This window comes from Mobula birostris, chromosome 4, assembly GCF_030028105.1.
Source record: "Mobula birostris isolate sMobBir1 chromosome 4, sMobBir1.hap1, whole genome shotgun sequence".
Classification (NCBI taxonomy): Eukaryota; Metazoa; Chordata; class Chondrichthyes; order Myliobatiformes; family Myliobatidae; genus Mobula; species Mobula birostris.
Genome location: NC_092373.1, coordinates 3,104,502 through 3,392,859, shown reverse-complemented (window position 1 = coordinate 3,392,859; position 288,358 = coordinate 3,104,502). Strand labels below are relative to the sequence as shown.

At 45.1% G+C, this 288,358-nt stretch overlaps 1 protein-coding gene across 1 annotated transcript; it reads left to right on the top strand.

The window, feature by feature from the left end:
- The first annotated feature begins 138,201 nt into the window (after positions 1–138,201).
- ccdc50a (coiled-coil domain containing 50a) lies at positions 138,202–287,124 on the top strand. The gene is made up of 11 exons (XM_072254863.1): positions 138,202–138,295; positions 170,977–171,039; positions 182,999–183,128; positions 199,234–199,315; positions 203,237–203,336; positions 229,453–229,577; positions 238,357–238,401; positions 238,590–238,727; positions 253,638–253,717; positions 269,911–270,011; positions 279,740–287,124. The coding sequence occupies exons 1-11, from the start codon at positions 138,235–138,237 to the stop codon at positions 279,757–279,759; spliced, it is 945 nt and encodes a 314-aa protein (XP_072110964.1). The 5' UTR covers positions 138,202–138,234; the 3' UTR covers positions 279,760–287,124.
- Positions 287,125–288,358: the final 1,234 nt, after the last annotated feature.

Genomic DNA, 288,358 nt, shown 5'->3' with positions numbered 1-288,358 from the left:
ACAGAGGACAGTAAAAGCTGCCAAGAGGATCACTGGGGTCTTCCTCCCGCTATTTGTGACACTTACGCGCAATGTAGCAGGCGAAGTATTGTTGAGAATTCCTACCACCCGTGCCACAATCTCTTTGACTCACTACCATCATGAAGAAGGTACAGGAGCATCAGTCTGGGTGATACCTCAGGCTGTGAGACTAATGCCACCACTGGGGTCTCATTACTGAGACAGTGAGCTGTTTACTGTTTACCTGCGCTGTGCACTCATGCATTTTGAATTATATTTTATTAACTTATTTATGGTAATATTTTATTTTATGTTTCGTGTGTGATATATGTTGTGTGGGTGCACTGTGGTTTGGAGGAATGTTGTTTTGTTTGATTGTATATATGTACAGTCAGATGGCATTAAACTGCAACTTGAGTAAAAGTTATCCAGAGTCACTTACCACCATTCATCCAGATATCGATGCAGGATGGATTGTTGGGTAATGTTCCAGGAATAGCACAAATTATAGATTCGCAGGATGCCGATTAATCATAGGAGATTTGATTGTGGAGTTTAGGAAGTATTATTTATTACTTAAATTAAGCATTATAAGTATTATTTGATTATATATATTGTATGAATACATTTCTTGTTGTTTCTTGTAATTTATAGTTTTTATTATGTACTGCTGCTGCAAAGCAAATCTTACAACAATATCAATGATTTAGATATAAATTTCGGTGTTGGGAATTTTCAGAAGGTGCTATCACAACCCACCAGCAGTGTGGTCCATAGAGAGAACATAGAATACAGAACATTATGGCACTCTACAGCCCACTGACCTTTTAATCTGTTCTAACATCAATCTAACCCTTCTCTCTCACAGAGCCCTCCAGTTCTCTTTCATCTATGTCCTTGTCTAAGAATTTCTTAAATGTCCTTAATGTATCTGCCTCTACCACCACCCTTGGCAAGGTGTTCAATGCACCACCGCTGTCTGTGTGTGAAAATAAAAACTACCTGACATCCTCCCTATACTTTCCTCCAACCACCTTAAAATTAGGTGCCACTGTTGTCATGGTCTGGTCTGTGAAATCCCCATTCTGGTTCACAGTCCGGTTCATTGATCCTTATTCCAGGTTTTCCTGTTTTCCCTTGTTCCATTGGGTGCCTTCATTGAGGCACCTGATTCTCATTTTGGGCTAGCACATAAATACCTCTGCAAACCAAAGATTCCCGGCTGGACTGTTTTCTCTCACTCTCGCTCCCACCCCCACTCCCACCCATCTGAAACCTCGCCTGCAAACTTCGTCTGCAACTTTGTCAGTATCCCCATCAAGTTCAACCGCTGGAGTGAGACCGGAGCCTTGCCACGCCAAGATAAGGAACTATCTATTGTTGAGTTTGGAACTATCTCTTTGTGTCCATGTGTTTAGTGTCCGTGTCAAAGAAGAGTCCCGGCCCTAAGTCCTGTTCCCAAGGAGGGGTCCCGGCTCTGTGTTCTGTGTTTCTCTGCTCAAGTCCAAGGCTCTGTGTTCCTGTGCTCCAAGACTAAGTCCAGGCGCCGTGTTCCAGCCCTGTCCAAGTCTGAGCTTCGAGTCCTCATTCAGTTCTGATGCCTCGCCCAGCCCGCTGCTGGAGATTCCTTGTCCTGTGCTGGGGTACCTCGTCCTATGCTGAAGTACCTCATCCTGTCTTGTAGCCACGTCCTGTCCTTGTGAAGATCCTAGTCTTGAGTCCTAGCCTAGACCTGGGTTCCAGTTCCAAGGTCAAGACCCAGGTTCCGGGTCCTAGTCCAGGCTCTGGTTCCTAGTTCCACGTCTGGGTCCCGTCTCTCTAGTCCAAGTCCTTGCCCAGGCCCTGAATCCTAGTCTCATCCAGGGCCTGTGTCCCTGTCCAACGTTGTTTCTTCCTGACACACCTTGCTATCTCGATAACCATAGTCCTGTTCCTAGTACTTCAGTGTCTATGTCCTGCATTTGGCTCCGCTACCAACGCCCCCTTATAACAACTGTAGCATAGCGGATAGTGTAACACTATTTCAGCTTGGGTCGTTCTGGCGTTCAGAGTTCAATTCCTGGGCCATTCTGTAAGGAGTCTCTGTATGTCCTCCCCGTGGAATGTGTCGGTTTTCCCCAAGTACCCCAGTTTTCTCCCACAGCCCAAAGACTTACTAGATAGGTTAATTGTCCTATGATTACATTAGTATTAATTAGGGTTGTGATGTTGTTTGGTTTGGCAAAGTTCAAATGGAAAGAAGGGCCTTCTCTGAGCTGTATTGCTAATTAAAATAAGCTATGTCCCTTTGGATTAACCATTTCTGCCCTGGGACAAAGTCTCTGGCAATCCTCTTGATCTATGCCTCTTATCGTCTTGTACACCTCTAACAAGTCACCTCTCATCCTCCTTCTCTTCAGAGGGAAATGTCCTAACTTGCTCAACCTATCCTTATAAGACACGCTCTCTAATCCAGGCAGTATCCTGGTAAATCTCCCCTGCTCCCTCTCTAATCCAGGCAGCATGCTGGTAAATCTCCTCTGCACCCTCTCTAATCCAGGCAGCATCCTGGTAAATCTCCTCTGCACCCTCTCTAATCCAGGCAGCATTCTGGTAAACCTCCTTTGCACCCATAGGAGATAGAACATGGAACATTACAGCTCAGTGCAGCCTCTTCGGCCCATGATGTTGTTCCGACCTTTTGACCTACTCCATGATCAACCTAATCCTTCCCGCCCACATAGCTCTCCATTTTTCTATCATCCACCTGCTCTTATTCTGGAGGGGACAAGAGGTGTAAGAGCAAATAGAACATCTTATCAACAGGACCAACGAGCCAATGCAGAGAAACCCCATAGAATTACACAGAATGGAAAACAGGCCATTCATCCCAACTCCTCCCTGCTGACCAGGTTGTCTAGCTGAGTGAGTCCCATTTGCCTGCATATGGCTGAGAACGCTATGAACCTTTCCTTTATGTGTACCAGTCAGTCTTTTAAACATAATTGTACCAACCTAGAATCATAGGGTCATAGAGAACTACAGCATTGCAATAGACCATAGCAAGTCAGTCCAATCGACCTACACATGGCCCATAGCCCTTCATTCCATGCATCTATCCAAATTTCTCTTAAATGATGAAATGGAACCTGCAATCACCACTTCTGCTGGCAGCTCACTCTACACTCGCACCACACTCTGAGTAAAGAGATTCCACCTCATGTTCTCCTTAACTATTTCACCTTTCACACTTAATCCATGACCTCTAGTTCTAGTCTTACTCAACCTCAGTGGAAAAAGTTTTAATTTATCCTGTCAAATCTCCCCTGATTCTCCTACATTCCGGGAAATGAAGTCTGATCCTGTTCAACCTTTCATCTTTGGATGAACCATTTCTGCCCACTCAGGTGCTAAAGCCCCAGCAACATCTGTGTAAATTTTTTTTGCACTCTTTCAATCTTATTTACATCTTTCCTGTAGATAGGTGACCAGAACAGCACAGAATGCTCCAAATTAGGCCTCACCAATGTCTCATACAACTTCATAACATTCCAACTCCTGTACGCAGTACATTGGGTTATAAAGACCAATCTACAACCTCTCCCGACAACTTGTTCCACACACCTACCTCTCACATTCTGTGTGAAAAGGTTGCCACTCAGCTCCCCTTTAAATCTTTCCTGAATGAATCTCAGGGTTGTGTATGGTGACATATGTATTTTGATACTATATTTACTTTAAACTTTAAATCTACAGTGCCTATAAAAAGTATTTACCCCTCCCTTGGAAGTTTTCATGTTTTATTGTCTTACAACATTGAATCACAGTGGATTTAATTTGACTTTTTTTGACACTCATCAACAGAAAAAGACTCATGTCAAAGTGAAAACTGATCTCTACAAAGTGATCTGAATTAATTACAAATATAATAAACTAAATAATCGATTGTATAAGTACTCACCCCCTTTAATATAACACACCAAACCATCCCTGGAGCAGCCAATTGGTTTTAGAAGTCACTTAATTAGTTAAATGGAATTCACTATTGTTATGTCAAGGTATTTCAAGTGATTGTAGTAAAAATACACCTGTATCTGGAAAGTCCAACTGCTGGTGAGTCAGTATACTAGCAAAAACTACACATGAAGACAAAAGAACACTCCAAACAACTCCACGAAAAGGTTATTGAAAGACACAAGTCAAGGGATGTGTATAAGAAAATTTCCAAGTCACTGAATAACCCTTGGAGTACAGTTAAGTCAATTGTTAAGAAATGGAAAGAATATGGGGGGACGACCCCCCAGGGGAAGCTGCAAAGACCAGGGTTCTGGTGTTGAGTCTGGTGCTCTGGCTCAGGGTGCGGGGTGGAGGAGAGCACTGCAGTAGTGATGGGCGATTCCATAGTCAGAGGAGGAGATACGAGATTCTGTGGATGAGAAAGAGACTCCCAGATGGTATGTTGTCTCCCAGGTGCCAGGATCAGAGCAGACTGCCCTCAAAACCTGAGTGCCCGTGCAAGAAGAGGATTCGTGACAGAGGCCACCAAGAGACCTGTGACAACTCTGGAGGAGTTACAAGCTTCAGTGGCTGAGATGGAAGAGACCATGCATACAACAACTGTTGCCCAGGTGCTTCACCAGTCGCAGTGGCAAAGGGAAAGCCGCTGTTGAAAAAAGCTGAAGAGAAATCTTGGCTAGAATTTGCCAGAAGGTACGTGGGAGACTCTGAAGTCAGTTGGAATATGGTTCTATGGTATGATGGTTTGAGCTTTTTGGCCATCAGACTAAATGTTATGTTTGACATAAGCCAAACACTGCTCATCATCAAAAACGCACCATCCCTACAATGAAGCATGGTGGTGGCTGCATCATGCTGTGGGGATGCTTCACTGAACAGGCCCTGGAAGGCTTGTGAATTAATGCAGCAAAATACAGGGAAATTTTGGAGGAAAATCTGATGCAGTCTGTAAGAGAACTGCAACTTGGGTGAAAATTTGTCTTCCAGCAAGACAATGACCCCAAGCATAAAGCCAAAGCTACACAGGAATAGCTTTAAAACAAAGTTAACGTTCTGGAGTGGCCAAGACCTCAATCCAATTGAGAATTTGGGGATGGACTTGAAAGGGCATGATCCCCATGCAATCCAACAGAGCCTCAATAGTTTTGTAATGGAGAATGGGGAAAAATTGCTGTTAGAGACCTATCCACCCGGACTCAAGGCTGTAATTGCTGCCAAAGATGCATCTACTAAACGCTGATTTGAAGGGGGTAAATACTAACACAGTCAATTATTTTGTGTTTAGTAATTGGAATAAATTTAGACCAATTTGTAGAAATCTGTTTTCACCTTGACATGAAAGAGTCTTTCTATTGATCAGTATCAAAAAAAGCCAGTTTAAATCCACTGTGATTCAATGTTAGAAACATAGGAACACAGAAAACCTACAGCACAATACAGGCCCTTCAGCCCACACAGCTGTGCCAAACATGTCCTTACCTTAGAACTACCTAGGCTTTAACCATAGCCCTCTATTTTTATAAGCTCCATGTACCCATCCAGGAGTCTCTTAAAAGACCCTATGGTATCCGCCTCCACAACCGCTGCCAGCAGCCCATTCTATGCACTCACAACTCTCTGCATAAAAAAAACTTACCCCTGACATCTTCTCTGTACCTACTTCCAGGCACCTTAAAAATATGCCCTCTCATGCTAGCCATTTCAGCACTGGGAAAAAGCCTCTGACTATCCACACGATCAATGCCTCTCATTATCTTGTACACCTCTATCAGGTCACCTGTCATCCTCCGTCACTCCAAGGAGAAAAGGCTGAGTTTACTCAACCTATTCTCGTAAGGCATGCTCCTCAATCCAGGGAACATGCAGAGAGTAAATCTCCTCTGCATCCCTTTCTATGGCTTCCACATCCTTCCTGTAGTGAGGCGACCAGAACTGAGCACAGTACTCCAAGTAGGGTCTGACCAGGGTCCTATATAGCTGCAACATTACCTCTCGGAGGTAATAAAACAATAAAACATGAAAACTTCCAAGGCGGGTGAATACTTTTTATAGGCACTGTTTGTCCTCTAGTTTTGGACTCCTGGGTTAAAGACTGTGACCACTCCTATTATCTGCATCCCTCATGGTTTTATAATGCCATCACGCAGCTTCGTACATTCCAAGGGTAAAAGCCTCAGTCCATACAGAGTCTCCTTATAACTTAATCCCTCCAGCCACTGCTTTATCCATGCTAGGATCTTTCCTGTAATACCATGGGCTCGTGGCATGTTACACAGACTCAAGTGTGGCACCTTGTCAAGGGCCATCTGAAAATCAAAGTACACAACATCAACTGATTCTCCTTTGTCTATCCTGCTTGCTATTTCCTCAAAGCATTCCAAAAGATCTGTCAGGCAAGATTTTTCCTTCAGGAAACCATGTTAACTATGGCTATTTTAATATATATCTCGAAGTACCCCAAAACCACATCCTTAACAATTGAGTCCAACATCTTCCCAACCACTGAGGTCAGACTAACTGGCCTATAGTTTCTTTTCTTCTGCCTATCTCCATTCTTAAACAGTGGAGTGACATTTGCAATTTTCCAGTCTCTCAGAACCATTCCAGAATCTAGTGATTCTTGAAAGATCATTACTAATGCTTCCACAGTCTCTTCAACCACCCTTTTTGGAACTCTGGGGTGTTCATCATCTGGTCCAGGTGACTTACTTACCTTCAGGCCTTTCAGTTTCCCAAGAAACTTCTCTCTAGTTATGATAAATTCACATAGAAACATAGAAAATGTACAGCACAATACAGGCCCTTCGGCACACAAAGTTGTGCCAAACATGTCCCTACCTTAGAAATTACTAGGCTTACCTATAGCCCTCTATTTTACTAAGCTCCATGTACCTATCTAAATGTCTCTTAAAAGACCCTATTGTATCTGCCTCCACCACCGTTGCTGGCAGCCCATTCTGTGCACTCACCACTCTCTGAGTAAAAAACTTACGCCTGACATCTCCTTTGTACCTACTCCTCAGCATCTTAAACCTGTGTCCTCTTGTGGCAACCATTTCAGCCCTGGGAAAAAGCCTCTGACTATCCACACGATCAATGCCTCTCATCATCTTATACACCTCTATCAGGTCACCTCTCATCCTCCGTCGCTCCAAGGAGAAAAGCCCGAGTTCACTCAACCTATTCTCATAAGGCATGCTCCCCAATCCAGGCAACATCCTTGTAAATCTCCTCTGCAACCTATCTATGGCTTCCATGTCCTTCCTGTAGTGAGGCGACCAGAACTGAGAATAGTACTCCAAGTGGTGTCTGACCAGGGTCCTATATAGCTTCAAAATTACCTCTCAGCTCCTAAATTCTATTCCACTATTGATGAAGGCCAATATACCGTACGCCATCTTAACCACAGAGTCAACCTGTGCAGCTGCTTTGAGCATCCTATGGATTCAGACCCCAAGATCTCTCCGATCCTCCACACTGCCAGGAGTCTTACCATTAATACTATATTCTGTCATCATATTTGACCTACCAAAATGAACCACTTCACACTTACCTGGGTTGAACTCCATCTGCCACTTCTCAGCCCAGGTTTGCATCCTATCAATGTCCTGCTGTAACCTCTGACAGCCCTCCACACTATCCACAACACCTCCAACCTTTGTGTCATCAGCAAACTTACTAATCCATCCCTCCACTTACTCATCCAGGTCATTTATATAAAAATCACGTAGAGTAAGGGTCCCAGAACAGATCCCTGAGGCACCCTACTGGTAACCGACCTCCATGCAGAATATGACCCGTCTACAACCACTCTTTTCCTTCTGTGGGCAAGTCAGTTCTGGATCCACAAAGCAATGTCCCCTTGGATCCGAATCCTCCTTACTTTCTCAATAAGCCCTGCATGGGGTACCTTATCAAATGCCTTGCTGAAATCCATATACACTACATCTACTACTCTAACTTCATCAATGTGTTTAATTCTCAAAAAATTCAATCAGGCTCATAAGGCATGACCCGCCCTTTGACAAAGCCATGCTGACTATTTCTAATCATATTATACCTCTCCAAATGTTCATAAATCCTGCCTCTCAGGACCTTCTCCATCAACTTACCAACCATTGAAGTAAGACTCACTGGTCTATAATTTCCTGGGCTATCTCTACTCCCTTTCTTGAATAAAAGAACACCATTCACAACCCTCCAATCCTCCGGAACCTCTCCCGTCCCCACTGATGATGCACAGATCATCGCCAGAGGCTCAGCAATCTCTTCCCTCGCCTCCCACAGTAGCCTGGGGTACATCTCATCCGGTCCCGGTGACTCATCCAACTTGATGCTTTTCAAAAGCTCCAGCACATCCTCTTTCTTAATTTCCACATGCTCAAGCTTTTCAGTCTGCTGCAAGTCATCACTACAATCACCAAGATCCTTTTCCATAGTGAATACTGAAGTAAAGTATTCATGAAGTATTCAGCTATTTCCTCTGGTTCCATACACACTTTCCCACTGTCACACTTGATAGGTCCTATTCTTTCACGTCTTATCCTCTTGCTCTTCACATACTTGTAGAATGTCTTGGGGTTTTCCTTAATCCTGCCCACCAAGACCTTCTCATGGCCCCTTCTGGCTCTCCTAATTTCCTTCTTAAGCTCCTTCCTGTTATCCTTATAATCTTCTAGATCTCTAACATTACCTAGCTCTCTGAACCGTTTGTAAGCTTTGCTTTTCTCCTTGACTAAATTTATTACAGCCTTAGTACACCACGGTTCCTTTACCCTACCATAACTTCTCTGTCTCATTGGAACGTATCTATACAGAACTCCACACAAATATCCCCTGAATATTTGCCACATTTCTTCTGTACTTTTCCCTGAGAACGTCTGTCCAATTTAAGCCTCCGATTTCCTGCTTCATAGCCACATAATTCCCCTTACTCCAATTAGATGTTTTTCTAACTTGTCTGCTCCTATCTCTCTCCAAGGCTATTGTAAAGGAGACAGAATTATGATCACTATCTCCAAACTGCTCTCCCGCTCAGAGATCTGACACCTGACCAGGTTCATTTCCCAATACCAAATCAAGTACAGCCTCTCCTCTTGTAGGCTTATCTACATATTGTGTCATGGTCCAGTCCGTGAAGTCCGCATTCCGGTTCACGGTCTAGTCCGTGGACTCAGGACTCCGGGTCTTCCAGCTGTCCCTTGTTTTGTTTGAGTTAATCATAGGGGCACCTGATTCCCATCTTGGGGCTTGGAATACAAGTGGCCTTGGGGTCGAGTGTGGGCTGCTGGTTTGTCTTGTCAAGATTCCCTGGGAGCAGCCTGCTGGTGGAAGACTAGGGCGGCCACTTGCCATCTTTAGGCTGCATTAGAGAACCATCGCTTCATGGAGCCTAGCTGTCAGTAATCAGTGCTGTCTTTGCGGTATGGATTTGGCCGTTTCCCGGGTCAGCTAAGTGGCCATCAGCCACTCCGAGCTAGGTAGGGATCCAGCTGTTTCCATAGCCAGCCTAGGTTGCTGGCTGTAATTGCTACTCAGAGCAACCCCGATGCAGAGATGGAACTGACTGTATTGTTTGGTGCTTGTCTCTTCTTGTCCTCGCCTCCATGGGGTTAGTCAGGCCATTCTGCCATTGCCCTGCGGGGGGACCTGTCTTGTCTTGTCTTTGCCTCTGCTGGGTAAGTCAGGCCGTTCTGCCATTACCTGATGGATGGTCATGTCCCACCTTGGTGTGAAGATAAAGTTGAGTCCCAGCTGGCTAAGGATAAGTCCCGGCTCTATGCTGACGTACAGGTCCCAGTCTGTCTCCAAGCTCCAGCCTCCGAGCTATCAGCCTCCGCATTCCAAGACCCCAGCTTCTAGCCTCAAGACCCCAGCATGTCTCCAGCCTCAAGCCTCGAGACCAAGACAGACCCCGGCCTCAAGCCTCGAGACCAAGACAGACCCCGGCCTCAAGCCTCGAGACCAAGACAGACCCTGGCCTCAATCCTCGAGACCAAGACAGACCCCGGCCTCAATCCTCGAGACCAAGACAGACCTCGGCCTCAATCCTCGAGACCAAGACAGACCTCGGCCTCAATCCTCGAGACCAAGACAGACCTCGGCCTCAAGCCTCGAGACCAAGACAGACCCCAGCCTCAAGTCTCAAGACCAAGAAAGACTCCAGCCTGTAGCCCCAAGCCTCTAGACCCCAGCCACGTCCTGTCCTGTAGCCATGTCATGTCCTTGCCTAATTCTGGGGTCTGAGCCCGAGGCAAAACCCAGGTGCTGGGTCCTTGTCCAGTCTCTGGCTCGGAGTCCAAAGCCCAGGCTCCAAGTTCATGGTTCTAAATCCTGGTCCCGCTTTCCCTAGCCCAGGCTCCTAGTTCATAGTTCCCTGTCCGGGTTCCCTGTCTAATCCATGTCCTCACCAAAGTCTGCGTTCTTGTCCCTGCTCCTTGTCTCTATCCTGTCACGTCCCTACTCTAGTCAAGTCCTGTACCTTGTACTTCAGTGTCTGTGTCTTGCATTTGGGTCCCGTTCTATTTCCCGTTGTAATGTTTTGGTCACACCCTTACTACTGTTTGGGGGTCTGTATACAACTCCCATCAGGGTCTTCATACCTTTGCAGTTCCTGAGCTCTATTCACAATGATTCAATACCTACCGACTCTATGTCACCTCTTTGTAATGATTTGATTTCATTTTTTAAACCAACAGAGCAACACCGCCCCCTCTGCCTTCAGCCTGTCCTTTTGATACGATGTGCTAAACACATCCCAAACAGATCAAAGGGTAGGGACCAGGCTAAAAGTGGTCCACCGGTCCTCCAAGTTCGGGGGTTCAGCTCAGGGCTAACAAAATTGTTACGGAATCATCAATGAAGAATCCTTCTACATCTGAGTGCGATGGTATTCCTGAGTCTCCACCCAAGACTTTCACGACTGACAGTAGTGAAAACCGAGAGGAAGCTACTGATCTGACCATCAAAGCTGGAGGCCCTTCATTGCTGCCCTAAACACCAGTAGCGCAATGGGCAAAACTGAATCCGCTGTAGCACAACAGAAATCAGAATAAGATAAAGAACGCAATAATTGTGATTGTTTTTATTGTTATCTTGAATAACTGATGGGTGCTAGGATAGCTTGCCACAGGTCGAATGTCCTCCGCAGCCTCCCGTGTTCCTCTGATGGAGACTGGACAGCATATGTGCCCGGAGTCAGTGCGACAGACGAAGTGGCCGCGCCGGGACTCGCTCCCGTCCAGCAATCGGGGAGCGAGCTGGGTGGGTGGGTTGAGGCTGGAAGGAGGTGGGACGGATGCAAAGGGGATGCCGCCGATCGTGCTTCTGGCGGGGTATAAATACCAGGGCGGCGGGAGCGGAGTGACAGAGTCTAGAAGCGTTCCGGCAGACCAGAGCGAGGGAGAAGGTGAGGACAGGGATCCCGGCGGTCGCGCACGTCCCGCCCGCTCACCCGTGAGACACGCCGCCTTTAATATCTGCGGGGTACGTAAACGCAAACAGCGTGTGAAAAAGTCCCGTTCTTTATTGCAATGTTTCAAAATAAATTTCTGGCTGTTTTCTTTTCTCTCTCTGTTATGCTTACTTCCTGAAAAGTGATCATTAGGGTTTTTAAGCACAAGAGGTTCTGCAGATGCTGAAAATGCAGAGGAACACTGACACACAGACCGCTGGAGGAGCTCAGCTGGTCAGGCAGACTCTGAAGTCCCGATAAAGGGTCTCGGCCCCAAATTTCGACTCCATATTCCTCTCCGACAGAGTCGAGGACACGTCCTCTCATTACTACCATCAGGGAAAAGGTACAGGAGCCTGAAGAGACACACACTCAACGTTTCAGGAATAGCTTCTTCCCGACCGCCAGCACATTTCTGAATGGACAGTGAGCCCATGTACACTACCTCAATATTAATTTTCCTTTTATCTCTCCTTTTGCACTACTTGTATGTTTATTTATGATTGCAATACTTTTTATTATGGATCGCAATGCACTGCCACCGTAAGAACAATAAATTCACGACAGATACCACTGATACTAAACTGGATTCTGAATGTTAAGTAGAATTCTGAAATGTTATACCTTTACAGCATTTCAAACGTCACTCCGGATTAACCTTCAATTTATCCAGCGCAGGCTCGTTCTTCCGTTGTAAAGTAACAAATTTCTAGAGGAACTCCGGGGTTCGGACAGCGTCTATGCAGGCGTTCGCATCATATTCATCTTTTTATCTCTCTCTCTCTCTCTCTCTCTCTCTCTCTCTCTCTCTTTCTCACGGCAGGACTAGAGTATAAAAGCAAAGATGTAATCCTGAGGTTTTATAAGGCATTGGTTAGACCGCACTTAGAGTATAGTGAGCAGTTCGGGGACCCTTACCGAATAAAAGATGCGCTGGCATTGCAGAGGGTCCAGAGAAGGTTCACGCGAATGAAAGGGTTAACATATTAGAAGCGTTTGATGGCTCTGGCCTTGTGACCGCTGGAGTTTGGAAGAATGAGGGGGATCTCATTGAAACCTATAAAATATTGAAAGGTCTGACTAGAATGCATGCGAAGAGGATGTTTCCTGTGGGGGAGTCTAGGACCAAAGGACACAGCCTTAGAATAAAGGGATATCCCTTTCGAACAGAGGTAAGAAGGAATTTCTTTAGTCAAAGTGTAGTGAATCTGTGGAATTCATTGCCACAGACAGCTGTGCAGGCCAAGTCATTGGATATACTTAAAGCAGAGGTTGATGGGTTCTTGATGCATCAGGGCATCAAAGGTTATGGAGAGAAGGCAGGAAAATGGGATCGAGAGGGATAATAAATCAGTCATAATGGAATGGTGAAGCAGAGTCGATGGGCCGAGTGGCCTAAGTCTGCTCCCAAGCTTTATGGTTTCATAAAGTTGTAAAGTGTATGGTTACGCACTTTGGCAGAAGAAATAAACGGGCAGACTATTATTTAAATGGGGAGAGAATTCAAAGTTCTGAGATGCAATGGGACTTGGGAGTCCTCGTACAGGATACCCTTAAGGTTAACCTCCAGGTTGAGTCCGTGGTGAAGAAGGCAAATGCAATGTTGGCATTCATTTCTAGAGGAATAGAGTATTGGAGCAGGGATGTGATGTTGAGGCTCTATAAGGCGCTGGTGAGACCTCACTTGGAGTACTGTGGGCAGTTTTGGGCTCCTTATTTAAGAAAGGATGTGCTGACGTTGGAGAGGGTACAGAGAAGATTCACTAGAATGATTCTGGGAATGAGAGGGTTAACATATGAGGAACGTTTGTCTGCTCTTGGACTGTATTCCTTGGAGTTTAGAAGAATGAGGGGGAACCTCATAGAAACATTTCAAATGTTGAAAGGCATGGACAGAGTGGATGCGGCAAAGTTGTTTCCCATGATGGGGGAGTCTAGTACGAGAGGGCATGACTTAAGGATTGAAGGGCACCAATTCAGAACAGAGATGCAAAGACATTTTTTTAGCCAAAGGGTGGTGAATCTATGGAATTTGTTGCCATGGGCAGCAGTGGAGGGCAAGTCACTGGGTGTATTTAAGGCAGAGATTGATAGGTATCTGAGTAGCCAGGGCATCAAAGGTTATGGTGAGGAGGTGGGGAGTGGGACTAAATGGGAGAATCGATCAGCTCATGATAAAATGGCAGAGCAGACTCGATGAGCCGAATGGCCGACTTCTGCTCCTTTGTCTTATGGTCTTATAATTGTTGAATGTTGTTGGCTTTTGTTGCATGTCACACCCTTATCAACACACCAAAGCAAATTCATAATACATGCAAATATACCTGGCAAATAAAGTTGATCTTGAGACATGAGTACCACCCTCACTCAATACCTGACATCAGGACTGGGACTCTTGCCTTTTCCCTCCTTCCTTTATATTCCTGATGAAGGGTCTTGACTCAATACTTTGACTGTTTATTCCCCTCCATAGGTGCTGCTTGACCTGCTAAGTTCCTCCAGCATGGTGTGTATGTGTGTGTTGCTTTGGAGTTCAAGCATCTGCAGAATCTCTTATGTTTACGATCTGTGATCTCTGGTTCTGCTGAGTTGAAACAGTGGTTCTGGATGTGATTATGAATTGTTAACCATACGAGTGTAATATGTTAACTCCTGGAGTTGGACTTACGTTCAAAGACATGACATCTTCATGCTCTCAAAGTTAATTACTCTCAAAGTTAATCAATCTATCTATCTACCTAATTTAGAGATGGCATAAGTCCATAAGATATAGGAGCAGACAGGCTATTTGGCCTGATTTCATCATGTTTGATCCATTACCCTCCCAGCCTCAATCTTCTACCCATAGCTTTTCATGCCCTGAATAATCAAGAATCTGTCAACCTCTGCCTTAAATACACCCAATGTTTAGAGAGTGCAGAACAAGGCCTTGCAGCCCAATGAGCTACTTCACCCAGAAACCCACCTATTTAACCCTAACCTAATCACAGGACAATTTACAATGACCAATTCACCTGCTAACCGGCACGTCTCTGCAATGTGGGAGGAAACCCACAGGAGTCGGCCCGAACTGTTGACTGTACTTTTTTCCATAGATGCTGCATGGCCTTTTGTGTGTGTTGCTCAAATTTCCAGCATCTGCAGATTTTCCCTTGTTTGTGGAAGGAATATACAAACTCTTTACATACAGGAATTGGACTCCAACTTATTCACCTCAAATCAGAATCAGAATCAGTTTTCACAACAGTGGAAGATGTCCTGGCAGCAGTACAATTTTCTCTATTTCTGCATAATTATCACCTAAAATCTTCACCTAAGTCCTCAAACTAGTTAAAGAGAACCCAATTAAATAAATACCACAAAAACATTATACTTGTTCATTTATTTATTGAGAAAAATGATCCAATATTACGTTGTTGTTGGAAAAAGTATGTGAACCTTTGTTTTCAATAACTGGTGTGACTACCTTATACGGTAATAAATTCAACCAAAACTGCTTTCTCCTTACAAAACTGCTTCAACTCTGGGATGTTGTGGGCTTCCTTGCATGAACAGCTTGCCTGAGGTCCTTCCACAACATAGCTATAGGATTCAGGTCAGGACTTTAACTCAGCCATTCTAAAATACTAATTTTCTTCCTTTTTTAAACCAGTCTGCTGTTGATTTACTCTTGTCTTTTAGATCTTTGTCCTGTTGCACTATCCATCTTCTAGTAAGCTTCAGGTGACAGACTGTTACCCTGATATTCTCCTGTAAAATATCTTGATACAATTTTTAATCCATTGTTCTCTCAATGATTGCAAGCTGAAACAGCAAAGCAACCCAAACCATGTTGACTCTTCAACCATGTTTCACAGTTGGGATGAGGTTTTGGTGTTGGTGTGCAGTGCCGCTTTTCCTCTGAACATAGCAATTGTATTTCTGCCAAAAAGTTCAACTTTTGTCTCATCTGTCCACAGAAAATTGTCCCAGAAGTGTGGTAGAACATCCAGGTGGTCTTCTGCAAAATTGAGACATCCAGCAAATCTCTGTGGTGTCCTTCAATGAACACCATTCTTGTTCAGAGTTTTTCTTATAGTAGTGGCATGAACAGAGACTTTAGTAAGTTCGAGAGATTTCTGCAGGTCTTTTGCTGCTACCCTTGAGTTCTTTTTCACCCCTTTCAGCATTGCATGTTGTACTCTTTGTGTGTTCCTAACAGGATGCCCACTCCTGGAGAGAGTAGTAACAGTACTGAGTTACTACAGAGGGTGCCCTTTCAAAACAGAGATGTGGAGAAACTTCATAAGCCAAAGGGTGGAGAATTTGTGGAATTTGTTGCCACATGCAGCTGTGGAGGCCAGCTCATTGGGTGTATTTAAGGCAGAGATTGATAGGTTCTTGATTGGAGATGGCATCAAAGGTTACGGGGAGAAGGCCGGGAACTGGGGTTGAGGAGGAGATAGAAAAAAATGGATCAGCCATGATTGAATGGTGGACCAGACTCGATGGGTCAGATGGCTTAATTTTGCTCCAATCTCTTATGGAGGAAACTCTCTCACTGTGGACTGATGAACACTCAGGGCTTTGGAAATGCTTTTGTAGCCTTTTCCAGCTTCGTGCATCTCTACAATTCTTCTTCTAAGGTCCTTTGTAAGTTGTTTTGATCAAGGCATAGTGCACATAAAACAGATCTTTCTTGAGAAAAGCAGGCTCTGTCAAAAAAGACTTTATGTGTCTTTTTTGGGGGCAGGGAACTTCTACAATCCATACCTCTACTCTCATGTCATTAATCGCAACACCTGACTCAAAGTAGCTTTTGTAGAAAACATTGCCCCAGAGGTTCACATAATTTTTCTAACAAATACATGTAATATTGGATCATTTTTCTAATAATTAAAGGAACAAGTATAATTTTTGTGTTATTTATTTAATTGGGTTCTCTTCATCTCACTTTAGGGCTTACATCAGAATCAGATTTATTATCCCGGCATGTGTCGTGAAATTTGGTAACCAATTTTGTGAATTAAATGTGAAGATCTAATCACATTTTAGGTCATATTTATGCAGAAATAGAGAAAATTCTACAGGGTTCACAAACTTTCGAGCAACCCTGTGTATAATAATAAAGAACTAGACATCCCATCAAGAAATGTATTGTTATTATTATTTGTATTTTTATGCATTTGCAATTTTTGCCTACTTTTCCACATTGGCTGTCTTTCACACTTTTATATAGTTTTGCATTGCTTCTATCAAATGTCTTTGCCTGAATGCCTGGAAGAAAATGAATCTCAGAAAAGCATATGGTGCATTTATATATACTTTGAAAACAAACACATTTTGAACCTTGAAAATTGCGGTCTGTCTCCCCAGATGGTGGGATCTCGACAGATTGTGCTTCCTGTGTTACTCCTGCTGGCTTCCACCAAATGGAGTAACGCAAGAGAGACCATCCAGGCGGACGCAGAGGTAAACAGAGAGACTGAGGGGTGGAGTGTGAGTGAGATAGGGAAAGAATGAGGGGTGGAGTGAGATTGAGATACAGAGAGAGTGAGGGATGGAATGTGTGGCACTACAGAGAGAGTGAGGGATGGAGTAGGTGGTGTTACAGAGAGAGTGAGGGGTCGAGTGTGAGTGAGATACTTTATATATTTTATACTTTACTGTCGCCAAACAATTGGTACTTGAACGTACAATCATCACAGCGATGTTTGATTCTGCGCTTCACACTCCCCAGATTACAAATATTAAATATTAAAGATATTAAAAATAGTTAAAATTAGTAAATATTAATAATTTAAATTATAAAGCATAAATAGAAAATAGAAAAATGGGAAGTAAGGTAGTGCAAAAAAACCGAGAGGCTGGTCCGGATATTTGGAGGGTACGGCCCAGATCCGGGTCAGGATCCATTCAGCAGTCTTCTCACAGTTGGAAAGAAGCTGTTCCCAAATCTGGCCGTACGGGTCTTCAAGCTCCTGAGCCTTCTCCCAGAGGGAAGAGGGACAAAAAGTGTGTTGGCTGGGTGGGTCGTATCCTTAATTATCCTGGCAGCACTGCTCCGACAGTGTGCGGTGTAAACTGAGTCCAAGGACTGAAGATTGGTTTGTGTGATGTGCTGCGCTGTGTTCACGATCTTCTGCAGCTTCTTCCGGTCTTGGACAGGACAACTTCCATACCAGATTGTGATGCACCCTAGGAGAATGCTTTCTACGGTGCATCTATAAAAATTAGTGAGGGTTTTAGGGGACAGGCCAAATTTCTTTAGTCTTCTCAGGAAGTAAAGGTGCTGGTGGGCCTTCTTGGCAGCGGACTCTGCTTGGTTGGACCAAGTCAGGTCATTTGTGATATTGACAGAGAGAGTGAGGAGTGGAGTGTGTGGTATTACAGGGAGAGTGATCTCTGTATCTTGATCACTCTGTACCTCACTCACACTCCTCCCCTCACTCACACCCCTCCCCTCGCACACTCTCTCAAACTCCACCCCTCATTTCTCCATATCATTCACCCTCCATCCCTCACTCTGTCCATATCTGGCTCACTCTCCCTCTCACTGTCTTTGTATCTCACTCTCCCCCCTATCTCACTCATTCTCCTCCCCTCACTATCTCTGTATCTCATGCACACTCCAACCTTCAGTCTCTCTCTAGCTCACTCAAACTCCACCCCTCATCTCTCAGTATCTCACTCACACTCCAGCCCTCACTCTCCCAAACTCACTCACACTCGACCCCTCACTCTCCCTATTTCACTCATACTCCAGCCCTCACTCTCCCAAACTTACTCACACTCCAGCCCTCACTCTCTCTGTATCTCCGTCCCACATCATTGCCCCTCCCAAAGTGTGACGCTCCCTCAGTATCACCCTACCCACAGTGCAACCCTCCCTCACTTCCGCCCATCCCATTGTGTGACCTCCCTCTCAGTACCACCCCAGACATGAACACCCCACCCTCAGTTTGACCCTCCAACAGTGTGAAACCCCCTCAGTACTGTCCCTCCCACACTGTTACCCTTCTTCAGTATCACCCCACCCAGTATGAAGCTGCCTCAGTACAACCCCTTCCACAGTGTGAAACTCCCTCAATATCACTCCACCCTCAGTGTGACCCTCTCACAGTGTGACCCTCCCTCAGTGTGACCCTCCCTCAGTATCAAAAACAGGTACTTTCCCCAAGGAGTAAGGCTGATCAACACCTCCACACCCCCAACCACCATTACGTTATCATTTCCTGTCAGAGTCACCTTATGTACAGACACTCCTGTGCCTAGTGTCCCTGTATGGACATACAATCAATCTATATATATATAAGCTATCTTATGTTCATTATTTTTGTGTTCTTTATCTTATGGCATTTAATTGGATCCGGAGTAACAATGTTTCATTTTTCTTTGCACTTGTGTACCGGAAATGACATTGAACAATCCTGAATGTTCAGTCTTCAAAGTGCTAATCTGCTTCAGTCCTCAGAGCTCTCCCCTCGGGCAACAACAGTCCTGACATCAGCAGTGGAAGAGACAGGCTGGTCCCAACCAGCCAGGCTCCCTCTCCGCAGCCAGCTCACTGGCCCTCATGCTCCAGAGGGAAGGTGGAAGAGAGAGACCTCAAACTCACTCACTGGGTTCAGTAGACACCCGCCCAAGTCCAGGAGCTTGAAACCCAGACAGCGGTGAGTCATCTGCCCTTGCTCTTTGTAAAACTTCTTCCAGTTGTCCCGACTTGGCTCATTCCCATCTGTGGAGTTTAATGCCACAGATGGCTGTGGAAGCCTAGTCACTGAGTACACATAAAATAGAGGTTGGTAGTTTTTTGTTTAGTCAGTGTATCAGAGGTTATCGGGAGAAGGCAGGAGAGTGTGAGTGTTGGTGTCAGAGTCCTACGGAGGTCAAGAGAGAGGATAAAAGGAGCAGATTCAGGCAAGGTCAGTCTTTTTGGCCTGCGCAGCTGCAGACAGTGTGGGCATCAGAGGCTTAAGCTCAGCTGTAAGTTCAAGGATAGGCCATTGTTGGAGGGTGCCAGTGAGAGAGTGGGAAGGCTTTGGCTTAACAGGCTTCAACGAGAACAGGCAAAGGTACAGTTATGTAAGAACAGGAAATCCTTTTTCTTTTTTGGTATAGGGTAGTCAGGATGGAATGCTCCTCCTGTCCAACGTGAGAATTCGGGATACCTGACGGTTTCCCTGTTGACTACATTTGTGGAAAGAGCTCCCAACTTCAGTGCTTGACTGACTGGAGCAAGGAGTTAGAGCTGGAGTAGAATGTATTCAGGATCATCTGGGAGGCTGAAGAAAGCATAGACAACACGATAGTAGAGGCACAGGCTTCAGGCAGTAGCTGGGTGACCATCAGGAGAGATAAGGGGATTAGGAAGTCAGTGCAGGGTTCCCCTGTGGCCATGCCGTCAGCAACAAGTGTACCCCTTTGGATACTGTTGGGGGATCTGTCGGGGGGGGTGGAGGGAGTCATCAAATCACTGCAGCAGTAGCCAGGCTGGTTGTGCTGTAGCCGGTTCTGATGCACGACCAGGAAGGGTAAAGTCAGGTAGTGTGTAGTTATAGGGGACTCTGTAGTTAGGAGGACAGAGAGGAGGTTCTGATGCGTGACCAGGGAGGGTAAAGTCAGGTAGTGTGTAGTTATAGGGACTCTGTAGTTAGGAGGACAGACAGGTGGTTCTGTGGCAACCAAAGAGACACCCAGATGGGGTGTTGCCTCCTTGGTGGAGGCTCCATGATGTATCGGAACGGCTGCAGGATATTCTCAAGGGGGAGGGGGTGCATATTGGCACCAATGAGGTCGGCAGAAACAGGGAAGAGGTCCTACACACAGGGAAGGGTCTCGGCCTGAAACGTCAACTGCACCTCTTCCTAGAGATGCTGCCTGGCCTGCTGCGTTCACCAGCAACTTTGATGTGTGTTGCTCATAATGCATGCTCCCCAATCCAGAAAACATCCTTGTAAATCTCCTCTGCACTCTCTCTATAGTAGTAGTGAGGTGACCAGAACTGAACGTAGTACTCCACGTGGGGTCTGACCAAGGTCTTATGTAGCTGTAACATTACCTCCTGGCTCTTGAACTCAATCCCATGATTGATGAATGCCAGCACACCATAACGCCTTTGTAACAGAGCAGCAGCTTTGATTGTCCTATGGACATGGACCACAAGATCTTGTTCATGCTCCACACTGCTAAGAGGCTCACCTTTAATACTATATTCTGCCTTCAAATTTGACCTACCGAAATGAACCACTTCACACTTATCTGGGTTGAACTCCATCTACCACTTCTCAGCACAATTCTGCACCCTATCGATGTAACCTCTGACAACCCTCTAGACTATCCACAACACTCCCAACTTTTGTGTCATCAGCAAAATTACTATCCCACCCTTTTACTTTGTCATCCAATTCATTTATAAAAATCACAAAGAGGAGGGGTCCAGAACTGATCCCTGCGGAACACCACTGCTCACCGAACTCCATGCACAATACAAACCATCTACAACCACCCTTTGCCTTCTGTGAGCAAGCCAATTCTGGATCCACAAAGCAAGGTCTCCTTAGATCCCATGCCTCCTTACTTTCTGAGTGAGCCTGGCGTGGGGAACTTTATCAAATGCTTTACTGAAATCCATATATATGTTAGGAAGAAGGATATGGACATGGTGTAGGTAAGGAAGATGGAAGGATATGGACATGGTGTAAGTAAGGAAGATGGAGGGATAGGGACATGGCCTGTTCCTGTGCTGTACTGTTCTGTATTCTGTTGGGGTTGAGAGGGATAATAAATCAGCCATGATGGAATGGTGGAACAGACTTAATGGGCTGAATGGCCTCATTCTGCTCCTATACCTAATAATTTAAAGGCAATTGGAGAAAAGTATTGGGGAGATGTCAGAAGTAAGTTTTAATTTATTTTAAGGTAGCTAAACTTTTATTTTTTATAACATAGAACTGTGTAGCTCAGGGACAGGCCCTTTGGTCCACAATTTTGTGCTGAATCAATTAAATCAGTAAACACATGGGCATCTAAATGAATTCCCTCTGCCTACACAATGCCGCATCCTTCCATTTCCCTCACAGTCATGTACCTGTCTGAACATCTTACCACTTTAGTGCAAGGGTGCTTCTTCAGTGCATCAAGAATCATATTTACAAAACTTATTGAAGATAGTGAAAAGAAAAATGCCGTTATTTATAAGGTGTTTATCAGAAAACACAGTAATAGCTCTGTACTTGTACTTGGCCAGAGTGAACTCCTGACTGCTTCCATCTCTCTCTCCCTCCCGGCGGTGAGGAGCAAACTGACTCATTCTTTAGGCATCGGGACATACCATCTTTAATTACCCACAAAGTTAACTTGAGACGGCATACTAATCAGAATATGATGCTCTCCGCAATGTAGTTACAATCATACCTTACGTACAGTATACAAATAACATGTACACATTTGTATATCCCTGTTACTAAAGCAATGGAAAATTCCACCGTGTTTGGTGCAAAAGGCAACACAAAGCCAACCAGAGTGCGTCAGCTCGCTATTACCCATTATGAGAATATACCAGGGAAGGCATTGAAGTGCACGCACTCAGCACAGTGACAGCAGGGTAACAAGGCACTGTTTGTGTGTGTGTAAGGAGTGTGTTTACTAAGCACTCTCCGTCACAGTGACCTTTGCCCAAAATGTGTGACCCATGCCCAAGCTGTGAGCTGCAGCCAGAATATGACCCGTGGCCAGGATGTGACGGGGTAGGGGATGACTGGAGATTGTGATCACCCTGTGGAGAGATGTATGTCAGGGGGCCAGGTCTTGTATCTGTCTTTCACGGCCACTCCATCCCATACTCTGACCCCCTTTCTCCCTTTCCCAGGAAAATGCTCGGGACCCGGCGGAGACGGGTAAGTTTTCCAATGGATCGGATTGGCCGCAGCTACTTACCGAAGACCGAACACTGACAAGACCCGGTAGGTACTGATCAGGCGGCTGCCTCCAGGGGAAATTTCCACACTTGTTAGGAAATACAGAGGAGGCTTAACCCAGAAGCAAAGCAGTGCAGACAATTTAGCAGTAAATTATATTTTACTAATAATCTGCAAAATAACAAGCCATGAGGGGTCATGAAACAAGAGGGAACAGGGACATAAACAGGCCAACACAACAAGGTAGCCGAAGGCTCGGAGAAACTGGCTGAGGTTGGCTTGTTCAATGTGTGAGCAAGGACTGTGGCTGAGAACTGGGATTAAATAGGCTGCAGGTGATGAGCTGGAAACACATGGCAGGTGACTCCTGTTAGCCGGGTGGAGACTGGGAGGTGCCTGCCTGTGTAGGCCTGACAAAACCACATTCAGTGCATGAATAGAACACTCTCACTGTGGGCAGGTGTTGTTCCATTCCATGGGAAATGAAGGGAAACTGAAGTGACATAGAATAGAGTATGGATGAATTTGGATATCAGAGATTCAAAAGGACTTGGAATCTTAGTGCAAGATTCACAAAAAGTTGATTTGCAGATTGAGATGGAAGTAAAGAAGACAAATACAATGGTGTTGTTTATTTTGAAAAGACTAGAATACAAAATGTTATGCTGAGACTTTATTAGATATTGGTCAGACCACATTTTGAGTATTGTGAACAGTATTGAAAGGATCTAAGAAAGGATCTGGTGGCATTGAAGAGGGTTCAGAGAAGATTGACAAGAATGATCCCAGGAATGAAGGGGTTAATGTATGAGGAACGCTTGATGGCTCTGGGCCTGTACTCACTGGAGCTTTCAAGAATGAGTGTAGACCTCATTGAAACCTATCAAATATTGAAAGGCCTAGATAGAGTGGATGTGGAGAAGATGTTTCCTATAGTGGGGGAGTCTAAGACGAGGCAGCACTGCCTCAGAATAGAGGGATGTCCATTTGGAACAGAGATGAGGAGGAATTTCTTTAGCCAGAGAGTGGTGAATCTGTGGAATTCATTGCCACAAGTGGCTGTGGAGGCTAAGTCATTGGGTATTTTTAAAGCGGAGTTTGATAGGTTCTTGATCAGTCAGCACCTCAAAGGAAGAAGACAAGAAAATAGGGTTTGGCTCCTATGTCCTCTGGAGTATGGAACAATCCAGAAATAGGGCTAAAGGATTCCTTCCTGGAATCTGGATGTGTGGCCCCAGTGTCTCTCTGATCCCCAGGGCCTGAGCATACCTGGTCCAGGAAGAGACCTACCCAAACATGAGGAATTCTGCAGATGCTGGAAATTCAAGCAACACACTTCAAAGTTGCTGGTGAACGCAGCAGGCCAGGCAACATCTCTAGGAAGAGGTGCAGTCGACGTTTCAGGCCGAGACCCTTCGTCAGGACTAACTGAAGGAAGAGTTAGTAAGAGATTTGATTCCAGGGTCAGACAGAGTTCCCAGAGTATTCAAGGCATGAGACACTTTCACAATGGTTTAACAACCACAGCATTCTCACCTCTGGACAATTTTTCCAGACTCATACCATAGGAGCAAAATTAGGCCATTCAGCCCATCAAGTATTTGGGCCCCTTATCTCAGAAAGGATATATTATCATTGGAGAGAGTTCAGAGGAGGTTCACGAGTATGATTCCTGGAATGAAGGGGTTAAAATATGAGGACTGTTTGGCCGCTTTGGGCCTGTACTCACTGGAAGTTTGAAGAATGTGGGGGGATCTCATTGAAACCTACCAAATGTTAAGGACTAGAAAGGGTTGACGTGGAGAAGATGTTTCCTCTGGTGGGGGTATCCAGAACTAGAGGGCACAGCCTCAAAATTGAGGGGTGACCTTATAGAACAGAAGTAAGGAGGATTTTTTTTTAGACAAAGAGTGGTGAATCTGTGGAATGCTCTGCCACAGACTGGCTGAGACCAAGTTCATGGGTATATTTAAGGTGGAAGTTGATAGATTCTTGATTGGTCAGGGCATCAAGGGATATGGTGAGAAGGCAGGTGTATGGGGTTGAATGGGATCCGGGATCAGTCATGATGATTGGAATTTAGAAGAAAGTGTGAGGATAATTGGAAAAGTGGAGTCAATGGACTGAATGGCCTAATTCTGCTCCTATATCTTATGGTCTTTTAGTCTTCTCCACCATTCTATCATGGCTGATTAATCATTACCCTCAGCCCCCATTCTCCTGCCTTCTCCCTGGAACTTTTGACACACTTACTAATTAAGAATTTATCAATCTGTGCTTTAAGTATACCCAATGACTAGGACTCCATAGCCATCTGTGGTAATGAATTCTATAGGTTCACCATCTTCTGGCTACAAAATTCCTCATCATCTCTGTTCTAAAGGGATGTCCTGGCTGTGCCTTCAAAATTCCTCCATCCTCTCCACATCCACTCTATCTAGGCCCTTCAATATTTGATAGGTTTCTGTGAGATCCCCCTTCATTCTTCTAAACTCCAGCAAGTACAGGCCTGGAGCCATTAAAATTGCCGGAATTTAGAAGGAAGTGTGGGGATAACTGGAAGACCAAGGCTTGGATTATGTTCAGAGGCACCATACGTACAACGTTTTAGAGCGCCCAACGATCAAGGCTCAATTTCTGCCACCATCCGTAAAGAGTTTGTACATTATCCCGGTGACCGCAGGATTTCCTCTGGGTGCTCCGGTTTCCTCCCACATTCCAAAGATGTACAGGTTAGGGTTGGTAGGTATTGGGCATGCTACATTGGCACCACTTGCTGGCTGCCCCCAGCACATCCTTGGACTGTTAGTCATTGGCACAAGTGGAGCATTGACTGTATGTTCCAATATGTGACAAATAATGCTATTTTTTTCAAATGTTCTTTACCTTTTTTCACAGTTCATCATCCAAGTCAGGATTCAGCTGAAAATTCCCGGCGAGACGATCCCCATCCACGAGATGCATGCGTTTCTGCTTTTGTTTATTGCGCCGTCGCCATGAACGTGGCCAAACCTCAGAGCTCCTGTTGTACTCTCACTAATAAATTCAATATGTTGTAAGCACGAGAGGCTGGTGAAGCCTGTTTCACAAAGCACAACATCACAACACACGCTGCAGAGGGGGAGGGGGAGGGGGACCCTTTCCAGTGTCAGACCCACCCTCAGCCCCCGCTGCCCCAGTGAAAACAACCCAACTTCATCCAACCTTTCACTGGAATGTGTTAATGTCCGGGGTGAATGGGGTCTTTATCCAACTTTGTCCAACCTCTCACTCGAATGTGTGTTAATGTCCGGGGTGAGTGGGGTCTTTATCCCACTTTATCCAACCTCTCACTGAAATGTGTTAATGTCCGGGCTAAGTGGGGTCTTTGATTACATTGGCTGTTTTACTGAGACAGTGGGAAGTGTAGACAGAGCCCATGGAGGGGAGGCTGGTTTCTGTGATGTGCTGAGCTGTGTCCACAACTCTCCACAATTTCTTGCGATCACAGATGCCGGACCGAGCTGCGATGCATCTAAATAGGGCGTTTTCTATGGTGCATTCTCTTGCCCACTACTTTCTGTAAACAAGGGTTGATAGTGGTTTGTCTGAGAAGCTCTGTATGCAGAGTTTACATATTTGGCAATAAATTAATCATCATTTCGGATTAATGATACAATGAAATATATCAGGAATTAAAGGTGTTTGAGGGGCGAGGTCTATCCTGCGATCAATCTGTGGAATTCACTGCCTATGGTCCTATGGTCCTTGCTGGAGTTTAGAAGAATGAGGAGGGATCTCATCGAAACCTATCTAATATTGAAAGAGCGAGATAGAGTGGGTGTGGACAGGATGTTTCCGATAAAGGGAAGTCTAAATCCAGAGAGCACAGCCTCAGAACGTCCCTTTAGAACCGAGATGAGGAGGAATTTCTTTAGAGGGTAGTGAATCTGTGGAATTCATTGCCACAGATGGCTGTTAAGGCCAAGTCATTGCCTATATTTAAAGCAGAGGTTGATAGGATCTTGATTAGTTAGGGTGTAGAAGGTTATGGGGAGAAGGTAAAAGAATGGGGTTGAAAGGATTTATAAATCAGCCGTTATTGACTCAATGGGCCGCATGGCCTCATGCTGATTACTATATCTTATAGCCTGAACTGCCCACACTGTGGTCCTCTGGGAGAGAGTGAAGTGGCTGAGCTGAACTGCCCACACTGTGGCTGCCCGGGAGAGTGAAGGGGCTGATGGTCTCTGGACGTCGGGCACAATACAGCCCTTGTGATTCATGCCGGCCCGCTCCTATTACCTAAACTTACGATCCGTAACCACTCACAGCGGAGACGCAACATTCAGGGTGGGACAGAGTTCCTCAGCCCCAGGCCTCAAGTGGACTCAGAGTTCAAGTGCAAAGTACACTTATTTACTGTCCAATTTCGATGGGTACAGGAGTGGGGGGCGGATATGGAGGGTTACGGTCTAGGTGGCGGTCAATGGGACTAGACAGAATAATCGTTCGGCACAGACTAGATGGCCTGATTCTGTGCTGTAGTGCTCTGTGAAAGGGGTATCAGCACAATGGTGGGAAATGAGGAGAGAGAAGGTTACCTGTGGTTGAAGAATTGAAGATATTGCTTCTGCATTTTCAGTTGGGTGTCAGTGTGATAGGGACGGAGGCCGCACACAGGCAGGTCGGAACACCAAGGGATGGGCAGCAGGAAGCTGAGGTTCCCTCCTGTGGGCTGAGCACTGTGCCTGCTGCCTCCAGATGAGCTGGGCCGGAGGGATCGACTCCGTGCTCTATAGGTCCGGGACAATGTGGTTCTTCCTCAGTCCCGCCTTTTTTTTATATAAACGTACACCATGTTATTAAATACCCAAAGGTTAGGAGTTACAATATGGTTAGGGAATTCAAATTAAAATACAGTTATTACCATCCACATTGCACTCAGTTCCCTGGGGGTGGTGGGTGCGCACCGTTCCCAGAAGTCCCCCACTGTACCCATAAAGGTCGCATGCTCCCTTTCCAAGGACACCCTGGCTCGAATGTAGCCCCGGAAGAGGGGCAGGCAGTCGGCTCGAGCAACACCCTCGACAGCCCGCTGACTGGACCCACGAAAAGCCATCTTAGCTAGGCCCAGGAGCAAGCCTACTGGAACATCCACCGAGCCACCCGGCCCCGTCCGTACTGGGTGCCCATAAACCAAGAGCGCGGGGCTGAAGTGCAGGGAGAACTTGAGGAGCAGCCTCTTCACCCTTCAGATATTCAAACAGGGGTCGCAGCCTCTCGCACTGCATGTAGACACGGTATAGTGACTCCGCCACTCCACAGAAGGACAGATTGACGGGGTGTCTGCTCGGGAATCTATTGCACGGTGCAGCCGCAGGTCCCCAACATACAAGGGAAAGACTCCTGCATGGAGAGACTTCCAGCGGGGCTTTCCCTCGCCTCCTGATGGTAAGACAGACCGCCACAACGTGTCCGGATGGCAGGCGAAGGAAATGAAGCAAAATCGTGTGCTAGGGCAGCCGGTACAGGAACCGTCTCGGCTCATCACGGAATGGCACGGCGGGTATCTCCGCCTGTCGGCTCCTGCTGTGTAGGACCGGCTCCTGAAGGAGATCTCGGGGTTTGGGTCCCACAAGCACCTCCGGGCGAGCTGGGGTTGGTGTGCCGGGAACCACCGACCACTCCCGCACCCAGTGCAGCGGGATGTGAAACGACCACCCCTGCGGCCCGAACGCTACTCGTGCGGGCGCAGGAGCGCTCTGACCGGAGGGGACGATCTCAGACCCATGATAGCTTCCCATAAAAACATGGCAGCTCCTGCATAGCGGGGCGGATGATGCACGCCGCCGGGAGTGGCGTACCCTCCTGAAGGCAATGCCACCCGGAGAGGAAAGTGTGTTGCCAGTGCGTGCCACCTCGAAGGATGGTCAGTGTACGCGTAACTGCGGCATCCCGAGGAGGAGAGCTGCCATTTCGGTACAGATACACGCCAGTGACGGACAGTCCTCCGCAACCGAAAGACTCAGGAGCGCAGCAGAGGTTCAGGGACCTCTCTGACCCTAGAAGAAGTCCACCAACTTCCTCTGGGTCCTAGTGACAAGTACAGTGGGCAGGACTAGAGTGGCCAGCCAAAGCAAGCTGGCTACCAGCGGGTTAATGACCAACACCCTGCCTGGTAGGAGATTGAGCGGAGTAGACCCGGCCAGCGTCCCGGCCGGGCGGAGACTTAAGTCCCATAAGTTCGCAGCGGGTCTCCGCAGTGGAGCTATGTACACCCCCACCCTATGTACGCTCCGTGCGGCCGGTGCTGTTCTCGAACCATCATCTGGATCACCGTCCCGCTTCACGGTCGACCCTCGCGCGTATTCCTCGCAGAAGTGTCGGATGTGAGCTTTGCCCGTGTCCCACCACCATCTCAGGGAGGGAAAACTACTCCGCTTTCCCCTCGAGGCTTCCCAGAACAGACGAAACGAGGCCCGGAGTCAGCCAACCTCCAGCAACCAGTTGTTGAGATGCCGGTACGCGGACCCCGGCCACGTCGGCAGTGGGTTAAACTACAACCACACCAGATGGCGGCCCGAGAACGGCACCGGCGCGGGAAACGTCAGGTCGCCAACCTCCTCCTTCTCCCGTCATCCTGGAGTGAGGACGGAGATCCCGCCAGGCGTCGACCAAGTCAAAAGATCCAAACAGCACCCACAACAACCTCACTGACGTTCGACTGCTCTGAGGACCAGAGCGACCACTCCGCTCGGGGGTAGGGTACAACTGAAATTACCCCCGACGACAACGCACTCGCCTCTGCCAATGAAGCCGAACAGAAGCGCTACCTCACGAAACAAACGCGCTCGCATCGGGCCAGGCTCGGGGACGTACACGTTAACAGAGTGTACGGGTACACCGTCGAAGCGCAGGGCGAGATTCTGCAGGCGGCCTGGATCGAGCTCGTTTTCTGTCAACATCTCCGGTTGGAAGTTTGGGGCAAACAGTATCGCCACCCCGCTCAAATTAGAGCTGAGTTGTCTCATGTAGATCCACCCACGCCAATCCGGGATCCAGGTGGATTCGTCTCCCGGAGTGGTGCGGATTTCCTGCTGGAATCTCAGCGCATACCTGTACCTCCCTTCCCGGAGAACCGAGAGATGATGGAGCCTGCGGCAAGACTTCGTATCGCCGTTGATATTAATACTCGCTACGGTGACCTTTATCTTTTTGCCTACGCCTTCGCTAGCGGGAGAAAGCGTCCTTACTTCAGTGCCTCTGCTATGCACACCGAGCAGGGCTTTCAATGGCGTCGCTCCCTCCCAACTACTTCTAAAACTCTCCACTTCTTTTTAAGGATGGCGTAGAGACGGATAGCTCAAATCTAGGCAGGTCCGTCCATCTGTCTACGAGCGGCTAGTCGGGCCTGATACTGTCGGCGCCGAGAATCAACTGAGAACTCCCGAACTTAACGTCAAGGATACACATTGTATCGAAAGCAGGTAGGCAGACGGGGTAGCGTGGCTCTGTTGGTAATAAATAAAACCAGATAATTAGAAAGAGGTGGCCCAGGGTCAGAAGTTTGAATCGTGGTGGATACAGCAAAGGAAATGCAAGGGTAAAAAGACCCCGATGGGAGTTAATACAGACCCCCCACCCCCAAAACAGTATTAACGATTACAGCGGGAGCGAGAAAATGCGTGCCAAAGGGGCAACTTTACGATAATCGAGTCATAGAGAAGTACAGCACAGAAACAGGCTTTTCGGCCCATCTAGTCCATGCTAAAACAATTTAAACTACCTACTGCCAACGACCTGCACCGAGACCATAGCCCTCTGTACCCCTACTATCCATGTACCTATCCAAACTTCTCTTAAGCGTTGAAATCGAGCTCACATGTACCACTTGTTCTGGCACCTCATCCCCCACACTCCGAGTGAAGAAGTTCCCCCTCATAGTTCCCTTAAACTCTATCACTTTCTCCCTTAACCCATGACCTCTGGTTGTAGACCCACCAACCTCAGTGGAAAGAGCCTGTTTTCAGCTACCCTTTCTATACCCCTCATAATTTTGTATACCGCTATCAAATCTCATCTCAGTCTTCCACGTTCTAAAGAATACAGTCCAAACCTATTCAATTTTTCCTTATAACTCAGGTCCTGCAGACCCAGCAACATCCTTGTAACTTTTCCCTGCACTCTTTCAGCCTTGTTTACACTTTTCCTTCAGGTAGATGATGAAAACTGCACACAATGCTCCAAATTCAGCCTCACCAATGGCTTATACAACTTGAACATAACATTCCCACCTTCTGTACTCGATACATTGATTTATGAAGACCAATGTGACAGAAGCTTTCTTTACAGCCCTATCTACCTGTAACACCACTTTCAATGAATTATGTACCTGTATTCTCAGATCCCTTTGTTCGACCACACTCCTTAGTCCCCTACCACTCTATGTGTAAGACCTACGCTGTGTTGGCCCTACCAAAGTGAAAAAACTCACACTTCGCTGCATTAAATTCCATCTGATATTTGTCAGCCCATTTTCCCAGCTGATCAAGATCCCATTACAAGCCATGATAGCCGTCCTCACTGTCCACTACATCCCCAAATTTACTGATCCAGTTAACCATATTATCATCCAGATCATTGATATAGATGACAAACAACAACAGACCCAGCACCATTCCTAGCGACACACCGCTAGTCACAGGCCTCCAGTCAGAGAGACAACCATCTACTACCACTCTCTGGCTTCTCCCACAAGCCAATACCTAATCCAATTTACTACCTCATCCTCATATTGAGCGACTGAACCTTCTTAACCGGTCTGCCATCCAGAACCTTGTCAAATGCTTTACTAAAATCCATGTAGACAACATCTACTGCCCTGCCTTCATCTACTTTCCTGGTAACTTCCTTGAAAAACTTGGTAAGATTGGTTAGACATGACAAACCGCGCATGAAGCCATGATGATTTCACAGGGGATTTCAAGATACAGGGAGATTGAGAAAATTGGGTTGATGCTAGATCACAGGAGGGGGGATTTCCAGAATGCCTATGAGATGGCATTTTACAAAAGCTCCATTGAGCCCACCAGTGGATCAGATATTCTGGACTGGGTGTTGTGCAATGTACCAGAGATGATTAGAGAGCTTAAGATAAAGGAACCCTTAAGGACAAGTGAAAACAATGTGATAGTATTTAGACTGCAATTTGAGAAGGAGAAACTAAAGTCAGATGTATCGGTATTACAGTAGAATAAAAGGAGTTACTGAGGCAGGAGAGAGGGGCTAACCAAAATTGATTGTGTAACATGCTGTAATGTTTCACTGATAATGTAATGGTTTCTCTGTAGCAGCAATGTTTGCGTCATGGTCCGGTCCGTGGACTCCAGACTCCAGCTGACCCTTGTTTCAGTTGGGCTTAATCATAAGCACCTGATGCTCGTCTTGGGGCTGGGAATATAAGTGGCCCTGGGTTCGAGTGTGGTTGCTGGTTTGTCTCGTTAGTATCCTGTCCTTGCCTCTGTGGGGTAAGTCAGGCAGTCTTTCCCCTTTCCCCTTTCCCCTTTCCCCTTTCCCCTTTCCCCTTTCCCCTTTCCCCTTTCCCCTTTCCCCTTTCCCCTTTCCCCTTGTCAAGTTCAACCCCCGGAGCAAGACCGGAGCCTTGCTGTGTCAAGATAAGGAACTGTCTATCGTTGAGTTGGAACTGTCTCTGTGTCCACGCCTTCACTAGGTAGGTCTGGCTGTTTGCCGCTACCTAGTGTTGGGAACTGTCTCTGTGTCCACGCCTGCACTAGGTAGGTCCGGCTGTTTGCCGCTAACCAGTGTTGGGAACTGTCTCGTCGTGTTCAGCATTCTGTGTAGAGCCCTGACCCCAAGTCCTGTTCCCAAGGAGGGGTCCTGGCTCTGTGTTCTGTGTACGAGTCCTGGCCCCAAGTCCTGTTCCCAAGGAGGGGTCCTGGCTCTGTGTTCTGTGTACGAGTCCTGGCCCCAAGTCCTGTTCCCAAGGAGGGGTCCTGGCTCTGTGTTCTGTGTACGAGTCCTAGCCCCAAGTCCTGTTCCCAAGGAGGGGTCCTGGCTCTGTGTTCTGTGTACGAGTCCTGGCCCCAAGTCCTGTTCCCAAGGAGGGGTCCTGGCTCTGTGTTCTGTGTACGAGTCCTGGCCCCAAGTCCTGTTCCCAAGGAGGGGTCCTGGCTCTGTGTTCCGTGTACGAGTCCTGGCCCCAAGTCCTGTTCCCAAGGAGGGGTCCTGGCTCTGTGTTCCGTGTACGAGTCCTGGCCCCAAGTCCTGTTCCCAAGGAGGGGTCCAGGCTCTGTGTTCCGTGTACGAGTCCTGGCCCCAAGTCCTGCTCCCAAGGAGGCGTCCTGGCTCTGTGTTCCGTGTACGAGTCCTGGCCCCAAGTCCTGTTCCCAAGGACGGGTCCTGGCTCTATGTTCCATGTCCCTGTGTTCCTGTCTCTCAAGTTCAAGGCTCCGTGTTCCCTTGCTCTAGACCAAGGCTCTGTGTTCCTGTTCTCCCCAAGAGCAAGGCTCTGTGTTCTGCATTCCTGTCGTCCCGAGTCCAAGGTTTCGCAGTTCCTGTTGTCCCAAGTCGAAGGCTCGGCTGTTCCTGAGTACCAAGTCAAAGCTTTGTGTTCTCGTCCTGTCCATGTGCCTCATCCTGTGCTGGAGTTCCCTCGTCTTGCCCAGGAGTCTCTCGCTCTGTCCTGTAGCCTCACCTAGTCCTGTATCCCAAGACGATGTCATGTCTTCACCTAGTTCCAGAGTCCGAGCCTGAGTCAAGTCCCAGGTTCTGGGTCCTTGTCCAGTCTCTGGCTCAGAGTCCGACCCCAAGCCTCGTCGCGTCCTCGCCTCGAGGACCCCAAGCCTCGTCGCGTCCTCGCCTCGAGGAAACCAAACCATGTCCAGTCCAGTAGCCACATCATGTACGCGCCTAGTTCCGGGGTCCGAGCCCGAGTCAAGACCCAGGTTCTGGGTCCTTGCCCGGTCTCTGGCTCGGAGTCCAAGCCCAGGCTCCTAGTTCCTAGTTCCTAGTACTGGTCCCGCTTGCCTAGCCAACGTCCTAGCCCAGGTCTGTTTTTGTCATAGTTCCTAGTTGCATCCAGTCACGTCCCTAACTCTAGTCTCCAGTCCTGTCCTGTCCTGTTCCTAGTACTTCAGTGTCTGTGTCTTGCATTTGGGTCCACTCCCAGCGCACCTCCGTATGACAGTTTGGGTTACGACTAGGGATAACGGGGTTTGGAATGCTTTTGTTCTTTCCTGTGAGTCTGGAAGAGAGTTTTCTCGTGGTCTTTTAGCTGAGGAGAGAAGACACCAATGGAGAGAGTTGGTAGACTGCTGGTCGGGGTGGACTTGGAGTGTGGGTCCGAAGGGCAGCGACGATCAGAGGAGGTCGATGGTGGACGATAGGCTTATCAGTGAGCTCCAACCATAGAACACTACAGCACAGAAAACAGGCCATTTGACCCCTCTAGTCTGTGCCACAACTTTATTCCGCCAGTCCCATTGACCTGCACCCGGACCATAACCATCCAGACCTCTCCCATCCATGTACCTATCCAATTTATTCTTAAAACCTAAGAGTGAGGCCGCATTTACATCAGGTGGCAGCTCGTTCCACACTCCCACCACTCTCTGAGTGAAGAAATTCCCCCTAATATTCCCCCTAAACTTTTCCCCTTTCACCCTAAAGCCATGTCCTCTCGTGTTTATCTCTCCTAATCTAAGTGGAAAGAGCCTACTTGCATTTACTCTGTCTATACTCCTCATTATTTTGTAAACCTCTATCAAATCTCCCCTCATTCTTCTACGCTCCAAGGAATAAAGTCATAACCTGTTCAATTTTTCCTTGTAACTCAACTCCTGAAGACCTGGCAACATCCTAGTAAATCTTCTCTGCACTCTTTCAATCTTACTGATATCCTTCCTATAGTTAGGTGACCAGAACTGAACACAATACTCCAAATTTGGTCTCCCCAATGTCTTATACAACCTCACCATAACATCCCAAATCCTATACTCAATACTTTGATTTATGAATGCCAAGATGCCAAAAGCCTGTCTACCTGTGATGCCACTTTCAGGGAATTATGTATCTGAACTCCCAGATCCCTTTGTTCCTCCACACTCCTCAGTGCCCTACCATTTACTGTGTATGTCCTACCTTGATTTGTCCTTCCAAAATGCAACACCTCACATTTGTCTGCATTAAATTCCATCTGCCATTTTCTGGTCCATTTTTCCAGTTGGTTCAGATCCCTCTGCAGGCTCTGAAAACCTTCCTCGCTGTCCACAACACCTCCAGTCTTAGTGTCATCCAATTTACCACATTATCATCTAGATAATTGATATAGACAACAAACAACAATGGTCCCAGCACAAGTCCCTGAGGCACACCACTAATCACAGGCCTCCAGTCTGAGAAGCAATTATCCACTACCACTCTCTGTCTTCTCCCACATGGCCAATTTTGAATCCAGTTCACATTCTCTCCATGGATACCTAGTGTCTGAACCTTCTGAACTAACCTCCCATGTGCGACCTTGTCAAAGGCCTTACTAAAATCCATGTAGGCAACATCCACAGCCTTTCCTTCATCTACTTTCTTGGTAAACTCCTCGAAAAACTCTACAAGATTCGTTAAACATGATCTATCATGCACAAAGCCATGCTGACTATCCTTAATCAGCCCTTGGCTGTCTAAATACTTGTATATCTGATCTCTCAGAACACCTTCCAATAATTTACCTACTATTGATGTCAGGCTCACTGGCCTGTAATTACCAACATTGTGCAACAGACTGTTTAATAGGATTAGGCCCATTTTTCTTTTTTTCGTTTTTTTACTAACTATATAGTCAAAGTAAGAATTATAAAGCTCAATGGTTTAATCGCATATTGTGTACTGTTTGTTATTTCGGGGTACTGATTTATAACAGGGAACACATCGAGCAGCATACACCCAAACGAGATTTCTTAAGTTTGGCTGGGCTAGGAGCTATCACCCCCTATATTAAGCTGCTAGCCAAAGCGAGAGTTACAATTGTGGGGGCTACGTTCGGGATTGATTCCGTTGGATGCTGTGTGATTACCCTGAGTAATGAACCAGTGGGGCAGATATTTGTACTCCAGATGAATTGTTAATTCCACTGTCAAGTACTGTTGAAGTTGCGATTGTGGGCTGAGGTTTGATAAAATGGCGGGTGCAGCTCTCGTTTTAATGCAGACCAGCGCTGAGGTAGCGGTAGCTGGGGACGGCAAGATTTCAAAGACAGGGTTCTCTCGTTCTTGAGGAGTGAGGGGAAAGAGGTCGGATTTGGAATGTCTAATTAGTCCACTCCCCAGTGAAGAGTGAGAATTCAGAGTTAGTACCTTTGGCGAATAAATGGAAAAATCAGATTTACGGTCCCAGCTATGACAAGCTCCGCCTATTCTCTGGAATAACGCCCACCCCTAAAGGGCGGGAGGAGTTTGAGACGTGGGCGGAGCGGACGTCTCAGTTGTTAGATGAGTGGCAGTGCTCTGATGATGAAAAGCGACAGAGATTGGTTGAAAGTTTGAATGGCGGACCGCTGACGTTGTGAGAGCTGTCAGGTTACGGTATCCCATAGCGACAGCTGTCAATTATCCGCAAACATTGGACAATGCTTTTGGCCTGACAGGAAGCCCAATGGAGCTCATGGTGGGGTTTCAGAACATGCGTCAGGAGAAGGAAGAAAGGCTTTCTGGTTTTATTTTTCGGCCAGAGAGGCAGCTAAATTGCTTGCAGCGCAGAGGGGTCATTCAGGGGGCTGACGTGGATCAGTTAAGAATGGACCAGATAGCCAGGGGCGCCCAGTCCCATGACCTGATTGCCTGGAGTCTCTGACAGTCTCGTAAGATGCGCCCACCTGCATCTTCTGTTGAGCTGATCAGAGAGGTACGGGAAGAGGAGAATGCAGCGGAGGCGCTGGAGGCCTGCTTCAGCAGGGTACAGTCCTCGGTAGTAATCCCCTGTGGTGAAGTGACCACAGATAGCCTACCCTGGGGAGCGGTGGAGGAGATTGTGGCAGAGCTGAGAATGGAGTTATGTTGGTTATGATGGAGCTGATGGGGGGCGGGGGGGGGGGGAATTCACCCATCAGCTAAAGCCATACTTGACACCGGGTCACAGGTCACGTTGTTGTACCGTTTGTTTTACAACCGGTATCTGAAGCATTTACGCTTGACCCCGGCACTGGAGATCTGGGGGCTTAGTGCTGGTGATTATCCATATTTGTCGGTGACGCTGGAGTTCTCGGAGGCCGATGTGGGAGTGTCTGAGGTCCTTGGTACATTAGTGCTGTTTTGTCTGGACCCTGTTGAGAAGGGCGGTGTTTCAATCCTGGTGGGGACCAACACCCCTCTGGTGAGGAGGCTCACGGGGGGGAGGGCTGCAAGGAGAAGGCTTTCTGGAAACACTGTCCGTGCACCCGGTGTTTTGAGCTGCTTTAGAGGAAGTGCGTGGCAGCATTGGGCTGGATTCTGAATTTAAGCAACGGACTGTGTGGTTCACTCAGTCGAAGCCACCGGTGGTATGGCCCAGGGAAGTAGCGAGAGTGATGGGGACCCCCAGATTTCCCGGAGTACCTGAGGGCAAGGCTCACTTAGTGGATGCTCCGGAAGACCATGAGGGGGAGTCGGGATTTCCTGTTGGGGTGCTAGTGAGACTCAAATTGCAGAAGCCCTCGGTTGTACAGGAACACTATGAAGAGGGAGGTCACCTTCAAGCTGGGGTTTCCCCTGGTGCATTTGTTTCCGGTGACGGTAATGCCTAATGCCCCTGTGAGACACGCCGGGGAGAAACTATTGGAAAAAGGGGGAAAGTTGACCGCTGAGTCATTCAACTTCGGGAGCTTCCCGGTTCCTGCGGGTTGGAAGGGGGGGCTAGTAGAGAAGATGTTGAAGCTGGAAGGTGTCTTTTCTGCTGAAGAGTTTGATGTGGGTTGTTCCAATGGTGCGCGTCACACTATCCAGGTGACTGAGGATACCCCATTCAGAGAGAGGTTGCGGCTACTGGCACCTGCAGAGGTGGAGGACGTTCGGCAGCATTTGTGAAAATTGAAGTAAGCTGGGATCATCACCGAGTCCCGCAGCCCGTATGCATCCCCAGTAGCAGTGGCCTGAAAGAAGAATGGGAAGGTACAGATGTGTGTGGACTCTAGGACTCTGAACAGGCGCACCATCCCTGACCAGTACACGGTCCCGAGGATTGAAAACGCGCTGGCCTGCCTGAGTGGTGCGAAGTGGTTCAGTGTGCTGGACTTAAGGAGTGGATATTATCAGATCCCCACGAGTGAAGCCGACAAAGAGAAGACGGCAATTATATGTCCCCTGGCACTTTTCCAGTTCGAAAAGATGCCCCAGGGCATATCGGGAGCTCCTGCAACTTTCCAGCGGGTCACGGAAGAGACGGTGGTGGATATGAACTTGCTTGACGTATTGGTCTATCTGGATGACTACCTAGTATTTGGATCCACCTTGGAAGAACATGACGCGAGACTGAAGGTGCTGGGCCGTCTGAAAGCTGAAGGGTTAAAACCTTCCCTGGATAAGTGCCAGCTCTACCAAATGTCTGTTAGCTATGTTGGGCACATCGTCTCATGGGATGGGGTAGTTACAGACCCAGTTAAGATCGAGGTGGTTACCATTTCCCCAAGACCCCAGACTGTGAGTGCTCTGTGCTCATTCCTCGTGTTCTGTGGTTACTATCGGAGGTTTGTGAATGCTTACGCGAAAGTGAGTCACGCGTTGAATCAGCTTCTGTGCGGTTACCCTCCCTTGGGGAAGAAAGGGAGGGGGAATAACGGACAGGAGGGTGGAGAGTATCTTAGCCCATCAGAGCCCTTTGGACCGAGGTAGGATGCAAAATGTGAGGAGGCCTTTCAGTCGCTGAAGGAGCTGCTAGCACAGGTGCCGGTGCTGGCTTTTGTGGACCCCAATGGATGCCAGCTGAGAGGGTTTAGGGGGCGTCCTGTATCAGGGTCAGTGCTCCGGACTGAGGCCCATTGCGTTTATCAGCCGGAGCCTGTCGCCCTCCAAGAAAAACTATCCCACACATAAGTTGAAATTTCTGGCGTTGAAATGGGTGGTGGTGGATAAGCCGAGTGACTATCTGTATGGGGCCAAGTTTGAGGTGAGGATGGATAACAACCCCCAAACTTATATCTTGACCTCGGTGAAACTGGATGCCATAGACCATTGGTGGTTGGTGGTGTTGTCTGCCTATGCTTTCAGCCTGAAGTACCGGCTGGGAAGCAGGAACATTGATGCTGATGCTTTGTCCCAACAGGCGCATGACGAGGAGTGAGAGAGTGTTCCTACCCCGGGGGTGAAGGCCCTGTGTCAGTTTGCCATCACCGTAAAGACAGTGGTAAAGAGGGGCAGGATCGAGCAGTGGATCAGTTGGGGGCTTCTGATGACGCCATCCCCCAAGTTTATTGTAACCCGACTGCTCTGAAGACAAATCAGCTGCTGGAATTGAATTCTAGGGAAGTGGCTGCTGCTCATCGAGATGATCTGGGCAATGGTACCATTTGGGCAGCGGTCGAAAAGGGAGACATGGTTCAGGCGGACAAGACGAAACACATGTCGGTGCCTCCACTACTACGAGAATGGCCTCGGTTAGAGTTGAAGAACCAGATCTTATACTGGGTCACGTCACCCCCGACTGATCCCGGCGTTGTCAGCTGGTTCTGCCTGAGAAGCATCAGAAGATGGTGTTGAAGTCACTTTGTGATGATTCTGGACATCTGGGGGTGGAAAAGACCTATGGATTGTTCAGAGACTGGTTTTACTGGCCCCGAATGAAGTCAGAGGTTGAAGAATACTGAGTCGTGTGTTCACTGCATACGGCAGAAGGTATTGCTTATGCGGGCAGCTCCCTTGTCCCACCTGCAGAGTGCGGGGCCTCTGGACCTGGTGTGTACGGATTTCCTGTCGATAGAACCCGATGCCAGCAGCACGGTGAATGCCTTAAGGCTGATTTATACCTTATTATACTTTATACTTTATTGTCACCAAACAATTGATACTAGAACGTACAATCATCACAGCGATATTTGATTCTGCGCTTCCCGCTCCCTGGATTACAAATCGATAGTAAATATTAAAAATTTAAATTATAAATCACAAATAGAAAATAGAAAAATGGAAAGTAAGGTAGTGCAAAAAAACCAAGAGGCAGGTCCGGATATTTGGAGGGTACGGCCCAGATCCGGGTCAGGATCCGTTCAGCAGTCTTATCACAGTTGGAAAGAAGCTGTTCCCAAATCTGGCCGTATGAGTCTTCAAGCTCCTGAGCCTTCTCCTGGAGGGAAGAGGGATGAAAAGTGTGTTGGCTGGGTGGGTCATGTCCTTGATTATCCTGGCAGCACTGCTCCGACAGCGTGCGGTGTAAAGTGAGTCCAAGGACGGAAGATTGGGTTGTGTTAAGTGCCGGGCTGTGTTCACGATCTTCTGCAGCTTCTTCCGGTCTTGGACAGGACAACTTCCATACCAGGTTGTGATACACCCTAGAAGAATGCTTTCTATGGTGCATCTATAAAAATTAGTGAGGGTTTTAGGGGACAGGCCAAATTTCTTTAGTTTTCTCAGGATGTAAAGGTGCTGGTGGACCTTCTTGGCAGTGAACTCTGCTAGGTTGGACCAAGTCAGGTCATTTGTGATATTGACCCTGAGGAACTTAAAGCTTTTAACCTGTTCCACTTGCGCACCACCGATGTAAATGGGGTCGTGCGGTCTGCTACTCCTTCTGAAGTCAACAATCAATTCCTTTGTCTTGCTGACGTTGAGGGATAGGTTATTGTCTTCGCACCATGCCACCAGTTTCTTAATTTCCTCTCCATACTCAAACTCATCATTACCCGAGATACTTGTGAGTACTAGCTTACGCTGTAGCCTGCGCAAGTGGGCTACGCCGTTGTGAGCATTTATACTTGTGCGTTGGTGTGTCTGCATCTCTCTGCAATTCACTGCCAAAACGCTAGTTGGTGGTGGGTTTCTATGCCATTCAACATGAAGAAACTAAAACTTCAAACAATGGTGACTGTAACTGAAGGAGGGTGGATTTTCTGTGCTTGTCCGGCCACCGAGAGACATGGACGAGGAAATGCATTTCAAATAATTTCGGATGTCGGCAGGTAGATTTGACAATTTGGTTCATCGTCTCCAACCATTTATTTCGTGTCAGTGTACGCACAGTATACTTAGAGACTGGCATTCACCATTCGAGTTTTAGCTTCAGGTGGAAGTCAACAGGCTGTAGCAGCTACAAACTGGCGTCAAGCACAGGGTCCTCCATAATTTCAGAGGTCTGTGAAGCTTTATGGAAAGCATCGCAGCCAGAGTTCCTTCCCTGCCCTTCAGCCGCCTAATGGGAAGCTATTGCAGCGTAGGAGGAAATGTGATACTACCAAGAGGACCGATCACAGTTGTTTGGTCTGCATCACCACGATGCGTAGTTACATTTTGGGAGAGGTGCACGTTAGGCTACGGCATAGGGTTCAGTGTTCCTACAGCGTACATTTGACGCATAAGTATAAATCAGCCTTTAGTCATCACAGACCACTACACTCAGGCTTTTCCTACCAAGGACCAGCGGGTGTCTACGGTGGCAAAGGTGTTACAGGAAAAGTATTTCATTTATTATGGCGAATAAATAGTGATCAGGGACGGGATTTCGAGAGCAGACTCATCTATGTGTTACTGGGCGTGCTTGGAGTCGAGAAGCCGAGGACCACTCCTTATCACCCACAGTGTGATCCCCAGCCAGAGAGGTTTAATCAGACCTTGCTAGACATGCTTGGGACCCTAGAGATGAGCAAGACGAGAAGGTGGAGTCAACATACTGGGCATCTGGTTCACAGTTATAATTGTACAAGAAATGAAGCCACTGGGTACTCGCCATATTATCTGATGTTTGGGCGGGAGGCGAGGTTGCCTATTGACCTTTGTTTTGGGACTGATGAAGGTGACTTACCATTGAAGTATGTGAAGTATGTGTCTGACATGAGAAGCGAATTGAAGAGGGCTTATGAATTAGCTGGGGTCGTGGCTGCCAAGTAGAATCAAGGAAATAAGAGGAGGTATGATCAAAAGGTGAGGTTCTCCCAACTCCTGCCGGGAGACAGAGTCCTCATAAGGAATTTGGGGCTACCTGGAAAGCATAAGTTGCCTGACCACTGGGCGGCTACGCCCTATGTGGTGGACAGTCAGATGCCAAACCTGCCAGTTTTCCGGGTGAGACCAGAGGAGGGGAATGGGCCTGTCAGGATTCTCCATCAGAACCACCTGTTGCCCCTGGGACAAGAGGTGCAGGTAGACCCAGAGCCCGACTTGGAACCTACACCTAGTAAGAGGACTCTTCGGAAACGCGGGGTGACTACCGGGCTCCCAACAGGCGAGGTTAAGCCGGCCCCAACCCTGAGAGGGATACTGATTCGGAGGATAAGGACCTGGATGTGTGGTATATGCTGCCTTTCTCTAACTCCCCAGTGATTGAGGAAGAGACTCCCGGCCCTTCTCCCATTGAGACAGGTGAAGTGGTGGGGGGGGGCGTATCTGTGGGCAGCCTGGGTTGCAGCGGGACTCTGCAGGGGAGGAAGCGGGGTTTGATCACAGGACAGAGGGGTCTGAGTTGCAGTTGGACACGAGTGATAGATCGGGGGAGGCCTGGCCAGGTAGACCGGAAATATCCCCAGTAGTGTCAGAAGCTGAAGAGTTGGATGAGGGGCTGCGGAGGTCTCAGAGAATTAGGAGAACACCAGATAGGTTGGCCTACGTAGCACCAAGGGAATAGATTGTGACCCCTACTGTGCTGGGGAGCTATGTCAATGCCTTTTATACCTGGATTGGGCTTTGTGTTTTGCAGGAAGGATTGGCAAATTATCTCAATGTCATGAGGACATGACTAAATTTGGTGGGGGGAGAGTGTAGCATGCTGTAGGGTTTCACTGCTGTGTAACTTCTGTAAGGTTTCACTGATAATGTAATGGCTTCTCTATAGCAGCAATGTTTGGGTTACGACTAGAGATAACGGAGTTTGGAATACTGTTGTTCTTTCTTGTGAGTCTGGAAGAGAGATTTTCACAGTCTTTTGCCAGGGAGAGATGAGGAGAGAAGATGCAAATGGGGAGAGTTGGTAGACCGCCGGACGGGGTGGACTTAGAGTGGGGGTCCGAAGGGCAGCGACGATCGGAGGAAGTTGATGGTGGACAATTGGCTTATCAGTGAGCTCCAACATTACACAACAGACTGTTTAATAAGATTAGGCCCTTTTTTACTTTTTTTTCCTGTTTCTTTTCTAACCATATCGTCAAAGTAAGAATTATAAAGCTCAATCATTTGATTGCATATTGTGTACTGTTTGTTATTTCGGGCTACTGATTTGTAACAGGGGACACATTGCGCAGCATACACCCAAACGAGATTCCTTAAGTTTGGCTGGGCCGGGGGCTGTCACCCCCTATATTAAGCCACTAGCGGAAGAGAGAGTTACAATTGGAAAAGAGCATTGGCAGCAATGATGGCAGAACAGCAGTGGCCGGAATTTCTGGGAGCAATTTGGAAGCCTCAGGATGACACAACCATGGCTAACAAGAGAAGTCAAAGACAAAGAGAGGGGATATAATACAGCAAAAATTAATGGGGAAGTTAAAGGATTGGGAAGCTTTTTAGAACCAACAGAAGGTAACTAAAAAAAAATCATAAAGAAGAAAAAGATGGAATACCAATAATCGGTAAGCTAACCAATAATATTAAGTGGGATAACAAAAGTTTCTAAAGATACATAAAGTTTAAAAGAGAAGTGGGAGTAGATATCAGAGCACTGGAAAATAATGCTGGAGAGGAATGGGGGACAAGGAAATGGCAGATGAACTGAATGAGTAATTTGCATCATTAAACATTGACTTCTCTCTCTGTCCCTCTCATAATAACTCCTTGCCTGCTCTCCATCTTCCTCTGGTGCTCCCCTCCCCCTTTCTTTCTCCCAAGGCCTCCTGTGCCATGATCCTCTCATATCCCTTTTGCCAATCACCTGTCCAGCTCTTGGCTCCATCCCTCCCCCTCCTGTCTTCTCCTATCATTTTGGATCTCCCCCTCCCCCTCCCACTTTCAAATCTCTTACTCACTCTTCCTTCAGTTAGTCCTGACGAAGGGTCCCGGCCCAAAACGTCGACTGTACCTCTTCCTATAGATGCGGCCTGGCCTGCTGCGTTCACCAGCATTTTGTGTGTGTTGCTTGGATTTCCAGCATCTGCAGATTTCCTCGTGTTTGCGTTTTTAAGCGCCCATCGTCTTCACTGTAGCAGAGAATAGCAGTGTGCCAGAGGCTCAAGCCAGCCAGGGGTCAGAAGTGTGTGAGGTTGGCATTACTAGGGAGAAGGTTCATGGGAAACTGATGATACTGGTTGCAGTGACTTACTCGAGCTCGAGGTCTGTCATTAGTGGTGTAATTAGTACTGTAATTATTTAAAGTGAACTCCTGGTTAGCGCTTATCGCAGGATTCTTGTTCTGAGAGTGATTTGTCTTGTGATATCGCTTGATCAAGCCACCGATATTTTGTTGGAATTCTTCTGTATAAACTCCTCTGCTAGGGAGTCTACTGTTCCTCTGCACCTTGGTTCAGCGATTGCCGGTGCACACTGTTACAGTGTTCATTGTTAACACGACTGACCCATTTCAAGTTCAATTTTATTGTCATCTGACCGTACATATACACAACTAAACTAAACAACCTTCCCCCAGACCACAATGCACCCACAATACATACATCTCACACAACACATAAAATAAATGATTACCACAAATGAGTTAATAAAATACTGTATATTTAAAATGCATGTTGTGTGCAGCACAGGTGAACAGTAAATGGCTTGCGGTCCGAATGTCGAGGTCTCAGTGGTGACAGGGTATTCATTAGTCTCACAGCCCGAGGGAAGAAGCTGTTTCCCAGTCTGACAGTCCCAGTCCTGATGCTCCTGTACCTCCTTCCCGATGGTAGTGAGTCAAAGAGATTGTGGGATGGGTGGCAGGGATCCTCAACAATGCTTTGGGTCCTTCGTGTACAACATTCCCAGTAAATGTCACAATTTGGGAGGAGGTAGATCCTGGTGATCTTCACAATGTAGGTTCTTGCTGTCCAATACCTTGCAGCTTCCATACCACACAATGATGCAGCTAGACAGGACACTCTCGATGGTGCTCCTGTAGAAAGTGGTTAGAACGTGGGTGGGAAGCCTTGCATGCCTCAGTCACCTCAGTGTAGAAGCTGCTGTTCCTTCCTGACTAATGAGGAGGTGTCGTGGGTCCAGGTGAGATCACCTATTATGTTCACACCAAGGAACTCTATCATTCACTTTATGCTTCACTGTACAAGTGAAAAATAAATCTGAACCCATCTGTGGAAGACTCTCGGGGATGTTCAGCGTTTACATGCGCACCAGTAAACACTGCAACATAAAATGCAGACAAAATCAAAAAGGGTGAGTACAGGACTGGAAGTGTTATATTTGAACGTGTGCACCATTTGTACCACACCTTTAATGCAGGCAACTGTTCAAAGTGCTGGCAAGGTGGATGAAATGACATTTCAATCTGAGGCAGGTTTAAGGAGCGTGACCAAGTGGTTAAGGCATTGGACGAGCTACCTGAAGGTTGTGAGTTCGAGCCCCAGCCGAGCGAACGTGTTGTGTCCTTGAGTAAGGCACTTAATCACACACTGCTCTGCGACGACACCGGTGCCAAGCTGTATGGGTCCTAATGCCCTTCCCTTGGACAACATTGGTGTTGTGGAGAGGGGAGACTTGCAGCATGGGCAACTGCTGGTCTTCCATACAACCTTGCCCAGGCCTGCGCCCTGGAGAGTGAAGATCTTCCAGGTGCAGATCCATGGTCTCGCAAGACTAACGGATGCCTTAACAGGGGTCCAGAGAGTTTGGGTTGGGGGTACGTTGTGCCCAGAGTACAGCCAGGCATCTGTACAGCCCAGAACGAAGAGGTTCACTCTGTGGGCGAGGGTTAGGGGATGGTTACAGGGAGAATGAGGAGGGGGTGGTATCGGTGTGGGTAGGAATGTGTTAAAATCAGCTTCTGAAGAGCTGGGACTAATTGGCTGGGAGGGAGTGCCCCGTGGTGGAGGCGCAGGTTGGGAAGGGAGCGGGTGAGAAGAAGCACCAGGCCAGGAGGGGATGACATGCAGGGAGGGGCCGCTGGGCAGGTGGTAAGCAGGGTGTGGAGAAGAAACAGTGTGACGAAGGGGTGCCATCATGCCGGGCGGGGAGGGAGAGCTGGATGGGGAGGGAATGCCGTGCCAGGAGGCAGTGCCTGGTGTTGAGGGAATGCTGAGTGAAAAGTGGAAGCCAGGCGGGGGAGGCAGCGCCAAGCAGGGAGGGGCTGTCGGGCGAGGAGGGAAGGCCGGGCGGGGACAGAGTGCTGGATGGGGAGGGAATGCTGGGTGAGGAGGGAGGGCCCACCAGATATGAGGTATCATGTGGGGAGGAGGCCACCGCTGAAGGATGGGAATGGTTGGGGTGGGGTGGTGGGAGGCACCTGAGGTTCTAGAAATGCCAGAATGTGGATCAACACACAGTGTGGCAGGGGAACTCAGCAGGTCGAGCAGCATCCAGGGCGAGGGAAAGGTGGACATCACGTATTGAAACCCAGCGTTTGGGGTCTGCTTGGTTGGAGGGGGAGATCCACCCTGGTCTGCCTCCGGCCACAAGGCTGACAGAGAGGTGGGAGCCCCCCTGAATCCATCGGCCCGCCCTTCACAAATGGATGCTCCTTTCTCCCTCTTCCTCCCTCCATCTCTCCCTCCCTCCTTCCTCCTCCTTTCCCGCACCCTCCCCCTTCCCTCCCACCATCTCCAGCCTTCCCTCTCCCCCTCCCCCCACCCTCCCCTTTCCCTTCCACCCTCTGTAGCTATCCATCCCTCCCTCTCCGTCCCTCCCTCCATCCCTCCCCACGCCCCCATCCCCAGTTCTCTCCTCCTTGCTGTCCCTCCCCACAGTGAAGGAGATGAGAGATGGTTCAATTTCCAATGTCCTTTACTGTCCCATTGGGTTTGTTTCTGCGGCAACCCAACCCTAATCTGTAGATTCTGGTCACAGAGGAGGGAGGGGAGAGGTAAGGATACGGAGGGAGGACTGGAGTGAGTGGGAGAGAGGAATGGCTGGGAGGGGAGGGGTGGAATGGGGGAGAGGAGTGAAGGAGGATGGAAAAGGTTAAGGAGAATAGCAGGGGTGGAAGGGAGGATTAGAGGGAGGGTGGAAGAGTGGAGGGGAGGGAGGAAAGGAGGGGTCCCTCATCTGATGAGCCGTTCTCTGGGACGGAGTGGCTCCTCTTGTGCTGGGAGCCCTTTGCCGACGGTGGTGGCTGGTATCATTGCCAAGGCTGACGGTATAAATCGGGCCGCATCCCTCTCTCTGTATCCTGTGCTGCAGCCATCTCCTCGATCAGATGCAGTACTTCCAGAAACAGACTGCAAGGAGAGACAGAAAAGGGGCAGGTGAAGTGAAAGAGGGTGGGAGGGGGGAAAATAACCCACACCAGAGAAGAGAGTCAGCAATTGAGGGTGACAATTGAGGGAGTAGTGGTCGTTGAGCCTCTTACACCCAGGACCCAGTGAGCGGCGTATCAGAATTAGTTTTCACCGCATCCCATTTGAGTGGCTACATTTCATTAGGAGTTTGAGGAGGTTTGGTATGTCACCAAAGATTGTCACAAATTTTTACAGGTGTACCATGGAGAGCATGGAGAAATTAAACAGGATTGGGAAAAGGAACTTAATTTGACTTTTATGTCGAAGGATTGGATGCAGATTTTGAAGTTGGTTAACTCTTCTTCAATTTGCGCTAGCCATTCATTGATTCAATTTAAAATTGTACATCGTTATCATTTTACAAAGGAGAGACTTTCTAAAATCTTTTCTAATGTTGATAGTCATTATGATAGATGTAAAACTGAGATAGCTACACTGACACATATGTTTTGGTCTTGTTCTATATTGGAACAGTTCTTGAAGTCGGTTTTTTCAACAATTTCTGAAGCACTTAAAATTAATTTACGACCTAATAAATTAACTGTGCTTTTTGGAATAATTCCTCAAAATATTCATGGTATTTCTGTGTCTGACCAACATGTTATTGCATTTGTTCCATTGATAGCTAGGAGGGCCATTTTGTTGAAGTGGAAGGATACGTCAGCTCCCACTTTGTCACAATGGTTCTCTCAAGTGATGCTATGTCTTAGTTTGGAGAAAATTAGAAGTCGAACCTTTGAACTTTATTTGATTTTGAAAATAGATGGGGCTCATTTGCTCGTTATTATCATTTGAGTTAATTGATAGAATTTTTCCACATTCTAATTGTAAATTTTTTAGTATATTTTCTTTTCTTGCTGGTGGTTTGATGTTTATCTTTAGAAGCTTTTTGTATGACGCATGACTCCGGGGTTGTACACCTAATGGGTTCTTTTTTTTTCTCACTTTTCTGCTTAGTAGGTTTTTTTTGTTATCTCAAAATTTTTTTTTCAATCTTTAAGATAATGTCTTTTTTGAGACATTGTAAGTGTTGTTACTTCAATTAACTCATGTTATTTTTCCTGTATAATATAACAATTAAAAGATTTGAAAAGAAAGAGAGCATTGTAACTGGTTGCATCACCATCTGGTAAGGGGGGTGCGGTGGGTGGGGCAGTGCCAAGGATCGGAAAAAGCTGCAGAAAGTTGTAAACTCCATCACGGGCACAAGCGCAGCGTCGAGGACATCTTCAAAATGCAATGCCTCAACAAGGCGACATCCATCTTTAGGAACCCCACCACCCAGGACGTGCCATCTTCCCATTGCTACCATCAGGGAGGAGCTACCGGGGACTGAGGACACACACTCAACATTTCTTTCATTATAGGAAGGATGTGGAAGCTTTAGAGAAGCTGCAGAGGAGATTTACCAGGATGCTGCCTGGATTGGAGAGCTTGTTTTATGAGGAGAGGCTGGGTGAGCGAGGGCTTTTCTCTCTGGAGCAAAGGAGGATGAGAGATAATTTGATAGAGATGTACAAGATGATAGGGGCATAGCTAGAAATGTTTTTCCCAGGGCAGAAAAAGCTAATCGAAGGAGCATAATTTGAAGGTGATTCGAGGAAAGTATAGGAGGGATGTCAGAGGTAGGTTCTTTCACACTGATTGGTGGCTACATGGAATGGGCTGCGAGAAGCTGTAGTAGAGGCAGATTCATTGCAAACCTCGGGCTTATGGATGAAAGGAAAATGGAGGGATCTATGAGAGGGAAGTGTTAACCTGATCTTGGAGTAGGTTAATGGGTTGGCACAACACTGTGGGCTGAAGGGCCTGTACCATCCAGTGTTTTCAAATAGACCTGACATGCTAAGCTTCTCATGATGGGCAATAATCACACCCAGTTATCAGCCGTTGAATCACCTCCAGGCTGTCTCTAGAGCTGCAATCTCCCTTTTCAGGCCACGAAACCAAAACTGTTCTGATCCAACTGACTCACGATTCATAAGATAATGAGACATAGGATCAGAATTAGGTCATTTGGCCCTTTGACTCTGCTCCACCATTCCATCATGGCTGACTTATTATCCCTCTCGACCTCATTCACCTGCCTTCTCCGTGTAAACTTTAGCATCCTGATTAATCAAGAGCCTATCAACCTCAGCTTTAAATATACCAATGACTTGGCCTCCACAGCCACCTGTAGCAATGAATTTTACAGATTGACCAGCCTCTGCATAAGGAATTTTCACCTCATCTCTGTTCTAAATGATGTATCTCTATTCTGAAGCTCTGCCCTCTGGTCCTGGCCTCCACCACCACAGGAGACATCCTCTCCACATCCACTCTGTCTGTGTCCTCTGGTCCTAGACCCCCCCACCACAGGAAACATCCTCTCCACATCCACTCTGTCTATGCCTTTTAATATTTGGTAGGTTTCAATTAGATTCAAACCCTCCCCACCCCCCATTCTTCTAAACCCCAGCAAGTACAGGCCCTGACCCATCAAACACTCCTCATTCATTAATCCTTTAATTCCTGAAAACATCCTTGTTAATCTCCTCTGGACCCCCTACAATGCCAGCATATCCTTTCGCAGATAAGGGGCTGAAAACTGCTCACAATACTCCAAGTGCCAATGCCTTACAGAGAATCCGCATTACATCCTTGTTTATATATTCTAGTCAGCTTCCCCGGATGAGGAGATCCAAGGGACAGTAAGAACAGGTGTTCCAATGGAACCCCCTGGAGCTGGTAACCTGGTCTGTCTAGCCACTGACAGTCCCATTCCAATGGAGTCTAGCAAGATGGGAGAAGGAGGCTGTGTTGGGTCTGATTGTTTAATTCTGAGATTAGACTGTTTAATTGATACTTTCTTTGCACTTTAACAATTAATTATCTTCTTCTTCTTCTGAGGTGTTATGGCGGTTGGCAAACAGCTTTAAGGTGCTTTGCTGCCACTTTCTGCACTGGAGTGTGGGTCAGGGTATCTAAATCCTGTATATTTATATTTATAACAAATTCTCTGAAAAAGACGTGTATTCTTCAGGAACTACACTATATATTTAAAACAATAATTCTGTGATCCTTTCTGCAAAATATTGCTGATGTTAAATTGGATCTTATTCTGGGATAAAGATCAACCATCCCCTCTCTTGATTATATCTTGGACACCTCACCAGTACATGCTCAACTGTTTCTTGTTGATTACAATCCTGACACCTCCCATCATTGTGTTTCTTCATTAAAAACAACAGACAATAGGTGCAGGAGTAGGCCATTTGGCCCTTCAAGCCAGCACCACCATTCACTGTGATCATGGCTGATCATCCACAATCAGTACCCAGTTCCTGCCTTATCCCCATAACCTTTGATTCCACTATCTTTAAGAGCTCTATCCATCTCTTTCTTGAAAGCATCCAGAGACTTGGCCTCCACTGCCTTCTGCGGCAGAGCAGTCCACATATCCCTTTTCCTCAACTCCGTTCTAAATGGCCTACCCCTAATTCTTAAACTGTGGCCCCTGATTCTGGACTCGCCTATCGGCGGGAACATGCTTCCTGCCTCCAGCGTGTCCAATCCCTTAATAATCTTTTATGTTTCAATCAGATCCCCTCTCAGCCTTCTAAATTCCAGAGTATACAAGCCCAGTCGCTCCAATCTTTCGACATATGACAGTCCCGCCATCCCGGGAATTAACCTTGTGAACCTAAGCTGCATTCCCTCAATAGCAAGAATGTCCTTCCTCAAATTTGGAGACCAAAACTGCACTATCCATTGTGCAAGTACAAGAACACCTAGATCTCATTGTGCTTCCTCTTTTCCTAACTTGACTCCGTTTAGATAATAATCTGCCTTCCTGTTCTTCCCACCAAAGTGGATAACCTCACATTTATCCACATTAAACTGCATCTGCCATGCATCCGCCCTCTCACCCAGCCTGTCCAACTCACCCTGCATTCTCATAACATCCTCCTCACATTTCACACTGCCACCCAGCTTTGTGTCATCTGCAAATTTGCTAATGTTACTTTTAATCCCTTCATCTAAATCATTAATATATATTGTAAACTGCTGCGGTCCCAGCACTGAACCCTGCAGTACCCCACTGGTCACTGCCTGCCATTCCGAAAGGGACCCGTTAATCACTACTCTTTGTTTCCTGTCCAGCAATTAAGCAATCCATTGCTTAACTCTATGTGCCCAAAGTTCAATTTCAATATTATTAGTTAATTATATTTTATATAATCACTTCTATACAAGTAACAGCCTAGTATGCTTCCTGGTGGTAATAGTACATCTATGTAATAGTATACAAGCTCTGTGTATTTCTCTTAGTGATATAATACTGATATGATTCTAGAAACTTCTTGGTATTGCATTATTGAATCGTCATTGTCGTGGCTATCCCTCGGGGTCGAGGATGATGGTCTTCGTTCTGAAGAAGTGGCCCACAGAGCGAAGATTCCTGTGTGTGTATTTGTTTAATGTGTACTTGATGTTGCACCTCCAAGAAGCACACGATACTTCACAAATCAACCAACTGATTCCAATGGCATAGAAACCACGACGATTGGAGCTGATGGATTTGTTGCAGCCTTCATCCGCCTTCACAGCCATTGAGTTCGAAGTAACTTCGTCTGCCTGTTCCACCGTGGAGGTCTTGGTTGGATTGTTCTTTGTCAGCGACCTCACCCTCGACCTTACCGCCATGAGTGACCCTACCAGGAGCATAGCTCCAGACGGCATTGCTCTCACGATCACAGGACCACACAAACTTCTCCACCACGACAAGGTGACAATCCACAGAGAAGATTATTGAATAATGGGTTTCTAATTGGTTAATTTTTATCAATAAATTGGACTGGAATGTTTCTTCTCGATGTAGCATAAGACCATAAGACAAAGGAGCAGAAGTCGGCCATTTGGCCCATCAAGTCTGCTCTGCCATTTTATCATGAGCTGATCCATTCTCCCATTTAGTCCCACTCCCCCGCCTTCTCACCATAACCTTTGATGCTCTGGCTACTCAGATACCTATCAATCTCTGCCTTAAATACACCCAATGACTTGGCCTCCACTGCCGCCTGTGGCAACGAATTCCACAGATTCACCACAGAGAACTTCACAGGAAAGCAGGGTAAGCTATGTAGCTCTAAAGGTAAGGACATGTTCAGCACAGCTTTGTGGGCCAAAGGGCCTGTATTGTACTGCAGGTTTTCTACGTTTCTAATTTTCTATTTCTGTTTTTACACCACATATTTTAACTTACCTATTTAATATACATATACATATATAATTCCTGTTGTTCAGATTTTTTCTACATTTAACATGAATCGTACTGCCGCCACAAAGATAACAAATTTCACAATGTTTGTCAATGATATTAAATCTTAAACCATAAACTCACTTTCAAAGACTTTTCATCTCATTTTCTCAAAATTTATTGTTTACTTATTTATTATTGTTGTTGTTTTCTTTTTGTTTACTGTGAATGCCCACAAAATATAAATCTCAGGTTGTATACAGTGACATATGTACTTTGAGAATAAATTTACTTTGAACTTTGAACTCTAATGTGGAGACGCTGGTGCAAGGATGCCGGGATTGCAGGTTGCCATGGTAATGTTACCAATAATTCCTCACCTGGAAGGACTGTTTGGGGCCCTGAATGGTAGTGAGGGAGGTGGTGTAGGGGCAGGTGTAGCACATGTTCCGCTTGAAAGGATAAGTGCCAGGAGGGAGATCAGTAGGGAGGGACAAATGGACAAGGGAGTTGCGAAGGGAGTGATTCCTGCAGAAAGTAGAAAGTTGGTGGAGGAAGGGGCAGATGTGCTTGGTGATGGGATCCCGTTGGAATGGTGGAAGTGCTGGACATGAGGGCTGGTGGGGTGGTAGGTAAGGACAAGAGGAACCCTGTCCCTGGTAGTTTGGCGGGAGAATGGAGTGAGAGTGGACATGCGTGAAATGGAAGAGATGCGGTTGAGGGCAGTGTTGATGGTGGAGGAAGGGAAGCCCCTTTCTTTGAAAAAGGAGGACATCTCCTTCGTTCTAAAGAGCAGATGTCATGAAGACAGAGGAATTGAGAAAAGAGGATGGCGTTCTTACAAGTAGTAGAGTGGGAGGAGGTGTAGTCCAGGTAGCTGTGGGAGTCCGTGGGTTTGTAATAGACATCGGTAGATAAGCTGTTGCCGGAGATGGAGACAGTGAGATCGAGAAAGGGAAGGAAAGTGTCAGAAAGGAACCAGGTGAATTTGAGGGCAGAATGGAAGTTGGAGGCAAAGTGGAAGAAGTCGATGAGTCAGCACGGGTGCAGGAAGCAGCACCAATGCATTCGTCGATGTAGCGTAGGAAAAGTGCAGGACAGTACCAATGTAGGCTTGGAACATAGACTGTTCTACATAGCCGACAAACAGACAGGCATAGCTGGAACCCATGCGAGTGGCCATGGCTGCGGCTTTTGTTTGAAGAAAATGGTATGAGCCAAAGGAGAAATTATTGAGAGTGAGGACAAGTTCTGCTCGACGGAAGAGAGTGGTGGTGGAGAGGAACTGGTTAGGTCTGGTGTCCAGTAAAAAATTGAGTGCTTTGAAGCCTTCCTGGTGGGGGATGAAGGTGTACAGGGACTGGACATCAATAGTAAAAATGAGATGATGGTGGCCAGGGAACTTGAAATCCTTGAAAAGATCAAGAGTGTGTGAGGTGTCATGGATGTAGGAAGGAAGGGACTGAATCATGGAGGATAAAACAAAGTCGAGCTAAGCTGATACGAGTTCAGTGGGGCAGGAACAAGCTGAGACAATGGGTCTACCTGGGGTTGTGGATCTTGATCGAGGTAGAAACAGGAGGTGCGGGGTGGGGGAACTATGAGGTTAGCAGCGGTGGATGGGAGATCTCCAGAGTCAATAAGGTTGATGGTGGATTGGAGACAATAGCCTGGTGTTCCTGAGTGTGGTCCTGTTTGAGGGGTAACTAACAGAAGGTGTCTGAGACTTGTCACTGGGTCTCTAATTCCTACCCCCATTTCCCATTCTGAAATTTCAGTCAATGGCCTCCTCTTCTGCTACGATGAGGTCACTCTCTGGGTGGAGGAGCAACATTTCGTATTCCATCTAGGTAGCCTCCAACCTGATGACATGAACATCAATTTCTCTAACTTCTGGTAATCTTTATCTCTCCCACTTCCCTCTTCATTTATTCCCCAGTCTGCACACTTAACCTCTCCTTGGTGCCTCTCTTCCTTCCCTTTCTCCCATGGGCCTTTCTCCTCTCCTATCAGATTCCTTCTTCTCCAGCAGTTTACCTTTCCCACCCACATGGCTTGACCTGACACCTTCCAGCTATCCTCCTCCTCCTCCCCCCCCCACCTTCTTGTTTTAGCATCTTCCCGCTTACTTTCCATTGCTGAAGAGGGCCTCGTCCCAAAATGTGGACAGTTTATTCATTTCCATCGATAATGCCTGACCTGCTGAGTTCTTCCAGCATTTTGTGTCTGTGTTGCTCTGGACTTCCAGCATCTGCAGAATCTCTTGGGTTTAAGAGAATCAGCTTTACTCGTCAGGTGGACATTGAAACATTACACACAGATTGCTGGAGTAACTCAGCAGGCCAGGCAGCATCTGTGGAAATGAATAAACACTCGATGTTTCGGGTCAATTGTACTCTTTTCCATAGATGCTGCCTGGCCTGCTGAGTTCCTCCAGCATTTTGTGTGTATTGCTTGGATTTCCAGCATCAGCAGATTTTCTTTTGTTTGTACATCGAAACATGTGCTGTTTCTCCTAACTTCTCTCAGTCACCGGTACCAGCTGACCTGTCATCAAGGACATCTATACAGAAGGGTGGCAAGAAAGGACCAGTAACATCATGAGGGAACCCATTCACCCTGCTCCTGGACTGTTTATCCCACTCCCATCAGGGAGGAGGCTACATGTAGAGTGAGGTATAAAAAATGATGAGGTGTATAGATAGGATAAATGCAAACTGGCTTTTTCCACTGAAGTTAGGGTAAATCCAGACAGGTTTTATCTACTGAGGTTGGGTGTGACTACAACTAGAGGTCATGGGTAAAGGATGAAAGGTGAGAAATTTAACGGGAACATGAGGGGAAACTTCATCACTCAGAGGGGTTATGAGATTATGGAATGAGCTGCCAGCACAAGTGGTGCATGTGAGCTCCATTTCAGCATTTAAGAGAAGTTTGCTCAAGTAAATGGATAGTAGGGATATGGAGGACAGGTCGATAGGATTAGGCAGTTTAAATAGTTTTGGCATGGACTAGATGGGCTGAATGGCCTGTTTCTTTCTGTACTCTATGACTTAACACAATACTGGACCTCCTGTTTTACTACATACAAGCCCAATGAGGCTTGTTGGTTGTTGAATTCCATAAGACCATAGACATAGGAGCAGAATTAGGCCATACAGCCCATCGAGTCTGCTCCGCCATTCAATCATCCTTTTTTTTCACTCCTCCTCAACCCCAGTTCCAGCCTTCTCCCCGTGACCTTTGATGTCATGTCCAATCAAGAACCTATCAATGTCTGCCTTAAATACACCCAACGACCTGACCTCCACAGCTGCAGTCAGGAATAAAAATGAGTGTGAACAAAATTCCCACAGGAGTTATCTTTGCCCCAGTACAAGTTCTTAGTTAGATATCTGCAGGCTTCCGTACAGTATCTGTGAAACGCCGTTCAAACTTATTTTGTGGAATGACAGGAAAAGCAGAGCCAGTGTCCAGTTCCATTTTAATTAATTGGCCGTTCACTTCTAGTGTAATCCATATTGCTTGTCTATTGTTAATTTCTTGTTCTTGTTGCTCTCATCATTATCAGACTTTTCATCAACAGCGTGCAGATTAGTGCTCTTTTAGAAACTGCACCTTGACGTTTTATCTTTTTCTCTTCCCTGTGTAGTCCATTTATTTTTGTCTGCCCAACGTGATTCTTTGTATGTGTCCTACTTTGTTGCATTTTCTGTGAGTTTCACCTTCAAGCCTGGTGTATGTGACCCCCTGCCACACCAGAAACACAATTTGTTCAGCCACACTGGTTTCTGTTCAGATGTTGCAATTTTGTTCACCCTCACTTTTATTCCTGACTGCAACTCAATTGCATCTCTGTCTGCTGTTTCCATTGATACGGCAATTTCAACTCTTCTTTTAAATGTGTGTTGTGCTTCAGTTAGGAGCCATTTTTGAATGCTTTCTTGTAAGATTCCATAAACTAAGCAATCTCTCAGTGCATTATTAAGCCGAGCATTGAACTGACAATCTCTTCAATTCAGCCACATAAGATGAAATGGACTCCCCTTCCTGTTGATTCCATTTATGAGACCTAAAGCATTCTGAAATCAACAACAGTTTCAGTTTTAAATATTCCTGCATTCTGTTCATGATATCAGCAATGTTAATTTCGACTGCTTTGGTTAGAGCAGTTAAACTTCTAACCAAGCTGTATGCCTTTAAAACCAATGCACTCAGCAATTTGGCCATTTCATTTGCTTCACAATACTACACAATTTGCTCAGCGTACAAGATGCAGTTATCTCCTGAGATGCATTCAACTGCACATTTCTGCCTTTTTTAAAATCTGTGATTATTACCACCTGGTACTCACTGTTTATGAACCTGTGAATTCATCAACCTTCTGCCTTTCTTTTAATTCGACGGCCTCTGTCCCTTCCTGAAGAAGCATTTGTTGCAGTGTTTCTCACTGTGCTTTTTTAAAACTCGAACACCCTGCTGTGCTTCAACATCTAAGTAGTCATCTCAGGTTCATTTAAAACTTAAGTTTTGTAACTCCAAAATATAAAACTAATCGAAAGGATTACGTGGAGCTGTGGTGGCATAATAATGTATACTATTCATGTACTTTTACATATAACCCATAGTGAATTATTTAAACAACACAGATTGTTTAATCATATAATATAATTTATCCTTTGCTGGATTCACACTTTCATCCTCCAGTTCTTCACCTTTCTTGCTTCCAATAATGATCGGAAGATCGCCCTCTCCAGACTGAAGATCCTGCCATCCCAACTCTGACGGCCCTAGATTCCCCCAGACCATGAACCCCGCTGCCTCCCCCTCAGACTTCAATTCCGTTGGATGTCTCTAGATTACAGATCTCTCTGACTCCATCCCCAGCCCCGAAGGCTCTGGGCACCTTTGGACTGGTGACGCTATTATCGCCAATGGTGGTTCCAACAATCCCGAGTGTATCCAGAACCCAAATTCCACTGATGTCAATCCTCGTTCCTATGACCTGGGACACCTTCAACCTGCTAACTGCATGACCTCTAACTCTGACTCCAGCCTAGACAGTGACTGTCAACACCTCCAGGCCAAGACTTTATGCACTGTGGCTGGACCCCCAGCTGCAGAAAGTCGTAAATCTAGTCAGCTCCATCTTGGGTACCGGCCTACAAAGTACATCTTCAGGGAACGGTGTCTCAGAAAGGCAGCGTCCATTATTAAAGACCTCCAGCACCCAGGGCATGCCCTTTTCTCATTGTTACCATCAGGTAGGAGATACAGAAGCCTGAAGCCACACACTCAGTGATTCAGGAACAGCTTCTTCCCCTCTGCCATCTGATTCCTAAATGGACATTGAAGCTTTGGCCACTACCTCACTTTTTTTAATATACAGTATTTCTGTCTTTGCACATTTTTAAAAATCTATTCAACATATGTAATTTATTTACTGATTTATATATGATTATTACTTTATTTACTATTTGTATTATTTTTCTCTCTGCTAGATTATGTATGGCACTGAACTGCTGCTGCACATCACACGTCAGTGATAATAAACCTGATTCTGATTTCCTGTCTCCCGCCACCATTCTGCAACCCTGAGTCTCAGGTGCCACTGTCAGCTCTCGCATCCTCAGAGCCTCCATCTTTCTCTCACCCCACCTTCCCTGAATACCCACCCCTCCTCTCTCCTCTGACACCGCCTGCTCTCTGCCCACCTCTGATCCCTGTGGTATCCACCGTTCCCTCACTTTCCTCTCTCTGGGGCAGAACGTTCTGTCCTCATTAAGGGCCTCACCTTTGTTCCCGTTCGCCCACACCTCAGTGAGTTCCACACCATGATGTTGAACTCTTCTTCCATCGCTTCTGTCTCTGAGCCCAGTTCTTTGGCAAGGATTTTACACTGCGTGCTGATGACCCCTTACCTGTCTCCAACCCCCCTCCAGAGATTCCCTGCTCTGGATCTTTTCATCTTGAATTGCTCACGACGCATCAACTATCTTGACTTTAGCAGTCCTCTTACCTCCTCCAACCTATCCCCTCCAAACACACTGCCCTCCACTCTCTCTGCACTAATCCCAATTTTATCATTAAACCCGCTGACAAAGGGGCCGCTGCTGTAATGTGGTGTACTGGCCTCTACCTTGCTGAGGGCAGACTCCTCTTTATACCTACCCCTCAAGGAGATTCCACTCCACACCATCAGAAAACTATCTCTGACAGTCCAGGAGCGAAGTTTAAAAGGGAAAAGCTTTGCGGGAACTCGGCTATAACCAACGTGCCATCTGTGTGTTGGATAGCAGGGAAGGTTCAGGCATAAGATGGAGACACTGCCTAGTGGAGCGGTCATCGATGGAGTGGTCTGAGTCAGAGTAGTAGGGCTTTGGCTCATTCAGGCTTCAGCGAGGCAAGTGGGCTTCATCTCTTCCTGGCATTTTTTGGGGAATAGAGCGCATGTCTGTAGGGTTAGCACTTTGCTCTGGGTGTCAGATGTGGGAATCCTGGGAATGTTCCAGTCTCCCAGATGACTACACCTGTGCCAGGTGCATCGAGATGCAGCTCCTGAGAGACCGTGTTAGGGATCTGGAGCTGCGGCTTGATGACCTACAGTTTATTAGGGAAAGTGAGCAGGAGATAGATAGGAGCCACAAGGAGTTAGTCACCCCGAGGCTGCAGGAGTTAGATAAGTGGGTGACTGTCAGGGAAGGGAAGGGAAGAGCTCAGATAATAGAGAGCACCCCTGTGGCCATCCCTCTTAGTAATTGTTATCTTGTTTTGGAGGCCGTTGAGGGGGGTGACCTGACAGAGGACAGGACAACCCATGAAGATCGGGTCTCTGGCACAGAGTCTGGTTACGTGGTGCAGAAGGGAGAGAAGATGAGGAATGCGGTAGTCATAGGGGATTCCATACTGAGGGGAACAGACAGGAGGTTCTATCAGCCTGTTGGAGATACCCACATGGTGTGCTCCCTCCCATGTGTCAGGTTACAGGATATCTCAGATCGAGTGCAGAGTATTCTGAAGGGAGAGGGTGAACATGTACAGCCAGATGTCTTGGTATATGTTGCTACCAATGAGATAGGTAGAAAAATGGAGGAGGTCCTGGAGAGAGAATTCAGGGAGTTGGGTAGGAAGTTGAAAAGCAGGATTACTGCCAGTGTCACATGCTAATAAGCGCAAGAATAGAATGATCAGCTATATTAATGTGTGGCTGAGAGACTGGTCTTGGGAGTAGGGCTATTTAGATGGGCAGAGAATTCAAAATGCAGAGATGTAAAGAGACTTGGGAGTCTTTGTGCAGGATACCCTAAAGGTTAACCTCCAGGTTGAGTCGGTGGTGAAGAAGGTGAATGCAATGTTGGCATTCATTTCCAAAGGTACAGAATATAAGAACAGGGATGTGATGTTGAGGCTCTATAAGGCACTTGTGAGACCACACTTGGAGTATTGTGTGCAGTTTTGGGCTCCATATTTTAGAAAGAATATACTGACATTGGAGAGGGTTTGGAGAAGATTCACAAGAATGATTCCAGGAATGAAAGTGTTACCGTATGAGGAATGTCTGGCAGCTCTTGGGCTGTATTCCCTGGAGTTCAGGAGAATGAGGGGGGATCTCATTGAAACATACTGAATGTTAAAAGGCCTGAACAGATTAGATATGGCAAAGTTATTTCCCATGGTAGGGGATTCTAGGACACGAGGGCACGACTTCAGGATTGAAGGATGTCCTTTTAGAACAGAGATGTGGAGAAATTACTTTAGTCGGAGGGTGGTAAATCTGTGGAATTTGTTGCCACGAGCAGCTGTGGAGTCCAAGTCATTGGGTGTATTTAAGGCAGAGACAGATAGGTTCTTCTTTAACCAGGGCATCGAAGGGTATGGGGAGAAGGCAGGGAAGTGGGGATGACTAGAAGAATTGGAAAAGCCTGTGATTGAATGACAGTGCAGACTCAATGGGCCGAATGGCCTACTTCTGCTCCTTTAGCTTATGGTCTTATGGACGTCGTTACTGACCTCATCTACTCTGAAGAACTCCCAGTTGCAGCCATCAAACCTATAGTTCCCTTACCCCACACTGCTCACTTCTACCTTACACCCAAGATCTACAAACCAGACTGTCCAGGTAGGCCCATTGTCTCTGTCTGCTCCTGCCCCACTGAACTCGTGTCTCATATCTAGCTTCCATTCTTTCCCCCCTGGTTCAGTCCCTTCTCACCTACATCTGAAACACTTCTCTTGCCCTCAATAACTTTCAGATCCCACATCTTCACCGTGGATGTTCTGTCTCCATACACTTCTACCCCCATCAAGAAGGCCTGAAAGCTCCCCGCTTCTTTCTTAATAACCAATCCCCCTCCGCCACCACATTCCTCCATCTGGCAGAACTGGTCTTCACTCTGAACGGTTTTTCCTTTGGCTCCTCCCACTTTCTCCAAACTTGAGGGGTAGCCATGGGCACTCACATGGGCCTCAGCTATGCTTGCCTCTTCGTTGGCTACATAGAACAGTTTATGTTCCAAGCTTTCCCCAATTATACTTCCCAACTCTTCCTCCATGAGAATGACGACTGCATTGGTGCTGCTTCCTGCACCCACGCTGAGCTCATCAATCTTATCAACTTTGCCTCCACCTTCCGCCTTCCCTTAAATTCACCTGATCCATCTCTGACCCCTCCCTCCCCTTTCTCTGTCTCTCTGTTTCCATCTTCAGAGACAAACTGTCAACCAAAATCTGTTATAAACCTACTGATTCACACAGTTATTTTGACTATATCTCTTCCCATCCTATCTCTCGTAAAAATGCCAATCCCTTTTCTTAGTTTTTTTGCTTCTACTGCATCTGTTCCCAGGACGTGGCTTCTGGTGCTGGACATCACAGGTGTCCTCGCATCTCCTCCATTTCCACTACATCTGTGCTCACTTGTCTTCCTGCTGCCTACAACTCCTTCAGCCTTTGCATCCAACACATTTTGATTTGCAACATCCGCCATCTCCAAAGGGATCCTACTACTAAACATATCTTTACCACCCCCCCAACTTTTCCCAGCAATCACTTCCTCTGTGATTCCCTTATCTATTTGTCCCTCTCCACTAATCTCTCTCCAGGCACTTATCCCAGCAAGCAGCCTACTGCTACACCTGCCCAGACACCTCCTCCTTTGTGTCCATTCAGGGCCCCAGGCAGTCCTTCCAGGTGAGACTAAACACTTCACATACCAATCTGTTGGGCCATCTATTTGTGTCTGGTGTGCCCGATGCACCCTGCTCCTCATTGGTGAGAGCCATCGTAAACTGGGAGTCTGCCTCCTCGAGCACCTCCACTCCACCCACCAAAAGCGAAACTTCCCAGTGGCCAAATGTTTTAATTATGATTCCAATTCCCGTTCTGATGTGTCAATCCATGGCTTCCTCTTGTGAAGATGAGGCCATCCTCAGGATGGAGGAGCAACACCTTATATTTTGTCTAGGTGCCCTCCTACCCTTTGGCATGATTATCGGTTTCTCCTTCCAGTGAAAAGATCTAACCACCTCACCCCTCTAGTCCCCACTCTGACCTCTGACCTCTTCTTACCTGTCTATTACTGCCCCCTGGGTCTGTCCTTCCCTTTATCCTATGGTGCCCTCTTCCCTACCAGTTCTTTCTTCTCCAGCCTTTGACCTTTCTCACCTGGCTTCACCTATCACCTTCCAGCTAGCCTCCTCCCACCTTTGTATTCTGGCATCTTCCCCCCTTCCTTCTCAGTCCTGAGGAAGTCTCTCAGCTTGAACCATCGACTGTTTATTGCTCTCCATAGATGCTGCCCGATCTGCTGAGCTCCTCCAGTGTTTTGTTTGTCTTGCCATCTATAATATTACTTAATATTACTGAAATATTTAAAACACACCACTCAAGACCTGTAAATTTTATCTTCACTCTTTCAATCTTATTGGCACCTTTCTTGCAGGTAGGTGATTAAAACTGCACACAATACTCCAAATTTGGCCTCACCAACATTTTATAAAACTCCGGATGAGATGTACCCCAGGCAAGGGAGGAGATTGCTGAGCCTCTGGCGATGATCTTTGCATCATCAATGGGGACAGGAGAGGTTCCGGAGGATTGGAGGGTTGCGAATGTTGTCCTTTATCCGAGGAAGGGAGTAGAAATAGCCCAGGAAATTATAGACCAGTGAGTCTTAACTCAGTGGTTGGTAAGTTGTTGGAGAAGATCCTGAGAGGCAGGATTCATGAACATTTGGAGAGGTATAATATGATTAGGAATAGTCAGGATGGCTTTGTCAAGGGCAGGTTGTGCCTTACAAGCCTGATTGAATTTTTGAGGATGTGACTAAACACATTGAAGGTAGAGCAGTAGATGTAGTGTATATGGATTTCAGTAAGGCATTTGATAAGGTACCCCACACAAGGCTTATTGAGAAAGTAAGGAGGCATGGGATCCAAGGGGGCATTGCTTTGTGGATCCAGAACTGGCTTGCCCACAGAAGGCAAAGGGTGGTTGTAGACGGGTCATATTCTGTATGGAGGTCGGTGACCAGTGGTGTGCCTCAGGGATCTGTTCTGGGATCCTTACTCTTTGTGATTTTTATAAATGACCTGAATGAGTAAGTGGAGGGATGGGTTAGTAAGTTTGGTGATGACACAAAAAGGATGGGGGTGTTGTGGATAGTGTGGAGGGCTGCCAGAAGTTACAGCGGGATATTGACAGGATGCAAACCTGGGCTGAGAATTGGCAGACAGAGTTCAACCCAGATAAATGTGAAGTGGTTCATTTTGGTAGGTCAGATATGATGGCAGAATATAGTATTAATGGTAAGCCTCTTGGCAGTGTGGAGGATCAGAGGGATCTTGGGGTCCGAGTCCATAGGACACTCAAAGTTGCTGTGCAGGTTGACTCTGTGGTTAAGAAGGCGTAAGGTGTATTGGCTTTTGTCAATCATGGAATGTTGCATGAGGTAATGTTGCAGTTATATAGGACCCTGGTCAGACCCCTCTTGGAGGACTGTGCTCAGTTCTGGTCGCCTCACTACAGGAAGGATGTGGAAGCCATAGAAAGGGTGCAGAGGAGATTTACAAGGATGTTGCCTGGATTGGGGATCATGCCTTATGAACACAGGTTGAGTGAACTCGGCCTTTTCTCCTTGGAGCGACGGCGGACAAGAGGTGAACTGATAGAGGTGTATAAGATGATGAGAGGCATTGATCATGTGGATAGTCAGAGGCTTTTTACCAGGGCTGAAATGGTTGCCGGGAGAGGGCACAGTTTTAAGGTGCTGGGGAGTAGGTACAGAGGAGATCTCAGGGGTAAGTTTTTTACAACGAGAGCAGTGAGTGCGTGGAATGGGCTGCTGGCCAAGGTGGAGGAGGTGGATACGATGGGGTTTTTTTAAGAGACTCCTGGATAGGTACATGGGGCTTAGAAAAATAGAGGGCTATGGGTAAGCCTAGTAATTTCTAAGGTAGGGACATGTTTGGCACAACTCTGTGGGCCGAAGGGCCTGTGTTGTGCTGTAGGTTTTCTATGTTTCAACAGATCAGTCCTTGACAGATCGTTCCAAGGGCCCAGAGGTGTGGATTGCGAGAGGACTGAGGACACTTCTCTGCTGCAGCCTTCTTTTGCCTTCAGCACCATTGTGATGCATCATCACCTTCTGCCAGCTCCACCGGTGAGGCCTTGGACGGATCACTTTGCCTGGAAACTCCCCCTGGAGCTGACCGCCATGGGTTACTCTACCGGGAGTTAAGCCTCAGGCAGCATCGCACTCGGGATTTCAAGAACTCACAAGCCTCTCCACCATGACAAGCTGACGATCCTCGGGGAAGTAGTAGTAGAGTATTGTATTACATTTTAATCGTGGAGCACCCCACTGGTTTTTAGAACTCTCTGTAACCCGTTGCCTTTGTCCATATAAACCATCAAACACAGGAGCAGAATTTGTCCATATGGCTCATTGAGTCTGCTCTGCCATTCCATTATAGCTGATTTATTATCCCTTTCAACCTCATTCTCCTGAATTCTCCCCGTAATCTTTGACACCATTTTCCCTCTCAGCCCCAATCTCTTGCCTTCTCTACATAACCATTCAAGCATGCCCTGTCTAATCAAGAACCTATCAACCTCTACTTTAAATAATGACCTGGCCATCATAGCCATCTGTGACAATGAAATCCACAGATTTGCCGCCCTCTGGCTAAAAAAAATCCTCCTTATCTATGTTCTAAATGGACATCCCTCTGTTCTGAGGCAGTGCCCTCTGTCCTAGGCTCCCCCACTATAGGACAGTTGAGGCCAGTTCATTGGCTATATTTAAGAGGGAGTTAGATATGGCCCTTGTGGCTACGGGGGTCAGGGGGTATGGAGGGAAGGCTGGGGCGGGGTTCTGAGTTGGATGATCAGCCATGATCATAATAAATGGCGGTGCAGGCTCGAAGGGCCGAATGGCCTACTCCTGCACCTATTTTCTATGTTTTCTATGTTTCTATATCCTCTGCCCATGCACTCTGACTAGGCTTTCCAATATTTGATCAGCTTCAGTGAGATCCCTCTCACTCTTCTGAACTCCAGAGGACAGGCCCAGAGCCATCAAATCCTCAAACATTAACCCTTTGATTCCTGGGAGTATTCTCCTCTGGACCGTCTATGATTGCAAGAACAGAAAGGTTTATACTTGTAAATATCTACTTGTGTGATAGAGCTGTCAGACACGCTCACCACCTCCCTCCCATTACCTATTGTGCCCACCTGCTGACTGCAAGTGGTGTTAGCAGAAAGGCCGAGATTAGATGAATGAAGCGATTTTACTAATTGTACGCCACCGAAAATGGAGCAGTGGTCATTTGAATACGAATGAAGGCATGAAAGGATGCTTTTAGCAACAAATTCTCTGACTGCACCTCATTAGACAGATGTGAGGATTCCGCTTCTTTCATCTGCCATTCGGTTTCCTCCAAGTGTTTGTTATTTATTTGTTTGTTTTTTTAAAATTTATTCAGAGATTCAGCACAGAACAGGCTCTTCCGGCACATCGAGCCACACTGCCCTAACATAATACAATGGCCAATTAACCCACTAACCACTCTGTCTCATCGTATCGTAGGAAAGGCGTATGATAGTGCTGAAGATGAGACGGCTGGTTTACAAACAGAGGCAATGAGTGGTGAGGAGAGGCCGGTGACAGGGCAAAATCGCAGTTAACAAGATGAGTTGCAATGTAAAAGGCGGACAAAATCGAAAAAGGTGAATACAGGACTGAAGGTGATGTGTCTGAATGCATGCAGAATAAGGTAGATGAACTTGCAGCACAGTTGCAGATTGGCAGGTATGACATTGTAGGCATCACCGAATCGTGGCTGAAAGAAGATTATAGCTAGGAGCTTGATGTCCAAGGATATACATTGTATCAAAAGGACAGGCAGGAAAGCAGAGGGGGTATTGCTCTGTTGGTAAAAATGAAATCAAATCATTGGAAAGAGGTGACATAGGGAGACAATGCTGGAGGGGTCGTGTGGGGGACAAGTAAATGGCTGATGAACGGAATAAGCAATTGGCAGCAGTCTTCACTGTGGAAGACACTAGCAGTATGGTGGAAGTTCCAGGTGTCTGGGGTCATGAAGTGTGTAAAGTTATCATTACTAGGGAGAAGGTTCTTGGGAAACTGTAAGGTCTGAAGGTAGACCAGATGGTGTACACCCCAGAGTTCTGAAGAAGGTGGCTGAAGAGATTGTGGAGGCATTAGTAATGACCTTTCAAGAATCACTAGGTTCTGGAATGGTTCCTGAAGGCTGGAAAGCTGCAAGTGTCACTCCAGTCTACAAGAAGGGAGAGAGGAAGAAGAAATGAAACTATAGGCCAGTTAGTCTGACCTCAGTGGCTGGGAAGATAGAAACATTGTTGTTGGAGGATGATGTTGGAGTTGATTATTAAGGATGAGGTCTCAGGGTACTTGGAGACACATGATAAAACAGGTTGTAGTCAGCATAGTTTCCTCAAGGAAAAGTCTTGCCTGATAAACCTTTTGGAATTATTTGAAGAAATTACAAGCAGGATAGACAAAGGGGAATCAGTTGATGTTGTGCACTTGGGTTTTAAGTAGGCCTTTGATAAGGTGCCACGTATGAGGCTGCTTAACGTGCTACGAGCCCATGGTATTACAGGAAAGGTTCTAGCATGGATTAAAATAGTGACTGATTGGAAGGAAGCTATGAGTGGGAATAAAGGGAGCATTTTCTGGTTGGCTGCCAGTGGCTAGTGGTGTTCCACAGGGGTCTGGTTGCGACTGATTCTTTTTGTGTCATCTGTCAATGATTTGGATGATGGAATTGATGACCTTGTTGCAAAGTTTGCAGATGATATGAAGATAGGTGGAGGAGCAGGTAGTTTTGAGGAAGCAGGGAGGGTACAGATGGATAAACAGATGAAGAGAATGGGCAAAGAAATGGCAGATGGAATACAGTATCGGGAATTGTATGGTCATGCACTTTGGTAGAAAAAGTAAAAGGGTTGAATATTTTCTAAATGGAGAGAAAATACCAAAAAACTGAGGCTCCAAGGGACTTGGGAGTCCTTGTGCAGGACTCCCTAAAGGTTAATTTGCAGTTTGAGTCTGTGGTGAGGAAGGAAAATGTGATGTTCACATTCAATTCAAAAGAACTAGAATGTTAAAGGAAAGACATAATATTGAGACTTTATAAAGCACTGGAGAGGCCTAACTTGGACTATTGTGAGCAGTTTTGGGCCCCTTATTTTAGTAAAGATGTGCAGAAACAGGGGAGGGTACAAAGGAGGTTCACAAACATGATTCAGGATTGAATGGCTTGTCATATGAAGGGTGTTTGATGGCTCTGGGCCTGTATTCACCGGAATTCAGAAGAATGAGGGTGACCTCATTGAGACTTGTTGAATGGTGAAGGGCCTTGATAGAGTGGCTGTGGAAAGGACGTTTCCTCTTGCGGGAGAGTCTAAGAGCAAAGGACACCGCCTCAGAATAGAGGGGTGTTCTTTTAGAATGGAGAAGAAAATGAATTTCTTTAGCCAGAGAGTAATGAATCTGTGGAATTCTTTGGCACAGGCAGCTGTGGAGGCCAAATCTTTCTGTATTTTTCAGGCAGAGGTTGATAGATTCCTGATTGGTTAGGACATGAAAGGATACGGGAAGAAGGCAGGAGATTGAGGCTGAGAAGGAAATTGGATTAACCATGATGAAATGACGGAGCAGACTCGATGGGCCAAATGGACTCATTCTGTCCCATATCTTAAGGCCTTAAGACTGTGGGAGGTATCTGGAGCACTTTGAGGAAACCCAGGTGCTCACGGGAAGGAATGTACAAACTTTCTCATGGAAGACGCTGGAAATGAACTCTGAACTCCGACATCCTGAGCTGTAATAGCGAAGTGCTAACCACTACGCCACCATGGTGTTTCAGTTCTCAGATGTACCATGGGATTGCTTCCCCTCGAGGACTCTATTTCACCAAAAGCAAGTCTGGACTTAGCTGTTCAGGGACACTAGTGCAGGGGCAAAGGCCAACATCACATTAATCCTTCACCCATTCCCCTCCTCCCTCACATCCGTTCAGGGCCCCAAACAATCCATCCAGGTGAGGCAACACTTCACCTGGGTTGAGGTCGTCTGCTGTATCCGGTGCTCCTGATGCAGCCTCCTCTGCATTGGTGAGACCTCTTTGTCGAGCACCTTTGCTCTTTCAGTGAATAGCAGGATTTCCCAGTTCCCGTTCCTGTTGCAAGGTGTCGGTCCACGTCCTCCTCTTTTGCCAGAATGAGGCCACTCATCGAGCAAATTTTATATCCTCCAATCTGATGGTATGAATATCAATTTATCCAACTTCCAGTAATTTTATTCCCCTCCCCCCTTCCCTCTTCTTCAATTCCTAACTCTGGCCTCTTACCTCTTCTCCTCATCTGCCTATCACCTCCTCCTTCCTTTTCTCCCATGGTCCACTCTGCTCTCCTATCATGTTCCTTCTTCTCCAACCCTTTACCTTTCCCACCCACCTGGGCTCACCTGTCACCTTCTAGCTGTCCTTCTCATCGTCCTCATCCTCATCCTCATCCTCCACCTCCTCATCATCATCCTCCCTCGCCTTCTTATTCTGGCATCTTCCCATTTCCTTTCCTTGCTGAAGAAGAGCCTTGTCCCAAAGCGTTGACTGTTTATTCACTTTCATAGATGCTGCCTGACCTGCTGAGTTCTTCCAGCATTTTGTGTGTCTAGAAACAGATTGCCTCTGATTATTTAAGACTCCGTGCATCCCCATACAGGGAGCCATAGCAGTGGGCACAGCAGTTTACAGCCCCAGTGATCAGCTGTCTGAGGAGTTTGTACATTCACTCCGTGACTGGGTGGGTTTCCTCTGGGTGCTCCAGTTTCCTCACAAATTCCAAAAAGACACATGGGTTTGGGCGAGGGTTGGTGAGCTGTGGGCCTGCAATGCTGGCACTGGAAGCTGCACCCAGCACACCCTTGGACTCTATTGGCCATCGATACAAAAGCCACATTTCACTGAATGTCTCACTGAGCACATGTGACAAATAAGGATCATTTTTTACCCAACCAATCTAAAATAAAGATGGCAGCATCAGTGTTATCCCACAGCTGGCCGTACCAATCACCCTTACACCTTTGCTCTGCACTCCTGCGCTGCCTACAAGACACAGAAAGACCTGCAGAGGAAAACATCACCCCCTGTCCACACATTTCCAACGTTCAACACAATCAGTGTCTCTCCTCACAGCCCTGTATCAGTCCCCAAACTAATTCCACTGTCCCACTCTCTCCCCACAGTCCTGTGTCAATCCCAAACTAATCCCACTGTCCCACTCTCTCCCCACAGTCCTGTGTCAATCCCAAACTAATCGCACTGTCCCACTCTCTCCCCACATTCCCGTGACAATCCCAAACTAATCCCACTGTCCCACTCTCTTCCCACAGTCCTGTATCAGTCCCAAACTAATCCCACTGTCCCACTCCCTCCCCACAGTCCTGTATCAGTCCCAAACTAATCCACCTGTCCCACTCTCTCCCCACAGTCCTGTATCAGTCCCCAAACTAATCCCACTGTCCCACTCTCTCCCCACAGTCCTGTGTCAATCCCAAACTAATCCCACTGTCCCACTCTCTCCCCACAGTCCTGTATCAGTCCCCAAACTAATCCCACTGTCCCACTCCCTCCCCACAGTCCTGTATCAGTCCCCAAACTAATCCCACTGTCCCATTCTCTCCCCACAGTCCTGTATCAGTCCCCAAACTAATCCCACTGTCCCATTCTCTCCCCACAGTCCTGTGTCAATCCCAAAACTAATTCCATTGCCTGCTCTCTTTGTAGATTTGAAGCAGAGATCGATAGGTTCTTGATTATTAAAGAAGTTAAAGGTTACAGGGAGAAGGCAGGGAAATGGAGTTGGGGGGAATCATAAATTAGCCATGATGGAATGATGGAGCAAGCACAAAGGGCCAGATGGCCTAATTCTGCTCCTATATCTTATGGTCTTGTGGAAAGAAGGGGTCAGGGAACATTATTGATGGGATTGGTCCCAAACTCAACTCGAAATATCATCTGATCCACCTAGACCCGACATAGTCCATCTCTTCTACTCAATGCCAACCAGCACAGAATGAAGACATGGTATTAAATGGACACCTCTGAGGCAGCACTTCACCTTCAGAATTCAGGAAGCTGTGGAGCATCCTGTGTCCGTACCTGTCTGCTGAGGCCCTTCTACCATCCTCAGATCTCTCCATGGACTCCTCCCACTCCTTGCCCCTATCGCTGCCCTCCTGCCCAGGAGGACCATCACCAGCCATCTTGGGATTTCTGTCTTGCTGCTGCCATCTTCAGGAAGGCTGATCCCTTTTAAAAGAGGGAATAGTAGTTCAAGTTCATCTGAATGTACATGTATACAAACAAACAAACAATGTTTCTCTGGACCACACTGCATCCACAAAACATATATCACTCACAGCACATAAAACAAAATATTACCATAAGTATTTTAATAAGTGATCATTCAAAGCGCACGTAGTGCACAGCACAGGTAAACAGTAAACAGCTCGCTGACCCAGTGACGAGAACTCAGTGTTGGTAAGGTATTCATTAGTCTCACAGCCTGAGGGAAGAAGCTCACTGTCTGACAGTCCGAGTCCTGATGCTCCAAATCTCCTTCCTGATGGTAGTGGGCCTCCATTGTCATGGTCCGGTCCGTGAAGACCGCGGTCCAGTTCACAGTCCGGTCCGTGGACTCTGGACTCCGGGTCTTCCGGATGTCCCTTGTTTCTGTGGGGCTTAATCATAAACACCTGATGCTCATCTTGGGGCTGGGAATATAAGTGGCCCTGGGTTCCAGTGTGGTGGCTGGTTTGCCTTGTCAGTATCCCTTCAAAACCCCCTGTCTGAATCCCTTCTCAGCACCTTCCTCCTGAAGCCTTGCCTTGCCTGCACCACTGTTGCTACCTTGTGTTGGGAACTGTCTCTGTGTCCATGCCTTTGCTAGGTAGGTCCAACCATTTGCTGCTTCCTTGTGTTGGGAACTGTCTCATTGTGTTCAGCATTCTGTGTATGAGTCCTGGCCCTATGTCCTATTCCCAAGGAGGGGTTCTGGCTCTGTGTTCCATGTTTCTGTCTCTCAACATTGTGGCCTGAAGGGCCTGTACTGTGCTGTTCAATTCTATGTATCTATGTTCTATGTATTCTGTTCAGAGGTGTAGGTTATGGTGGGTGTGTAGGCACTGATCAGAGTCAGATGCAACTTGCCTTTCAGAGTCACTGTCATTAGAAACACAGCAAATGTACAGCACAATACAGGCCTTTTGGCCCACAAAGCTGTGCCAAACATGTACTTACTTTAGAAATTACCTAGGTTTACCTATAACCCTCTATTTTTCTAAGCTCCATGTACCTGTCTAGGAGTTTCTTAAAAGACCCTATCATATCTGCCTCCACCACTGTCGCCGGCAGCCCATTCCATGTACCCACCACTCTCTGTGTAAAAAAAACTTGCCTGACATCTCCTCTGTAACTACTTCCAAGCGCCTTAAAACTGTGCCCCCTCGTGTAAGCCATTTCAGCCCTGGGAAAAAGCCTCTGACTATCCACATGATCAATACCTCTCATTATCTTACACACCTCAATCAGATCACCTCTCATCCTCTGTTGCTCCAAGGAGAAAAGGCCAAGTCTACTCAACCTTTTCTCATAAGGCATGCTCCCCAAACCAGGCAACATCCTTGTAATTCTTCTCTGTACCCTTTCTATAGTTTCCACATCCTTCCTGTAGAACTGAGCACAGTACTCCAAGTGGGGTTTGACTGGGGTCCTATATAGCTGCAATATTACCTCTCAGCTCTTAAACTCAGTCCCATGATTGATGAAGGCTAATGCACCGTATGCCTTCATAACCACAGAGTCAACCTGCACAGCAGTTCTGAGTGTCCTATGGATCCAGACCCCAAGATCCCTCTGATCCTCCACACTGCCAAGAGTTTTACCATTAATGCTATATTCTGCCATCATATTTGACCTACCAAAATGAACCACTTCACACTTACCTGGGTTGAACTTCATCTGCAACTTCTCAGCCCAGTTTTGCATCCTATCAATGTCCCTCTGACAGCCCTCCACACTATCCACAACACCCACAACCTTTGCATCATCAGCAAATTTACTAACCCATCCCTCCACTTCCTTATCCAGGTCATTTATAAAAATCACGAAGAGTAAGGGTCCCAGAACAGATCCCCGAGGCACACCACTAGTCTCCATACAGAATATGACCCATCTACAACCACCCTTTGTCTTCTGTGAGCAAGCCAGTTCCGGATCCACAAAGCAATGTCCCCTTGGATCCTATGCCTCCTTTAAAATAGGCATCTGTTAGTCTCATGAGACTATGAATTTGCACCTTGGAAGGTTTCCAGGGCACAGGCCTGGGCAAGGTTGTATGGAAGACCAGCAGCTGCCCATGCTGCAAGTCTCCCCTTTCCATGCCACTGATGTTGTCCAAGGGAAGGGCATTAGGACCCATACAGCTTGGCACTGGTGTCGTCGCAGAGCAATGTGTGGTTAAGTGCCTTGCTCAAAGACACACTGCCTCGGCCAATGCTCAGACTCATGACCTTCAAATCACTAGATGAATGCCTTAGCCACTTGGCCACGTGACAACAATTTCTCAATAAGCCTTGCATGGGGTACCTTATCAAATGTCTTTCTGAAATCCATTTACTCTTCAACTGCTCTACCTTCATCAATGTGTTTAGTTACATCCTCAGGTGATTGTTGATGCCTCTGGGGAGAGACTCCAGGTTCCTGACTATTGTGGTCTGGATGGCAAACTCCTGTTTCCCAGCCTCATCCTTTCCTTTGCTACTCCAGGAAAAAAAACATAGCCAGTCCCTGCTTCTGTGATTTCACCAGCTTAACCCCACTACCACCCCGGCTATGACAACCATTGGAACCACTATCTGATAGAGGCATACAAGATGAAAAGAGATGTTCTCTCTCCTCTCCCCCCCCCCCCCCTCCAGTGGAAGTGACATCTAAGAGACCTTAAGATATAGGAGCAGAAGTAGGCCATTCAGCCGATTGAGTCTGCTCTGTCATTAAATCATGAGCTGATCCACTTCATCTAGTCATCCCCACTCTCCTGCTTTCTCCACATACCCTTTGATGCCCTGGCTAATCAAGAACCTATCTATCTCTGCCTTAAATACACCCTATTGGCTTGGCTTCCACAGCGACTCATGGCGGCAAATTCCACAGATTTCCCACCCTCTGACTACAGTAATTTCTCCACATCTCAGCTCTGAAAGGACGTCCTTCAATACTGAAGTCGTGCCCTCTTGTCCTAGGCTCCCCTACCACGGGAAATAACTTTGCCATATCTAATCTGTTCAGGCCTTTTAACATTCAGAATGTTTCTATGAGATCCCCCTTCATTCTCCTGAGCTCCAGGGAATACAGCCCAAGAGCTGCCAGACGGTCCTCATACAATAACCCTTTCATTCCGGGAATCATTCTCGTGAATCTTCTCTGAACCCTCCCTAATGTCAGTATATCCTTTCGAAAATAAGGAGCCCAAAACTGCACACAATACTCTGTGTGGTCTTATGATTGCCTTATAGAGCCTCAACATCACATCCCTGCTCTTATATTCTATACCTTGAGAAATGAATGCCAATATTGCACTCACCTTCTTCACCAACAACTCAACCTGGAGGTTAACTTTTAGGGTATCTTGCACAAGTACTCCCAATTCCCTTTGCATCTCTTCATTTTGAATTCTCTCCCCATCTAAATAATAGTCTGCCTGTTTATTTCTTCCACCAAAGTGCATGACCATACACTTTCCAATGTTGTATTTCATTTGCCACTTCTTTGCCCATTCCCCTAAACTATCTAAGTCTCTCTGCGGGCTCACTGTTTCCTCAACACTACCCACTCCTCCACCTATCTTTGTATCATCGGCAAATTTAGCCACAAATCCATTAATCCCATAGTCCAAATCATTGACATACATCGTAAAAAGTAACAGTCCCAACACCGACCCCTGTGGAACTCTACTGGTAAATTGCAGCCAGCCAGAATAGGATCCCTTTATTCCCACTCTGTTTTCTACTGACCAGCCAATGCTTCACCCACACTAGTAACTTCCCTGTAATTCCATGGGCTCTTATCTTGCTAAGCAGCCTCATGTGCGGCACCTTGTCAAAGGCCTTCTGAAAATCCAAGTACACCATGTCTACTGCATCTCCTTTGTCTACCCTGCTTGTAATTTCCTCAAAGAATTGCATAGGTTTGTCAGGCAGAATTTTCCTTTCAAGAAACTATGCTGGCTTTGGCCTATCTTGTCATGTGCCTCCAGATATACCATAATCTTATCCCTAACAATCAATTCCAACAACTTCCCAACCACTGATGTCAGGCTAACAGGTCTATAGTTTCCTTTTTGCTGCCTCCTATTCTTCTTAAATAGCGGAGTAACATTTGCAATTTTCCAGTCATCTGGTACAATGCCAGAATCTAGCAATTCTTGAAAGATCATTGTTAATGCCTCCACAATCTCTCCAGCTACTTCCTTCAGATCCTGAGGGTGCATTCCATCAGGTCCAGGAGATTTATCCACCCTCAGACCATTAAGTTTCCTGGGCACCTTCTCAGTGTAATTTTCACTCCACAAACCTCACTTCTCTGACACTCTTGAATGTCCAGTATGCTGCAGATATCTTCCACTGTGAAGACTGAAGCAAAATACACATTCAGTTCCTCTGCCATCTCTGCATCTGTCATTACAATAGTTTCAGCATCATTTTGTAAGAGGGCATAATTGCATCTAGTTCTGGTTGCCGCATTATAGAAAGGGTGTTGAGGCTATACAGAGGGTGCAGAAGAGATTTACCAGGATACTGCCTGGATTAGAGTGTATGTGCTATAATGAGAGGGTTATTTTCTCTAGAGCTGTGGGTGCTGAGCGGAGATCTGATAGAGGTTTGTAAGATTATGAAAAGCATAGATAGTGGACAGAGTATCTTTTTGTAGGGGTGCATTTAAGGTGAGGAGATAATTTCAAAGGAGATGTGTGAGGCAAGTTTTTTTACGGAGTGGTGGGTGCCTGGGGTGGAGGTAGAGGCAGATACATTAGCGACAATTAAGAGACTCTTAGTCGCATGGATGATAGAAAAATGGGAGGTTACAGTGTGTGGGACGGAAGGGTTCGATTGATTGTGGGTACGGTTCCATGTTTAGATGGCCGAGGGAGCGCCATGCAGTGACGCAACGCCACTCATCGGGGCAGGACTGATGGACGGGGCCGAGGGTGCGCCAGTGCGGGAGCACTTTGCTAAGGAAAAGAGACAGTCAGTACCCGGTGCCTCCAGGCGGGCGGAGGGAACAAGACCCGTGCTGGAGATCTGCTGAGCGGACTGCCGCGCTGTTGAAGGAGCGGTGCGGAGGGAGCGCCGCGATGTTGGAGGAGCGGTGCGGAGGGAGCGCCGCGCTGTTGGAGGAGCAGTGCGGAGGGAGCGCCACACTACTCCGCTCTGTCCGGGTACGGAAAGGACAGAGGCAGGACTTTAAACAGCCCCATACATGAGCGCAGCAGCGCTGATGGAGCACCGCTCTGCTGCGGGGACTGTGAGGGATTTCGGGTGTGAGCGCGCACACACACACACGTGTGGAACCAGAAAACCAAATCTCACTCCCTTCACCCCGGACCCGCTGTAACGAGATTGCCAATGTGGGATCCTGCCGTGCATGGATTAGCTGAGGCCTCCTACAGTAAAGGACCCGGCGCCCCTTTACCCGCTGGGGAGTCTCTGTCCCTTCCCCATCCCGGGGTAATCAGTTCTCCAATGGAACTGCTTCCGCGCTCCTGGGGCAAAGTAACTCACAAAGCGAAGCGGAGTCGCTACTCACCTGGCGGTGTGAGACCCGCTGCTGCGCCCTGCAGGACCAACGTCGCCAGCAACAACACCGAGAGCCACCTCACCCTGCCCATGCCGAGCGACAGACCCCCTCCCGAGTAGAGCCGTGCCTTTTAAATCTCCAGGGCTCCTGCGTCCAAGCGCGCGCGCACGGTCTCTGTCTGACTCACCGCCGGAGGGGCGGGCTGCAAGGGTCCCCATCCCAGGTCCGGAAGGCACGGGCCACCAATCCAAGCCTGGGGACGCATCCGGGACAGGAGAGAGACCCTTTGCCCGACCTCCTGAGAAGGAGATAGAAGAGTACAGACGTTTTAACCCTCTCCGAGATCATCTCTTCCCTCCCGCATAGCCCTCCTTGTTTCTATCACCCATGAACAAAGAACATAGAACAGTACAGCGCAGGAACAGTCTCTTCGGCCCAAAATGCTGCACAGAGCTCATTAACTCGGTTATCAAATGGTCAACTAAACTAATCTCTTCTGTCTACACAACGGCCATATCCTTCCAGTTTCCTAACAGTCATCTGCCTATCGAAACATCACTTAAAAGCCTGGAATGTACCGCCACTGCCGCCACTCCAGACATCCACCACTCTCTGTGCAAAAAACCCACATCTGACATCCTGCTGAAATGTTCCTCCATTCACCTTAAAGGGACACCCTCTACCCTGAGGCTGTGCCCTCTTGTCCTAGACTCCCCCACCATGGGAAACATCCTTTCCACATCTACTCAGTCTAGGCTTTTCAACATTCGAAGGGTTTCAGTGAGATCCCCCCTCATCCTTTTAAATTCTAGCGAGTACAGACCCAGAGCCATCAAACGTTCCTCGTTTGATAACTCTTTCATTCCTGGAATCATCCTTGTGAACCCCCACTAGACCTCCTCCAATGCCAACACATGTTTTCTGAGATGAGCCAAAAACTTTTCATGATACTCAAGGTGAGGCCTCACCAGTGCCTTATAAAGCCTCAGCATCACATCCCTGCTCTTGTATTCTAGACCTCTTGAAATGAATGCTAACATTCCATTTGCTTTCCTCACCCCCGACTCTAACTGCAAGTTAACTAGGGTGTTCTGCACAAGGACTCCCAAGTCTCCTTGCATCTCAGATTCTTGGATTTTCCCGTGTTGAAAATAGTCTGCATATTTGTTTCAACTACCAAAGCGCATGACCATGCATTTTCCAACATTGCATTTTATTTGCCACTTTCTTGCCCATTCTCCTAATCTGTCTAAGTCCTTCTGCATCCTACCTGTTTCCTCAACACTACCTGCCCCTCCACCAATCTTCATATCATCTGCAAACTTGACAACAAAGCCATCTATTCCATCATCTAAATCATTTATATACAGCATGAAAAGAAGCAGTCCCAACACTGACCCCTGTGGAACACCACTGGTCACTGGTAGCCCACCAGAAAAAGATCCTTTTATTCCGTCTCGCTGCCTCCTACCAATCAACCAATGCTCTAACCATGTTAGTAACTTTCCTGTAATATCATGGCCTCTTATCTTGGTAAGCAGCCTCATGTGTGGCACCTTGTCAAAGGCCTTCTGAACATCCACTGCATCCCCTTTATCTATCCGGCTTGTAATCTCCTCAAAGAATTCCAACAAGTTCATCAGGCAGGATCTTCCCTGAAGGAAACCATGCTGACTTTGTACTATTTTGTCCTGTGTCACCAAGTACTCCATCACCTCATCCTTAGCAATTGACTCTAACATATTCCCAACCACTGAGGTCAGGCTAACTGGGCTGCTCATCTAAGAAAAGATGTGCTGGCATTGAAGAGGGTTCAGAGGAGGTTCACAAGGATGATTCTGGGAATGAAACAATGTTTGCTGGCTCTGGGTCTGTGCTCATTGGAATTTAGAAGGATGGGGGGTAGGAATCTCATTGAAACCTTTTGAATGTTGAAAGGCCTAGACAGAGTAGAGATGGAAAGGATGCTTCCCATGGTGGGAGAGTTTAGGACAAGAGAGTACAGCCTCAGGATAGAGGGGCGCGCTTTCAAAACAGAGATGCAGAGAAATTTCTTTAGCCAAAAGGTGGGGTGGTGAATTTGTTGCCAGCTGTGGAGGCCAGGCCATTGGGGCTGAGGAGGAGATGGAAAAAGGATCGGCCATGATTGAATGGCAGAACAGACCCGATGGGCCAGATGGCCTAATTCTGCTCTTATCTCTTATGGTCTATGGTCTTAAAACTGTTCACAATATTCAAGGCAAGGCTTCACCAATGCTTTATAAAGCCTCAGCATCTCTTCCCTGCTCTTGTATTCTAGACCTCTTGAAATGAATGGTAACATAGCATTTGCCTTCCTCACCACCAACTTGACCTTTAGGGTGTCAGCACAAGGACTATTAATTCCCTTTGCATCTCAGATTTTTGGATTTTCTCCCATTTAGAAAATAATCTGCACATTTATGACCATGCATCACAAATGACCATGCATTTTCCAACATCGTATTTGATTTGCTACTTTCCTGCCCATTCTTCTAATCTGTCTCAGTCCTTCTGCAGCCTGCCTATTTCCCCAACACTACCTGCCCCTCCACCAACCTTTGTATCATCTGCAAACTTGGCAACAAAAGCCATCTATTGCATCATCTGAATCATTTATAAACAGCATACAAAGAAGTGTCCCAACGCTACTAGTCATAGGCAGCCAATTGGAAAATGATCCTTTTATTCCCACTCACTGCCTCCTACCAATCAGCCAATGCTCTAACTATGTAAATAACTTTTCTGTAGTACCATGGGCTCTTACCTTGATAAGCAGCCTCGTGTGGCACCTTGTCAAAGTCCTTCTGAAAGTCTAAATATACAATATCCACTGCATCCCCTTTACAGATCCTATTTGTAATCTCAAAAAATTCCAATGGTTTCGTCAGGCAAGATTTTCCCTTACAGAAACCATGCTGACTTTGTCCTCTCTTGTCCTGTGTCACCAAGTACTCCATAACCTCATCCTGAACAATTGACTCCAACATCTTCCCAACCATTGAAGTCAAGTTAACCAGTCTATAATTTCCTTTCTGCTGCCTTCCTCCTTTCTTAAAGAATGGAGTAACATTTGAATTTTTTAGTCTGCTAGCACCATGCCAGAGTCCAATGATTCTTCAAAGACCATTACTAATTTCTTCCACAATCTCTACCACTACCTCTTTCAGAACCCTAGGGATCAGTTCATCTGGTCTGGGTGACTTATGTACCCTTAGGTCTTTCAGCTTTTTGAGCACCTTCTCCCTTGTAATGGTAACTGCACTCACTTCTCTTCCCTCACACCCTTCAACATCTTCCACAGTGAAGACTGATCCAAAATACTCGTTTAGTTCATCAGCCATCTCCTTGTCCCCCGTTATTATTTCTCTGGCCTCACTTTCTGGTGGTACTATATCCACTCTCATCTCTCTCATTTTTTACATACTTGAAAAAGCTTTTACTATTAACTTTGATATTATTTGTTGCTTGCTTTCATATTTCATCTTTTCCCTCCTAATGATTCTTTTAATTGCTCTCTGCAGGTTTTTAAAAGCTTTCCAATCCTCTATCTTCCTGCTAATTATTGTTTTGTTTTTACAATAGCTTTGACTTCCATTGTCAGTCTTGGTTGTATGATTTTGCCATATGAGTATTCCTTTGTTTTTGGAATACATCGATCTTGCACCTTTCTCATTTTTCTCAGAAATTCACACCATTGCTGCTCTGCTGTCATCCCTGCCAGTATCTTCTTCTTATTTACTTTGGCCAACCCCTCTCACACCACTGTAATTTTCTTTACTCCACCTAAATACTGCTACATCAGACTTTAATTTCTCCCTAACAAATTTCAAGTTGAATTCAATCATATTCCGATCACCTGCTCCTAAGTGTTCTTTTACTTAAGCTCCCTATTCATCTCCAGCTCATTACATAAGACCCAATTCAGTATTGCTGATCCCCGAGTAAGCTCAATGACAAATGGCTCTAAAAAGCCACATCAGAGGCATTCAACAAACGCACTCTCTTTAGATCGATTACCAACCTGATTTTCCCAATCGACCTGCATGTTGAAATATCTCATGACTATCATAACCTTGCCCTTTTGACATGCTTTTTCTATTTCCTGTTGTAATCTGTTGTCCACATCCCAGCTACTGTTGGGAGGCCTGAATATAACTGCTATCAGTGTCCTTTTACCCTTGCAGTTTCTGCTGTCACACCTTTCTACTGATTTGATGCCATTCTTTACCAGCAGAGCCACACCACCCCCTCTGCCTATGTTCCTATCCCTCTGATACAACATGTAATCTTGCACATTCAGCTCCCAACTACAACCATCCTTCAGTCACAAATCAGTGATGGCCACAACATCGTACCCACCAATCTGCAAAAGTGAAGCAAGATCATCCACCTTATTTCTTGTATTTTAGCATCTACTGTATGGAGGAGAATAATGAGTCAACATTGCCGGCCAAGATTCAGGGCATGATGAAGGCTCTCAGCCCAGAACTTCAACTGTTTATTCTCCTCCATAGATGCTGAATTCCTCTGACATTTTGTGTGTGTTGCCCTCTGGTATAGTTACCTTTGGAGGGCTGTAGCTGAGGCAGCAGAGAAAGGATCAGCATGGGTGTGGACCAAGTATGTCCAGAGGGGCAGATAGTCAGACAGTGTACACATATCTTGCAAACTCTTCAGTAGTTGCGTAGACATCTGAAGAGCAGACTATCTGTTGGATGGAAGTGACCAACAACTCTGATAGAGGCAGAAGCCAAGTTTTTAAGCTCACCAGTGGGAGTTGGTACTTTAGTACTGCTGGCCCACCACCTCGAGGGAGTCTTGATCCGAAACTCCTGAAGACAGGTGGCAGATCAACTGATGATCCCACTGGTGATAGCACAGGACAGTTAACATCTTAGTCCACGTGTATTTTTAACTCTGGAAAAGGGTGCTGGCTGATCACTGATCTATGCCTCTTATCATCTTATATACCTTTATGAAGTCACTTCTCATCCTTCTTCACTCCAAAGAGAAAAAACCCTAACTCACTCAACCTCTCCTGATAAGACAGGCAGCATCCTAGTAAATCTCCTCTGCACCCTCTCTAAAGTTTCTACAACACTCCTATAATGAGGCGACCAGAACTGGACACAATAGTCCAAGTGTGGTCTAACTAGAGTCTTATAGAAGTACAACGTTACCTCATGGCTCTTTAACTCATTCCCCTGACATATGGACTCAGTAGACTTAACTCTCAAGCAAGCAGATGGATGGAGATTCATCGCCATGGCCAGAAGCAAGGCAGGAGGGATGACTTCAAGCCAGGCTGAAACGCAAAGGGATGAGAACCCCACTACCCAGCATCTTGTTAGCAAATGTGCAGTCACTGGAGATCAAGACTGAGGATTTCAGGGCAAGATTATAGTATTGGAGGGAAATGAGAGATTGTTGTGTTCTATATGAAAAAGACATGGCTTAATGCCAGCACACCAGATCTGGTGATCAGACTAGAAGGCTTCTCAATTCACAAGATAGACTGAACTGCTGAGGTGAAGGTGTGTGTTTCATGATCAACTCTCGATGGTGCTCTGATGTGGCTGTTTAATTGAACTTGTGTTCCCCAACCTTGAACACCTAACAGTCAAATGCTGTCTGTTCTATTTATCTTGGGAGTTCGCCATAATCCTGATCGCAGTTTACATACACCCAGCTGCCGACTAGAATCAAGTGCTTGAGATACTGTACGGTGCCCTCTCCAAACTTCAAACAGTCCATCCCGATGCATTTCAACTCAGTCAGAGACTTCAACCAAACTTGTTTGAAGAAAACCCTGCCCAATTATCAATATATAGCTTGTAGCAGCAGAGATCCTGACACCCTAGCCACTGTTATACTAAGATAAGGAATACCTACTGTTCCATCCCCAGGCCTCATTTTGAGAAATCTCAAACAAGAGAAAATCTGCAGATGCTGGAGCTCTAAGGAACACACACAAAAAGCTGGAGGAGCTCAGCAGGCCAGGCAGCACCTACTTTTTGCTATAGATGCTACTTGGCCTGCTGAATTCCTCCAGCATTTCGTGTGTGTTATTTTGAGAAATCTGATCACTGGCTCTCCACCTCCTACCTGCATACAAACAAAGCTCCAGAGATCGGGACAACAAGGAGGTTGTCACGGGAGACAGGAGTGGCTGTGGCATTGCTTTGAGTTGGTGGACTGCACCATCTAGGAATCTGAATGTATATACCATGGTCAAAATAGACTTTATTAAAAGAGTTCATAGATGAGTGTGTCTCCACAAAATCAGAGTTTTCCCCAATCAGAAGCCCTGAATGAACCATGAGAACTGCATCTGCTGAGGGCCAGATCAGAGGCATTCAAGTCCAGTGATGAGGAAAGTTACAGGAGGTCCTGATACCATCTCCAGAAAGCTATCTCATGGGCGAAGTGACAATTCTAGACTAGATGAATCAATGAAGGATGTTCGACAGTTGTGGCAGGGCTTGAGTGCTATCTCCCTTTATAAAGCAAATCAAGCCACATAGGTGACAACAGAGCTTTGCTTCCAGATGAGCTCAATGCCTCCTATGCTTACTTTGACCATCAAGACATGGAGGAATTATCACAAACTCCCACATTCCCTGATAATCCTGTGATTTCAGTCTCTGAGGCCAATGTGGGAGCAGCCTTCAAGATGGTGAGCCCATGAAAAGCATCTGGCCCAGATGGGGTACCTGGCCAAGTACTGAAGACCTGTGCTGATCAGCTGGCTGGAGTATTCACCAATGTCTTCAACCTTGGCTTCAGCAGTCAGAGGTACCCACCTCCCTCCAGCAGGCTTCACGTATCCCGGTGCCTAAGAAGAACGCGGTAACCTGCCTCGATGACTATCATCCAGTAGCATTTACATCCACAGTGATGAAGTGATTTGAGAGGCTGACAATGAAATATATCAACTCCTGCTGAAGTGATTTGGATCTGCTGTAGTTTGACTACGGGCACACAGGTCCACAGCAGACTCCGTGGCTCCTCACTCAACCTTGGAAAATCTGGACAGCAAAGATGCATACATCAGGATGCTCTTTATCAATACAGCTCAGCATTCAATACTATAATCCCCTCAAAACTAATCAATAAACTTCAAGGCCTTGGCCTCAATGTCTCCTTGTGGATCCTCAATTTCCTCACTTGCAAACCCAAGTCAGATCAGATTGACAACATTATCTCCTCCACAGTCTTCATCAATAGAGGTGCACCACAGGACTGTGTGCTTAGCACCCTGCTCTACTCTCTTTACACTTATGACTGTGTGGCTAAGCACAGCCCCAATGTCATATTCAAGTTTGCTGATGACACATTGTCGTAGGCTGAATCAAAGCTGATAACAAGTCAGCATATAAGAGGGAGATTGAAAACCTGGCTGAGTGATGCCACAACAACAACCTCTCACTCAATATCAGCAAGACCAAGGAGCCGATTATTGACTTCAGAGGAAGAAACCAGAGATCCTTGAGCCAGTCCTCATCAGAGGATTGGTAGCAGAGACGGTCAGCAACTTTGCATTCGCTGGTTTTGTCATTTCAGAAGACCTGTCCTGGGCCCAACACATAAGTGCAATTACAAAGAAAGCACAGCAGCACCTCTACTTCCTCAGGAATTTGCGAAGATTCAGCATGGCATCTAAAACTCAGATAATCTTCTATAGATGTGTGGTGGAGAGTACATTGACTGGTGCATCATGGCCTGGTATGGAAACACCAAAGCCATCATCAGGGATCCTCAACACCCAGACCATGCTCTCCTCTCACTGCTGCAATCAGAAACCTCAGGTCCCACGCCACCAGGATCAGGAACAGTTATTACCCCTCAACCATCAGGTCCCACACCACCAGGTTCAGGAACAGTTATTACCCCTCAACCATCAGGTCCCACACCACTAGGTTCAGGAACAGTTATTACCCCTCAACCATCAGGTCCCATACCACCAGGTTCAGGAACAGTTATTACCCCTCATCATCAGGCTGAAGGTACAGGAGCCTCAGGTCCCACACCACCAGGATCAGGAACAGTTATTACCCCTCAACCATCAGGCTCTTGAACTAGAGAGGAGAACTTCACTCAGCTTCAATCACCTGAACACTGAACTGTTCCCACAACCGATGCACTCACTTTCAAGGACGTATCATCTCATGTTCTCTATTTATTGCTTATTTAGTTATTAATCTTATTTATTTGTTTTGTATTTCCACAGTTATTCTCTTGATTAGAAAGGCTGGCTCTGTTATAGGAGTCAAACTGGACACACTGGAGGCTCTCATATAATAAAGGACTCTACAGAAAATCCCAGCAATTCTGGACAGTGTTTCTCACCCGCTGCCTACCACCTTGGCTGAACAGAGGAGCTCTTTCAGTAATAGACCAAGACAACTGTGCTGCTCCAAAGAGCGCTATACGAGGCCATTCTTACCCTCAGCCATCAGACTCTATAATGAGTCAACCTATAGCCGGGGAAGTGATGACTCCTCCCCCCCCCCCCCCCGTTTGACTGCTTGTGGTAACTTATTTTCTATTCTTTCTACTTCTCTTCTAATATTTTATATATGAGCACTTGTAATGCTACTGTGACACTGTAATTTCCTTTGGTGTCAGTAAAGTATCTGTCCATCTATCTTTTGCAGACTGGGTGAACACCTGTTTGGTGGAGTCTTTCATTGATTCTATTTTGGTTATCATTCTATTGTGGAGTTATTGAGTATGCCTGCCAGAAAATGAATCTCAGGGTTGTATATGGTGACATGTATGTATTTTGATAATAGATTTACTTTCAACTTTGAATGTGTTTAATGGAAGCCAACACTCCATATCTATCAACTTCAGTGGCAGCTTTGACAGATCTATGAGTATGAACTACTGTGGATTGGGACAGGTTGTTTTCATGTAAAGATGTGCTGAGAGGCCTTCAAAAATGACATTTTGAGCTTTAAGAGTTTGTATGTTCCTGTGAAAATAAAGGACAAGGCAGGTTTATGGAATCTTGCTTTTCAAAGGTTCAAAAGTTGAAAGGTCCAATTTAATGTCAGAGAAATGTATACAATATACACCCTGAAATGCTTTTTCTTCACAACCATCCACAAAAACAGACAAGTTCCCCAAAGAAAGAACAACAGTTAAACGTGAGAACCCCAAAGTACCCCCCAGTTTTCCCCCTTCCACGCGTATGCGGCAGCAGACAACAATACCCCCTCCCCCACTGACAAAACAAAAAGCGCACCGGCTACCGAGCTCAAGCATGAGCTAAACGACAGCAAAGACACAGACCTTGCAGTCACCCCAAAGACTAGCATTTCATCCGGCATTCAACATACCACAGGTTCGTTCTCTCGTTCTCTCGTTCTGTCTCTGTCTGTCTCTCTCTCTCTCAGCGAGCGGGAGACATAACAACACCAAACTGGTTTACAATGTTAAAAAGTCCATTTCATCACTTTTTACGAGCTCTGTGCCCAAAGATTGAAAAGATCTCAGGTCTTCAGGCCCACAGCGAAAGATTTTCAAGGCCTCCCCGACGACACACGAGTCTCCTGCCATGACATCGACCTCCAATTCGCCCGTCTGCAGAGTCTCGAAATCTTAGGCTTCCTAACACTAGACTGCCTCTCAAATCTAACCCTTGGTGTGCCGAACAACAGCCGGTCCTGAAACCCTGAAAACAGCAAAGAAATGAAGTCAGCATGTAACTCTAGGTCACAGTCCTCAAAAGTACCCTGAAAGTGAAAAATAAAGATAGTAAAGATAGAAGTAGAACTGTTTCAAAGACCTGGTTTAGGAAAACAAGGAGGTGTATAATATTATAGGTAGGTAGGAACAAATGAGGTACTTGAGTACAAGAAATGCCAGAGAACAATTACGAAGGAAATCAGGAGGCTAAAAGGAGACGTGACGTCGCTCAAGTAGACAAGATGAAGGAGAATCATAAGGGGTTCTACAGATTAAGAGCAAAAGGAGAGCAAGACACAGAATGGTCCTCTTGAAGATCGGTGTGGTCTGTACATGGAGCTGAAGGAGAGGAGGAGAAGATCTTAAATGGATTTTTTGCAGCTGTATTTTTTTGAGAGAAAGACACAGAGTCTGTAGGTGAGGCAAAGCACCATTGAGGTCATGGACCCTGTGCAGATGACAGAGGAGGAGGTGTTTGCTGTTTTGAGGCAAATTAGGGTGGACAAATCCTCAGGGCCTGATAAAGTGATCCTATGGGAGGCAAGTGCAGAAATTGCAGGGTCTCAAGCAGAGGTTTTGAAACCATCCTTAGCAACAGGTGAGGTTCCAGAGAACTGAAGGATAGCTAATGTTGTTCCGCTGTTTATGAAAGGCTCTAAAATTAAGCCAAGAAACTATAGGCTGGTGAGCTAATTTCAGTAGTGGATCCTGAAGGAGTGCGCTGAACAGCTGTGAGGAGCTCTCCAGTGCATTTTCAGTCTGACTCTCAGTCTGGAAAGGGTCTCGACTGTGTAGAAAACATCATGTGTTGTCCCAGTACCCAAGAAGGGTTGACTGAAAGTCTTGAATGACTATTGTCCAGTGGCCCTGAGCTCACACATCATGAAGACCCTCGAGAGGCTGGTCCTGGCTCACCTCCGACCCCTGGTCAGATCTGCCCTCGATCCCCTGCAGTTGCCTACAGGAGGACATTGGAGTCCCAATGCTGTCATCTACCTGCTGAACCAAGCCTACGCCCATTTGGATAAGCAGGGCAGCACTGTGAGGATCAGGTTTTTTGATTTCTCGAGTGCCTTCAATACCATACAGCCCCCATTGCTGGGGGAGAAGCTCTGATCAGTGCAGGTTGGCACTTCCATTGTATCCTGGATAATGGACTACCTGACGGGCAGACCAGCATTTGTGCAGCTTCAGAGCTGTGTGTCAGGCATGACTATAACCAGCACTGAGCCCCACTGAGGACAGTATTGACTCCCTTCCTGTTTACCCTGTGTACCTTGGACTTTAAATGCAACACTGAGCATTGACATCTGCAGAAATTCGCTGATGACTCAGTAATATTTAGGTGTATAAAGGGAGGACTGGAGGATGAATACAGGGCCCTGGTGGAGGACTTTGTCAAACGGTGCAGGCACATCACCTGCAGCTCATCATTAGTATGACAAAGGAGATGGTGATGGACTTGGGGAAGACTAAACCTTCACTCCTCCTTGTTAACATTGATGGTGAGGATATGGATGGATGCGTTGAGGACCTATGAGTACCTGGGGTGCACCTGGATGACAGACTTGAGAGGAGCACCATCAGAATGTGAATGAGAATCAGGTTTATTATCACCGGCATGTGTTGTGAAATTTGTTAACACAGAGGCTGAGTACAAGAAGGGCCAGAGTCACCTCTACTTCCTGAGGAGACTGAGGTCCTCTGGAGTATGCAGGGCTCTCCTTCACGTGTTCTACCAGTCTATTGATGCCAGTAGAATCTTCTATGTGGTGGTGTGCTGGGACAATGATATCAACACGGGTGATGCCAACAGGCTCAATAAACTGATCAGAAAGGCCCTACAGAAAATTCTGGGCGATGTTCCTCACCCTCTGCATGCCACCTTGGCTGAACAGAGGAGCACTTTCAGTGATAGACGAAGACAACTGTGCTGCTCCAGAGAGCGCTCTATGAGGCCATTCTTGCCCTCAGACGTTAGGCTCTATAATAAGTCAACCTGTAGCCAGGGAAGTGATGACCTCCTCCTGTTAGACTGTTTAAGATAACTTATTTTTATTTATTCTTCTTTTGGGATCAATAAAGTATCTATCTATCTTATTGGAAGGTATTCTAAGGGATTAGATATATGAGTATTTGGATAAACAGGAACTGATTCAGGATATTCAATGTGACTTTGTGTGTGGTAGGTTGTGTTTAATGAATCTTATAGAGTTTACAAGAAAGTTACCTGAAAAGTTGACAAAGACAAGGCAGTGGATGTTGTCTACGTAAATGTTCGCAAGGCCTTTGACAAGGCCCCGCATGGAAGGTTGGTCATGAAGGTTCTAAGACAATAACCTATCCCTCAACGTCAGCAAGACAAAGAAATTGGTTGTTGACTTCAGAAGGAGTAGTGGACCGCACGACCCCATTTACATCAGTGGTGCGCAAGTGGAACAGGTCAAAAGCTTTAAGTTCCTCGGGGTCAATATCACAAGTGACCTGACTTGGACCAACCAAGCAGAGTCCACTGCCAAGAAGGCCCACCAGCACCTTTACTTCCTGAGAAAGCTAAAGAAATTTGGCCTGTACCCTAAAACCCTCACTAATATTTATAGATGCACCGTAGAAAGCATTCTTCTAGGGTGCGTCACAACCTGGTATGGAAGTTGTCCTGTCCAAGACCGGAACAAGCTGCAGAAGATCGTGAACATGGCGCAGCACATCATACAAACCAATCTTCCATCCTTGGACTCACTTTACACCGCACGCTGTCGGAGCAGTGCTGCCAAGATAATCAAGGACACGACCCACCCAGCCAACACACTTTTCATCCCTCTTCCCTCCAGGAGAAGGCTCAGGAGCTTGAAGACTCATACGGCCAGATTTGGGAACAGCTTCTTTCCAACTGTGATAAGACTGCTGAACAGATCCTGACCCAGATCTGGGCCGTACCCTCCAAATATCCGGACCTGCCTCTCGATTTTTTTGCACTACCTTATTTTCCCTTTTTTATTTTCTATTTATGATTTATAATTTAAATTTTTAATACTTACTATAGATTTGTACTCCAAGGAGCGTGAAGCGCAGAATCAAATATCGCTGTGATGATTGTACACTCTAGTATCGATTGTTGGCGACAATAAATTATAAAGTATAACAGCTGACCTTCTATTTATCTCACCGTGCTGAACACCAGCTGTCCATCAAGCAGCTCCTCCCTTCTCTCTCTGTAAGAACACAGGAGCTGCCAGTGTCCTTGCAAAGTGTAAACATGCTGCAGAGAAACCATGCAACATCTCCAAGCAGTCTTCGCCTCGCTCTTTCTTAATAACAAGGTGTCGGTGTTGGACACCTCTCTGTCTCTCTTTTTAAAGGTATAGCCCACAAAAAATATGACCCCTAGGGGTACATAACACTCTGAATAGTTGTGAACTCAGCCAGCTCCATTATGGACACCATGGAAGACAGTTTCAAAAGGCGATGCCTCAAAAAGATGATGTCCACCATTAAGGGCCCTCATCACCCAGGACATGGCCTCTTTGTATTGCTATCATCAGGGAGGAGGTACAGATGCCTGAAGACACACTCAACGTTTTAAGAACAGCTCCTTCCTCTTTGCCATCAGATTCCTGAATAGACAATGAATCCATGAACATTGCCTCAGTATTTTTACTCTTTTTTTGCTGTACTTACTTAACTTATTTTTATATGTACATCTTGAAATAATATAGTTATTTGTTATTATTATATATTGCAATGTACTGCTGCTGCAAAACAGGTTTCACAACTTATGCCAGTGATATTAAACCTAATTCTGATTTTTTTGTAAATCGTATTTTATTTCTTTTTCCCCTGTAAATGCCCGCAAGAAAATGAAACTCAAGGTTTCATTTGAGACTCATGGTAACACATGTACAGTACTTAGATAATAAGTTTACTTTGACCTTTGAGTACAGTGCGCATCTCATCATTGTAATAGTCATTGGAATCAGGACCTTCTGCCCATACAGATCATGCTGACCAACAAGCATCCATTTACACCAATCCCCACTCTCCCATTAATCCCGCATATATGGCCTCCTCGTGTGGCGGAACTGTTTCTACTGACAGGAGCAGGGGCGAAGGCGGGTCCTGGCGCCTTAAAACCAGTGCTTCAGGTAGATGGGGCTCGTCAGCCTGGGAAGGCGATCCATCTAAGAGAGGGAAAACTCTTATTTCAAACCTCCGCTGCCTTGCAGCCATACCCACTCATAGGAAAGGCTTCGGGAGTAAACCCCGAGGACAAATCCGGAGCTGAGGCAGTCCGATGTTGCTTTCAACCTCGTTCTGGCAACTCCTGCGACAACACCGGTGCCAAGCTGTATCGGCTCTTGCCTTTCCCTTGGACAACATCGGTGTTGTGGAGAGGGGAGAATTGCTGCTTGGACAACTGCCAGTCTTCCATACAACCTGCCCAGGCCTGCGCCCTGGAGAGGACACTCCAGCGTCGCCTCACCGCGACAGCACAACACGGAAAGCAGCAGTCTACCGGTTATAAGCCTGCGCTCGACTGGCGCAGAGCAAGGCGCCAGGGGTTGCTTTCGACGGAGGGAGAGACCGTCGCGTCTCACTGGACAGCTACTGTCCGCCTCAAGCTGGGCAGCCCCCAGCCAGTTAGGGGCTGTCCCGCCACAGTCTGCCTGCTCCACTCGGTGCACGGGGCTTAGGGATACAAGTAGCCCGAACTGCGGACTGTAAACGCTGCACCAAGCACAACTAGAAGACAAAGAAAGAAGCCAGCACTCAGACTAGGATGCTGGAATATACAGACCACGACAACTGGAATATCAGATGACCTTCGGGAGATCAGTGATACACGCAAGACAGCAGTGATTAACAATGAACTGTCGAGACTCCAAGTGGACATCGCAATGCTCCAAGAGACTCGTCTCGCAAAATCGGGAACCTTACGTGAAAGAGACTATACCTCCTTCTGGCAGGGGAAGGGCTCAGACGAGACCAGAGAGCATGGTGTCAGCTTTGCTGTGAAGAACTCGCTGCTGAAGATGGTAGAGCCTAGCGAGAAAGGGACAGAGCAGATTTTCTCACTTCGACTCCACACATCCAACGGGCCTGTCAACCTTGTCAGCGTCTATGCCCCAACCCTCTACTCTACACAAGACGCAAAGGACGAGTTCTACAAACCAGCTCTCAATGACGATGCAGGAGATCCCAAGTCAGGAACAATTGCTGCTACTTGGCGACTTCAACGCCAGAGTGGGTGCCAACCATGACTCCTGGCCATGCTGCCTGGGGCAATAGGGGATTGGCAGCATGAATGACAACGGGCAATGACTGCTCGAGCTTTGAATGCGCCACGAATTGTGTGTCACCAACACCTACTTCCAGACCAAAGCTCAGCACAAAGTGTCTTGGCGGCATCTCCGCTCCAAACACTGGCACCAGCTAGACTTGATAATCACAAGACGCCGTCACCTGAGAAACGTGCTCATGACTCGCTCCTTTCAGAGTGCCGACTGCGACACGGATCACTCTCTGATTTGCTGCAAGATCAGACTTCGGCCGAAGAAGATGCACTACTCCAAGCCTCCAGGCAAGCAGCGCATCGATGCTAGTAAGACACAACACCCAGACAAAGCTGCTGAGTTCATCAAGTCACTGGAGGATGCTCCCCTTGCAGACCCACCAGAAGGAGATGCTCAGCAGAGGTGGGATTCTCTCAGGGACACTATCCACAGCACTGCACTCAAGGCCTTCGGGAAGAAACGGGGCAAGACACAGGACTGGTTTGAAGCGAGCTCAAGTAAGCTCACCTGTCATCGAGGTGAAGTGTGTTGCGCTACTAGAGCACAAACGCCACCCCACCCAGGCAACACTGCAAGTGCTAAGGACAGCAAGAAGCAAGGCCCAGGAAACAGCCAGACGCTGTGCAAATGACTACTGGCTACAACTATGCGAAAGCATTCAGTCATCATTTGACACAGGCAACATCCAGGGAGTGTACGAGGGGATCAAGAAATCCACCGGGCCAACCCAGAGCAAGACAGCACCGTTGAAAGCTATAACAGGCGAGATAATCAATGACAAAGGCAGGCAGATGGAGAGATGGGTGGAGCATTACTCTGAACTCTTCTCCAGAGAAAACAGCATCTCGGACAGCATGCTGGATGGTGTGTAATGCCTGCCTGTCATGGAGGAACTGGATGCATTGCTGACTGCCAAAGAGCTGAGTAAAGCCATCGCCAGCCTGCCCACTTGGGAGGCACCAGGATTGGATGGCATTCCACCAGAGACCATCAAATGCGCAAAGGGCGCCCTGCTAAACCACCTGCATGAACTACTGTGCCAGTGCTGGATAGAGGGAGCAGTGCCACAAGACATGAGAGACTGCAACATTGTCACCATATATAAGAACAAAGGGGACAGAAGCGACTGTAACGGCTACAGGGGAATCTCCCTGCTGAGCATCGTTGGGAAGGTCTTTGCCCACGTGGTCCTGAACAGACTGCAGAAAATAGCCAAAAGGGTATATCCCGAGTCTCAGTGCGGTTTCAGGTCAGAACGCTCCACAATCGACATGATCCTCTCCCTTCAACAGCTACAAGAGAAGTGCAGAGAGCAAAGACAACCACTCTACGTCGCTTTCATTGACCTTACGAAGGCCTTCGACCTTGTGAGCAGAGACGGTCTGTTCAAAATCCTCGCCAGGATTGGTCGTCCCCCGAGGCTCCTCAGGATAGTTCAGTCATTCCACACAGACATGAAGGGCGTCGTTCAGTTCGATGGCTCTTTTTCGGAGGCCTTCAACATCCGCAGCGGTGTGAAGCAGGGCTGTGTGCTTGCCCCCACCCTGTTCAGCATCTTCTTCACAGTCATGCTGAAGCACGCCTTTGGAACATCAACTGATGGTGTCTACCTCCACACCAGATCGGATGGGAGGCTGTTCAGTCTGTGCCGGCTGAGGGCGAAAACTAAGGTTCGTGAAGTACTCATCAGGGACATGTTGTTTGCAGACGGCGCGGCACTGGCAACACACTCTGAAGAGCAACTGCAACGCCTCATGGACAGCTTCTCAAGAGCCTGCCAGGACTTCAGCTTGACCATCAGCCTGAAGAAAACCAACGTATTGGGCCAAGGCGTTGAGCACCCCCTGCCATTACCATCAACAACTACAAGCTGGAGGTAGTTCACGAGTTTACATACCTTGTCTCCACCATCATGGACAGCCTCTCCCTAGACCTCGAGATCAACAGACGGATCGGATGAGCAGCCTCAACATTCACCAGGTTGACAAAGAGAGTCTGGAAGAACAGAAAGCTGATGACACACACCAAAGTTGCAGTCTACAGGGTCTGTGTCCTCAGCACACTGCTTTACGGCAGCGAGACCTGGAGCCTCTACTACAGACAAGGGTGGCGTGTCAATGCCATCCACCTTCGCAGCCTGAGACGCATCCTGGACATCACGTGGACCGACCAAGTCACCAACAATGAGGTCCTGGCCCATGCCCAGATACCCAGCCTCTTCACCCTGCTCCAACAACGCCGTCTCCACTGGCTGGGCCACATACACCGCATGTCAGACGGGAGGATCCTGAAAGACCTGCTGTACGGGGAACTGGCCTCTGGCAAGAGAGCACAAGGGCAGCCCCATCTTCGTTTCAAAGACGTTTGCAAGAGAGATATGATATCACTGAAAATGAATGTAGAGAGGTGGGAGGACATCGCAAGCGATCGCTCTCACTGGAGGCTGGAACTACGCAGAGGTCTATAAAGAGGAGAAGAGAAGCTGAGGCTTGCTGCTGAAGAAAAGCACACTCATTGGAAAAACAGCACCAAGACAACACTGGAGGACGGTGCCTTCAAGTTTTGAGAATAGGTTGAGTGAACTCGGCCTTTTCTCCTTGGAGCGACGGAGGATGAGAGGTGACCTGATAGAGGTGTATAAGATGATGAGAGGCATTGATCGTGTGGATAGTCAGAGGCTTTTTCCCAGGGCTGAAATGGCTGCCACAAGAGGACACAGGTTTAAGGTTCTGGGGAGTCGGTACAGAGGAGATGTCAGGAGTGAGTTTTTTACACAGAGAGTGGTGAGTGCGTGGAATGGGCTGCCGGCAATGGTTGTGGAGGTGGATACGATAGGGTCTTTTAAGATACAATTAAGCTGGTCAGTAAAACTATTGAAAATCTTTTCTTTGTACTTTTGTCAGTTAAATAAAGGTTCACGTGAATTAACATATCACAGATTTTTGTTTTTATTGCATTTTGGAAAATATCCCAACTTTTCTGGAAAAGCGGTTTGTAGGTGTTTGTGTTATCCAGGTGGTCTAAGGTCGTGTGAAGAGCCACTGAGATTGCATCTGCCGTTGATCTATTGCGGCTATGGGCAAATTGCAATGGGTCCAGGTCCTTGCTGAGGCCGGAATTCAGCCTACTCATGACCAACCTCTCAAAGCATTTCATCACTGTAGATGTCAAGTCGCTTTATTGTCATTTCAACCATAACTGCTTGTATAGTACATCATAAAAATGAAACAACGATCCTCCAGGACCATGGTTCTACCTGAAACAACACAAAACTACACTAGACTTCAGACCTACACGGGGCTACATAAAAGGCACAAAACAGTGCAAGACAGTACAATAATTAATAAACAAGACAATAGGCACGGTAAAGGACAAATTACAATATAATAATAAATGATGTAAATGTAAACAATGTTTCAGCAGGAATTGTTCAGTTAAGTGTGTGGTGTGTGTGTGTGTGTGTATAGGTTGGTGTCAGTCTAGACTCTGGGAATTGAGGAGTCTGATGACTTGGGGGAAGAAACTGTTGCACAGTCTGGTCGTGAGAGCCCGAATGCTTCGGTGCCTTTTGCCAGATGGCAGGAGGGAGAAGAGTTTGTATGAGGGGTGTGTGGAGTCCTTCATAATGCTGTTTGCTTTACGGATGCAGCGTGTGGTGTAAATGTCTGTGATGGCGGGAAAAGAGACCCCGATGATCTTCTCAGCTGACCTCACTATCCGCTGCAGGGTCTTGCGATCCGAGATGGTGCAATTTCCGAGCCAGGCAGTGATGCAGCTGCTCAGGATGCTCTCAATACAACCTCTGTAGAATGTGGTGAGGGTGGGGCGTGGGAGATGGACTTTTTCAGCCTTTGCAGAAAGTAGAGACGCTGCTGGGCTTTCTTGGCTATGGAACTGGTGTTAAGGGACCAGGTGAGATTCTCCACCAGGTGAACACCAAGAAATTTGGTGCTCTTAACGATCTCAATGGAGGAGCCAAAAATATTCAGTGGAGAGTGGTCGCTCCGTGTCCTCCTGAAGTCAACAATCATCTCTTTTGCTTTGTTCACATTCAGAGACAGGTTGTTGGCTCTGCAAGTGAGTCAGCGAGTGCTACTGGGCGATAGTCATTACAGTCAGCTCACATTATGCTTCTTAAGCACTGGTATAATTGTTGCCTTTTTGAAGCAAGCGAGAACTTCCACCCATAGCAGTGAGAGGTTGAAAATGTACTTGAATACTCCCGTCAGTTGGTTGGTACAGGTTTTCAGAGCCTTACCAGGTATTCCATCGAGACCTTCCGCCTTGCAAGGGTTCACTCTCTTTAAAGACAGCAGAACATCAGCCTCTGAGACGGAGATCACAGGGTCATCGGGTGCAGCAGGGATCTTCACAGCTGTAGTTGTGTTCTCCCTTTCAAAGCGGGCATAGAAGGCATTGAATTCACCTGGTAGTGAAGCATCGGGCTGCTATTCATATAATTTTATTATATGTAAAGACATGTGGTGTAAATGGTTCGTATCATCACACCAACACATCATACGTGTGCTCTTCATTTAAAGTGAAAAACAAAAAAAGGCATGTAATTCCGGACACCAGGTTTTAGCTTCAAACTAATTTTACGTTTTGGAATTAAAAAACATGGGGGTATCAGAAAGGAGAGGGTAGAGGTTTCAGGCGGGAGGATGGAGAGGGCAGAGGTTTCGGGTAGAAAGAAGGAGATTTAAAGGGCATTTGTGGGTTTTTTCACTTAGATATCTGAAGCATGCTGCCAGAGGAGCTGCATCTAATCATGATGTTTTCAGGGACGACGAGCAAAGCATTTCCATGACTCAAGTGCAGCAAACTTGATTTTCTTTTCAAATCTATCAAACAGGATTTACCTAATAGCACCATGCTGATTTGATTACGTTAAGTTTCTCTAAACGACCGGCTTTTTCTTCCTTGAATCAGAATCAGAATCAGGTTTAATATCGCTGGCATATCTTCTGAAATTTGTTTTGTGGTAGCAGTACACTGCAATACATGCAGTGCCCGTAAAAAGTATTCACCCCCCCCCGTGTTAAATCCACTGTGATTCAATTACAATATTCGATTTATTTGGCTTCTTTTTACACTGATCAACAGAAAAAGACTCTTGTATCAAAGTGAAAACAGATCTCTACAAAATGATTGAAATTAATTCTTCCTTATGTGCCTTGCGTGTTACACGTTTGGGCGATCATGGCTCTCCACATGGAACGATCCCATGCAGTGTCAATGCTATCTCGCACACTTAGATCTGTTAGTTCTTTCACAGTGTCCATATATTTTCTTCTTTACCTTCCTCTTCCGTGTTTCCCAGGCATACGGCCTTGTAATGGAAGGCATTCTATCCCTCTCTTTATGATGACATGGCCTAGGAATTTAAGTTTCCTCTCATTTAATGTTCTCATTAAAGATCTTTTTGTATGGGCACGTTGGAGTACTGTCTCACTAGTTACCCTATCTCTATATGATATTTTCAGCATTCTTCTGAGAAACCACATTTCTGTTGCTTCTATGTTTCTTTGGAGTTCTGGTGTTATAGTCCATGTTTCGGAAGCCTACAGCAAGATTGACCAGATGTAACATTTTAGTAGCCTAAGCCTTGTTGTCATAGAAGTGTGTCTGTTGGTAAAAATGGGTTTCATTTTTTGGAAGTTGGTTTTACCAATGGCAATTCTTCTTTTTATTTCTACTTTACTTCTAGCTGAAATCAATTACAAATATAAAATACAAAATAATTGATTGTATAAGTATTCACCCTCTTTAATATAACACACTAAATCATCACCGGTGCAGCCAATTGGTTTTAGAAGTCATATAACTAGTCAACTGGAGATCATTGTGTGCAGTCAAGGTGTTTCAATTGATTTTGTAGTAAAAACACACCTGTATCTAGAACACACATCAAAGTTGCTGGTGAACGCAGCAGGCCAGGCAGCATCTCTAGGAAGAGGTACGAGGACTGGGAGACTGGGACTGGGAGATCGCAGACTGGGAGATCATTTCGCTGAACACCTACGTTCTGTCTGCCAGAGAAAACAGAAATCTCCCAATGGCCACACACTTTAATTCCATGTCTCATTCCCATTCTGACATGTCTATCCACAGCCTCCTCTACTGTAAAGATGAAGCCACACTCAGGTTGGAGGAACAACACCTTATATTCCGTCTGGGTAGCCTCCAACCTGATAGCATGAACATTGACTTCTCAAACTTCCGTTAATGCCCCACCTCCCCCTCGCACCCCATCCATTATTTATTGATTTATATACACACATACTTTTTCTCTCTCTCCTTTTTCTCCCTCTGTCCCTCTGACTATACCCTTTGCCCATCCTCTGGGTTTCTCCCCCCCCCTCCTTTTCCTTCTCCCTGGGCCTCCTGTCCCATGATCCTCTCATATCCCTTTTGCCAATCACCTGTCCAGCTCTTGGCTCCATCCCTCCCCCTCCTGTCTTCTCCTATCATTTTGTATCTCCCCCTCCCCCTCCCACTTTCAAATCTCTTACTCACTCTTCCTTCAGTTAGTCCTGACGAAGGGTCTCGGCTTGAAATGTTGACTGTACCTCTTCCTAGAGATGCTGCCTGGCCTGCTGCGTTCACCAGCAACTTTTATGTGTGTTGCTTGAAATTTCAGCATCTGCAGAATTCCTCGTGCCTGTATCTGGAAGCTCCATCTACTAGTGAGCCAATGAACTGCGGGCTGACTGGCTGGTCGGCAGCGGTCAGCTTGGAGGAGTGGTGGTTGGTTGCGTTGGCTGCGAACGGTGTGAGGATGTTGGGAAATAGTGTGGGTTCAGGTAGGGGGGAGGAACTGGTAATGAAGGGTTTGGGTGAGCATGAATTGATGGGAGGAGGTTGCAATGATTTGAATCTAGATCTGGAAAACCGAAAAAGGAACATAATATTGGAATGATTTCAAGTGATGGAGAGCAAGGGTGGGATATTTTGAAAAAAGGAAAGAAGACTTCAAGATATTGATTATATTTGACCCAGAACAGCCTTCTTCTATCAATACCATTAAATTAACTGCAGAGTTAAAATCGGCTATAAAGAATATAGATTATACCTGTACTTTAAGAGGAGGTAACATGTTAATCATCTGTAAGGGTAAGAAACAGTGTAAGAAGCATTCTATTTGAAGAAGCATTCTATTTGAAGACTTTACTTGGCAAGAAGATAGTATCTATGTTGTCCAAAGAAAATAAAGGTATTAGGTGTGTTAGAACAGGTGTTCCGGTGGAGATGTTGGTAGAAGAGGTTAAATCTCACCTATTGGGAGGCAAGGTTAAGAAGATAAAGAGCTTGCAAGTGGTCAGAAATGGGGAAAGGGTGGATAGTTTATTTGGTTTGATATATTTTGATGAGGTGAAGCCTGTTAAAGTTATAATGTATGAGCTCATATTCCACCCCCACTTAGATGTTACAAATGTCAGAGGTTTGGGCATGTTGTGGCAGTATGTCATGGATAAGTGTGGTTGCGAAGATTGTGAAGGTGTAATGTCAAACTGTTGTAATTGTGGAGGAGAACATATTGCAGCTTATAAAGGATGTGAGGTGCTTAAGAAGGCAGCTGAAGTTCAACAGATTGAAGTTCAGTTAGATGTGTCTTATGCAGAGGCCTTGCAAAAAGTTAAACCGAATGTTGATAAAGTATCACCAGTCAGAGTACAGAATCTATATACCGGTATCATAGTCCTGTTACTAAAGATACTTTACCAGCTGATAAAATAAACCTTGTGATGTTCATTAACGGATGTGGTGAGTTGTACTGCTCAGACATTTAGTAGTACTGAGAAAATTAAATTATTGTGAAACCTACTGAAAAGTATCTTGGTATAACTGCTGTTATGTGGGAAGCTGTAAATGAAGCTCTGATGGGTGGGGTATCTGTATTTCAGTTTCCTTGTGAAGGTACAGAATGGGCAGAAGAATATTGCAGTGGTATGTGAGAAGCCTGAGTTCTAATGGTCAAGACTTTACAAAGTTTATTTCTAATTTGTCAAACCCACCCGATGTTATTTGTATTCAGGAAACCTGGTTGTTACCTCATTTAAGTTTTTCTTTGCAGGATTATACTGTAATTAGGCATGATAGATTCGCTGATAGAGGGGTGGTGTTGCAAGTTTTATAAGGAGAAGGATAGGACATAGAGTTGTGGATGTAAATGAAGTGCATGAGACACTTTAGTACAAATGTTTGATTCAACAGGCAGGGACTTGTTGATTTGCTGGAAAGAATACATAGCTCTAGTTCACTAAGGTCTGTATGGTGTGGGGATTTTAATGCACATAGTTCATCGTGGGGCTGTTCGTGGAATGATGGTAATGGTTTGATTGTAGAATAATTTTTAGATATCTACCATCCTGTGTGTCTTAATGACAGGAGGGGCACGAGAGTAAATGTTCAAAGCAGTTCTGATACCGCTACAGATTTAACTTTAGTTCTGAACATTCTGGCTGGAGTGAGCGAGTGGGATGTCATGGGAGGTGAAACATTGGGGAGTGATCATTTCCCTATATTTATTAGCTTGGGTTTGGATTTAATTAGGAGATGGCAGACATTTTTAGGAGGTAAAATTTTGGTAAAGCAAATTCGGAGAAGTTTAAGGTTTTATGGGATGAATCTCTGTCAGGGCTGAATGTTGAGGATGATGTGGATTTCTGCAATGAAAGATTACGTCACATTATTCATCAAACTGCGCTAGAAGAGATTCCTATTTAAAAGGGCACTAATAGGGGCAAAGCTGTACCATGGAGGACTGAGGAGTGTGCAGAGGTAATTAGGGAGAGAAATGAGACATTTAGGAAAGTAAAGAAGTATCACTTCCGAGTGACCTCATTATATATAAAAGGGCACAGGCTGTGGCGAGGGACGGAGCGAAGGCCGCAAAGGTCTACTGTCAGTCATATTGTGATAGTATTGGAAGGGATATTAAACTCAGAGATATTTGGGGAATGATTAAGTAAATAGGAGGAGGGGGATTCACAGAGCTAATAGCATTCCAGTATTGATTAAAGAAGGTAATATGATTATTACTGAAATAGAGAAGGTTCAGTTACTGGCTCGGTCATCTGCTACAATTCAAAATCAGATAATCTAAGTAAAGAGGCTGAACAATGTAGTGATTAGGCTCTGAGTGAATACCCTGATGTGTTGGAAGCCAGCTGTAGCAGTGATAGTATTAGTGATGTAGAGTTTTCTCTGTGTGAATTTCCGAAAGCTATTAATAGTACAGGTCAGATGACTCCAGGAAAGGATGAGATGTGTTATTGTGTGTTTAAACATATGGCTGACAACTTTCTTGAGATAATATTAACATTTTTGAATCATATTTAGAGTTTAGGCCATCTTCCCTCCTCATGAAAAATGGCAGTAATAGTGCCTATTCTAAATCCTGGGAAACCCCCATCGGATCCTTCTAGTTAAAGACCAATATCATTAACGTCTCATTTGTGTAAACTTGCGGAACATCTGGTAATAGAGCAGTTGAAAAAAAGAGGCGATATAGAGTTTTATCAGAGCATATTTTGGAAGGGTAGAATGACATTTGATTCAGTTTTATGTTTGGAAGATGATATCATGAAAGCACAGGTAAATAAAGAAATTGTAATAGCAGTATTTTTTATATTGAAAAAGCATATCTTATGTTGTGGAGGGAAGGTCTTTAGATTAAATTATGGAAATTAGGAGTGAAAGGAAGGATATATAATTTTCTTCGGAGTTTTTTATTTGGATGGTCTATGCAGGTAAGGGTAGGTGAGGCATATTTGGGCTTCTATGAGATAGAGAACAGGACCCCACAAAGCAGTATTTGTTGACCTTTATTGTTTAATATTATTATTAATGATATTTTCTCTGAGGTAGGTAAATCCCTTTTTTTCAGATGATGGAGCTTTATGGATCAGAGGTGGAAAAATCAATTCAACTGTATATGGGATGCAACTAGCAATTAATAAAGTTGAACAGTGGTCAAATATTGAAAGGGTTAATCATATGAGGAACGTCTGGCAGCTCTTGGGCTGTATTCCCTGGAGTTCAGGAGGATGACGGTGGATCTCATAGAAACATTCCGAATGTTAAAAGGCCTGAACAGATTAGATATGGCAAAATTATTTCCCATGGTAAGGGAGTCTAGGACAAGAGGGCCCAATTTCAGGATTGAAGGATGTCCATTTAGAGCAGAGATGCAGAGAGATTACTTTAGTCAGAGGGTGGTAAATCTGTGGAATTTGTTGCCACGAGTGGCTGTGGAGGTCAAATCACTGGGTGTACTTAAGGCAGAGATAGATAGGTTCTTGATTAGCCAGGGCATCGAAGGGTATGGGGAGAAGGCAGGGGAGTGGGGATGACTGGAAGAATTGGATCAGCCCATGATTAAATGGCAGAGCAGACTCCATAGGCCAAATGGCCTACTGCTCCAATATCTTATGGTCTTATAAATAGATGGGAATTTAAATCTTCAGTAGCTAAAACACAAGTTGTGTTTTACCTAGAGAATCAATAGACCTGCACTTTATTTGAAATGATATAGTCAAACTCTTCAGGAGGTGTCAATGGTAAGATTTCTTGGTATGTGGCTGGATAATAAGCTGACATTGGAGAACCATATCAGTAAGGTAGTTGATAAGTATAAAGAGGTATTAAATATCCTTGGGTGTCTATGTGATTATTCTTGGGGTGCTACACAAAAATCTCAGTTGACCATCTGTATCGGTTTAATTAAGTCAGTACTTGATTATGGCTGTGTGGCTCATGGATCAGCTTCATGGTCAACTTTAAAATGTTTAGATGTGACACAGGTACAGGCTTTAAGGTGCAGTAAGGTCATCTCCTTTTCTCGGCTTTATTGGTTGAAATGGGACAATTACCCTTACAATTGCAGAGGTTGGATTTGATGTTAACATTCTGGATTAATTTGAGGGAGAAAGAAATGATTATCCTGTTAAATGGGTTTGCTGGATTATGCAATATGTCCCACTGTAGCTTTTCCAGTAATCCCACCATGTTTTTTTCCAATAGCTTTAGCTATCTTAGGTTGCATGATTTAATGAAGTCCAAGGATCCTGCTATGCCTGAGAATCTGTTGGTTCATCAGTATGTTGAGGAAAATTATTGTGAATATGTTGACCATTTTTATTGATGGATCAAAACATATTTTAACCGGGAATGTCAGTGCGGCTGTTTTTGTGTCTGAATTACAGGTAACAATAAAGAAACGTCTTAACCATTGATCAGTATATACTTCAGAATTGGTTGCCATCATTTTGGGCTTACAGTGGGTGAGGAAATCTGTCCTTGCAAAGTTGTAATTTGTTCAGATTCTTTTTTGGTTTTGATTAGTTTTTAAACAGGTCATTCTAGCAGCAGATCATATTTACTGCTGGAAGCTCCTCAAGCTTTATCTACCAAAGTATTGGTTTACATGTCATTTTCTAATGGGTTCCTGCACATACAGGTGTTGAGGGCAATGAGCGGGTTGATTGTTCGGCCAAAAAAGCAGTTACAACTTCATCTGTGGATATAGACCTTCCACTGAGCAAATCAGAAGCTAAGCGGTTGATATGGTTAAGAATTGGGGGATTATGGCAAGACCTGTGGGGTAGTGGACACAAGGGGAGACAGAATACATGAAACTGTTGGGTGGATGGGAGAAGGGGGTAAGTCAAGAAAGGAAGGAATTGTATTGACTCGACTTGGAATTGGGCATAATATACTTAATTATTCCTTATGTCCTGTTTTCCAAGGGGTGTGTAGGTGTTGACATCATTTCAAAACAGCCGAACACATTATTTTACAATGTGAAGCATATAAGGTTGAAAGAAAGCAAATGTGGGCTACATTTTGGGGTTGATAGTTTTAATTCACTAGGTTACGGAAGTGACTTTAATTTAATTCACAATACTGTGTGTCGTTATTTAAAATCTATAGGGCTTTCTGGGGTAATTTAGTTTTCATTTGATAAAGAACTAGTAGGGGTTTTATTTCCCACCATACTCCGGTCCAGTTGGTGGTGGTAATGCACCTTTAAGTTGGGCTGCCAACCATAATTAAAAGTCAGAAGAAGGAGGTCCAACTGTTGGTGAATCAGTATCTTGGCAAAAACTACACCATGAAGATAAAAGAACACTCCAAGCACTCCAAGAATGGCTTGAACTCGCCTGGCCATTCTCCTCTGACCTCCCTCATTCTTCCATAAATGAATAAATAGCCAATGTTTCGGGCCAAGACACCTTCTTCAGGACTGAAAAAAAGGGAGAAGATGACAAAATAAAAAGGTGGAGGGAAAGGGAGGATGATAGCTAGAAGGTGATAGGTGAAGCCAGGTGGGTAGGAGAGATAGAGGGTTGGAGAAGAAGGAATCTGATTGGAGAGTACAGTGGATCATAGGAGAAAGGGAAGAAGAGGAGGTGTTCATCAGGTGAGAAGAGGAAGAGGCTAGAGTGGGGACTAGAGAAAAGGGGAGGGGTAGAAAATGTTTTCATTAGAAGGAAAAATAGTGAGGTAGTGTACATGGGCTCAAAGTCCATTCAGAAATCTGATGGCAGAGGGGAAGAAGCTGTTCCTGAAACATTGAGTGTGTGTCTTCAGGCTCCTGTATCTCCTCCCCGATGGTAGCAATGAGAAGAGGGATGTCCTGGGTGATGGGGGTCCTTAATGATGGATGCTGCCTTTTGAAGGTGTCCTCGATGCTGGGGAGGCCAGTGCCTATGATGCAGCTGGTTGAGTCTCTTCATGATTATTCAGCCCTGGCAAAAGCAGGCTTTATCAAACTCTTAATGAAATGCAGCCACGGTGGTGTCTTTTTTGGAATTTCATCAATATGTTGGGCCTGGGAGAGATCTTCAGAGATGTTGGCATCCAGGAAGTTGAAACTGCTCTTCCTTTCCACTGCTGATGCCTCAATGAGGAGTAGTGTGTGTTCTCTCAGCCTCAACAAAATCTACTCTTTGGTCTTACTGATGTTGAATGCCAGGTTGTTGTTTCGACACCACTCAACTAGCTGATCCATCTCACTCCTGTACGACTTCCTGATGCAGCAAACTTTATTTACTTTTCAAACCCATCAAACAGGATTTACCTAATGACACCACGTTGATTTGATTATGTGGTATCTCGCAATGACGAGCTTTTTCTTCCTTGATCTATTGTTATTTTGACTTACTTGCTGCCTTGTTACAAGTTCTGTGTGCATTTGGACTGGTTTTATAACGTCCCTGTTTTGTCCTTGCTCTGACTCATCCCGCAATGGGGTTGTGTTCTCTTAAAACAGTTCACAATACTCCAAGCCTGGTCTAACTAATGTTTTATGAAGCCTCAGCATCACATCCTTAGCTATGCACTCAGCTACCTTCTGTATCTGATAAAGTGTGCACTGAGTGTATGTTCATGGTCTTCTGCTGCTGTAGCCCATCCAGTCAAGGTTTGACGTGTTGTGCATTCAGAGGCACTCTCTGCACACCACTGTTGTAACACGTAGTTATTTGAGTTACTGTCACCTTCCTGTCAGCTTGAACCAGTCTGGTCATTCTCCTCTGACCTCTCTCTGTGAGTCATTTTCACCCACACAACTGCTGTTCACTGAATGTAGTTTTTTCTTTTGCTTTTCACAGCATTCTCTATCACCTCGAGAGACAGTTGTGCGTGAAAATCCCAGGAGATCAGCTTTTTCTGAGATGCTCAGACCATCCTGTCTGGCAGCAACAATTATTTCACGGTCAAAGTCACCGAGATCACAGTTCTTCCACATTCTGATGTTTGGTTTGAACAACAATGGAAGCTCTTGACCATGTCTGCATGCTTTTATGCATTGAGTTGCTGCCACATGACTGGCTGATTAGATATTTGCATTAACAAACAAGTGTGGCTAATAAAGTTGCTACTGAGTGTATATTCAAGTCCCTCTCAAAACGAATGATAACATTGCATTTGCCTTCCCTGCAATCAGCTCAAACTGTAAGTTAACCTTTCGGGAATCCCTCATGATGTCTCCCAAGTCACCTTGCACCTGAATTAGCTCCCCGTTTAGAAAATAGTCTATGCCTTTATTCCTCTACCAACGGGAATGACCATATATTTCCCTACACTGTTTTCCATTTGCCACTTCTTTTTCCGTTCTCCCAATCTATCTGACGCCTTCCACAGCCTCTCTGCTTCCTGACAACCAGCCCCTTCACCGACGGTGGATGCTTCTGGGATGTGGAGTGGGGAAAAGTGGAATAAGGGAGATGATCTTGTAGCATAGTTAGAGATTGGCGGGGACATCATCGTGGGCATCACAGTGTCGAGGCTGAAAGAACACTGTTGGGATCATAACGTCCAAGGCCACACATTGTATTAGAAGTACATGGCGATAGGCAGAGAGAATGGTATGGCTCTGTTGGTAAAAAACAAAATCAAATCCTTAGAGATGAATCCTTGTGGGTAGAGTTATGAAACGGCAAGGGTAAAAAGACCCTGATGAGAGTTATATACTGGCCTCCGAACAGTCGCCTCAGATTTGGGTTACAAATCACGATGGCAGCAAGGAAAGCATGTCAAAAGGGCAATATTCTGATAGCCATGGGGGATTTCAATAAGCATGGGGGAAAATTGCATGGGCTGGCTGGATCCCAAGAGAAGGAATTTGTAGAATGCCTATGAAATGGCTTGTTAGAACAACTTGTGGTTGAGCCCACTAGGGGAACGGCAATTCTAGATGGTGTGTTATGTAATGAGCCAGATTTGATTAGGAAGTTTAAGGTAAAGCAACCCTTTGGAGGCAGTGATCATAATGTGATAGAATTCACCCTGCAATTTGAGAGGGAGAAGCTAAAGTCAGATGTATCAGTATTACCGTGGAGTAAAGGGAATTATAGAGGCACGAGGGAGGAGGTGACCAAAGTTGAGTGGACAGGGACACTTGCAGCGATGTCAACAGAACAGCAATGGCTGGAATTTCTGGAGGCAACTCAAAAGGTGCAGGATAGATTCATGCCAAAGAAGAGGAGATATTCTAAAAGGAGGATGAGGTAATTGTGGCTGACAAGGAAAGTCAAAGACAGCATTAAAAACAAAAGAGAGGGCATACAATATCACAAAAAGTAGTAGAAAAGTAGAGGATTGGGAAGCTTCTGAAAACCAACAGAAGGCAACTAAAAAGCATTAAGGAGAGAAAACATGAAGGTGAGCTAGTCAATACTATCAAACAGGATACAAAAGGTATTTTTTCCAGACTAAATAGTAAAAGTGAGGCAAGAGTAAATATCCAACCACTGAAAAATGACACTGGAGAGGTATTAATGATGAGACAAGGAAATGGTGGATGAACTTAATAAGTAATTTGAGTTGGTCTTATTGTGGTAGACACCAGCAGTATGCCAGAAATGTGAGTATGTCAGGGGGCACAAGTGAGTGATGTTGCCATTACTAAGGACAAGGTGCTTGGGAAGTTGGAAGTTCTGAAGGTAAATAAGTCACCTGGACCAGATGGACTACACACCAGGGTTCTGAAAGAGGTGGGTGAAGAGATTGTGGAGGCATTAGTAATGAACCTTCAAAAATCACTAGATTCTGGAATGGTGCTAGCAGACTGGAAAATTACAGATGTCTCTCCACTCTTTAAGAAGGGAGGGAGGCAGAAGAAAGGAAATTATAGACCAGTTAGTCTGACTTCAGTGGTTGGGAAGATGTTGGAATCCATTATTAAGTACAAGTTCAAGTTTAATTGCCATTCAACTACACATGATTGCCCACGAATACAGCCAAACGAAAGAGCATTCCTGTGGGGCCAAGGTACAAAACACAGTACCAACAGTCATACACAGCATAAGGCTCAAATACTGCAGCCCATATAAGACAGCAGTGAACATACAGTCACACAGAAGTATATAATATAGCCTGTCCGTGGCTGAAGTGTTCCACAGATTGATGATGCATGGATGTTGTTGGCAAGAACAAGCCCGCAGTAATCTGCAGACGAACAAACGTGTGCAATCTTCCAGCCAATGACCACTGGAGGGCAGCACCAACCGGAGAGGCCTGCCCACAATGCAGCATGGATGCCGCACTACACTGTCTTTGGCGTCTCCCTTCCTAGGCACTGCCGCACGCAAGACCACGCCGTGAGGCATAGCCCAAGCTACAACCAGGCTACGCAGCTCCCACCGTCACTCTCGCCAATGAACTAGTGAACCAGACTTGCAATGTTCCACATATCCAATGTCCAACAAGGCCTTGCGATCACAAGAAAAACACCCAAAATAATCGTTCATTGTTAGGCTGCAAACCGCCTCTGGGTATGGACTCCGATGTCTTCCCCTAGCAAACAGCAACATGGTCCACACCAAGTCCAGCTCCTCCATAATGAGCAGCTCACTGATGGGGTAGACCTGCAGGACGTGAAGTTCTTAATGTCCAGCAGGGTCTTGTGACCATAAAGACAACTAAAAATATATATTGTCATGTGTGACGCCAAGCAGAGCGACCGGACGGATGATGCTAATGAGAGAGATAACGGAAGACAATGGTGAAACAATCAAAATGCTAATAAGAGAGGAGAGAGAGATTAACGAGAAAAAAACACAATTCAGATATTGACAGACCGTTTGCTTTGAACCTGAACTGTTTGAAGTTTGATGGACAGGTGATACCCCAGCAGGGGGATAAAAAGAGCAGGTTTGCTAAGGCACAACACGCCACGAGACCCTGGAAAGAGCAGTGTGCCTCCAGAAGTTGGTGGGAGTTTGGAGGACCGGTTCACGGGAACCACTCAGAGGCTCACAGTGTGTAAAGGTACGATCGGTGGGAACCTGGTGTGTGTCCACCCTTGCCTGGGTGCCGGGTTCACCGTGGAAGAACGATGATATCCAGAATGGAGAGGTCACAGTCGGTGACCACAGTGGGATTAGAAGACATCAAAAGGTCTGCCCGAAGCCAACGGCGAAAACATCAAAAGGTCTGCCCGAAACCAACTGCATCTCTCACTCTCTCTCTCTCTCTCTCTCTAATGGTACAACAACAGCGACTACTTCGAACTGCACTAAACTGAACTGAATTCTGCTTCACTTGAGACTGATCATTTTACCCCTAAACTGCAATAGAGCTTTGTTGATTCCTATTACCCTAGCTCTGTGTATATGTGTGTATTATCATTGCTAACCTGTTACACTTATATCCTTATGATTAGTGTACTGTATTACTTATTTCTTTAATAAAACTTTATTAGTTCCTAGTAATTACAGACTCCAACGAGCGTTCCATTTCTGCTGCTTTGGCAACCCAGTTACGGGGTACGTAACAATACAGACACCTTTGGTTAGCCCCAGATGAGGTTTCAGGGTACGTGGAGGCACATGATAAAGTTGGCTCAAGCCAGCATGGTTTCCTTAAAGTGAAATTTCCCTGTTTGGAATTCTGTCAGGAAGTAACAGATGGGATAGACGAAGAAGAGCCTATGGATTTTGTTGACTTGGATTTTCAGAAGGACTTTGACAAGGTGCTGCATATGAGGCTGCTTGACAAGATAAGCCTATGGCATTACAGGAATGTTACCGACATGGATAGAAGACTGGCTAACTGGCAGGAGGCAAAGAGTGGGCATAAAGGAGGCCTTTTCTGGTTGGTTGCCAGTGGCTGGTGGTGTTCAGCAGGGGTCTATATTAGGACTGCTTCTTCTCACGTTATATGTCAACAACTTAGATATAGGAATTGATAGCTTTGTGGCCAAGCTTGCGAACGATACGAAGATAAGCAGAGAGACAGGAAGTGTCGAGGAAGAAGATGCTGCAGTAGGACTTCGACAGATTAGGATAATGGGCAAAGAATTGGCAGATGGAATATAGTGTAGGGATGGGTCTGGTCATGCACTTTGATAGAGGAAATAAAGGCATGGACTATTTTTTAAATAGAGAGAAAATTCAGAAATCAGAGGAGTAAAGTGACTTGGGAGCCCTCATGCAGGATTCCCTAAAGGTCAATTTGCAGGTTGAGTCAGTGGTAAGGAAGATAAATTCAATTCTACCATTCATTTTGAGAGGACTAGAATATAAAAGCAAGGATGTAATACTGAGGCTTTAGAAGGCATTGGTCAGACTGCACGGAGTATTATGAGCAGTTTTTGGCTCCATATTTAAGAAAGGATGTGCTGGCATTGGAGAGGGACCAGAGAAGGTTCATGCGAATGATCCTGGGAATGCGAGGGTTAGGGTATGAGGAGCTTTTGATGGCTCTGGGCCGTACTCCCTGGAGTTGAGAAGAATGAGGGAGGGGGAATCTCAATAAAACTTATTGAATATTGAAAACCCCAGTGGATGTGGACATGATGTTTCCTATAGTGGAGGAGTCTAGGACTAGAGGGCCTTTATATCAGAGATGAGGAGGAGTTTCTTTAGCTGGAAGGTGGGGAATCTGTGGAATTCATTGCCACAGAGGACTGTGGAGGTCAAGTCCGGATATATTTAAAGCAGAGGTTTATAGGTTCTTGATTAGGCAGAGTTTCAAAGGTTATGTGGAGAGAGCAGGAGAATGGAGCTGAGAGGGATAATAAGTCAGCCATGATGGAATGGCAGAGAAAACTGGATGGGCTGAAGGCCTAATTCTGTTCACAAGTCTTATGGTCTTCCTGGGATGAGGATGATCGATCCCGGGTGTGAGTGTTCTGGGATACGGATTTTCCACGAATATGGATGTTCTGAGGATGTGATTTTCCTGGGATATGGAATGTCTCAGGGTGTCGGGGGATTGTTCACCTCTCCTCTGTGTTCAGACCCATCCTTTCCCCATCCTGCCTGCAGGAACACCCCCCTCACATTGTGGGAGGGGGATGTTAGTGCTGAGACCCTCGCGGTCACTTTGCCTGCTCATTGACAAGCTGTCATCGCCTCTCTCCCTCAGGCAGGAGAGGACGGGTTGATTTACAGAGCTGATGACGTTCGTGAGCTGCTGTATGATGGACTGTGCATCCCTGAATGGTTAATTAATGTGCAGCCCACGCCGAGCCCAATATTTCTTCTCGTGTACCATGGCATCAGTGTAGCTTCATTAAGCTGAGTGCCTGACCTGTGTCACTGAGGCACAGAGAGTGAGAATCAGAATTCGAATCAGGGTCATAAACATGAGCTTTTGCATTTGTAAGTTCATTCATCATGTGTAGATAGAAACATACAGTGAAATGCACCAAAATCTCTGAGGATCTATCCTGAGACCAACACAATGCAATTACAAAGAAATCACGGCAGCAGCAGAGTTTGAGGAGACTTGGTATGTCATCAAAGACTCTCACAATTTTCTACAGGTGTACCAGGGAGAGCATTCTAACTGGTTGCACCGCCGCCTGCTATGCAGTGGCCACTGCACGGGAAGTTGTAAACTCTGCTGGCTCCAGCACGGGCAGCCTCCCCAACATTGAGGACATCTTCAAAATGCAATGCCCCAGAAAAGCTGTGTCCATCATTTTAAATAAAAACTTGCTTCTCATGTCTCCTGTAAAGTACAAGCCTTCTGGCATTAAACATGACATTTCAACCTTGGTAAAAAGATGTTGTCTGTCTACAATCATATAAACATCTGTCAGATCTCCACTCAGCCCCTGGCGCTCCCAGAGGAAACAACCCAAGTTTGTCCAACTTATTATAACACACACCCTCTATCCAGGCAGCATCGTGCTAAACCTCTTCTGCTTCCTTTCCAAAGTCTCCACATTCTGTAATAGGGCAACCAGTTCCACATGCAATACTCCAGTTGCAACCTAACCGGAGATTTATAAAGCTTGCTGTGTACTGTAAATCTGTGCTGCTAATATAAGTTAATATATTTTATTCACTTATTTATGGTAATATTTTGTTTTGTGTGCTGCGAGTGATACATGTTTTGTTGATGCAATATGGTCCAAAGGAATATTGTTTTGTTTGATTGATTCTATGCACGGTCTGATGACAAAGTGAACGTGAAAATAACGTCCCAACTCTTGAACTCAGTGCCTTGTCTGATCAAGATGAACATGTCATATGTTTTCACACTATCAACCTGCGCAACTATTTTCAATGAACTATGGACGTAGCCCTGAGATCCTCCTGTACATCAACACTGTTAAGGGTTCTACCATTAACTGCATGCCATATCTTCCGAGATACATCACTTCATGTTTGTTCATTCTCCTAACCTAAGTCCTGCAGCCTCCCTGCCCCCCTCAACACTGCCTGCTGCTTCACCTATCTCTGTATCAGCTGCAAACTTGGCCACAAAGCCACCACAGAACCATAGAACCATAGAAACTACAGCAGAGAAACAGGCCCTTTGGCCCTTCTTGGCTGTGCCGAACCATTTTCTGCCTAGTACCACTGACCTGCACACGGACCATATCCCTCCATATACCTCCCATCCACGTATCTGTCCAATTTATTCTTAAATGTTAAAAAAGAACCCACATTTACCACCTCGTCTGGCAGCTCATTCCATACTCCCACCACTCTCTGTGGGAAGAAGCCCCCCACTAATGTTCCTTTTAAACTTTTCCCCCCTCACCCTTAACCCATGTCCTCTGGTTTTTTTTCTCCCCTTGCCTCAGTGGAAAAAGCCTGCTTGCATTCACTCTATCTATACCCATCATAATTTTATATACCTCTATCAAATCTCCCATCATTCTTCTACGCTCCAGGGAATAAAGTCCTAACCTATTCAACCTTTCTCTGTAACTGAGTTTCTCAAGTCCCGGCAACATCCTTGTAAACCTTCTCTGCACTCTTTCAACCTTATTCATATCCTTCCTGTAATTTGGTGACCAAAACTGAACACAATACTCCAGATTCGGCCTCACCAATGCCTTATACAACCTCATCATAACATTCCAGCTCTTATACTCAATACTACGATTAATAAAGGCCAATGTACCAAAAGCGCTCTTTACGACCCTATCTACCTGTGACAACACTTTTAGGGAATTTTGTATCTGTATTCCCAGATCCCTCTGTTCCACTGCACTCCTCAATGCCTTACCATTAACCCTGTATGTTCTACGTTGGTTTGTCCTTCCAACGTGCAATACCTCACACTTGTCAGTATTAAACTCCATCTGCCATTTTTCAGCCCATTTTTCCAGCTGGTCCAAGTCCCTCTGCAGGCTCTGAAAACCTTCCTCACTGTCTACTACACCTCCAATCTTTGTATCATCAGCAAACTTGCTGATCCAATTTACCACATTATCATCCAGATCATTGATATAGATGACAAATAACAATGGACCCAGCACTGATCCCTGTGGCACACCACTAGTCACACGCCTCCACTCAGAGAAGCAATTCTCTACCACCACTCTCTGGCTTCTTCCATCGAGCCGATGCCTAATCCAATTTACCACCTCTCCATGTATACCTAGCGACTGAATTTTCCTAACTAACCTCCCATGCGGGACCTTGTCAAAGGCCTTACTGAAGTCCATGTAGACAATATCCACTGCCTTTCCTTCATCCACTTTCCTGGTAACCTCCTCGAAAAACTCCAACAGATTGGTCAAACATGACCTACCACGCACAAAGCCATGTTGACTCTCCCTAATAAGCCCCTGTCTATCCAAATGCTTGTAGATTCTGTCTCTTAGTACTCCCTCCAATAACTTACCTACTACTGACGTTAAACTCACCGGCCTATAATTTCCCGGATTACTTTTCGATCCTTTTTTAAACAACGGAACAACATGAGCCACTCTCCAATCCTCCGGCACTTCACCCGTAGACAGCGACATTTTAAATATTTCTGCCAGGGCCCCCGCAATTTCAACACTAGTCTCCTTCAAGGTCCGAGGGAACACTCTGTCAAGTCCCGGGGATTTATCCACTTTAATTTTCCTCAAGACAGCAAGCACCTCCTCCTTTTCAATCTGCACAGTTTCCATGGTCTCACTACTTGATTCCCTCAATTCCATAGATTTCATGCCAGCTTCCTTAGTAAATACAGATGCAAAAAACCTATTTAAGATCTCCCCCATTTCCCTTGGTTCCACACAAAACCGACCACTCTGATCTTCAAGAGGACCAATTTTATCCCTTACAATCCTTTTGCTCTTAATATGCTTGTAAAAGCTCTTTGGATTATCCTTCACTTTGACTGCCAAGGCAACCTCATGTTTTCTTTTAGCCCTCCTGATTTCTTTCTTAAGTATTTTCTTGCACTTCTTATACTCCTCAAGCACCTGATTTACCCCCTGTTTCCTATACATTTCATACAACTCCCTCTTCTTCTTTATCAGAGTTGCAATATCCCTTGAGAACCAAGGTTCCTTATTCCTATTCAATTTGCCTTTAATCCTGACAGGAACATACAAACTCTGCACTCTCAAAATTTCCCCTTTGAAGGCTTCCCACCTACCAATCACATCTTTGCCAGAGAACAACCTGTCCCAATCCACGCTTTGTAGATCCTTTCTCATTTCTTCAAATTTGGCCTTCTTCCAGTTCAGAACCTCAATCCTAGGACCAGATCTATCCTTGTCCATTATCAAATTGAAACTAATGGTGTTATGATCACTGGAACCAAAGTGCTCCCCTACACAGACTTCTGTCACTTGCCCTAATTCGTTTCCTAACAGAAGATCCAATATTGCATCCCCTCTAGTTGGTCCCTCTATATATTGATTTAGAAAATTTTCCTGAACACATTTTACAAACTCTAAACCATCTTGACTCCTAACAGTATAGGAGTCCCAATCAATGTATGGAAAATCAAAATCCCCTACCACCACAACTTTATGTTTCCTGCAGTTGCCTGCTATCTCTCTGCAGATTTGCTCTTCCAAGTCTCGTTGACTATTGGGTGGTCTGTAATACAATCCCATTAATGTGGCCATACCTTTCCTGTTTCTCAGCTCCACCCATAAGGACTCAGTAGACAAGCCCTCTAATCTGTCCTGCCTGAGCACTGCTGTAATATTTTCCCTAATAAGCAATGCTACTCCCCCACCTTTCAATCCTCTGCCTCGATCACATCTGAAACATCGGAACCCTGGAATATTAAGCTGCCAGTCCTGCCCCTCCTGTAGCCAAGTTTCACTAATTGCTACAACATCATAATTCCACGTGTCAATCCACGCCCTCAACTCATCCGCCTTCCCCACAATACTCCTAGCATTAAAATACATACACCTCAGAAGATTTTTACCACCACTCACAACCTTTCTGTTAGCGGATTTACTTAAACTTTCAACATCATTTATTTTCACCCCAGCCACGCTGTCAGCTCTGGCACTCTGGTTCCCATTCCCCTGCAAATCTAGTTTAAAGCCTCCCCAATAGCACTAACGAACCTCCCTGAAAGGATATTGGTCCCCCTGTGGTTCAAGTGTAACCTGTCTCTCTTGTACAGGTCCCACCTGCCCCAGAAGAGGTCCCAATGATCCTGAAATCTGAAACCCTGCCCCCTACACCCGTTCCTCAGCCACTTGTTCCTCCTCCAGAGCATCCTACTCCTACCCTCACTGGCACCTAGCACAGTCATCTAAATCTTTGACATACAATGTAGAAAAAAAGTGGTCCCATCACCGACTGCTGTCAAACACCACCAGCAGCCAACCAGAAAAGGCCCCCTTTATTCCTACTCTTTGCTTCCTGCCAATCAGCTAATGCTCCATCCACGGAGTATCTTTCCTGTAATACCACAGGCTCTTAAGTTGCTAATCGGCCTCATCTGTCTTTTGGAAATCCAAATATGCAACATCCACCGATTCACCTTTGCCTATCCTGTTTGTTATTTCCTCAAAGTATTGCAAAGGATTTCTTAGGCAAGATTTCCCCTTAAGGAAACTTAAGGCCCATTTTATCATGTGTCTCCTAGTACCGCACAGCATCATCCTTAACAATCAACTCAAGTCAAGTCAAGTCACTTTTATTGTCATTTCAACCATAACTGCTGGTACAGTACACAGTAAAAACGAGACAACGTTTTCCAGGACTATGGTGCTACATGAAACAATACAAAAGCTACACTGAACTACGTAAAAAAACAACACAAAACTACACTAGACTACAGACCTACCTAGGACTGCATAAAGTGCACAAAACAGTGAAGGCATTACGATAAATAATAACAAGACAATATGCACAGTAGTGGGCAGTAGGTTGGTGCTCCATTATCTTCCCAACCACTGAGATCAGACTAGCTAGCCTATAATTTCTTTCCTTCTGTCTCTTTCCCTTCTTGAAGAGTGTACTGACATTTGCAATTTACCATCCCTCTGGACCATGCCAGAACCTAGTGATTCAGAATCCTGGTTAACCCATTCCGTATCAGATTCAGCGATTCAGATTGACGGGTTTACTATACACTGTCAGGATAGATCTACAGAGCCTCTCAAAAGCAGAGGTGGAGGAGTATGCCTCATGATCAACTCTTCTTGGTGCACAGATATATCAGTGCTGTCCCAATTCTGCTCCCCAGACCTGGAATATGTAGCAGTAAAGTGCCATCCTTCTTACCTACCACAGGAGTTCTCTGGGTTTGGTCGCAGTTTACATTCCACCTCAGGCCAGTGTCAGTCAGGCTTTAGATGATCTGAGTAATGGGATCAACATGCACAAAACAGCACACCCTAATGCCTTCACCATCGTTTTGGGAGATTTTAACCAGGCCAGGCTGAAAAAGTCACTAAGCAATTACCATCAACAGATCACTTGCAATACCAGAGGAAACAACACACTGGACCATTGCTACACCACCATCAGGAGTGCCGACCGTGCTATTCCGCACCCTCACTTCGGGAAGTCTGAGTATAGGCAGAGACTGAAGACTGCAGCACCAGCAGTGAGGACCAAGAAGGTCTGGACAAGGGAAGCACAGGAGCGCCTACAGGACTGGTTTGAATCGGTGGACTGGACTGTATTCAGGGATTCATCTTCGAACCTGGATGAGTATGCTGCAGTTGTTGCCACCTTTATTAAAACCTGTGTGGATGAGTGTGTGCCTAAGATTGATTGCACATTCTCAAACCAAAGGCCATGGATGAACCAGGAGGTACGTCGTTTGCTGAAGGCTGGATCTGTGGCATTCAAGTCTGGCGACCCAGGCCTGTACCAGAAAACCAGGTATGATTTGCAGAGGGTTATTTCAAGGGCAAAGAGACCATTTTGAATGAGCTTGGAGACAATGTCGGATGCATCGCAACTCTGGCAGGGTCTGCAAGACATTACTTCCTACAAAGCGAAACCCAATAGCATGAATGGCAGTGATGCTTCACTACCTGATGAACTCAACGCCCTCTCTGCACGCTTTGAAAGGGAGAACACAACTACAGCTGTGAAGATCCCTGCTGCACCTGATGACCCTGTGATCTCTGTCTCAGAGGCCGATGTTAGACTGTCTTTAAAGAGAGTGAACCCTCGCGAGGTGGAAGGTCCCAATGGAGTACCTGGTAAGCCTCTGAAAACTTGTGCCAGCCAACTAGCGGCAGTATTCAAGGACATTTTCAACCTCTCACTGCTACAGGCGGAAGTTCCCACTTGCTTCAAAAAGGCAACAATTATAACACTGCCTAAGAAGAATATTGTGAGCTGCCTTAACAACTATCGCCCAGTAGCACTTACATTGACAGTGATGAAATGCTTTGAGAGGTTGGTCAACACTAGACTGAACTTCTGCCTCAGCAAGGACCTGGACCCATTGCAATTTGCCTATCGCCACAATCGGTCAACGGCAGATGCAATCTCAATGGTTCTCTACACGGCTTTAGGATGCTGTTCATCGACCATAGCTCAGCATTTAATACCATCATTCCCACAATCCTGATAGAGAAGATGCAGAACCTGGGCCTCTGTACCTCCCTCTGCAATTGGATCCTCAACTTCCTAACCGGAAGACCACAGTCTGTGCAGATTGGTGATAACATATCCTCCTCGCTGACGATCAACACTGGCGCACCTCAGGGGTGTGTGCTTAGCCCACTGCTCTACTCTCTATATACACATGACTGTGTGGCTAGGCATAACTCAAATACCATCTATGAATTTGCTGATGATACAACCATTGTTTGTAGAATCTCAGTTGGTGATGAGAGGGCGTGCAGGAGAGAAATATGCCAACTAGTGGAATGGTGTCACAGCAACAACCTGGCACTCAACATCAGTAAGATGAAAGAGCTGATTGTGGACTTCAGGAAAGGTAAGACGAAGGAACACATAGCAATCTTTATAGAGGGATCAGAAGTGGAGAGTTGAGCAGCTTCAGGTTCCTGGGTCAAGATCTCTGAGGATCTAACCTGGTCCCAACATATTGATGTAGTCATAAAGAAGGCAAGACAGCAGCTATACTTTATTCGGACTTTGAAGAGATTTGGCATGTCAACAAATACACACAAAAACTTTTATAGTTGTACTGTGGAGAGCATTCTGACAGGCTGCATCAATGTCTGGTATGTAGGGGCTACTGCACAGGACCGAAAGAAACTGCAGAAGGTTGTAAATCTAGTCAGCTCTATCTTGGGTACTAGCCTACAAAGTACCCAGGACATCTTTAGGAAGTGTCAGAAAGGCAGTGTCCATTATTAAGGACCCCCATCACCCAGGCCATGCCCTTTTCTCACTGTTACCATCGGGTAGGAGGTACTGAAGCCTGAAGATACACACTCAGTGATTCAGGAACAGCTTCTTCCCCTCTGCCATCCGATTCCTAAATGGGCATTGAATCCTTGGACACTACCTCACTTTTTTTTAACGCACAGTAATTCTGTTTTTGCATGTTTTTAATCTATTCAATATACTTAATTGATTTACTTGTTTATTTATTATTATGTTTATTTTATTTATTATTTTTTTTCTCTCTGCTGGATTATGTATTGCATTGAACTGCTGCTGCTAAGTTAACAAATTTCACATCTCATGCCTGTGATAATTAACCTGATTCTGATTCATAGATCATTATTAATGCCTCTACAATCTCTTCACCTACCTCTTTCAGAACCCTCCGGTTTGTCCATTTGGTCCAGAAGACTTATCTACTTTCAGATCTTTCAGCTTCTCATGCACTTTCTCCCTAGTAATAGCGTGTGCATTCACTTCTGCCCCCTGACACTTCTGAACTGCTGGCATATTGCTAGTGCCTTGCACAGTGAAAACTGATTCAAAATGATTATTCAATTTGTCCACCATTTCCTTGTTCTCCATTACTACCTCTGCAGTATCGTTTTCCAGTGGTCTGATATCCATTCTCGCCTCTCCTTTACACCATATATATGAAAAAACCTTTCCTCTTTGATATCATTGGATAGTTTACCTTCATATTTTATCTTTTACTTAATGGCATTTTTAGTTGTCTTCTGTGGTTTTTAAAAGCTTGGCCATCCTCTAGCTTTTGCTCGATTATATACCCTATCTTTTTATGTTTTTATGTTGGCTTTGACTTCTCTTGCTGCTCACAGTTGTGTCATCCTGCCTATGGAACACTTCGTCTTTGGAATGTATCTATCCTGTAGCTTGTGAACTGCTTCCAGAAATTCCAGCCATTGCCTCTTTGCTGTCATCCCTGCCAGTGTTCTTTTGGCCAGCTCCTCTCTCATGCCTCTGTAATTCACTTTTCTCCACTCTACTGTAATACTGGTACATCTGACTTTAGCTTCTCCGTCTCAAATTGCAGGGTGAATTTGATTATATTATGAGCACTGTTTCTTAATGGTTCCTTTACCTTAAGCTCCCTAAACAATTCCAGTAGAGCTAATCTCCTAGTGGGTTCAACCACATTATGCTTAAAAAACCATCTCATAGGCACTCATCAAATTCTCTCATATACCGTCTAGGTAGTCTCCAGCCCCTTGGCATGAACATTGAATTCTCTAACTTCCAGTAATTCCCTCCCCCTCCCTTCCCCTAACCCTATTTCACTCTGTCCTCTCCCCCAGCTGCCTATCACCTCCCTCATGGTTCTTCCTCCTTCTACTGCCCATTGTGTTCTCCCTATTCTTTCTTCACCTTTCCTGCCTATCACCTCCCTGCCTCCCTGCTTCCCCTCCCCCACCCCTTTATCTTTCCCCTTATTGGTTTTTCACCTGGAACCTACCAGCCTTCTCCTTCCCACCCTCCCCCCACCTTCTTTAGAGGGCCTCTGCCCCTTCCCTCTTCAGTCCTGATGAAGGGTTCCAGCCCGAAACGTTGACTGATCGTTTCCACAGATGCTGCCTGACCTGCTAAGTTCCTCCAGCATGTTGAGAGTGCATCAAATTCTCTTTCTTGGAATCCAAAATCAGCACCAAACTGATTTTCCCAATCTACCTGCATATTGAAATTCCCCATAACTATCCTAGCTTTGCTCTTTTGGCATACATTTTCTATCTCCCTTTGTATTTGTAGACCACATCCTTACCACTGTTTGGGGGTCTGTGTAAATTAGGGTCTTTTAACCCATGTAGTTCCTTAACTCTCCCACAACAATTCCCACAATGGAGCAAAGTGATGACAGTGCTAAACGGCAACTCCTTTGTTCGCATCTTTGGAAACAGCTCTATTTCCATCTTTAACATCCCTATTTTTCCCTTTCAGAGTTCTTTTGAAGACCCTAACCTGGAGTTACATGCTGACCACGGTTCTTTGCGGGAATGGGACCCACTCTTGGGGTTTCATAACTGCTCGTTGTTCGTCACGCCAAGGGCTGGCCTTAGAGTTCAGCTCGCCTTTGGAGGCCTAGAATCTCGGGGCTCTGGAGGTGGGCGGATCAAAGGTTGGTGTCACGACAGGAGATCCATGTGTTGTTGAGGGAGTCGGAAGATCTACAACTGTGTAGAGATTCAGGATCTTTGGGTACAGAGCTTGAAAAAAGCGACGTGACGGACTTTTAACATCATAAACCAGCGAGTTGTTTGTTATGTCTCACTGCTCGCTATGAAACGGGGTCACCTTTCTCTCCCTTATTAGGGAGAGAGAGAGAGGGCCTGTGGTATGTTGTATACCGGGTGGATTGCAAGGTCTTTGGGGTAACTGCAAGCCTATGTCTTTATTGTGTCTCTGCTCACGCTTGAGTGCTCGGTGACGGGTGTTGATGCTTTTTTTGCCGGTGGGGGGGAGGGGGATTGTTGCTTGCTGCTGCTTATGTACAGGAGGGAGGGGAGCCGGGGGGGAGGGTGACTTTAGGGTTCTAGTATTTAACTGTCGTTCATTCTTTGTTTTCGTGGATGGTTACGAAGAAAAAGCATTTCAGGATGTATATTGTATACATTTCGCTGACATTAAATGTACCTTCAAAACCTTTGAAATAATTCTATGTCACCTCTTTTTAATAATTTGATTTCATTTTTTACTAACAGAGCCAGCCCGCCCCCTTTGGCTACCAGCCTGTCCTTTCGATACAATGTGGATCCTTGAGTGTTGAGCTCCCAACTATAATGTTAAGACCATAAGACGAAAAGACCAGAATAACTGGGGCAGAATTAGGCCATTTGGCTCAACGAGTGTGCTCCGTCATTTTATCACGGCTGTTCCATTTCCCTCTCAGCCCCAATCTCCTGATCAGAGCCCGGAGTGGGGAACAGAAGGAGGGAAGGGGAAAGGGAAAAATTACCAGAAATTGGAGAAACTGATGTTCATGCCATCAGGTTGAAGGCTACCAGGACGGAAAATAAGGTGTTGCTCAAATATAAGGTGTTCCAGTTAAGATGGTGCTGGTGAACCGCTGCATCTTCTGGCTGGTAGCTAATGAAATGAAGATAGCAACTAAATACTTTGTTAACCACATTTTTCCAGGCAAACAATCATCGCAAGTAACGGTCTATAACTTTCCTTTGGACTTGAAGGCAGCTCGATCCACAGATGCTGCCTGACCTGCTGAGTTCCTCCAGCGTGCTGTGAGTGTCGATGTGACAGAACCGTGGTAGGGCAAGGTAGTGGGCCAGTTGCCAAGAGCATGAGAGGTCAGGCACAGGGCAAATCAAAGTCGCAGGGTCCAGACAGCAGACGAGACTGTGCACAATGTGTGGACGGAGATTGACAGGCCGAATCGAGGCAGCGAAGTCCTGTGTACCCAAGCAGCAAAACCTGTTGTTCAGATGGAGAGTTAAGTGCCAGGCCAGATTGAAAAGCTCAGGATGTAAGGCCCAGGGCAAGGTACAGCCCGGTTCAGATCGCTGCTTGAAGCAGCAGACCCCAATGCCCGGATGGAGCTGAGCAGATTGAAAAGGTCAAGGTGTTACAAAGGTCAGGGAGTCAGGGGTCTGATCTCAAACCTCTGCTGCCTTGTGGCTACACCCACTCATGGGGAAGGCTTCAGGAGTAAACCCCAAGGGGAAAAATATGAAATTGGTCTCCCTAAGGCAGTCCTACCTTGAATTCAATGTTGATTAGCAACTCCTGCGAGGCTTCTGGTACCAAACTGCATCGCCCTCTGCCGTTCCTTTGGGTTCATCAGATGTGTGGAGAGGGGGAGCTTGCTACATGGGCAACAGCTTGCTCTCCATATCATACTGCCCAGGCTTGCATACCTAGACAGCCAGGACACAATATCCAAGGACAACTCTGACTGACGGAGGCCAACACATGTTATTCTATTTTTTTTATGGATGTGATGTGTTGTGCCTCCTCCACAACACGTGTCCAGTCTGTGCCAAGTGAGGAATTGGTGGCAATACAGTAACAACATAGTCCCGCAGATACTCATCTGTATCAGTGTGTTGGATCTTAAAGTTCTCTTCCGTTACCAGGTATAATACAAATCTGAGTCCTCCATTTCTCCCTTGTTAGACCATATTACCTGTGTCCATTGAGATGATTTGTTTCTGTTCACTGAGTGTATTCCAAGCAATGATATCACTGTTGACACATTTGTCCACTGTACTGGCTCAGGAACAAGACTGACCATGGCCCCAGGCATGGTAAATTCCATCACAACAAAATATATTATTTTCTTCATGTTGAATTAAACCTGTAACACACAAGGGTGATATATGCTCTTATTTCCAGTTTAAATCTTAAATGATTTTATGTCCATATTTCATTTTTCTAGATCATCCAATCCAGACTCCCAATTGTCTTTTGACTCAAGCGTCCATTTTTCCTAAACCAATTTTGTTTCAGGATAGGAGGGACAAGTACTGAAATATTTTTCTTTTCCTTTGATTTTTTGACAAAACTTCCCTGATTCGCGGGATGAGGGGACTGAAAATCACCCCCTTGATAGGACTTGGTCCCATATTGTTGGAACAGTTGTTCTATCCTCAAGCCTCCCAAATCAGGGCTATCATGTATATCAATTGTCATGTGCCGATTGTGATAACATTCCTGTCTCTCCCCCACCAATTTCAGCTGGTCGATTGGTGCCATCCATTTTTATCTGGATAAGTCAGCACTTTCTACACTGAAAGGCTTGCTTTGTCTATAATTTCACAGGGCCCTGCAAATCTTGGATTTAAAAATGAGGGGGGTTGGTGTATTCTAATTATCTCTCTTTATCCTGGGCTTAATTCTAGGGGACTGACTTTTGAGTCAAAGTAGGTCTCACTCTGTTGCTTTTTCTTTCCTATTTGGTGGCTGCCACATAACTGGCCCCTTTCACTGTCTCTACCAATAGTTGTACCCACTTTTCTGGTACAATCCCTTCGATTTCGGGTTCTGACAAATCTAATCCTAACAACTCCTCCAATCCTCTCATGTCCCTCCCAGTTATGAGTTTACACGGGGTGTAACCAGTTGAAGATATCACTGTATTCCTTATTATCATCAAGACATAAGGCAAAACTACCTGCCGTGTTGTTGCACCATTTTTGCAATCATATTTTTTAGTGTTCGATTCATCCTTTCCACAATTCCACTAGATTGTGGTCTATAGGATATATGAAATCTCTGCTTGATCCCTATTATCTGGGCTGTGAAATGTGTGCCTTGATCCGATTTGATACTCTGGGGTAGTCCCCAGCGAGTGAATATCCTTTCCAATAAGATCTTTGCAGTGGCCCTTGCTGTGTTTGTCTTAGTCGGGAAAGCTTCCACCCACTTTGTAAAGGTATTTATTACTACCAGAATATATTTGTACCCTCCTGGGATGGGCAGTAAGGGGCCAACGTAACCTATCTGCGAATTAGTTCAAGTCCCATCCACTGGTTGGTGTGTCGAAGGGCTCCTTTCTTTACATTTGTATCAGGATTATATTTTGCACAAATCAAGCAATTTTTGACATAATGCTCCACATCATTCTTCATCTTAGGCACCAGCCCACTTCCTTGATCTTTTCCAGGGTGCTTTCGCACCCCTGGTGTCCCCCTAGATCATTGTACCAATGGATTATCTGCTTTCTTCCTCCCTCTGGAAACAAAAACTTTCCTTCATGAAGGGCAACCCCATCTTTGACAAACACTCCTTTGTGCTCTTTGTATATTTCAGACCCTGCACCTTCTATCAAATTTTTAAATTCTTTATCTTTCTTCTGCTCCTCTGTTAAATGCATAACCTTAATCTGTTGTACTTTCTGCTTCCCAATTTCCCCAATCTGTGGCTGCCATTCCTGCCCAAATACAGCACCTTGCTTTGCCAATTCGTCAGCCTTTCTATTTCCCTCTGGCGATAATTTAGAGTGGGCTTCTTTTCCCTTTGCCTCTTCAAATATATATTGTAATAAAGCGGCAGATGGGAGGGGCTTGCCGTCAGCTGAAACAAACCCTCTGGCTTCCCACAGAGGCAAATGTTCTGTAAGGCTGTTACAGACAAACATACTATCAGCATATGACTGACCCTGGTGGAAAATGTTCTGTGTGGCTAACCGCATATGCTACAGCTGCCAATTCTGCTGTCTGTGCACTCATGGTTTTGGGGAACTTTAAAGCTATGCTGTACCTTTCCTGGCCATGTTCATTCTCGACATACATGCCACACCCAGTTCCCCTCTCACCATCCTGTACTGACGAGGAGCCATCTACAAAAATGTTAAAGGAGGGTTTTTCTTTTTCCTTTGTGTCTTTGTCCTCAGTCATTACTCTGTCTGATCTGCCCCCACCCCCCCTCCTTTTTGTTTTGATACAAATGGACCCATGGGATCATCTGCTACCATAACTTGACATTCATGTTCACTTCCTTGGTACGCCAGGTTATCGGCTAACATAGAGGTAGTGTTTACTCGCTTTACACTAATATCTCTTCCTTGCAGCAGCATTGTCCATCTAGCAATTCTGTTCTGGCTTACTGAACCATCTTTAGTCCTTCTATCTAACAGTAATTGTATGGGGGTGTGTTCTGTCAGTGTTGTAAGTCCCAGTATGTAGGCGAAATGTAGTACCGCCCAGAAAACCGCTAACAAGTGTTTTTCACATACCGTATACCCCTGTTCTACTGGTGAGAGCACGTGTGATGCATACGCTACTGGTCTTAACTTGCCATGTGTCTCGTGTAACAGCACTGCTGAAGGGGGGTATCACCTCCAACGAGAATGGCGCACTCAGATTTGGGGAATTTAGAGCAGACGTAGTGGCCAACACTTGCTTCAGAGCTGTGATGGCCCGGGTGGGTTCTGATTTCTATTCCCACGCCACATTCTTTTTCAGTAACTCCATTAAAGGAATTGCTTTAGTGGAAAATCCATCAGTGTGATCCCTACAGTATCCTACCAGCCCCAGAAAAGACCTTTCAGGTCTCAGGAAATAAGCAGTTTCAGAACTGATTCTACTCTTCGCTTATCAATTTCTCTTTTTCCCCAGTGTCAAGATCATTCCCAAATAACTAACTTCTTGTTTCATCACCTGTGCTTTTTCAGGGTTTACCTTTAGTCCCAATGCAAATAATAGTTGCAACAGTTTTGTCAGTAGCTGATAATGTTCCTGCTTGGTTTCAGTCTGCAGGAGTAGATTATCTGCATGTTGTACCAAGCACCCGGGTTTTGAAAACCGTTTTAACCCTTCACCTAAGTGTTGGTGAAATATAGACGGGGAATTATGGAAACCCATGTAGTAGGGCGGTCCATGTATACTGCTGACGCTGAAAGGTAAATGCAAACTTGTATTGACACTTTCTTTCTAGTGGGATAGACCAAAATCCATTATTTATGTCCAAAGCTGTGAACCATTGCGCTCTTTCATTCTGTTTGACCATTGTTTCTAGGTTAGTTGCTATAGTTGGGCTGTTAACCGAGTTACTTTATTCAGCTCTCGATTGTCTACTGTCAACCTCCAACTATCATCTGGTTTCCTGACTGTCCATATGTGTGAGTTATTAGTGGAGGCTACTGGCCTCAGTACCCCTTGTTGTACCAAGCTCTGTATTACTTTACCTACCTCTTCCTCTGCTTTTTTAGGAAACCCATATTGCTTCTGTGGTTTGGGGTCTGGACCTTGCATGCACGCACTGCCAGCCATCTTTCTGCAGTCATGCTTGTGCCTTGCAATTGCCCCCAAGTTCTGTGCAGTAATTTGCTGCAGCATCTGATCGTTGCTCATCTCCGGTTTTATCCACATTTCACCCACTGTGCATATTCTATCCTGATATTCCCTTTCTAGGATCTGCATGTGGTGGATGTTATTCATGCCAGTTGGCATCTGCCAAATCATACAATTAACTGGGTCAAAACAAAACCCCGCTTTGGCCGTATAATCACTCCCCAGTATGTGTTCCTGCTCCCTGGGATATTCCACCGACACTACTGAATATTCTAATGCTATGTCTCCTATTCTAACTTGCAATGGTACACTCACAGTCCCACTTGTGAATGTCCTGTGAACCACTTACGATAATTTTACCTTGTATCTCCCAATTTACGTTATCTACTTTAGTAGTGTTGACGGTGGTTCGGGATCCTCCAGTGTCCCATAAAAAGGTAACAGGGTGGCCTCTGACCCCACCACTCACTAGAGGTCTTCTAGTTTCATCTCACCTTGTGTCACACACCCATGTTGGTGAGGCCTGATACCATCACTGAAGCCAGGGTACAATTCCCTGTATGGTGCTGTCTCCATCATGTTATTTTGTGGGCTCCATTTTCCTGGCCCCTCCAAAGGCAAACCACATTGCTCTGCTCTTTCTCGTCTCAGGTTTGGACATTCTCTCTTAATGTGTCCCCCCTTGACCACCGTTATAGCATTTAATTACTCCACCTTCAGTTCTCCCTGTTACTGGCCCTGTTGCATTTACTCTGCTCTTCCTTGCCCCTTGATAGGGTGGCAGGAGCACCCTTGGGGTGGGTCCCCCACCCTCATTTCTCCAGGCAGGTGCCTGACTTCTAACAGGCATCACCTTCCCACTAGGGAGTTTAGATGGTTTTGTGTCTCCTTTTCCCACGCTCTACACATTTTCCTCAGCACCCATGCCTCAGTACGTGTGGGTTCAGAAGGACCAGTGCCTTTTTAGATTATCGGTACAGTGAGACACCAGTGTTCTCAACCAGGTATTTGATGCCTCTGGTCGTAAACGGTCCCTCTCTAATGCTGTCCCGTAAACCCCTTGGAACACAGTCCATAAACGGGATGCAAATGCAGTGGGATGTTTAGAAACTTAGAAAACCTACAGCACAATACAGGCCCTTCGGCCCACAAAGCTGTGCCGAACATGTCCTTACCTTAGAAATTACCTAGGCTTTACCCAAAGCCCTCTATTTTCCTGAGCTCCATGTACCTGTCCAGGAGTCTCTTAAAAAACCCTATCGTATCCGCCTCCACCACCATCGCCAGCAGTCCATTCCATGCACTCGCCACTCTCTGCGTAAAAACCTTACCCCTGACATCTCCTCTGTACCTATTTCCAAGCACCTTAAAACTGTAAACACAAAATATTCTGCAGATGCTGGGGTCAAAGCAACACACACAACACACTGGAGGAACTCAGCAGGTCGGGCAGCATCCGTGGAAACGAACAGTCAACGTTTCGGGCTGAGACCCTTCGTCAGGACTGTAGAGGGAAGGGGTATAAAGAAGGTAGGGGGAGGGTGGGAAGGAGAAGGCTGGTAGGTTCCAGGTGAAAAACCAGTAAGGGGAAAGATAAAGGGGAAGCGGGGAGGGGAAGCAGGGAGGGGATAGGCAGGAAAGGTGAAGAAGGAATAGGGGAAAACACAATGGGTAGTAGAAGGAGGTGGAACCATAAGGGAGGTAGTAGACAGCTGGGGGAGGGAGCAGAGTGACATAGGGATAGGGGAAGGGAGGGGGAGGGAATTACCAGAAGTTGGAGAATTCTATGTTCATACCAAGGGGCTGGAGACTACCTAGACGGTATATGAGGTGTTGCTCCTCCAACCCGAGTTTGGCCTCATCAACCTATTGCATCCGGTGCTCCTGGTGAGGCCTCCTCTACATCGGTGAGACCCGATGCAGATTGGGGGACCGCGTCATCGAGCACCTCCGCTCCGTCCGCCACAACAGACAGGATCTCCCGGTTGCCACCCACTTTAATTCTGCTTCACATTCCCATTCCGATATGTCCATACATGGCCTCCTCTACTGCCATGATGAGGCCAAACTCAAGTTGCAGGAGCAACATCTCATATACCATCTGTGTAGTCTCCAGCCCCTTGGTATGAACATTGAATTCTCCAACTTCCGGTAATTCGCTCCCCCTCCCTTCCCCTATCTCTATTTCACTCTGCCCCCTCCCCCAGCTGCCTATCACCTTCCTCATGGTTCTGCTGCCTTCTACTACCCATTGTGTTTTCCCCTATTCCTTCTTCACCTTTCCTGCCTATCACCTCCCTGCTTCCCCTCCCCCACCCCTTTATCTTTCCCCTTACTGGTTTTTCACCTGGAACCGACCAGCCTTCTCCTTCCCACCCTCCTCCCACCTTCTTTATAGGGCCTCTGCCCCTTCCCTCTACAGTCATGACGAAGGGTCTCAGCCCGAAACGTTGCATGTTCGTTTCCATGGATGCTGCCCGACCTGCTGAGTTCCTCCAACGTGTGCATGTTACCTTAAAACTGTGCCCTCTTGTGCTAGCCATTTCATCCCTGGGAAAAGCCTCTGACTAGCCACACGATCAATGCCTCTCATCATCTTATACACCTCTGTCAGGTCACCTCTCATCCTCCGTCGCTCCAAGGAGAAAAGGCCGAGTTCACTCAACCGATTCTCATAAGACATGCTCCCCAATCTGGGCAACGTCCTTGTAAATCTCCTCTGCACCTTTTCTATGGTTTGCCTCGCCTCTGGTAACATTTGGCTAGTGCGCCTACCCGGTCCTCTCTGTTAACACTCATAACAGTCATTTTTGTGGTTTTCAGTTCCTCACTTTTTCCCCCACCATGTCGTTGTATATCTGACAAAGCTGAATGTATATTTGGGTGTAAACACATTATAATAAGTTTCCTTTCCTCAGAGCCATCTAGGCCGTGTACTATTCTCTGATGACTAGTTGCTCGGCAAAGCTCCCCCTGCTCCCCCTCTCTAGGGGTGCCAATTGTGCAGACGGTAGCACCGGCTCCTGTTGGTAGGGTGTCGGTGGGAGTACCTCGGGAAATGGTGCTTCGTAATTATCGTGACCGTATCTAGTAGTTTCATCTGCTAAATCATGCCAATCAATGTCTCCATATTCACCTTCCTTCCCTTTTTCAGATCCAAAAGCACATATTATTCCTCGCTGTGCAGCAAGTTGGTCCTGCAGCTTTTGAATCTGCTTTAAACACTTTGTATGATCATTAGTGTTACTATTCCTTTCCTGTGCTGATTTCTGAATCACATTCATAGGCATCTTTAAATCACCGCACTGTTTCCTTAATTCTTCCACTTCATCCTTTGCCAGTACGGCTGCTTCCTCTAGTTTGCTTTTCTCTTTAAGTAATTTCTCACACTTCAACTGAAACCGGTTCATATACATCAAATCCGTGCCTCTCTGACCCTGTAAATCAGTAACCCTTTCTCTTCAGGTTTTGACCTCCTTTTGGAGCCACTTACAGTATGTTCTCCTTCTAACCTATCTCGCTTGGCTTCTGCTTCATGCTGATATTCTAGAATTTCCTGTCATAACCTATCTCGCTCAGGTTCAGCTTTATGCTGATATTCTAGGGTTTCCTGTTGTAACAAAGATAGCTAGCTTGTCTGCTTCCCCTGTCCTTGATTAGACTGTGGTTTCTTCCGGCCAACAACTTTTATAGTTGCCTTCTGTTGGTTTTTCAAGGTTTGCCAATCTTCTATCTACCGACTAATTTTTACTCTATTATATGCCCTCACTTTGGTTTTTATGTTGGCTCTGACTTCTCCTGTTCGCCTCAGTTGTGTCATCTTACTTCTTCCTCTTTGGGATGTATATATCCTGTGCTTTCCGATTGCTTCCTGAAACTTCAGACATTGCTGCTCTGTTGCCATCCATGCCAGTATTCCTTTCCATTAAATTCTGGTCTACTCCCCTCTCATACATCTGCAATTCCCTTTACTCCACCGTAATATTGATACATCTGACTTTAGCTCCTGCTTCTCAAATTTCGGGATGAATTCGATCATATTATGATCACTTGCCTCTAAAGGGTTCTTTTACCTTCTGCTCTCTAATCAATTCCAGTTCATTGCACAACACTCAATCCAGAATTACAGATTCCCCCTCCTGGAATCCAACACCAACCTGATTTTCCTAATCTACCTCTACCTTGAAATCCCCCATGACTATTGTAACATTGCCCTTTTGGCATGCATTTTCTATCTCCCATTGTAATTTGTAGACCACATCCTTACTACTGTTTAGGAGTCTGTATACATCTCCCATCAGGGTCTTTTTACCCTTGCAGTTCCTTTGCTCTATCCAAATGATTCAACACCTTCTAACTCTCTGTCACTTATTTCTAATGATTTGATTTCATTTTTTTACCAACAGAACTACACATCCCCTTTGACTTCCTGCCTGTGCTTTCAATACAATGTGTGTCCTTGGACGTCAATCTTCTTTCAGCCATGATTCAGTGATGCTCAAATCATACAGTGCCTATCAAAAATATTCCACCCCCCCCAAGAAGTTTTCATGTTTTATTATTTTGCATCATTGAATCACAGTGGATTTGATTTGGCCTTTTTGACACATCAACAGAAAAAGACTCATGTCAAATGAAAACAGATCTCTTCAGAGTGATCTAAATTAATTACAAATATAAAACATAAAATAATTTCAATCACTTTTTGATTTTGTCCTCTGTTTGAACACCAACTGGCCCATCATCAACCCAATCACTCATTTTCCACTCCATACAAATACTTGTGCACGTATTTTGCATTGGCTATTCCATTTGCTTCAAAGTACTGCTTAATTCATTCAATGTACATGAACCAGTTCTCTTTTGCATAATCGAATGTGTCTATCTTTCTGATATAGACAGCCATACCTTTTAATTTATAGTATTATCACCCAATACTCACTGTTTATAAACCCACGAATTTCATCCCTTTTCTGCCCTTTTTTAACTCGACTGTCTCGCTGTGCTTCTTAATAATAGACTCCAACACTTTCCCAACCACTGAGGTTATATAACTGGCCTATACTCTCCTCTCCTTTGTCTTCCCCTCTTCTTAAAGGGTGGAGTGACATATACAATTTCCAATCTCCGGGATCATGCCACAGTCAAGTGAGTCTTGAAAGATCATGATCAATGCATCCGTTATCTCTTCAGCAACCTCTTTCAGGACTCTAGGATGTAGTCTATCTGGTCCAGGTGAGTTTTCCATTTTAGGATCTTTTGCCTGGCACCTTTTCCTTTGTAATGGCAATGGCACTCACTCCTGCTCCCTGACACTCTCGGACCTCTAGTACACTGCTCGTGTCTTCCGCAGTAAAGACTGAAGCAAAGCACTTATTAAGCTCATCTGCCATTTCTTTGCCCCCTACTACTACCTCGCCAGCATCATTTTCCTATGATCCAAAATCAACTCTCATTTCCCTTTCATTCTTTATATGACTGAAAAGAACTCCTGGCATCCTGCTGCATATTATAATCGGCTAGTTTGCCACCCCCCCCCACCCCCACCATTTTATTTTTCCCTTATAGCTTTTTCACTTGCCTACTGTTGGAATTTAAAGCTGACTGATCATCCAAATTCCCATTCACTTTAGCTACCTTGTATGCCCTTTCCTTGGCTTTTATGCTGTCCTTAACTTCCCCTGTCAGTCACGGTTGCCTAGCCCTGCCATTGGAGAACAACAACTTCTGTGGGACATAGCTATCCTATGCCTTGTAAATTATTCCCAGAAACTTCAGCCATCTCTGCTCTGCCGTCATCCCTGCCAGTATCCTCCTCCAATCCACCTGGGCAAGCTCCTCTGTAATTCCCTTTATTCCAAGAGGTCATTCCTTATCCTTCTAAACTTCATTGACTGCAGACCCAGAGCCTCTAATCTCTGCTCATATGATAACCCTTTCATTCTGGAGACCTTCCTTTCAACCCCCTCCAATGTCAGTACATCCTTTCTTAGATAAGGGCCCAGAACTGCTCACAATACTCCAAGTGAGGCCTCAACAGTGATTTATAAAGCCTCAACCTTATAACCTTGCTTTTATATTTTAGTGCTCTTGAAAGGAATGCCAACTGCACATTTGTCTTCCTCACCGCCAATTGACCTTGCAAATTAGTCTTTAGGGAATCCTATCCAAGGACTCCAAAATCCTTTTGCACCTCAGATTTTTGAATTTACTCCCCATTTAGAAAATAGTCTATGCACTTATTCCAATCACAAACAAGAGGAAATCTGCAGATGCTGGAAATAGTAGTCATAGTCATACTTTATTGATCCCGGGGGAAACTGGTTTTCGTTACAGTTGCTCCATAAATAATAAATAGTAATAGAACCATAAATAGTTAAATAGTAATATGTAAAATATGCCAGTAAATTATGAAATAAGTCCAGGACCAGCCTATTGGCTCAGGATGTCTGACCCTCCAAGGGAGGAGTTGTAAAGTTTGATGGCCACAAGCAGGAATGACTTCCTATGACGCTCTGTGTTGCATCTCGGTGGAATGAGTCTCTGGTTGAATGTACTCCTGTGCCCACCCAGTACATTATGTAGTGGATGGGAGACATTGTCTAAGATGGCATGCAACTTAGACAGCATCCTCTTTTCAGACACCACCGTGAGAGAGTCCAGTTCCATCCCCACACCATCACTGGCCTTACGGATGAGTTTGTTGATTCTGTTGGTGTCTGCCACCCAAGCAACGCACACAAATTGCTGGAAGAAATCCACAGGCCAGGGGGAGGGGTGAAATAAAGAGGTGGGAAGTTGATTGGAGGAAGAGGTAAAGGGCTGGTGAAGGAGGAATCTGATAGGGGAGGACAGAAGGCCGAAGAACAAAGGGGAAGGAGCACCAGAGGCAGGTGATGAGCAGGCAAGGAGATAGGGTGAGAGAGGGAAAAGGGGATGGGAAACAAAGGGTGGGGGGCATTACTGGAAGTTCAAGAAATCGATGCTCATGCCATCAGGTTGAAGGCTACCCAGGTGGAATATAAGGCATTATTCTTTCAACCTAAGTGTGGCCTCATCGTGACAGTAGAGGAGGCCATGGGTGGACATGTAGGAATGCAAGTAGGAAGTTTACGGCCCCAAACAGTCCTTCCAGGTAAGGCAACACTTCACCTGTGAATGTGTTGGGGTCATCTATTGTATTTTAAACTATTCTTGGTTGATGCAACTGTAACGAAAACCAATCTCCCTCGGAATCAATAAAGTATGACTATGACTACTATGACTATGACTATCCAGTGCTCCCGGTGTGGCCTCTTGTATATATTGGTGAGGCCCAACGCAGATTGGCAGAAAACTTCGCCGAGCACCTATGCTCCATCCACCAGAAAAAGTGGGTCTCCCAGTGGCCACCATTTTAGTTCCACTGCCATTCCCATTGTCTTTACTTCACCCCCCTACCAGTTTGACCTATCACCTTGTGTTTCTCCCTCCCCCCCCACCACACCTTCTAACTCTGAGTCCTCATCTTTTTTTCTCCAGTCCTGATGATGAGTCTCAGCCAAAACCGTTGAATGTACTCTTTTCCATCGATGCTGTGTGGCCTGCTGAGTTTATCTAACATTTTGTGTGTGTTGTATGCATTTATTCCTTCTACCAAAGTGAACCATTTCATTTCTTCTACCAAAGTGCATGACCATACACTTCCTGACACTATATTCCATCTACCCCTTCTTTGCCCATTCTTCTAATCTGCTTCTGTAGCTTCTCTGCTTCCTCAATACTACCTGCCCCTCCATCTAACTTCATTTCGCCCAACAAACTTTGTCACAAAGCCATCAATTTAATCATCCAAATTGCTGACAAAAAAACATAAAATGAGGCGGTCCCAACACAGAACCTGTGCAACACCATTTGTCATTGGCAGCCACCCAGAAAAGGCTCCCTTTATTCCCCCTCTTCACCTCTTGCGAATCAGCTATGGTTTTTTCCATGCTGGTATCTCTCCTGTAATAACATGGGCTCTTATCATGTTAAATAACCTCATGTGTGGCCCTTTTAAAAGGACTTATGAAAATCCAAGTACACAACATCTACCAATTCTCCTTTGTCTATCCTGCTTGCTATTTCCTCAAAGAATTCCGACAGATTTGTCAGGCAAGATTTTCCCTTACAAAAAAATGTTAACTTTGGCCTATTTTGTCATGTGTCTCCAAGTATCCCAAAATCTCATCCTTAACAATCAACTCCAACATCTTCTCAACCATTGAGAATAGATAAACCAGCCTATACTCTCTTTTCTTCTGCCTCTCTCTCTTCTCGAAGAATGGAGTGACATTTGCAATTTTCCAGTCTTCTGGAACCATACCTGACTCGCTGATTCTTGAAAGATCATTACTAATGCCTCCAGAATCTCTTCAGCCACCTTTTTTCAGAAGTCTGGGGGTGTTGTAGTCCATCAGATCAGATGACTTTTCTACCTTCTGAGCTTTCAGTTTCCCAAGCACCATCTCTCAAGTAATGGCAACTTCACACAATTCTGTCCTTTGACACTATTGAACTTCCACCATACTGCTAGTGTCTTCCACAGTGACAACTGATGCAAAATGCTTATTTGGTTTGTCTGCCATTTCTTTATCCTCATTACAATCTCTCCAGCATCTTTTTCCAGCGGTTCAATATCCATGCTCACCTCTCTTTTACTTTTTATATAGGTGAATAAACTTTTGGGATCATTTTTGATATTATTGGCTAACTCATCTTCACATTTCACCTTTTCCCTACTTAAGTTTTTATTTAGTTGCCTTCTGTTGTTTTTTAAAAATTTCCCAATCTCTAACTTTCCACTAATTTTTGCTCTATTATATGCCCTCTCTTTGGCTTCTTTGTTGGCTTTGACTTCCCTTGTCAGTCATGGTTGCAACATCCTACCTTTAGAATACCTCTTCTTTGGGATGTATCTATCCTGCACCTTTCAAATTGCTCCCTTTACTCCACTGTAATACTGATACATCCAATCTTAGTTTCTCCCTCTCAAATTGCAGGGTGAGTTCTCTTATATTGTGATTAATGCCTCCTAAGGTTTATTTTACCTTAAGCTCCCTAATCATATCCAGTTCATTACACAACACTCAATCCAGAATTGCTGATCCCCTTGGGGCTCAACCACAAACTGCTCCAAAAAGCCATCTCAGAGGACTTCCACAAATTCTCTTTCTAGGGATCCAGCATCAACTTGATTTCCCCAATATGTCCGCATATTGAGATCCCCCATGATAAACTTAACATTGCCTGCTTGGTATGCACTTTCTACCCCCTGTTGTAATTTGTAGACCACATCCTGGCTACTGTTTGGAGGCCTGTAAGTAACTCCTTTCAGGGTCTTTTTACGCTTGCAGTTTCTTAACTCGAGCCACACGGATTTTACATCTTCTGATCATATATCTGAAGACTTCATTTCAATTTTTACCAGCAGGGCCACTCCTCCTCCTCCTTTGCCTACCTACCTGTTCTTTTGATCAAAATCAGAATCAGAATCAGGTTTATTATCACCGGAATCTGTTGTGAAATTTGTTAACTTAGCAGCTGCAATTCAATAACATAGAAGAAAGAAACCAGTAAAAATAAATAAGTAAATTGATTCCAGAATATGTGTATTAAACAGATTAAAAATAGTGCAAAAACAGAAATAATATACAGTATGGGTGCTTGTGTTGTCTCGATGGTCTAAAGTTGTGTGAAGAGCCATGGAGATTGCGTCTGCTGTTGACCTATTGTGGCAATCGGCAAATTGCAGTGGGTCCAGGTCCTTGCTGAGGCAGGAGTTCAGTCTAGTCGTGACCAACCTCTCAAAGCATTTCATCACTATCGATGTGAGTGCTACCGGGTGATATTCATTAAGGCAACTCACAATATTCTGCTTAGGCACTGCTATAATTGTTGCCTTTTTGAAGCAATTAGGAACGTTCGCCTGTAGGAGTGCGAAGTTGAAAATGCCCTTGAATACTCCTGTCAGTTGGTTGGCACAAGGTTTCCAAGCCTTACCAGGTACTCCGTTGGGGACCTCTGCCTCTCTAAAGACAGCCCATCATTGGCCTCCGAGACAGATCACAGGGTCACCGGGTACAGCAGGGATCCTCACAGCTGCAGTTGTATTCACCCTAGACTGTGTATCTTTGGAAATTAAGCTCCCAACTACAATTGTCTTTCAGTCATGACTCCGTGATACCCACAATATCATACCTGCCAATCTCTAACTGCACTACAAGATTATTGACCTTATTTCATATACTGCGTGCATTCAAATATAACACCTTCAGTCCTGTATTTGTTACCCTTTCCAACTTTGTCCCCCTTTTACACTGCAACCCATGGCACTGACTGTAATTTTATGCTATCATTTGCCTGTCCTTCCTGACAATCTCACTATACACTACCTCTGCTTGTAAACTAACATCCCTGTCCTCAGCCCTATCACTCCAGTTCCCATCCCCCACCAAATTATTTTTACTCCTCCGCAATAGCTCGAGCAAACCTGTCCACAAGGACGGGCGTTCCTTCCCTCCGCTAGCCTGCAGGTCACCCTTGGGCAAGGGTAATTGGCAACTTAACTTCTTTGAGCTGTGCTCCTAAATCGTTCGTTTAGTGACGGCGCTCAGTACTCGGTGTCGGAGAGCTGATCAGAGCTCGAAGTTTTCAGATGACTCAGAGTCAGACCGTGGTCGGGTATGGCAGGGAGGGTTTTTCTTCCTTCTCTCCGTCTGTGTGAGATGTGGGACATTTGAGAGACTTTGAACTTTTACTGTGCTCATGGACTTCTTCATCAAGTTATGGTATTGTTGCACTGTTGTAACTGTATGTTATAATCATGTGGTTTTGTTAGTTTTTTACAGTCTTGGTCTGTCCTGTGTTTTGTGATATAACACCGGAGGAAATATTGTATCATTTCTTAATGCATGCATTACTAAATGACAATAAGAGAGGACTGCGTGTCTTCATAATCATAATAACTGTGGAATTCAATACCTAGAACTATAAGGGATGCAGACACAGTCGACACTTTCAAACACCAGTTCAAAACCTATTTATTTAACCTTGCTTTTAACGAACATCTTTTTGTCTTTTATTTTCATGTTTTTTTAATTTCATTTTCCTGCTTGCACTTTATGCCAGTGTAAAGCACTTTGAACTGATGAAAAGTGCTCCATAACTCAGTTGTTATTATTAAACTAGAAGGATTGCAGAAATATTTTGTGAAGATGTTGCCAGGGTTGGGCGTCTGAGTAATTCAAGTGCTTATTTACTGTTAATTGTGGTGAGAGACTCTGCCTCTTCCACCCCCCACCTCCAGATCACAATGTCTCTCTTCTGGTCTATATGGGAATGATCCCAGGAATGAACAGTTAACATATGTGGAGTATTTGATGGCTCTGGGCCTGTACTCGCTGGAGTTTAGAAGAATGAGGGGGGATCCAATTGAAACCTATTGAATATTGTAAGGCCTAGGTAGAGTGGATGCTTCCTTTAGTGGGGGAGTCTAGAACCAGAGGGAATCACATTAGAATACAGACACAAAATATTCTGCAGATGCTGGGGTCAAAGCAACACTCACAACATGCTGGGGGAACTCAGCAGATCGGGCAGCATCTGTGGAAAAGATCGGTCAACGTTTCGGGCCGGAACCCTTCGTCAGGACTGTAGAGGGAACATCTATTTAAAGACATTCAGAGACATCTATTTAATACAGAGATAAGGAGGAATTTCCTGAGGCAGAAGGTGATGAATATGTGGAATTCATTATTACAGACATCTGTGGAGGATAGGACTTTGAGTATACTTAAGGCAGAGATTGATAGGTACTTCATTAATCAGGGTGTCAAAGGTTATGGGGAGAAGGCAGGAGAATGGGGTTGAGAGGGATAATAAATTCCCATGATGGAATGGCGTAGCAGACTTGATGGGCCGAATGGAGTATTCCTGCTGCTGTGGCTTATTTATCCATCTCCAGCAGAGGGAAGAGTTTCTATCTCCCCGATGTACATCCCTCAGGATTTTGTAAGCTTGATAGTACCCCGTTATACTCTAACCTCCAGCTCAAAGCCTATTACTTTAACCTAGCTTTTCAGAATCAGCTTTATTATCACCGGTATGTGTTGTGAAATTTGTTAACTTAGCAGCAGCAGTTCAATGCCATACATAATATAGAAAGAAAAAAAATTAAATCGATCACAGTAAGTATATATGTGCATATTGAATAGATTAAAAACAGTGCTAAAACAGAAATAATATACTTTTAAAAAAGTGAGGTAGTGTGTTCTGAATTGCAGTGTGTGCCTTTAGGCTTCTGTACCTCCTTCCTGATTGGTAACAATGAGAAGACAGCCTGCCCTAGGAGGTGAGAGTCCTTAATACTGGATGTCGCTCCTTGAAGATGTCTTGCTGACTGTGGAGGCTGGTACCCAAGATGGAGCTGATTAATTTTAAGACTTTCAGTACACTGGATGAACTCAGCAGGTCGGGCAGCATCAGTTAGAAACCATGAGTCGACGTTTCGGGCTGGAACCCTTTGTCAGGACTGAAGAATGAAAGATGGGGAAGAATTTGAAGAAGCATTGGTTCTGATGCTGCCCGACCTGCTGAGTTCATCCAGCATACTGAAAGCGTTGCTTTGATCACAGCATCTGCAGTTTATTTTGTGTTTATAATTTTAACACTTTTTGTAGCTTAATTCAGTCCTGTGAAGTAGCACCCCCCCCCCCCCATACCAGACAGTGATGCAGCCTGTGAAAAATGCTGTCCATCTATAGAAGTTTTTGCTTGTTTTGGTTGACAAACGAAATCACCTCAAACTGCTAATGAAATAGCCACTGTCTTGCCGCCTTTACAACTGCAAAGGTATATGTTGGGACCAGGCTAGATCCTCAAAGATCTTGACATCTAGGAACTTGAAACTGCTACCGTCTCCACTTGTCTTTTATTTTGAGGCTTGCACTTTATCCCATTGTAAAGCACTTTGAACCATATCGTTTGTATGAAAAGTTATCTATAAACAAATTATTATTGGGTTCACAAACAAAAGAAAATCTGCAGATGCTGCAAATCCGAGCAACACACACAAAATGCTGGAGGCACTCAGCAGCCCAGGCAGCATCTATGCACGAAAGTACAGTCGTCGTTTCGCGGCCGAAACCCTTCTTCTCATGAGGCCGCCCCGGCCGGCCGACGAGAAAAGACGCAGGCGCTTCATCAGCTGCCGGCACCGGGGGCCGGCAGGGAGTGGAGTGTTGCGAGGCGCATGCCTGGGCCGCACGTTCGGAGGTAGGGGCGGGGCCACGCACGTGCCGCGGGGAGGGGTGGAGGGAGGGAGAGAAAGGGGCGGGGCCACGCACGGGCTGACGGTGGTGTGCAGCGCCATGGCGGAGTTGAGCATCGATCAGAGCATCGATCAGAGCAGTCTGCCCGCTGTCAATGCAGGTAGGAGGCTATCTGACGCCTATTCCCTCCCGCCACCTCACCTCACACCCTACACTCACCCCCAGCTCCTTTGCCTTCCTCTCCCCTCGTCCCCCGGCCACTCTTCTCTATTTCCCCCCACCCCCGTTTCTCCTCACTCCATTTTCCCAGTCCTGCCACGGTCCCCCTCTCCCCGAATTCCCCACTTTCCCCGCTCATCTCTCCTTTTCCTGCTACTCACACCACTCCCGATCTTCCTTACCCCATCTCCGTCTCCCCACATCTCACCCCCTTCTCAGTTTTTCCATGCCCTGGTCCTCACCCCTCTACCTCTCTCCCCCAGTACCTCCTGGCCTCGCCCTCATTCCCCAGTCCTCTTCTTCCATCAGCCCGTCCCCTTGTGTCCTCGGTCCCCCTTCTCTCCCCATAGAAACAGGCCATAGCAAAACATCGGTTCGAATTTGCCAAATGTCTGAGGATTTTTAACAATCTAGAACTAGACGTGCTGCCTGTTATAGGGATACGATCACTGTTTGTGTCTGGACTCCCGTCTCACACACCTGGGATGACCCGGTGGAGTGTCCGATTGTCAGGTTGGCATTTTGGGAGGTCTTGCACAAGCCAAAAGTGGTCACATCCAACAGGATGTCCTCGCCCAACGGAGATGCTTGCCAGAAATGCTGTGTATGCAGGGCCCTCAGTACTATTAATGATCCCTCCCATCTGTCCAGCAATCTGATTGACCCCCCCCCCCCCAAACATCAGGCAGGCGGTACTAGAGTATTAGGACAAGGGCTGTTAGAATGGGAAACAGCTTCTTCCTCCGGGCCATGAGACTAAACTCTCTGCCACCACCCAGGTCTCATCACGTATGAAGGAGCACCAGTAGTGTTATATAGTTTACTTCTTAACGTGTGTCGTAAATGCACCTTAATATTTGTTAATTTATTTGTGGTAAAATTACTTCACGTTGTGTGTGAGTTATATGTACTGTGTTGTACCCCTTGGTCCGGAGGAGTTTTGTCTCATTTGATGATGCTCATGTGTATCGTCTTAACAATAAACTGAACTTGAATATGAGCTTATTTCAATTGGTTACAGTTGTGTTAAAGGACGGAGTCTGCCTGGGACATCAGCTGTTCTGAATCAGTAACCCAGTTAAATATGAGGCAGTTTGTTATCAAAACGTGATAATTGTATGCTGTCATTTTTCACAAATTTGTTTCCAGTTTTGACTTTTCTCAGTTGATTATTTATTCTGTGGCTACGCAATACATTTTTTTTCTCACCTCATGAGTCTGGGGTCTGTACAAAGAGGGACTTGCACCTGTTGCAGATCACCTCTGAAGACTGGTGCTTACAGGCCCTCTGTTGGTCAGGGTTGACCATGAATGTTGCGTCCTTGCTGTCTACGTGATACACAAGCCAGGGCAGTAAGCTCTTGCCCATGCAGCAAGCTCCGCTTCTCCACGTAGCTGATGAATCTAAAGGAGAATTAGAGACTGATATAGTTTGGCACCAGTGGTGTCACAGGAGTTGTCAGTCACTGTGGAACTCAACATTAGACTGCCTAACGGACTCCACACCTCCAGATTTTTCCTCAGGGAAGCCTTCCCCATGAGTGGGTATAGCCACAAGGCAGCGGAAGTTTGGGGCCAGATTCTTGCTCCTCCTGGATGAGCTGCTAACCACGGCTGACAAGGCCAACTGCCTGAAGCAACTGGTTTTAAGGTGCCACCAGCTGCCTTCACCCCTTCTCCTGTCAGTAGAAATGGTTCTACAGTTTCTACTGTTAGGCGCTGTTTGAGTCGCATGCCATTGGGAGCATTTAATTGGTGGCGGGAGGTTATCCCCACTACCACCCCCCCAGCTATAACAACTTCAGGAACGGTGGTAGCATATAAGTACTTTGATAATGAATTTATTTTGAAATGATCCAGATGGCTTTCTGCAGTTGTGGTAAAATTTGTATGGGAAACCCAGACTTAATGTCTCTCCCTCATGCTTCCTCATAACTATCCAAAAACAAAATACATGCACCATAATGTTTTATAGGGCTCAGTTAGTGTACAGCTTGCGCAGATGGGGTTAACATTCGGAAATCAGAGGTGTAAAGTCCCTTGTTGGAGGAACAAGAGCTTTGACCGGCAGTCAATCCGGACATCGGAAGTTTGGGGAGAAAGGGACTTCAGTCAGATCCACCGCCCGAGGATAAAAGGCAGGACCGGTTCACAGCAGCTTGGTAGAGCTTTGACCACCATTTCGGCATTTGGGATTAATTAGTAAGAGCAAATTAAAGGAAGGCAGGGGCAAGCGTGGTGGCCATCGTCTGAGTGGACATAGTCAGAGTGGTGATCTTAAGGCTTTAGCTCTTCAAGGCTTCCGTGAAGAGAGGCTTCACTGAGAGAAAGCAAGGAAAGAAAACCTCAAGTTCTCTCATTCTGTTTATATTTGCTCATCTAGGTAGAAATGACAGGCAGGGTGGTGAAATGCTGCTCTTGCGGGATTTGGGAAGGCAGGGAGACCTCCAGTGTCCCTGACAACTACAATTGTATCCAGCTGCAGCTTCTAACAATTCATGTTCAGAAGTTGGAGCTGGATCTGGCAGAACTCTGGATTAATCAGGAGGCTGAGGGGGTGATAGACAGGACATATAGAGAGATAGTTACACCCAAGGTGCAGGACACAGGAAACTGGGTGACAGTCAGGAAGGGGGAAGGGGTTAAGGAGCCAGTGCAGAGCTCCGCGGGTCTTCGGACATACCAGAGGCCCCATCAGCATCAGCATCGGGAGCAGAGCACTGTGAATTAAATAAAAATACAGAGGGGTAAGCGGGCAGCCATTGTTGGGAGTGGACCAGCAGTGAGAGTGGGAGCTTCGACTCGATGAGAAGAGGCTGAGACCAAAGACACAGGTTAGAAGATTTGATCTTGGTTGCCCATTGCACAGTGCAGGCAGGATGGCAGGTATGGCAGTGGAATGCTCCTCCTGTAGGATGCAGGAATTCATGGAACCTGATAGTTTCCCTGGTGACTACACCTTCTGGAAGTGCAGCCAATTCCAGCTCATGAAAGACCGCATTAGGGAGCTGGAACTGGAGTTGGATGAACTTAGGATCACTCGGGAGTCAGAGCGTTTGATAGGTACGACTTTTAAGCAGGTAGTTACACCCAGAGTGCAGAATGCGGAGAGTGGATGGGTGAACACTGAGACAGGTAAATGGAGAAGGAAGTCAGTGCAGGGTCCCCCTGGGGCCATTCCCCTCAGCGACAGGTTTACCCCTTTGAATACTGATGGGGAGATGACCTATCTGGGCAAGGCAGCAGCAGCCAGACCAATAGTATTGTGGTTGGCTCTGAATGGTAGGGTGAAGTCAGGCAGAGCAATAGTCATAGGGGACTCGATATTTAGGGGGACAGATAGGAGATTCTGCAGCAGCAAAAGAGACGCCAGGATAGTGTGTTGCCTCCTGGGTGCTAGGGTCCAGGATGTCTCTGAGGGGTTGCAGAATATTCTTGAAGGAGAGGGTGAGCAGCTAGAGGTCGTGGTACATGTTGGTACCAGTGACATAGGCAGGAGAGGGGTAGGGGTCCTGTGCAGTAAGTTTAGGGAGTTAGGAAGGAGGCTGAAGAGCAGGACCTCCAAGGTGGTAATCTCTGGATTACTCCCAGTGCCACGAGCAAGTGAAGGTCAGAACTGGAAGATCGCGCACATGAATGAGTGGCTGAGAAGGGGGTCCGGGGGACAGAGTTCAAGTTCTTGGACTGTTGGAACCTTTTCTGGGGAAGGGTTGCCCTGTACAAGTGGGATGGGTTGCACCTGAACTGGGGGAGATCCAATGACCTGGCAGGAAGGTTGCTAATGCTGTGGGGAGGGTTAAAACTAGATTTGCAGGGGAATGGGGACCAAAGTGAAGAGGCAGAGGATGGTGCGGTTGGCGCTCAAGTGGGGAGTTTGTGAGGAAAGAAGTAGATGATAGAGCAAAGATGCTCTCATCCAGATGGTTTGAGATGTGTCTACTTTAATGCAAGTAATATAAGCAAGGCAGATGAGCTTATAAAGCACTGGTGAAGCCTCCCTTGGAATATTGTGAACAGGTTTAGGCCCCTTACCTTAGAAAGGATGTGCTGAAACTGGAGAGAGTTGAAGGGAGGTTCACGAAAATAATTCCAGGATTGAATGGCTTGTTATATGAAGAATGTTTGGTGGCTCTGGGCCTGTTTCCACATGAATTAAGAAGAATGAGAGGTGACCTCATTGAAACTTATTGAATAGTGAAAGACCTTGATAGAGTGGATGTGGAGGGGATGTTTCCAATAATGGGAGCGTCTAAGACCAGAGGAACAGCTTCCGAATAGAGGGGCATCCTTTTAGAACAGCGATGAGAAGGAATTTCTTTAGTGGTGAATCTGTGGAATTCTTTGCCACAGGCAGCTGTGGAGGCCAAGTCTTTATGTATATTTAAGGCAGAGGTTGATAGATTCTTGCTTGGTCAGGGCATGTAGAGATATGGGGCACTCACAACACACTGGAGGAACTCCAGCTGAGTTCCTCCAGCATGTTGTGAGTGTTGCTTTGACCCCAGCATCTGCAGATTATTTTGTGTTAGAGATATGGGGAGAAGGCGGGAGATGAAATAATGGAGTAGACTCGATGGGCCAAATGACCTAATTTTGCTCCTACTTTGTTCAAATCCAACGTCATTTCTAAGGCGTCTGTACATCCTCCCTGTGGAAGGCAGGGAGGCTTCAGTTGCCCTGGTTTCCTCCCACAGACCAAAGATGTATCGGTTAGTAGGCTATTTGGTCATTGTGAATTGTCCTGTGTTTAGGCTGGAGTTAAGTAGGGGGGTTGCTGGGTGGCGCTACTCGAGGGGCTGGAAGGAGCTGTTCTGCGCTGGCTCGCTAAATAAGTGAATTTTGTAACTTGGATTCAGATTTTAAATTGGATCTTACCTTTGTATTGCTCTGTGAGATTACATCAGAGGGGATTGGAGAGTGGGGCCATCATGCCATTCGTAATGGTCGGGTTATGGTGATCCCTCACAGCATTACGCTACAAATGTTGAAAGTACCATTGAGTGCTGAGGAAGAACCAAGGCATTTAGAAATGTCTGTTCATGGACATAAAGAATAATAAATAAAGTGTCTGGAAGACACAAAGTGGGCTGTCCTTCGTTATTCGTGGTGTAGGGTAGAACAGCAGGGAGGTCATGCAAGGTCATTGTACGACACTGGTTAGACCACAGCTCAGGCACTGTGTATTGTTGGCTCACCACGTTACAGGAACGGTGTGATTGCACTGGAAGGGATTCACAGGGTTTTCCAGAACTCGTACTACAGCCATTAGGAAAGATTGAGAATGTGGGATTATCTTTTTTTGAACAGAAAAGGCCGAGGGAAGATTTACTTGAGATACACTACATTGACTGCCTCGAATTTCCATACTGCATAGCCTTATATTTTTCTAACCTCCATGTTCCTATCTAAGAGTCTCTCAAAAGACCCTAGTGTATCCGCCTATACCACCATCACTGGCAGTGTATTCCACTCACCCACCACTCTCTGTGTGAAAAACTTAACCCCAAAATCCCCTCTGTACCTACTTCCAAGCACCTTGTAACTGTGTCCCCTCATGTCAGCCATTTCAGCCCTAGGAAAAAGCCTCTGGCTATCCACACGATCAATGCCTCTCATTTAGATTAGATTATGAAGACACTCAGTCCTCTTTTATTGTCATTTAGAAATGCATACATGCATTAATAAATGATACAATGTTTCTCTGGAGTGATATCACAGAAAACAGGACAAACCAAAGACTAACACTGACAGAACCACATAATTATAACATATAGTTACAGCAGTGCAAAGCAATACCATAATTTGATGAAGAACAAACCATGGGCACGGTAAAAATAGTCTCAAAGTCCCCGAGTCGATCGACCCGAGTCCCTGATAGCAGGCGGCAAAAGGGAGAAACTCCCTGCCATAAACCTCCAGGCACCGTCAACTTGCTGATGCCTTGGAAGCAGCCGACACTGAGTCCGTCCGTCCGAAAACTTCGAGCTTCTGACCAGCCCCTCCGATACAGCCTCCCGAGCGCCATCGTCTGCCGAGCGCCTTCGACCTAGCCCCGGCTGCTGAAAAAAGGCCAGGTTTCGGGCCTTCTGCTCCAGAGATTCCGGTTACCACTCAGTAGCAGCGACAGCGAAGCGGGCATTTCAGAAGTTTTCCAGGTGTTCCTCCGTACTCTCACGTCCGTCTCCATCAAATCAGAATTGTGCACGGTCCCCTACTTGACAGATTACAGATATCATTCACTGGAGAGGCCGCGCGTGTTGATAGAAATATACAGAATTATGAGGGGTATAGATAGGGTAAATGCAAGCAGGCATTTTCCAGTGAGGTTGGGTGAGACTAGAGCCAGAAGTCATGGGTTAAGAGTGAAAGATGAAATGTTTAAGGGAAACACGAGGGGAAACTTCTTCACTCAGCGTGACGAGAATGTGGAACAAACTGCTAGTGGAAGTGGTGGGTGCAGGTTCGATTACAACATCTAGTGAAGTTTGGATAGGTAAGTGGACACAAGTGTATGGAGGACTCTGGTCCATGTGGGGGTTGATGGGATTAGGCAGAATAATAGTTTGGTATGGACTAGATGGGCTAAGGGACCTGTTTCTGTGCTGTAACGCTAGATGACTCTAAATGAGTGTGCTGACTAGAGACACCAGAGACTGCAGGTCTGGAACTTGGGCAACACAGAAAAAGATGGAAGAACGCAACCGATCAGGCAGCATCTGTGGAAGGAAATTGAAATGTCAGCTATCCATTTCCCTCTATTGTTGCTGCCTGACTTAGCAAATTCCTCTGCCATTGGGCTGAGTAGCTTTTGTCCAAACTGTATCCAGTATCCTGTTCTACTTCACTGTGCTGTCAGGTAGCCGAGCCACACAAACCTCCAGATGTTCTTTTTAAATCTCTCTGGCACATGGTTGCTTTTGTTATTCAAGAGGGGTGAACCAGAATAGGAATCCTGTTGATGGATAGATATTCTAAAGTTTTGTTTGATTAATCAGGAATTTATACAGAATTTTGGCTCTACATTTTAAGTAATGAGTACATGGGTATTTCCTCTGATATCCCATCCAGTGTGTAAGCTTCTGACCTTCTGCTCTCGCTACAAACATTGTGTGCGAGGTGCAGGAGCCTTGACCAACTGCATTTGCCTCACGCTGAACTGTCTCCGTGGCTATGGACTCATTTTCGAGGACTCTGTGGTTCATGTTTGGTGTGTTATTTGTTTACTTTTTATACAGTTTGCACAATTGGATGTTTGTAGTATGGGGATTTTTCATGCATCCAGTATTGTGTTTCTTTGTTTTCTGGCTGCCTGCAAGAAGATTTTATTTATTGGGATGCAGTGTGGAATGGGTCCTCCTGGACCTTCGAGTGGTGCCACCCAGCAACCCCCCCCCCCGCCCCCGATTTAATTCACGGGACAATTTACAATGAGCAGTTAACCTGCCAACTGATATATCTTTGGACTGTGGGAGGAAACCAGAGCACCCGGAGGAAACCCATGCAGTCACAGGGAGAATGTACAAACAGGAATTGAACCCTGGTTTCTGGTACTATAAAGCATTGTGCTAACCCACTAAGTGACCATGCCGCCCATGAACCTCAGACCTGAATTTTGAGCTACGAGATTGGGTTGCTGGTCTTTCGTCAAGGAGAATTTCTATGCAGGGAAAAAAGCTTTCCATTCCATAAATCTGACCGACTTTATCCCTGAAGTAAAAAGTTTGTCATTTTTACCAAGGCTTCTAACTCTTTTTCTGAAAGGTTGCTCTCTCAAATATACCACACAAGAGCAGAAGATCCAGAAACTTCATTTACAGAGATTTTTCCATCTAAAACTTGTCACCCCTGCCCCCATCCTAACCATTCTGAGATCGTTGTCACCATATAGATTGTAGTATGTAGAGAAAGATACCACATTGGCCAGTGGTTGCCAATAATGTTCATGTTCTCAGACAGGAGTGAGGTAGTGAAAATTTATTTCTCCTTCCAGTATTTTGTTTTCTTTTTCTTCCCCAATTCCCCTTCCCCAATCTGGCCTCTTACCTCTTCTCCTCACCTGCCTATCACCTTCCCCGGTACTCCTCCTCCTTCCCCTTCTCCCATAGCTGTATCATCAGCAAGTTTGTAGGTGGACTTTGAGCTATGCCTAGCCATCCAATCATGGGTAGAGAGAGTGTAGAGCAGTGTGTTAAGCACACACCCCTGAGGTGCACCAGTGTTGATTGTCAGCGAGAAGGAGATTTTATCACCAAACTGCACAGATTGTGGTCTTCCGGTTAGGAAGTTGAGGATTCAATTGCAGAGGGAGGTACAGAGGCCCAGGTTGTTAAACTTCTCAATCAGGATTGTGGGAATGATGGTATTGAATGCTGAGCTATAGTCGATGAACAGCATCCTGACATATGTGTTTGTGTTGTCCAGGTTGTCTAAAGCCGTGTGAAGAGCCATTGAGATTGCATCTGCCATTGACCTATTGTGGTGACAGGCAAATTGCAATGGGTTCAGGTTCTTGCTGAGGCAGGAGTTCAGTCTAGTCATGGCCAACCTCTCAAAGTATTTCATCACTGCAGATGTGAGTGCTACTGGGTGATAGACATTAAGGCAGCTCACATTGTTCTTTTTAGGCACTGGTATAATTGTTGCCTTTTTGAATCAAGTGGGAACTTCCACCCATAGCAGGGAGACGTTGGAAATGTCCTTGAATACTCCCGCCAGTTGGTTGGCACAGGTTTTCAGAGCCTTACCAGGTACTCCATCTGGATCTTCCTTCCTCCTCCCTCCCCCCCCCTCAACATCTTTGTTTTATGCTTTCCCCCTTTCCTTCCAGTCCTGATGAAGCGTCTTGTCCTGAAACATTGGCTGTTTATTCATTTTCATAGATGCTGCCTGATCTGCTGAGTTCCTGCAGTGTTTTATAACCATATAACAATTACAGCGCGGAAACAGGCCATCTCGGCCCTTCTAGTCCGTGCCGAACTCCTACTCTCACCTAGTCCCACCGAGCTGCACTCAGCCCATAACCCTCCATTCCTTTCCTGTCCATATGTCTATCCAATATAACTTTAAACGACAACATTGAACCTGCCTCAACCACTTCTGCTGGGAGCTCGTTCCACACAGCTACCACTCTCTGAGTAAAGAACTTCCCCCTCATGTTACCCCTAAGCTTTTGCCCTTTAACTCTAAACTCATGTCCTCTTGTTTGAATTTCCCCCACTCTCAGTGGAAAAAACCTATCCACGTCAACTCTTATCAATCCCCCTCATAATTTTAAACACCTCTATCAAGTCCCCTCTCAACCTTCTACACTCCAAAGAATAAAGACCTAACTTGTTCAACCTTTCTCTGTAACTTAGGAGGTGAAACCCAGGCAACATTTTAGTAAATCTCCTCTGTACTCTCTCAATTTTATTGACATCTTTCCTGTAATTAGGTGACCAGAACTGTTTTGTTTGTGTTGCTTGGATTTCCAGCATCTGCAGAATCGCTTGTGTTTAAGATTCTCTCTCTCTGCCTAACTGATCATTATTATTGAGGGGAAATACTTGTAACAGGAGATCTATAGGAATAGGGTTTGAGCGAAAAGAAAACTGAAAATGATCTGGCTGGGTTATGTGGGAGTATTCCAGAGAGCTGGCAGGTAGGAGATTGCCACATAAGCTGATCTTCTATCACATAAGCCAGTTATGAGTATGCTCGAAATTTGCAGAGTTTACATTTTTGTTTCAGATTCATTTTACGATATGTAGGAGAGCTGACTTGAATTCTAAGCATAATCTCAACAGATTACAAGTGTCTGTTGACACATTTATAATTTTATGAACACATGCTTGTGTGATGGGGGTCCTTAATGGTGAATACCAACTTTTTGGGACATTGCTTTTTGAAGATGCCCTTGATGTTGGGGAGGCTATGATGCTCTCTGTGGTACACCTGTAGAAGTTTGCGTGAGTCTTCGGTGACATACCAAGTCTCTTCTAACTCTGAATAAAATAGAACCACTGTCTTGCCTTCTGACAGGCTGCATCTCTGTCTACTATGTGGAGGCTATTGCACAGGATCGAAAGAAGCTCAGAAAGTTGTAAAATTAGTCAGCTCCATCTTGGGTACTATCCTCTATAGTATCCAAGACATTTTAAAAGAGTCTTGCTGAAGGGATTTGGCCTGAAACGTCAACTGTACTCTTTTCCATAGATGCTGTCTGGTCTGCTGTGTGTTGCTTAAAGAAGTGGTGCCTCAGAAAGGCGGTGTTCATTTCTAAGGACCCCCATCACCCAGGCATGCCCTCTTCTCATTGTTAAAATCATGAAGGAGGTACAGAAGCCTGAAGGCACACACTCAGTGATTCAGGAACAGCTTCTTCCCTTCTACCATCTGATTCCTAAATGGACATTGAGCCCATGAACACTACCTCACTTTTTAAAATTTCTGTTTTTGTACTATTTTTAATTTAACTATTTAATATACATAAATATACTTCCTGTAATTGATTCACTTTCTTTCTATATTATTGTGTACTGCGTTGTACTGCTGCCGTTAAGTTAACGAATTTCATGGCATAAGGTGGTAATATTAAATATGATTCCGATTCTCTGTAATTGCATCAATATATTGGGCCCAGCATAGGTCTTTAGGGACATTGACACCCAGGAACTTGAAACTGCTCACCCTTTTACTTCGGATCCCTAGACGAGGAATGGTGAGTGTTTCCTCGACCTCCACTTCCTGAAGGCCACAATCAAGGCCTAAGTGCCTGTACTGTGCTGTAATGTTCTCTTTGGAGAGAAATGGGATGAGAGGTGACTTGATAAATATGCACAAGAGGATAAGAGGCATAAATAGAGTAGACAGCCAGACACTTCTCGGGGCTGAAATGGCTTGTACGAGGGGAAAAATTTTAGTGATTGGAGGCTGGAAGGGTTAGATTGATCTTGGATAAGGTTAATATGTTGGTACAATATCATGGGCTGAAGGTCCTGTAATGTGATGCAGTGTTCTATGAAAAGACCAGGTCTTTCTTGGCTCTCTTCCTTTGTTCCGTCATGGTGAGCTGAAGTTCAGGAAATGGAAATGTTCCAATTGTCCAAATCAACTTGTCTAATCCTTCAGTATGTGGCTTTGTGAATACAGGACAAAAGTCATTATATTCCAGTCCCCTCAAAATTAATGCTAACATTGCATTTGCCTTTTTTACCACTGACTCAACCTGCAAGATGTTGGAGTCAATTGTTAAGGAAGAGATTTTGGTGTACTTGGAAGCACTTGAGAAAATAGGCCAAAGTTAGCATGGTTTCTTTAAGGAGAAATTTTGCCTAACAAATCTGTTTAATTCTTTTGTTAAAATAACAGGCAGGATAGACAAAGGAGAGTCAGTGGATTTGGACAAGGTGCTGCACATGAGACTGATTAACAAGTTGAAAGATTACAGGAAATATTCTAATTTGAATAAAGCATTGGCTGATTGACAGGAGGCAAAGAGTGGGAATAAAGAGACCCTATTCTGGTTGCTGTGGGTGACAATGGTGTTCCATAGGGGTCAGTTTTGGAACTGTTTTTTATGTTGTATGTCAATGACGGTGGATAGCTTTGTGGCCAAGGTTGCAGATGATACAGAAGCAGAGAGTCTGCAGAAGGACTTAGCCAGATTGGAGAATGGGCAAAAAAGTGGCAGATGGAATATAGTGTTGGGAAGTGTATGGTCATGCACTTTGCTGCAAAGAATAAGGGTATACACTATATTTCTAAATGGGGAGAAAATTGAAAAATCTGAGGTGCAAAGGGATTTGAGAGTCCTTGTGCAGGATTCCCTAAATGTTAATTTGCAGGTTGAATCAGTGGTGAGGAAGGCAAATATAATGTTAGTATTTATTTCTAGAGGACTAGAATATAAAGGCAAGGATTTAGTGTTGAGACTTTATAAGACATTGGTGAAAACACACTCAGAGTATTGTGAGCAGTTTTGAGCTAGCATTGGAGAGGGTCCTGCAGAGTTTAATGATAATGATCCTAGGGATGAAAGGGTTAACATGAGCATTTGATGGCTCTTAGGCCTGTATTTACTGGAGTTCAGAAGAAAGAGGGGAGATCTCATTGAAACCAGTGGGATACTGAATTGCTTAGATAGAGTGGATGTGGAGAGGATGTTGCCCATAGTGGGTGAGTCTAGGATACTAGAGGGTACAGCTTCAGAATAGAGGGACGTCAATTTAGAACAGAGATGAGGAAGAATTTCTTTAGCCAGAGGTTAATGAATCTGTGGAATTCATTGCCACTGGGGGCTGTGGAGGCCAAGTCATTGGTTATAATTAAAGCAGAACTTGGTAGTTTCTTGGTTAGTCAATGTGTCAAAGGTTACGGGGAGAAGGCAGGGGATTGAGAGGGATAATAAATCAGCCATGTTGGAATGGTGGAGTAGGCTCGATAAGCTGAATGGCCTCCTTTTGTTCCTATGTTTAATTGTCTCATGGTCTAATTGTTGAGCACTTGGTGACATGAACACACTACAAAAGACCAGGAATACAGAGTATGCAAGCTCCACCATAGAACATAGAATAGTACAGCATAGTACAGGCCCTTTGGCCCACAATGTTGTGCTGACCCTCAAACCCTGCCTTCCATATAACCCCCCCACCTTAAATCCCTCCATATACCTGTCTAGTACTCTTAAACTTCACTAGTGTATCTGCCTCCACCACTGACTCAGGCAGTGCATTCCACGCACGAACCACTCTCTGAGTAAAAAACCTTCCTCCAATATCCCCCTTGAACTTCCCACCCCTTACCTTAAAGCCATTTCCTCTTGTATTGAGCAGTGGTGCCCTGGGGAAGGGGCGCTGGCTATCCACTCTATCTATTCCTCTTATTATCTTGTACACCTCTATCATGTCTCCTCTCATCCTCCTGTCCTCCAAAGAGTAAAGCCCTAGCTCCCTTAATCTCTGATCATAATGCATACTCTCTAAACCAGGCAGCATCCTGGTAAATCTCCTCTGTACCCTTTCCAATGCTTCCACATTCTTCCTATAGTGAGGCGACCAGAACTGGGCACAGTACTCCAAGTGTGGCCTAACCAGAGTTTTACAGAGCTGCATCATTACATCGCGACTCTTAAACTCTATCCCTCGACTTATGAAAGCTAACACCCCATAAGCTTTCTTAACTACCCTATCCCCCAGATGTACCCCCAGATCCCTCTGCTCCTCCACACTACCAAGTATCCTGCCATTTACTTTGTACTCTGCCTTGGAGTTTGCCTTCCAAAGTGTACCACCTCACACTTCTCCGGGCTGAACTCCATCTGCCACTTGTCGGCCCACTTCTGCATCCTATCAATGTCTGTCTGCAATCTTTGACAATCCTCTACACTATCTACAACACCACCAACCTTTATGTCGTCTGCAAACTTGCCAACCCACCCTTCTACCCCAACATCCAGGTTGTTAATAAAAATCATGAAAAGTAGAGGTCCCAAAACAGATCCTTGTAGGACACCACTGATCACAATCCTCCAATCTGAATGTGCTCCCTCCACCAGGACCCTCTGCCTTCTGCAGGCAAGCCAATTCCGAATACACCTGGCCAAACTTCCCTGGATCCCATGCCTTCTGACTTTCTGAATAGGCCTGCCATGTAGAACCTTGTCAAATGCCTTACTAAAATCCATATAGATCTCATCCACTGCACTAGCCTCATCTATATGCCTGGTCACCTCCTCAAAGAACTCTATCAGGCTTGTTAGACACGATCTGCCCTTCACAAAGCCATGCTGACTGTCCCTGATCAGACTATGATTCTCTAAATGCCCAGAGATCCTATTTCTAAGAATCTTTTCCAACAGCTTTCCCACCACAGATGTAAGGCTCACTGGTCTATAATTACCCGGACTATCCCTACTTCCTTTTTTGAACAAGGGGACAACATTCGCCTCCCTCCAATCCTCCAATCCTCCGGTACCATTCCCGTGGACAACGAGGACATAAAGATCCTCGCCAGAAGCTCAGCAATCTCTTCCCTCGCCTTGTGGAGCAGCCTGGGGAATATTCTGTCAGGCTCCGGGGACTTATCTGTCCTAATGTATTTTAACAACTCCAACACCTTCTCTCTCTTAATGTCAACATGCTCCAGAACATCAACCTCACTCATATTGTCCTCACCATCAAGTTCCCTCTCATTGGTGAATACCGAAGAGAAGTATTCATTGAGGACCTCGCTCACTTCCACAGCCTCCAGGCACATCTTCCCACCTTTATCTCTAATCGGTCCTACCTTCACTCCTGTCATACTTTTTTTCTTCACATAATTGAAGAATGCCTTGTGGTTTTTCTTTACCCTACTCACCAAGGCCTTGTCATGCCCCCTTCTTGCTCTTCTCAGCCCCTTCTTAAGTTCCTTTCTTGCTACCCTATATTCCTCAATAGACCCATCTGATCCTTGCTTCCTAAACCTCATGTATGCTGCCTTCTTCCACCTGACTAGATTTTCCACCTCACTTGTCACCCATGGTTCCTTCACCCTACCATTCTTTATCTTCCTCACCGGGACAAATTTATCCCTAACATCCTGCAAGAGATCTCTAAACATCCAGCAGAAAGGAAGTCTCAAAGCAGAATTGGGGCAGATGCGAGGTAATTTTTTTCGCTATTGAACCACCAGCAATAATGATCTCATGGCCAGTTTCCTGTTTTTGTTTCTGACGGGTTATTTCTGTGTTGTATATTTGAGTTGGTCAGTTCCAGCCGGTCATTTCCTGTGTTGTTCACTCACTGTATTGTTTGTGGGTTTTATGTCAGAATCAGGTTTCTTGTCACTGATATGTCATGAAATTTGAGGCAACAGTACTTTGCAATACATAATAATAAAAACTATAAATTTGAACAACAAGATATATATCTAAACAACAGTCCTGACAAAGGGTCTCGGCCTGAAACGTCGACTGTACCTCTTCCTGGAGATGCTGCCTGGCCTGCTGCGTTCACCAGCGACTTTGATGTGTGTTGCAAGATATATATCTATCCTGATGGTAGCAATGAAAAAGGATTTTTAATATTTCAGTAATATTTGTGTAATATTGTAAATGGATTGCTTGAAGCATTCTTTCCTTTTGTACATTTTGGGTTATATGTAAGAAGTATGCGAAGGGCATGTGCTGGAATCAGGAGCAACATGCAATCTGCTGGAAGAACACAATGGGTTGAGCAGCTTCAAAAAGGCAGCACGTGTCATTAAGGACAGGACCTCTTCTCACTGCTACGACCCTGTGCAGTGCCCCCCCCCCCCCCAATACCACACAGGTATCAAATGCGTGTGTATATAATTATTGTAATTTATGGTATATTTTATGTATTGCAATGTACTGCTGCCACAAATCAACAAATGTCATGATATATGCCAGTGATATTAAACCTGATTTTGATATATGGGAGGGGGAAGGAATTGTTGATGTTTCGGGTTGAAACCCAAACTAGATTGGGTCCCAATAGAGGAATTTGACTGATAAATGTCAGTGATTCCTCTCCACCCCCTCTGCTGCTCAACCCACCGAGATCCTCCAGCATATAAATGTTGTTCAATGGAGGGTACAGGGCTGCGACTCTCTCAAAGTTCAAAGTAAATTTTATCAAGGTACATATACAGTACTGTGCAAATGTTTTAAGCACAATTATATAGCAAGGGTGCTAAGACTTTTGCACAGTACTGTATTTGTCAACTTGGAGCAGAGGGCAAGTTTGTCAATCTGGTGGGAGCAAAATATGACAGGAATGGGGAGGGTGGAGCACCGTCGGGGGAGGGTGGAGCACCGTCGGGGGAGGGGGTGGCAGAGAAGGAATGCCAGGAGGCGCGGGTGCAGACACTTCCAGCCCTGAGACTCTAGGCAAGATCATTTGATTCTGGACAGTTGGTGCTTCCCACTCGCTCCCTTCCCCTTTTCCCAACAGTGATTCCCCTCTCCCGGCCCCCCCTCCCCCTTCCTACTGGCAGTCCTCAATAGAGACTGATATCAGAATCAGGTTCATCAGCACTCTCATATGTTATCAAATTAGTTTTTTTTCATGGCAGCAGTACAGTACAATACATAAAATGACTACAGTACTATGCAAAAGTTTTAGGCACCCCAGACACGTATATATGTGCCTAAGACTTTTACACTGTAAGGTATGTCACCTTCGTACACATGTCACTTGAGATTCATTTTCTTGCAGCATTCATAGTAAATAGAAAGGAAACAATAATCAATGAAAAACCGCACATGACAGAGATGGCAAACAACCAAGGACAACAATCTATGCAAGTACATACATACATACATACATAAGCAAGCAAGCAATAAATATCGAGAACACGAGGTTCAGAGTCCTATTAAGTGAGTGCATAGGTTATGGTGAGTGAAGATATCCGCTGTGGTTCAAAAGCCTGATGGTTGAGGGGTAATATTTGTTACTGAACCTGATGGTATGAGACCTGAGACTCCGTACCTTCTTCCTAATGGGAGCAGCGAAAAGAGAGCATGGACTGGATGTTGGGGTCTCTGCTGCTTTCCAGTGATAGCGTTCCCTGTAGATAATGCTCAATGGTGGGGAGGGCTTCACCTGTCATCCACTACTTTTTGTAGGATTTTCCATTCAGCAGTATTGGTGTTTTCAAACCTGTCTATGATACAACCAGTCTATATACTCTCCACTGCAAATCTATAGAAATTTGTCAAAGTGTTAGATAACATTTTGAATCTTCTCAAACTTCTTATAAAATAGAGGCTCTGTGGTGCTTCTTCCTAATTGCACAAGTGTGCTGGCCCAGGACAGGTCCTCCGGAATAATAACACCAAGAAATTTAAAAAGTTGCTGACACTTTCCATCTCTGATGGAGGATGGCTCATGGATCTCTGATTTCCTCCTCCTGAAGTCAATAATCAGCTCCTTGCTTTTGCTTACAGTGAGGAAGAGGTTCTTGTTATGGCACCGCTGGGCCAGATTGTCCATCTCCTTCCTATATACTGGCTGATTCATCACCACCTTTGATTCAGCCAGTGATAGCGGTGTCATCAGCAAACTTAAACATGGCATTGGAACTGTGCTTATCCTCCATAATTAGGCCTCTCTACTAAAAGAAGGATGAACTGCAGTTGAGGTTTAGCGGATGGATTCCTGAAAAGTTTATTGCAGGTGGAGAGATCAAACGTTGTGATGGAACAGTTTCAAGGGTTGTCCATTTGAGACTTGAGATCAAAGGACACTTCCAAAAGTGGTGAATCAGACAATAATGTGGGTATTCCATTTTTTTTTCTCGTATTCTGGAGCTGAGTGTATCTAGGTACGGGAAGGTAGTGTTTGGTATCTTCATTTGAATCTCCCAGGGAAATATTCTGATGCAGAGGTTAGCAGGAATCTCTTTTGTAAAATCTCAGGGGGTTTCCATTACTTCCTATGGCTGTAAAGTCCTCATTCTTGATTTAATTGGTGGTTGAATGAATTAAATGTTTAATTTGAGAAGTGTTTTTGATTCAGGCTACATTGCTATGACTGAAGTAAAATTAATCAGTGTTATAGAACACAAGAGATTCTGCAGATGCTGGAAATCCAGAGCAACATACACAAAATGCTGGAGGAGCTCAGCAGGTCAGGCAGCGTCTATGGAAATGAATAAACTGTCAACGTTTTGTGCTGAGACACTTCGTCAGGACTGGAAATGAAAGGGCAAGATGCCAGTATAAGAAGGTGGGGGAGGGGAAGGAGGACAAGCTGGAAGGTGATAGGCAGAGCCAGGTGGGTTGGGGGACGGGATGAAGAAGCAGGGAGGTGATAGGTGGAAAAGGTAAGGTGCTGAAGGATGAGGAATCATGGGAGAAAGGGAAGTAGGAGAGGCACCAGGGGGAAGGTGATAGGCAGGTGAGGAGTAAAGGTAAGGGGCCAGAGTGGGAATAGAGGAAGGAGGGGAGAGGGAAACTTTACTGGAAGGAGAAATCGATATTATTGCCATCAGGTTGTGACTTCCTAGATGAAATATGAGGTGTTGCTCCTCCACCCTAGGAGAAGCCTCATCATAGAAGAAGAGGAGGCCATGGACCACATATGTTAGAGAAGATAGAATACAGAAAGCATTCAACTTTACTTACCACATGTGTATTGAAACATAAGATGAAATCTGTCATTTGCATTAATATCCAGAATGTGCTGGCTCAGCCCGTAGGTGTTGCCATGGCCACAGATTCTGGCACCAACATTGCATGCCCAATATGCTTGGAAGAACAACACAGAGCACAGTGAAATGGAACATAGAAGTTGCCCCATCACATCTCTGCCAAGCCTTTGAATTAGTCAGTGAATGTGCAGATACAGTAAATTCTGGTTAATTAGGCCTTTGGTTAATCGAGACAGCTCTTATTTGGGACAACTCTTCAAGAACAAAAACAGTTTTTAAATAGCATCAGTTGTGTGAGCATGTGTAATGTTGTTCATTTGGGCTGACGGACACTGATTCAAAAAGTAGAGATTTTTTTGGATCATTTTGTTTTTTATTTTGACTTCCTTTGAAAGCAATGAAGACAGTCTGTTATTTACACTAGGTGTCTACAATGATATTGTTCATTTACAGTCAATCAAAAGACCATGTCAGCATACACTGGATGAATTCCTCCATCGATAAAATATTAGGAATTAATACGTAGTTTGATAGTACTGTAGAGGTATTGGTAGTGTTCTAATTTGTTCTGTATTTCATTTAAATGCATAATTTGTGACTCAATTTGTCTTTATTATGCTAGAGGACTCTCTGATTACCAGCACTGCCACTAGTAGACAATTTCTCCTTTAGACTATAAAAAAACACTTGGAAATACATCTCCTGTGTTCCAAATCTTTTGCAGAAGCAGTACAGTGCTATATATATATTATGTACAGTGCTATATGTATTATGCTATGAATCGTAACAAGGAAATTATACAGCATATAAAAGATTAATTAAATAAGTAGAGCAAAATAGTGAGATGATGTTCATGGGTTCATTGTCAGTTCAAAATCTGGCGGTTGGGAAGAAACTGTTCCTAAAATGCTGAGTGTGTGTTCAGGTTCCTGTACCACCATCTTGATGGTAGCAATGAGAAGGGGGCACGCCTTACAACCATAAGGCATAGGAGTAGAATTAAGCCACTCAGCCGATCGAGTCTGCTTCGCCATTCCATTATGGCTGATCCCGGATCCCACTCAACCCTATACACCTGCCTCTCACCATATCCTTTGATGCTCTGACTGATCAGGAAACAATCAACATCCACCTTAAATATACACATTGACTTGGCCTCCACCACAGTCTGTGGCAGAGCATTCCACAGGTTTACTACTCTGGCTAAAAGAAATTCCTCCTTACCTCTGTTCTTAAGAGTCACCCCTCAATTTTGAGACTGTCCCCTCTAGTTCTGGATGCCCCCACCATAGGAAACATCCGCTCCACATCCACCCTATCTAGTCCTTTCAGCATTCGGTAGGTTTCAATTAGATCCCCACGCGTTCTTCTAAATTCCAGTGAGTACAGGCCCAAAGTTGCCAAACGCTCCTCATATGTTAACCCCTTCATTCCAGAATCATCCTTATGAACCTCCTCTGGACTCTCTCCAATGACAACACACCCTTTCTGACATGAGGCCCAAAACTGTGACAATACTCAAGTGTGGCCTGACTAGTGTCTTATAAAGTTTCAGCATTATCTCCTTGTTTTTATATTCTATTCCCCTTGAAATAAATGCCAACATTGCATTTGCCTTCTTTACCACAGACTCAACCTGTAAATTAAACTTCTAGGAGTCTTGCACAAGGATTCCTAAGTCCCTCTGCACCTCCGATGTTTGAACCTTCTCCCCATTTCGATAATAGTCTGCACTATTCTTCCTTTTACTAAAATGCATCGTCATATATTTCCCAACTCTCTATTCCATCTACCACTTTTTTGCCCATTCTTCCAATTTGACTAAGACCTGCTGCAATTGCATTGCTTTCTCAGCAGTACCTACCCTTCCACCTATCCTTGTATCATACACAAACTTTGCCATAAAGCCATCAATTCCATTATCTTAATCATTGACAAACAATGTCTACGGAATTTATAATTTTATGAACACATGCCTGTGTGATGGGGGTCCTTAATGGCAAACGTTGATGTGGCCAGTTAGAAAGCTCTTCGTGATATATCTGTAGAAATTTGCAAGAGTCTCTGTTGCTCAGATTATATTCTGGAACCCTCTAGCACTCTGGAAGTTATTTAACCAAAAGTACTTCAGTGATTGAGATGTATAATTAATGCTGGTCCTGCCAGAGATCTCCAGGTCCCAAGAAAAGTAAAGACAATGACTTATTCTTCAAGCTGTGAAGGGCTCAGCCATAGTTATTTGTGAGTTTCTGTGCAATGGATGGGCTTGGAAATACCAGAAATGGTTGAGAGTGAAAATGAAACAATTTCACTGCTTCATCAAGTTAGGAAGTACGAAGAATTTGAAGGTAATGACAATCATCTTGAATGTTTCAATGAAAATGAAGATTTGGAGGATGCAGTCATCAAAAGCATTGTATGTAGGCAGGCCATTATCTGCACTCGGTGTCTGCTCTGATTTTGTTTATTTACAGTCAATGAAAAGAATGCAGCAGTGTACACTGGATGAATTTCTCAGTCGATAACTATTAGGAACTACAGTTTTATCTGAACAAAGTAGTATCTAATTTGTTCATTATTTCATTTAAATACATAATTTGTTACTCAGTTTGTCCTTTTTATACAGTCGATTATCTTTTTTTGTACCTTAACAATTTCAATGAACTGGCGTAGCCACTTAATTGGACCAAAATGTACTGGTCCCGATGTGTCCCAATGAGCTGGAATTAACTGTATAGTATTGGAAAGATTTATATGTATAATTATGTATAATTACTATAGTGTTCAGTTTGAATGTGTTTTCAAAAGATTGTTGGTGCCCTGCAGAGAAGATTATTTAAATAACGAAATTCTGAGGATGCTGGAAATCATGAGCAACACAAACACCCTGCTCATGGATTGTTTGTCCCACTTCCATAATGAAGGAGACTATGTAGTATCCACGCCAGGACCACCAGACTCAAAAACAATTACTTTCCCCAAGCAGTAAGGCTGATCAACACCTCCACCCACTAACCCACCTCTCCACACCCTCAACCACCAGTATTTTATCATTTCCTGTCAGAGTCACCTTATGTACAGACACTCCTGTGCCTAGTGTCACTTTATGGACATACAATCAACCTATGTATATAAGCTATCTTATGTATTTATATTTATTGCGTTTTTAATTTCTAGTTTGTTTTTCATTATTATGTGTTTTTTTTGTGTTGCATTGGATCTGGAGTAACAATTATTTTGTTCACCTTTATACTTGTGTACTGGAAATGACATTAAACAATCTTGAACCTTGATCGCGATCTTGCTGGAGAGCTCTCAGCCTAAAATATTGACTGTTTATTCTTTTCCACGGATGTCCGCTGACTTGCTAATTTCCTTCGGTATTTTGTTTTGCCCACAAAGATGATTTTTAAGAGTCTAAGAGATGTGTCATAAGGACATTACACCCACATTCCTACCCTGCCATTCAGCATAATCGTAGCTGATCTCTCTCCCTTGACATCGAGAAATCAGTGGATCTCCGTTCATGATGCAGCCACGGACTGAGTGACCACACCTTTTTTGGAGGAGTGAAGTCGACAGATTCACCATCATTAGAGTGAGGAAATTTCACCTCATTTTAATTCCAGATGGCTGACCCTGTATTTTGAGACTGAGTACGTTTAAAAAGAACTGCAATTCTCAGAAAGGAAGGGAAAAGAAAACAAGAAAAAGAAAATTGCCTGAAGGAGTAATCGATGTTCATGGCATCAGTTTGGAGGTTTCCTAGGTGGAATATGTGGGGTCTTGAACGTACAGTACAGTGGTCTATGATGTGCCGACCTTTTAACCTACTCTGATCAATCTAACCCTTCTCTTTCACATATGCCTCCATTTTTCTATCATCCATGAGTCTAGTTAAAAATTTCTTATGTCCCTAATGTATCTGTATCTGCATCTCCCTCTGGGTTCACGCACCCACCACTCTGTATGTTAGGAAAAAAATCTTACCTTGGAAAGGATAATGTAGGTAGAGAGTATCTTTTCCCCAGGATTGAAATGTCTGATACCAGAGGACATGTATTTAAGGCGAGAAGGGGTAATTTCAAAGGAGGTGTGAGGGACAAGATTTTTTTATTACAGAGAGTGGTAGGATACTAAAATGATATGGTTATAGAGACAGATACTTTTTAAGAGATGTGATAAGCTTGTGCCACCATCCAGGACATGCCGTCTTTTTGTTGCTGTCATCAGGAAGGGGTACAGGAGCCTCAGGACCCACACCACCAGGTTCAGGAACAACTGTCAGGTTCTTGAACCAGAGGGGATAACTTCACTCACCCCACACTGAACTGTCCCCACGATGTTGTGGTAGTGGCAGATACATTGAAGAGACTTTTAAGAGACGTTAAGATAGGCACATGAATGTGAGGAAAATGGAAGCATATGGATGCTGTGTAGATGGAAGGGATTAATTTAGTTGGCCATTTGATTAATAATTTAATTGGTCCAGCGCACCATTGTGGGCCGAAGGGCCTGTTCCTGTGTTGTACTGTTCTATCTTACATACCTACACTAGTTTGTCAAAACATTCAGTTCTGGGCAGCACCACAGGGTTTATTGACTGTTTAAGGTGTGGTATGTGTGCAAATACAGTAAGGTTTAATTATAAGTTACAATTGTTGTGCAATTGGAGTGCTTGCAAAAGCTTTGAAAGTTTTCTGTATCTCCCTAATGTTAATAAAGGAAATAAACTGATTGAAGACATTCTTGATGTCGCACTCAGTGAAATGATGTGATTTCAAAGGCACTCACTCTCACCTGACCTAGAACTGAGCTCTTTAGAACATCCAGGCTCTTTACTCCACAATGTTGTGCTGACCTTTTCACTTACTCTAAGATCAATCTACCCCTTCCCTCCTTTTTCTATTGTTCATGTGCCTATCTCAGAGTCTCTTTAGTCCCTAATATATCTGCCTCTGGCAGGGTGTTCTACACACCCATTAGTCTCTGTGTAAGAAACCTACTTGTGACATCTCCCCCTATATTTTTCTGCAATCCCTTAAAATTATTCAAGGTTGTTTACTATAGTTATTATTCTATTATGGATTTATTGAATATGTCCACAAAGAAATGAATCTGAGTGTTGTAAAGGGTGAATATATGTACTTTGATAAATTTACTTTGAACATTTAAAGCCATTTCCGTACACAAGTGAAGTGCGTGGGATGGTTTGAGCAACGATGATACGGCATTGGTGTGGGCTTCACTGTCACCAGTCTTGGGTAGCGTAAGCGGCCTCACACCCCACTCTGGGACTGTTCATTTGTTTTGCCCCTCTGGGTCAATGCCAGGATTTGGATGGGTTTCACAATGCTGAGGTTTGTAGCAATGATAATGTACTGTGATTTGGTCCCAAGACTCCAGATTGCTTAATGTCATTTCCAGTACACAAGTCTAAAGGCGAACAAAAAAACTATTACCCTGGATCTGATTCAGCACCATGCATAAGGTAACGCTAGGCAGAGGAGTGTTTGTACATAAGATGACTGACAAGAAATGATAAAGTAATGACCTGGGAAAAGTCTCTGCTGTCTACTCGATCTCCGCTTCTTTGGTCCTTCTTCGGACCAGAGTTGTGATAGGAAGTTAAGTGTTCCTGGGGAAACCAAGACTGGACACTGCAGAGCAAGTTATTGGTGAGTAAGCAACACTTGATAGTATTCTGGACAAAACTTCCCTTTGCTTTGATTGAGTGTAGACTGACTAGCAGTTAGACAGGCAGGATTTGGCAGATTGGGGGTCCGCTTTGTCGAGCACTTCTGCTTTGTCCACAAAAATGGTGACAATTCATTTTAATTCCTATCCCATTCCTGTTCCAACGTGTCAATCCATGGCCACTTCACCTGCCACGATGAGGCCACTCTCAGGTTGAAGGAACAGTTCTTCATATATGACCATAGGTAGTGTCCAACCTGGTAATTTTTTTCCCTCCACCCCCTTTCTCTTCTTCAATTCCCCACTCTGGCCTCTTCCCTCTTCTCCTCACCTGCCTATCACCTCCCTCGGTGCCTCTCCTCCTTCCTTTCCTCCCATGGTCCACTCTCCTCTTGTATCAGAATCCTTCTTCTCCAGCCCTTTACCTTTTCAACTGATCACCTTCCAGCTTCTTACTTCACACACCCACCTGGCTTCACCTATCACCTTCTAGCTTGTCCTCCTTCCTCTGCTTACTCTTAACGCCTTCTCTCTTCCTTTCCAGTCCTAATGGAAGGCCTTGAACCAAACGTTGACTGTTAATTCATTTCCACATGTGCTCCAGCATTTTGTGTGTGTGTTATTTCGGCTGCTTTTTGTGAACGTGGTCGGTTATAAGTTCGAAGTACATTTATTATCTAAGTATGTATGCTGTATTCTATCGAGATTCATCTTCTTGCAGAAGTCCACGAAGCAAAGAAACACAATAGAACCCTGTTAACCCCTCGCCTCACCCCCACACACCGTAAAGACTGTCAAACATCCAATATACAGAAAAGAACAAATTGTGCAAGCAATAAAAGAGCTAACAAATAATACAGAGAACATGAATGGAGGAGTCTCTGAAAGGGAGTCCACAGCCACAGAGACAGTTTGGCCCTGAGGTGAGTGCAGCCAGTTCAGGAGCCCTATGGCTGCAGGTGCAGTTCAGACGAGGAAGAGTATCTAGTATTTTTGTAAGCTGTCTGCAACATATCGCTGGGGCCATCTTTCTTCTGAGATTTCCAAGTTGCTGTGCATTGCTGTACCCCAATCAGAGCATGACTCTAACTGGAACACAGGACTTCAGTGCTGCTGCTGCGATATCTGGTCCTTCGTAGCGCTGAATACCCCCCGACCAGTTACGGATATTGCACAAAGTTGGGTGTATTGGCTTCCATGATGGTGTAACTACCAGGGGCTAGCGGAGATGTATCAGAGCAACACACACAAAATGCTGGAGGAACTCAGCAGTCCAGGCAGCATCTATGGATAAATGTATCGTCAACATTTCAGGCCGAAACCCTTTGGCATGATTCATCTCAGTTTGATCCAAGCATGGTTGTAGATGGTTTAGTCTTTAACATGCTTGTGCTGGGCCCTGTCATCATTGAGGGTCGAGATATTTTTGGAGCCACCTCTCATCTCATCAACATAAGTAATCCCTACCACGTTATCAACCTGTGTAGCTACTTTCAAGGAGCTATGGAGTTGGACCCCATGATCCCACTGTATTTCTACATTGTTGAGGCTCCTGCCACTGACCATGTAATGTCCTTTTAATCTGATCTCCAGAAAGTACACTCCCTTCACTTGGCTGTGTTGAGCTCCATCTGCCATTTCTCCACCTAACTGATGGAGAACTGCAGCTGATCTGTAACACTTGAATCCTTTGGCAATCTTCAAGACCATCAATCTTATATCATCTGTCAACTTTGAGGTCTCAGTGTGGATCCCTGTAGAACACTACTAGTCATGGATGTCCAGCTAGAATAAGTCCCTTCAATCACTACTCTGTCTTCTACAGGCAAGCCGATTCGGAATCCAAACTACCAAATCACTGACGATCTTCTGCATCTTAATCTTCTGGATGAGCCTCCCATGAGGGACCTTGTAAAATACCTTACTAAAAATCCATGCAGAAAATGTTCACAGCTCTACCTTCATCAATCATGCTTGTCTCGTCCTTGGAGAACCTCAGTCAAGTTACTAAAACAAGACATGCCCTACATAAAACCATGCTGTCTATCCCTAATTAGGCCATGGTTTCCCAAGTGAACATGTTACGTACCCTGTAACTGGGTTGCCAAACCAGCAGAAATGGAACGCTCGTTGGAGTCTGTGATTACTAGGAACTAATAAAGTTTTATTAAAGAAATAATACAGTATACAGTACAGTACACTAATACAGTAATACAGTACACTAATCATAAGGATATAAATGTAACAAGTTAGCAATGATAATACACACATATACACAGAACTAGGGTAATAGGAATCAACCAAGCTCTATTGCAGTCTAGGGGTAAAATGATCAGTCTTAAGTGAAGCAGAATTCAGTTCAGTTTAGTGCAGTTCGAAGTAGTCGCTGTTGTTGTACCGTTGGGGAGAGAGAGAGCAGGAGAGAGAGTGAGAGATGCAGTTGGTTTCGGGCAGACCTTTTGAAGTCTTCGCAGTTGGTTTCAGGCAAACCTTTTGATGTCTTCTAATCCCACTGTGGTCACCGACTGTGACCCCTCCGTTCCAGATATGATCGTTCTTCCGCGGTGAACCCGGCACCCAGGCAAGGGCGGACACACACCCCAGATTCCCACCGATCGTACCTTTACACCCTGTGAACCTCTGATCGGTTCCCGCGAACCCCCCCCCCGCTCCAAACTCCCACCAACTTGTGGGGGCACACTGCTCTTTCCAGGGTCTCGTGGCGTGTCGTGCCTTAGCAAACCTGCTCTTTTTATCCCCCTGCTGGGGTATCACCTGTCCATCAAACTTCAAACAGTTCAGGTTCAAAGCAACTGGCTTGTCAATATCTGAATTGTGTTTTTTTTCCCTCGTTAATCTCTCTCTTCTCTCTTATTAGCATTTTGAATGTTTCTCCATTGTCTTCCGTTATCTCTCTCATTAGCATCATCCATCCGGTAGCTCTGCTTGGCGTCACACATGACACACATAAAACCTATCCCTAAGAGTCCTCTCTATTAGCTTCCTTACTGCTGACATGAGACTCAATCTAGTTTCTAGATTACCTGATAACATGATAACCACTTGTCACCAAGCACACCAAATCTAGTAATCTTCCTTGAACCAACATGACTACTCAACTCGCCAGTGTTTGAGGTTATGTGACAAATAAGTCAAGAACTTCTGTCACAGTAGTTGATTACTGGCCCCCATGGTAGCATAGCAATTAGTGTGAAGCTATTATAGCTCAGGGTGTCAGAGCTCAATCCCTGTGTCCTCTGTAAAGAAGGCATGGGTTTTCCCAGGCTGGTCCAGTTTCCTCCCACAGTCCAAAGACATGCCGGCTAGGTTAATTGGTCATTGTAAATTGTCCCGTGATTGGGTTTGGGTTAAATCGGGCTTGTTGGGTTGCTAGGCAGCACAGCTCAAACGGCTGGAAGGGCCTGTTCTGCCCTGTATCTCTCTAAAAAAAAAGTAAATTAAATGCATATTATTTGTTGAAGTAACCCATTTCAAATTAAATTTACTATTAAGGTAAATGTCACTAAGCAGGACCCTGAGATTTATTTTCTTGTTGGTATTTCTTGTAGAACCAAGAAATACAATAGAATCAATGAAAAACTGCACACAAATGAAAGACTTCCAAGTGAATAAATATAAACTGTTGCACGAATACAAAGAAATAAGGAGAGGGGAATTCTCTGCTGGGTTTGGCAGGAACTGGATGGGCAGATTGGCCTAACCCTGTGTTAAAGTTTGTAAACTCTTTTATCAGATGCAATGAATCTGAGTTGAGCATTTGAAGAAGGAACTGAGAATTTTGAGTACAAGTCGTACTTCCTAGAAATGTTACTTATCTTGGCTGAATACAAGAACATGAGTTTACTAAGGTAACCTCATTTTTTAAAAAAAGGGAGATTTCTACAAAGCAACTGATAGTTATACTAGGAATCGAAAGATGTTTCATCTGGTTTGATAAGATGGTTATCTGGTTGCATTACTGTTATGGAGGGTCGAATGCAGGGGATTGGAAAAAGCTGCTGAAAGTTGCAAACTCAGCCGGCTCCATTGTGAGCACTAGTCTCCCCAGCACTGAGGACAGCTTCAAACAGTGATGACTCAAAAAGGCAGCATCAGACATTAAGGACCCCCATTACCCAGGACATACTCTCTTCTCATTGCAACCATCAAGGAGGAGGTACAGGAGCCTGAAGACACAAACTTAACATTTTTGGAACAGCTTCTTCCCCTCGGCTGTCAGATTTCAGAATGGAAAATGAACACTACCTCACTACTTTATTTTCCTTTTTTCTCTTTATCTTATCGCTTTTTTGTGCTGCATTGAATCCAGAGTAACACTTTATTTCATTTTTCTTTAAACTTGTGTACAGGAAATGACATTAAACAATCTTGAAACTTGAATTTTGAAAGATATAAAGAATAACAAAGTAGAAGTGCAAGGCACATGTGGGCAGGAATGGAAAGAGAGCAAAATATCAGTCTGTTTTGTGGGTGGTGGGGGGGAGTACCTGTCTGAAAAGCAGAATTGTCGTCAGAAATTGGAAAACTTTTCCAACTCTGCTGTACTGAGTTGGAAAGTTCTGTCGTTCCACTCAGGAGGCGATACCTCAAGGAGGCAACATCCACCACTGAAGAAGTTCACCATCTGGGACTTGCCCTCTCCGTGCATTACTGCCCTCGGGAGGAGGTACAGCAGCCTGTAGACACAAACTCAATGTTTAAAGAACAATATCTTCCCCCTACCATCAGATTTCTGAATGGTTCATAAGTGCTATCCCATTATTTGTCTTTTACACTATTTATTTATTTTGTAATGTGGAGTAACTTTGTCGTACGCTGTACTGACTTATATCAGTGAAGGTTAATCTGATTCGGATTCTGCCTTGTGCTGAACGTCACTGGTATGTGGGAATATGGAACTGAAGAAAAGTCAGCTTTAGTGGAGCAGACCTGGTGGGCTGAATAGCCTAATTGTGCTCCACTGTCTTGTGGTCTTACGGAATAGTATTGGTGACAGAGCACAGAATGGGAATGGTTGGAGAATGAGCGACAGAGGTTTAATATAGGAAGGCATGGGAACGTCGCGGTTAGTGTAACATCATTACAGTGGCAGCTGTAAGACTGGGGTTTGATCCCTGCCCTTGCCTGTAAGGAGTTTGCACATTGTCCCCATGCCCCCATTTGTTTTCTCTGGGTACTCTGGTTTCTTCCCACTTTCCAAAAACATATTCTTTAGAGAGTGTGGAACAGGCCCTTTGAGTGACGCCATCCAGCAACCCACTGATTTAACAATCGCTTAGTTACAGGACAATTTACAACGACCAATTAACCTATTACTGATACATCTTTGCACTGTGTGAGGATAGATTATAATCTAACCAGCTGACAAATCATTGTTTTATACCTCTCCTCATAGGACATATTCTCTAGTCCAGACAGCATCCTGGTAAATATCCTCTGCACCCTTTATAAAGCTTCCTCATCCTTGACCAGTGCTGAACAGTATATTCTAAGTGTGGTCTAAGCAGGGTTTTATAGAGCTGCATAGCTACATAGCCACATAGCTCTTAAGCTCAACGCTCCCCCCCCCACCCCAAACTAATGAAGAACAACACATCGTATGCCTTCTTAACCACCTATCAAACCAGATAAAACATTTTATCCAAGTAAAGCTATCTGCTGATATCCAGAATTCTCTCAATTTTTAAAAATCAGATTTATAGGTAGAGTCACGCTCTTGTTATCAGATTGTCAGTGAGAACATGTACATAAGGGTTAGGGTTAGTAATCTGTGGGCATGCCAGAAACATGGTGACACTTGCAGGCTGCCTAGCACCATCCTCATCATTGTGACTGGGAGAGCTCTGTAAGCGCACCCCTTGCACATGCGCATTAGTGCGCACACGCAAACATTGCTTTGTTATTTTGCTGTTGTTGTGCTGAGTGAGTGCAATTCAATGTATTCCCCTAGTTTATACCATTAATGGGTCCTAAAGGGTTTGGCTTTGTGGTGCTTTTCCCACCATACACGGTGGAATATTCTATTTCTTTAGTGCTGGGGTGTGTAAATGTGTATATGTTGATTGTATACTGTATTTAAGGTAGATTCCTCTGTTTATTTTGTAATATGATTGTAACTACATTGTGGGGTGCATTGTATTCTAATTCATGGGTAGTCTTAATGAAGCTCTGTTGGGAATTAAATATGGTACAGGTATGTGTTGCTTAACGTCCACAATACGTTCTGTGAAATCGGACATTATGTGATTTGGACGTTGTGCGAACACCATATTATATACTTAGCAAACCTGTAGTGTACCTGTATTGACTAAATCCATGTCATTAACAATTTCTCCATAGCCGATATAGGTCCCTCTCGCATTTTCATGAGTCTTGTAGCTTTCAGTAAAGCCAATCAGGACCGTCGTGATTGTCGAGTGCGACATGCCTAAATCCTGAGCAATAGCATTCACTGGTTTTCCACCTTCATATTGTTTAATAACCTTTTGTTTCACTTCCAAATCAGTACTTTTCCTTTGCCTCTTGCTGCTGCTATCACTAGGAATGGTTTTGCTGCGTTTGGAAGCCATGATGCACGTTACGGTAATATTTTCGAAAAAAAATTAAACAGCGAGATAACGCTACTACACTCAAGAGACGCGCGATACACGAGATTGGTTACGTCCGCTACGTCACGTTCTCCGATCGGGACTACGGACGTATATGCGATCGGACGTTGTCCGAGTGGACGTTAAGCGGCACACAGATGTATTGTCCTAGTGTCGGTTTAAATGAGCTCTCTGCTGTCAGTGGGAGAGAGAGGGGGAGGGGCAACTGCCTGGACAAGTAGTATGCAACTATCATAATGCTCCCTGGTAGATATATTTTTACAAATATTGGCAGTTATCTTTTCACTATTTTCACTAATTTTTGTAAGTTTGATTTTTGACATACCTAATAAATACCCTTGCACTAAAGTGCTGAGCACTCCAGCCATTTTTCCTTTGGCCTTAACCCAAGTATCTAACAATCATCTTCATCATCATCATCATCGTGATGTGCTGTGTCATACGAGGTGGGCGGTCATGGTCTTTCCATGATTGTTTTCGGCAAATTCTACGGAAGTAGTTTGCCATTGCCACTTCGGGGCAGTGTCTTTACAAGACAGGTGACCCCAACCATTATCAATATTCTTCAGAGGTCGCCTGCCTGGTGCCTGTGGTCACATAAGTAGGACTTGTGATATGACCATCCACAACCTCACGTCACTCTGATGTGGTGGAGGGGGGGCTCTGCAGGTGCTACACCTTGACCAAGGGTGACCTGCAGGCTGGTGGAGGAAAGGAACACCTTACACCTCCTTTGGTTGAGACGTATCTCCACCTGCTGTACAATCCTCACTGATATGATTTGAAGTAAATGACGCATTTTGCTGTATACTTTGATATAGATGTGACAAATAACCCTTATCTTTGAATGGAGAAGGTAGGTGAAACAGTCAACTGGTTAGAAAAATGATTAAGGATTAAAGGTTAGAGTTTAAGGTTAAATATTAACTTTGTGTTGTTTGCTTCAATGCATCAGGACTTGCACCATTGGGATCGGGAACAGATATTTCCCCTCAACCATCAGGATCTTGAACCCGAAGGGGTAACTTGGCTCACCCCAGCACTGAACTGTTCTCACAACCTTTGGACTCACCTTATCACCACGTACTTTCCTCTGGATGCTCCTGTTTCCTCCCACGTTTCAAAGACGCATGAGTCAGGGTTGCAGAGTTGTCGGCATTAAAAGCACTGTGACATTTGTGGGCTGCTCCCAGCACAAACCTTAGATTGTGTTCAAAATAAATGTATTATCAAAGTACATATATGTCACCATATATATTTTCTTGAGGGTATTCACAGTAAGTACAAAGACACATAATAGCATAAATTAAGAACTGCACACTACAGGACAGGCAAACAACCAATATGCAAAAGGCAACAAACTGTGTAAATACAAAAAGAAAATAATACTAATAACTAAATAAGCAATAAATATTGAGGACATGAGATGAAGAATCCTTGAAGAGAGTCTATAGGTTGTGGAAACAGTTCAGTGGAATTGAAATTTCAGGGGAGTGAAATTTTTCACTAACTTTGTTGAAATCAAACCGGCATCCACCACTTTCACTGGCTTCACTTTCACTTCCACACTTGCACCAGCCTCTGAGTGAAGAGGTTCCCCATCAGATTCTCCGTAACTAACTCACCTTTCATGCGTTACCCATGACCTTTAGTTCTAGTCTTGGTCAACCTCAGTGGCGCTAAGGATTGAAGCAGGGTGATGGAGATGAGGAAATATTTCTTTAGTCAGAGGATGGTGAATCTGTAGGATTCATTGCGACAGATGTCTGTGAGTATGTTTAAAGCAGGGGTTGATTAGTACTTGATTACTCAGGGTGTCAAAACATTACAAGGAGAATGTAGGAAAATGGGGTTGAGGGGGATAATAAATCCACCATGATGGAATGGCAGAGCAAACTCAATGAATTCAGTGGCCAAATTCTCCGATGTCTAATGGTCCTCAAATTCCTCTGTATCAACACTCTTAAGAGTGTCCTCACATTTGACCTACCAAGGGGCAGCACTTCACATTTGGCCGGATTAAACTCAGTCTGACATTTTGCCTCCTATGTCGTATTATCTCAAGAATCTTAGTTTGTAGGTGGTTTTAAAAAATGTCCATCATCACTCAAGGTTATAAGTGTGTGGGGTTTGGAGTTTAACCATTTTGTTTCTCTTGCAGTGTGCCGTCAGTTTGCAGTTCGTGAGGATCACAGTTTGGCACACAATCTCCAGGAGCAGGAGAGTAAGTACCAGAAACATACGTTATCACAGTGTTACAAAACACATGCAAAGCTGAACCGTCTGTGTACAAAAATAAGTCTGGAGATCAAAAAAAAACATGCTATCAGAATGTTCTGAAAGTAGTCCTGATGAAGGATCTCAGCCCAGACTTGGACTGTTTATTTCCCTCTGTTGATGCTGCCTGATCTGCAAAGTTCCTCCTGCTTTTTGTATGTCTTGCTCAAAATTTCCAGCATCTGAAGAATCTCTTGTATTTCGGGTATTTGCTTCCTCCTAAATTTCACTCCTATCTACCTATCTTCCCCTTCAACTGGTTTCACTTATAATTTGACAGACTGTAGTCCTTCCCCCCCCCCACCCCCACATGCCCCCACTTTTTTATTCTGGCTTCTGCTCCCTTCCTTTCCACTCCTGATGAAGGGTCTCAGCTTGAAACATTGACTCTTTATTCCTCTGCATAGATGCTGCCTGACCTGCCGAGTTCCACCAGCATTTTATGTGTTACTTTCGACTTGCAGCATCTGCAGAATCTCTTGTGTTAAGGAAGAAAGTGTACAGTGTTTACATAGTCTGGGCCTGTATGTGCCTTAAGTTCCTCACCAACCTTGTTAGCTTGTAATTGTCGAAGTGATGTAATCTTGTTTTGGGTCCATTCCATTAGGTAGTTATCATTTCCGTTGTGAGATGTTTTTATTTACCAAAAAAAAACAAAGTTTAAATAGAAGTACAGTATGTAATGAGCAGAGAGATCTTGGGGGTCCAGGTTCATAGCTCCCTGAAAGTGTCTACACAGGTTGATAGGGTGGTTAAGGAGGTATCTGGCTTGCCTTTGTGTGTTGAGGCTTTGAGTTCATAAGTCAGAAAGTTATGGTGCTGCTTTATAAAACTAATTAGGCCACTTCGGGAGTATAGTGTACAGTTCTGTTCACCCTATTATAGGAAAGATGTTGAGGCTTTGGAGAGGGGGCAAAAGAGGTTGATCAGGATACTGCCTGGATGAGAGGGCACGTGCCTAACAAGAGGTTGGACAGACTTGGGTTGTTTTACCTATGGTGTGGAGATGCTGTTTTGCACACCACTATTGTAATGTGTGGATAGTAGAGTACTGTTCCCTTGTCTGCTGGAACCAGTCTGGCCATTCTCCTCTATCATTATCAAGGCATTTACACCCACAGAACTGCTGCTCACTGAATGCTCTTTTTCGTTTTACACAACGTATCTGTAAACTCTAGAGACCGTTGTGTGTGAAAATTCAGATTAGCAGTTTCTGAGATACTCAAACCACTTCACCTGGCACCAACAATCATTCCACAATCATTCTACCTAATGGAATGGACCCAAAACAAGATTACATCACTTCGACAACTATAAGCTAACAAGGTTGGTGAGGAACTTAAGGCACATAGAGGCCCAGACTATGTGATTACTGTAAGTGATCACAATAATGTGATCACTTAGATCACACTTTTTCCCTTTTCTGATGTTTGATCTGAACAAAAACTGAACTTCTTGACCATGTCTGCATCTATTATCTATTGAGTTGCTGCCTCGTGATTAGATATTTACATTAATGAGCAGGTGTACCTAGTAAATATGTTAGTGATAATCAATCTCATTTTGATTTCACCCCTCCGACCTCACTTTGTATCCTGAAGGTTTTCACCATCCTCACCTTCCACGTTCAACAGATCTCTCATTCAACACTCAACTTGATGTGACCCCCAAATATATTTCCTCCCCCCTCCCCCCTCCCCCCTCCCCCCTCCCCTCCCCCTCCCCCCTCCCCCCTCCCCCCTCCCCCCTCCCCCCTCCCCCTCCCCCCTCCCCCCTCCCCCCTCCCCCCTCCCCCCTCTCCCCCTCTCCCCCTCTCCCCCTCTCCCCCTCTCCCCCTCTCCCCTTCCCCCTTTCCCCCCCACCCCCTCTCCCCCCTCCCCTCTCCCCTCCTCCCCCTCCCTTTCTGTCTTCTCTTCTCTCTCTCCCCCCCCCCCCCAGTTCTCTTGAATTATAAAGGGGTCTGCCTGCCAGCTGTGGAGATCACTAGCTTCAGTCTAATTTACCAATTTAAGTTCATCAACACCTCTACTTTTTGAGGAGGCTGAAGTGAGCTGGAGAATACATTTGTAAGATGGCAGCACACTCAGATGCAGTGGCTTCTACAGATTCAACTAAATGTGTTATTGTTTTTTAAAACTTTTGTTTATGTTCGCAAGACCCTACTGGATGTTAAGAAGTTAAAATCCTGAAGGTCTACACCACCAGCAAGTTGCTTGTTGGCAGAGCTGGACTAGGTGCAGACAGTGATGCTGCCTGCGTCTGAGATGCGTCGGTGCAGAAGGAATGTGCAGTCTACCGGCGAGTCTTAGTCGGTTTTGCTGTGATTGCAAGACCCTGTTGGGCATTGATGGTTTGGAACGCTGCAAGTCCAATTCGTTGGTTTATTGGTGAACAACAGGGTGGAGGTGGGGGAGCTGCATGGCCTTGGTCATCGCAAGGACCATTCCTCAAGCTGTGATGTCACCTGTTTGCAGCACCCCCCCCCCCCCCCCCCAGGAGGGAGGCATTGGAGTCGGTGTGCATCATCACCGGACTGCAGGAGGCAGTGTGGGTGCAGAGTACATGCTGGAGTCTTTGCTCAGCAGAAAATAAGCTGTATTGTGTTCGACTGCAGACTACTGCAACATTCATGGACTCAGGGACTTGGGCTGTTACGTTTTTTGTGTTTGACTTTATCTTACTGATATCTTATATGTGCTGTATATGACTGTGGTGCTCTGTTTTGCACCTTGCCCCAAAGTAATGCTGTTTTGTTTGGCTATATTCATGGGTATTCATGCGTGGTTGAATGACAACTTAGCTTGAACATTTGTACTCACGTCATTCTACAGATATGCAGTGGAGAGCTCCTAACAAGCTGCATCACTGCATGGTGCAGAAACTGCACTGTGGCAGACAGGAAAGCTATACAATGGGTAGTTGAAACTGTCCACCACATCACCAACACCACCCTACCTGCCATCAAGGATGTGTATACAGAAAAGGGCCAGTAATGCTCATGATTAATTGTCCCACTCCCATCAGGGAGGAGGCCACGTAGCATCCACGCCAGGACCACCAGACTAAAAAGCAGTTACTTCCCCCAAACAGTACAGTTGATCAACACCTCCACCCTTTAACCCACCTTCCACACACCCAACCATCACCACTTTATCATTTCCTTTCAGAGTCACCCTACGTACAGACACTCCTGTGTCTAGTGTCACTTTCTGGATGTAATGTACATAAGCTATCTTGTCTGTTTATATTTATTAGGCTTTTTATTATTATTGTGTTTTTTTGTGCTGCATCGGATCCGGAGTTTTGATCTCCTTTACACTTGTGTACTAGAAGTGACATTAAACTATTTTAAATCTTGAATTTGTTAAACATATTATGAACTCCGTGAACTGCTGTAACCGTTTGGCAGTTTTAAAGTGTCAAGGAAACTATTGGAAGTGAAACAGGAGGGGGGAGAGTTATTTGAAAATATGAAAGCCTGAAATTGATATTTATACAAGGCAAGAGTATTGAGACCCAGGTGAACAGTTGAAGTTAAAATACCGAGCAGCTGTGATCTATTTTAGTCAAAGGCTGTTAGCTGTGCATCTATTTGTGCAATCATCGAAAACTGATAAATGCTGCTGAAGGGCTTTGGCCTGAAACGTCGACCATACTCTTTTCCATAGATGCTGCCTGACCTGCTGAGTTCCTCCAGCATTTTGTGTGTGTTGCTCAGATTTCCAGCAACTGCAGATTTTCTCTTGTTTGTGGTCCAATTTTAGAAGTAGCTTGCCCACTGAAGACAGAGGGTGGTGACAGATGGAGTGTATTCTGCCTGGAGGTTGGTGACATGGTGTTCTATAGGGATCTGTTCTGGGACCCCTCTTGGGCCCTTTCCTGCCATCACCCCTACTGGAGCACAGGCTGCCAACAGCAGCTTGCCAGAGGCCTCTGTCCTGGCCAATGGAAGGTTGATTAGCTCTGTTCCTTCTGATTTCACCTCACAACTTCATGCGTCTCCTAGGTGAAGATCGTCCCTCTCCCAGGGGTGAGGTATTTGGAGCTTTTGTTGCATTTCTGTAGCTCTAGGTTTTTACAGGATGTGGTTGCTTGCCCATGCTTTACCCACCTCTTTTTGCAACCTTTCATGGCGGAGTTTGGGACCTCTATTCTTTGTGATTTTTACAAATGACTTGGTTGAGGACCTGGAAGGATGGAGTAGTAGCTTTGCAGAGCACACAAAGGTTGGTGTTAGAAGCATACAATCCTACAGCACAATGCAGGCCCTTCGGCCCACAAAGCTGTGCCCAACATATCCTTACCTTAGAAATTACAGAGGGTTACCCACAGCCCTCTGTTTTTCTGAGCTCCATGTACCTGTCCAGGAATCTCTTAAAAGACCCTATCATATCCACCTCCACCACCGTTGTTGGCAGCCCATTCCACACACTCAACACTTCCTGTGTAAAGAAAGAAAAAACTTACCCCTGACATCTCCTCCGTACTTAATTCCAAGCACCTTAAAACTGTGCCCTCTCGTGTTAGCCATTTCAGCCCTGGGAAAAAGCCTCTGACTATCCACACGATCAATGCCTCATGTCCTTGTAAATCTCCTCTGCACCCTTTCTATGGTTTCCACATCCTTCCTGTAGTGATGTGACCAGAACTGAGCACAGTACTCCAAGTGGGGTCTGACCAGGGTCCTATATAGCTGCAACATTACCTCTTGGCTCCTAAATTCAATCCTACGATTGATGAAGGCCAATGCAGAATATGCTTTCTTAACCACAGAGTAAACCTGCGCAGCAGCTTTGAGTGTCCTATGGACTCGGACCCCAAGATCCCTCTGATCCTCCACACTGCCAAGAGTCTTACCATTAATACTATATTCTGCCATCATATTTGACCTACCGAAATGAAGCACCTCACACTTATCTGGGTTGAACTCCATCTGCCACTTCTCAGCCCAGATTTGCATCCTATCAATGTCCTGTTGTAACCTCTGACAGCCCTCCACACTATCTACAACACCTCCAACCTTTGTGTCATCAGCAAATTTACTAACCCGTCCTTCCACTTCTTCATCCAGGTCATTTATAAAAATCACGAAGAGTAGGAGTCCCAGATCGGATCCCTGAGGCACACCACTGGTCACTGGCCTCCATGCAGAATATGACCCGTCTACAACCACTCTTTGCCTTCTTTGGCCAAGCCAGTTCTGGATTCTCAAAACAATGTCCCCTTGGATCCCATGCCTCCTTACTTTCTCAATAAGCCTTGCATGCGGTACCTTGTCAAATGCCTTGCTGAAATCGAAATACACTACATCTACTGCTCTACCTTCATCAATGTGTTTAGTCACATCCTCAAAAAAGCCTGTCTGCTCTGTCTGTGGCTTTTATAATCCTGTAAACCTTGCTGGTGCTATAAAGCATTGTAGTAACCAGTACGCTATCATGCTGCGCCAACTTTCCAAGTCTGTTACTGCTTACTGTGTCGTGATGAAGGGTTTTGACCCGAACCGTTGACTCTTTATTCCTCTCCATAGATGCTGCCTCACCTGCTGAGTTCCTCCAGCATTATGTGTCTGTTGATTTGGATTTCCAGCACCTACAGAATCTCTTGTGCTTGATTTAGTGCCAACTGGCTCATTTTAACTGTAGTTGAGCAAATTCAAAAGTCAGGGGTAGAGAGGGACTTGGAAGGTCCCATGCAGGATTCCCTAAAGGTTAACTTGCAGATTTAGTCAGTGGTAAGGAAGGTAAATGCAATGTTAACATTCATTCAAGATGAATAGAATACAAAGCATGGATGTGATGCTGAGGAACACATGCAAAATGCTGGAGGAACTCAGCAGGCCAGGCAGCATCTATGGAAAAAAAGTACAGTTGACGTTTTAGGCCGAAAGTCTTCAGCAGGACTGGAGAAAAAATAGTAAGTAGATTTTACAAGTGGGGGAAGGAAAGAGAGAAACACAAGGTGATAGGTGAAAGTTGGAGGGAGAGGGGTGAAGTAAAGAGTTGGGAAGTTGGTGAAAGACAGAAGGCCATGGAAAGAGGAAATAGTAGGAGGAGCACCAGAGGGAGGTGCTGGGTGGGCAAGGAGATGAGGTGAGAGAGGGAAAAGGGGATGGGGAAATGGTGAAGGGGAGAGTTGGGGGCATTACCAGGTTTGAGAAATCACTACCATTCAGGGCCCTAAACAGTCCTTCCAGGTGAGGCGACACTTCACCTGTGAGTCTGTTGGGGTCCTGTACTATATTTGGTGCTCCTGGTGAGATCCTACGCTCCGTCTGCCAGAAAAAGCGGGATATCCCAGTGACTACCCATTTGAATTCCACTTCCCATTCCCATTCCAATATGTCCATCCATGGCCTCCTCCACTGCCGTGTTGATGAGGTTGGAGTTACAACATCTTTGGGCAGCCTTCAGCCTGTTGGCATGAACATTGATCTCTCAAACTTCCGGTAATGCCTTCAACCCCACCCCCACCACCCACCACCCACCCCCTTTCCTTGACCTTATGTCTCTTTCACCAATCAACTTTCTAGCTCTTTACCCCTCCCCCTCCCAGTTTCACCTATCAACTTGTGTTTCTGCCCCTCACTCCCCCTCCTTCCCCACCTTTTAAATCTACTCCTCATTATTTTTTCTCCAGTCCTGTTGAAGGGTTTTGGCCCGAAACATCGACTATATACTTATCCATAGGTGCTGTCTGGCCTGTTGAGTCCCTCCAGCATTTTGTGTGTGTTGCTCAGATTTCCAGCATCTGCAGATTTTCTCTTGTATGTAATGCTGAGGTTTATAAGGTATTGGCCAGACAATACTGGAAGTATTGTGAGCAGTTTTGGGCCCCTTATCCAAGAAAAAGATGTGCCAGCGCTGGAGAGGGTCCAGAGGAGGTTCACCAGGGGATTCCAGAAATGAACTGTTAACATATGAGGAGTGGTTGATGGCTCTGGGCCTGTACTGACTGGAGTTTCGAAGAATGAGGGGCGATCTCATTGAAACCTATGGAATGGTGGAAGGCCTAGATAGAGAGGATGTGGAGAAGATGTTGCCTATAATGGGTAAGCCTAGGACCAGAGGATGCAGTTTCAGAATAGAGGGACATCCTTTTAGAACAGATGAGGAGGAATTTCTTTAGCCAGAGTGTGGTGAATTTGTGGAATTCATTGCCACGGTTGGCTATGGAGCCCAAGTCTTATTTAAAGCGGAGGTTGATAGATTCTTGATTATTCAAGGTTTCAAGAGGTTATGAGGGGAAGGCAGGAGAATGGGATTGAGAGGGCTAATAAATCAGCTATGATGGAATGGTGGAGTAATCGCGAAGGGCTGAATGGCTTAATTCTGCTCTTATGTCTTATGGTTCTCTTGTATCTGTATCCCCCACCAGGATGGCTTGAAGCCTTTCACTTCTCCTTGAACCTCAGCCAAGCCAGTGCCCCTCCACCACCGTCCTAATTTGTCTGGCAGAATTCATTCTCGTCGGAAACAACTTCTCCTTTCTCATTTCCTCTAAATCAAAGATTCTGTTATGGGAACCCGTGTGGCCTAAGCAATGGCCGGGGTTTTGTGGGACAATCCTTGTTTCATTTCTACTCAGGATGCCGTTCTCTCATTCTTTTTCTTAGTACTTTGATGACTGCATTGGTTTTGCTTTCTGCCCTGATACTGGCAGGATCAGGATCAGGATCACTGGTATACGTTCTGAGATTTGTTGTTTTGTGGCAGTAGTACATTGCAATACATAATAATAAAAAACTATAAATTACAATAAGGCGTGTATGTATGTATGTGTGTGTGTGTGTGTATATTATATATACAAACCCCATTTCCAGAAAAGTTGGGATATTTTCCAAAATGCAGTAAAAACAAAAATCTGTGATATGTTAATTCACTTGAACCTTTATTTAACTGACAAAAGTACAAAGAAAAGATTTTCAGTAGTTTTACTGACCAACTTAATTGTATTTTGTAAACCTACACAAATTTAGAATTTGATGGTACAACACACTCAACAAAAGTTGGGACAGAGTTAAATAAGATTGAAAAGTGTGTATATATATCTATACACACAGATATACACACATACATACACGTTTACACATACTAATGGTAGTAATGAGAAGATGGCATGTCGTGGTTGATGGAGGTATCTTAATGATGGATGCTGCCTTTTCTAGTCATCAGCTTTTGAAGGTGTCCTTGATGCTGCAGATGCTGGTGCCCATGGTGAGCTTGCCGAGTTTACAACTTTCTGCAGCTTGTTTAGATCCTGTACAGTGGACCCTCCATACCAGATGGATATGCAACCAGTTAGAATGCTCTCCATGGTACATCTGTAAAAAAAACATATGAATCTTTGGTGACATGTCAAGTCTCCTCAAAGTCCTAATGAAATGTTGCCAGTGCCATGCCTTCTTTGTAACTTCAGTATGCTGATTCCTCGATAAAGACGGGTGTGTTTTCCCTCAACTTCCCCTTCCTGAAATCCACAATGAATTCCTTGGTCTTTCTGATGGTGAGTGCAAGTACAACTCAAATAAACTGTGTTACCTTTCTTGTCCAATGTCACTCAGCACTCAGTTTCACACTGACTTTTCTCTTTTCCTCCATCACAGAGGATAGATTTCTGACAAGTAATTGACCCTGCGGACTCCCACAGCTATCAAGATTACATCTCCCTCCACCCTACAAAAATGAGATTCATTTTCTCGTAGGCACCCATAGGAAAACAAAGAAATACAATCGAGTCCACAAAAAAAGCATATACACATGGCACGGTAGTGTAATGGTTAGCATAACATTATTACAACGCCAGCGACTGGGATTCATTTCCCACTACTGTCTGTAAGAAGTTGTTACATTCTCACTGTGACTTCGTGGGTTTCCTCCGGGTGCTCCAGTTCCCTCCCAACAGTCCAAAGCCACACAGATCTCCTGCCTCAGCAAGGACCTGGACCCACTGCAATTTGCGTATCACCACAATGGGTCAACAGTGGGCGCAATTTCAATGGCTCTTCATACGGCCTTAGACCACCTGGACAACACCTATGTCAGGATGCTGTATAGCTCAGCATTTAATACCTTGATTCCCACAATCCTGATTAAGAAGTTAAAGAACCTGGGCCTCTGTACCTCCCTCTGCTATTGGATCCTCAACTTCCTAACCGGAAGACCATAGTCTGTGCGGATTGGTGATAACATATCCTCCTCGCTGACGATCAATGTTGGCGCACCTTGGGGGTGTGTGCTTAGCCCACTGCTCTACTCTCTATATACACATGACTGTGTGGTTAGGCATAGCTCAAATACCATCTATAAATTTGCTGATGATACAACCATTGTTAGTAGAATCTCAGATGGAGGTGAGAGGGTGTACGGGAGCCAGATATACCAGCTAGTGGTGTGATGTCACAGTAACAACCTGGCACTCAACATCAGTAAGATGAAAGAGCTGACTATGGACTTCAGGAAGGGTAAGATGAAGGAACACATACCAATCCTCATAGAGGGATCAGAAGTGGAGAGAGTGAGCAGCTTCAAGTTTTTGGGTGTCAAGATCTCTGAGGATCTAACCTGGTCTTGACATATCAGTGCAACTATAAAGAAGGCAAGACAGCAACCATACTTCATTAGGAGTTTGAAGAGATTTGGTATGTCAACAAAAACACTCAAAAATTTCTCTAGATGTACCGTGGAGAACATTCTGACAGGCTGCATCACTGTCTGGTACCAGGGGTGGGGTGGCTACTGCACAGGACCGAAAAAAGCTGCAGAGGGTTGTAAATGTAGTCGGCTTCCTCTTGGGTATTAGCCTACAAAGTGCCCAGAACATCTTCAAGGAGTGGTGTCTCAGAATGGCAGCGTCCATTATTAAAGACCTCCAGCACCCAGGGCATGCCCTTTTCATAGTCATAGTCATACTTTATTGATCTCGGGGGAAATTGGTTTTCGTTACAGTTGCACCATAAATATTTAAATAGTAATAAAACCATAAATAATTAATAGTAATATGTAAATTATGCCAGGAAATAAGTCCAGGACCAGCCTATTGGCTCAGGGTGTCTGACCCTCCAAGGGAGGAGTTGTAAAGTTTGATGGCCACAGGCAGGAATGACTTCCTATGACGCTCTGTGTTGCATCTCGGTGGAATGAGTCTCTGGCTGAATGTACTCCTGTGCCCACCCAGTACATTCTGTAGTGGATGGGAGACATTGTCCAAGATGGCATGCAACTTGGACAGCATCCTCTTTTCAGACACCACCGTCAGAGAGTCCAGTTCCATCCCCACAACATCACTGGCCTTACGGATGAGTTTGTTGATTCTGTTGGTGTCTGCTACCCTCAGCCTGCTGCCCCAGCACACAACAGCAAACATGATCGCACTGGCCACCACAGGCTCATAGAACATTCTCATTGTTACCATCAGGCAGGAGGTACAGAAGCCTGAAGACACACACTCAGTGATTCGGGAACAGCTTCTTCCCCTCTGCCATCCAATTCCTAAATGGACATTGAACCCTTGAACACTATTTCACTTTTTTAATATATATTACTTTTGTTTTTGCACAATTTTTAATCTATTCAATGTACATATACTGGTATTTATTTATTGTTATTTTTTTCTTCTACATTATGTATTGCATTGAACTGCTGCTACCAAGTTAACAAATTTCACAACACATGCCAGTGATAATAAACCTGATTATGATTCTGGATTAGAAGATTAATTGGTCAGATGGGTACAATTGGGTGACACAGACTCACTGGGATTGTAGGACCCGTTACTGCGCTGTTTCGACAAACATCCACTGTGCAAAAGAGGCCAAGTAGTGAAAATAATAAAAAATTCCAACAAATAATACTGAGCATATGAGCTGCAGAGTCCCTGAAAGTGAGCCCACAGCGCTGAGGTGAGTGAAGCCGTTTCAGGAGCAAGGCAACAAGTGCTCCGGAACCTATCCAGTATGTTACTGTCAAATTACATATATTACTGTAAAATGTGCAGAATGCTGAATCATCACTATGTGGTGAACAGGGCACAATACAAACCTCTTTTGGTCAACGGCTGCCTCTTCGCCACAGTGAGGCCACTCTCAGGATGGAGGGGCAACACCTCATATTACGTCAAGGTAGCCTCCAACCAGATAGCACAAACTTCATTGTCTCCAAGTTGGGGTAATTTTTTCCTTCCCTCTTCAATTCGCACTTTGGCATCTTATCTCTTTTCCTCACCTGCCTGTCACCTCCCCCTGGTGCCCCTCCTCCTTCCCTTTCTCTTATGGTTCACTATCCTTTCTTATCAGATTCCTTTTTCTCCAGCCCTTTATTTTTCCCACTTACTGTCTTCACTCGTCATCTTCCAGCCCCTCCCCCAACTTTATTATCCTGCCAGCTTCCCCCTTCCTTTCCAGTCCTGGTGAAGAGTGTTGGGCCTGAAATGTTGACTATCCTGTCGAGGCTGCCTGATCTGTTGCTCTTTGATTTTCTACCATCCGGCAGGAGACTACGATGCATAAAAACAAGAACAGTCAGGGTGAGAAACAGTTTCTTTCCCCAGGACATGAAGCTTCTGAACTCCCGGCCACATCGCATTCAACGTATCACTGGTTAATCTGTTCCATACCTTCTACTGTTTAAATTGAATGCACTTTAGTTTGTCATTTATGTGTGATTCATCTGTAAATTTTATCCTTGCCTTCATATGTTATGTACAGTACTGTGCTATTCACTCTGTTTTGAAGGACATTGTCTAGTTTCTGTATATGTTATATGGTTATATACATGTATATAGTTGAATGACAATAAACTTGACTTGAATTCCTCCATCTTTTTGTATGTGTTGCTCTGGGTTTCCAGCATCTGCAGAATCTCTTGTGTTCACAATACAAACCTAACCTGTTCTGTGCACTTTCCTAGTTGAACATCACCTGGCATCCAATGTGCAGAGAAACCGTCTCGTTCAGCATGACCTGCAAGTGGCCAAGAAACTGCAAGAGGAGGAGAATAAGAAAGCCCAAATTCGGCTTCAGAGACAACAGCAAGAGATGTAAGCACTGGTACACTACTGCATGTAAACTCAGAAAGATGGGGAAAATGGAGGAGGGCAGGGGAGGAGTCCTGTTGGAGCCTGTTCCACCATTCAGTACCTCTTGGTTGATCACTGAGTACTCTGTTTCAGCTTTCTTCCTCTTGGACTCGCACGTCTGCTTCTCTTATAGGGTCATAGAGCACTACGGTACAGAAGCAGCCCCTTCAGCCCATCTAGTCCATTCCAAGCTATTAATCTGTCTAGACACATCCACCTGTACTTGGACCATAGACCTTCACACACTTCCCATCTGTGCACCTATTCAAATTACTCTTAAATGTTGAAATGGCACTTGTACTGGCAGCTCGTTCCACACTCTCACCACCATCTGAGTGGAAACATTTCTCCCTCATACATTTCACATTTTACCATTAACTCATGACCTCTACTTCTAGTCTGACCCAACCTTTGAAGAAAAGAGCCTGGTTGCATTTACTCTGTCTGTACATCCTCATGATTTTAAATATCTCTGTCAAATCTCCCCTCATTCTTCTTTGTCCTAGGGAATAAAATCTTAACCAATTCAAACTTTCCTTATAACTGGGATTCTCCAGTCCTGCCAACATCCTTGTAAATTTCTCTTTCAATCTTATTTGTATCTTTCCTGTAGGTGGGTGACCAGAACTGCACACAGTAATCCAGCATGCTATACAACTTCAACATAACATTCCAACTCCTGTACTCTGTATTTTGATTTATGAAGGCCAATGTGCCAGAAGCTTTCTTAATGATCCTATCTACCTATGACACCACTTTCAATGAATTATGACCTGTACTCCCAGAGCCCTGTTTATTGATTTAGTTCCAAATAAATTGAATTGAATTGACTTTATTAGTTACATCCTTCATATACGAGGAGTAAAAATGTTTACGTTACAACAATGTGCAATTTATAGTAATTTATAATAAATAGTATATACAACAGGATAGTGAACATAAAAAAGCCGAAATAAACAAGCTAATTAATTAGGTGCCACCCGGCATGTAAATGTCGGCCCAGATCAGAGGCGATTGCCGATTGTGTCGCCTCTGATCTGGGCTGACAATTACGTGCCGGGCGGCACCTAATTAATTAGCTTGTTTATTTCGGCTTTTTTCTTAAAGATATGCTAGGTGCGTCCTGGCCACCGCTGTACCCCTGTATGCTTCGCGGATCGGTATCGGTCGGCGGCCTGGAGGGTGGGGACCACTGCACCACCCCAACCTCCGACTCAGCCTAACACACCATTATCAGTGTGCTCGGCGCTGCCTTCCCAATTCCGGTAAGTGATTCTACACCGTACATACATTATTTCTACTTTATATAGGCTGTGTATTTATATGTGTTATTTGGTATGATTTGGCAGCTTCATAGCTTAAAGGTTACTGGAGAGCGCTTGTGCTGTGTTTTTACCGAGAGCGCTAGCGTGAGATTTTTGCTACGGAAAACAGTGCAGGCAATGATTGTAGAGAAGTATTTCTACTTTATATAAGCTGTGTATTTATCATATCATTCCTGCTTTTACTATATGTTACTGTTATTTTAGGTTTTATGTGTTATTTGGCATGATTTGGTAGGTTATTTTTGTGTCTGCGAACGCTCACAAATTTTTCCCATATAAATAAATGGTAATTGCTTCTTCGCTTTACGACCTTCTGGCTTACGAACCGTTTCATAGGAACGCTCTACCTTCGGATGGCGGGGGAAACCTAAAGGCCAATCAGTGTAGTGTTGTCAGCAAATTTAACTAGCAGATCGGAGCAGTGGGTGGCAACACAGTCATGGGTAGATGTTCGTCCATCGTCGTCGTTGATGAAGACCTCGACACCATTGATGGTGTCGAGACTAGCGCATGATTTGGATTTAAGTGAGGGAGAGTTGTGCAGCGTCAGCCTCACTCTCTCTTCCCAATTCCTGTCTGGATTCAGTGGCAAGACAGAGTCGAGACGGCTGGAGATGGGACTAGGTGCAGTGGATGACCAGGATGTCTTCTGTGTCTTGTCCTGCTCTACACGTTCCACGACGCTTGCAGAGACCACCTTCTTGACCATTGGACCTTACATTGGTCTCGTCCGCTCAATCTGCCAGAGTCTGTCTTCACATGCTGGGATAGGCAACTCCCTATCTCACCGATGGTTTGAGACCCATTGGCTACCTTACCTGGTTTAGCCGGCTTGTTAAAGCCGTTGCCCGGGGTGTGACCGCTGTCGCATGCAAACAGCTACGGGGAGCCACAGGTGAGAGTGTTGGACGCAGCCTTAACTGGGGAGTAAATGGCCGGGAGCATCTGCGAGTGGGGTGGAACCCCTGCGCTACGAGGTCTAACTTAGTGGAATAATAGGCAAAAGGCCTGCACCCATCCCCATGAGTCAGAGTGAGCACTGCAGTGGTGCAGCCACCTAAAACATTCACAAAAAGCTGGAACGGACAGTCGTAGAGTGGGCGGCCGAGAGCAGGCGCTCTCGAGAGGGATTTCTTTAATTCCTCAAAAGCCTCTCTCTGTTGCTCAGTTAGCTCTAGGGGCCCCGTAAGCGAACTGGAAGCCAGAGGGCTCCAATGTTTTGTATACAGAGCAACATTGGGAATCCACTGTCTGCAAAAGTTTACCAGGCCAAGGAAAGCACGCTTGGCTTTCGGCGTAGATGGCGGGGGGTCGCAAGGATTGGGGTCCCCTTTCTAGGGTGAGCTGCCTTTCGGTTGCACTCAAAAGGGTTCCCAGAAATCTCACTTGCCTTTGGGTTCTCTTTACCTTCTGGGGCGGGATCACGTATCCCCATGAATACAGAGCATTCAGAAGCGTATTGGTGTCCTGCATGTTTGAGGCTTCTGACGGGCTAGCCAGTAGGTGGTCATCTATGTACAGTATTATCGTCAAGCCCCCGGGAAATTAAATATCTAAGCTGCCTATGCAATATCTGTGAGAAAATGGTGAGGGAGTGCACAAACCCTTGGGGTAACCTAGTCCAAGTGTACTGCTGGTCTTGAAAGGTAAATGCAAAAAGGTACTGTGACTCAGGAGCAAGGGGTATTGCAAAAAAAAAACGCATGCTGCAGATCTACTATAGTAAAAACTTGGGAGTCCGGTGGAATGTTGCTTAAAATTGTAGGGACCACCGGATGTATAGGCTGCACAATTTCATGCTTTACTCTGATTGGCTTGGAATTCCTGCCTGACTCCAAAAATGCTCACCTGCCCTTTTCATGGCCTGCTTATTCCTATCGGGCCAGTCCATATCAGTTCTAATAACCTTGGACACATCCTCGGGGAGGCACTGCAATATCATCGAATTAAACTGGGGCGAAGTATTGCTGGCATTATAGGTGGCATCTCCAGTGTAGGTTGCATAAAGGGAGCAGAAGCGTTCCCAAAAATCGCAGCCTTCTTCTCCCGCCTTTGGGCGGCACTCAAGGACCTTAGCGATGTCTACGGGGTGCTGCAAAGCCTTCTTTATTTTATTCACCTGGTCTGCGAGTGGGATTGCGGTGGAAAAGGACTCCCAATTGGCATGATCCCCTATAGCTTCTGTCCATTTCTCCTGTTCACTGGTTGTAAGGGCCATGCAGCACAAGCTAAAAAGATCCTGGGGAGTCGCCTGAAACATTTAGATTGTACCAACCATATAATCGATAAATCCCTCGGGATCATTTTTCCTGTTCGGGGCCTAATTCATGATCATACACATTTCCTGGGGCTTCCAAGGAGTATAAACCTGCATTGTAGCCACCTGGTTTGGCTGTCCTACCCTAGAGTCTGTTGGGAACGGTCGTCTTGGGAAATTGCCCTGGGATCCCAATCCCTCTGGGTCTCGGGTCTTCAGAATCATCATTTTCAATACTGGAGTCATAATCAGTATCCGTCTCAGGGTCTATCAGGGGGCCATCTCCCACCAAAAGGTTTCGTTGCCTCCTAGTCTGGCGCCTATTACTCCCCCTTCGCCGAAGTTGTCCCCTGGTTCAGGAGGCTATTGAGTTTGGGGATGGTGTATTTGGAGGTGCCTGGGGTTGGGCAGCAGTAATGTTATGTGGAGTTGGCAGTGCCGTGGGTTGGGGTCGAATGCGGGCAACGGGAATGTGCCATACCTCCTCCTCCTCAGTCTCACTTTCATTAAAGGGCAGGGGCAGTCCAGACAAGTCAAGAGGTACCTCAGTTTTACTTTTGCCGGCTTCATCATTATCCTTCCATCTATCCTTAGCCCCCCTATCTCTTTTTTTCCCTATCCTGTTTTTCCTTATTCTTATCGTGATCCTCACACAGTCCTTTTAATATCTCCCACGGTTTTGAATTTCCTTGATTGTCACATATAGTAATCCCTCTGCGACGTGCGTTATGCTCCCAACTACTTTGCTTAGATCTGTTATTTAATTCTTCAGCCGTTTTTCTCCAATTGGACATTAAAACCTTCCATTTTTATCTGGTGTTATGCTTCCAAATTGCTTCTTCTGCCTTTAGACATCTATCTAAATCCTAGGTCCCACCCAGAGGCCAAATTTCACACCCCAGTTTCTTATACTGATAACCTTCGGTAATCATTCCCTCTCTCTCTCTGGGTCATCTTTACGTGGTTTAAACAATGGTGTGTTATTTACAGATTTATCTTATGTTTGCCCCATGCTCCCTAATCGGGTGGGTCAGCCGCCTCCATTTCTCACTCCCACTTCAGGGTCCTGACCTTCGCGTGGGGGATTTCTCCTCTTAACAACCGGCCTAAGGCAGGGTGCTGAGACAGGCAAATTGTCACAAGTATACCCCAAAACGTGTTTACAGCATCCGGATAGATTGCAGAGGAGAGCCACTTCCCCTGTGTTTGGCCAAACGTCTGCTCTGCCCTGAGCTGGTCAATTTACTGCGCTACACGCCCCGGCCCCCCACGCCAATTAGAATGGTTACCAGCTCCAAAATGTAATAGGTTACTGCCACTAACCCGCTGACCAATTTGCTGTAACACACTCAAAGAAAATGTAATAGATCACTACTAATGATCCGCTGCCCAATTTGTTAGCACCAGCAGGCTTTAATATTTTCAATACTTCGGAGACTCTAACTCCTTACCTTACCTTATACCTCGTCGGGGACTCTAACCCCTTACCTTACCTTACCTTATACCTCGTCGGGGACTCTAACCCCTTACCTTACCTTACCTTACCTTATACCTCGTCGGGGACTCTAACCCCTTACCTTACCTTATACCTCGTCGGGGACTCTAACCCCTTACCTTACCTTATGCTCGTCGGGGACTCTAACCCCTCTTTTAACCTGTGGTACTCGGACGATCCTCAGCTCAGGTTTCGAAAGGAGTCCGTCAGAGGATTACCCACCAGACGAGGAGATCGTCAAGGTGGGCAATTAGTGAGAGAGGTCAAGGTAAATCTTACCTTGTGGGCCCACCTGTCTCACGTCACAGCCACTGAGTCGACCGCTGACACCGTCTCACGAGACCCTCGTCTTGGACTCCTGGCTGGCTCGCCAAATTGTCGTACTGGACCGACCGATGCAACAACAAAAGTACCACAAATACACTAACATACTTAATTCTTTTTTCAAACCTTTATTCTTTACTCATAGCATGCTGTGGGGGAAGTTACAGACTGATCTCCTAAAGGAGCCAGTCCAGACACTGCCCCTGAATTACACAATTCTCCACAATTTATAACATTGATCAGGTAGCAGGAAATCTCAATTATCAAGTTTAGATAATATTAGAATCATTTCAATCAGATGCTAAGATACAATTAGATGTAAGATAATCATTGGTCAGTTAGTTATAATTATTTTAAGCCAAAGCTAGCCCATCAGTTCCTCATTCGGACCCTTCCCCTTTTCTCCAGGACATTCTAGCCCCTACACTATACTTCCCATATTTAACTATACCTTGAGCTGCTTCTGCAAGATCAGATAGTTCCTTATTTGAGCCTTTGCCTATCTTTAGAGAACAATGACTAGTACGTCACTGGTTGCTTTGTAAAGCTTCTTTTTGACTGACCAAAACAGTAAGCTAAGGTGCCCACAAGGTGATTGATCATTAATTAATCATTGTTCTTAGTCTATACCCCTATTTACCTACCCCTTCACCCCATCAAGAGCTGAGTGCCGGGTGGGGACCAAAGGTGGACTAACCGCCTTGAAAAGAACGCAACCTGTTCCCCCACCAGAGATGCTATCCCTCCCTGACAGCCCGTACACCCCACAGTCATGGGTATACAAAGAGTCCAGAACACTGAAAGGCACCTGTGTTGAGGGTCCGAGGAGCAGAAGTGACGGAGCCCACTCTTACCACCTGCTGGATCTGACAGGAAGTCCAGGATCCAGCTACACAAGGCAGGGTGAAGGCCGAGGTCTGTGAGCTTCTTGTGAAGCCTGGAGGTAATTATGGTGTTGAAATCTGGACTATATTCCAAGAACAGCATTCTCACATAAGCATCCTTCTTCTCCAAATGTGTAAGGATGTGTGTAAAGCTGTGGGTATTGCATCATCTGTCGATTGGTTGTGTCGGTAGGTGAATTTAGGGTATCCAGTGTGGGTAGTAGCGCGCTGCAGATGTAGCTCTTGACTAGCCCCTCAAAGCATTTGCTTATTATTGAGGTGTGTGACAGGACGCCAGTCGCTCAGACATGTTACCTTGGTCGTTTTAGGTACCAGAACAATGGTGGATGTTTTGAAGCAGGAGGGCGCTCTACCCTGGGAGAGAGAGAGGTTAAAAGTGTCTATAAACACACCTGCCAGCTGTGCTGCGCACACTCTGAGTACCCGTCCTGGGATGCCATCCGGTCCTGCAGCCTTGAGACTGTCCACTCACTGGAAACACCTGCGTACTTCGGCCTCAGAGATGTCCAAGCTGCAGGTCTCCTCAGGGGCTCAGTGTTGGCAACATCAAATCAAGCGTAAAAAAAGATTTAGCTCATCTGGGAGAGAGGCAGCAATGTTGGAAACTCCACTGCATTTAGCTTTTGAAGTCTATGATGGTGTGCAGACCTTGCCATAAGCTGCGTGTGTTATGGATGGAAAGTTGTGCCTGATTTGTTGTTTCACTGCCTTGATGACTTTGTGCAGGTCATAGCTGCATTTCTTGAGCTCCTACTGATCACAGCAACGTAAGCTGTGTGTCACGCAGTAAGTGCTGCTCACACAGAACAGTTGTTCCAGGATTTCTGGTTTGGATAGAGCCTGACCGATTTTTGAGGGACAACATCCTCGATGCACTTCCGGATGAAACTCGTGACCCCATCCGTGAACTCAGAGACATCCTCATCATGGAAGACATTCCAGTCGACGTCATCAAAGCAGTCCTGCAGCATGGTCAGACCAACAGTGGATGGTTTTAGCTATGGCCGCCTCTTGTTTCAGCTTCTGCCTGTACTTTGGCAGAAGCCAGTGTACTTTGGCACACTGCTCTCTGTGGTGAAAAACTCTGTGTGACCATAAGGCATTGGAGTAGAATTAGGTCACTTGACTCGTCAAGTCTGCTCCACCATTCCATCACAACTGATTTATTATCTATCTCAACTGCCTTCCCTCCATAACCATTGACGCCCTTACTAATCAAGAACCTATCAACCTCTGCTTTAAATATGTCGAATGATTTGGCCTCCACAGGTGTTGGTGTCAATGAATTTTACAGATTCCCTACCCTCTGGCTAAAGAAATTCCTCTTCACCTCTGTTCTAAAGGGGTGTCCCTCTATAATAAGGCTATCCCCTCAGGTGCTGGGCTGCCCCACTATTGGAAACATCCTCTGCATGTCCATTCAATCTAGGCCTTTTAATATTTAGCAGGTGATCTTAGTTTAAATGGGTTGCCCTTTCCTTAAGCTGACCAGTGTGCCTCAGTTTTCAGCCATCAGGAACATCTTTTCTGCATTTAATCTGTTCAGTACCCTTTGTATTTTTTCTATGAGACTCTCCTCTCAGTCTTCTGAATATAAATCTCTTTTCATATACGCAAGAAATTCTGCAGATACTGGAAATCCAGAGCAACAGACACAAAATGTCACCAGGTCAGGCAGCATTTGTGGAACTGATCCACGAGGCGAGGGAAGAGATTGCTGAGCCTCTGGCTAGGATCTTTATGTCCTCATTGTCCACGAGAATGGTACCGGAGGATTGGAGGGAGGCGACTATTGTCCCCTTGTTCAAAAAAGGTAGTAGGGATAGTCTGGGTAATTATAGACCAGTGAGCCTTACGTCTGTGGTGGGAAAGCTGTTGGAAAAGATTCTTAGAGATAGGATCTCTGGGCATTTAGAGAATCATGGTCTGATCAGGGACAGTCAGCATGGCTTTGTGAAGGGCAGATCGTGTCTAACAAGCCTGATAGAGTTCTTCGAAGAGGTGACCAGGCATATAGATGAGGGTAGTGCAGTGGATGTGATCTATATGGATTTTAGTAAGGCATTTGACAAGATTCCACAGGGTAGACTTATTCAGAAAGTCAGAAGGCATGGGATCCAGAGAAGTTTGGCCAGGTGGATTCAGAATTGGCTTGCCTGCAGAAGGCAGAGGGTGGTGGTGGAGGGAGTACATTCAGATTGGAGGGTTGTGACTAGTGGTGTCCCACAAGGATCTGTTCTGGGACCTCTACTTTTCATGATTTTTATTAACGACCTGGATGTCGGGGTAGAAGGGTGGGTTAGCAAATTTGCAGATGACATAAAGGTTGGTGATGTTGTAGATAGTGTAGAGGATTGTCAAAGATTGCAGAGAGACATTGATAGGATGCAGAAGTGGGCTGAGAAGTGGCAGATGGAGTTCAACCCAGAGAAGTGTGAGGTGGTACACTTTGGAAGGACAAACTCCAAGGCAGAGTACAAAGTAAATGGCAGGATACTTGGTAGTGTGGAGGAGCAGAGGGAGCTCGGGGTACATGTCCACAGATCCCTGAAAGTTGCCTCACAGGTCGATAGGGTAGTTAAGAAAGCTTATGGGGTGTTAGCTTTCATAAGTCGAGGGATAGAGTTTAAGAGTCGTGATGTAATGATGCAGCTCTATAAAACTCTGGTTAGGCCACACTTGGAGTACTGTGTCCAGTTCTGGTCGCTTCACTATAGGAAGAATGTGGAAGCATTGGAAAGGGTACAGAGGAGATCTACCAGGATGCTGCCTGGTTTAGAGAGTATGTATTATCAGAGATTAAGGGAGCTAGGGCTTTACTCTTTGGAGAGAAGGAGGATGAGAGGAGACATGATAGAGGTGTACAAGATAATAAGAGGAATAGATAGAGTGGATAGCCAGTGCCTCTTCCCCAGGGCACCTCTGCTCAATACAAGAGGACATGGCTTTAAGGTAAGGGGTGGGAAGTTCAAGGGGGATATTAGAGGAAGGTTTTTTACTCAGAGAGTGGTTGGTACGTGGAATTCACTGCCTGAGTCAGTGGTGGAGGCAGATACACTAGTGAAGTTTAAGAGACTACTAGACAGGTATATGGAGGGATTTAAGGTGGGGGTTTATATGGGAGGCAGGGTTTGAGGGTTGGCACAACATTGTGGGCCGAAGGGCCTGTACTGTGCTGTACTATTCTATGTTCTATGAATAAACAGTAGATGTTTAGAGTCAAGATCCTACCTCAGGATCGGAAAGGAAGGGTGAAGAGAGAGAAAAGAAGTTGGAAGGTGATAGATCCCTTCTCTTATTCTGTGTTGGCTTTCACCTCCTAATATTGGTGCGTGTTCTTGAGTTGGTGAAAGGTGTTGCCAGTTGGTTTCAGCAGGGAACTGTGTTTGAATCACATGCACCTTTGCTTCATTTGCAAAAAGGCAGCATTTCTTGGTAACCAACTATTTTAATTCTAGTGCCTATTCCCATTCCAACATGTTGGTCCATGCTGCCTCTTCTACCACAATGAGGTCACTCTTGGGTTGGAGAAGCAACACCTCGTATTCCTTCTAGGTAGCCTCCAACCTGATGGCATGAACATCGATTTCTCCTTCTGGTAACCCTTCCCCTTCCCCTTCCCCTTCCCCTTCCCCTTCCCCTTCCCCTTCCCCTTCCCCTTCCCCTTCCCCTTCCCCTTCCCCTTCCCCTTCCCCTTCCCCTTCCCCTTCCCCTTCCCCTTCCCCTTCCCCTTCCCCTTCCCCTTCCCTCTCTGGCCTCTCAATTCCCCTCTCTGGCCTCTCAATTCCCCTCTCTGGCCTCTCAATTCCCCTCTCTGGCCTCTTGCCTCTTCTTCTCACCTGCCCATCACCTCCCTCTGGTGCCCCTCCTCCTGACTAGATGGGCCTATCTCTGCTTTGCAGTTCTCTATGACTCTTAAGTATGAGAAAACTGCTAGGATTCATATACCTGTATTCAAAATGGTTTGAAGACAAAACCACTGGCTGGTTAGTTAACTGTTGTTGTAAGAACATTAATAGTCGGTAACTGTTAGTCTCATGAGACCGTGGATTTGCACCTTGAGAAGTTTCCAGGGCACAGGCCTGGGCAGGGTTGTATGGAAGACCAACAGTTGCCCATGCTGCAAGTCTCCCCTCTCCACGCCACTGATGTTGTCCAAGGGAAGGGCATTAGGACCCATACAGCTTGGCACCGGTGTCGTCGCAGAGCAATGTGTGGTAAAGTGCCTTGCTTAAGGACACACGCTACCTCAGCCAAGGCTCGAACTAGCGACCTTCAAATCACTAGACGAACACCTTAACCACTTGGCCATGCACCAATTATTTAGGAGATTATTGGGTAATGTAGTGTGGAAAAGATTGTAAAGGCATTAAGTAATGATCTTTCAAGAATCACTGGATTATGGAATGGTTCCTGAGGACTAGAAAATTGCAAATGCCATTCCACTCTTTAAGAAGGCAGGGGGCAGAAGAAAAGATGAGGTATGGGTACTTGGAGGCAGATGATAAAATTGGCCGAAGTCAGCATGGTTTTCTAAAGTGGAAATCTAGCCTGACAAATTTGTTGGAATTCTTTGAGGAAATAACAGGCAGGATAGACAAAGAAGAATCAGTTGATGTTGTTACTTGAATTTTCTGAAGGCCCTTGACAAGGTGTCACGCATGAGGAAGCTTAAAATAAGAGCCCGTGAGATTACAGGGCAAGTACCAGAATGGGTAGCAGATTGACTGGCAGGAGGTAAAGAGTGGGAATGAAAGGGGATCTTTCTGATTGGCTGCCAGTGACTAGTGGTGTTCCACAAGGGCCTGTGTTGTGACCATTTCATTTTACATTATTTGTCAAGATTTGGATGAAGGAATTGATTGCTTAGTGGCCAAGTCTGAGAATGATATGAAGATAGATGGAAGGACAGAGAGTGTTGAGAAAACAGTGTTTTGGAAGGGTTTAAATAGAATGGGGGAACGGGCAAAGAAGTGGGAGATGGATATAATGTAGTGAAGTGCATGGTCGTGCACTTCGACTTTTCAAATAAGAGATTGGACTATTTTCTAAGTGGCCAGAAAACTCAAAAATCAGTTGTTCAGAGACAAAGCTGACCAAATTTCACTCCCCGACAAAGGTTGTGCTGACCCTTAAACCCTGCCTCCCATATAACCCCCCACCTTAAATTCCTCCATATACCTGTCTAGTAGTCTCTTAAATTTCTTAATAAAGAAAACCAGCTATCATCTACACAAAGCTATCAAGGCTGCGAAACAACAGTATAGGGTCAAATTGAGTCAAGATTCATAACCAATAGCACACTTGACTTGTGGCGAGGGTTGCATACTATCACAGACTTCAAAACCAAATATTGTGGTGCCGCCAACATCACAACCTCTTTCCCAGATGAGCTCAATCACTTTTACGCTCGGTTCAATATCGCTAACTCTGAGCCTCCGAGGAAAGCCACTGCTATAGCCTGCAACCTGGTCATCTCTGAGGCTGAGGTACGCAGATGTTTCCAATGAGTGGACAGTCGCGAGGCTGCGGGACTGGATAGTATCCCAGGGCGAGTACTCAGGATGTGCGCAGCACACTGGCAGGTGTGTTTACTGACATGTTTAATCTGTCCCTCTCCCAGTGTAGAGTGCCCTCATGCTTCAACTTATCCACCATTGTTCCTGTCCCAAAAAAGCCCAAGGTAACATGCCTGAATAACTGGCGTCCTGTCGCACTCACCTCAATAATAAGCAAATGCTTTGAGAGGCTGGTCAAGGATTACATCTGCAGCTTACCATCACCCAAACTGGACACCCTACAATTCACCTACTGACACAACCGATCGACAGATGAACAATAGCCACTGCTCTACACACTGTCCTTACACATCTGGAGAAGAAGGATGCTTATGTGAGAATGCTGTTCTTGGACTGCATTTTAGCATTCAACACCATAATTCCATCCAGGCTTGACAGGAAGCTCAGAGACCTTGGCCTTAACTCTGCCTTGTGCAACTGAATCCTGGACTTCCTATCAGAACGCCAGCAGGTGGTAAGAGTGGGCTCCCTCACCTCCAACTCTGACTCTCAATACAGGAGCCCCTCGGGCTACGTACTGAGTCCCCTCATTTACTCCCTGTAAACCTATGACTGTGTCGCCACCCACAGCTCCAATCTGGGAATTAAATTTGCTGACGATGCCACATTGTTTGGCCTTATCTCAAACAATAACGAGGTGGCCTCCAGGGAAGAAATCATCTCTCTGAGACAGTGGTGTCAAGAAAACAACCTCTCCCTCAATGTCGCACAAACAAAGGAGCTGGTTGTGGATTACAGGAGGAATGGAGACGGGTTAACCCCTATTGACATCAATGGATCTGGGGTTGAGAGGGTAAACAGCTTTAAGTTCCTTGGCATCCACATCACTGAGGACCTCACGTGGTCTGTACACACCGGCTGTGTGGTAAAAAGGCACAACAGTGCCTCTTTCACCTCAGACAGTTGAGGAAGTTTGCTATGGGCCCCCAAATCCTAAGAACTTTCTACAGGAGCACAACTGAGAGCATCCTGACTGGCTGCATCACTGCCTGGGATGGGAACTGTACCTCCCATAATTGCAGGGTTCTGCAGAGAATGGTGCGGACAGCCCAGTGCATCTGTAGTTGTGAACTTCCCATGATTCAGGACATTTATAAAGGCGGGTGTGTAAAAAGGGCCCAAAGGATCATTGGGGACCTGAGTCACCCCAACCACAATCTATTCCAGCTGCTACCATCCAGGAAATGGTACCACAGCATAAAAGCCAGGACCAATAGGCTCCGGGACAGCTTCTTCCACCAGGCCATCAGACTGATTAACTCAGGCTGATCTGAGTGTATTTCTATGTTACATTGGCTGTTCTATTTATTATAAATTACTATGATTGCACATTTCACATTTAGACGTGGATGTAACGTAAAGATTTAGGTTATATGAAGGGTGTAAGAAATAAAGTCAATTCAATTAAATTCTTCTGACTACACAATGTCCATATCCTTCCATTTTCCTCATATCCATGGGGCTATCTAAATGTCTCTTCAAAGTCCCTAATGTCTCTGCTCTACTTCCACCCAAGGCAGTGCAGTGTATTCCAGGCACCCACCACTCTCTGTACATAAAAAAAAAACTTGCCCCTCACATCTACTTTGAAATTACCCCCCTCTCACCTTAAATGCATGTCCTCTGGTATCAGACATTACAATTGTGGGGAAAAAGGAAAAAGATACTGTCTGTCTACTCCATCTCTGCTTCTCAGAATCTTATAAACCTCTATCAGATCTTCCCTCAGCCTCTGGCACTCCAGAAAAAAAAACAACCAAAGATTGTCCAGCCTCTCATTGTAGGTTAAATCTCTATTCAGTGGAGCTCTGAAGAATGTGAGGCAATATTATTGAAATATTTAAAATTCCCAGATCTGGGCCATACCCTCCAAATATCCAGACCTGCCTCTCGGTTTTTTTGCACTACCTTACTTTCCCTTTTCTGTTTTCTATTTATGATTTATAATTTAAATTTTTAATATTTACTATCGATTTGTACTCTTGGGAGCGTGAAGCGCAAAATCAAATATCGCTGTGATAATTGTACGTTATAGTATCAATTGTTTGGTGATAATAATGTAGAAAGTATATAATTCTACTGTTTATTGCTGGGAGGAGAACATGGTCTCAGAAGAAGGTGCATCTATTTCAGACTGGGTTAGGAAGAATTTCGTCCCAGAAGTGTTCTGAGTTTTTGGAATTACTTGCTCCAGAAAGCTGTGAAGGCTAAATCCTTGTCCATATTCCTCTCCATCTGGGAAGTGCCACCTCGTTTCATCTATCAGGCAGTACCTAAAGGAGCCTTAAGACCCACACTCAACAATTAAGAAACAGCTTCTTTCTGTCCACCATCACATTTCTAAATGCTACTTTGTATTCCTTTTATGCACAACTAATTTGTTGTAATTTATAGTAATTGTATGTCTTTGCACTATACTGCTACTGCAAAACAACAAATTTTATGACGTACACACAGTGACCACTTTATTTAGTACACCTGCTCATCACATGGAAGCAACTCAATGCATAAAAGCATACAGACATGGTCAAGAGGTTCACCTGTGTTTCAGACCAAACATCAGAATGTTGGAGAAATGTGATCCACGTGACTTTGACCGTGGAATGATTGTTGGTGCCAGACAGGTTGTTTTGATTATCTCAGAAAATGCTGATCTCCTGGGATTTTCACACATCACAGAGAATGGTGCAAAAAACACAAAAAAAGCCAGTGAGTGGCAGTTCTGTGGGTGAAAACACCTTGTTATTGAGAGAGATCAGAGGAGAATGGTCAGGCTGGTTCAAAGTCAACAATAACTTAAATAATCATGTGTTACAATAGTGGTGTGCAGAAAAGCTTCTCTCAATGCACAACACGTCAAACCTTGAAGTGGACGGGCTACAGCAGCCGAAGACCACATCAGGTTCCAGCTAATAAAGTGACCACTGAATGTGTAAGTCAGTGATAATTAATTGCATTCTGAGCTGAGATAGAGCACCAATCAGTACAAGAGTTGATGCTGGAAAGTGGATGAGGAAGTTGATCACTTGAAGCCATCATTTTACTGTAAGGTCTTGCCCTACTATTTCTTATGACACTGAGCATTTAAACTGTGTTTCAGCCACCTTGGTATATTTTGCTTAACTTTTTTGACCTTGCTTCAATGGGTTCATTTGGGGAAAATTGACCCTTAAATGCCAGCACTCTCTTCAAAGAGTTAATTTGGCTGGTGTTGTGGTTTGCAAAGCTCAGTTTCTGATGGCGTTTCTGCAGGCACGTCACCTTGTTGCATGGATTGAAGATGGGCTGGCTGGCTGGTAGAGAGAAGAAAGAATTCCTCTTCTGGTTGGCTGCCAGCGACTAGTGGTGTTCCACTAGTATTGGGACGGCTTCTTTTCACGTTATTTATCAATGATTTGGATGGCTTTGTGACCAGGTTTGCAGACTATACTAAGCTAGGTGGAGAGGCAGGTAGTGTTAAGGAAGCAGGGAGTCTGTAGAAGGACTTAGAAAATTGGAGGGGGGGAGGGGGGATGGGCAAAGAAGTGGCAGATGGAATATTATGTCGAGAGGTGCACAGTCATGCACTTTAGTAGAAGAAATAAAGGTGTGGACTGTTTTCTAAATGGGGAGAAAATTCTAAACTTAGTGGTGCAATGGGACTTGAGGGACCTTGTGCAGGATTCCCTAACTTGCAGAATGGGCTTGGTAGTAAGGAAGGCAAATGCAATTTTAGCATTCATTTTGAGAGGGCTGGAATATAAAAGCAAGAATGCAATGCTGAGGCTTTATAAGGTATTTGTCAGACCGCACTTGGAGTATCATGAGCAGTTTTGGTCCCCTTCTATAGGAAAAGATATACTGGCATTGAAGAGGATTCAGAGGAGGCTCATAAGAATGAATCTGCGAATAAAGGGGTTATTGTTTGATGGCTCCGGGCCTGTACATGCTGGAGTTTCAAAGAATGAGGGGGAATCTCATTGAAACCTATTGAATATTGAAAGGCCGAGATAGAGTGGATGTGGTGAGGATGTTTCCTGTAGTGGGTGAGTCTAGAACCAGTGGGCACAGCCTGAGAATTGAGGGACATACATTTAGACAAGAAGTGATGAGGAATTTCTTTAGCCTATGTTTTATGGTCTTCTGGTCTTATTGTCTTTCACTGAATCTGTCTTGATTTCTGTTGTCTGATTATGTTGTAGGGACAACCAGATGGCCCAGGTGATTCGGGATGAGCTCGCCCTGGAGAATGAGAAAAAGCGACGTCAGGAGGAGAAGGACGAGGTACGATTCTATGGAATGGCAGTCATTTTGTAGGGCAGGCCCTTCAGCCTATTATGCCTGTGCCAAACACAGTAACAAATTAAACTAAATCCCCTTTTTACTTGTAGCCGGCTGGTGGCGTAGTGGCATCAGCGCCGGACTTCAGAGTGAAGGCTCCCGAGTTCGAATCCAGCCGGCTCCCTTGCACGCTTTCCATCCGTGCTGGGTTGAGCATTGAGCGAGCAACTTGGCCTCATAAAAATAAGAAGCCTGCTAAAAAAAATGCCGTCATGACGGTGTCCCAATGACTCCACTTGGAGTTAAGGGCTTTCTTTTTTCTTCCTTTTTACTTGTACATGATCCACATCTCTTCATCCTCTGCATAGTCACGTGGATATCCAAGTTCAAAGTATGTACATATACTACCCTAAGATTCATTTTCTTGTAGACATTCACAGTAAGTACAAAGAAACACAATAGAATCAATGAAAATGCAGATGACAAATACAGACAAAGACCAATGTGTAAAAGCCAACAAACTGGATAAACACAACAAGTAGGAAAAAGTAATAATATTTATAATAAATAAATAAGCAATAAATATTGAGAACATGAATTTAGAGCCCTTAAGACTGAATCCATAGGTTACAGAATCAGTTCGGTGTTGGGGCGAGTGAAGTTTATTTATATATTTAGAGATACAGTGCAGAACAGATCCGTCTGACCTTTTGAGCTGCACCATCCAGCTACTCACTGATTTAACCCTAGCCTACTCATGGAACAATTACCCTGCTAACCAGTGCATCTTTGCACTGTGGGTGGAAGCTGGAGCACAGGAAGAAACGCAGGTTCACACGGAAAGGAAGGTATAAATATGGTTACAGAGAACGCCAGTTTTGAACTCTGAACTCTGATGTCCCGAGCTGTAATAGCATCATGCTAACTGCTATGCTACTGTGGCACCCCAGAGTTATCCCCCCGACTTCAAGAGGCTGATGGATGGGGGGGAGAGCTGGTGGCGTGTAATAACAGTTCCTGAACCTGGTGGTGTGGGACCTAACGCTCCTGTACCTCCTTCCTGATGGCAGCATCTGCAGCCTCTTAAACACCTCTGTGTATCAGCTTCCACCTTCTTCCCGACAGCATGTTCTGGGCATTGAGGTGGGAAAATCTGCAGATGCCGGAAATCAAGCAACACACAATCAAGGAACTCAGCAGGGCAGGCAGCATCCATGCAAGAGAGGATTGGAAAAAAAGAGGTCAGAGTAAGAGGGTAGGGGGAGGGGAGGAAGAAGTTCAAGGTGGTAGGTGATAGCTGAAACTGGGCGAGGGGGAAGGTCTGACGTAAGGAGCTGGGAAGTTGATTGGTGAAAGAGATAAAAGGCTATAGAAGAGGGAATCTGACTGGAGAGGATAGAAGATCATGGAAGAAAGGGAGGGGGGGAGGAGAAGGAGATAAGGTGAGAGAGGGAAATGGCAATAATGAAGGTGGGGAAGTTGGAGAAATTGATGTTCGTGCCATCAGGTTGGAGGCTACCTAGACGGAAAATAAGGTGTTGTTCCTCCAACCTGAGGGTGGCCTCATCGTGGCAGTAGAGGAAGCCGTGGACTGACATATCGGAATGGGAATGGAAATAGAATTGAAATGGGTGATCTCTGGGAGATCCCGCTTTTCCTGGCTTGCCAAAGCGGTCTCCCAATCTGCATTGAGTCTCAATGGTATACAGGAGGCGACACGGGAGCACTGGATATAATAGATCATCCCAGTAGACTCACAGGTGAAGTGTCGCCTCATCTGGAAGGACTGTTTAATGCCCTGTGAGGGAGGAGGTGTAGGGGCAGGTGTAGCACTTGTTCTGCTAGCAAGGATAAGTGCCAGGAGGGTGATCGGTGGGGAGGGTTGAATGGACAAAGGAGTCACTTAGGGAGCAATCCCTGCAGAAAGCAGGAAATGCGGGGGAGGGAAAGATGTGCTTGATGGTGGGATCCCATTGGAGGTGGCGGAAGTTTCGCAGAATTACGAGGAGTGATTGATAAGTTCGTTACCTAAGGTACAAGGAGTCAATTTTAGAAAGCCTAGTACATTTATTTTTCAACATAGTCCCCTCCTATATGTACACACTTAGTCCAGCAGTCAAGGAGCATACGGATCCCTTCTTTGTAGAAGTGGTCCACAACAGGGGTGATTGATAAGTTCGTGGCCTAAGGTAGAAAGAGATGAGTTATTAACTTCAAACTTTCTGCATTATCACTCAGAGTTGAACTGCACGTGCATGTAATGAGAGCATCTTGGACCTTCAGGTGGTCCACAGCAGGAGTGATTGATAAGTTCGTGGCCTCAGGTAGAAGGAGATGAGTTATACAGCTCTTGTTACATGCATCTGCAGTTCAACTCTGCGTGGAAATGCAGAAAGTTTGAAGTTAATAACTCATCCCCTCCTACGTTAAGTCACGAACTTATCAATCACCCCTGCTGTGGACCACTTTCTGGAGGTCCAAGACGCTGACTTCTACAAAGAAGGGATCCGTATGCTCCACGACTGCTGGACTAAGTGTGTAAATGTAGGAAAAATAAATGTGCTAGGTTTTCTAAAATTGACTCCTTCTACCTTAGGCCACCTTCTATCAATCACCCCTCGTATATGCTGGACGCAGAGGCTGGTGGGGTGGTAGGTGAGGACACAAGGAACCCCATTTCTGATAGGGTAGTGGGAGGATGGGGTAAGAGCAGACCTGTGCGAAATGGAAGAGGTTCAGGCGAGGGCAGCATTGATGGTGGACATAGGAAAGTTTAAATGCATGTCCAGAAGCCATAGCAGCATAATTAGCCCATTCAGCCCATTGAAGCCTGCTCCACCATTCCACTGTGGCTATTTATTATCCTTCTCAACACCATCTCTTGCCTTCCCCCATAACCCTGGATGCCCTGACTAATCAAGAACTTATACATCTCTGCTTTAAGTAATGGCTTGACCTCCACAGCTGGTTGTGGCAATGAATTCCACAAATTCACCACACTCTGGCTAAAGAAATTCCTCCTCATCCCTGTTCTAAATGGACGTCCCTCTACTCAGAGGTCATTCCCTCTGGTCTTAGACTCTTCCACCATAGGAAACATCAGTCCTTCAACAACTTCTGTTTTGCCGCACTCTAGAAGGACGGCCTTCCTGGCTATCACAGTTTGGAGTGGAAAGTATTCCATCAGCTTCTGTTGGGCCTTGTAGATGGTGGACAGTTGTGGGGAGGAGGGTGGTGTAGGAGGGAGGTGATTTATTTGCTGCAGGATTTGCAGCTCCTAACTTGGTTTTGTAGCCACTCTGTGTATGTGATGACTCCATTTCAGTGTCTGGTCAGTGGTAACCCCTGGGATTGATGGTGGGGGATTCAGTGATGGTAATATGATTGAATGTAAGGGGGTGAGAGTTGAATTATCTTTTAGATATTGTCATTGGTTGGAATTTGCACTATGTGAATCTTACTACCAGCTTCAGCTTGGATACTGTAAAGGTTCTGCCTGTATTTGGATGTGGGCTGCTTCGTTATTGGAGGGGTCATGAATGCTGCTGAACATTGTGCAGTCATCAGCGAAGATCCGCACTTCTGAACTTGCAACTGAATCGGATTCAGAATCTCAATCAGGTTTAATATCAGTGGCAATAACTTGACTTCTCTGGCCTCAATCGACTCAATTTCGCTATAGATGTTCAATCCCTATACACCTTCATTTCCCATCAAGAGGGTCTAAAAGCTCTCCACTTCTTTCTGGACAACAGACCCATCTGGTTTCCCTCCACACACACAAGAGAAAATCTGCAGAAGCTGGAAATCTAAGCAACACACAAAATGTGCTGATCCAACAATATCTTCAAGGTGGGGATTGAAGATGCAGATGTTTTTTGTTTTGTTAAAGTTTCACACATGTTTCTAATACCCTTCATTCAGGCCATTGCTCGTAAACTCCAGAAGGAGGAGGAGAGGCTGCGACGGAAGCACCAGGTGATAGACCGTGAACCATTAGATGCTGTCTTTGATGAAAATAGAGGTACAGTAATGCTTCAAGCATGTTCTGGTGACTTGATCAAAACTGATTGGGTGTTGCTATGCCTGGTAAATTGGTGCCATGAATTGAGCTAATTCTGCCAATGGGACACGGTCAACCTGCTGAGTCAAGGCTACCCAAAGGTTCAGCTTTGAAATTAACTACAAATCTAGGATTTTTAGTCTTTGAGACAGATAATTAAAAATGCCCATTTCAAAACCTTGGAATAAGGGAGGAAAAATATCAGTTTGGAGTCAGAATCAAGTTTAATATCACTAAACTAATTTGTTGTTTAGCAGTGCATTGCAATATAGAAATAAAATGATAAATTACTATAAGAAATACATTTAAAAAGTGAAATTAAGTAAGTAGTGCAAGAGAGAGCAAAAAAGAAAAGAAAAATAGTGAGATCGTGTTAATGGGTTCATTGTACATTCAGAAATCTGATGGCAGAGAAGAAGAAGCTCATTCTGAAACGTTGACTGCATGTCTTAAAGCTTCCCTACCTCCTTCTTGGTGGTAGCAATGAGAAGAGGGCATGCCCTGGGTGATGCAGGTCCTAGATGATGTATGCCATCTTTTTGAGGCATCACCTTTTGAAAACGTCCTTATTGCTGGGGAGGCTTGTGCCCATGATGGAACTGGCATACTTTCTGCAGCTTTTTCTGATCCTCTGCAGTGGCCCCCTCCATACCAGACGGCGATGCTACCAGTTAGAAGGCTGACCTTGCGGTGGTGCATTGATCCTTGAAGCATTGTGGGACCTAGCAGTTGTTGAGCTTGTTTCATGAGGTGGTGTCTGGTGAATGGAAGGTGTGAAGGGACCGCTGTGCTGACATTCTTGATCAGGGTTGGTATTGTGATAAGTGCCTGGTGGTGGGTTTCTGCTGGCAGTTGTCAAATGGTCGCAAAGTTAAGAAAACTGGCTGCTCATGCTGATTATTAACTGCATGCTGAATTTTTTAAAAGATGATGATGATTTTAAGCGATGGAATAACTGACACCGTGATTCTTCTGCACACTCTGTCACGCTCGCCAGCCTCAGAACATCTCAGGAACAGGCCCTTTGGCCCACCAAATTAGTAATCACATTGCTAACTAAACTAATCCCTTCCACCTACACAATCACTAAATCTGTCCATTTTCCTCACATTCATTTGCCTATCTAAATGTCTCTTAAAAGTCTCTAACCTATCTGCCTTTCCACCACCCCAGGCTGCACATTCCAGGCACCCAGCAGTCTCTGTGTTTTTAAAAAAAAAAACTTGCCCCTCATATCTCTTTTGAAATTACTTCCCTCACCTTAAGTGCACACTGTCTGCTGTTAGATGTTTCAACCCTGAGAAAAAGATACTCTCTGTCTTCTCTATCTATGCCTCTTATAATCTTATAAACCTCTATCAGATCTCTTCTCAGCCTCCACCATTCCAGACAAAAGAACACGTTTGTCTGATCTCTTGTTATAGCACATGCCCTCCAATACAGTCAGCATCCTGATAAACCTCTTCTGCACCCTCTCCAAAGCCTTGACATCCTTCCAATCATGGGGCGACCAGAACTGGATGCAATACTCCAGATGCAGCCTAACTAGACTTTATAAAACTGCAACATAACTTCCTGAATTTTGAACCTAGTGACTCCACTAATATAGGCAAGCATGCATATCCCTTCTTAACCACCCCATCAACCTGTGTAGCCACTTTCAGGGTTTTATGAACATTGACCCCAAGATCCCTCTGCTCAACACTGTTAAGGATCTTGCCCTTACCAATGTACTGTCTCTTTACATTTGACCTACCAAGGCATAACAGTTCACATTTGACTGGATTAAACTCTGTCAGCCATTTCTCTGCCTATATCTGTAACTGATCTATATCCCCTTGTAATTTTTTTGGCCAGTCTTCTACACTATCCACAATTCCACCAATCTTCATAGCATCTACAAGCTTACTAACCCACCCATCTGCATTTTCATCCAGCTTATTTATATACATCACAAGCAGCAGATCCCTGTGGAACACCACTGATCATGGACCTCGACCTAGACTAAGTTTCTTCAACCACCACCTTCTGGTTTCTATTCAAACTAGTTTTGAATCCAAACAGCCAATTCACCATGCACCCTATGCATCTTAATCTTCTGGATGAGCCTCCCATGACGGACTTTGTCAAACACGCCTCTTAAAATCTATGTAGATAATATCCACATCTCTGCTTTCATCAGTCAGCCTTGTCACCTTGTCAAAAACATCAATCAAGTTAGTAAGATATGATTGTCTTAAATATCACATTGTCACCAGTATTGTCATAAACAGAGTTCTCGAGTGTCAGGTAATGCCTGCAGCTCAATAGCAGTTGGTTGTCAATCATAAGAGTAGGCTGTAATATGAAATCATGAGACACAGAGTGAAAGTAGGCCATTCAGCCCATCTAGTCTTCTCTGCACAGAGCACTAAAGCATAGTAATAGACTTTTGGCCCATCGAGTTCATCCAGGGTTGCTCTTATGCCTAGTCCCGCTATCTGCATTTGGACTATAGATCTCCATACTGCTCCTACCCATGTACCTATCCAAATCTCTCTTAAAAGTTGAAAACTAACGTACATTCACCACTTCTGCTGGTAGCTTGTTCAACACTCACACCACCCTCTACGTGAAGAAATTTCACCTTAAACATTTCTTTCGCCTTTCATCCTTAACCCATGGCCTCTAGTTCCAGTTTCACCCAATCTCAGTGGAAAAAACCTGCTTCCTTTCACCCTATCTATACCTCTCATAATTTTGTATACCTCTGTCAAATCTCCCCTCTCTCCACTCTTCAAGGAATAAAGACCTATTCTCCTGACGTATTCAACTTTTCCCAGGTCCTCAAACCTGCTGATGCATTTTTTGAAGGCAGCATCTTTCTGATACTATTCCATCTGTCTCTTCAGTGCTACCAACTGTGTCTATCAAATTGGACTCTTTTAATGAAGCGTGTTATTTATCTGCATGGCTTTCTCTGATCATTTCCTGAAGATTTATGTTCTTGCATCTTTCATCAATGGTTTGTTGTTGTTGTTTAATTTGGTGTCTAACATTTACTGACCACTTCTCATGTCCCGTCATCCATATGCATGTCAGACCATAGGAAAACTAGGGTGCGCAGACCTGATAGAAAGAGCAAACTTGCCTGTGGCTCCCACAGAAACAGAGAGCCAAAGGACTCCCAGAGGAGGGGAGTCCGAGGAGAGTCATGTTTGAAGGATCCTGTGGATGACTGGATCGTTGAGCCGCCAAGACGTGGTCATACTGAGAGGCTCGGCAGTTCTGAGGTTGAGTGCGATGACGTCTGTCCAGGCACCAGACGACAGAAGGTTGGGAGCTGCCGTCCTCGGAAGGAGCCACCAGTGAGACCTCCTCCACCAGTCACAAGCTCAATCTCCAGCTACCACAGGCAGGGTGCTCGACCCAAATCTGCCCCTGTGAGGGATGAGTCCCAGAATTCATCGGACCGTGGAGTACCATGTAGAGCAAAGCGTGACTGTAGCCCTGAACTGCTTGGGGCGTGTGGCTACAGTCCTGAGGAGCCGAGAGGACGACGTGGCAAGGACAGCGATGGCGGCAGGAGGAGGAAGGAACGGTGGCAGTCAGTGCACTCACTGTCTCCTGACCTGCAGATGAGTGAGGAGCAATGTCCAGAACAAGGTAGAAACTTCCACTTCTGTTTATATTGCTATTCAAAGTGTATGCAGTTCCTCTTGGTGTTTGCAGCAGGGAAGGTGTGCTTTATGAGAAATGTACAGTCAACATCTCAGCCCGAAACGTCGACTGTACTTTTTTTTCCACAGAATCTGCCTGGCCTGCTGAGTTCCTCCAGCATTTTGTGTGTATTGTTTGGATTTCCAGCATCAGCAGATTTTCTGTTGTTTGTGATGGAAGAACCTATCAACCTCTACTTTAAATATACCCAAACACTCAGCCTCCACAGCGGTCTGTGAAAGTGAACTCCACAGATTCACTACCCTCTGGCTAAAGAAATTCCTCTTCATCTCTATTTGAAATGAGCATCCCTCACTTCTGAGGCTGTGCCCTCTGGTCCTAAGCTCCCCTAAAGGAAGCATCCTCTCCTCATTCACTGGGACTTTCAATATTCAGTAATATCCCCTCCCCCCACATTCTTCTGAACTCGAATGAGAACAGGCCCAGAGCTATCAAACACTCCTCATACGTTAGTCATTTCATTCCCAATATCATTCTCATACCTCCTCTGGAACTCGCCAATGCTAGCATATCCTTCAGAGCAGGACCATTTTATGCCATGGATCCCTATGTTTAACTAAGGGATCCATGAACCCCAGGTTGGGAACCCCTGCTTTGAAGTCATAGGATGCTACAGCATGGGTACAGGGACTTTGGCCCATCTAGTCTGTGCCTACTGCCTTCTCCCATCAACCTGTACCCAGACCATAGCACTCCATACCCCTCCCATCCATGTATCTATCCAAGCTTATGCATTGAAATTAACCCTGTATCCACCAGCTTGTTCCACATTCTCACCACCCTCTGAGTGAAGAAGTTCCCTCTCATGTTTCCCTTAAACATTTCACCCTTAGCGCATGATATCTAGTTCTGATCTCATGCAACCTCGGTAGAAAAAGCCTTCTTGCATTTACCCTATCTATACCCCTCAATTTTGTACATCTCTATCAAATTTCCTCTCAATCTTCTATGTTCTAAAGAATACCTACCTATTCGATGTTTTCCTGTAACTCAGGTTCACAAGTCCTGGCAACATCCTTTTAAATTTACTCTGTACTCTTTCAATCTTATTTACATCTTGTAGGTAGGTGATCAAAACTGCACAATACTTCAAATTAGTTTAACCAATATCTTATGCAACTTCAACATAACATCCCCACCCCTGTACTCAGTATGAAGGCCAATCTGTCAACACCTTTCTTAATGACCCTATCTACCTGTGATGCCACTTTTAAGGAATTATGGCTCTCTATTCCCAGATCCCTCTGTTCGACTACACTCCTCAGAGCCCAACCGCTCAATGTGCAGACCTATCATGGTTTGTCCTCCCAAAGTGCAACACCTCACACTTATCTGCATTAAATTCCATCTGCCATTTTTCTACTTGTTTCACCATTTGGTCCAGATCCTACTGCAAGCCATGATAGTCCTCCTGACTGTCCACTACATCCCCAGTCTTTGAGTCATCCACAAATTTGCTCTGCCAGTTAACCACGTTATCATTCAGATCATTGATATTGATATTGATGACGAACAACAATGGACCCAGCACTGATCCCTGCAGTACTCCACTAGTCACAGGCCTCCAGTAGAGAGGCAACAATCTACAACCGCTCTCTGGCTTCTTCCACAAAGCCAATGTCTAATCCAATTTACTACTCATCCTGAACGCCAAGTGAATGAACATTCTTGACCAACATCCCGTACGGGACCTTGTCAAATGCCTTGCTAAAGTGCATGCTGACTTGCTTTTCATCCACTTTCCTGGTAGCTTCCTCCAAAAACTCTCAGATTGGCTGGACACAAATTACCGTGCAAATACATATATACAGAATGTTTGTGAACCCTGTAGAATTTTCTCTTTCTGCATAAGAATGCAAGTCCAAAAACTAGATTATGAGAACCTAACTAAATAAGAAACACAAAAAAAACTTGTTCATTTATTTATTGAGAAAAATGATGCAATATTACATGTATTTATTGGAAAAGGTATGTGAACCTTTGCTTTCAGTAAATGATGTGACCTCTTTGTATAGCAGTAACTTAAACCAAACGTTTCTGTCTACTGCTGATTAGTTCTGCACATCAGCTTGGAGGAATCTCAGGCCATTCCTCCTTACAAAACTGCTTCAACTCTGGGATGTCACTGGGCTACCTTGCATGAATTGTTTGCATCAGTCCTTCCACAACATTTCTATAGGATTAAGGTAAGAACTTTGATTCAGCCATTCTAAGACATGACATTTCTTTTGCTTTAACCATTCTTTGGTAGTCTGGCTTGTATGTTTAGGGTCATCATAAGACATAGTAGCAGAATTAGGGCATTTGGCCCATTGAGTCTTCTCCACCATTTAATCATGGCAGATCCTTCCCCCCCCCCCACCCCCCAGCCTTCTCCCGTAACCTTTGATGCCCTGTCCAATCAAGAACCTTAAATACACCCAACGATCTGGCCTCCATAGCCGCCTATGGTAATAAATTCCACAGTTCACCAGCCTCTGACTACAGAGATTTCTCCACATTTCTTTTAAATGGACGCCCCTCTATCCTGAGGCTGTGCCCTCTTGTCCCCACTATGGGAAGCATCCTTTCCACACCTACTGTCTAGGCCTTTCAACATTTGAAAGGTTTCAATGAGAGCCCCTCTCATCCTGTGAATTCCAGTGAGTACAGACCAGAGCCATTAAGCGTTCCTCATATGATAACCCTTGCATTCCTGGAATCATCCTTGTGAACCTCCTCTGGACCCTCTCCAATGCCAGTACATCTTTTCTTAGGTGAGAAGCCCAAATCTGTTCACAGTACTCAAGGTGAAGCCTCACCAGTGCCTTATAAAGCCTCATCATCACATCCCTGCCCTTGTATTCTGGACCTCTTGAAGTGAATGCTAACATGGCATTTGCCTTCCTCACCACCGACTCAACCTGCAAGTTAACCTTTAGAGTGTTCTGCACAAGGACTCCCAAGTCCCTTTGCATCTCAGATTTTTGGATTTTTCTGCCCATTTAGAAAGTAGTCCACACATTTGTTTCTACTGCCAACGTGCATGACAATGCATTTTCCAACATTGTACTTCATTTGCCACTTTCTTGCCCATTCTCGTAATTTATCCAAGTCCTTCTGCAGCCTACCCGTTTCCTCTACATTACTTGCCCCTCCTCCAATCTTTATACCATCTGCAAATTGGCAACAAAATCATTTATTCCATCATCTAAATCATTGGTATACAGCATGAAAAGAAACTGTTCCAGCACCGACCCCTGTGGAACACCACTAGTCACAGGCAGCCAACCAGGCAAAGATGATTTTATTCCCATTCACTGTCTCCTACGAATCAGCCAGTGCTCTAACCATGTTAGTAACTTTCCTGTAATACCATGGGCTCTTGTTAAGCAGCCTCATGTATGGCACCTTGTCAAAGGCCTCCTGAAAGTCCAAATATACAAAGTCCACTACATCCCCGTTATTTACTGTACTTGTAATCTCCTTGAAGAATTCCAATAGCTTTGTCAGGCAAGATTTTCTCTTAAGGAAACCATGCTGACTTTGTCCTATCTTATCCAGTGTCATCAAGTACTCCATAACCTCATCCTTAACAATTGACTCCAACGTCTTTGCAACCACTGAGGTCAGGCTAGCTGGTCTATAATTTCTTTTCTGTTGCCTTCCTCCTTTCTTAAAGAGTTGAGTGATATTTGCAATTTTCCATTCCTCTGGTGCCATGCAGAGTCCAATGATTTTTGAAAGATCATTACTAATGCCTCCACAATCTCTACCACTACCTCTTTCAGAACCCCAAGGTCAAGTTCATCTGGTGCAGGTGACTTGTGTCCCCTTAGGTCTCTCAGCTTTTTGAGCTCTATCTTCACACTAATTTTTGCTTTGTTGTTTGCCCCCTCTTTTGTTTGTACATTAGCTTTGAATTCCCTTGTCAGCCACGGTTGTACCATATTGCCATTTGAGTATTCTTCATTTTAGAATACATCTGTCCTGCATCTTCCCATTTCTCTCTCAAACTCACATTATTTCTGCTCTGCTGACATCCTCGCCAGCATCTCCTTCCAATTTATTTTGGCCAACTCCTCTCTCATACCACTATAATTTCCTTTACTCCTGAAATACTGCTACATTAGACTTTACTTTCTCCGTATCAAATTTCAAGTTGAACACAATCATTTTGTGATCACTGGTTCCTAAGGGTTCTTTTACCTTAAGCTCCTGAATCGCTCCTGGTTCATTACATAACACCCAATCCAGTATAGCCGATCCCCTCGTAGGCTCAATGACAAACTGCTCTATAAAAGCCGTCTCGTAGGCATTCTACAAGCTCACCGTCTTGAGATCCATTACCAACCTGATTTTCCCAATCAATCTGCATGTTAAAATCTCCCATGACTACCATAACGTTGCGTTGTCACACCTTTTCTATTTCCTGTTGTAATCTGTGGTCCACATCCCAGCTACTGTTGGGAGGCCTGTATATAACTGTCATCAGCGTCCTTCTACCCTTGCAGTTTTTTAAAATTCAACCCACAGGATTCAACATTTTCCGATCCTATGTCACATCTTTCTACTGATTTGATGCCATTCTTTACCAGCAGAGCCATTCTACCTTCTCTGCCCACCATCTTATCCATCTGATACAACTCGTAACCTTGGACATTCAGCTCCCAACTACAATCATCCTTCAGCCATGATTCAGTGACGGCCACATCATAACTGACAATCTGTAATAGTGCAACAAGATCATCCACCTTATTTCTTATACTCTGTGCATTGAGATATAACACTTTGAGTGCTGTATTTGCTACCCTTTTTGATTTTGCGTCCCTAATGCACTGAATCTCACCCTACTGGCTGCAATTTTGTCCTATCATCTGCCTACATTTCCATGTGTAGACTGACTGCACATTACCTTTGCTTTTTTACCATCTGTTCTGTCCTGGGTCCCTTCATTCTGGTTCCCACCCCACTGCCAAGTTAGTTTAAATCCTCCCCAACAGCTCCAACAAGCCTGCCCACGAGAGTATTGGTCCTCCTCAGCTTCAGGTGCAACCCTCCCTTTTGTACAGGTCATACCTCCCCCCAGAAGAGATCCCAATAATTCAAGAACCTGGAGTTCCCAGCTTCTCTGTATCCAAAAGGGTATACATACTTTTGAGGGGGAATGGCCTCAGGGGCACTCTGCGCTAACTGCCTATTCACATTTCCTTTTCTCCTGACAGTCACCCATCTACTTGCCTCCTGCAGCTTTGGGGTGACTACTTCCCTGTAACTCTGATCAATTATCTCCTGACTCTCCCTAACACAGCCTTCAAGGAGCTATAGCTGGATGCACTTCACACACATGTATTTCCCTGGAACACGCTGGGTCTCCCAGGACTTCAGCATCCGTCATGAAGAGCAGACAACTAAGTATAGGAAGAGAGAGGAGAAAAAGAGAACCTTAGCAGATACTTACCCAGAGCCATTGCCTCTTCTGAGCCGGTCTGACACTCCTACTCCCACCACTAGCCAACTCCCAACAATGACTGACCTGCTTGCCCCTTCTGTACTTTTGTTGTATATATACATACGTACACATTATATGGCCTATAAGTTTCTGGCTTATTCTTAGAGCCTTTCTTAAATAACAGAACACATTAGCTATTCTCCAATCCTCGAGCACTTCACCGGTGGCCAATGGCGTTTTAAAAGGTGGATAAGCTCACAGTGTGCATGAACACCTGGAGTTATGAGGTTATAACCGTTAGTGAGACTTGGTTGCGGGGGGGCAGGACTGGCAGCTCAATTTTCTGAGGTTCTGTTGTTTGAGATGTGACAGGGTGGGGGAATTAAAGGAGGAGGGGTGCCATACTCGTCAGGGAAAATGTCATGACAATGCTGACCGACTGAAGAACTCGACCAGTGAGGCGTTCTGGATGGAACTGAGACATAAGAAAGGTATGGCCACATTAAAGGGACTACATTACAGACCACCCACCAGTCCTCGGGATTTAGAGGAACAAATTTGTAAGAGATCGCAGACAATTGCAAGAAACTAAAGAATGTTATAGTAAACAACAGGAATTCTGCAGATGCTGGAAATTCAAGCAACACACATCAAAGTTGCTGGTGAACGCAGCAGGCCAGGCAGCATCTGTAGGAAGAGGTGCAGTCGACGTTTCAGGCCGAGACCCTTCGTCAGGACTAACTGAAGGAAGAGTGAGTAAGGGATTTGAAAGTTGGAGGGGGAGCAGAGTTGATAGTGGAGGAAGGGAAGCCCCTTTCTTTAAAAAAGGAAGACATCTCCCTCGTCCTACATCAACGACTGCATTGGCGCTGCTTCCTGCACACATGCAGAACTCGTTGACTTTATTAACTTTGCCTCCAACTTTCACCCTGCCCTCAAGTTTACCTGGTCCATTTCCGACACCTCCCTCCCCTTTCTAGATCTTTCTGTCTCTGTCTCTGGAGACAGCTTATCCACTGAAGTCTACTATAAGCCTACTGACTCTCACAGCTATCTGGACTATTCCTCTTCTCACTCTGTCTCTTGCAAAAACGCCATCCCCTTCTCGCGATTCCTCAGTCTCCGCCGCATCTGCTCTCAGGATGAGGCTTTCCATTCTAGGACGAGGGAGATGTCTTCCTTTTTTAAAGAAAGAGGCTTCCCTTCCTCCACTATCAACTCTGCTCTTAAACGCATCTCCCCCATTTCACGTACATCTGCTCTCACTCCATCCTCCCGCCACCCCACTAGGAATAGGGTTCCCCTGGTCCTCACCTACCACCCCACCAGCCTCCGGGTCCAACATATTATTCTCCGTAACTTTCGCCACCTCCAACGGGATCCCACCACTAAGCACATCTTTCCCTCACCCCCTCTCTCTGCATTCCGCAGGGATCGCTCCCTATGCAACTCCCTTGTCCATTCGTCCCCCCCATCCCTCTCCACTGATCTCCCTCTTGGCACTTATTCGTGTAAGCAGAACAAGTGCTACACATGCCCTTTCACTTCCTCCCTTACCACCATTCAGGGCCCCAAACAGTCCTTCCAGGTGAGGCAGCACTTCACCTGTGAGTCGACTGGGGTGATATACTGCATCCGGTGTTCCCGATGTGGCCTTTTATATATTGGCGAGACCCGACGCAGACTGGGAGACCGCTTTGCTGAACATCTACGCTCTGTCCGCCAGAGAAAGCAGGATCTCCCAGTGGCCACACATTTTAATTCCACATCCCACTCCCATTCTGACATGTCTATCCACGGCCTCCTCTACAGTAAAGATGAAGCCACACTCAGGTTGGAGGAACAACACCTTATATTCCGTCTGGGTAGCCTCCAACCTGATGGCATGAACATCAACTTCTCTAACTTCCGCTAAGGCCCCACCTCCCCCTCGTACCCCATCTGTTACTTATTTTTATGCACACATTCTTTCTCTCACTCTCCTTTTTCTCCCTCTGTCCCTCTGAATATACCTCTTGCCCATCCTCTGGGTCCCCCACCCCCCTCCTTGTCTTTCTTCCCGGACCTCCGGTCCCATGATCCTCTCGTATCCCCTTTTGCCTATCACCTGTCCAGCTCTTGGCTCTATCCCTCCCCCTCCTGTCTTCTCCTATCATTTTGGATCTCCCCCTCTCCCTCCAACTTTCAAATCCCTTACTCACTCTTCTCTTCAGTTAGTCCTGACGAAGGGTCTCGGCCTGAAACGTCGACTGCACCTCTTCCTACAGATGCTGCCTGGCATGCTGCGTTCACCAGCAACTTTGAAGGATGTTATAGTAGGTGATTTTAAGCTCCACATATTAACTGGGAATCCCATACTGTAAAAGGACAAGATGGGACAGTTTATCAAATGTGTTCAGGAAAGTTCTTTCATCAGTACATAGAAATCTCAGTGAGAGGGTTGGTCGGTACCATCTGAGGGGAAGAATGCTCATAGTGATTTTTGGCAAGGTATACATCTCTAGAGTTAGAAAATATGTGATAGCATTGCACCAGTGGTAGCTTTATGTGTGCCATCATGCATTTTATAACACTACCATAAAATAAGCATTTCTGAAAAGTGGCCAATATAAAGTACAACATGGTATTTTGTCATCAGTGACCCCTCAACATTGAAATTTGTCACAGTGATAGCTGAGTTCAAGCACTTTTCATCAAATGTTGTTATAAAATTCTACAATGAAAACTATGTCATTGGCGGCATTCGCAGTACAGTGCCCAGTGAATCATTTCATTTTTAGAAAAATATTTGTTTGTTGTTTATTTTGGAAAAGTCAGTAAAAACCCTAGGACACATATAATCACATGGATTTGTAGAGAATTTATTCAGGAATTCAAATAAGTAATCACTTTTTGTATATATTCCATATTAACATCAGTATAGCAGAAAATGTTACCCCACCCCCCAAAAGGTAAAAAACCTCATTTGGAGAGATTTCTGGAGTTTTATCAATGTCATATTTTCCATGTTGTTGTATCAAATGAAAACAATCTTAAGCTTTTGTCATAGCGTATAGAATTACAGTACAATAATTCAAATGTGGGGTTCCACACGGCCATAACCTAGTCCCCATTCGGTTGTAAAATGAATATATTTAATCAAGGACTGCTTTCCATACTTTGTTTTCCATACTTTCATAACCTAGTAATAATCATAATAATTTTCCAAGTCTTCCACACCTTCCACACCTTCCACATCTTCATCTGAACTTTCCACACTCTCTGAGGTGGATGCCTGGTTCTCACAGTCTGCCAGTCTACACATATCAGTACACCTGAGGCCATTTGCAACACACATACATCTTGGGAGTGAACATTTTTTTGGACAGTTACAGGCCAGGAGATCCAGGATGGCATCGGGTGCTGGCTGGCCTTCCATCTAGTGCACCACCAACTGTTCAGCTTCCTCTTCTCTCTCCATCTTCCATCCTCTGCCAACAGGGCTTCGCACTTGTGGGTCCTTCTCCAAACATCTTTTCCATATACTCAGGAAAGTACTCAGGCAGCTGAATAGGCTAAAGGTCGATAAATCTCCTGGACCAGATGGAATGCACCCTCGTGTTCTGAAGGAAGTAGCTGTGGAGATTGCGGAGGCATTAGCAATAATCTTTCAAAAGTCGATAGATTCTGGCATGGTTCCGGAGGACTGGAAGATTGCAAATGTCACTCCGCTATTTAAGAAGGGGGCAAGGAACAAAAAGTTAATTATAGACCTGTTAGCTTGACGTCGGTGGTTGGGAAGTTGTTGGAGTCGATTGTCAAGGATGAGGCTACAGAGTACCTGGAGGCATATGACAAGATAGGCAGAACTCAGCATGGATTCCTTAAAGGAAAATCCTGCCTGACAAACCTATTACAATTTTTTGAGGAAATTACCAGTAGGCTGGACAAAGGAGATGCAGTGGATGTTGTATATTTGGATTTTCAGAAGGCCTTTGACAAGGTGCCACACATAGAAACAAAGAAAATAGGTGCAGGAGTAGGCCATTCGGCCCTTCGAGCCTGCACCGCCATTTATTATGATCATGGCTGATCATCCAACTCAGAACACCGCCCCAGCCTTCCCTCCATACCCCCTGACCCCCGTAGCCACAAGGGCCATATCTAACTCCCTCTTAAATATAGCCAATGAACTGGCCTCAACTGTTTCCTGTGGCAGAGAATTCCACAGATTCACCACTCTCTGTGTGAAGAAGTTTTTCCTAATCTCGGTCCTAAAAGGCTTCCCCTTTATCCTCAAACTGTGACCCCTCGTTCTGGACTTCCCCAACATCGGGAACAATCTTCCTGCATCTAGCCTGTCCAATCCCTTTAGGATCTTATACGTTTCAATCAGATCCCCCCTCAATCTTCTAAATTCCAATGAGTACAAGCCCAGTTCATCCATTCTTTCTTCATATGAAAGTCCTGCCATCCCAGGAATCAATCTGGTGAACCTTCTCTGCTTAACAAGATAAGAACCCATGGAATTACAGGAAAGTTACATACGTGGATAGAGCGTTGGCTGATTGGCAGGAAACAGAGAGTGGGAATAAAGGGATCCTATTCTGGTTGGCTGCCGGTTACCAGTGGTGTTCCACAGGGATCAGTGTTGGGGTCGCTTCTTTTTACATTGTACATCAACGATTTGGATTATGGAATAGAGGGCTTTGTGGCTAAGTTTGCTGACGATACGAAGATAGGTGGAGGGGCCAGTAGTGCTGAGGAAATGGAGAGTCTGCAGAGAGACTTGGATAGATTGGAAGGATGGGCAGAGAAGTGGCAAATGAAGTATAATGTTGGAAAGTGTATGGTTATGCACTTTGGCAGAAAAAATAAACGGGCAGACTATTATTTAAATGGGGAAAGAATTCAAAGTTCTGAGATACAACGGGACTTGGGAGTCCTTGTACAGGATTCCCTTAAAGTTAACCTCCAGGTTGAGTCGGTAGTGAAGAAGGCGAATGCAATGTTGGCATTCATTTCTAGAGGAATAGAGTATAGGAGCAGGGATGTGATGTTGAGGCTCTATAAGGCGCTGGTGAGACCTCACTTGGAGTACTGTGGGCAATTTTGGTCTCCTTATTTAAGAAAAGATGTGCTGACGTTGGAGAGGGTACAGAGAAGATTCACTAGAATGATTCCGGGAATGAGAGGGTTAACATATGAGAAAAGTTTGTCCGCTCTTGGACTGTATTCCTTGGAGTTTAGAAGAATGAGGGGAGACCTCATAGAAACATTTCGAATGTTAAAAGGCATGGACAGAGTGGACGTGGCAAAGTTGTTTCCCATGATGGGGGAGTCTAGTACGAGAGGGCATGACTTCAGGATTGAAGGGCGCCCTTTCAGAACAGAAATGCGAAAAAATTTTTTTAGTCAGAGGGTGGTGAATCTATAGAATTTGTTGCCATGGGCAGCAGTGGAGGTCAAGTCATTGGGTGTCTTTAAGGCAGAGATTGATAGGTATCTGAGGAGCCAGAGCATCAAAGGTTATGGTGAGAAGGCGGGGCAGTGGAACTAAATAGGATAAAATGGATCAGCTCATGATAAAATGGCGGAGCAGACTCGATGGGCCGAATGGCCTACTTCTGCTCCTTTGTCTTATGGTCTTATATACCAGCCTGGCAGTTGGCTCACTGTGCATGTTTCGTTAAGCAGTCCTTACATGGTGGGAGTTGACGACTTTTGATTTCACCTTTTTTGGAATAGAAAAGGTGACACCCGAGCTCATTGACCTTGGTGGTCGATGCTTTTGGGGCATACAGGAGACATGTAACTGCCTCCAGTTTGTCCGTCAGTTCTGGGAAGAGGTCCCATTCCTGAACCAACTCTAAGAATGTGTCCTGAGTTTCCCTGCTGCTGGTCAGAAGTTTTAGGGCACTTGTCTTCCCTTTGCCTGCAAAAGTGCTTACAGTGTCACATCCTGTATATGCATGCAACCCGATGAGAGCCCTACAAACTTTTATGCCAACAGTGGCAGCAACCTTCCTGATGTCTACAAGCCTTGAACGGGTTCTAGTGCCACACTTCTGGAACAATGGGGCCTCAATCTTGTCACAAAACGCTAAAGACATGATAAAGACATCTGTGTCTTCTGAGCAGATCACTACAGACTGGTATCCCTCCCTTGTGGCATGGGCAGCATGGAGAAGTAGGCAGCCATCTGTTTCTTCCCGTTGACACTGAAGAGCTGACACCTCCTCACTGTCTTGATATGTGATTCTATAACATTTGTCATTCACAGTTGTATACAGAATCTTCTCCTGTAGCTTTGCTCTGTACTCCACCTTCCTCCATTCATGGACTATGAAGTTAATGAGACCGTTATTGTTACTGACTTTGGTCAGGAAGCTCCTCCACTGCCTCACCATCTGTGTGCCTGTGATACCTTGCAACTCATGACCAGTCTCTTCACACCATAGAGATCTTTCACTATTCTTGATAGAGTTCTCCTTGTATGTGTTGAACACATCTATTCTGCTACTCTGACTGCCTTCCCTCAGAGCCATACCCAGAATTGTTGTGGCAACATCTCTGAAAGTAACTTGATCAGCTTTCACTCTTTGGACCAAGTTCATTCCATCAACCACTGTAGCAGAGTTTCCTGGGAGTTGCTCTTCTACTGCTACATTTTTCTGCAAGGTTGTGGCAAAAGTAGCTTTATTTGTCTTTCTCAGCAATCCTTTTGGTGTGGACAGGGCCCAGAGCAATGATCCAAGGGGATGAGAAAGGATATCCTCCATACTTAGACTGCACCCTTGTGCCATCACTATGCCATTGACTCTATGTGATGTACCCTTTCCAGTGAGAGTTTCCTCAAGTCTATCGATATTGTCCCATGCAAGATTGGTGAAGACATGAGGCTTGATGGAGGCTGGAGTACAACTCTGTGGTTGGAGGTTGTTGCTAGCTTTTGGAGACACGGAGCAGTGTCGTTCTCTTCAAGTTGGGAGTAAGACACCCCATGCCCAAGCCTGTTCACTGTTTGGATGAGCTCAGTGTTACCCGTCAGTGTTTTTACTGCATAAGGAAGTAGAAGGTGCTTTGGTGGTTTATGTTGACCACATGTCACAGCATATATTATGTCCTGACTAAATGTCTGAACCAGAGCAGTGACCCTCTGTGTTTGAGTCGTGGTGTCAGGATTGGTGTGAGCAGTCCAACAAGAAGCCACTCTAGTTGATCCGGTATGGAGGTGTGAGCACTATCTTTCACATCAGATGGATGGAATGGCCAAGGAGTCACAGTCATCTCCTGTCTAGTGATTGATCTGATATGTGATGAAGTCTGATCTATGATCTTGTTGAAATTGGTTGCCTTGGCCCTCCAAACTTTGAGTTCCCTCTGTAGAGTTTGATTTTCCACGACAACGTCCCTTAATGATACAATTTCAGGAACCATTAACAATTTTCCTTTGTCATCTGGAAATATATCTACTGAATTGCCCAGCTCAGATTCCAGTTTCCTGCGAAGGTGCTTCCTTGTAGAATCTTGCAGGAGTGTAACTCCACCAGATAGCATGAAAGATTCAAGTTTCGTGACCAAAGAAGTGACTTGTATAATCATCTTGTTGGGATGATATCAGTTTTGATATACTTGAGAATGTCTTTATAGGCTTCCCTTTCAATCCTTTTATACAGTTCATCACCATCTGTTTCATCATCATTCTCTTTGTACTCAGGTTCCTTTTCTTTGATTCTGGTATGATCCTTATAGCATGAAACATGATAGTGGGCCTCTGCAGCAACTATGTCTCTGCTTGTTACTGCTAGAATCTTTTCATCTTCCTTTTGGGTTGCACATTCTCGTAGTGTTTGGTCAGCTCAGAGTTGCACAGCTTTTGTAAGCTTTTCACGTGACTTGGAGCCTTTCAGAAATTTCACCTTATTACGAAAAATGCAGATTTGATCATACACCCTTGCTCCTGATAAAGATCTCCTACTTGGCCTTTTTGATGTACAGGTATTCTCACCAGCTTCATCAGTAATGCTTTCCTTTTCAGAGTCTCTAAGTCTCTCTTCATGGTGAGAGGCTTTGGCATTTTCAGTGATAGTAGGTTCCAAGGTTGTCAAGCCCAGGAGTGGTAGTGGGGACAAGCTCCCACTACCTAAAAGTGCTCCTCATGGCATGCACCTCAAATAGCCTCTGACAACCAGGTTCAACTCCTGGCCTTCTCGTGTGGCTTAGCCTCTAAGCCCGGTGGAACTGTTTCTACTGACAGGAGCAGGGGCGAAGGCGGGTCCTGGCGCCTTAAAACCAGTGCTTCAGGTAGATGGAGCTTGTCAGCCTGGGAAGGCGATCCATCTAAGAGGGGGAAAACTCTGATTTCAAACCTCCACTGTCTTGCGGCCATACCCACTTATATGTTAATAATATGTTGGGGCGGAAGTTACGGAGAATGAACATATTATTCTCCGTAACTTCCGCCACCTCCAACGGGATCCCACCACTAAGCACATCTTTCCCTACCCCGCCCGCTTTCCGCAGGGATCACTCCCTACGTGACTCCCTTGTCCATTCGTTCCCCCCCCCCCATCCCTCCCCACTGATCTCCCTCCTGGCACTTATCCTTGTAAGTGGAACAAGTGCTACACATGCCCTTACACTTCTTCCCTTACCACCATTCAGGGCCCCAGACAGTCCTTCCAGGTGAGGCGACAACTTCCAACAACTTCCCAACCACCAATGTCTAGCTAACAGGTCTATAATTTCCATTTTGCTTCCTTGCCCCCTTCTTAAATAGCGGAGTGACATTTGCAATCTTCCAGTCTTCCGGAACCATGCCAGAGTCTATTGACTTTTGAAAGATCATCGCTAATGCCTCCGCAATCTCCACAGCTACTTCCTTCAGAACACGAGGGTGCATTCCATCTGGTCCAGGAGATTTATCTACCTTTAGCCTATTCAGCTTCCTTAGTACTTTCTCTGTCATAATTGTGACTGCGCACACTTCTTTTCCCTGCCACCCTTGAATGTCCGGTATACTGCTGATGTCTTCCTCAGTGAAGATTGATGCAAAATACTCGTTCAGTTCCTCTGCCATCTCCTTATCTCCCATTACAATTTCTCCAGCATCATTTTCTATCGGTCCTATATCTACTCTCACCTGTCTTTTACTCTTTATATACTTGAAAAAGCTTTTAGTATCCTCATTGATATTATTTGCTAGCTTCCTTTCATAGTTAATCTTTTCTCTCTTAATGACCTTCTTGGTTTCCTTTTGTAAGGTTTTAAAAACTTCCCAATCCTCTGTCTTCCCACTAATTTTTGCTTCCTTGTATGCCCTCTCCTTTGCTTTAACTTTGGCTTTGACTTCTCTTGTCAACCAGGGTTGCATCCTTTTTCCACTCGAAAATTTCTTCTTTTTTGGAATATACCTGTCTTGCACATTCCTCATTTCTCGCATAAACTCCAGCCACTGCTGCTCTGCTGTCTTTCCCGCCAGTGTCCCTTTCCAGTCAACCTTGGCCAGTTCCGCTCTCATGCCACTATAATTTCCTTTACTCCACTGAAATACCGACACATCAGATTTCGGCTTCTCTTTTTCAAATTTCACAGTGAACTCAATCATGTTATGATCACTGCCTCCTAAGGGTTCCTTCACCTCAATCTATCTAATCACCTCCCATTCATTACACAATACCCAAACCAGTACAGCCGATCCCCTAGTGGGCTCAACAACAAGCTGTTCTAAAAAGCCATCTCGCAGACATTCTACAAATTCTCTCTCGAGATCCAGTGCTGACCTGATTTTCCCAATCTACTCGCATGTTAAAATCCCCCACAATTATCATAACACTGCCCTTCTGACAAGCCTTTTCTATTTCCAGTTGTAATTTGTAGTCCACATCCCTGCAGCTGTTTGGAGACCTATAAATAACTGCCATCAGGGTCCTTTTACCCCTGCGATTTCTTAGCTCAACCCATAAAGATTCTGTACCTTCCGATCCTATAACACCTCTTTCTAATGATTTAATATCATTTCTTACCAATAAAGCCACGCATCCCCCTCTGCCTACCTTCCTATCCTTCCGATACATCATGTATCCTTGGACGTTCAGCTCCCAGAGACATGCATCCTTTAGCCAGGTCTCAGTGATGGCCACAATATCATACCTGCCAATCTGTAGCTGTACAACAAGATCATCCACCTTATTCCTTATGCTTCCTTAACACTACCTGCCCCTCCACCAATCTTTGTATCCTCTGCAAACTTGGCAACAAAGCCACCTATTCCATCATCTAAATCATTGATAGACAGCATAAAAATACACCTTACCAACCAACAACCCAGCATTGCCATTCTGGTCCCCTTCATGAAAGCTTATGAAGAAGCATGTGACTTCCCTCCCAGAGATGATAGGTGTTTGTGCACTTGATTCTTGAAGGCTTGGACCCCATCATCGCAGAAGTTTCCAACCACAGCATCTGGAAGGCTGTTCCAAATTCTGATAGCACAGTGAAGGAAGCTTCTATCCAGTGTGTGGGTTCTCACATCACGCATCGAAACAGCATGAGCAAGCATAGATAAACTTGATCGTGTGGTGCGCCGTCTCTCATAAGGTGAAGGCAGCGTGGCGTGAAGGTCTGCAGGGCTGTGGCTGGTGTGCATTTTGTACAGCACAGTAGCTGCAGCAACCTATCGTCTGTGGTGTAAGCTACTGATGGCTAGCTTCTCACGAGCTGTGGCTTCATCTACGCCTATAATCCTGAGAGCCTTTCTTTGAATGGAATCAAGCTGGCTGAGGACACTCTGTGAGGCATTCATCCATGATAAGCAGGCATACTCCATAGTACTTCGTACCTGGGCTTTGTAAACTGTGGCTCTGCCCTCTTTGTCTAGTTTGGATGCTACTTTCCACAGAGCTCCAAGCCTTTGTCCAGCCTTGTTTGAAATAATGGAAGGGTGTTTATCCTACACCAACTTGCTGTCAATATTAACACCAAGGATTACTAGCTCCTTCCTTAAATCCAGCTTGCAGTTCCCAAAGTACAGGTTGGGGTTAGATGGATTCCTCTTCCTAGACATCACCATCGCCTTGCACTTAGTAGGCTCAAAGGTGACATTCCAGTCGTCTGCCCAGGCTTTCATCCTGTCAAGTTCCCTATTCAGGCCTGCTGCCACTGTATGACTCTCTCCTGCTCTAATTGGTGCGAATAGTGTGGAGTCATCGGCGTACAGGTATAGCTCGTTACTGCATGCATCAACTAAGTCGTCAATAAAGATGGAAAACAGAAGTGGCCTAAGTATTGAACCCCGTGGTACAGATGCATTGACGGTTGAAGAATCAGAAGCCTGACCAGATATAACAGCTTTGATGGTCCGTCCATGAAGGTAACTCTGCAGCCAACTAAGCAGTTTTCCAGATATTCCTTTGGATCTCAGCTTAACACGGAGTCTATTATGCCAGACCTTGTCATATCACTGTAATTTCCTTTACTCTACTGAAATACTACTACGTCAGACTTTACTTTCTCCCTTAGTAGGCTCAATGACAAACTGCTGTAAAATGCCATCTCATAGGCATTCAACAAACTCTCTCTCTTGTGATCCATTTCCAACCTGATTTTCCCAGTCGACCTGCATATTGAAATCTCCCCTGACTATCATAACATTACCCTTTTGACATGCCTTTTCCATTTCCTGTTGTAATCTATGGTCCAATTCCCAGCTTATGTTGGAGACCTGTATATAACTGCCATCAGGATCCTTGCAGTTTCTTAACCCAATCCACAAGGATCCAATATCTTCCGATCATATGTCACATCTTTCTACTGACTTGATGCCATTCTTTGCCAGCAGAGCCACACCACCCCCTCTGCCGACATTCCTTTTCCTCTGATACAATGTGTAACCTTGGACATTCAGCTCCCATCTACAATCATTCTTCAGCCACAATTCAGTGATGGCCACAACATCATAACCAACTATCTGTAATAGTGCAACAAGATCATCCACCTTATTTCTTATACACTGTGAAATGAGATATAACACTTTGCTACCCTTTTTGATTCTGCACCCCTAACGCACTGATACTCGTACTGCTGGCTGCAATTATATCCTATTTGAATGCATGCTATCTTTGTTTTTTTACCATCCATTCTATCCAGAGTCCTTTCACTCCAATTCCCACCTACTGCCAAATTAGTATAAATTCTCCCCAACAGCTCTAACAAACGTGCCCGTGAGAATATTGGTCCCCCTTGGGTTCAGGTGAACCCGTCACTTTTGAACAGGTCCTACCTCACCCAGAGGAGATCCTAAAGATCCGAGAACCTGAAGCCCTGCCCCCTGCACCAGCTTCTCAGCCACACATTAATTTGCCAGATCATCCTGTTCCTACCTTCACTGGTGTGTGGCACAGGCAGCAGTCCAGAAATTATTACTGTTTGTCTGCTACGTGGAACGGTCTATGCTCCAAGGATACACTGGTGACCGTCCCGCTTTTTTCCTATGCTACATTGACGACTGCATCGGAGCTGCTTCCTGTACCCATGCTGAACTCTTTGACTTCATCTACTTTGCCCTCAAATTTACCTGGTCCACTTCTGACGCCAACCTCCCCTTTCTCAATCTCACTGTCTCTGTCTCTGAAGACGGCTTATCTACTGATGTCTATTATAAACTCACCGACTCTCAGAGCTACTTGGACAATACCTCTTCCCACCCTGCTACTTGTAAAAACGCCATCCACTTCTCTCAATTCCTTTGTTTCCGCCGCATCTGCTCTCAGGATGAGGCCTTTCATTCCAGAATGAAGCAGATTACCTCCTTTTTCAAAGGAAGGTTCAAAGGTCCAATTTAATGCAGAGAAATGTACACAATATACATCCTGAAATGCTTTTTCTTCGCAACTATCCATGAAGACAGAGGAGTGCCCCAAAGAATGAACAGCAGTTAAATGTTAGAACCCCAAAGTCCCTTCTGCATGTAAGTGGCAGCAAGCAGCAGTTTCCCCTCCCCCACCGGCAAAAAAAAGCATCGGCACCACCACCGGGCACTCACCACGAGCAAAGACACAGACTTACAGTTACCCCAAAGACTTCACGTTTCACCCCGTATACGACATACCACAGGCTCTCTTCCGCCCTAATAAGGGAAAAGGAGGTGCCTCTGTTTTTCCAGGGAGCAGAGAGACATACCAAACAGCTCACTGGTTTATGATATTAAAAGTTCATCACGTCACTTTTTTCGAGCTCTGTCCCCAAAGATAAGTCCTTGGGCACACAGCTGCAGATATTCTGTCTCCCCCGACGACACATAGGTCTCCTGCCGTGACATTGACCCTTGATCCGCCCGTGTCTGGAGCCCCGAGATCCTAGGCTTCCAAATCCGAGACGGACTATTAGGCCAAGCCCTTGGCGTGCTGAACAACGGCTGGTTGTGAAACCCCAAGATCGGGTCCCATTCCCACAAAGAACCGAAGTCAGGGTCTTCAAAAGAACCCTGAAAGGGTAAAATAAAAGATATTAGAGGAAAGAAGACCGGGTCGAAACAACAGAGACTTTTGGAGAAGAGGAGTTCGGTGGGTAATACCGTTCTGGCTGACCAGAAGTGCTCTGAGAGCGGTGAGCGTAAAGAAGTTGGGGTGCTTACTGGTCTGGCTAACAACAGATGGTGCAATTCGGGGTATATTACGATCGAGGAACGTGTTTGCAGACTGGATATTGAACTTTTTACTGTTGGACTTCGGCCACATTCCACCGTGATACAACACTTGGCGGCACGGGAGGTCATTCCTGCCTGTGGCCATCGAATGTGCAGCTCCTCCCGTGAGGGTCAGACACCCTGAGCCAATAGACTGGTCCTGGACTAATTTTCCGTCTGGCATAGTTTGCATTTTGTTGTTTGATTGTTGGGGTTTTTTGTATTGCTATATTTATGCTCTATTCTTGGTTGGTGTGGCTGTAACAAAACCAAATTTCCCTCGGGATTAATAAGGTATGTCTATCTATCTATCTAAAGATGAAAATAGAGCTGCTTCCGAAGATGCAAGTAAAGGAGTCGCCATTTGGCACCATCATTACTCCGCTCCACCTCCAGAAAGAGGGAAGGGGCTTTCCTTCCTCCATAATCAACGCTACCCTCAATCGCAACTCTTCCATTTCACACATGTCTGCTCTCACTCCATCCTCCCACCAACCAACCAGGGACAGGGTTCCTCTTGTCCTCACCTACCACCCCACCATTCTCCACATCCAGCACATAATTCTCCGAAATTTCAGCCACCTCCAATGGGATCCCACCACCAAACACATTTTACCTTCTGCTCCAACTTTCTGCTTTCCACAGGGATCACTCCCTACGTGACTCCCTTGTGCATTTGTCCCTCCCCACTGATTTCCCTCCTGCAGGCAGAACAACTGCTACACCTGCCCCTACACCTCCTCCCTCACTACCATTCAGGGCCCTAAACAGTCCTTCCAGGTGAGGCAACACTTCACCTGTGAGTCTGTTGGGGTCATATACCATGTCCGGTGCTCCTAGATTGGCCTCCTGTATAGCGGTGAAACCTGTTGTAGATTGGGAGACTGCTTTGCCATGCACCTATGCTCCGTCTGCCTGAAAAAGCGGGATCTCCCAGTGGCTGCCCATTTTAACTCCTCTTCCCATACCCATTCCGATATGTCTATCCATGGCCATCTCCGCTCTCGTGATGAGCCCACACTTAGGTTGAAGGTACAACTCCTTATATTCAGTTTGGGTAGCCTCCAACCTGATGTGATGGCGTGAATATTGATTTCTCAAACTTCCGGTAATGCCCTCTGCCCCCCCTTCACCATTTGCCATCCCCTTTTCCCTCTCTCACCTTATCTCATTACCTCTTTCTGGTGCTCCTCAACCCCTTTTCTTTCTTCCATGGCCTTCTGTCTTGTTTACCAATTTACTTCCCAGTTCTTTACTTCACCCCTCTCTGTCCTGGTTTCACCTATCACCTTGTGTTTCTGTCTCCCCTCTTCCCACCTTTTAAATCTACTCCTCAGCTTTTTTTTTCCTGCAGTCCTGCCGAAGGGTTCCAGCCCAAAATGTTGACTGTACTGTTTTCCCGGAAGCTGCCTGGCTTGCTGAGTTCCTCCAGCATTTTGTGTGTGTTTCTCAGCTTTCTGCCTAGCTCTCTAAATTCTCTTTTCAGGACCTCTTTGGTTTTCCTTTCTATGTCATTGGTACTAATACGTACCAAGACATCTGGCTGCTCTCCCTCCCTCTCTGAAATGCTGTAGACCCAATCCAAGACATCTCTGACTCTGGCACCTGGGAGGCAACATACCATCTAGGTGTGCCGTTTACATCCACAGAATCTCCTGTCTGTTCCTCTGACTATTGAGTCCCCTATCACTACCACGCCCAGATTCTCCCTCTTTCCCTTCTGCATCAGTGCTAGTAACCCAGTCTTTATGGCATTCCCCTGGGAGGTCATCACCCACAACAGTCTCCAAAGCAGTATACGTATTTTTGAGCGAAATGGCCACAGGGGTGCTCTGTGTCAACTGCCTATTCACATTACCTTTTCTCCTGACAGTCACCCAGATATTCACCTCCTTCAGGGTGACTACTTCCCTGTAACTCTGATTGATTATCTCCTCACTCTCCTGTACAGGCCGAAGGTCATTCAGCTGCTGCTCCAGATCCCTAACACGGTCTTCAAGGAGCTGCAGCCGCATGCACTTCACACAGATGTAGTTTCCTGGGAGACCTGAAGTCTCCCAGGACTCCAGCATCCGGCATGATGAACACACAACGGCCATTTACTACACCAGGTACAGTAAGAGAGAGGGAAAAAAAGGGAACTTTTAACAGAAACTTACCCAGAGCTAATGCCTCTTTCAAGCGGAAGTCTCCTTTGAACGAAAGGCTGACACTGCTACTCTCACCACTGGTGTACTCCCAACAATGGCCGCCCCACTTGTCTCTTTTGTACTTTTAACCAAGTGTTGCCAACATGAGAGAAAGCTCATCGCTGTGGGCCTGCTCCTGCCACTGATTGGGCCATTGGAATGAGTCTGAACACCCATGAAACTCTCCTTTTGAACAAGTGTCGCCGTCCTGCGAGAAACCTCCTGGATGTCAACACGTCTAAAGATCTACCTCGGGCCCAACATTGATGCAGTCACAAAGAAGGCACAACATTGGCTACACCTCATTAGGACTTTGAGGAAATTTTGCATGCCACCAAAGATACTGAATTCTACAGATGTTCCATGAAGATTATTTTTCTAACTGGTTACATCACCATCTGGTATGAGGGGGCAGAAATTTGCCTCCACAGTATCAAGGGCATCTGACAAAGAAGATGCCTCAAAAAGGCATCATCCATCATTAAGGACCCCCATCACCATCTGGTATGGAGGGCCCACTGGACAGGATCAGTAAAAGCTGCAGTAAGTTGTAAACTCAGTCAGCTCCATCATGGGCACCAGCCTCCCCAGCATCGAGGACATCTTCAAGGAGCAATCCCTCAAAAAGATGGCATCCATCATTAAGGTCCCTCATCACCCAAGACGTGCCCTCTTCTCATTGCTAATATCAGGGAGGAGGTACAGGAGTCTGAAGACACACACTCAATGTTTTAGGAACAGCTTCTTCCCCTCTGCCATCACTAATTCTTTGCACTTTTTCAGTCATATAGCTGTAAATTTTATATATAGATATAATTTATAGCTTTCTAATTATATATTGCAATGTACTCCTGCTGCAAGACAGCAAATTTCATGAAATATACTAGTGATATTAAACCTGATTCTGATTCAGAATGTGAGCCTGCTGCGATGTTAAACGCAGTTCCAGAGATTGAACATGTGCTCGTTCCACAAGCATGTGCAAGCAGCTGGAAGACTGGTACGTCGTAGGCTGGGAAAGGGGTTGTTCCATTGTGTTTGCTGACCTGTGAATTTTCCTCCCTCCTTCAGGGCTGAAGGCCAGGATGGAGTATGGAGTTACGGAAGCCATGCATGGCATTTCGAGAATGTCCACCAAGGAGCTGGAGATGAAGGATGCTGAATTGGCACAGAAACTCCAGCAAGAGGAGATCAGGGTGAGAGAAAGAAATTGTCTTGTGGCTATTTATGTCCAATTACTGTGCAACTTGTCAAAGAACACTACAACACAGAAACAGGCTCTTCACATCTATTCCATGCTGAATGTTATTCTGCCCGGTCTCATAGACTGCACCCAGTCCACAGTTCTCTATACCCCTCCTATCTATGTATCAATCCAAACTTCTCTTTAAATGTTGAAATCAAACTTTCACTCACCACTTTTGCTGGCAGCTCATTCCACACTCTCATCACTCTCCGGTGAAGAAGTCCCCCCCTTATGTTCCCCTTAAATATTTCACTTTTTACTCTTAACCCATGTCCTCTAATTGTAGTCCCACCCAACCTCAGTGGAAAATGCCTGCTTACATTTACCCTAACTGTACCCTCATAATTTGGTATACCTCTGTCAAATTTCCCTCATTCTCCTACCCTCCAGGGAATAAAGTCCAAATTTATTCAACCTTTCCCTATAACTCAGTGGTTTAAGTCCCAGCAACATCCTTGTAAATTTTCTTTGCGCTCTTTCCATCTTATTGACATCTATCCTGTAGGTAAGAAATTTCAGAATGTTTCTGCCTACACGTGGAGTTACCATTAGCAAATGCGACCTGTGGGGTAGGGTGGTACTAGGAGCTCGGGACTCCACAGTGCTGTGTGAAATTTGATAGAAGTATACAAAATTATGAGGATTATAGATGGGTAACTGCAAGCGGGTTTTTTCCACTGAGGTTGGGTGAGACTAGAACTAGAGGGCCTGAAGCACTGTTGAGGATCTCTTGTACCCAAACCACCATCTCTTTGACTTACTACCATCAGGAAGGAGGTACAGACACATCAGGACTAGGTCTGTCAGACTTGGTAACAGCTTCTTTCCTCAGGCTATGAGACTAATGAATACCGTGTCACCATTGAGGTCACACATTAGGACAGTAAGCTGCACACTGCATGCATTTAGAATTATATTTTATTAACTTATTTATGGCAATATTTTGGTTTATATGCTGTGTTTTGCAGGAGCATTGTGTTCTGGAGGAACATTGTTTCGTTTGGTTATATATATGCACAGTCAGATGACAATAAACATGCATAAAATGCTAGAGGAACTCAGCAGTTCAGGCAGCATCAATAGGAAAGAGTAACCGTTTTGGGCTGAGACCCTTCTTCAGGACCTGGTGAACAAACGAGTACACAGGAAGTTCAAGTTCAAGTTTAAATTTCATTCAGCCATACACACAGATACAGCTAAACAAAACATCGTTCTTCTGAGGTCAGGGTACAAAACACTGTACATGTAGTCACACACAAGACGTATAGTTACGATAGCACATGCTGTCACAAAATAATATTAGCACAAATCCTGTGTGATGGTGGATGAGATCATAAGACGTACGAGCAGAAATAGACTATTTGGCCCATTGGGTTTGCTCCGCCATCTGTCATGGCTGATCTGTACCCTTTCATTATCCGCACATTCATGTACCTATCTAAACGCCTCTTAAAATTCTCTAATGTATCTGCCTCTACCACCACCCCAGGCAGCGCATTCCAAGCACCCGCCACTCTGTGGTGGGAAAAAACCTCCCATCTCCTTTGAAATTATCCCCTTTCTTTAGATACACTCTCTCTGGGATTGGACCTGTCAACTCTGGGGGATAAAGATATTGTCTGTCCACTCTATCTCATAATCTTATAGACCGCTATCAGATCTCTCCTCAGTCTCCACCACTCCAGAGAAAACAGCCAAAGTTTGTCCATTATAGGTTGGATCTCTATTCAATAAAGCTCAGAAGAACGTAGGGCAATATTGAAATATTTAAAATTCTGCGGTTGTTTATCAGGCTAATTGTTGAGAAGACAGCATGGCCTCTGAAGAATGTGCACCATTTCAGAAGGGAAGAATTTCTTCTCAAGAAGAAATGGGTGCGTAGTGAACAGCGAGGAAGGTAGTCATGGCTTGCAGAGGGATCTGCATCAGCTGGAAAAATGGGCTGAAAAATGGCAGATGGAATTAAATGCAGAGAAGTGTAAGGTTTTTGCTTTTCGGTAGGACCAGTCTTCCACAGTGAATGGTAGGGCACTGAGGAGTGTGGTTGGACAAAGAGATCTGGGAATACAGGTACATAGTTCGTTGAAAGTACTGTCACAGGTAGATAGGGTTTAAAAAAAGTCATAAATCAATGTATTCAGTTCATGAGATGGGATGTTATGTTAAAGTTGTATAAGATGTTGGTGAGTCCTAATTTGGAGTATTGTGTTCATTTTGGTCACCTACATACAAGAAAGATGTAAACAAGATTAAAGGAGTACAGAGAAAATTTACAAGGATGCTGTCAGGTCTGGAGGACTTGAGTTATAAGGAAAGATTGAATAGGTTAGGATGTTATTTCTTGTAACACAGAAGACTGAGAGGAGATTTAATAGAGCTATACAAAATTATGAAAGATATAGATAGTGTTAATGCAAGCAGGCTTTTTCCACTGAGGTTGGAGGGACTACAACCAGAGGTCATGGGTTAAAGGTGAAAGGTTAAAAGTTTAGGGCAACACGGGGTGGGGGGGGAAATTTCACTCAGGGTCATGAGAGTGTGGCATGAGTTGCCAGCACAAGTGGTCCATGTGAGCTCGATTTCAATGTTTAAGAGAAGTTTGGATAGGGACATGGATAGTAGGGGTATGGAGGGCTATGTTCCTGGTGCAAGTCAATGGCAGTAGGCAGTTTAAATGGTTTTGCCATTGGCTAGATGGCTGAATGACCTGCTTCAGTGCTGTACTTCTCTATGGGTTCTGAGTCTTTGGAATTACTTGCTTCAGAAAGCTGTGGAGGCTAAATCCTTGTCTATATTCCTCACCATCTGGGACATGTCCTTACATCTATTGGGTCTCAGGCCAAGCGTCGACTGTTTAATCCTCTCTGTAGATGCAGCCTGAACTGCTGACTTCCTCCAGCATTTTGTGCGTGTTGCTCTGGATTCCACACTCTGCATAATCCCTTGTGTTTATGTTTTTTTTTTGTTACATTTGAGAGAAGTGCCAATGAGAGAATTTAAACACACTCGGCTGAGCGCAGCAGTTGGGAACAGTTTGTGTAAGATATTCAGACTCTTTGCTCAGCGGGTTAGGTAGAGCAGCACACGTCAGAATGGAATGAGCATAAAACAAAAGAGCAGAATTAGGCCATTTGGCCCATCTGGTCTGCTCCACCATTCCATCCTGGCTGAGTTACTATCCCCCTCAACTCCATTCTCCTGCCTTCTCCCTATAACCTTTGCTGTCTTGACTAATCAAGAACCTATCAGCCTCCACTTTAAATATATCCAATGACCATTGGGTTACTAGACAAGGACGAGATTCCGGGATAGCATGTCTGACGAATCTCATAGAATTTTTTGAGGATGTAACTAGTAGGGTGGATAGGGGAGAACCAGTGGATGTGGTATATTTGGATTTTCAAAAGGCTTTTGACAAGGTCCCACGCAGGAGATTAGTGTGCAAACTTAAAGCACACGGTATTGGGGGTAAGGTATTGATGTGGATAGAGAATTGGTTGGCAGACAGGAAGCAAAGAGTGGGAATAAACGGGACCTTTTCAGAATGGCAGGCAGTGACTAGTGGGGTACCGCAAGGCTCAGTGCTGGGACCCCAGTTGTTTACAATATATATTAATGACTTAGATGAAGGAATTAAATGCAACATCTCCAAGTTTGCGGATGACACGAAGCTGGGCGGCAGTGTTAGCTGTGAGGAGGATGCTAAGAGGATGCAGGGTGACTTGGATAGGTTAGGTGAGTGGGCAAATTCATGGCAGATGCAATTTAATGTGGATAAATGTGAGGTTATCCACTTTGGTGGCAAAAACAGGAAAACAGATTATTATCTGAATGGTGGCTGATTAGGAAAAGGGGAGGTGCAACGAGACCTGGGTGTCATTATACACCAGTCATTGAAGGTGGGCATGCAGGTACAGCAGGCGGTGAAAAAGGCGAATGGTATGCTGGCATTCATAGCAAGAGGATTCGAGTACAGGAGCAGGGAGGTACTACTGCAGTTGTACAAGGCCTTGGTGAGGCCACACCTGGAGTATTGTGTGCAGTTTTGGTTCCCTAATCTGAAGAAAGACATCCTTGCCATAGAGGGAGTACAAAGAAGGTTCACCAGATTGATTCCTGGGATGGCAGGGCTTTCATATGATGAAAGACTAGATGAACTAGGCTTATACTCATTGGAATTTAGAAGATTGAGGGAGGATCTTATTGAAACATATAAAATCCTAAAGGGATTGGACAGGCTAGATGCAGGAAGATTGTTCCCGATGTTGGGGAAGTCCAGAACGAGGGGTCACAGTTTGAGGATAAAGGGGAAGCCTTTTAGGACCGAGATTAGGAAAAACTTCTTCACACAGAGAGTGGTGAATCTGTGGAATTCTCTGCCACAGGAAACAGTTGAGGCCAGTTCATTGGCTATATTTAAGAGGGAGTTAGATATGGCTAAAGGGATCAAGGTATGGAGGGAAGGCTGGTACAGGGTTCTGAGTTGGATGATCAGCCATGATCATACTGAATGGCGGTGCAGGCTCGAAGGGCCGAATGACCTACTCCTGCACCTAATTTCTATGTTTCTATGTTGCCTTCAAGATGCCAGAGTCCAAGACATCTTGGATCAAATCCAAAGCATTTCCAAGAAGGAGGGTGAGCAGCCAAAGATCCTGATCCGTACAGGTACCAATGGTATAGCTAGGAAGGGTGACAAGATCCAACAAAGTGAGTTCAGAGAGTTAGGTGCTAAGTGAAAGGGCAGGACCTCCAGAGTTGTGATCTCAAGATTGCTACCTGTGCCACGTGCTAGTAATGCCAGAAATAGGAAGATCATACACTTGAACACTTGGCTGAGGAGATGATGTAGGAGAGAGGGCATCAGATTTTTGGATGATTGGTCTCTCTTCCAGGGAAAATGGGACCTGGACAGAAGAGATGGTTTGCACCTGACCTAAAGGGGACAAGGTAGCAGCTTCGAATTCTGTTTTTATTACTAGTTAAAAGTGTGTGCAATTCCTTTTAGTGTTTCCATCAAGGAAAGTGTGCCTCATGTGAAACATGTAACATAGGATTAGAGTTAGGCCATTTGGCCCATTGAGTCTGCTCCACCTTACATTGTAGATGATTTATTATCCCTCTCAACCCCATTCTCCTGCCTTCTTCCCATGACTTTTGATGCTCTGACTAATCCTGATACATCAATGCTGTAATTGTTAAGAAATTTATGAAATGACACATTGGGTTCCTGCAACTTTGTCAACTCTCACATAGAAGGTGGTGGGTGTCTGGAATGCCCTGCCAAGGGGTAAATGCAGATACAATAATGACATTTAAGAAACTCTTAGATAGGCATATGGACAATGGAAAATGGAGGTCTGTGTAGGAGAGAAGGATTACATTGATCTTGGAGTTGGTTAAAGGGTTGGCAGAGGATCTTGGGCTGAAGGGCCTGTACTGTTCTGTTCTTACACAAAGAAACAGGAAGCTTCACACTCCATTGTCTGCAACGTTGTCATAGAACCTTCCGTGTGCCCTTCAAAGAATGCACACACCAAGCCCTGGTATGTGTCTCCTGAATACAGTGAAATGTTACTGAGACACTGCAGCCATCTGCAGGTGGAAGTAGATCAGCTGGTTAAGTGGTTCTAAGTATAAAGTAAGTTTATTATCAATGTGCAGACTTGTAATCATTTACAACTCTGAGATTCATTTTCTTGTGGGCATTCACAGTAAATACAAAAACACAAGCGAATCAATGGAAGACTGCACCCAACAGAACAGACAAACAACCAGTGTGCAAAAAAAATGCAAACTGTGCAAATAGAAACACAGTAATAATAGACACCCTCCATTGCTTGGGGTCAACCGTGGATATTGCGTCCCAACTGTCTATGCAAGGTAGTACTCAAGCCAGGACAGTACAATATGGAGAGCAAGCTGTTACCCATACAGCAGGCTCCCCCCTCTCAAGGCAACTGATGAATCCAAAGGATTGGCAGAGACTGATACAGTTTGGCACAGTGGCATCGCAGGAGTTCCCAGTCAGTTGAACTCAATGTAGGACTGCCTGAGGGACTCCAGCTCCAGATTGTTCCTCAGGGGTTTACACCCAAAGCCCTCCGCATGAGTGAGTATAGCCGCAAGGCAGCAGAGGTTTGAGATCGGAGTTTTTCTTCTCCTAGATGAGCTGCCAATCATGGCCAAGGAACCCCATCTGCCCAAAGCGACTGGCTTTAAGGCATCAGTAACCCACCTTTGCCCCTTCTTCTGTCAATAGAAATTGTTTCACCGGGCTCAGTAGCTAAGCCACATGTGAAGGCCAGGAGCTGGACTTGGTTGTCAGAGACTACTTGAGATGGATGTCATTGGGAACATTTAATAGGTAGTGGGAGCTTATTCCCCACTACTACATCTGGCTCTGATAACCTGAAGGAGCCATGAATAATAATTAAATAAACAATAAATATCAAGAAAATGAGATGAAGAGTCTTTGAAAGTGAGTTCATAGGTTGTGAGAATGTTGGGATGAGTGAAGTTATCCCCTCTGGTTCAAGAGCCTGATGGTTGAGGGGTAATAACTGTTCCTGAACCTGGTGGTACATATGGGTCCTGTACCTTCTTCCCAATGGTAGCAGTGAGAAGAGTGCATGGCCTGGATGGTGGGGGTGTCTGATGGATGCTGCTTTCCTGTGACAGTGCTCTGAGTAGATTTGTGCTCAGTGGTGGGGCGGGCTTTACCCATCAGGGACTGAGCCATATCCACTACGTTTTGTAGGCTTTTCCATGCAAGTGCATTTTTGTTTCCATAGCAGGCCGTGATACAACAGCAACAACCTTGCACTGACTATCAGTACGACCAAGGAATTGATTATGGACTTCAGGGAGGGGAAGATGAGGGAACACATACATCTGTGTGTGTTCCCTTGTCTTCTCCCTCCTGAAGTCCACAGTCAATCCCTCACTGAGGGATCTGCAGGGGAACGGATGAGCAGTTTCAAGTTCCTGTGAGTTAACATCTCTGAAGACCTATCCTGGGCCCAATATATTGATGCAATCTTAAAAAAAGGCACGACAGTAGCTATATGTTATAAGGAGTTTGAGGAGACTTGGTATATCACCAAAGACTCTCTCAAATTTATACAGATATACCATAGAGAGCATTCTAACTGGCTGCATCTTCATGGTGTAGGGCGAGGGGGTGGGACGGGGGACATTGAACAGGATCAGAGAAAGCTGCAAAATGTTGTAAACTCGGCCAGTTCTATCATGGGCATCAGCCTCGCCAGCATCAAGGACATTTTCAAAAGAAGATACCATCATTAAAGACCCCCATCACTACAGGACATGCCCTCTTCTCATCGCTACCATCAGAGTGGAGGTACAGGAGCCTGAAGAGAGACACTCAGGGTTCAGGAACAGCTTCTTCCCCTCTGCTATCAGATTTCTGAGTGGACAATGAACCCTTGTACAATACCTCATTATTTTTATTCAATTTGATTTTTTTTAAATGCTTATTGTAATTTATAATTTTGTATTATTATGTATTGCACGGTACTGCTGGCACAAAGCAACATATTTCATGAAGTATGCTAGTGATATTAAACCTGACTCCTGGCCCAGCAGCATTCTGGAAGATTTATGCTCAATTCCCAACCTTTGCCTCCGGATCGTGAGTTTCTCTGCCTCTAGAGCTGGGGTTCCCAACCTGGGATCCATAGACTTCCTCAGTTAACAGTAGGAATGCATAGCATAAAAAAAATTGTTGGGAACCCCTGTACTTGTGGACCAATACTTACCTCTCAGGATTAAAGATTGTTTAATGTCATTTCCAGTAAACAAGGGTAAAGGAGAACAAAATAATTGTTACTCATGATCCAGTGCAGCACAAAAAACGCAGTAAATATAAATACTTAAGAGAGCTTAACATAGGTTGATTGTATGTCCATAAAGTGATGCTTGGCACAGGAGTGTCAGTACATAAGGTGACCAACAGGAAATGATTAAGTAGTGTTGGTTGCGGGTGTGAAGGGGTGAGTTAGTGGGTAGGGGTGTTGATCAGTCTTGCTGCTTGGGGAAAGGAACTGTTTTTGAGTCTGATGGTCCTTGTGTGGATGCTGCATAGCCTCCTCCCTGATAGAAGCGCGATAAATCGTCCATGAACAGAGTGGGTGGGATCCTTCATGATGTTAGTGGCCCTTTTCCAGCACCTTTCTGTATATAATGTCTTTGATGGCGGGTAGGCTGGTGCCAGTGATGCGTCAGGCAGTTTTGACAACCCGTTGTCGAACCTTCCTGTCCACCGCAAGCAACCAAGAGAACAGATTGATTAATCAAACGGAGCGCAGAAATAACTTGCAAGGATGTTGCCAGGACTAGAGAGCCGAGTTATTGGGAGAGGTTGGCCAGGCCAGGACTTCATTTCTTGGAATGTAGAAAAATGAAGGACAACCTTTTAAACAACCTTTAAAACTAACAAAGGCATGGATAACATAGACAGTGACACTTTCCCCTGGGTAGGGAGAAGATCTGATGGGCCAAATGGCCTAATGCTGCTACTGTGTCTTAAGATCCTATATGTATTGGAGGTTTTTTTATTATTATGTGTTTCTCTGTACCGCTGCTGCAAAAGAGCAAATTTCACAACATACACCAGTGTTATTAAACCTGATTTTGACTCTGACCTGTAAAACAATGGGCATTGCGTAGGATGACAACTGTTCATTGTTTTCTCTTCCCTGATCCAGGCTACCCAGAGTTCTGAGAGAGCAGCTCAGTTGGCGCAAGATGAGGTAAGACTACTTTTCAGCGATTATGTTAGTCAGATAGTTCTGGGTCATGAAGAGCATTGTTCCATTTAATATTCCAGGGAGGATTGTTCCCCAGGTCATCTCTCTGCATCGGGTTTCCTTCGTTCCATGAAGTAATTAATTCGCCCTCAGTCTTGTGGCCAAATCTAATTGCTTTATGTAAATGTCAGGAGATTGCTCGTTTACTCATGGAAGAGGAGAAGAAGCAAGTCCTCAGGAAGTCTAAGGAGAGAGATTTTTCACGAAAGACAGAGGAAGAGCAGAGGAAGGGGTCATCAGACTGGAGGAAACATGACATGGAGAGGAAGGTAAGGCTGGCTTCTGGGTTACACACACAGAATGCTGGAGGAGTTCAGCAGGCCAGGCAGCACCTATGGAAAAGAATATACAGTAGGCATTTCAAGTCGAGACCTTCATCAAGCCTGGTGCATCTGTAGCTTTTCTCATCTTTTTGCTTCTGGGCTTTTGTTTGGACTTGTCAGGGGAAGCATCAGGTTAATTAACTCAGCTAGTTAACTGGTAACTATCATACAGTTTCAAGATTCAAAATTGTTTAATGCAAGTGGATTGGGAAAATCAGGTCGGTGTTGGATTGCCAGAGAGGGAATTTGTTGAATGCCTACAAGATGACTTTTTAGAGCAGCTTGTGCTTGAGCCTACTCGGGGGCAAGCTGACTCGTGTAATAACCCAGGTTTTGTTAGCTTAATGTAAAGAAACCCTTAGGAAGCAGTGATCATAATATAATTGAATTCATACTGAAATTTAAGATGGAGAAGAATAACTCACATGTTTCAGTATTATAATGGAATAAAGAGAGTTACAGAGACATGAGAGAGGAGCTTGCTCAGGTGGATTGGAGGAGGATACTAGCAGGAATGACAGCAGAACAGAGATGGCTGAAGTTTTTGGGAGTAGCTTGCAAGTTGCAAGATAGATATGTCCCACAGAAGTAGTAGTTCTCAAATGGTGGGGCTAGGCAATCGTGGCTGACAGAGGAAGTTAAGGACTGCATAAAAGTCAAGGAAAGGGCATATAAGGTAGCAAAAATGAGTGGGAAGTTGGATGATCAGGAAGCTTTTAAAATCCAACAAAAGGCAACTAAAAAGCTATAAGGAAGGAAAAGATGAAATATGAGGGTAAATAGCCGATAATATAAAGCAGGATACTAAAAGTTTTTTTCAGTTATACAAAGAAGAAAAGGGAGGTGGGAGTTGACATTGGGCTAGTGGAAAGTGATGCTGGTGAGGTAGTAATGAGGGGCAAAGAAATGGCAGATGAACTTAATAAGTACTTTGCTTCAGTCTTTAGGGTGGAAGACACTAGCTGCATGCCAGAAGTCTGTGAGTGTCAGGGAGCAGGAGTGAGTGCCATTGCTATTACAAAGGAAAAAGTGCTAGGCAAACTCAAAGGTCTTAAGGTGGATAAGTCACCTGGACCAGATGGACAACATCCCAGAGTCCTGAGAGAGGTTGCTGATGAGATAACGGATGCATTGGTCATGATCTTTCAAGGATCACTTGATTCTGGCATAGTCCCAGAGGACTGGAAGATTGCAAATGTCATCCCACTCTTCAAAAAGCAAGGAAGGTAAAAAAAAAAAAGGAAGCTATAGACCAGTTAACCTAACCTCAGTGGCTGGGAAAGTGTTAGGGTGTATTATTAAGGATGACCTTTCAGGGTACTTGGAGACTAATGATTGATTAAGTTAAAGTCAGCATGGTTTCTGTCAAGGGAAATCTTTCCTGACAAATCTGTTAGAATTCTTTGAGGAAGTAATAAGCAGGGTGGACAAAGGAGAGGCATGGATATCATGTACTTGGATTTTCAGAAGGCACTTGATAAGGTGCCTCACATGAAGCTGCTTAACAAGATAAAATCCTATGGTGTTACAGGAAAGATACTGGTGTGGATAGAGGAATGACTGATAGGCAGGAGGCAGCGAGTGGAAATAAAGGAGACCTTTTCTGGTTGGTTGCCAGTGACTAGTGGTGTTACTCAGGGGTCAGTACTGGGACAGCTACATTTCACATTACTTGTCAGTGATTTAGATAGTGGAATTGATGGCTCATCTGGGAGAGAGGCACATGATGTCTCCAACGCTGTGCAGGCCTTACCCTAACTGTGTGCTGTTGGTGGAGAGTTGTGTCTGGATCCTGTCCCTGTGCTGTCGTTTCGCTGCCTTGATGACTTTGCGCAGATGGTAGCTGTATTTCTTGAGCTCCTGCTGATCACTGGCAATGTAAGTGCTGTGTCGTGTGGTAAGTGCTGCTCGCACAGAACTGTTGATCTATGGATTCTGGTTTGGATAGACCCTGATGGATTTCTGGGGGACAACATCCTCAATGCACTTTCCAGATGAAGTTCGTGATCCCTTCCATGAACTCATCGCGAAAGACCTTCCAGTTGACGTCATCAAAGCAGTACTGTAGCATGGACACTGGTCGGACCAACAGTGGATGGTTTTAACAATGGCCATCCCTTGTTCAGCTTCTGCCTGTACCTCAGCAGCAGCAAGATCGAGGAGTCATCCAACTTCCCAAATGGCAGACGGAGGAGTGTTTTGTGGGTGTTGCCAAAAGGAGAGTAGCAGTGGTTGAGTTTGCTATCTCCCTGTATGCTCACCTGGATGTGTTGAGAGACTTTAGACAGTGATGCTCTATTAAAGTCACCGGCGACAATGAAGACAGCCTCTGGGTGTGCCACCTCCAGCGCGTTGATAGTCTTGTACAGTTCCTTGAGAGCTATGTCAGTATCAGCCTGCAGCGGAATATACACAGCTGTGAACTCCCTAGGCAGCCAAAAAGGTCTACTCAGTAGCACCAGGTATTCCAGGTCTGGGGAACAAAAGGATTTAAGTGCATGCACATTCTAGGGGTCGCGCCAAGCATTGTTGACCATGAAGCATACCACTCCTCCTCTACTCTTCCCAGAGAGGTTTTTCGACCTGTCCGCCTGGAACAGGGAGATCCCAGAGGGCTGGATGGCATGATCCGGTATCTCCTCCATCAGCCAGGTCTCCACGAAGCACAGAACGTTACATTCCTTTGTTTCCTACTGATAGGAGATTCTGGCTCTCTGTTTGCACAGCTTATCGTCCAGGGACAAAACATTAACCATGTGTATGCTGGAGAGCGGCAGCCAATTAGCACGCCGTCTCAACCTCACCAGGCGCTGGCCCTTCGCCCTCGCCTGCGGCGCCACTTCCGAGGCCGCTGTGGTGTGATAAATGAGCCTCCCATGGATTGCGTAACCAGCGGTTCCTGGAAACGGTGGCACGTTGTGCGTTAGTGCCTTCTTCCCGATGTTCAGAAGAGTCAGTAATCATATCTGACGTGACTATCAGATTCCTGAACAAGAAATGCGAGGGAAATTAGCATTACACTATAAAATTGGTACAGAGCTCGCAACACAACTGCAGTATGTGGCGCCATCTTGTTGAATCTGATTAGAGGGTGAAGGAGTTGATCAGCTTTACTGCTTGGGGAAAGTAACTGTTTTTGAGTCTGGTTGTCCTGATGTGGATGCTACATAGCCTTCTCCCTGATGGGAGTGGGACAAGCAGTCCATGAGCAGGATTGGTGGGATCTTTCATGATGTTAATGGTTTTTTCCTGGCACCCTTCTGTGTCCATGTCCAAAGTTATACTTTGTATTCAGAACAAGCAAGTTATCAGAGGGCTATATACCTTCAGCAGAATGGATTTGAAAGGTAAGCCTGACCTTGGTATGAATTACCACAGATCATAAACAGCCGATTTAAAGTTTGTGACGTGAAGCTGGTCAGGCTGTATCCTATCCAGTCTTTCCTTGGCATTTGCTGTGATTGGAAAAAGATCCATGGACTGACGTAGAAATCATTTTATGAGCAAGACACACAAAATTTTATAGGAACTCAACAGGTCAGGCAGCATGTATGGAAATGAATAAACAATTGACGTTTCAGGCCAAGACCCTTCATCAGGACTGGAAAGGTAAGGGATAAGAGCCAGAATAAGAAGGTGGAGGGAGCGGAAGGAGTACAAGCTAGCAGGTGAAGGGTGAGGTGATAGCCTCAGCATGGGGGACATCCATTTAGAATGAAGATGGGGAGCAATTTCTTTAGCCAGAGAGTGGTGAATCTGTGGAATTCATTGCCACAAGTCACTGTGGAGGCCAAGTCATTGAATATATTTAAGTGGAGATTGATAGATTCTTGATTAGTCAGTGTGTCAAAGGTTAAGAGGAAAAGGTAGAAGAATGGGGTTTAGAGGATAATAAATTAGCCATCGCTCTTCACTGAAGCCTGGAACATATGGACAGCATAGATGCATACATCAGGATACTCTTTATGACTACAGCTTGGCATTCAATACCATCATCCCCTCAAAACTCATCAGTAAGCTTTAAGTCCTTGGCCTCAATATTTTTTTGTGTAATTAAATCTTCAGTTTCCTCACTTGCAGACCCCAGTCAGTTCAGATTGACAACATCCTCTCCACAATCACCATCAACACAGGTACACTACAAAGTTGTGTGCTTAGCCCCCTGCTCTATTCACTTTACACCTCGACCTGAGTGACTAAGCACAGCTCCAATGATGTATTTAAGTTTGCTGACGACACCACTATCGTTGCCCGAATCAAAGGTGGTGACAAACTAGCATATAGGAAGCCGAATAAAAATCTGGTTGACTGGTGCCACAACAACAACCTCTCACTCAATGTCAGCAAGACCAAGGAGCTAATTGTTGACTTCAAGAGGAGAAAACCAGAGATCCATTAGCAAGTCCTTATCAGGGGATCAGAGGTGGAGAGTGTCAGCAATTTTAAATTCCTTGGTGTTGTTATTTTCGAGGACCTGTGCTGGGCCCAGCAGGCAAGTGCAATTTCCTTAGGAGCTTGTGAAGGTTGGACCCGACACCTAAAGCTTTGACAAACTTTTACAGATATGTGGTGGAGAGTATATTGAGTGGTTGCATCACGGCCTGGTATAGCAACACCAATGCTCTTGAATGGAAAATCCTACAAAAAAAGTAGTGGATATGTCGCAGTCCATTAAGGGTAAAAAAACTCCCCTCCGTCGAGCATATATCTGAATCAGGTTTATTATCACCAGCTTGCGTCGTGAAATTTGTTAACTTAGCAGCAGCAATTCAATGCAATACATAGTATAAAAGAAAGAAAAAATATATAATAATAATAAAATAAATAAGTACATCAATTACAGTACACATATATTTAATAGATTAAAAAATTGTGCAAAAACAAATAATATGTATTCAAAAAGTGAGGTAGTGTTCAGGGGTTCAACGTCCATTTAGGAATCGGATGGCAGAGGGGAAGAAGCTGTTCCTGAATCGCTGAGTGTGTGCCTCCTACCTGTTGGGTAACAGTGAGAAAAGGGCATGCCCTGGGTGCTGGAGGTCCTTAATAATGGACGCTGCCTTTCTGAGACACCATTCCATGAAGATGTCCTGGGTACTTTGTAGGCTGGTACCCAAGATGGAGCTGACTAGATTTACAACCCTCTGCAGCTTCTTTTGGTCCTGTGCAGTAGCCCCTCCATACCAGACCGTGATGCAGCCTGTCAGAATGCTGTCCACGGTGCATCTATAGAAGTTTTTGAGTGTATTTCTTGACATACCAAATCTCTTCAGATTTCTAATGAAGTATAGTCGTTGTCTTGCCTTCTTTATAGCTGCATCAATATGTTGGGACCAGGTTAGATCCTCAGAGATCTTGACACCTAGGAACTTGGAACTGCTCACTCTCTCCACTTCTGATCCCTCTATGAGGATTGGTATGTGTTCCTTTGTCTTACCCTTCCTGAAGTCCACAATTAGCTCTTTCATCTTACTGACGTTGAATGCAAGGTTGTTGCTGTGACACCACTCCACTAGTTGGCATATCTCACTCCTGTATGCCCTCTTGTCTCCATCTGAGATTCTACCAACAGTGGTTGTATCATTGGCAAATTTATAGATGGTATTTGAGCTATGCCTAGCCACACAGTCATGTGTATATAGAGAGTAGAACAGTGGGCTAAGCACACACCCCTGAGGTGCACCAGTGTTGATTGTCAGTGAGGAGGAGATGTTATCTCCAATCCCCACAGATTGAGCATTGAGGATCCAATTGCAGAGGGAGCTACAGAGGCCCAGGTTCTATAACTCCTCAATCAGGATTGTGGGATTGATGGTATTAAATGCTGAGCTATAGTCGATGAACAGCATCCTGACATAGGTGTTTGTGTTGTCCAGGTGGTCTGAGGCCATGTGAAGAGCCATTGAGAATGCATCTGCAGCTGATCTATTGTGGCAATAGGCAGACTGCAATGGATCCATGTCCTTGCTGAGGCAGGAGCTCAATCTAGTCATGACCAACCTCTCAAAGCATTTAATCACTGTAGATGTGAGTGCTACTGGGCAATAGTCTTTAAGGCAGCCCACATTATTCTTCTTAGGCTCTGGTGTAATTGTTGCCTTTTTGAAGCAAGTGGGAACTTCTGCCCATAGTTGGTTGGCACAGGTTTTCAGAGCCATACCAGGTACTTCATCGGGACCTTCTGCCTTGCGAGGGTTCACTCTCTTTAAAGACAGCATAACATCAGCTTCTGAGACAGAGATCACAGGGTCATCCGGTGCAACAGGGATCTTCACAACTGTAGTTATATTCTCCCTTTCAAAGCGTGCATAGAAGGCGTTGAGTTCATCTGCTAGTGAAGCATCGTTGGCAGGATACTTGGTAGTGTGGAGGAGCAGAGGGAGCTGGGGGTACATGTCCACAGATCCCTGAAAGTTTTGAAAGGCCGAATGGTCTACTTCTGCACCTATTGTCTATTGCCTCACAGGTAGATAGGGTAGTTAAGAAAGCTTATGGAGTGTTAGCTTTCATAAGTTGAGGGATAGATTTTAAGAGTCATGGGGTATTGCTGCAGCTCTATAAAACTCTGGTTAGGCCACACTTGGAGTACTGTGTCCAGTTCTGGTCGCCTCACTATAGGACATATGTGGAAGCATCGGAAAGGGTACAGAGGAGATTTACCAGGATGCTGCCTGGTTTAGAGAGTATGCATTATGATCAGAGATTAAGGGAGCTAGGGCTTTACTCTTTGGAGAGAAGGAGGATGAGAGGAGACATGATAGAGCTATACAAGATATTAAGAGGAATAGATAGAGTGGACAGCCAGTGCCTCTTCCCCAGGGCACCACTGCTTAATACAAGAGGACATGGCTTTAAGGTAGGGGGTGGGAAGTTCAAGGGGGATATTAGAGGAAGGTTTTTTATTCAGAGAGTGGTTGGTGCGTGGAATGCACTGCCTGAGTCAGTGGTGGAGGCAGGTACACTAGTGAAGTTTAAGAGACTACTAGACAGGTATATGGAAGAATTTAAGGTGGGGGTTTATATGGGAGGCAGGGTTTGAGGGTCGACACAACATTGTGGGCCGAACCAAAAGTACTGTGCTGTACTATTCTATGTCCTATTGGGTTTCGCTTTTAGGAAGTGATATCTTGGAAACCCTGCCAGAATTGTCGTACATTCAATGTCCCCTCGAACCTCATTCAAAATTGTCTCTTTGCCCTTGAAATAGCCCTCCGCAAATCATACGGTACCTGGTTTTCTGGTGCAGACCTGGGTCGCCAGACTTGAATGCCACAGATCTAGCGTTCAGCAGATGACGTACCTCCTGGTTCGTCCATGACTTTTGGTTTGGGAATGTACAGTAAGTCTTCGTAGGCACACACTCATCCACTTTTAATGAAGTCGGTAACAACTGCAGCATACTCATCCAGATTCAAAGATGAATCCCTGAATACCCATCTGCAGGAAAGCAGCATCCAGCATCAAGTGATCCCAACAACGCAGGACATGCTCTCTTTTTGCTGCTGTTATCAGGAAGGTGGTACAGGAGCCTCAGGGCCCCCACTACCAGGTTCAAGAACAGTTATTACCCCTCAGTGATCAGGCTTTTGAACCAGAGGGGATAACTTCACTCAATTTCACTCACCCCAACACTGAACTGTTCCCACAAATTGTGGACACGAGGAAATCTGCAGATGCTGGAATTTCAAGTAACACAGTTGCTGTTACTTTCACTTTCAAAATCCCGCTTTCAGATCTCTTACTAGCTTTTCTTTCAGTTAGTCCTGACGAAGGGTCTCGGCCTGAAACATGGGCTGTACCTCTTCCTAGAGATGCTGCCTGGCCTGCTGCGTTCACCAGCAACTGTTATGTGTGTTGTCACAAATTGTGGACTCACATTCAAGGGTTCTTCATCTCATGATCTCGATATTTACTGCTTGCTTGCTTGTTTGTTTATTTATTTACTCATTCCGTATTTTTGTATTTGCACAATTTGTTGTCTTTAGCACATTGGTTGTTTGTCTGACCTGTTGGGTGTGGTCTTCCATTGATTCTATTGTGCTTCTTGTCTCTACTGTGTATGCCCACAAGAAAAAGAATCTCAGGGTTATATGGGACGTATACTGTACGTACTTTGATAATAAATTTACTTTCAACTTTTGAGGCATATCAATACAATACACAAAACGCTGGAACAACTCAGCAGGTCAGGCAGTATCTATAGAAGTTAATAAACAGCTGACATTTCAGGCCCATTCCCTTCATTAGGACATTAGGACAGGAAGGAGGAAGATGCCAGAATAAGCTGGTGGAGGGAGGGGAAATGATTACTGTACCCTATTAAATTCTCAGGGACATTGTAATTCTCCAGCATAGCGGGCAATGGGAACTCTGTTCACTGAGTTCACTTGGTTCGTCCAAGACAGATCAATGGACTTCAGGGTATTAAGGAACCAAGGGGTACCAGCATAAAGCACAGTGGGCAATCAGAGATTGAAGAGACGTGGCATGTCAACAAATACACCCAAAAACTTCTATAGTTGTACTGTGGAGAGCCTTCTGACAGGCTGCATCACTGTCTGGTATGGAGTGGCTACTGTACAGGACCTAAAGAAGTTGCAGAGGGTTGTAAATCTAGTCAGCTCTATCTTGGGTAAGAGGCTACAAAGTACCCAGGACATCTTTAGGGAGCGGTGTCTCAGAAAGACGGCGTCCATTATTAAGGACCTCCAGCACCCAGGGCATGCCCTTTTAGATTAGATTAGGTTCAACTTTATTGTTATTGTGCTGAGTACATATACAAAGCCAATGAAATGCAGTTAGCATCTGACCAGAAATGCAAAGAATAGTGTTATTTACAAAATAACTGCGAATAAAAAGTAAGTGCTACAGCACACAAATATAGAAGTACTGAGACAGTACAATATGGGTGCAATACTGCTTAGCGCTGTGATGTGAGGTTCAGCAGGGTCACAACCTCAAGGAAGAAGCTCTTCCTGTGCCTGTTGGTGCGGTAGCGGAGGCTCCTGTAGCGCCTACCAGATGGGAGGAGAGTAAAGAGTCCATGGTTAGGGTGAGGTGCATCCCTGATAATGCTTTTCGCCCTGTCCAGGCAGCGTTTATGGTAGATGTTCTCAATGGTGGGCAATTGGGTGCCAATAATCCGCTGGGCAGTTTTCACCACACGCTGGAGTGCTTTGCGGTCCGATACGGGACAATTGCCATACCACACTGAGATGCAGTTGCTGATTATGCTCTCAATGGTACAGTGGTAAAAGTCCATCATATCCTGGGACAGAGGTGAGCTTTCTTGACGCTCTGCAGAAAATAAAGGTGCTGTTGTGCCTTTCTGATCAGGATGGAGTAGTTCCGAGACCAGGTGAGATCCTCGGAAATGTGGACACCAAGGAATATGAAGCTTGATACACACTCCACTACAGCTCTGTTGATGTAGATGGGGACGTGTGGGGACGTGTAGAGTGTGGCTCCCAGCATGCCTGAAGTCCACCATGATCTCCTTGGTCTCCTGGGTGTTAAGAGCCAGGTTGTTATCTGCACACCACGTGACCAGGTGCCGGACCTCATCCCTGTAGGCCGTCTCGTCATCCCCCCTATCAAGTAGGAGGTGCAGAAGCCTGAAGGCACGCACTCAGCGATTCAGGAACGGCTTCTTCCCCTCTGCTATCAGATTCCTAAATGGACGTTGAATCTTTGGACACTACTTCACTTTTTTTTAATATACAGTGTTTCTGTTTTTGCATGTTTTTAAAAATCTATTCAATATACATAATTGATTTACTTATTATTTTTATTTTTTTTCTCTCTCTGCTGGATTATGTATTGCATTGAACTGCTGCTGCTAAGTTAACAAATTTCACGTCACATGCCGATGATAATAAACCTGATTCTCATTGTGATCACAGGGATTGATTGTGATGAATGGTGGTGTGACCTCAAATTTGCCTATTCCAGTTTCTATTTCATGCATTCTTGTCTGTTGTTAAGTAGGCAGCCAACCGTTAAGATATAGTAACCTTTGATGCCCTTAGTAATTACCTATCAACCTCTGTTTTAAATATCTAATGACTGGCCTCCATAGCCATCTGTGGCAATGAATGGTTATGAGTAGAAGGCAGGAGAATGGGGCTGACGGAAAATAAATCCACCATGATAGATTGCCAGAATAGGCCCAATGGGCCGAATGGCCTAATTCTGGTCCTATATCTTATGGTTGTATAAAGCCTCAGCATTACATCCTTAGGAGGATCTGGGAGGCAAATCCTTCAACATTCACTGAAGGAGCAGGGTTGCCACCCAGCAGTGTGGGCCTGTGCTAGCTTGCCTGCTAAGTGACAGATACCATCTACAACAATCTTGAGCCATCAGTTTCATGCGTGGTTTAGGATGATTAATGTTAACAGGTTAAACTTCAATCTTGTGGTTCCTGGGTGGAGACTACTGATGAGATAATTAGCCAAATCCCACACTCTCTGTTTCTTGGTATTTGATGTAATCAGACTGTCAGTTCAATGCACATCAGACACAGTAGTTCTCACCAATGCTTCCTTGTTTTCTCCTGATTATAAAGTGTAAAGTAAGTTTATTATCAAAGTACATATATGTTACCACAATGACCCTGATTCGTTTCCTTGTAGGCATACTTATTAAATACAAGAAACACAATAGAATCAATGAAAGATCACACCCAACAGGACAAATAACCAATATGCTAAAGACAACAAACTGTGCAAATACAAAAGAAAAGGGAAAATAATAATAATAATAAACATCAAGAACATGAGCTGAAGAGTCCTTAAAATTGAATCCATAGGTGGCAGATATAGTTGAGTGTTGTGGTGAGTGAAATTGAGTGAAGTTATTCCCTCTGGTTCAAGAGCCTGAGTGTTGAGGGGTAATGACTGTTCCTGAACCTGATGGTGTGGGACTTGAGGGTCCAGTACATTGGGCGTTTGACCGTCTGTTTTTTTAATTGGCTGTATTTGGTTTCTTTGTTTTGTGGCTGCCCATAAGGAGATGAATCTCAAGGTTGTATATAGTACACATACTTTGATAATAAATATACTTTGAACATTTAAACATCGAAGCATATAGTGGAATCTGTTATTTGTGTTATAGACCAAAACAGTCCGAGGACTTGCAGGTGTCACCGTGCTTCTGGCAGCTGACAACTTACAAACCGTAACCTGTACATTTTTGGAATGTGGGGGGAAATCGGAGCACCCGGTAGAAAGCACACCGTCAAAGGAAGAATGTACAAACTCCGTACTGACAGTGGTATGAATTGAACTCTGATCACCGCAAAGTGTTGCACTAATTGCTGCACTACCGTGCTGCCCTCTACACTATCAACCTGCTACACGTACCGTGGAGAGCATTCTAACTGGTTGCATCATGCTCTGGTATGGAGGGGCCACAGCAAAGGAGCGGAAAAAAGCTGCAGAAAGTTGTAAACTCAGCCAGCTCCATCATGGGCACTGGCTCCCCAGCGTCGTGGACACCTTCAAAAGGCAACATACACAAAGTGCTGGAGGAACTCAGCAGGTCAACAACGTGTATGGAAATGTACGTTTGTATAAACAGTCGATATTTTGGGCTGAGACCCTACATCAGGAAGGGCTGTTTCTTGGCCTGAAATGTTGACTGTTTAATCATCTCCATAGAGGGTACTTGACCTGCTTAGTTCCTCCAACGTTTTCTCTGTTTTCCTCTGGATTTGCACCATCTGCAAACTTTTGCAACTTTACCTTCAAAAGGCAATGCCTTAAAAAGGCGGCATCCATCATTAAGGGCCCCTATCACCCAGGACATGCCCTCTTCTCATTGCTACCATCAGGGAGGAGATACAGGAGCATGAAGACACACACTCAATGTTTCAAGAGCAGCTTCTTCCCTTCCACCATCAGATTTCTGAATAGACAATGAATCCATGTACACTACCTCACTAGTTTTTTTTTTTGCTCTCTTTTTGCACAAATAATTTAATTTTTTATATATTCATTTGTATATCTGTATAGGACAGACAGCTTGGCAGAGGGGGTAGGGTGGCTCTGTTGGTGAGGAATGAAATTCAGTGACTTGCAAGGGGGGGGACATAGAATCAGGAGATGTAGAGTCAGTATGCATAGAACTGAGAAACTGTAAGGGCAAAAAGACTCTAATGGGAGTTATCTTCAGGTCCCCAAACAGTAGCCTGGATATAGAGTGCAAGTTAAATCAAAAGCTGAAATTGGCATGTCACAAAGGTAATACTACGGTTGTTATGGGGGATTTCAACATGCGGGTAGACTGGGAAAATCAGGTTGGTAGTGGACCCAAAGAAATGGAGTTTGTGGAGAGCCTCAGAGGTGGATTTTTAGAGCAGTTTGTATTAGAGCCTACCAGGGAGAAGGCAATTCTGGATTTAGTGTTGTGTAATGTGCAAGATTTGATAAGGGAACTTGAGGTAAAGGAAATATTAGGAGGTAGTGACCTTAATATGATAAGTTTTATTCTACAGTTTGAGAGGGAGAAGGGAAGATCGGAAGTGTCAGTATTACAGTTGAACAAAGGGGACTATGGACCCATGAGGGAGGAGCTGGCCAAAGTTGACTGGAAAGATACCCTAGCAGGGATGACAGTGGAACAACAATGGTAGGTATTTCTGGGAATAATGCAGAAGGTGCAGGATCAGGTCATTCCAAAGAGGAGGAAAGATTCTAAGGGGAGTAAGGGGCGACCGTGGATGACAAGGGAAGTTAAGGACAGTATAAAAATAAAAGAGAGGAAGTATAACACAGCAAGGATGAGCGGGAAGCCAGAGGATTGGGAGACTTTTAAAGAGCAACAGAGGATAACTAAAAAGGCAATACGAGGGGAAAAGATGAGGTACGAAGGCAAGCTAGCCAAGAATATAAAGGAGGATAATAAAAGCTTCTTTCGGTATGTGAAGAGGGAAAAAATTAGTTAAGACCAAAGCTGGGCCCTTGAAGACAGAAATGGGTGAAATTATTATGGGGAACAAGGAAATGGCAGATAAGCTGAACAGGTACTTTGTATCTGTCTTCACTAGGGAAGAAACAAACAATCTCCCGGATGTAATGGTGGCCAGAGGACCTAGGGTAACGGAGGAACTGAAGGAAATTCGCATTAGGCAGAAAATGGTGTTGGGTAAACTGATGGGACTGAAGGCTGATAAATCCCCAGGGTCTGAAGGGTACTTAAGAAGGTGGCTGTAGAAATCGTGGATGCATTGGTAATCATTTTCCAATGTTCTATAGATTCAGGATCAGTTCCTGTGGATTGGAGAGTAACTAATGTTATCCCACTTTTTAAGAAAAGAATGAGAGAGAAAACAGGCAATTGTAGACCAGTTTGACATCAGTGGTGGGGAAGATGCTGAAGTTAATTATAAAAGATGAAATAGCGGCATATTTGGATAGCAGTAGCAGGATAGGTCCGAATCAGCATGGACTTATGAAGGGGAAATCATGCTTGACTAATCTTCTGGAATTTTTTGAGTATGTAACTATGAAAATGGACATGGGAAAGCCAGTGGATGTAGTGTACCTGGACTTTCAGAAAGCTTTTGATAAGGTCCCACATAGGAGTTTAGTGGGCAAAATTAGAACACATGGTATTTGGAGGTAGGGTACTGACATGGATAGAAAATTGGTTGGCAGACCGAAAACAAAGAGTAGGGATTAACAGGCCCTTTTCAGAATGGCAGGCAGTGACTAGTGGGGTACCGCAAGGCTCGGTGCTGGGACCGCAGCTATTTACTGTATACAATAATGATTTAGATGAAGGGATTAAAAGTAACACTAGCAAATTTGCAGATGACACAAAGCTGGGTGACAGTGTGAAATGTGAGGAGGATGTTATGAGAACACAGGGTGACCTGGACAGGTTGGGTGAGTGGGCAGATGCATGGCAGATGCGGTTTAATGTGGATAATTGTGAGGTTATCCACTTTGGTGGCAAGAACAGGAAGGCAGATTACTATCTGAATGGTGTCAAGTTAGGAAAAGGGGAAGTACAACGAGATCTGGGTTTCCTTGTTCATCAGTCACTGAAAGTAAGCATACAGGTACAGCAGGCAGTGAAGAAAGCTAATGGCATGTTGGCCTTCATAATAAGGGGAGTTGAGTATAGGAGCAAAGAAGTCCTTCTGCAGTTGTACAAGGCCCTGGTGAGACTCCACCTGGAGTATTGTGTGCAGTTTTGGTCTCCAAATTTGAGGAAGGACATTCTTGCTATGGAGGGAGTACAGCATAGGTTCACTGGATTAATTCCAGGGATGGCGGGAATGTCATATGTTGAAAGATTGGAGTGACTGGGCTTGTATACACTGGAATTTAGAAGGATGAGAGGGGATCTGATTGAAACATATAAGATTATTAAGGGATTGGACACACTAGAGGCAGGAAACATGTTCCCGATGTTGGGGGAGTCCACAACCAGAGGCCACAGTTTAAGAATAAGGGGTAGACCATTTAGAACGGAGTTGAGGAAGGACTTTTTCCACACAGAGGGTTGTGGATCTGTGGAATGCTCTGCCTCAGAAGGCAGTGAAGGCCAATTCTCTGAATTCTTTCAAGATAGAGCTCTTAAAGATAGCTGAGTCAAGGGTTATGGGGAGAAGGCAGGAACAGGGTACTGATTGTGGATGATCAGCTATGATCACTGTGAATGGCGGTGCTGGCTCGAAGGGCCGAAGGGCCTGCTCCTGCACCGATTGTCTATTATAACGTTTAACTTTATTATGTATCACAATGTACTGCTGCTGCAAAACAACAAATTTTGCGACATATGCCAGAGATTTTCAAACCTGATTCTAATTTTAATTCTGATTCTGATATTTTTATCTTCTCTGTATAGTATGACGGCAGTGAGTATGTCAGAGCCAGACCACGGGATGAGCTGGAATCACTAACGGGGAAACCTGAACGACCAGCAAGGTAAAAACAAGGACAACTCATTAATAGAAGATCGAACAGTACAGCACAGGAACCGGCCCTTCAGCCCACAATGTTGTGCTGTTCCAGTTAAATTAGTAATCAAGTGACCAACTAAACTAATCTCCTCTGCGGACACTATCCATATCCTTCCTTTTTCCTCACATCCTTATGCCTATCGAAACTTCTCTTGAAAGTCTCTAATGTATCTGCCTCTATCACCATCCCAGGCAGCACATTCCAGACACCCACCACTCTCTGTGGAGGTAAATAACTTGCCCTTCACATCTCCTTTGGAATTACTCCCTCTAATCTTAAATGCACACCCTCTGGTATTAGACATTTCAACCCTGGGAAAAGGTACTGTATTTGTACTCTAACTATGCCTCTGATAATCTTATAAATCTCTATCAGATCTCTCCTCAGTGTCCGGTGCTCCAAAGACAACAACTCAAGTTTGCCTCACACCTCATTGTAGCACATGCCCTCTAATCCAGGCAGAACCATGATAAACCTCTTCTGCAACCTCTCCAAAGCCTCAACATCCTTCCTATAATGGGGTGACCAGAACTGTATATAATACTCCAGATGTGGCCAAACTAGAGTTTTATAAAGATACATTTTCTAAAAGCAGTTTTATAATCTTGTGTAATGTTCATCTTCATCTTTCCTGAATGTGAAGGCTACTCTCGGTGATGTTCAGTTCAGTTCGTGGTATTGAGTTGAGTAGTGATGGAGAGAGAGAGAGAGGGAGAGATTTGAGTCTTCAGGTGAGCTGACGCCATCAATCTTCCCGTTGTCCTCCAAAATCCTTTAGAAGTCACCGACTGTGACCACAACAAAGGGGACCGTTCTTCTGTGGAATTATCAACCCAGACGAGGGTCGGACACACGAATAACTCCCCACTGGTCACACCCTTTTCACACTGCAAGAGCCACTGATCGATCCGCCAAAACCCACCTTTTCTGTGGGCACAACAAAGCCCATCCAGTGTCCAAAACCATGTGTCTGTAGGTCTAACAGCTGACCTTCTATTTATCTCACCATGCTGAATACCAGCTGTCCATCAAGCAGCTCTTCCCTTCTCTCTCTGTAAGAACTTAGAAGCTGCCAGTGTCTTTGCAAAGTGCAAACATGCTGCAGAGAAACCATAACACCATCTCAAAGCAGTTTTCGCCTCTTTCCCTCTTAATAACAAGGTGTCTGGTGTTGAACAACTCTCCCTCTCTCTTTTCAAAAGCACAGTTCATAGGGGCAATTCAGGACCCCGTCACAGATCAGTTCTTGGTTAGTCAGTGCATCAAAGGTTATGGGGAAAGGGCAGGAGAATGGGGTTGAGAGAGATAATAAATCAGTCATGATGGGATGATGGAACAGACTCGATGGGCAGAATAGCTTAAGTCTGCTCCTATGTTTTATGGTCTTATAACGAGGTAGATTCTGAGGCCAAGAGTCTGTGTTGCCTGTGCCCGTAATATTGCTGCAGCCAATATTTTCTTTGTATTATACCTTGCCATACTTGTGCAAGACATTAAACTCAACTTCACTCCTTCCCTGTCACACAAAGCTAACTACTGCCCTGTTAGCTAAAGTTTTCAACACCATTGGCTTTTTTCTTTAAAATTACAAATTCCCCCCACCAGTATTTTTTTACTAAACTAAATCTACGATTTTATTGTTTACCCATGCACCTATTGGATTTTGATATTTATAATCCAAGGTTCAGAAGTCAAGAAAGAGGCACAAAACTTGTTGCTTCAAAATTGTTTTATTAGCAAAGACAATTGAAAAAGGACAGTTGCAGAGGTCTCGTAGAGAAAGGGAAACAAGAAGCAAGGACTAAAAAGCATAAAGAGAATAGAAAGTAAAAATAAAGATGGTGATTTATGCATTCAGCTCTTTTTATACCAAAGAAGCATTCCATTCATTTTTTTAGATAAGAGTTAACCAATCAGATATCCCTATTCAAGTAATACAATACCAAGAGAAGCTTCCAGATCATATAAACCTAAACACTGCGGACACTGAGCAATTGCTTAGGCATACTGTGACCACCAGGAAACATGCTAAACAGTTACATGTTTGTAAGTCGTTATAAAAAATGCTAGCAGACATAAGTTGTTAAACTGCAAAGAAAATAATAATTTTCCAACATACTCTTAATGAAGTAACAAGGGATCAGTTAAAGATCACTGCCCTGTTTGCCCCATCACATTCAAATTTTGATTCATTTATTTATCACATGTACATCAAAACATATCATGAAATATGTCATTAATGTCAACAACTAACACACCTAAGGATATGCTGGGATCTGCCTACAATCTGAAGAAATGCACAACATAGAACATTACAACACAGTGCAGAATTTGCCCCATTGGTCTTTTAACCTACTTCAAGATCAATGTAACCCTTCCCTCCCACATTGCCCTCTGTTTTTCTATTATTTATGTGCCTATCTAAGAGTCTTTTAAATGTCCCTAATGTATTTGCTTCTACCAACACAACGCACCACACATCCATCACTGTGTGTTAAAATAACTTATCTCTAACATCCCCCCCCACCGTACTTTCCTCCAATTGTCCTAATGGCTAATTGTATTGACCATAATATTAATTAACACTCAAGTTACACAGTCTGAGTTTGCTCTTGAAAGGTTAAGGCAGCAGAAGTGGAAAGTTACACCTTGCAAACTGGCTGGCCCAGTATTGCCAGCTCCCCAGGAATTGTATTTGGCAGCTAAATTTAATTTGAAGCAGCAACCTAGGCAATAAGCCAAATTCAAATCTTGGTTCAAACGGCCAGAAACCTTTGTTTGTGCATCGTGTTTCCTCCTGCCCACAGTAGGCACACCATTCTCCACAGTTGGTCACCCATTCTGTGGGAATGGGGTTAGAGAAAGAGCTGGGGCCTTCAGTTGTCGAGGTCAGCCATGGATGGTGCGTCCCAGCTGCCTGTGTGAAATGCAAGCCTGCGCAATAGAATATGGAGAGCAGGTTGCTTTCCATGCAGCTAATGAATCCAAAGGAACGGCAGAGAGCGATACAGTTTGACACCAATGGCATGACAGGAGTTTCCAGTCAGCGATGGAACTCAATGTAGGAACTCGAGCTCCGGATTTTTCCCTTGGGGTTTACTCCCAAAGCCTTCCCCATGAGTGTAGAAGTCATCCCTACAATCGCCATGGTCCTTTTCCACAGTGAATACTGAAGCAAGTATTCACTAAGTAACTCTGCTATCTCCTCCAGTTCTATACACACCTCTCCACTGTCACACTTGATCGGTCCTATTCTCCCACATTTTATCTTGTTGCTCTTCACGTACTTGTAGAATGCCTTGGGGTTTCCTTAATCCTGCTCACCAAGGCCTTCTCATGGCCCCTTCTGGTTCTCCTAATGTCATTCTTAAGCTCCTTCCTGCTAGTCATATAATTTTCTAGATCTCTATCATTACCTAGTTTTTTGAACCTTTTGTAAGCTTTTCTTCTTGACTAGGTTTTCAACAGCTTTTGTACACCACGGTTCCTGTACCCTACCATTCTTTCCCTGTTTCATTGGAACATACCTATACAGAATGCCACACAAATATTCCCTAAACATTTGCCACATTTCTGCCATACATTTCCCTTTACTCCAGTTAAACATTTTCCTAACTTGTCTGCTCCTATCCCTCTCCAATACTATGGTAAAGAAGGTAGAATTGTGATCACTATCTCCAAAATGCTCTGCCACTGTGACGCCTGACACCTGACGAGATTCATACAGCCTCTCCTCTTGTAGGCTTATTTACATATTGTGTCAAGAAACCTTCCTGAACACACCTAACAAACTCCACCCCATCTAAACCCCTTGCTCTAGGGAGATGCCAGTCAATATTGGTGAAATTAAAATCTCCCACCACAACAACCCTGTTATTATTGCAAATTTCCAGAATCTGTCTCCCTATCTGCTCCTCGATGTCCCTGTTACTATTGGGTGGTCTATAAAAAAAACACCCAGTAAAGTTATTGACCCCTTCCTGTTCCTCCATTCCACCCACAGGGAGCCAGTAGACAATCCTTCCATGACTTCCTCCTTTTCTGCAGCCGTGACACTATCTCTGATCAGCAGTGCCATGCCCCCACCTCTTTTGCCTCCCTCCCTGTCCTTCCTGAAACATCTAAATCCTGGTACTCTATAAGTAACTATTCCTGCCCGTGAGCCATCCAAGTCTCCGTAATGGCCACAACATCATAACTCCCAAGTACTAATCCACACTCTAAGCTCATCCGCTTTGTTCATGGTACTCCTTGCATTAAAATAGACACATCTCAAACCATCAGTCTGAGTGCATCCATTCTCTGTCACCTGCCTATCCTCCATCTCACACTGTCTACAAGCTTTCTCTTTTTTTATGCAGAGAGTGGTAAGTGTGTGGAATGGGCTGCTGGCGACGGTGGTGGAGGTGGATACGATAGGGTCTTTTAAGAGACTCCTGGATAGGTACACGGAGCTTAGAAAAATATATGGCTATGGGTAACCTTAGGTTATTTCATGTTCGGCATAGCTTTGTGGGCCAAAGGCCCTGTGTTGTGCTGTACGCTTTCTATGTTCCTATGTTTCTATTTGTGAGCCAACCGCCCCTTCCTCCGTCTCTTCATTTTGGTTCCCACCCCCAGCAATTCTAGTTTAAACTCTCCCCACTAGCCTTAGCAAACCTCCCTGCCAGGATATTGGTCCCTGGATATCATGTTCTCAATATCTATTGCTTATTTTTTTGTTACTTTTTTTGTATTTGCCTTTTGAACATTGGTTGTTTGTCTGTCTCTGTCATGTACGGTTTTTCATTGATTCTGTTGTGCTTCTACTTACTATGAACACCCACAAGGAAAGGAGTATCAGGGTGGTATATGGTACATAGAGTATATGTACTTTGTTAATAAATTTACTTGAACCTTGGACTTTTAAGAGCCTCCCACTTGCCAGCTGTTTCTTTGCCTTTACGTGGAGTCACGCAGTTGATCCCAGCTAGATCCTGCCTAATGCCCTCGAAATTAGCCTTTCTCTAGGTCAGGACATTAACCTTTGGACTTGTTCTCCTTTTTCCATGACTATTGAAAATCCAATAATGCAGAGGAGAATCCAAGTCAGATTCAGCTTTAATATCACTGGCATACATCATGAAATCTGTTGTTTTGCAGCAGCGGTATAAAAAACTATAAATTACAATAGGAAATATTTTAAAAATTAAATTGAATAAATAGTGCAAAATTAAATTAAATAAGTTGTTGGGAAGAAGCTGTTCCTGACATGTTGAGTGTGTGTCTTCAGGCTCCTGTACCTCCTCCCTGATGGTAGCAATGAGAAGAGGGCATGTCCTGGGTGATGGGGGTCCTTAATGATGATGCTGCCTTTTTGAGGCATCACCTCTTTTAAAAAAAATTGAAATTTACAGGAGTTATAGGGAGAGGTTGTGTATGCTAAGATTTTATTCCTTGGATTGTGGCAGACAGAGTGATGTTACAGAGAGGGAGCAGTGAGAGAGTCTCACTGAACTCCCGTTGAAGGGAAGATTTAAACTTCCTCAGGGTAGGCATACCTCAAAGAGACTTTGCAGTGGAGTAGCGAATCGTAAGCACAAAATACTCTTCAGATGTTGGGGTCAAAGCAACACTCACAACATGCTGGAGGAACTCAGCAGGTCGGGCAGCATCCGTGGAAATGGTCAGTCAAAGTTTCGGGCCGGAACGTTGACTGATCGTTTCCACGGATGCTGCCCGACCTGTTGAGTTCCTCCGGTGTGTTGTGAGTGTTGCTTTAACTCCAGCATCTGCAGAGTATCTTGTGTTTAAGAGTGACATTATGGAGGTGTATAAAATCATAAGGGTTATGGATAGGGTGAAAGTCTTTTTCGCAGAGAAGAGGAACCAAATATTAAAGGGTACAGTTTAGGAGGGAGGTTAACGTTTCTTTTTGCTACCTCCACCATACTTTACAAGTAGGGATGGTGTTACCTAGCTGATGGCAGGATCAGATTCACAGCACATGTACCATTTTTTAAAAAAAAAGCATATCCTTGCCTGCAAAGAGTCACTTACTTGGAAAGATGTGGAAGAAGGTCTTGTGGTTGGATAGTGTTTTTGGCCTCAAAACTAAGCGGTGTGAATGATGTAAATCTAAAACTGAACATTAGCCAGTTAGCACCATCCCTACTGTAAAGTATGGTGGAGGTAGTATCATGCTTTGTGGATATTTTTCAGCAGCAAGGATTGGAAATCTGGTCAGGGTTGATGGGAAGATGAATGCTGCTAAATTCAGAGAGTTCCTGGATAAAACCCTGCTCGCCCCTGCCAAAAAGCTTAAACTGGCGAGGAAGTCCATCTTTCAGTAGGACAATGACCCAAAGCCCATTGCCAGAGCAACCATGAGTGGCTTCAAATGAAGGAAATTGCTGTCCTTGAGTGACCCAGTCAGAGTGCTGACTTAACCCAATTGAATATCTCTGGCAAGACCCCAAGATTGCTGTCCAGCACTGCTCCCCAATTAACCTGGCACAGCTTGGGCAATTGTGCAAGGAGGAATGTGCAAATCTTGCTCCATCATGTTGTGCAAAGCTAATAGGGACAACCTAAAAGACAACTGGCTGTAATAGCTGTGGGTGGTGGTTTAATTAAGTACCTGGCAAAGCGGGGTGAGTACTTTTGAACTGCTAACGTTTCAGTTTTTCATGCTTTACAATTGTCCATGTTTTTTAGGCTCTACTCTGGAAAAAAGAAGCATGTGATTCACAAATTAAAAATTCTCAGTTAAATTGATCAAAGTCCCAGTTTGTAATATTTATATAGAAACATAGAAAACCTACAGCACAATACAGGCCCTTTGGCCCACAAAGTTGTGCCGAACATGTTCCTACCTTAGAAATTACTAGGCTTACCCATAGCCCTCTATTTTTCTAAGCTCCATGTACCTATCTAAAAGTCTCTTAAAAGACCCTATCATTTCCGCCTCCACCACCGTTGCCGGCAGCCCATTCCACGCACTCACCACTCTCTGCATAAAAAAACTTACCCCGACATCTCCTCTGTACCTACTCCCCAGCACCTTTAACCTTGTGACAACCATTTCAGCCCTATATGAGCAAAGGGTTGAGGACCAAATACTTTTTAAAGGCATTGTACATTGATAATAAACTTATTTTGAACTTTGAGTAGAGTAGAGCAAGGGGATAAGCACACAGCCTCAGAATCAGTATCAGGTTGATTATCACTGGCATGTTTCATGGAATTTGTTAACTTAGCAGCAGCAGTTCAATGCCATACATAAGGTAGAAAAAATAATAATAAGTAAATCAATTACAGTATGCGTATATTGAATAGATTAAAATAATGCAAAAACCAGAAATAATATACATTAAAAAGTGAGGTAATATTCAAGGGTTCAAAGTCCATTTAGGAATGGGATGGCGGAGGGGAAGAAGCTGTTCCTGAATCGCTGAGTGTGTGCTTTCAGGCTTCTGATGGTAACAGTGAGAAAAAGGCATGCCCTGGGTGCTGGAGGTCCTTAATAATGGACGCTGCCTTTCTGAGACACCGTTCTTTGAAGATGTCCTGGGTACTTTGTAGGCTAATGCCCAAGATGGAGCTGACTAGATTTACAACCCTCTGCAGCTTCTTTCGGTCCTGTACAGTAGCCCCCCACCCCCCATATCAGACAATGATGCAGCCTGTCAGAATGTTCTCCATGGTACATCTATAGTAGTTTTTGAGTGTATTTGTTGACATACCAAATCTCTTCAATTCCTTATGGTGCACCTGTGCTGAGGGAGATGGTGGAGGGGATGGTGTTGCCAATTTGAACTGACTGGGATCAGCAAGTGAGGAAATCGAGTGTCCAGTTAAGGAGGTATTGATGCCTAGGACTTGAAGCTTATTGATTAGCTTTGAGGTGTTGATAATATTGAATAGCAAGCTGTAGTCAATGAAAAACATCCAGATGTATGTATCTTCACTGCCTAGGTGATCCAGGTTTGAGTGATGAGCCAATGAGATGGCATCTGCTGTTGAACTTTTGTGCCAGTAGACAAATTGGGGTGGATCCAAGTTGCTTATAAGGCAGGAGTTGATATGTTTCATCACCAACCTCTCAAAACACTCCATCCCAGTGAACGTAAATGCAATTTAGCGATAATCATTGAGGAAAGTTACCACATTCTTCTTAGAGAGCAATATAATTTAAGTCTACCGAAGCAAGAGATTAAAGGTGTCAGTGAACACTCCAGCCAGTTGATTAGCACAGGTCTTTAGTACGGCTAGGTACCCCATCTGTGCTTGCTGCCTTCCGTGGGTTCACACTCCTGAAGGATGCTCTTATGTCAACCTCAGAGACTGAAATCACAGGTTAGGGCAGATAAGGGACTGTCTTCATACAATACTTTTGATGATTGCATCTTCCAACTATTCATATTCATTGCAACGTTCAAGATGAAAAACTTCAAATTCTTCATAGTTCCAAACTTGAAGTTGTGAAACCTTTGCATTTTTATTCTCGGCCATTTTTATTCTCGGAAATGAATATTCAGGGATATACGTCCTATCGAAAGGACAGACTGATGGGCAGAGGGGGTGGGGTGGCTCTGTTGGTGAGGAATGATATTCAGTCCCTTGCGAGGAGGGACATAGAATCAGGAGACGTAGAGTCAGTATGGATAGAACTGAGAAATTCTAAGGGTAGAAAGACCCTAATGGGAGTTATCTACAGGCCCCCAAACAGTAGTCTGGATGTAGGTGTAAGTCGAATCAAGAGTTAAAATTGGCATGTTGCAAAGGTAATGCTACAGTTGTTATGGGGGACTTCAACATGCAGGTAGACTGGAGGAATCAGGTTGGTGCTGGACCCCAAGAAAGGGAGTTTGTGGAGTCCCTCCGAGATGGATTCTTAGAACAGTTTGTACTGGATCCTACCAGAGAGAACGCAATTCTAGATTTAGTGTTGCGCAATGAACCAGATTTGATCAGGGACCTCGAGGTAAAGGAGCCTTTAGGAGGTAGTGACCATAATATGATAAGTTTTAATTTACAAATTGAGAGGGAGAAGGGAAACTCAGAAGTGTCAGTATTACAGTTGAACAAAGGGAACTATGGAGCTATGACGGAGGGGCTAGCCAAAGTTCACTGGAAAGATACCCTAGCAGAGTTGACAGTGGAACAACAATGGCAGGTATTTCTGGGAATAACGCAGAAGGTGCAGGATCAGTTCGTTCCAAAGAGGAAGAAAGATCCTAAGGGGAGTAAGGGGAGGCCGTGGCTGACAAGGGAAGTAATGGACAGTATAAAAATAAAAGAGAAGTATAACATAGCAAAGATGAGTGGGAAGCTGGAGGATTGGGAATCTTTTAAAGAGCAACAGAAGGTAACTAAAAAGGCAATACGCGGAGAAAAAATGAGGTATGAAGGTAAACTAGCCAAGAATATAAAGGAGGATAGTAAAAGCTTCTTTAGGTTTGTGAAAAGGAAAAAAATAGTTAAGACCAAAATTGGGCCCTTGAAGACAGAAGCGGGTGAATTTATTATGGGGAACAAGGAAATGGCAGACGAGTTGAACAGGTACTTTGGATCTGTCTTCACTAGGGAAGACACAAACAATCTCCCAGATACAATAGTGGCCAAAAGACCTAGGGTAATGGAAGAATTGGAGGAAATTTATATTAGGCAGGAAATGGTGTTGGATAGGCTATTGGGTCTAAAGGCTGATAAGTCTCCGGGACCTGATGGTCTGCATCCCAGGGTACTTAAGGAGGTGGCTTTAGAAATTGTGGACGCATTGGTAATCATTTCCCAATGCTCTATAGATTCAGGATCAGTTCCTGTGGATTGGTGGGTGGCTAATGTCCTTCTCTTCAAGAAGGGAGGAAGAGAGAAAACAGGGAATTATAGACCAGTTAGCCTGACGTCAGTGGTGGGAAAGATGCTGGAGTCAATTATAAAAGATGAAATTACGACACATCTGGATAGCAGTAACAGGATTGGTCCGAGTCAGCATGGATTTACGAAGGGGAAATCGTGCTTGACTAATCTTCTGGAATTTTTTGAGGATGTAACTATGAAAATGGACAGGGAGAGCCAGTGGATGTAGTGTACCTGGACTTTCAGAAAGCCTTTGATAAAGTCCCACATAGGAGATTAGTGGGCAAAATTAGGGCACATGGTATTGGGGGCAGAGTACTGACATGGATTGAAAATTGGCTGGCTGACAGAAAACAAAGAGTAGCGATTAACGGGTCCCTTTCGGAATGGCAGGCGGTGACCAGTGGGGTACCGCAGGGTTCAGTGCTGGGACCGCAGCTGTTTACAATATATATTAATGAATTAGATGAGGGAATTAATAGTAACATTAGCAAATTTGCCAATGACACAAAGCTGGGAGGCAGTGTGAAATGTGAGGAGGATGTTATGAGAATGCAGGGTGACTTGGACAGGCTGGGTGAGTGGGCAGATGCAGTTTAATGTGAATAAATGTGAGGTTATCCACTTTGGTGGTAAGAATAGGAAGGCAGATTATTATCTAAATGGAGTCAAGTTAGGAAAAGGGGAAATACAACGAGATCTAGGTGTTCTTGTTCATCAGTCACTGAAAGCAAGCATGCAAGTACAGCAGGCAGTGAAGAAAGCTAATGGCATGCTGGTCTTCATAACAAGGGGAATTGAGTATAGAGCAAAGAGGTCCTTCTGCAGCTGTACAGGGCCCTGATGAGACCACACCTGGAGTACTGTGTGCAGTTTTGGTCTCCAAATTTGAGGAAGGACATTGTTGCTATTGAGGGAGTGCAGCCTAGGTTCACAAGGTTATTTCCCGGGATGGCGGGACTGTCATATGTCGAAAGATTGGAGCAACTGGGCTTGTATACTCTGGAACTTAGAAGGCTGAGAGGGGATCTTATTGAAACATATAAGATTATTAAGGGATTGGACACGCTGCAGGCAGGAAGCATGTTCCTGCTGATGGGTGAGTCCAGAACCAAAGGCCACAGTTTAAGAATTAGGGGTAGGCCATTTAGAATGGAGTTGAGGAAAAACTTTTTCACCCAGAGAGTGGTGGATATATGGAATGCTCTGCCTCCGAAGGCTGTGGAGGCCAAATCTCTGATGCTTTCAAGAAAGAGATGGATAGAGCTCTTAAAGATAGCGGAATCAAAGGTTATGGGGGTAAGGCAGGAACTGGATACTGATTGTGGATGATCAGCCATGATCACAGTGAATGGCGGTGCTGGCTCGAAGGGCCAAATGGCCTACTCCTGCACCTATTGTCTATTGACTATTTCTGGTATCTCCAAGCCTGACTGTTTGAAACCACAGTGAGCAAAACAGTTCTGAATTGTCTTCATGCTTATTTCAAAGTCCCAAGTAAATTTATTATCAAAGTACATGTATGTCACCATATACTACCCTGAGGTTTATTTTCTTGCATGCATACATACTAAATACAAGAAACATAATAGAATCAGTGAAAGACCACACCCAACAGGACAGACAGGCAACCAGTGTGCAAAAAAAAACAACAAACTATGCAAATACAGACAGAAAGAAATTTAAAAAAATAAATAAACAAGCAATAAATATCAAGAACATGTGATGACGAGTCCTTGAAATTTCGTCCAGTTCAGCAATAAGCCAGTGAAGTTATTCCCTCTGGTTCAAGAGCCTGATGGTTGAGGGATAATAACTGTTCCTGAACCTGGTGGTGTGGGACCTGAGGCTCCTGTACCTCCTTTCTGATGGCAGCAGTGAGAAGAGAGCATGTCCTGAGTGATGATGGATGCTGTTTTCCTGTGACAGTGTTCCTTGTAGATCTGTTCAGTAGTGTGTAGGGCTCCTCCCATGATGGACCAAGGTGTATCCACTACTTTTTGTAGGATTTTCCATACAAGGGTATTGGTATTTCCATACCAGGCTGTGATACAGCCAGTCACATATACTCCCCACCACACATCTATAGAAGTTTGTTAAAGATTTAGATGAATGCAAAATCTTTGCAAACCTCTAAGAAAGTAGAGGCACTGCCAAGGTTTCTTTGTGCTTCCTTCGTAATGGCACTTGTGCGCTGGACCTTGGACAAGTGCTCTGAAATGATAATTCTGACAAATTTGAAGTTGCTGACCCTCCCCACCTCTGATCCTCTGATGAAAACTGGCTCATGGACCTCAGTTTTCTCCTCCTGAAGTTAATAATCAGCTCCTTGGTCTTGCCGACATTGAGTGAGAGGTTGTTGTTATGACACCACTCAGCCAGGTTTTCATTCTCCCTCTTAACTGCTGATTCGTCACCACCTTCGTCACAGCCATCCTTCTCAACAACTATCAGTGACAAAGTTCACTGCTTTTTGAACACGAACACACACAATGGAAGCTATTTAAAAACTGTTCACTCTAAGCACAATGTTGTGTACTAGGGGTGATTGATAAGTTTGTGGCCTAAGGTAGGAGTCAATTTTAGAAAACCTAGCACATTTATTTTTTAACATAGTCCCCTCCTACATTTACATACTTAGTTCAGCGGTCGTGGAGCATACGGATCCCTTCTTTGTAGAAGTCGGCGTCTTGGACCTCCAGAAAGTGGTACACAGCCAGGGTGATTGATAAGTCCGTGGCCTAAGGTAGAAGGAGATGAGTTATTAACTTCAAACTTTCTGCATAATCACTCAAAGAGTTGAACTACACGTGCATGTAACAAAAGCTGTATGACTCATCTCCTCGTATGAGTCCTTGAATGGTCCCCGGAGTGAAAGGGTTAATGTATGAGGAACATTTGATGTCTCTGGACCCGTACTCACTGGAAGAATAAGGAAGTATCCCATTGAAACTTATCGAATATTGAAAAGCCTAGATAGAGTGGATGTGGAGAGGAAGTTTCCTATAGATGGCGAGTCTAGGACCAGAGGGCAGAGCCTCAGAACAGAGAGATATCCATTTAGATAGAAGTGAGGAGGAATTTCTTTTAGTGGAGAATCTGTGGAATTCATTGCCACAAACAGCTGTGCAGGCCGAGTCATTTGGTATATTTAAAGCAGAGGTTGATAGGTTCTTGATTAATGAGGGTGTCAAAGGTTACGGAGAGAAGGCAAGAGAATGGGCTTGAGAAGGATAATAATGCAGCTGTGATGGACCAGTGGAGCAGACTCTGGGCTGAATGACCTAATTCTCTTCCTTTGTGTTACGGTCTTACAGAAGTTCAAGTAACAGAAACTCACCTTCACATAATTCATGAACTAATGTCCAAAATTCTGTGCTGCAGAATAAAATTTGTTGTTGAAATCATTATTAATGCTTCTCTCGTTTAGAATCATAGAAAAGTACAGCATAGAAACAGGCCCTTCTCATTCATACCAAGCCATTTAAACTGCCTACTCCCATCGACCTGTACCCAGATCATAACCATCCACAACCCTACTACCCATGGACTTATCCAGACTTCAATTAAACATTGGAATTGAGTTTGTATCCACCACTTACACAGGAAGTTCGTTTCACACTCTCACCGTCCTCTGAGTGAAGAAGTTCCCCCTAAACTTTTCACTTTTCATCCTTAACCCATGACCTCTGGTTGTAGTTCCACCCAACCTCAGCGGAAAACTTTAAGCTCCACTGAGATTATGTCCATTCTGTTCAGATTCAGTTGTTTGACTTAGAAATAGTCCCTTTGACCCAAAGTATCTTTGCTGCCCATCAATTCTATCTACACTAATCCATGTCCGTCTCCGTCCTGTTCAATCAAGTTCCTGCCAAGATGCCTCTTCAGTATTGTAAATGGGCCTATGATATACAGAGGAGCTTGTAACATTGTATGTTTTTCTGCCTTGCTTAATTAACACAGAAGGTAAATAATAATAATAAGTACTTTATTGATCCCAAGTAGGAAATTCTTTCGTTACAGCAGCAACATTGAAAAACACACTTAACTATTAATAAAGTACAGAATAATAATAAACAGTGATAATGTGCAATAATAACATGCAAAATAATAAAGCAGAGACAGTGTACTATGATGTGTGTTCTTCTGTCGCACAGAGGTGAGCTGTTGTATATGCTTATTGCACTTGGTAGGAAAGATTTCCTATAATGATCTTTGTGACAGCAGAGTTGAATGAGTTTGTTTGAAAAGGTGCTCAGCTGCATATTCAGTAGGTCATGGAGAGGATGTGCCTGATTGTCCATAATGGATGACAGTTTGTTTAGTGACTTCCTCTCCACCACTAACTCAGAAGAGTCCAGGTTGTAGCCAAGGACAGATCCAGCCTTTTGGATGAATCTATTTAGTCTTTGTGCATCACCAGCACTGATGCTGCTCCCCTAACATAAAGCTGCAAAGAAGACTGCACTCACTACAACAGACTGGTAAAAGATCTCCAACATCCTGCTGCACATATTAAAAGTTCTCAGCTTCCTTAGCAAATAGAAGCCTATTTCCTTGTCTTGTAGACAGCCTTGCTGTTGCTTTTCCAGTCAAGTCTATTGTCGAGGTGAACACCCAAGTATTTGTACTCCACCACTACCGGAACAGCTTCTCCCAGAATGTATACGGGACTCACCACAGTCCTCTTCCTCCTAAAATCAATCACCATCTCCCAGCCTTTGGCCACATTCAGGAGCAGGTGATTCCTCCCACACCACTCCAGAAACTTGCCAACCAATCCTCTGTTTGCCAACTCCTACCCATCTCTGTTACACCCAACCATTGTGGAGTCATCAGAGAACTTCTCCAAGTGGCAAGACTCAAAGTTCTGCTGAAAGTCTGAGGTGTACAGTGTGAACAGAAAAGGAGACAGGAGACAGGACAGTCCCTTGTGGGGCTCCAGTGCTACTCACCACCATCTCAGACAGAGAACTACCCAGCCGTACAAACTGGGGTCTATCTGTCAGGTAATCAGTAATCCAGGAGATAGGGGATTTGTCTGTGCCCATCCTTTGCAGGTTCTCACTGAGAAGAAATGGCTAGATTGTATTAAAGGCACTATAGAAATCAAAAAGTGTGATTCTCAGAATGCCACCAGTATCATCCAGGTGGGAGTGAGCTCTCTGCAACAGGTAGACGATGGCATCATCCACTCTCACATGAGGTTGGTTGCCAAACTGTAGAGGGTCCAACGAAGATCTCACCTGTGGTCCAAGTCAAGACCAGCCTCTCCAGCACATCATCACATGAGATGTGAGGGCAATTGGTCTGTAGTCATTAAGTCCTGAAGGAGTCGCCTTCTTGGGTACAGGAACCAAACAGGAAATCTTCCATAACACCGGTATCTTTTCCTGACTCAGACGCAGATTGTATAGGTGCTGCAAAATACCAGACGGCTGGCTCGCACAGGTTTTCAGTACCCTGGGGCTGATAGCATCTGGTCCAGCAGCCTTGCCTTGATGGGGGAAATCAGGTGGGGGAGGGTGGTCATCCCCATCGAGCCAGGATACACTAGGGTTAGGGGATTGGAACACAAGCACTCACCAGAGGGGAAGGAGGGGTGGAGTGCAGGAGGGGACAGCAGAAGGTCCCGTACTGAACCATTTGAAAAACAAGTTCAATTCGTTGGTCTTATCCAGGTAGTCCTTGACATTTCTTTCCTTAACCTTGAAGCCAGTAATCTGCTTCATGCCCGACCACATGTCCCTTATGCTATTCTGCTGGAGCTTGTACTCCAGCTTACTCTTGTAGGTGTCTTTGCACTCCCTTCACGAGCAACACACATAAAATGCTGAAGGAACTCAGCAGGTCAGGTAGCATCTATGGAGAGGATAAACAGTCAATGTTTTGGGCCAAGACCCTTCATTGGAACTGGAAAGGAAGGGGGAAGGCTTCAGTATAAGAAAATGGGTGGGGGAGGAGGAGAAGGAGGATAGGGGAATCCAGGTGGGGGGAAGGGTTGAAGTAAGAAGGTAGAAAAGGCAAAGGGCTGGGAAAGAGGGAGAGTAGACCATGGGAGAAAGAGAAGGGGTCAGGGCACAATGGGAAGCTGATAGGCAGCTGAAGAGGAGAGAAGAAGTAAGAGGTGAGTCAGAGTGGTGAATTGAAGAATAGGGGAGGGGGTAGGGTGAAATCTCTCCTCCCTACCTTTCTATGTCTGATGTATTATAATGTTAATCTGTTGGAAGACTGGCAGTGCTGGGGAAGAAGTCGGGGTTTCTTTCCTTTGGCATCTTCCAGTCAGCCTTATGCTGCGGTTTTCTTTATTGCAGACCTCCTGCCTACCGAACGGGTTCAGAAAACTTGGACCACAGGTCAAGCTCACAGCGCCCTTCACGTCCAGCCTCACGGCCCCCTGAGTCATCACAGAAAGGTACCGTACAGCCGCGCAGCGCCAATCCTCAGTGGGGGGGGGGAGTAAAGTGCTGGTGTTGGGATCAGGGTTCACCTTCAAATATTCTGTCGTATTGAAGTTCTGCATTTAGGGGTGGGGATGATGCCAACACTGGACATGTTGGATTCTAATGTTTTAATCCAAAGTTCTTTCAGAAGTCAGGAAAGAGACATAAAACTTCAAAGTTTCAATGTACACTTAATATCAGTATGTACACAGTATACAACCTGAAATTCATCCTCTTCACAGACATCCAGAAAACATCCCTGTAGAATGATAGAAACATCAAAGCCCCCTCCCTTCTCACAAGCAGCAGCAGCAAAACCATCGACCTCCCCACCCATGTCAGCAGAATCACTGACATCCCCCACTCCCCGCAACGTGAGCAACAGAAGGACCAAGGAGTCCATTGATCCAAAGTCCATCAAACAGCACAAACGAGCACTTCGGGGTCTCAGACAGTGCTCCCTCTCCCCAGTGAAGGACAGAGAGATAGAGGTTGCTCCTGCAACAGTGGGAGCTGTTCCAGTATTTCAATATTCCACGTTGCTTCTCCAAGCCCCCTGCCCCCATCTCAAGGACCAACAGACTTTCTCTCCATCAAAAGAGAGAGAGAGGGATCGCTCGAGTACAGGGGCCCTCCTCCAACTGTATCCAGCGATCAGCAACCACACTGCCGGCTGTCTTGGTTCCGGTCTCGATGTTTTAGTCTCCCACAATGTTCAGTCAGTGAAAGCGGTGAGGGATCGGATCGTCCACGGAGCCGGTCCCCAACTTCCAACCTCCCTGCCTCGAGGGCACCAATCTTCCAGGCTATTATCGTTTTATTAAGCACTAGTAGAGCAAAGAGAATTGGAAACGGAGAGTTAGTTAAGGTCTAATAGCTAAGAGCAAAGAGCAGCAGAAGAATAAGGCCTGTAAGATAGCGGTTTAGCCCTTCCTGTACCCCACAGATGAGAATCATTCCATCAAATATGTAGATAAAAGATAGCCAATCAGCCAGGCACGACTTAAATAGTGTGATGCTAGAGAAGGTTCCAGAATCATGCAAAGAACTGTAATCACTAATTCAAGTTCAATTGTCATTCAACCATTCATGAATACCGCCAAGCGATACAGCATTCATCTGGGGCCAAGGTGTAAAATATGGTACCAGCAGTCACACATGCATGTATCATGTAATCACGGTAACGGTAAAACATACAGTCACAACAATATAATATATAGCCCAAGTCTCTGAGTGTCATGGCCTGTAGGTTGATGGTGTAAGGAATGATTGCCCCAACACTGAACTGCTCCCACAACCTATGGATTCACTTTCAAGGATTCTTCATCTTATGTTCAAAGGTTCAAAGATCCAAAGGTCCAAAGGTCCAATTTAATGTCAGAGAAATATATACAATATGCATCCTGAAATACTTTTTCTTTGCAACCATCCTCGAAAACAGGAGTGGCCCAAAGAATGTTAGTTAAAAGTTAAAGTCTATCCCGAGCCTTATAGGCTTATCAGGCCAGTGCTTATGCCAGTTTCCGTGGCATGAAGCAACTGAGAGTACGAGACTTCCCCCCGACAGGACGCCAGTCTATCGTGAGGTTAACCCCCAGCATTTGCCGGTACCCGTTTTCAGCTGGGTGGACTGGAGCAGTGTATGGTTAAGTGCCTTGCTCAAGGACACAACACACTGCCTCGGCTAGGGCTCGAACACACGACCTTCAGTTCGCTAGTCCAACGCCTTAAACACTTGGCCATGCACCACACGGGCCCAAAGAATGAATGACAGTTAAATGTTTGAACCTCAAAGTCCCCCTCCCACCTCCCCTCTCTCCCATGTGTAAGCGGCAGCCAGCAACATTCCCCCTTCCCCCCACCGGCAAAAAAAAGCATCGACACCTGCCACCGAGCACTCAAGCATGAGCAAAGCAATAGCAAAGACACAGACTTGCAGTTACCCCAAAGACTTCACGTTTCACCCAGTACATGACATACCATAGGCTCTCTCTCTCTCCCTAATAAGGGAGAAGGAAGTGTCTCTGTTTTCACAGTGAGCGGGGAGACATAACAAACATCTCACTGGTTTACGATGTTGAAAGTCCATTACGTCGCTTTTTTCAAGCTCTGTGCCAGAAGAACTCAAAGGTCTTAGGTCTCCAAGCACACTGCCACAGATAATCCAATTCCCCCGACGACACACAGGTCTCCTGCTGTGACACCGACCCTCAGTCCGCCCCTCTCCAGAGCCCCGAGATCCGAGTTGGACTCTTAGGCCGAGCCCTCAGTGTGCCGAACAACAACGGTCAGTTATGAAACCCCAAGAGCGGCTCCCATTCTTGCAAGGAACCGAAGTCAGTGTGTAACTCCAGGTCAGGGTCTTCAAAAGAACCCTGAAAAGGAAAAATAAAGATATTAAAGATGGAAATAGAGCTGTTTCCAAAGATGCAAGCAAAGCAGTCGCTGTTTAGCAGCATCATTACTCCATTCTGCCTCTTCTCCTGGAGATATTTATTGCTTTTTTCTCTTCATATTTACCATGAACACCTGCAAGAAAATGAATCTCAAGGTTGTATATGCTGTACTGCACTGCATTGCTCTATGTTCTGGGTTATATCTGCCTCAAAAATAATTGCCAGTGTCAGAAAGTGGTAGAAAAATGATTGAGTATTTGAGATGAAAAGCACAGATGTGCGTAAGAATAAGCAAAATAAGTGGACTTGAGTCGACATATCCTCTGCCAGTAATGATGTTGGCACTTGCTGATGTTTTCACTTCACAAGTCCCGGTTTCCATTTTATCCCTGATCTGCCAACTGCACAGGCAGATCCCCCTTGGAGTCCAACCAGTCAGTATGACCTGATGCAAACTCCCAAGCTGCTGGGCCAGCAAGCCAGCACTAGGACTAAACCTGGCACACACACAATGGTTCCATTGAGAGATCAGCAAAGAGGTAAGCGGAGCTGTGTTATTTTAGTTGGTTTCAGTGTCTTTAATTCTTTACATGTGGTTCTACATGGAGCAGTGCAGCACAGTACAGAACCTTCGGCCCACAATGTTGAGCCGACCTTTTAACCTGCATCAAGATCAATCTAACCCTTCCTTCCCACATAACCCTCCAATTTTCTATCATCTATTTTAAATGTCCCTAACGTATCTACCTTTACCACCACTGCTGGCAGTGCATGTCAAGATACAAACTTATCTATGACATCCCTCAGTACTTTCCTCCAATCGTTTATTTACTGAGGTGCAGCACAGAATAGGTTCTTCTGGCCCTTTGAGCCACGCCACCTAGCAACCCCGAATTAAATCTAAACCAGGACAATTTACGATGACCAATTAACCTGATAACCAGTGTATCTTTGGACAGTGGGAGGAAACCGGAGAACTCAGAGAAAACCAACATTCCACAGGATGGACTTGTGGACTCCTTAGAGAGGATGTCGGAATTGAACTCTGAATTCCGACACCCTGAGCTGTAAGGCTGCCGCACTAACCGCTGTGCTACTGTGGCACCCCCCCCCCCCCCCACCACCATACCCTCTGGTATTGGCTATTTCTGCCCTGCTGAAGGCAATCCAGTCTCAAGTCCCTCTTTGCCCTTCTACTGTACTTCCCTTTGTAATGCTCACCCCCTACACTCCCATTCTCAGTTCAGTCCTGCCATGGGCTGCTTTCCTATCCCATGACATTCGGACTCCTTGAACTTAATGTCATTAACCTTGGTGGACTCTGGAGATTTTGATCCAGAAGTCAAGGAAGAGGCACAAAACTTTGTTGTTTCACGCTTGTTTTATTAAGTGCTTTAAGAACAATGGAAACAAAAGCAGAAGCTGGTAGCAGAATGCTTAACGACAAAGAAAATAAGGTGCTAAAATTAAGAAGATAAAGATACTAAGATTAAAATGGTTCCGCTTTGTGTTTGGCTACCTTATACTATGGAGATGAGGAAAATTTCTATTTAAATCTGTAGATAAGAACTAACCAATTAGAAGGGGAGGGAGGGGAGGGGAGGGAACGTCGACTCAGACCATGAGAGGCCTGCGTCGGGCATTTTCATGCCTTACAAGGCACAGATTGGAAGTCTATGTGGGGCGCCACTCCTCGCACAGACTCTAGAGCAATGTGTGGTTAAGTGCCTTGCTCAAGGACACAAACACGCTGCCACAGCTGAGGCTCGAACTAGCGACCTTGAGATCACTAAACGAACGCCTTAACCACTTGGCCACGTGCCCACACAACCAATTAGAAAGCACTTGTTCAAATACTGCATTGCTCTTGTTAATCAAGAGCAATGATGCACATGTGATAAATTGCGGAACAAAGAAACTTCAAGCTTTCCGGAATTATCCCTTGTAAAGTCACTGGAGGCACTTTAAGCTGTCATATGCATATAAGAACTATCTAAAATACAAGCAGATAATGGTTAAACTGCAAAGAAAATAATTAAACAGTCAAACATAAGAATTAAACTGTTGGATCTATCACCCTTCACTCTTGAACATGGTGACCATAAACCCTCCTTGTCTCACTTTTGAATGATTCCCATGTAATATTGACTTACCCATAAACAACTGCTCCCACTGCCTTTGTCACCTGCCCTTCTTTCCAATTCACATTAATTTATCACATGTGCATCAAAACATACACTCTGCCAATTGGCTCTGGGTCTGTAATTGCTGGGGTGTAGAAGAATGAGGGGGGATCTCATTGAAACACATTGAATATTGACAGGACTCAATAGAGAGGATGTTTCCTATAGTCTGGAAGTCTAGGACCAGAAGGCACAGCTTTAGAATTGAGGGATGTCCATTTCAAACGGAGATGAGAATGCCTTTAGCCAGAGAGTGGTGAATCTGGGATTTATTACCACAGATGACCGTGGAGGCCAAGCCATTGGGTATATTTAATGCGGAGATTGATGGTTTCTGATTAGTCAGGGCATCAAATGTTATAGAGAGTTGTGCAGAGGCTCCTTACGGACGATGTCTGAATTGAACTCCAAACTCTGATGCTCTGTGCTGTAATAGCTAACTGCTGAACCACTATGGTGCCCAAGTAAATACAAACCTGTGAATCTGATATCAGTGAGGCTCCTTAAGGTAGTCATAGCCAGTGGGGTGGGGGGCGGGGGTGGTAGTGGATATAAGTGCCCACTATCTCTTAAATACTCCCAGTGGAGTATGTCTCAAATTACATCTTACAACCGTCTAGCTCCTGGCCTTCACATGTGGCTTAGCTCCTAAGCCTGGCAGAGCCATTTGTTTAGACAGAAGGCAGTAAAACAATCGCTTTGGCAGATGGAGCTCATCAGCCATGAAGAAGGAAAACACTGATAGAGTCAAAGAATCATAGAACACTACAGCACAGAAACCTGACCTTAAGCCCATCTAGTCCATGGCGAACTATTAATCTGCTTAGACCCTTCAACCTGCACCCCAACCATAGCTCTCTGTACTCCTCCCATCCACGTGCCTATCCAAACTTATAAATGTTGAACTTGAGCTCGCATGCAGCACTTGCACCAGCAGCTCATTCCACACTCTCATGACCCTCTGAGTGAAGAAGATCCCTCTCATGCTCCCTTAAACATTTCACTTTTCACCCTTAACCCATGACCTCTCATTGTAGTCCCATCCAACCTCAGTGTAAAAAGCCTGCTTGCATTTATCCTACCTATACCCCTCATAATTTTGTATACCTCAATCTCCCCTCAATCTTCTACGTTCTAGGGAATAAAGTCCGAACCTATTCAATCTTTCCAAAAATTAAGTTCTCAAATCCCAGCAACATCCTTGTAAATTTTCTCTGTACTCTTTCGACCCTGTTTACATCTTTCCTGTGGGTAGCTGAACAAAACTGAACACAATACTCCAAATTAGGCCTCACCCTTTTCTTTTACAACATCAGCAAACATCCCATCTCCTGTGTAAGGCCGGGGTGTCAAAAGATTTCTTTACAACCCGATCTACCTGTGACAGTACTTTTGAGGAATTATGGATCTCGGTTCCCAGATCCCTTTGTCCTGCCACACTCTTCAGTGCCTTACTGCTCACCATGTAAGACCTACCCTGGTTGGCCCCACCGAAGTGCAACGCCCCATACTTGTCTGCATTAAATTCCATCTGCCATTTTGCAGCCAAGTTTTCCAGCTGATCCAGATCCCACTGCAAGCCTTGATAGTCTTCCTACTGTCTACGACACTCCCAGTCTTGGTGTCATCTGTGAAACTGTTGATCCAGTTTACCACATTATCACTCAGATTGTTGATATAGATGACAAACAACAATGTACTCCGTACCGATCCCCGTGGCACACCACTAGTCACAGGCCTCCAGTTAGAGAGGCAACCATTCTTGGCTTCTCCCGCAAAGCCAATGATTAATCCAATTTACTACCTCAGATTGTGGGACCTTGTCAAGGGCCTTGCTAAAGTCTATGTAAACAACATCCACTCCCTTGCCTTCGTCACCTTTCCTGGTAACTTCCTCGAAAAACTCTGTAAGAATGGCTACACACAAACTAAAGCACACAAAACCATGTTGACTATCCCCAATCAGTCCCTATCTATTGAAATACTTAGGTATACGGTCCCTTAGAATGCCTTCCAATAACTTTCCCACTACAGATGTCAGGCTCACTGACCTATAATTTCAAGGCTTATTCTTAAGAGCCTTTCTTAAACAACGGCACAACATTAGCTATCCTCCAATCCTCTGGTACCTCATCCGTGGCTAAGGGTGTTTTAAATATCTCTGCTAGGGCCCCTGTAATTTCTGCGCTTGCCTCCCACAGGGTCCGAGGGTACATCTTATCAGGTCCTCATTGAATCTCATTGAAAACTTCCGAATGTTGAAAGGCCTAGACAGAGTAGATGTGGAAAGGATGTTTCCCATGGCAGGGGAGTCTAGGACATCCTCAGGATTATGGGGCGTCCATTTAAAACAGAGATGTGGAGAAATTTCTTTAGCCAGAGGGTGGTGAATTTGTTGCCACCTGTAGCTGTGGAGGCCAGGTTGTTGGGTTTACTTAAGGGCAGAGATTGATAGGTTCTTGATCGGTAACTGCATCAAAGGTTACAGGAAGAAGGCCGGAAAATGAGGTTGAGGAGGAGATAGAAAAAAGGATCAGCCGTGATTAAATGGCGGAGCAGACTTGATGGGCCAAATGGCCTAATTCTGCTCTTATGTCTTACAGTCTTATGGCCTTATAGTCCTGGGGATTTATCCACCCTGATTTGCCTCAAGACAGCAAACACCTCCTCTTCTGTAATCTGTATGGGATCCATGAAGTTGATGCCACTTTGCCTCACCTCTGTAGACTCTGTGTACGTCTCCTGAGTACATACAGATGCAAAGTATTTACTTAAGGTCTTGCCCATCTGTTTTGGCTTCACACATGGATTACCATTCTGATCTTCCAAAAGACAAATTTTGTCTCTTGCAATCCTTTTGTTCTTAACATATCCCTTAGGATGCTCCCTTCATCTTGTCTGCTAGAGCAACTTCATGCCTTCTTTTAGCCTTCCTGAACTCCTTTTTAAGTGTTCTCTTTCATTTCTTATACTCCTCAAGTACCTCATTTGTTGCTACCTGCTGTGTGCCTCCTTATTTTTCTTAACCAAAGCCTCAATATCTCCCAAGCCAAGGTTTCCTAAACCTGTAATCCTTGCCTTTTACTCTGATAGGTACATATAAACTCTGTACTCTCAAAATTTCTGTCCAGGTCCCACCTTCCCTGCAATTCATATTCAAAAACTAAGCCCTCCTGCTGCACCATTTCCTTAGCTATATGTTAAGAGAGGTTGCTGAAGAGAGGACAAATGCATTGGTCATGATCTTTCAAGAATCACTTGATGCTGGCATGGTCCTGGAGGACTGGAAGGTTACAACTGTCACTGCACTCTTTAAGAAGGGGGGAAGGCAAACGAGAGGAAATTTTAAGCCAATTAGCCTAACCTCAGTGGTTGGGAAAATGTTGGAGCCTATTTTTAAGGATGAGGTTTCAGGGTACTTGGAGACTAATGATAAAGTAAGTCAAAGTCAGCATCGTTTCTGTAAAGGGAAATCTTATCTGACAAATCTATTAGAGTTCTTTGGGAAAGTTACAAGCCGGGTGGACAAAGGAGAGGCAGTGGATATTATTTACTTGATTTTTCAGAAGGCATTTGATAAAGTGCCACACATGAGGCTGCTTAACAGGATAAAATCCTGTGATGTTACAGGAAAGATACTGGCATGGATAGAGGAATAAAGGGAGCTTTTTCTGGTTGGCTGCCCGTGACTGGTGGTGTTCCTCAGGGATCGGTATTGGGATCACTACTTTTCACGTTATTTGTCAATGATTTGGATAATGGAATTGATAGCTTTGTGACAAAGTTTGTGGATGATACGAAGATAGGTAGAGGAGTGGGTAGTGTTGAGGATGCAATGTGATTGCAGCAGGAGTTAGACAAATTGTAAGAATGGGTAAAAAGTGGCAGATGGAATACAGTGTTGGGAAATATATGATAATGTATTTTGGTAAAAGGAACAATAGTGCAGACTATTATCTAAATGGTGTGAAGGTTCAAACATTAGAGGTGCAGGGGAACTTAGGAGTCCTTGTGCAAGTGACCCAGAAGATTAATTTACAGGATGAGTCTGGTAAGCGCAGTGTGGCATTTATTTCAAGGGGAGTAGAATATAAAAGAGAGGAGATTATGCTGAGACTTTATAAGACACTAATCAGGCTGCACTTGGTATTGTCAACAGTTTTTGGCCCCATATCTCAGAAAGGATGTGTTGTCAGTGGAGAGAGTCAGAGGAGGTTCACAAGGATGATTCCGGAAATGAAGAGGTTAGCATATGAGGAGCGTTTAGCAGCTTTGGGCCTGTACTCACTGGAATACAAAAATGGGTGGAGGAGCGGGTAGTGTTGAGGAAACAGAGAACCTGCGGAGAGACTTAGGTAGTTTAGGGGAATCGGCAAAGAAGTGGCATATGAAAAGCAATATTGGAAAGTATATGGTCAAGCACTTTGGTGGAAGAAATAAATGGGCAAATTATTATTTAGATGGGGAGAGAATCCAAAATGCAGAGATGCAAAGGGACTTGGGAGACCTTGTCACGATACCCGAAAGGTTGACCTCCAGGTTGAGTTGGTGGTAAAGAAGGCGAATGCAATGTTGGCATTCATTTCTAGAAGTATAGAATATAAGAGCAGGGATGTGATGTTGAAGCTCTATAAGGCAATCATGAGACCACACTAAAAGCAGGAATAAAGACTAGAACTTCAACCAGATTTCCCATTTATCCTTTAGACTGGATACTGGATTTGCACAGCTCCTGATCAGGGCTAACACTGGGATGCCACAGTAGCATAGCAGTTAGTGTGTGCTTTTACAGCTCAGAGCATCGGAGTTCAACTCCAGTGTCCCCTGTAAGCAACTTTGTATGTTCCTTCTTGTGAGCATGTGGGTTTCCTCCAGGAGCTCCGATTTCTTCCCACAGTCCAAAGACGTACGATTTTGTGGTTAATTGGTCATTGTAAATGGTCCTGTGATTAGGCTAGGGTTAAATCAGTGGGTTACTGTGTAGCACGGCTCGAAGGGATGAAAGGCCCTGTATCTGTAAATAAAAAATACTCTCCCTTGAACTGACCTCCGGGATTTCAGGACGGTGTCTATCAGTTACCACTTTGTGCTGAGCAGTTATTAATTGGAGTTTGTGTTCAGCTTCCTATTACAGGCAATGACTGAAGAGAAACCAGCAAGCTTTCTAAACGAAGAGGATTAAGGTTGTGAGAGTTTCGCCTGTGGATTGGGCCAGCATTCCTGGGCTAAACGCAGCCTGTACTTCCTTTGACTCATCAACGCAGGGACATGCAGCACACCGGAATGTAGTGAGGCAGTGCACAGCAATTTGTCTTACAATTTTAGTCTTCACCATTGATGTGTTTGCACAAACAGCAGGAGAGAGACCTTCTGAAATGCTTTTTTAAATTAACAATGTTAAGTTGTACTAACCTTTTATATTTTTTTTTGTTAACCAATTAACCAGGGCTTCAGTTGGTCTTTGCAGCACTCTGCTCACCTTGCAATGGCTTGCATCTACAGCAGAACCCTCTCTCCCTTGTCTGCTCCTCATCCATCTTAGCTTCACCATCAAAACGATGCAGTAAATTTAAGGCTGGTGGAATGATTGATTTTAATAGCCGAGGAAGTGAGTTCAAAAGTCAAGAGGTTACGTTGCAACTTTATAAAACTCTGGTTAGTCCAGTCTGGAGTTTCGAAACCAGTTCTGGTTGCGCCACTACAGGAAGGATGCTGAGGCTTTGGAGAGGTGAAGAAGAGGTTCACCAGTATGTTACCTGGTTTAGAAGGCATGTGCTATCATGAGAGGCTGGACAGGCTTGAGTTGTTTTCTCCAGAGGCTGTGGACAGCTCTGATAGAGATTTATAAGATTATAAGATGCATAGATGGAGTAGTCAGACAGTATCTTTTTCCCAGGGTTGAAACATACCAGAGGACATGATTCAAGGTGAGAGGGGGTAATTTCAAAAGAGATGCGAAGGGTGACTTTTTTATACAGACAGGTGGGCCTGGAATCTGCTGGCTGGGTGGTGATAGAGGCAGATACACGAAGGACATTTAAGACATGTTTAAATTGACATGGATATGAGAAAGATGGAGATATGGGCATTGTGTAGGTAGGAGGGATTAGTTCTTGAGGATTTTTGATTTATGTTTTAGCTGATTACTGTGCTGTACTGTTCTAAATTCTATATATTACTTGATACCTGAAGGCCCGGCACACACTCCTGATGTGTTGTGACCATTCTGTTAGAGTAGAAATGTTCCTGCAGAAGAAACTGATGTCTCAGAAATGTACATACTGTTATTGTCAGATTACTTTTGGTAATTTTGCATATTTTATTTTATTTTGTTTATTTAGTGATACAGGGCAGAGTGGCCCTTCCAGCCCTTTGAGCTATGCCACCTCAGAAACCTCCGATTAACCTTAATCTAATCACAGGACAGTTTACAATGACCAGTTAACCAACCTGATACGTCCTTGGACTGTGGGGGGAACATGGAAGACCCGGTGAAAACCCACATATTGCACAGGCAAAATGTAGAGAGTCCTTACAGAACGGCGCCGACATTGAACTCCGAACTCCAGAATACTGTGATAGCATCACACTAACCGCTACACTACCGTGGTGCCCAATCTGTTTAATGTGCACACATTCCCATCAACAGTATGTTTCAGTGTGCACATTTAAATCAGAAATTGACAGTGAATACCTTTAAAAAAAAATATTAAACCATAAAATTTACTGAATTAGGCCATTCAGCCCATTGAGTCATGGCTGACTTATGATCCCTCTTAGCCCCATTCCCCTGCCTTCTCCCTGTAGCATTTGCCCAGACTAATCAAGAACCTATCAACCTCTGCTTTAAATATACTCAGTGACTTGGCCTCCACAGCCATCTGTGGCAATGAATCCCACAGGTTCACCACTAAAGAAATTCCTTACCATTTCGGTTCAAAATGGATGCCCCTGTCTTGAGGCTGTGCCATTTAGTCCTAGACTCCCCCACTATAGGAAATATCCTCTCCATATCCACTCCTTCTTGGCCTTTCAATAATATTGTCATATTATCCATCTCTAATTATATCCTGATCATTAATCCTGTCCCTCAGTATAATGGTAGGCTCTTCTTCTTCCACCCTGGGAAAATGTCTCTACTATCCACAGCATCTATGTTTCTTATCATCTTGTATACTAAGTTTGCATTATCAGTTTGCCCTAACTGTGGCCACAAAATTTTATGATCACTATATAAAAATAATTATTGATAAAAGAATTGTGAATTACTGGCTTAAACATGAAAGATAGATTGATGTGAATCCCTTTGGCCCACAATGTTGTACCAAACCAATTAAACTAGTAATCGATTGGCCAAATAAACTATTCCTTTCTGCCTACACAATGTCCATATCCTTCCATCTTCCTCACATTCATGAGCCTATCTAAACGTCTCTTAAAAGTCTCTAATGTATCTGCCTCTACCACCAGCCCAGGCACGCACCTTTCTCTGTTTAAAAAAAAACTTGCCTCTCACATCTCTTTTGAAATTACTCCTTCTTACCTTGTCCTCTGGTATTATACATTTCAACCTTAGGAAAACGATACTATCTTTGCCTCTCAAAATATCATAAGACCATAAGATATAGGAGCCAAAGTAGGCCATTCGGCCCATCGAGTCTGCTCCGCCATTCAATCATGGGCTGATCCAGTTCTTCCAGTCATCCCCACTCCCCTGCCTTCTCCACATACCCTTTGATGCCCTGGCTAATTAAGAACCTATCTGTCTTTGCCTTAAATACAGCCAATGACTTGGCCTCCACAGCCACTCGTGGCAACAAATTCCACAGATTTGCCACCCTCTGACTGAAGTAATTTCTCCGCATCTCTGTTCTAAACGGACGACCTTCAATCCTGAAGTTGGGCCCTCTTGTCCTAGACTCCCCTACCATGGGAAATAACTTTGTCATATCTAATCTGTTAAGGCCTTTTAACATTTGGAATGTTTCTTTGAGATCTCCCCCCCACCCCCATTCTCCTGAACTCCAAGAGCTACCAGGCGTTCCTCATACGGTAACCCTTTCAATCCTGGAACCATTCTTGTGAATCTTTCCTGAACCTTCTCCAATGTCATTAAATCATTTCTAAAATAGGGAGCCCAAAGCTGCACACAATAATCCAAGTGTGGTCTCACGAGTGCCTTATAGAGCCTCAACATCCACATCCCTGCTCTTGTATTCTATACCTCTAGAAATGAATGCCAACATTGCATTCGCCTTCTTCACCACCGACTCAACCTGGAGGTTAATCTTTAGGGTTTCCTGCACAAGGACTCCCAAGTTCCTTTGCACCTCTGCATTTTGAATTCTCTCCCCATCTAAATAATAGTCTGCCTGTTTATTTCTCCCACCAAAGTGCTCGACCATACACTTTCCAACGTCGTATTTAATTTGCCACTTCTTTGCCCATTCCCCTAAAATATCTAAGTCTCTCTGCCGGTTCTCTGTTTCCTCAACACTACCCGCTCCTCCACTTTTCTTTGTATTGTCGGCAAATTTAGCCACAAATCCATAATACTGTAGTCTAAATCATTGACGTACATCATAAAAAGCAGCAGTCCCACCCCAACCCCTGTGAAACTCCACTGGTAACCGGCAGCCAGCCAGAATAGGATCCCTTTATCCCACTCTCTGCTTTCTGCTGATCATCCAGCGTTCCACCCATGCTAGTAATTCCCCTGTAATTCCATGGGCTCTTATCTTGCTAAGCAGCCTTGTTAAAGGCCTTCTGAAAATCCACGTACAGCATGTCTACTGCATATCCTTTGTCTACCCTGCTTGTAATTTCCTCGAAAAATTGCAGTAGGTTAGTCAGGCAGAATTTTCCTTTCAGGAAACCATGCTGGCTTTGGCCTATCTTGTCATGTACCTCCAGGTACTCTGTAATCTTATCCCTAACAATCGATTCCAACCACTTCCCAACCACTGATATCAGGCTAACAGGTCTATAGTTTCCTTTCTGCTGCCTCCCGTCCTTCTTAAATAGCGGAGTAACATTTGCAATTTTCCAGTCATCCAGTACAATGCCAGAATCTATTGATTCTTGAAAGATCATTGTTAATGCCTTTGGTCAGGTCACTCGTCTGAGTGCTACTGGTACCATGTAACCCAGTACTACCTGTCGTATGGTCGGGTGGTCGATGACTAAACTGGCTCCCCCACCAGGCTTGCCTGGTGAGGAGGGTGGCTAGACACCCTGCAGGACGAAAAACAAGACCTGTCAAAGGGTGGATGAACCCTCTCGTAGGGTAAACGGCCATCTAACAAACACGTGCCGTGAAGCGCAGAAAGGGCTCCCTTGCATCGAAGCTTGGTCTGGCCATTCACTGCAACAGAACTTCCCCCAGCCGTCTTGGACCCCACCATGCTGCTGGATCTGGGAGGGGATGTCGAGAGGGTGGGTCTGGACCTGTGCAACCCCCTACTCACCTAAAATCCACTCACGCACACGCTGTTCCTTTCTGACGAGTGGGGTACTGACTGACTGAGAGGGACCATCATCATCCTATTGGGATGGATAGCCAGAGAATGCCTCCGCAAACTCTCCAGCTACTTCCTTCAGAACCCGAGGGTGCATTCCATCAGGTCCAGGAGACTAATCTACCCTCAGGCCATTAAGCTTCCTGAGCACCTTCTCAATCGTAATTTTTACTGCACATACTTCACTTCCCTGACACTCTTGAATGTCCGGTATATTGCAGATGTCTTCCACTGTGAAAAATAATGCAAAATACGCATTCAGTTCTTCTGCCATCTCTGTGTCTCTCATTACAATATCTCCAGCGTCATTTTCTATTGGTCCTATATCTGGCCTCAACTCTCTTTTACCCTTTATATACTTAAAAAAGCTTTTAATATCTTCTTTGATATTAAGAGGATAGAAGATTGTCTTTATTTATCTAACACACGTACATCGAAACAGTGAAATGTATCGTTTGTCTCAACGAAAAACACAAAACAAGGATGTGCTGGGGCAGCTCACAAGCACTGCCATGTTTCTGAGGCTAACACAGCTCACCCACAACTCACTAACTCACTAACACAGCTCACCCACAACTCACTAACACAGCTCACCCACAACTCACTAACTCACTAACACAGCTCACCCACAACTCACTAACACAGCTCACCCACAACTCACTAACTCACTAACACAGCTCACCCACAACTCACTAACTCACTAACACAGCTCACCCACAACTCACTAACACAGCTCACCCACAACTCACTAACACACTAACTCACTAACACAGCTCACCCACAACTCACTAACACAACTCACTAACACACTAACACAGCTCACCCACAACTCATGACCTTCTTAGCTTCCTTCTGTAAGTTTTTAAAAGCTTCCCAATCCTCTATCTTCCCAGTAGCTTTGGCTTCCTTGTATGCCCTCTCTTTTGCTCTTACTTTGACTCTGACTTCACTTGTCAGCCACGGTAGCATCCATCTTCCATTCGAAAATTTCTTCTTATTTGGAATATATCTATCTTACACTTCCCTAATTTTTTGCAAAAATTCCAGCCATTGCTGCTCTGCTGCCCTTCCTGCTAGTGTCCCTTTCAAGTCAACTTTGGCCAATTCCCCTCTCATGCCATTGTAATTTCCTTTATTCCACTGAAATACTGACACATTGGAATTTAGTTTCTCCTTCTCAAATTTCAAAGTGAACTTGATCATATTGTGATCACTGTTTCCTAAGGGTCCTTAAGCTCTATTATCACCTCCAGATCATTGCACGACACCCAATCAACCACAGCTGTTCCCCTAGTGGGCTCAACAACAAGCTGTTCTAAAAAGCCATCTCATAGACATTCTACAAATTCTCTCTCTTGAGGTCCAATACTGGTCTGGTTTTCCCAATCCACTTTCATTTTAAAATCCCCAATGATTATCATGACATTGCCCTTCTGACACACCTTTTCTATCTCCTGCTGTAATTTGTAATCCACATCCTGGCTGCAGTTTGGAGGCCTGTATACAACTGCCATTAGGGTCCTTTTACCTTTGCCATTACAAACCTCTATCAGATCTCCCCTCAGCATCCGCCTGTCCGGAGAAAACAACCCAAGTTTGTCCAGCCTCTAGTTAAAGCACATGCCCTCTAAACCAGGCAGCATCCTGATAAACCTCTTCTGCACCCTCTCCAAAGCCTCGACATCTTCCTATAATGGGGTGACCAGACTATATGCAATACTCCATGTGTGGCCTAACTAGAGGTTTATATAGCTATAAGTTGTGAATTAGTGGCCTACTTGTCCTGTAGACTCACCCTGGTAGAGCCTATCTAGCTGAAATCTTAAGAAAGGATGCATGAACATTTTTTTTCATGGATTTGCAATGTCACTTGTTCACATTCTGCTGTGTTACTGCTTGACTGGGTGGAAGAATGTTTTATTTATTCAGATCCACAAGGCTGTGTTCAGCAAATTCTCAGGTATAGGTGGCTCATGGCCATCTTAAGCGAATCCAGTTGCTAAAGGTGTACGGGATCAGTCGGCCTTGTCCGGACAGAATGAAATATCAGTGAGTGGCAAACTGCTGGGCTCTGTTTACCGAGTATAATGTGACTTCAAAATGTACACTCTTCACAAACTGGTAATATTTTTGATAAAAGCATCGACCATGGAACCAGCCCTTTGGCCCAGAATGTTGTCCTGAATCAATTAAATTAGCAATCAAATGGCCAACTAAACTAATCTCTTCTGCCTACACAATGTCCTCCTCACATTCATGTGTCTATCTGTCTCATCGAAACGTCTCTGTAAAAAGTCTCTAATGTATCTGCCTCTACCACCACCACAGGCAGCACAGTCCAGGCACCCACCACTCTGTGGAAGGAGAAAAGTTACTTAGTCCTCACATCTCTTGGGAAATTACCCCCTCTCACCTTAAATGCAAGCCCTCTGGTATTAGGCATTTCATTTCTGGGAAATAGATATTGTCTCTCTACTCCATCTATGCCTCTCATAAATAATAAACCTCTATCAGATCTCCCCACAGCCTCTGCTGAGCTTGTTTCATCCTAACCAGTATCTCGCTATTCCCAAATGTCCAAAGATCCCAAACTCTCCAAACCGTTGTCCATCAAACGAACTTTGCTTGGTTGTGTAGCAAATGGTTATAATGTAACTTGCAGCTTTTATGGAAAGAGCTGTTCCATCAGCAACTGCACCCCCCCCCCCCACCTACCCCCGCATCCCCTCTGGTTGGTGAAGCAGCCGCCCTCCTGCAAATACTGCATGTTGCATGTGTGTGTTGTCAAGTAAGTGTAAGCCACTGGTACATGTTGTGTGTGTTTCAAGCTGCCTTGTGCATGTTGAGCAGTTGGGGGTGAGCAGAGGCCTTACACGGCCAAGTTGTGAGGTCCGGCTGAAGCAGGTGACCCATTTCTTTAAGCAACACACACAAACGTTGGAGGAACACAGCAGCTCAGACAGCATCTATGGAAATGATTAAACAGTCAACATTTTGGGCCGAGGCCCTTCATCACAACTGGAAAGCAGGGGGGAAGATGGCAGAATAAGAAGGTGGAGGGAAGAGAAGAAGGACAAGCTGAAAGGTGTAGGTGAAGTCAGGTGGGTGGGGGAGCGGGTGAAGTAAAAAGCTAGGTTATGTGGAAAACGTAAAGGGATGGAGAAGAAGGGATCTGATAGGAGAGGAGAGTGGACCATGGGAGAAAGGGGAGGAGGAGGGGCATCAGGGAGAGGTGATAGGCAGGGGAGGGGAGGAGGTACAAGGGGAGCCAGAGTGGAGAACTGAACAAGAGGGAAGCAGGAGGGGAAAAAATTGCTGGAAGTTGGTGAAATCGATGTTCATGCCATCACTACCTAGAAGGAATATGAGGTGTTGCTCTTTCCACCTGAAGGTGCCCTCATTGTGGCAGAAGCGAAGACCATAGACCATTTATTCAAGAGTAATTTGTGACTGTTTTAATTCAATTACTCAGAGAAAGGTGGAGTGCAGGGCGTAGAAGGAACCTCCATCAATCTGTATTTCAAATGTCTCAGATTTCCTAGAACATTGTTCAGTGCTGTACTGTATACTCCTGACTCTCCACACTCCGAGCTTTCCCTGTGAACGGGAAGCAGCCTGTTCTCCTGCCACATCTGTAACGGGCTGAGCTGGGACTGTGCCAGCAGGGAGTCTCGCGAAAGCATGGCAGCTGAAAGATTGGCTTTCAATTCCCACTGCTGTTTGTAAGGAATTTGTACATTCTCCCTGTGATCGACTGTGTTTCCTCTTCCAGTTGCTCCGGTTTCCTCCCTCATTCTAAAGACCTACAGGTTAGGGTTAGTAAGTTGTGGGCAGGCTATGTTAGCGCTGGAAGCAAGGCAACAGTTGTGGGCTGCCCTGCACTAACTTCACTGATTTGAATTGATGCAAAAATGACACATTTCACTGTATGTTTTGATGTACATGTGACAAATAAAGTGAATCTTCCTTCAGAGGGAATGCAGGCCATGGGATCGATGCTGTGTAACACAAGATCCCCTGTCCCTTCACTGACACTGGTTCAGCAACAGTTTGCTTTACCTTTGAAACAGACAACTTTAGATCTCAATTCAACAGATTCAGCACTCTGGTTAAAGAAATTTCTCCTTATCTCTGTTCTAAATGGATGTCTTTCTATTCTGTGGCTGTGCCTTCTGCTCCTAGACTCCCATTATAGGAAACATCCTCTCCACATCCACTCTAT

Excerpts from the sequence above, each read along its gene's own strand:
- ccdc50a (XM_072254863.1), top strand. The coding sequence starts at position 138,235 with ATGGCGGAGTTGAGCATCGATCAGAGCATCGATCAGAGCAGTCTGCCC. Across the intron at positions 183,129-199,233 it reads CAGAGACAACAGCAAGAGAT|GGACAACCAGATGGCCCAGG; the intron begins GTAAGCACTGGT and ends ATTATGTTGTAG. Across the intron at positions 199,316-203,236 it reads GTCAGGAGGAGAAGGACGAG|GCCATTGCTCGTAAACTCCA; the intron begins GTACGATTCTAT and ends CCCTTCATTCAG.